This window comes from Symphalangus syndactylus, chromosome 23, assembly GCF_028878055.3.
Source record: "Symphalangus syndactylus isolate Jambi chromosome 23, NHGRI_mSymSyn1-v2.1_pri, whole genome shotgun sequence".
Lineage (NCBI taxonomy): Eukaryota > Metazoa > Chordata > Mammalia > Primates > Hylobatidae > Symphalangus > Symphalangus syndactylus.
Genome location: NC_072445.2, coordinates 60,303,574 through 60,591,931, shown reverse-complemented (window position 1 = coordinate 60,591,931; position 288,358 = coordinate 60,303,574). Strand labels below are relative to the sequence as shown.

At 44.8% G+C, this 288,358-nt stretch overlaps 2 protein-coding genes, 1 long non-coding RNA gene and 2 pseudogenes across 18 annotated transcripts; 1 reads left to right on the top strand and 4 right to left on the bottom strand.

The window, feature by feature from the left end:
• Positions 1 to 11,035: 11,035 nt before the first annotated feature.
• On the bottom strand, positions 11,036 to 12,398 carry LOC129473509 (large ribosomal subunit protein uL30-like 1; annotated as a pseudogene).
• Positions 12,399 to 42,991: 30,593 nt separating this feature from the next.
• Positions 42,992 to 65,978, bottom strand: TFAP2A (transcription factor AP-2 alpha). Of its 4 annotated transcripts, none has more exons than XM_055263922.2 (7): positions 65,737 to 65,978; positions 56,204 to 56,638; positions 53,092 to 53,143; positions 50,824 to 51,055; positions 48,798 to 48,916; positions 46,745 to 46,886; positions 42,992 to 45,017 (listed from the first exon to the last, which is right to left on the bottom strand). In XM_055263922.2, exons 1-7 carry the CDS (start codon positions 65,767 to 65,769, stop codon positions 44,729 to 44,731), a joined length of 1,302 nt encoding a protein of 433 aa, XP_055119897.1. In that variant the 5' UTR covers positions 65,770 to 65,978; the 3' UTR covers positions 42,992 to 44,728. The 4 variants fall into 4 exon arrangements, with proteins under 4 accessions (XP_055119897.1, XP_055119896.1, XP_055119898.1 ...); XM_055263921.2 differs by lacking the exon at positions 65,737 to 65,978 and adding an exon at positions 61,233 to 61,364; XM_055263923.2 differs by lacking the exon at positions 65,737 to 65,978 and adding an exon at positions 57,865 to 58,699.
• A 38,980-nt stretch (positions 65,979 to 104,958) lies between these two features.
• LOC129473446 (large ribosomal subunit protein mL48-like) lies at positions 104,959 to 105,793 on the bottom strand (annotated as a pseudogene).
• A 47,804-nt stretch (positions 105,794 to 153,597) lies between these two features.
• Positions 153,598 to 164,381, bottom strand: LOC134735704 (uncharacterized). Its single transcript, XR_010119085.1, has 3 exons — positions 164,101 to 164,381; positions 157,246 to 157,543; positions 153,598 to 156,223 (listed from the first exon to the last, which is right to left on the bottom strand). It is a non-coding gene; the product is annotated as an uncharacterized lncRNA (long non-coding RNA).
• On the top strand, positions 164,052 to 281,334 carry GCNT2 (glucosaminyl (N-acetyl) transferase 2 (I blood group)). Of its 13 annotated transcripts, XM_063632398.1 has the most exons (5): positions 164,054 to 164,170; positions 164,272 to 164,347; positions 171,822 to 173,027; positions 265,943 to 266,035; positions 266,481 to 270,550. In XM_063632398.1, the coding sequence occupies exons 3-5, from the start codon at positions 172,103 to 172,105 to the stop codon at positions 266,741 to 266,743; spliced, it is 1,281 nt and encodes a 426-aa protein (XP_063488468.1). In that variant the 5' UTR covers positions 164,054 to 164,170; positions 164,272 to 164,347; positions 171,822 to 172,102; the 3' UTR covers positions 266,744 to 270,550. The 13 variants fall into 13 exon arrangements, with proteins under 13 accessions (XP_063488467.1, XP_055119330.1, XP_063488468.1 ...); XM_063632397.1 differs by lacking the exon at positions 164,272 to 164,347 and having other exon boundaries at positions 164,052 to 164,170; XM_055263355.2 differs by lacking the exons at positions 164,272 to 164,347; positions 266,481 to 270,550 and adding an exon at positions 271,006 to 273,970 and having other exon boundaries at positions 164,053 to 164,170.
• Positions 281,335 to 288,358: the final 7,024 nt, after the last annotated feature.

Below are 288,358 nucleotides of genomic sequence, written 5' to 3'. Positions count from 1 at the left end.
CAGATATAATATAGCTGACTGCAGCCTCAAACTCCTGGGCTTAAGTGATCCTCCCGCCTCAGCCTCCCTAGTAGCTGGGACTACAGGCACACCATTTAACCTTCTAAAGTGCTTACCAAATACACTAGAGGATTGAAGCAAGAAGGTAACAAGCATGATTCCAAGCATTCTGTAGGGGTAACTTGTACTTTTTGCAATTTGAAGAGCGTTCCTGCAGGAGGGAAAATAGCACCTTTTGCTGTCCCCGGAAGTTCCATCCCACAGCTTGATTAACAGGAGCTTGTCCAAACTGAGCCAGAAAAGTAAACCTGACCTAGCCCCATCTGAACACTAGAAAAGCAGCATTCTGCCTGTTGTTCCTTTAGTGCCCTGCCACAAGAGGAGACAGTGGGCACAGGTGAGGTCTGAACACAATAGTCTATACCATCCCACTCCCCCACGGCACACTGGTTTACCTTTCCCACCTCCCCTGCCCAGCAGCCTGCCGAGATCTGGCTCTTCACCCATGTGATAGCACAACAAGATCTTATAACTCCACCACCTCTCAGCAGAAAGTCCCCACCCACACGGAAGAGCGCACCCCTGTTAGTAACCTAGTATTTTTCCTTGCCTGATGAGGAATGTTTGTTTTTCCATTACGGTAACATGCATAGTTCCCATGGGTGCTAATGGGACTTCCCCACAGATGCATAAAAGAGAATAGCACCTTGAATTTAGACAGAACCTTCTGCTGAATTCAGACATGATCTCATTAATTGCCTTCACATCCCTATGAAGTGACAAGGGGCCAAGTATCATGGTGTCTGGTATCCACATGAAGGTAATGAGAAATATGTCATCGTGTGTGACACAAAGTCAGGTATTTAACAAAAGTAACTGAGTTGAAATCCCCCTGCCCTCCAAGAACTTAGAGTTGTGCTGTCCCACAGGATAAGCACTGGCCACATGTGGCTGTTGAGCGTTTGAAATGTGGCTAGTCCAAGTGAGATATGCTTTAAGTGTAAAATACACATCAGGGCTGGGCGCAGTGGATCACACCTGTAATCCCAGCACTTTGGGAGGCCAAGGCAGCAGACCTGATGTCAGGAGTTTGAGACCAGCCTGGCCAACATGACGAAACCTCATCTCTACTAAAAATACAAAAATTAGCTGGGCGTGGTGGTGTGTGCCTGTAATCCCAGCTACGCAGGAGGCTGAGGCAAGAGACTCGGTTGAACACAGGAGGGGGAGGTTGCAGTGAGCTGAGATTGCGCCCCTGAACTCTAGCCAGGGCAACAGACTGAGACTCTGTCTCGAAAAAAAAATTAAAAAAAAAAATACACATCAGATGAAAGACTTAGTGCAACAAAGTGACATATCTGATGAATAATTCTTATATTGATTACATATTAAAATGTAATACTATTTTTGGCTTTTTAATTTTTTTTCTTTTTTAAAATCATCCCTTTGGTAATAATATTTTTGACATATTGGTTTAAATAAAATAGATTATTAAAATTAATTTTATTTTTTTCTTTATACTTTTCTCTGTAGCTACCAAAAAATAGCTCATTGATAGCTTGCGTTGTGGTTCTATTGGGCAGAGCTGACTATGAGGCCAGCAAACTCCTTTTTGACCTTTATACATAGTCCCTTCATTACACCAAAAATAAAATGTAACCAATGGCCCTGAGTCCTGGTCCTGTCTCTACTAATAACCAACTAGCAAGCAGTGACCTTGGTTAAAATACTCTCCTCGTTTCTATGAGTTTTGATTTTCTTCTTGGTAAAATTAAAGTTCTGGACAATCAGTTGCAAGGATCCCATCAAGTTCTGATAACTGGTAACTGGAAAATTACTTTGCCTTCTCACTTCTAGAGCCTGGCCAAATTCCAAACAAGTTCTCAAACAGTCACTTCTAGAAGAAGATGAAGAGGTCTATCAGGGGTCTGTATCTGTTATATTCTGAGGAAGCTCCAGATGAAAGGACCACTGAACATTTTTAGGGGAATGTGAGACTAACTTTCAGGATGCAAATACAACTAAGAAATGCAAGAAAGTTTGGTTATATGACATTCTATGATCGTTCAATGATCAGGCTTCCCGATCAGTCAGGACAGATTGGGTTATGCTGCACAATGGACAATCCCAAAATCTCCATGGATGGTTCAGAAAAGGATTTATTCTTTGAGCATACCATAGGTCCATTTCTGGTCATCTGGTGGCGTCTTCTCGCTGTAACCACTTAGGAACACAGACCAACGGAAAAGTGACCATCCTAAACATTGCCAGTGGCTATTCCAGAGGAAAAGTGAATCCCAGAGGGTATCACAGAGGTAATTATGCTGTCCAGCTCAGAAGTGACTCAGGTCACCTCCATTCCGTCTCATTGGCCAGAACTGGCCACATGGCCCTCTCCAACTGCAAGGGAGCTGAGAAGTGCAATCCTACTGTGTGTTCAAATAGTAGGAGAGCTGAAGTGTTTGATGCACAGGCCTAAAATCACCAGCTGGCCCAAGACTGATCTTAAGCTTGTCCAGTCTGACCCAGGAGGATGTGTGGCCCTGGGCCCATACAGACTGGAGTGGATCCCTTCAATCACAATCAGATTCTGAGCAGTACCAGGCCAGGCTCTAGGCCAAAAGGAGTTGGGGGCTGGAATATAAGTAAATACCTAGGCTGGGTGCGGTGGCTCATGCCTGAAATACCAGCACTACGGGAGGCCAAGGCGGGAGGATCACCTGAGGTCAGGAGTTTGAGACCAGCCTGGCCAATATGATGAAACCCCCATCTCTACAAAAAATACAAAAATTAGCCAGGTGTGGTGGCGCATGCCTGTAGTCTCAGTTACTTAGGAGGCTGAGGCAAAATGATCACTTGAACCTAGGAGGCAGAGGTTGCAGTGAGTTGAGATCATGCCACTGCTCTCCAGCCTGGGTGACAGAGCAAGACTGTCTCCAAAAAAGAAACAAAAAAAAAAAAAAATAAATACCTGGTCTACCTGGTCACCTTATTTCAACTTTTTGTATCAAAAAAAAAAAAAAAAAAAAGGATTTTCCACTAATCATAATTTTACTTACTTACTAGGCATTTGTGCTTTTAAAAGTATTTGAGGGCCAGGGGCAGTGGCTCATGCCTGTAATCCCAATACTTTGGGGGCTGAGGCAGACAAATCACCTGAGGTCAGAAGTTCGAGACCAGCCTGGCCAACACGGTGAAACCCCATCTCTACTAAAAAACACAAAAATTAGCCAGGTGTGGTGGCACACACCTATAAACCCAGCTACTTGGGAGGCTATGGCAGGAGAATCTCTTGAACCTGGGAGGCGGAGTTTGCAGTGAGCCAAGATTGCACCACTGTACTCCTGCCTGGGCGACAGAGCAAGACTCCATCTCAAAGTAAATAAGTAAGTAAATAAATAAATAAATGTATCTGGGGAAGAGAGACTTGGCCTCCCATTTTTGCCAAGTTAGTCCCTGTTATATAAAACCATCCCCCAAAAACTGAAAACTGTGGTTTCACTAGTTCCCTTTCCAGCTAACAACAGCCTCCCTGATCTATACTCAAGCAACCTTAAACAAATATCACCACTGTCAAAAACAATCAGCCACCCCTTCCAGGGCCATGCTAATTAGCCAGCACATATGCAGGGGCATCACTGAACTGTTTCTCTAATTGTCCTCTCTGACGAAGTCTCCATTCCAACCAAATCACTCTACTCTGTATAAACGTACACCTGGGGCCTGCCCCTCCATTTGCCCAGTGGGCATAGATCTCTGTAATGACCAGGAATGGCACAGCACTTGATATCATAGACTGGACATTGGGCTTTTTCACTCAGCGAACTTATGCCATACAGACTCTTCTGTACACTTCAAGCATATGCACAAACAAATGCAGAAAGATGACCCGCCAAAAATACTGAATGGCTCAACACAGTACATATTAGATGGGCACCTCTGCAAAGCAGTCCATTTCAGCCAAGGGACAGCACATGGTGAGTAGCCTTAATGTATTCTGAGTCCAGTGCTGTTTGGGGCACCATTTCTTGCTTCCTAGGTTACACAATGTGTGGGTTCAAACAGAATCCTAGTGTGTCCCCTGAGCCGTGGGTCACTGCAGCAATCTATCTACAGCTGCTGCTCCCCAGCGACCAGTCCCGGTGTCCAGACTGTGCTTCCCAGAATCACTTCCTCAGCCCACTTGGGGGTGACCCACTTTGCTGGTGAAGTGGCAGCTGCAGAACAATCTTGCGGCTGTTCATATGGCGGATGGAAAATGCTGGGTCAAAGGCACTTCCAAAAACAAACATGACACTCCGCCCCCTAGAACAACTCAGGCTATCAGGATGCACAATTTTGTATTATCTCCATACCTCTGATTAATGAAAATAAGGCCAAAAAAAAAAGTTTCACCAAAAATAGAATGGGAGCTAACATTTCTGAAGCCTTAACCCAGGCTAAGGAATTTGCTAAGTACTTTAAATGCATTAGCTCATTTGATCCCCTCAGCAACCCTGTAAGGGAATTACTATTATCTAATTTTACATGTGAAGAGATTGATATTTTGGCAAATGAAGTAATTTGTCTAAAGTCATGCAGCTAGGAAGTATGGAAATCAGAATTGAGATCCAGGATCCAAACACAATCCCCAACCCTGATGTAACAGAGGGTTCTCCAGAGAAACCGAGCCAATAGAAAATAGATATAGATAGATATATTTTAAGAAATTGTCTCATGCTATTGTAGAGGCTGACAATCTGAAATTTGTAGGGCAATTCACCAAGCTAGAAATTCAGGCAGAAGTTGATGCTACAGTCCTATAGCTTCTTTCTTTCCTTCTCTCCTTCCTTTCTTCCTTCTTTCCTTCCTTTCTTCCTTCTTTCCTTCCTTCCTTCCTTCCTTCCTGGTGTCTTGCTGTGTCTCCCAAGCTGGAGTACAGTGGTGTGATCACAGCTCACAGTAGCCTTGAATTCCTGGGCTCAAGCAATCTTCCTGCCTCGGCGACCTGAGTAGCTGGGATTACAACTGCATGCCACCACATCAGGGTGATTTTTTTCATTTTTAATTTGTGTAGACAGGGTCTCACTATGTTGGCCAGGCTCAGAAGTTCTTCTTTCCCAGGAACCCTCAGTTTCTGCTCTTAAGGCCTTCAAATGAGTGGGTGAGGCCAACCCAGAGTATGGAGTATAATCTGCTTTACGTAAAAAGTCCACAGATGCAGATGTTAAATACACCTTTAAAATATCTTCACAACAACATCTAAACTAGTGTTTAATTACATAGCCAGGTACTATGGTCTCACCAAGTTGACACATAAAACTAACCATTACACCTGGTCACCGGATTACGAAGCTGCATTTTTGGCTGGGCACGGTGGCTCATGCCTGTAATCCCAGCACTTTGGGAGGCAGAGGCGGCTGGAACATGAGGTCAAGAAATTGAGACCATCTTGGCCAACATGGTGAAACCCTATCTCTACTAAAAATACAAAAATTAGCTGGGCATGGTGGCATGCACCTGTAGTCCCAGCTACTTGGGAAGCTGAGGCAGGAGAATCGCTTCAACCCGAGAGGCAGAGGTTGCAGTGAGCCAAGATCGCACCACTGTACTCCAGCCTGGCGACAGAGCAAGAATCCTTCTAAAAAAAAAAAGAAGAGGGGGAGGGGGGAGGGACAGCATTAGGAGATATAACTAATGCTAAATGACGAGTTAATGGGTGCAGGAAATCAACATGGCACATGGATACATATGTAACAAACCTGCACATTGTGCACATGTACCCTAAAACCTAAAGTATAATAAAAAAAAAAAAAAAAGAAGAAGAAGCTGCATTCTTAACCCCTGTCTTATGCTGCCTAGCAATAGTACTGGTCTTCAAGCTTGTGAGATTTAGTTTCGTTTCTGCATCTGGAACAAATGCAAAGGACTGGTTGCTTCACACCCGTTGGATATTTTTATCAGTCTTCTGTCACTAGCAATGTATCTCTAAACCTTCTTTCTTTTTTTCTTTTTTTTGAGATGGAGTTTCGCTCTTGTTGCCCAGGCTGGAGTGCAATGGCGCAATCTCGGCTCACCGCAACCTTTGTCTCCCAGGTTTGAGTAATTCTCCTGCCTCAGCCTCCTGAGTAGGTGGGATTACAGGCATGCACCACCATGCCTGGCTAATTTTGTATTTTTCGTACAGAGAGGGTTTCTCCATTTTGGCCAGGGGGGTCTCGAACTCCCAACTTCAGGTGATCCGCCCGCCTCAGCCTCCTAAAGTGCTGGGATTAGAGGTGTGAGCCACTGCGCCTGGCCCATATCTCTAAACTTTCAAGACTCAATTCAGGTGTCATCTCCTTTGCCAGCCCCAGAAATAAGATGGGCTGAAAAAGAGAATCCAGAAATTCAGTTAAGGAAGGATGTTCTTCCTTAAGCCATGGCAGTACTTTACTAATACTCCTAGTGAAGCATTGCAATTATCCGCCTTTCAAACAAGGATTGTGCCTCAAGGGAAAGGACTCTAATGATTTTTGTCTTTCCACGATCCAGAAAAATGCTTAAGTTGCAGGTGATCAATAAATGTATGTTGGCCGGGTGCGGTGGCTCATGCCTGTAATCCAAACACTTTGGGAGGTGGAGGTGGGAAGATCGCTTGAGCCCAGGAGTTCAAGACCAGTCTAGATAGCATAGGGAAATCCTGTCTCTACAAAATAAAAATAAATAAAAACATTAGCTTGAGAGTGTGAGGCAGGAGGATCGCTTGAACCCAGCAACTCCACGCTGCAGTGAGCTATGACCACATCACTGTACTCCAGCCTGGGCAACAGAGTGAGACTGCGTCTCAATAAATCAATCAATCAATCAATCAATCAGTCAATGCTGAGTCGTGGAAAGGATGAACAAAAGTTTTTGTTGTTATTGTTTTGAGACAGTCTTGCATTGTCGCTCAGGCGGGAGTGCACAGGCACTATCATGGCTCACTGCAGCCTCAACCTCCAGGCTCAAGCAATCCTTCTTCCTCAGCCTCCTCAGTAGCTGGGACTACAGGTACACACCACCACACACAGCCAATGTTTTCATTTTTTTGTAGAGACAGAGTCTTGCTTATGTTGCCTAGGCTAAAATGTTTACAGATAGCAAGATTTCTGGCACAAAGTAAATTACAGAATTTTCAATTCGGGGATTTTTTGTCTTTGCTTCCTCTCTCCAGTCCAGTTGGATTCCTCAGTTGGTTTCAGGAGGTCTCTATGAAACCTCAAGACTTCAGTGCACAATTTTGTGAACAAATGCATCTGTGAGTTGTTATTTAGAGAAGGTTCTGAGCTTTCAAATGTTACATTTCCTGGGATAGTCCCAGCTTGCTCCTATTATAGGTCAACTAATTTTTTAAAAAATTGTTTTTAGTATCTCTTTTCAGTCTCAAAAGGATTCTAGTTTGCACAAGATTAAAACCCATTGTATAAAACTTTATCCACATGTCTACCTTCACAGCCAGGTGGATTCAAGACGTTTGAACCAAGAAGAAATGCTTTCTTGGCCTATTCCTGCATTCTCTTGTGCAGCCAGCAGCAGCCTCTGCTTTATACAAAGGTCAGTGTAAATTAGGTCAAAGTTTCAGTTGAGTAGTAGGGGCCTCACCCTAAGGTGGGGTCACCCAAAGCTCCAGACCCCAGACTCTGGCTGCATCCTTGAGACATAAGAGTCATTGATCATAAGTTAAACCACATCAGCAAAAAAACCCAACAACATTCCTGGGAACAACTGAAAATGCATGTCCTGCTGATCAACAGAAACCAACACAGTAACACACTCTTTTAAGGCGACCTCAGGCTTTTCTTGTTAGAAACTAATTCTTGTGGTACTCACCTTTCTAGATGATGATAATACAATTTGCTGACTAGGAGAGCAAGGGTCAGTGTGGACCATAGTGTTTGCCTTTCCTGTAAGAGGAGAGCTATTGGCCGTTAAAACACACTTGGAAATTGTTCAGCAATCAATCCTTTGATAAAAATTGATATATTGGCTGGGCGCGGTGGCTCACGCTTGTAATCCCAGCACTTTGGGAGGCCGAGGGGGGCGGATCACGAGGTCAGGAGATTGAGACCACGGTGAAACCCCGTCTCTACTAAAAATACAAAAAATTAGCCAGGTGTGTTGGCGGGCGCCTGTGGTCCCAGCTGCTCAGAGAGGCTGAGGCAGGAGAATGGCGTGAACCCAGGAGGCGGAGCTTGCAGTGAGCCGAGATTGCGCCACTGCACTCCAGCCTGGGCGACAGAGCGAGACTCCGCCTCAAAAAAAAAAAAAAAAAAATTGATATATTGGAGAATTGCTATGATAAGACACCATGATCATGCTTTCTGAATCAAAAACTGGGACTTCGCTATGCACAATGACTCACGTCTGTAATCCCAGCACTTTGGGAGGCCAAGGAGGGAGGATCACTTGAAGCCAGGAGTTTGAGACCAGCCTAGCTAACATAGTGAAACCCCGTCTCTACTAAAAATACAAAAAAAAAATTAGCCAAGTGTGGTGGCATGTGCCTGTAATCTCAGCTACTCAGGAGGCTGAGGCACAAGAATTGCTTAAACCCAGGAGGCGGAGGTTGCAGTGAGCCGAGTTGGCACCATTGCACTCCAGCCTGGGTGACAGTGCAAGACTGTCTCAAAACAAAACAAAAAAACCGGGACATGAGTTTTGTTCTGTTTTGTTTTAAAAGAGTCTCAAAAAAAACATTCAAGGGAAGAAGTTGGGACTGTCTCAGATCATCAAGAAAATAGAATTTCCAAGGGTGACATATAGAAAAAAATCAAGCATGTATCAGTTCTTTAACTCACTCATCCTATGGGAAAGGCCCTGAAAGGAAAACCTAACAAGCAAAAATTAAATTCAAATATAGTTTCTACCAGTAGAAACTGCAAACCGGCTAGAAAAGATGGGACACACAGATGATAAAACAGATAGCCATGGTGAGGGGTACCATGATCATTAGTTCTAGAATCAAACTAGGGAAAGATTAGTAGATGCTGGAATATTCATGTACGAGATTATGGATTGGGAGGAATCTTTTAAAACGAGCACAGTTTGCGGCCGGGCGCGGTGGCTCGTGCCTGTAATCCCAGCACTTTGGGAGGCCGACGCCAGTGGATTGCCTGAGCCCAGGAGTTTGTGATCAGCCTGGGCAAGACGGTGAAACCCTGTCTCTACTAAAATACAAAAAATTAGCTGGGCATGGTGGCATGCCCCTGTAATCTCAGCTACTAGGGAGGCTGAGGCAGGAGAATCACTTGAACCTGGGAGGCGGAGGTTGCAGCGAGCCGAGATCGAGCCACTGCACTCCAGCCTAGGTGACAGATCAAGACTCCATCTAAAACAAAACAAAACAAAAACCAGCATAGTTTGCACAAGCAAAGAGGAAAGGAAAAGGCACAGCAAACAGACGTGCTGTGGTGGTTTGCAATGCTTCCACCACACAGAAGCCCCCAGTTAAAACAGCAACTAAATGTGCTATAATTTCACCCCATCACTGAGGGGCAGATGAGGAGGGGAGACTTTTCCTTATTGTCAGCACAAGTTGTAACAACCCCATCGCCCTCTGCCAGAGGTAGAGAAATTGGGCTCATCATCGTCTATCTATGTTTCCCAAGGCTCTGAGTAGTTCATCTGTCGTGATCCCAAACTCCTCCAACAGGTCTTGGCAATGTGATTCATGTCATTTCTGATTCATCCAGGGATGATGTCTATCTTCTCCATTCCTCCCATGGTACTCAGTCCTGAAACAATACACTTGGGAAGTTTTCTTCTTTGTGTTTCCAAAACCCCTGTTGCTTGCCGCAGAGAAAGCCAGTGGTGGAGACGATAGTATTGCCCAGGAAAAAAGCTTTAATTGGGTGTTGCAGCCAAGGATATGGGTGATCTGTCTCAAATCCATTTCCTTGACCAACTAAAACTACTAAAACTAGAGATTTGTGTAGGAGGGAAGAAATGTTACAATGTGTAAGAAAACAAGAACTAGGAAGGGGCAAGCTAGCAATCCTGATAAATGAGGGGTCTGGCATCTCATTGTGGTGATCTGGTGAGTTTCAGCTCTTTGATACTTTTTTTGAGGAGCCTGAGGATACTTTCCTGAGAAAGGAACTCAGATAAAACAAATTGTTTCAAGCTTTATGACCAGAAGTGTCAATTTCTATGTTCATATATCTAAAAAAAAAAAAAAAATCTATGGGACTCTTGGGTGCCTACAAGAGTGTGACACATTCTACCAGTGAAGGCTGAAGTGCAGAATAAAGCCTTCATTGATAGCTGTGATCTGTGATTTAAGGCAGGAGGCTACTTCAAGGACTATTCTTCAATGGTTCAGGCTTTTAGGTTACCTTCTGCATGCTAAAGGCTTCATATCTTTTAGAACATGAAGGGACAGAGCCAGAAAATATCTCATGTTTCAGTGGGACATTGAAAGTTCATATTCACAGTGAAAGAATCTGGTCCATTTTACTGGTTCATTGATCTCATTTTTCTAGTGATTTTTAGATCAAGGCTGTTGACCTTTAAGATAATGATTTATTGGTAGATCCTAAAACCCCCAAACCTGGTGTGTGTGTTTTTTTTTTTCCCACAGCAGAGACAACTGAACATTTGTTTTTGTGCCTTTCTTCCTACATGCATTTCAAGTCTTTTCAAAACAAGGCCCCAGAAATCTCCAGATTCAATTATGTCCCTGGGCTTTGTCCATTGCTACAGGAGTCTTAGGGAGCCTGTACAAATGCTCGAGTTATTCAGCAACAACTAAACCCTAGGATAGAAGATGCAACAAAGCAGGACTCCTTCCTCCATGGCATGTGCTGATTTCAGACGAGGTGGCAGCCAGTGTAGAAAACACTTGAATTTTTCCTTGGAACTGGACTGCAATGAGAGGTGCTTGCCATGAACCTAACCTACTGTCTTTTCTTTGAAATTTCCTTTCCATTTTTGAAGATAAAACAGGAAATAATCTTCTCTGAAGATACTTGATAATAATTCCCAAAAAAACAAAAACACGTGCTTCCCCTGCACTGTGCTTTCAGATATTCTGTCTCTAGTTCAGCTGGTGGATGAGCTGATTGATGCATTCACCCTGGTAGCCAGGTAAGCCCATCTCCCTGAGGAAGCCCATTCTTTTTTTTTTTTTTTTTTTTTTTTTGAGACGGAGTCTCGTGCTGTCGCCCAGGCTGGAGTGCAGTGGCGCAATCTCGGCTCACTGCAAGCTCCGCCTCCTGGGTTCACGCCATTCTCCTGCCTCAGCCTCTCCCAGTAGCTGGGACTACAGGCGCCCGCCACCACGCCCGGCTAATTTTTTTTTTGTATTTTTAGTAGAGACAGGGTTTCACCGTGGTCTCGATCTCCTGACCTCGTGATCCGCCCGCCTCGGCCTCCCAAAGTGCTGGGATTACAAGCGTGAGCCACCGTGCCCGGCCCTGAGGAAGCCCATTCTATTCTTGGCAGTATGACAGGCCATCGAGAGGTGGAAAGAGTGCAAGAACCATGAGATCTCCTGGAAATACTTCGCCGGGAAGGCAATTTCATGAATGAGCTCTTCCAAGCAAATGACACCAAACTTCCCCAGGTACTCCTCAATCACTATGTTGTCTGTCAGAGGGATGGCCTTATTCTTGACTGTGGCTTGTCGACATTTCAAAATGAGTTCCCGGACAAACTTCACATTTGGAAATCCCCGGGTCACATAAGGTTCCACTATATGCAGCATTTTTTGTTTCTGGGGGGTGACTTTTACAGAGACACCACTAAAAATTTCCTTCAGGTGAAGTCTTGCGATGGTTCTCTGCACAGGTAACTCACACCATTAATCCCTTCAATGAGTACAAGGAAAGCCAAGGAGCCTGTACTTTCAGCACTTTGGGAGGCCGAGGTGGGAGGATCACCTGAGGTCAGGAGTTTGAGACCAGCCTGGCCAACATGGTGAAACCCCATCTCTACTAAAAATACATAAATTAGCCAGGCGTGGTGGTGTGTGCCTGTAATCCCAGCTACTGGGAAGGCTGATGAAGGAGAATCTCTTGAACCCAGGAGGAGGTTGCAGTGAGCCAAGATCGCGCCACTGCACTCTAGCCTGGGCAACGGAGTGAGACTGTCTCAAAAAAAAAAAGAAGGGAGGGAGGGAGGGAGAGAGAGAGGCCAAGGAATGTTTATCTGTCAATTTCAAGGCATGAGGTTTCACTTCTAGTTGTCTGAGATGCACCTTGTCACGTTTCTGCCACCAGGAATCATGTAGAAAAAATTCCAGTCACTTAAACCTGAGCCCTTTTTCTTTTCTCTGTTCCTCCTTTGTCAAAAGTGCCTGATTTGCCTGAATGGCTTTGAGGGCTTGATAAGCCTTCCTTTTTTTCAGGAGATTTTCTGGAACCAAAGGAATTTTTTCTTTGCTCTTGCTCCGCCATCTTTCTAGTGTATTTGGTGGTTTTTCAAAGTAGTTACTGCTGTCATACCCCAGAGACTGACATTCATGGTCAAAAGTATTCTTTATAAGAAAAACATTGAGATCTGTTTTGTGGCTTAAAAAAAAGAAAGTCGGCCGGGCGCGGTGGCTCAAGCCTGTAATCCCAGCACTTTGGGAGGCCGAGGCGGGCGGATCACAAGGTCAGGAGATTGAGACCATCCTGGCTAACACGGTGAAACCTCGTCTCTACTAAAAAAAAAAAAATACAAAAAATTAGCCGGGCGTGTTGGCGGGCGCCTGTAGTCCCAGCTACTCGGGAGGCTGAGGCAGGAGAATGGCGTGAACCCGGGAGGCGGAGCTTGCAGTGAGCCGAGATCGCGCCACTGCACTCCAGCCTGGGGGACAGAGAAAGGCTCCGTCTCAAAAAAAAAAAGAAAGTCATGGCCGGGTGCAGTGGCTCACGCCTGTAATCCCAGCACTTTGGAAGGCCAAGGCGGGTGGATAACCTGAGGTCAGGAGTTCGACACCAGCCTGACCAAAATGGAGAAACCCTGTCTCTACTAAAAATACAAAATTAGCTGGGCGTGGTGGTGCATGCCTGTAATCCCAGCTACTCGGGAGACTGAGGCAAGAGAATCGCTTGTACTCGGGAGGCAGAGGTTGCGGTGAGCTGAGATTGCGCCATTGCACTCCAGCCTGGGCGAAACTCCGTCTCAAAAAAAAAAAAAAAAAAAAAGAAAAGAAAGTCAGTTGCAAGGATGAAACAATAAGGCAACAAATTTCCATCAGAATGTCAGGTGGTAACCTTTGAAGAGTACTGCAAATTACGTGAGATTCTGGAAGCTCAGATCAAAACATAGTTCGGGTTTTTACCAAAGCTGACATTCTGAACATTTTAGATCAGCCGATTTGACATCATTCATTGGCAAAATTTTAGAAGAGTCAACACAGGGAGAAAAAAATCTTGTGGGCAGAAGAAAAAGAAGATGAGATTGCGAGTCAGTAAGGGCCCACTAAGAACATCAAAGAGAGGACTACATTCATTTCCTTTTTACAAAAGATTACCAGCCTAAAGAATCTTTTCAACATCAATATCTTGACTTTTTAAAAGCTTTTTAAGGAAATCCTTCTTATTCTTGTGGCATTGATGAAGAATTACAAGCTGGATGGTAATATAGTTCTAGGTAAGTCAAACTTCATTGAGCAACTTACCCAGGAATACTTACTTCCTGTAGGTAGATTGTCCTTCGAAGTACAGAAGACCCCCTCAGCCTTCAACAGTTGGCTAAGGGTTGCTGCCAGCCTCAGTTTCTTCTTGATTCAACATTATTGACCAAGAGGAGGCTCAACATTCTTATTCAGAAAGAGGCTTCTTGGCTCAGCTTTTATTTACGTTGTCTCTGCTACCCCATTCAGAGATGCTCTCATCTTATTTGCATATAATTTCTTATATGTTTTATAAGTTAATTGAGGTCAATAAGATGAATTTGACATAAAAATGCCTCCATTTCTCCACGCCTTAGGACCTATGGTGTTGATAACTACAACCTTGAATGGGACAGAAGCATGCTACACTGACAACGTAAAACACTGATCTATATAAGTGTAGGCTCATTTTAACAGTATATTATTTTAATATATTCTATTTATCAGAGATGCCAGTAGCTTTTTCTTCATATAGCTGTCATTGTTGAGACGCCTGGCACACAGTAGATAGTCTGTGAACAGTTGTTGGACGAGCAGACAAATGAAACATTGCTTGTGCTTCCAGAGTTCTTTGCTCAAGTTGATGTTTCCAAATATCTGAATTTGAAGGAGGGCTCTTGTCCTAATAGAGATCCAAGGAGAACTGTTAGGTAAGGATTTTTGAGGGGTTGTACTCCAATCATATTTAGCTTTAATAGGGATTGTGCACCGAAACCCTAGGAGATGCTTTGAAAATCTCTAAGAATACATATTATGAATTCAACAGCTCTGCAGTCATTTTGCTGATATATTAAAAGGCAACATTTTTATTAATTTATGCAGTGCTGTCTTACCAGTTCTAGGCAATAAAGTTTACAAAGTCAGTCAGGATCTGAACAAAGAATAAATAAGATAGTCTGGAAACTGGCAATGCTGTCAGGAAATTGGTGGGTACAAAATGAATTGGGGGTGATGGCCCGGCGTGGGACATTGAGGATCAAGTGACCTGGCATAATGTAGATGCCAAGACTGCAAAAAATGACGTAAGATCCTGACAGAAAATAATTGGTACTTATTTGCATATAATTTCTTATATGTTGTATAAGTTAATTGAGGTCAAAATGAACATAAATTCCCCTCGGCCCGTGTATTTTCATCTTATGCATCCCCAGTTCCCACCAGTCTCTGCTGAAGGAGGTCAGGCTAACCCATTCAGAAAAAGAAAAAAGAAAAAATCCCTGCTTAGCCCAATCTAAGGCAGTAGTTCTCTAAGTTCATCCTGCAGTACTGCCAAGGGTCTCAATCCATCATCTCCGGCCTCACCTTCCTCTTCTCATCACCATCTTAACATTAAAGTGCCAGACAGGCTGTTCACACTCAAGCAAATGATTTCCTTCACTCCTCATCACAATCCTCGTTTTGCAGATGATGAATCTGAAATACAGAGAGGTTTAGTACCAAGGGCAAGTCACCCAGCTGCTAACAGGAATTCCAATCCCAACAACCAGCTTCAAAGCCAGTGCTTTTAATTAAACCTCATGCTCTCTTGAACCATTCCTCCATAAATCAGAAAACCTCTAGCCCACCAGAATTGCATGGCTATCAGATATCAAGATGCCCATCTCCCTCTGAGCACCCCACCGGACCATAAATGCTCCTCGGTATCATGGAGACACAAAAGGCCAACCCATTTACACTCACCCTCTTCCATGCCACCAACCCCAGGAGGCTACTTGGGCTTGGAAGCTTCAGTCTCAGGCCACCCTGGTTTCCATGAATCTGTTTCCATGAATTTTCCCACACAAGAAGCAGTGCTCTAGGCATTCCCAGCCTTGGCTGACATATTCTTCTACAACTTATGACCCCTTAAGTACAGACACCTAGAAAGTAAGCCGGGCGCGGTGGCTCACGCTTGTAATCCCAGCACTTTGGGAGGCCGAGGCGGGCAGATCACGAAGTCAGGAGATCGAGACCACGGTGAAACCCTGTCTCTACTAAAAATACAAAAAAAAATTAGCCGGGCGTGGTGGCGGGCGCCTGTAGTCCCAGCTACTCGTAGAGGGCTGAGGCAGGAGAATGGCGTGAACCCGGGAGGCGGAGCTTGCAGTGAGCCGAGATTGCGCCACTGCACTCCAGCCTGGGCAACAGAGCGAGATTCCGTCTCAAAAAAAAAAAAAAAAAGAAAGTAAGCCTAATTCTGAGACTGAGATAGAGGGTGATCTTGACGAAGTCCTCACTTTCCTTTCTCATTAACCATGAAGCACAAACTATATTCATCAGTTTCCATGCTAGAGAAATTTTGAACAGAAAATGACGGAAAAATACTTTTACCATCAGGAAAAAAAAAAAAAAGACAAGGTGGCTGGGTGCAGTGGCTCATGCCTGTAATCGCAGCACTTTGGGAGGCTGAGGGGGGCAGATCATGAGGTCAAGAGATCGAGACCATCCTGGCCAACATGGTGAAACTCCATCCCTACCGAAAATACAAAAATTAGCTGAGCCTGGTGGTGGGTGCCTGTAATCCCAGCTACTCGGGAAGCAGAGGCAGGAGAATCGCTTGAACCTGGGAGGCGGAAGTTGCAGGGAGCCGAGATCACGCCACTGCACTCCAGCCTGAGTGATAGAGCAAGACTCAAAAACAAAACAAAACAAAAGACAAGGTGAAGAACAATGTGTATAATAGATTTCTATTATGAAGAGGAAGATAAAAATCTGTAGCATGTACAGTCATGTGACACAAAATGACGCTCAATGACAGACTGCGTATACCATGGTGGTCCCATAAGATTATAATGGAGCTGAAAAATTCCTATTGCCTAGTGACGTTGTCGCCATTGCAATGTCTTAGTGCGATGCATTACTCATGTGTTTGTGGTGATGCTGGTGTAAACAAACCTACTCGACTGCCAGTCATATGAAAGTAGAGCACATACAATTATAAGCATGACTCATAACACTCCATAGTGATAATAAATGACTATATTACTGGTTTATGTAGTTACTGTACCATACTTTTTATCATCATTTTAGAGTGTACCCTTCTACTTATATTTTTAAAAGGCAACTGTGGAACAGCCCAGGCAGGTCTTTCAGGAGGGATTCCAGAAAAAGAGATTGTTACCACAAGAGATGACAGTTCCCCTGAAAACCTTCCAGTGGGACAAGATGTGGGGGCAGAAGATACTGATATTGATGATCCTGACCCTGTGTAGAACTAGGATTTGTGTGTGTTTGTGTCGTAAGGTTTTTAACGATGTTTTAAAAGGTAAGAAAAAAAGTAAATAATTATAAAAATATAAAAAAGCTTACAGAATAAGGATACTGTACAGCTGTACAATATGTTTTTTAAGCTAAGTATTACTACAAATGGACCGAAAGGTTAAAAAAGCTTTTTTGGTTTGTATAATAAAAAATTTACAGTAAGGCCGGGCATGGTGGCTGACGCCTATAATCCCAGCACATTGGGAAGCTGAGGCGGGAGGATTGCTTTTGAGGTCAGGAGTTCGAGACCGGCCTGTGCAACATTGGGAAACCCTGTATCTACAAAAAATACAAACATTAGCTATGCGTGGTGGCACACGCTTGTGGTCCCAGCTACTCCAGAGGCTGAAGTGGGAGGATCACTTGAACCTGAGAGTTAGAGGCTGTAATGAGCTGTAATTGCACCACTGCACTCCAGCCTGGGTGACAAAGCGAGACCATGTCTCAATAAATAAATAAATATGCAGACAACTAATGGACTAAGAGAGACTTTTGATGGTATAATGTTTTGTATATTTTCATTTTTGACCCATGAGAATATATTATCTATTCAAAAATCTAGGCCGGGCGCGGTGGCTCACGCCTGTAATCCCAGCACATTGGGAGGCCGAGGCAGGTGGATCACTAGGTCAGGAGTTCAAGGCCAGCCTGGCCAAGATGGTGAAACCCTGTCTCTACTAAAAATACAAAAAAATTAGCCAGGCATGGTGGCAGGTGCCTATAATCCCAGGTACTCGGGAGCTGAGGCAGAGAATTGCTTGAACCCAGGAGGTGGAAGTTCCAGTGAGCCAAGATCGAGCCACTGCACTCCAGTCTGGGCGACAGAGCGAGACTCAAAAAAAAAAATCTAACAGGTTGATTTTTAAATTAAAAAATACATATCTGTGTGTGTGTGTATATATATATATGTATATATATAAAACCATGAGAAATATTAACATTGATTGCCTCTGAACAGAGAAACCAAAAGGTAGAAAAATTATGTATTTGTTTCTTACAGCTGCCATAACCAAGTGCCACAAATCACGTGACTAAAAGCAACAGAAATTTAGGCTGGAGGCAGCAGTGGCTCATGCCTGTAATCCCAGTGTTTTGGAAGGCCAGAGGCTAACTTGAGGCCAAGAGTTTAAGACCAGCCTGGGCAACATGACAAGGCCCCATCTCTACAAAACTAAAAATAGAAAAATTAGTGAGGCATGGTGGCATACACCTATAGTCTCAGCTACTTGGAAGGCCGAAGCAGGAGGATTGCTTCAGCCCAGGAGTTCAAAAGTGGGCCCGGGGGGTCATGACTGTAATCCCAGCAATTTGGGAGGCCAAGGCGGGTGGTTCACCTGAGGTTAGGAGTTCAAGACGAGCCTGGCCAACATGGTGAAACCTGGTCTCTAATAAAAAATACAAAAATTAGCTGACCATGGTGGTGGGCACCTGTAATCCCAGCTACTCGGGAGGCTGAGGCAAGAGAATCGCTTGAACCCGGGAGGCAGAGGTTGCAGTGAGACATAATCGTGCCATTGCATTCCAGCCTGGGCAACAAGAGCGAAACTCTGACTCAAAAAAAAAATGGTGCAGTGAGCTATGATCCCACCCCTGCACTCCAGCCTGGGCAACAGAGCAAACCCTGTCTCTAAACAAAACAAAACAACAAAAAAAAGAATTATTATTTTACAGTTCTAGAGCCTAGAAGACCAAAAACAAGGTGTCATGCTCCCTCTGAAACTCTGGGTGGAATCCCTCCTTGCCTCTTCTTAACTTCTGGTGGTGGGGGGTGCTGGCAGTCATTGGGGCTCCTTGGCTTGCAGGTGCGTCACTCTGCGTGCTGCCTCTGTCTTTAACAGGTGTTCTCCCTGTCTGTGTCTGTGTCCAAATTTCACCCTTCGTGTAAGGACAGTACTCGTATTGCATCAAGGACCCCCGACTCAAGTATGACCCTGGCTTAACTAATTAGACCTGCAACAACCCAATTTCCAAATCAGGTTGCATTCTGAGGTGTTGGGGGTTAGGACTTCAACCTATCTTTTGGGGAGACACCATCCAACTTGTAATAAACAGGGTGCGGAAATTTTTTGCACTGTTTCCTTTTACACTGTTTTATTTTTTCATGCCATGTGCAAAAAAGAAATGCATAACATTTAAAATTTTAAAAGACTGCGATCACAAATGAGTGCATGGTTGGAAAAGGGACGTTCTGTGTTCAGGCTGTATTCTGAAATCTTATTGTAGGAAAATTCTGCCTGCACTTGGGTGTGCTTGCTTTGGGGTTGACTTTACTTTTAGCACGTTCCCAGCATACAAAAGGAAAGTAAAAAATATACAAGACAAATATATGCATGTTTACACAAGCCTTGATCTTTTTTTTTTTTTTTTCTGAGACAGAGTCTCACTCTGTCGCCAGGTTGGAGTGCAGTGGCGCAACCTCCGCCTCCTGGGTTCAAGCAATTCTCCTGCCTCAGCCTCCCAAGTAGCTGGGACTACAGGCATGCACCATCACGCCCAGCTAATTTTTTTTTAAATAGAGATGAAGTTTCACCAGTTGGCTAGGATGGTCTCGATCACCTAACCTCGTGATCCTCCTGCCTCAGCTCCCAAAGTTCTGGGATTATAGGCGTGAGCCACCACACCTGGCCCAAGCCCTCATATTTTTATTACCTTGGGACAGTCATAGAGGGATCCCACCAACACAGTCACTTTAACACAACTGGCACAAAGCATACTTCATTTTGGGTTTAGTTTCTCTCCAGCAAATATAGGAAGGAGCAAATATGTATCACCCAGGATTCCCTTCCCCAGCATTTATTAACTAATCAATAAAACCTAACGGCGCCATCATTAATTCAGATGACACCCATTCACTTAGAATGCCATAGGAGATTTCAGGGCGAAAAAGCCATCATCCACGAAGTGGCTGATATTTCTACTGCAAAATTCTGGAGGATTTGCTTTGTCAGAATGAAAAAAACAGTTAATGTGTTTGCTGGCAAAAATTCAGAGTTTTGAGGGGTTTCAGGGAAGTCGGAAGGCTGATGAGGACCCTCTGCTCACAGAAAACCCAGCATGAAAACTCAGCACAAAGTCTTCACTGACAGAAATTCAACACTTGGTTTTCTTTAAAAAGATCTATTGAATTGAAAAAATCAGGAGACCGAATTTAGTCACTGCTCTTTAAGAACACATTTTTCTCTGTAAATGCACCCATTTCCAAATCTCCTTTGATTACTGTCTCTTAACATTTTTCCAGCCAAGGGATCTAAACCTTCACAAAATGTATCTGATTAACTTAATTTTATTTTAGTTACTTTAGATGCAAGATCCCCTGCCAGTCACTATGGAGAACACAGATATAAATAAAGCATAGGCCCTACCCTCAGTAAACTTGTCATCCCACCCAGTAAAGGAAACAGACATACACAACTAACCCAACACAAAACAGAATGAGAATTTTTCCCCATGCTTTATTAAACAGGGCCTCATTGTAGCTGAAGCATGAACAACATTACATTTATTAACTTTATTATAAAGGATGTTCGATAAATAACGATGATGATGCCAGGATCACAGCAGCAGAGGTTAAACAGAGTTATAGCAGGGTTAAATAAAGTTACAAGAAATATGCGATAAAAAGTCAGGAGAAGAGACAATTGCTTCTGACTGGGGAGATTGGAGATGCTTTATGAGATGAATTTGTAAGCTGGGATTTAGAGGGTAAGAAAGTTTTTTTTGTTTTCTGAGTGAGAGGAATGGCATTCTAGGCTGAGCAAAGGTCAGGAGTCCTGTAAGTTCCTGACATATTCAAGGCAAAGCAGGAAGCCTGGAGCAGCCAAAGCACAGGGTGTTTGCAGGAATTTAATGGAACAAAAGTCTAGAAGGGCAGTTTGGGGTAAGATCGGGGAAGAGCCTACCTGCCAGGCTAAGAGGAGGTTAATTTTTACAAAAGAAGGACTGCTGCAGTTTTTCGAGGAGAAAATTTATATAAGTGGACTCATGTTTAGGAATATAATTCTAGGCCACAATGAAATACTCAGCATTAACCCAGTGTGGCAAATGGACTGGAGGGAAGAACACCTGGATATGAGGCTCCCAGAGGGAAAGTCTTGGTGTTAGCTCATTTCTAGCCTGATTATAAAACCACTTTACATTGTCAAAGCACTCTGCAGTTTTTTTGTTTGTTTGTTTTGTTTTGTTTTGAGATGGAGTCTTGCTCTGTTGCCCAGGCTGGAGTGCAGTGGCACGATCTCTGCTCACTGCAACCTCCACCTCCCGGGTTCACGCCATTCTCTTGCCTCAGCCTCCCATGTAGCTGGGACTACAGGTGCCCGCCACCATGCCGGGCTAATTTTTTGTATTTTTAGTAGAGACGGGATTTCACCCTGGTCTCGATCTCCTGACCTCGTGATCCGCCTGCCCAGGCCTCCCAAAGTGCTGGGATTACAGGCGTGAGCCACCGTGCCCGGCCAGCACTCTGCAGTTTTATGGTAGCCTTTATTTCACCTAATCCACCCAAAATCCCTATGGTCTGCGTGTGTGTGTGTGTGTGTGTGTGTGTGTGTATTACAATGGTCATTTTACAGATGAGGAAATGGAAGTATACCCATTGTAAGTGGCTCACCCACAGCCCAAAACTGCCAGTTCCTCAGCCTCCAAACCCACTCCTCTTTCCACTAAACCACAGCCAACTCCAAGCATGTTCATCTTTACTTTAGAGTGGGGGTTATTTCCTTGAAGATATTTAATGTTGTAAATGAAAAGATAGAAATATTTGGGAGTTTAAAAACTAGTTTCCTTTTAACAAAATTGCCTCTTTACATGCACACACACACACACACACACACACACACCCCAAAACTTGAGCACCAAGATTTAGAGCGAAGCAAATGTTAGCGGTCAACTTTTAAACTTTTGGAAATGGTGTCATTAAAGGAATAACAGCCACAATAACAAGACTACAATAAAACAGTCAATACTCATATGGTGTGAATGAGAAGAATTGTTTGTTACGTTCACTCAGGAATGTGGGTCAACCTTCTCATGCTTCCCCTACAGCCTTGTCTGAAGCATTAACAAATGGCTTTTGTGTCCCTGTCTATGTGACTACGGTATGTAACTGGACAAGCGGCTACTTCACACAAGAAGGGTTTATATATAAAGGTTTATATCTACCCATGTCCCCAGACAGAGCCTTCTGCCCCAGATGGAATGAAATGCTATTTGAGAAGTACTGTGGTTTGGTTCCCACCCCTGCCCCCTTGGCCCTGTTTTGGGAAGTCACTAACTCCAGTTGACTGGGCTTTGCCCTTTGTCGGCAATGAGTCCCAAGCCAGATTTTCTGCTAGCACACCCTAATGTGCTCATTGGCTCCTTAGGACTACCCAGGACGTCTTTGTGGGTGGCAGGGCTTTTTATTTTTTAAATTTTGGTGGAAGGGGGAAAAGGGGACTCTACTATTCTTTGTAAATGAGGCCATTTCAGGAAAAGCTATTTTTGTGACCATTTTCATCCCCTTTTCTCCCTCAAGCCACCTTTCCTTCCCCTCTTCACTCGTTTAGTAATTATTATCATTTCTGCTTTCTCCTTTGTTAGAGTCTAACTATTAGTACATTTTCCAACTTGTCTTATGTTCTACTGTTTAAATGTCTTTATATAGTGAAAAATTCCTTCCAAAGCTGTCTCTAAATTTTCAGATCGTTGGCTCAGCAATTTTTCAGGTTAAGCTTTGGGCAAGATATAGAAGTGGTAATTACAGTTAGTCCAAAGGATAAAAACTGCAAACCAAAAGAATAAATTAAGGACAACCTTGTGAAGGGATTTTATTGCTTTCTCTGTGTTTTAAAAGTAGATATCTTAACCTCTGCATAAATAAAAGGTAAGATGATTGCAAATTCAACAATAAATCAACATATTATTAACTTGTAATTAATAATATGGAAATTCATCTGTCCAAAAGCTCACCCTTCTAGAGGTGTCGTTTGATCTAGCAGCTTTGTTTTGAAGCAGGGAAACTGAGGCCAAACGTTGGTTTTCCGTGCTTCTGCAGGGTTAACTAATTTCTGAGGGAACTAAAGGAATATTTGAGAATTCACTTCCCTATTTTATGAGGTACGGGGTGAGGGGTTTCCCTACATCAAGCCATGAATCAGGGGGATTTTTTTAATCGGTAAAATAATAACAGATTTGTGGACAAAGCAGTCAAAGTAGTTGCTGCTTTTTTTTTTTTTTGACACGTAATCTCATTGTGTCACCCAGGCTGGAGTGCAGTGGCGTGATCTCAGCTCACTGCAAGCTCTGCCTCCCAGGTTCACACCATTCTCCTGCCTCAGCCTCCCGAGGAGCTGGGACTACAGGTGCCCGCCACCACGCCCAGCTATTTTTTTGTATTTTTAGTAGAGATGGGGTTTCACTGTGTTAACCAGGATGGTCTCGATTTCCTGACCTCGTGATCCGCCCACCTTGGCCTCCCAAAGTGCTGGGACTACAGGCCTGAGCCACCGCGCCAGGCCAGTTGCTGCTTTTTAACCAACTGAGCAAGTCAACCATGACAGCTAAACTAGTAGTTTTTGTTTGTTTGTTTGTTTGTTTTTGAGACAGAGTCTTGCTGTCACCCAGGCTGGAGTGCAGTGGCCGAGACCTCAGCTCACTGCAGGCTCCGCCTCCCCGGTTCCAGCAATTCTGCCTCAGCCTCCCGAGTAGCTGGGATTACAGGCATACATGACCACCTTCGTCTAATTTTTGTATTTTTAGTAGAGACCAGGTTTCACCATGTTAACCAGACTGGTCTCGAACCCCTCACCTCAGGTGATCCACCTGCCTTGGCCTCCCAAAGTGCTAGAATTACAGGCGTGAGCCACCGCGCCCAGCCTAAACTAGTGGTCTTAAGCACACTCAGCCTGAGTTACTGAGTCAAGTTCTCTTACCTAGCCCAGTGGTTCTTAATTTCTCACTATTATCACTCCCTCAATATAAAGTCTAACAAGAGAAATTGAATACGAAGGAGTTACATTTTGTCACGTAGGGTTAGTTTGAAGGACCACAGACCATTGTAACATCTGAGATTTGTTTCATCTCCCAGGAACCAATTTTTGCCCTTTTGAAGACAATATCACCCCAGTTGAGAATGCATGCTGTGGCCTAATTCTGTATATCAAAATGAGTAACCAGTCCAGCCCCACTCTGTGTATAAATCTTTTATTGGAACTTACTTCACTGTTCTGTAATTATATTTGTACTCATCTGCCTCCCACCAGGCAATAAAATTCTCAATGGGATTTTTTTTTTACTTCCTAGAAAAGAGCTCAAAAGTGTTGAATAAATGAACAGATGAATAAATGAAATATAAAGATTGATTGGCACAATCCAGAAGCCAGTATGTTCTTAATAGCTCTGCCTCTTCATTCCTTTACTAACTAACCCAAGGTTCAAAGAGTAAAGGCATCTCCAGGTGTTGCCTCAGACAAGTGACTGCTGTGAAATGGCACTAGGCTTCCGAACATCCACAAAGTCTTGCCCACTTTTTGGAGGATAACAGGTGCAGGAGGCAGTGACAGACTTGATGTTTGTTTGATGTCTTCGTGACCATTTCTCTACCAGATACAATAGGGTGTAGGAAGTAGTAATTATGTTGTCCCAAAGCAGCATTGCAAGTTTACTTACAAAAATGAACACTTGACCTTTCTCACTGTTGTGCCTGGACTGGCTGCCTAGAGTGCTGGCTGAGAGCAGGGCTAATGGTCCAGGCAAGGCAGAACAGCGTACCCTGCAATGAGGAGGAAGGATATCCCTAAAGAAGATGGGGGTGGGGGATGCCAGCAACCCACTCCTGCCAGACCCTGAGATCCCACAGGATGCAGGGAGACTCAGTGGGAACAGCCCAATCGTCTCCAACAGTATTTCCTCCATTAAACCAGGAGTCTCTCTATCCATCACTGCTCACGTTCCAAAACAATCACTCAGCCAAAGTTCAATCAATTTCAGCGGTTGCTGCTGCAGAATAGGTTATTGTAGCTACTAACAATTACAGATAAGAAACAGCATATAATAATAATAATAACAACAAAAACCACAGTATATTCATGGAGCATTCTAACATTTACAAAGTGTTTTCATAAATGGATGGAATTTTATCTTCACCACACCGTGAACAATATAGACTAGACGGGTATTAACTGCATTTTATAGACAAGAAAGCTGAGGGCAAATGACTGGAACTCCTAGGGTCGCAGGCTCTTCATTCTAGTGGGACAGATACCTGAGTTCCAGATGAGGCACTGCCGATTACTCACTGGTGGCCTAAGCCCCATCACTTCCCTGCTCTCAACCTTGTTCCCCTCACTTAAAAAATAAAGATAGGAACAACAGCACCTATCTCAAAGGGTCGCCAAGAGTTTAAATGAGGTAAAGCCTGTGTGGCACTGAGTGCAGTAACTGGCAAAAGATAATGGCTAAAAAGAAAAAAATAGTTATTAGTATTAGTACTTGTATTTATTTTTTTATTCCCTATTTTGTTAAGAAAGTATTCGTGGCTGGGCGCGGTGGCTCACGCCTGTAATCCCAGCACTTTGGGAGGCCAAGGCGGGTGGATCACGATGTCAGGAGTTTGAGACCTGCTTTACCAACATGGTGAACCCCGTCTCTACTAAAAATAGAAAAAGTAGCCAGGCGTGGTGGTGTGTGCCTGTAATCCCAGCTACTCAGGAGGCTGAAGCAGGAGAATCTCTTGAACCCGGGAGGCAGAGGTTGCAGTGAGCCGAGATCACGCCACTACACTCCAGCCTGGGCAACAGAGGGAGACTCCGTCTCAAAAAGCAAAAACAACAAAAAGAAAGCACTTGCATTTAGATTACATAAAATATTAAGCAATATGTGCAAAGCTGAAATTATATGATTCCAGCAGCTCTCAAGGGGAAAAGAAAAATATTCAAATTGTCCTAGCTATTTACAAAAATATATAAATATTTTTTTAACTTCTAACAGAGACATATAGAAATGATCCCATTAAGGAAATATAAAATATCTTCCTTAAAACCATATTCTTTATATGACTTTCATCAATAGACTTCACATCTGCTTTCCTCAACTCCATTTCATAAAGAAGAATCTGGAGGGTAACAGTTACTTTCCCAAAGTTAGATAAGAGGCCATTTGCCCAGCCATGTAAAATAATACATCAGCCAAAACAGGCCAATTCAAAATATTAGCTTCATAAGAAGATGGGTTTCTGTCTGTTTTGTTTGCTTGCTGTATCCTCAGGGCCTGGAACAGTTCGTGACACATAGTATGTTATCAGAAAATATTTGGTAAATATTGAAAATATTGAGTGCTTGAGCATCTTTTTTCTTTTTTTTTTTTTTGAGACGAGTCTTGCTCTGTCTCCCAGGCTGGAGTGCAGTGGCGCAATCTTGGCTCACTGCAAGCTCCGCTTCCTGGGTTCCCGCCATTCTCCTGCCTCAGCCTCCCGAGTAGCTGGGACTACAGGTGCCCGCCACCACGCCCGGCTAATTTTTTGTATTTTTAGTAGAGACGGGGTTTCACCATGTTAGCCAGGATGGTCTCAATCCCTGACCTCGTGATCTGCCCGCCTCAGCCTCCCAAAGTGCTGGGTTTACAGGCGTGAGCCACCGTGCCCCGCCAAGTGCTTGAGCATCTTAATTCATTTTCAGATATTATCAAGGAGATTGTTCATTGAGTTATTTAACTTTCTGCTGTTGGTCCATTCAATCGTTCACTTATTCAATACACACCTATTAAGCACCTACTATGTGCCAAACTCTGGGCTGGGTGCTGGGCATAGAAATGTCAGAATAAGACCAGGTGTGGTGGCTCATGCATGTAATCCCAGTACTTTGGGAGGCCAGGGTGGGTGGATCACCTGAGGTCAGGAGTTCGAGACCAGCCTGGCCAACATGGTGAAACCCCATCTCTACTAAAAATACAAAAATTAGCCGGGCGTGGTGGCAGTCACCTGTAATCCCAGCTACTCAGGAGGCTGAGGCGGGAGAATCTCTTGATTCTCGGAGGTGGAGGTTGCGGTGAGCCAAGATCCTGCCCCTGCACTTCAGCCTGGGCAACAGAGAGAAACTCTGTCTCAAAAAAAAAAAAAAAAAAAAAAAAAAAATGCCAGAATAAGATCACCTGCTATAGGAGTGTACCTCTGATATGCAGAGAGGAAGGAAAAAGCAAACATGCAGGGCAGGTGTGGAGGACAATGAGCTTGCCCCTCCCCTCCACTTCTCCCAGTTATTGCCTTGGGCTCTTCTTTCTGCATAGATTTTGAAGAAGTTTGAGTCTGTAACAAGTTTCTATTTCAAAAGAAAAGAAACAGGAGCGTTTTGTGATTTTATTTCCACTCCCGACCCACCAGCTCCTGCACTTCTACATTTGAGGTTGTGCCATTGCTGCCACTGTTGTTCCTGTCCAGGGAAACACCAGTGGCCAACCCAGATCGGATACAATGGTGAAGCTCTGGACTGAGCCTCCAACCACATTAGCCATAGGCAGCATTGTTGCTGCCGCTGCTGTTATTTTAATTATGATTGTACGTTAACCACCACCTTCCTTCCTCTGCCTCCCTTCAGCTGCAATGATGTATGTTACTTTTTGGTAACTGGATTTCATTAACATTTATGAACTCTCATAAAGTAGTAGAAAAAGCAATTTGTGTGGAAGAATTTTCCACCTCATTAAACAGTGTTCTTTTGGGGGTCAAGCTGATATTTTTTGTTGTTGTTAGATTTTTTTATAGGTCCTTTGTCCTTCCCTAAGCCCTGGGGGATGAAAGGAGAGCCTTCCACCCAGCGCGGGGCTTGTGTGCCCTAGAGGGCGCTGGGCCCCGCGCGCTTTCCTGACTGTACCAGCCGGCTTTCCACCCTCCCCAAGGCCCAGGTGCCCACCGTGCGTCGCTGCGGCCTTTCCCCTTCTTGGCCAAATCCGACTACCTCGCCGCCTGCAGATGGCATCGCCTGGCTAAGGGCAGCCTGCGGCAGGTCCCCGGGCCTGAGCACTCCTCCTATCTGGGGCCTAAGAGGACGCTCTGGGCTTTTTCCCAGGCCCAGGGTGCGCGGCATGCTAGCGCCTTTCGAGGCACAGTCCCAAGATAGGCTCTTATCTTTCGACGCCCCCTTGGCACAAGCGCACTGGCGCCCTCCGCCCAACCCCCCTTGCCTTTGAGGCGGGCTTCAACCCTGGGAAGACAGGCCTGGGGGAAGCGGGAGGAGAGGCCCGAATAGAGGCTCCGGCTCAGTCTTTCCCAGACGGAGGCCTTCCAGCTCAGTTGCATCTTCCAGCCGCGGGCTCCTGGCCCAAACAGAATGTGTTTGCTTTCACACCGGGATGGCAAGCGGAGTCCGCCTCAGTGAGCAGCGAGCTGCGCAATCCGGACGGGTGTCGCCCCAGACACTCGCCAGCCGTCCCCATCTCTAATCCACCGTCCAGGCCCGGGCCCTGGGAAGACCCCGAGGACGCGCTGGAGCCCCTGAAGGGGATCAGGGGGAACAATGCCCGAAAAGGGAGCCTCCCCGACCTCCAGTCCAAAGGAACCGGGGATGTGGCAGCGATTGCGAGGGGCTTAGGTTAGGGACACGCTCCTCTCGCTGGGTCCCAAGGCCAGGCCAATCACCAGCCTCTAACCTCCTCCTCCCCAACCCCACCCCCACCCAGGAAGTTAAAAAACGCCCCTGCCGCCTTGATTCTTAGGGGGAGAAAGAGGAAACCGGAGGACTCCTGCTTGAGGGCTCCATAAAGTAACCAGGAACCGAGTGACAGGTGCTGGGAGAAATTAACATGCAAAGACCAGCTTTTTCTGTTCTAAATGTGAATATGTAAAACAAGAGTTCAAACTGAAGAATCTGTGTGTTCATTTTGATTAAAAAACAAAACATCTCTCCAAGAAACCGGTTCTATGGTACTTGTGAGATGATTTTCTGCCAGACAGCTCCCAAAATCAGATCTTATTGAGACCTCGAAGGCCTGTTAGCAGGTGACTGCGGCAGGGGCAGGAGCGCGTCGGCTGTCCAGCTTGGACCGGCGTGGGCGTGGGCTGGGGGCTTTTCCGATTTGCTGAGTCAGCTGCGGGCGCCGCGGGCTTTGCTGTTTCCAGCCCAAGCGACTGTGCTTCGCTGACTGGTGTATCAACTTGGTGGTGTAATTATTGTTTTGTTTTCTAATATGTAATTACTCTTTGTCGTTGCTATTATGAATCCACCGAGCTTGGCTCTTGAGCAGCAAGATGGATTCAAGTTTGAAGTTAGGATTTGATGCGTGGGAAAAACTGGCCTCTCCCCATGCGTAGGACAATATAGGGGCCCACGCGTCTCTTCCCCGCAGCCCAGCAAGAAAGGGGGCGCCGGGGGTGCCCTGGCGGACAACAGGCGGTCACGCCTGATCCCCGCAGAACAGTTACACTCTCCGCGTGGCTACGAGCATGAATTGCCGAGGTTGTTTTCCTCTCTAGCATATTTATAAAGGCAGAGAGAGGGGCGGAGAAAGGGAGGGAGAAAAAAACATACACCGAGAGAGATGGGCTGGAGAGTTGAGAATAGACAGAAATAGAGAAGAAACGGAATTAGAGGGACAAGGAAGAGCGCAGAGAAAAAGACAAAGATGAAGAGAGAATGAGAGAACAGATTATTGTTTATTTTCAAATATTTCCTTTTAAAGTGAGATAACTGCAAAGTTCCCTCAATTTCCACTTACTTTACCACACTCTGCTTCAGTAAATCCCCAAGAGCTGCCAGGTTCCTGCACTTTCTCCCCTAACCGTGCCTCGAGTTCAGAGCGCGGCCCCCACTGTACAAGCCTCCCCCGCCCGATGGGGCCTCCCCTCGCACCTCCCCAGAGTTGCCTAACTCCTAGGCCCTGAAAGTGCCAGAACAAAGGCCGACTCCCCCAGCGCCTCCCTCGGGGACTGAGCACCCTGGGCCCTGCTGACGAAGCAAACCCCGGACTCAGCTCAGCTCCCCAGGCTCCCAGCCACGTCGCGGGTGGATGTTCCCGCCTGGGCTGGGCACCGCGGAATCAGCACCGCCTGCTGCGCAGGCCCCGCCCAGAGGCTGCACCACCCAGGCCCTGCCCGCCGCCCTCTGCAGCCTAGGCGGGGTGTGTGGTGTCGCGGTCAGCCTTACCAAGGGACCCGCCGCCCCGGGCCGGGACGGGTGGGGCTGTGGGGGATCCTGGGCCGAGGAAAGCGATCCATTTTCTCTAACCATTTGCCCCAGAGCTGTCAGATTAGCGTGGCCTCCTCGGCCGCCCAGAGAAGAATGTGTTAAAATTCTTTGCACAGGAGCCTTTCCCAGCCCAAATATACCACACTGTGGCGTTCCTCGCGCCGACCATGGGTCCCTAACCTCGGCCACTTTCTCCCGTTGAAATATGCACATCGCTCTTCAATAATTTAGACAACTGGGAGACTGGACAAGTATAATTTTTTTCCAAACACACGAGCATTCGGGTTGCCATCAATCATGCTTTTGTTTTATGTGAGATGGGCTTTGTGTGTTTAGCTGCCCGGCTCCATCCTATTTGCATGTGGCTATTTAATGGGCATTTATTTTAGCTTTGAAGATCTTAAAAATCTGAACCCAGAGAAGGGGGGAGGGGCGCCCCTCTTGTGGTTCGGGTGGGTTTGCCTTTGGGACCCTTTCCTTTGAGGAGACTGGCCCTGCGGGTCTCGATTACAGATCAATTTTTATTCCGAGGTGGGGCACGTAATGGAACGGAAAAGATATGATCTGTTTCCCAAATCTCAGGGTGTCTTTCTAGCAAACAATGCTCCAGTCACTATTTGTGTATGAGACAAGTAATTGTGCTGCAAATGCTTAAATAAATCATTGATGGGTGAAATTACACATTCTCACTTAAAGTGTAATGTGATTAAGAGATTATGAGATTGAAGCTAATATCTTGTCTCCCAGCTCCTGGCCCCAAGTCTTGACACCAGAAATTTATCAACTACAACTGTCCTCAAATTTACAAATACAATAGGTTTCTATTGACAGCGAATCAAAGACAACCTCTAAAGAATAAAAATAGGTATGTATGCGTCTGCATATTGTGTTGGTCGTGGTTTTGTTTAAAAAGACGTAAGGGAAGAGAAAGACTGAGATGATGGGGAGATGGTATTTGCTTGTTTCATCTTTTATTTTTAAAAGTAAATAGGGAAGGGGGAAGGAGGGGGAGCCGTGGCGGGCGCTACGTCTGCGAGCTGATTACTCCTGGTCTGAAAGCGGCTCCATTTCCCGCACGGTGGGTAAGTCCTTTATCGGGGGAAGCCCCGGCCTCGCCCGCAGCCATTCCTCGCCTCGAGGCGCGCGCCGGGCCGGGGCACGGGAGCCGCTCAGCGACTCCGTAATGACCCGGGTTCGCCGCAGCTGCGCCCTGACCCTTTGTGATGGCGCCGATAGCGCTCGGATGAAATTATGTCCTTCTCCGGGTGTGAAATTACCATGTTTATTAATTGAGCCAGACCAGACATTAGCTTTACCTTTTCTTTTTAAGCCGTGAAAATTTGCGATTCAGGGCAAATGATTCTCCGACAGACGCTCGGCTCCACATCCCACCCCTCCCAGCCCGCGCCCCCTCCTGTCCTCGCGCTCCCCGGCCCCCACGTCCCGGGCAGTTCAGGAAAGCTTGCTAGGTTTCCACGCCGGAAAGCCCAAGGAGAAGGAGCCAGCAGGCCTCTGAGCGTGTGAGCGCGTGTGCGTGTCAGCGCGCACATGGGGGTGTTTTCCTCCTTGGGAAGTGTTAGCAAACAATAATAGCAACCCGCGACTCTGAATTACAGCATTTCCCCCAGAATTCCTGATCAGTAAAACCCAAATCGTTTTCAAGACAAAGGAGCATCAATCAGCGACAAAGACAGATTTAACGTATTAAATCTTTATTAAAGTGAAGTCATGCTTATTGAAATGATGTATTGGGTGTGCAGAAAGATTGGATTTTTTTCTTTTTTTTTTTTTGACAATGTGTAAAATGGAGATGGTGGCGGAGAGCTTGCGCCGCGTCTTGCCCTGATTGTTCTGGGCTGGGATTAGATTACTGGTACTGCCCAGGGTCCCGCGCCAGGAAACACCACCTTGGACTACAGGGAAGAGGCTGATCTCTCTCCTGCTGCCGGCCCCCACGTTGATTTCCCGAGAAACAAGCATGTCCCAGGTCTTCTCAAAAACTTCCCTCCTTGGTCTCCGCATTAGGGAAACTGAGGTACTGCTGACATGGCTGTCCATACATTTGCTAAATCAGCTACTCCAGAGGCCTAGAGAAGGGAGGGAACGCCCTGGGTGTCCCCTGGTTTTCCAGAACAAGACCCAGATCTCTCCGTAGCCTAAAGAAAGTACTTGCGCCCCAGGTCTGAACGCCAAGGGGAGCCTGTGTTTGCTCCCAGTGGGGTCGCCGGCCGTCTCCACAACCCTTCCTTCCTACAAGCAGAATTGAATGCAGGAGCTGGCTGTCTTCCCGCCTGGGGTGGGCTCTCAATTCAACTGGACCTCGGGTCCTGTCAAAGAAGGGAAACCAGGAGGAGGAGGAGGAGGGAGTTCAGAGAGGAGTCCTCTCCCCCAGGTACGGGCTGCCCAGAATTTGTTGCATTGCATCTCAAATGGCTCAAATTCTTATCTCCCCAGGAGAGAAAGCAGTGGGGGAATGTAAAATTGTAGGCTGCTTTTCAAAATGGCAGCCTCAACTTTAACAAAATGTGTTTGTGTCTCCACCTTCAGACACACAGACATCCACACTAACTGAAAATGAACTGTTGGAATCAATTTCCTTGGAATACTCAACTTTTTTTTCTACCATATTTCAGCAATGGACCTAACAGTTATAGCCGGCTGATTCAATTTAGTATTTGCATAACCACGAGAAGAAGGTGGCTTTGCAGACTCAATGAATAGGTTTCTTGTTTGTTGTGTGTGTGTTGTGGGGCTGGATTTTTAAATACATGTGGGGAGGAGGAGGGCATCTCTAGGGCTATGCTGCTGCCCCAGGAGTCAGACACTGAGAAGCTGCTTCTGGGCTGATGACAGTATTGTTTCCTTACTCCTCCAAGTTCTCTCTCCCTTGCCTCATATCTACCCCTGGAATCCTCTACATTCGAAAATTCACTCACTGGATCTTTCTTTTGTTTGTTCTAGGCAGCTCTGCATTTAAAGACAAACTACTGTAGTTAAACTGTTTGAAATAATTCGGTGGCAAGGAGAGATGGCAATGCTGTTTTATACTTTGCACATAGGAAAAGGGACAAGCAGATTTTCAGGGCAGCCTTCAGAAATAGAGCCAGCTTTAATAGGATCCCAACTCGTGCACTAATTAAATATTTCACAGCTCCCAAAGTTAATCTGTTAACTTTGGGACTTTTTTTCCACCAAATCATACAAATTGGCCCTCTGTAACATCATCCTCCTGCCCCAACTATTCCGTCCTGTACTCACCCACACACATACACACTCCCTGCCACAAACTCCTACCAACCGACCTGTTTTCTGAATGGCATTACAAAGAATTTTGTTAAAGAAGTCAGACTAATTGCTGCCAGAAGACCCGTCTCAGAGAAGTCTGGTTTTCATAAGCCAGATTCAGTAAAGGTTGTGGTTAAATCTAAGCCGAGTAGAAGGTTCTTAAAGTTTTCTCAGCAAAGAGGGAAAAACAAAGAAACAGTAAGTTCAGCCAAAATGCTCAGTAAGGGGAGAAGGGGAGATGATGGGTAGGAGGGAAATTCAAGAGGGCTCTCTCAGCTCGTTTCTAGATTCCTGTCCTTGAAAGAGCTTTCTTCAAACTTAGTAACACCAATTGAGATGCTTTTCCTAAGTAGCCCAGCATCCCAGTCACAGACCAGTGACTTGATTCTCTTGATATGGCACTAATTTCCAAGGGCTGGGAGTTATACTAGAGGGTATAGCAAGGGATTTTCCAGTCCCAGGATTCCCTGAGGCACCTCCCTGTTCAGTTAGCATCAGCCTTCCTTTCAAATCTCCTGATCAAGTTAGTTGCAAAAGTTCCCTGCAGGAACAGGCAGGTGGATTCTCCCCACTTCTAAGCTATGTCACTGAGGAACACAGGCTTTCCCAGAGCGTGTAAGGGAGTGCCACTCCAGCCTTCCCTCCCAGCCCTCCCCCTGGCTTTCCTGAGCTAGACTAGCAAGATGCTGCAGAACCTTATGGAGCGCAGAGATGGAAAGCAGTGGTGGAGGTGAGGTTTGGAGAGATCTTCGTCTCTTTGTTTGAAAAGAAAAAGCCTTCCAAGAATGGTCTCATTTAATAATGAGGCTGGTTTAATTTTAGAAGTTTCTCATCAGAACTTTAACCTATGGTTTAATGGGTGCAGTCCCAGGACTGGTTAGAGGTTCCCTATAACTCATTGTCTCCTAATAATGGGTCTCCCCCAAGCTCACCTTGTTCTCATGGATCCAAGAAGCTGGAACCACCTGATCATGCATGTCTCATGTCGCAAGAAGAGAAACCCACTCAGTGTCCCAGTCTCCGAACTTCATGGGAATCTCCAAGATCATTCTGACTTGAAGCAACATCCTCAAGGTTAAGACTCAACACTCCCATGCTCCCTGATATTCCATGGAAGTAGTTACCTTTTTTGGAACCATTATCTTGGGTGCTTCCATTCAACTGGCTATGGAGGGTGGGGGTAGGAAACAGAATATGCAACAACTATGTTTATTGAGTATAGTCTTCCCCAGCGGAGGCTTCTCAGAGCCCTTGCCATTCTGGTGGTTAGTATTTAACTTCTTTTTTCCTTTCAAGATTACTATTTCCTTCTGAATGCATTGCCCACTCCCACCCTCACCCCCAAGTAACTGTAGGGATGTGGAAATAAGGGCTGGAGGAGGTCTTGGTGTTACTGAGTCTTTCTTTTGTTCTGTAATTACGAAAAGATCATAATATAAGCAAATGAATAAAAATTTAAAAATCACTCTTTCTCTTGGCAATTCTCGTGGTTGGGGTTTTGAAGGATGTTATCCATCCTTTACTGTTTTATAACCATAACAAAGTGATTTCTTGTTCTTAAGACATGAAGCTACTGAGCTATGAAATGTACCCCATTTTCCAGTTTTCAGGATGAGTCAGGACAGCCTTTGCTCCACAGTCCTATCACTTCTCATCTGACAGCCCGAACACTTTAGAGGACTTAAGGCAGCATGTTGCCAACCACATCTTAAAACTGTGATAGCGGAGGTTTGACTTGAACACCTGGGCATCAACGTCAACAGTGAATTTGGCTCATCCATTTAGTTAATCCGGGAGACTGCAATGATTTCATCTGAATCTGAAAGTGGACCAAGGCCGGTAGGGGTTGGCACTGAAGGATCCATTTGAGCAGGAAACAACTGATCACTTTCAAGCCCTTCGCAGTCTTCCTTAGCCTGGACATATGAGGAGGGAGAGGAATCACTAAGAAGTTACTTGGAGCTTTATGCCATAAAGGCCCACTATGCTCTAGTACTGTAGAACAAGGAACTGTGTCCATTTACATTGCCTTCCTCCCCTTGATCATCATGAAAAAAAAAAATGCTGCAGAAGAAAGTACCTGAGTCACTTAAACCAGTCTCAATATGGAGTGTTTGTGGATTTGAAGAAAACCGTATATTACCCTGACGTTCTCATTTTATAAACAAGCAGCAAGGCTGTGTTCTCATAATGGAACTACAATCTCTTCTGTTTGTGTTATTTGCATAATAATTGCTACACAAAATCAAACCTCACTCCCAGTATTTTGCATTTGACTTTTTTTCTCCAGCATCAAAAATATTTTCTCTATCTGCTTCTAAGATCTTTTTGAGAATTCATCTTTTCACTATCATTCCTCCTTTCTTTTTCTCCTAAGCAATTAAAAGCTTTTTCTCCTGAAGCTAGGAATTCAGCCAAAATATCAAATCAGGAGTGCATGAGACTTCCACATTAACCGAGGCAGAAATCTTCAGATCCAACTTTTATTTACGCCTGTCACCAGCAAGAAAAGAGAGATTGGATATGTACATGGAAATCAGCGCTGGGGATTTTTTGTCATAGCACTTTGAGTCAGAAACCACCAATAATATCCTCCAGACAGGATCCTTCTGGGTGCTAGGCCCATTTCACAGAGCTTGTTTCTGCCTTTTTATCCCACTGGACTGCCCAAACACTCCACAGAAGCAGTCGATTTCTGTGGTTTCAAAGAAAAAAAAAATAACAGATGAAACATGTTTTCTCTTTGAGGGTGACCTTTGACCTTTCTTTCCAATACACCTGACACAAAGGGCTTAGAAAAGACCCATTTCGGGTATGGGGTGCTGATGTTGCTTTTTTGTTGTTCGTTTGCGCTCGCGCTCGCTCTCTCTCTGAATCCCCCTCACCCCCTTTCTCGGAGACTGAACTAAGTGAAAAGTTGTTGCAATAATCGCAGCTCTCTGCTCCGCCAGGGCCGAGGGAGGCGGGTGGAACACGGAGGGTGTTTTGTTAAATTCTCCCGTCGTTCGCAGGGGCTGGGACTTGATAAAAGGAGACAGTTTTCTGAAAAGATTTGATTGAAATGGCGTGTGCCAGGGCTGATGGGAGCCAGCGAGGGACAAAGCGCCGAGAATCCATGGACACTCGAGCAATTATGCCTCCACGCTGAAGGTGGATTAGCGCGCTGGAAAGAAGCATATGTTTGGCCCGGGGCGACACTTCCCCCCGGCTGAGCTTAGAGAATGGGAGCGCGGAGAGCGGCTGGACCCGGAATATCAACTATCTGCGAAGCCCCCCCTTCTAGCCCAACCCCGCCAGCCTCCCCGCCCCCGCCCCGGGAAAGTCGGAGTGCATTTTTACAAAGAGGAGAGGAGGAGAAGAGAGGGCTAAGGGAGGAGCGGGCAGGGAGGGGAGTAGGTGCCCAGAGGTGCAAATGGTCCTGGGATCCCCCAGGAGCTGCCCTCCAGGCTCTCCTCTCTGGCGATCCCGAGGGGGCGTCCGTGCTTGGGTGTGGAAACCCAGAGGGGGTCAAATAAATGCTCCCCTATGGAATTTCCCACTACTAAGGTAGTTCAGTCCGGGATGTCCGCTCGAACGCGTATTGGAAGGTCAACCGAATTGTCGCAATGAAACGAGAACTGTAACTGTAAAGATGCAAGTGCCTAATGGTCAAGGCTGCGTTGGGCAGGAAGAGCTGGGAGGGCAGCGCGGGTTCCCAGCCATGCCTTGGGTCCAGGTCGGAGAAGGCCTTGGGAGACGAGTCCCACAGTGAGATATTTGACGAACTGGGTCGAGGCTGGAAAGCTCGGACAGGCCGCATGGGAGAGAAAGGGTGCGGGTGCGTCAGTCGGATCCCCACGCAGCTCTATCTGCTTAGACACCCGGGCGAGGGATGCTGAAACTTCGCGCAGCTTTGGGAGTTTGGAGCCAGAAAGTTTCCCAGATCCTGCCTCCAGTCATTAATTAAAGCGCCCTTCCCGTGGAAAAAAAAAAAAGGCCCTTAAAACTCTGATCTGGAGCCTCCCGGCTCTTGCTCACTGCACCCGCAAGCGCGCTAAAGGAGACGGGAGGCACAAGCAAGTCCCAAGCCTCTTTCTCAGGGTTTTACTGCAGTTTAATTGGGTCTGTCCTGGACGCGAGTGCCGGTGGCGGCCGCCGCCCAGGCCGTCCGCATTTCCCTGCCTGGCTGTCCTTCCAGCCCCTGCCAGTCTTTCCTCTCCCCGTCGCCCAAACCCAGGCAAGACTCGAACCTCACGTCCCACCCAATCTCTACCATCCCCCCACGCCCAACGCCAGACAGTCCAAATCAAGTAGCGAAAAGCTCCTAATACAAAGGGGCGCGCGGCAGGATATTTTCGGGGAATTCAGCTAGGGCAGCGCCCTGCCAGCGGATGGGGTTCTGGGTGGGTCGGGTGGGACCCAGTGAGGGGGTGCGCACCGCCCCGCCTCCTCCCAGGCAGGGGTCCAGGAGACCGGAGCTGAGCTCTGGCGCTGGGGACTGACTCCATGCTGTGGACAAAGGCGCAACCCAGACTTGGGGACTCCAAAAAGACGGGGGAATCCTGAAATAGGGTATGGTAGCTGACAAAGCAAAAGGAAATTTGATCCTAGAGTTAACTCGGTGCCCCAGGGGGGAAAATTATCTTAAGGTATATTAGCTAAATTTAGTTTGATCAAACACACACACACACACACACACACCCCACAAGTGTGTGTATATCCATATCCTGAGGATAGGCTGGATTTTAAGACGGTGATGAGACCAACTCTAGAGAGAGTTTGGAGAGGTTTGTTCCCAGTCCAAAAACAAAAAAAGAAAAAAAACAAAAACCCGGAGGGCCTGGGCTTTTTGACTTGTAAAACCTGAGAGTCATGATAGACACGCCAAGATCGATTGCTCATACAGGGGCTATGGACCACCTTCAGTTGAGGGCGTGTGTTTAGGTTTGTTATTGGAATTTAAAGGACGTGATCTTTATTGCCATAGAAAAATCACGTGCAGCAAAAGCATAGCATGGGTTGGGTCACTTTTTAAAGCTCCCGCCCTGCTGATGAAAATATTCCCACCCCTTTAAATGAGCGTTAAAGGAAAGTCAAAGTAAGACTAGTAAGTTTCCTCAAAGTCCTAGAGACCCTTTTTTTTTGGTGAGAGAGAGAAAAAGGGCGATCTGTTGCAAGTGTCCAATGTGGAGAGGTAATCTCCCTGGGCCACTGCTTCTCTACAGACTTCTCCAGCAATATATTAAGGATTGCTCTTTTGTTAAGAAATAAACATCTCTGTGAAAACTAAGATGGTTCTGCGCTGTCCTTTTCGGGCATCAAAGATGAAAAAGAAATAAAATTTTACACATGAATAACACTTAAAGTTTCGTTTTAGGCCTCCCAAATTCAGCCTGAAATCACTTTTCTTTCTTCCTTTCCTTATTTTTTAAACACAGGAACTTTCCATATATATGAATTATCTAGTTTTCCATCCCAACATTCTCTCTTTCCACTCTCATGCTTTCCATGGGAAACATCAGTTACTTCCTTGAGGGTAAGACTCGGTGCATAATGTGGTTGTGAATATTTCTCATTTGTGTCCACACAGGCAAAGATGAGTTTGGGCTACTAGTTTTGCAGAAAGAAATCAATGTCTTGTTCAATAAACAAGGGCTCACTGTGAATAAATACTTCACCTCAGACAAGTTCATCCTTGCCTTCAGAAAAACAGTTGACCAAATTCTGATCATTAATGGGATCATGAGTTTGAACTCATGGCTAACCTGGCAAATAATGTTTTTAAAGACATTGAAAGAAGGAACCCATAACAGGGTCAAACTTTTTCAGTTTCCCACCTGAGGTGGGTCACAGGGAGGACCGTATCATGAAGAGTAGTAATAGGCTGGGCGCGGTGGCTCACACCTGCAATCCCAGCACTTTGGGAGGCCGAGGTGGGTGGATCACCAGGTCAGGAGTTCCAGACCAGCCTGGCCAACATGGTGAAACCCGTCTCTACTAAGAATACAAAAAGTAGCCAGGCATAGTGGTGTGTGCCTGTAATCCCAGCTACTCAGGAGGCTGAGGCAGGAGAATTGCTTGAACCTGGGAGGCAGAGGTTGCAGTGAGCCGAGATCGCACCACTGCACTCCAGCCTAGGTGACAGAGCCAGGCTCCGTCAGTTGGGCCAGGGCGGGGGAGTAGTAATAATAATAGGAAGCTGAGATGGCATACCTGTGCAACTCAGGTAGTAAGTCAAGTTTACTATAGAAAAGAATCGTTCACTGAAATTCACAAGGAAAAATATCCCGGAGCATCCTAAAAGGGGATGCAGAGGTGTGAGAACTGATATTACCTGTTGTGCTCCATGGTTTCATTCTTCTGGGATGGGGTGGTTGGGTGATGTTAGGAGTTGAATTGGGCTTGTCTGTGGTATGCGTGGGTTTTATTTTTTTCTTCTCTGCTTGACTTTAAGATTTCTTTCACCCATAGCATTAAGCAATAGGAAAACATGGATGCGTTTCTTCAAATGCACAACTTGGATAATCAAGTAAATTAAAGAGCAAATTTCAGTACTCTTGCCTCAGAACCGCTGCCATCTCTGCATCTGTAACGTAGACAGTGAAAACGCTGGTTATTTATTTTGTACTTTCTGCCTCTCAGATCTCGTGAGTTGACCCGATTTTTACAGCCCTTTTACCCAAGCAATGAGGATTCTTCCCCACTCTACCTCCCCCCACCCCTCAACTCTATAACTGAGTGGCTTAGGAGATCTGTAACTGGGATGAAGCAGCTGTTGGCTTCATGCCGTCCTCTAACTTGATTATTCTTTGGACACGTTAGGCAAGCATTAGTGATTGATAATGACGCTAATTAACCCCTTTCCTTTCCAAACAGTAAACTGCTGCCAGCAGGATGTTACAAACAATAAATATAAAACACTGCATACATCAATATCTGTTTAAAGCACAACTTCATTTGGGCACATTTAACTGTACTGCTTTCAGTTAACAATTGGGTATTTATTCAAGTACTTCTCCAAAAGCCAAAGGGGGAAGCAGAGGAAGAGAGAGGGTTAAGAAAAGGAGCCTGTGGCTTTAAGACCACAAAGTGCTGTCATACCTGTCAGCTGCAGCAAAGTTAAGCTCTAATGGAAATCATGCATAATTTTTTTTATTTCAAGTCTTATACTTTTAAAAAACTTAATTAATCCAGCTTTGTTCTTAACCTATTTAAACTTAACGCAAGGCTGATGACCACAGATGATTCTTCTCATTGTAGGAGAAAGTAGCTCTCCTGCCTGACATGGAATTATTGTGAATTTACTTTTAGCTGACAAAAGGAATGGGGAGACATTGTCTCTTTCAGAGAGTGGTAAAATGTATATGTTAAGCACGATTTGGGGAAACCAGGGCAAATTTGATCTGATTGTGCAGTCTAACATAACCTGAGTTGTAAAGAAATGCACATGAAATTTGGAATTTTGATAAATGAATATTCCTAGCAAGTGAATAAAATGTATTCAATTAACTAAAACCCTGTGCACTTCTGAACTGAAGTGGAATCGACTGTAATTGATTTATTTGAAACCAGAGGTTAAGGACTGAATTAGCTAAGTACAACTGGGTATTTCAAGCCACTGACTTCTCAAATGTCAAATCCCTTCTATTTTAAATATTATTTCAGCTGCGGGGCATTGCAGTCCTGATGGTAGTTCCATCAAGAACGCAAATTATATTAATATTCGATTTTGGGGAGGAATGGATGGGATTGTAATTTTTAAAGGGTGTTAGAGAATAGAGGGGGTAATGATGACTACCAAACTTGAAGGAGCATTGTGTTTCCATAAAAATTGGGTGTGGTAATTAGCATAGCCTGGCAAGCATCCTTATAATTCAACTATGTATCCTAATTTAGTTTATTAAAAAAAAAATCACTGTTGTTAGTTGACAAACACCTGTCCTGTCAACTAGTCACCATGTGTTTTAGAAAGTATACATTGGTCACCACAGAGAAAGCCAAAATCCACATAGCCTTTGGTTAGCTCAATAAAAGTTATTTTTAATATAATCTCTCTAATCCTCCCATTTCTTAAAAATATATGTAACTTTTTAAAATTTTTTTGTTTAAAAAAAAGAAAAAGAGAGGGTGACAATATCATGATCTTCAAAATGTCCAACTACCGAATAAAAATAACTAATTCTCTGCATTTGGAAACCATTGTTTATTATGACCTTGTAATGTTCTAACCCACTATTTCCTTTCTGTCTTTCTCAGGATGCAAGGATTATATTGGGTTCAGGTTTTCCAACATAACAAGCATCTGTAAATCCAGATATGAATGAATGGTATTTAATAAGATTGTTTTCGTTTTAAAATGAGTATTTATGTGTCGTTGGAGACAGAGCAGCAATGTATGGCTGTTTATGAATGCTATTGTGCCTGAGGTTAGGATCCCCCACACAATCTGAGATGCAGCCAAGAAAAACAGCCCTGATAGACAATGCTTCACTTCACCTGCTACAATGCTGTGTGCATTTCATTTCTGTCAAGAGTATGTACAGTTAGGGTTCATTCGCCTCATTATTTTGTTACATCTACGTTACAGTTAACCAGTCTCTCTAGGAAATAATAAATAACCGCTTTAAAAAACAATTGCTGCGTTGCGTTCTGAGAATACCCTTTCCATTTGAATTCTTTTTTAAACCCACCATTGTTATGAATTCTCTGGCTTCGGAAAATAGAATTTAGACTCCACCAACTCTCGTTCGTTTGTCGAGATTGATTTTACACTGCCTTCCATAAGGAGATTAGAAAGCAAAAGGCTGCAAAATGGACACTCTCTCATGCTTTGCTTCCTTGGTCCTTCGGAATGTCAGAGCACAGGAACAAATGTGAAATCCTACCAGTCTGTCTACCTGGACACTTGTTCTGTGACCTTTCCTCTAAACCTTCCAGTTAACCACCTCCTTTAGCTTGTTAAAAATCCTCTTCACTTCCAAAGCAAAGAATTTCCAAATCAGTTTACAAAAGCTCTGGATTCGCCATCTTTATGCACAGGAAGTCCTTCCTTCTCTCAGAGCTCAGCACACAGTCCTCTTATTGTAGAAGACAGATAGGAGAGGTCTGGAGAGGCAGGCTTCACAGCCCTCCCCCATCCTCCCCACCCCACCTCAGAGAACGTTTTGTATTTCTAAAGGGTTCTAAGAGGAGCTCTGTGGTGATAGGAAGGGGTGGGCTGGCATTTAGGGGCAAGCAGCAAGGATTCCAGGGATCAACATCATTTCTCACTCCCCTCTCTACCTCGAGAGCTACTGAAGAACAGCACAGTAGTAAATTCATCTCTAAATAAAATACGAAAATAAACGGGAGACAATTTGCCCTCTCTTTCCCTGCTCCATGTATATTTCTGCCACTATTCCTTTTCTCCCGCCAGAAAACTAGAGCTGGTCTGAGCTCATTTGCCCGTCTTAGCCACTGAGTAGCGTGAGCAAGCAAGTGAAGGTTGAAGTCGGTATTTCCTTTGTGCTAATGAACTAACAATTTAAATCTCAGTTATCCTCTGAGACAAATTCCAAAGCAGTTATGAGGGGATGGGGGGCGCTGTTAGGCGGGGGGGGGGGGGGGGGGGAAGGGGGGGCCTGCTGGTGGGAAGGTTCTTCTGTTCTTCTCTTCTCCATCTTCCTTGTCATCCTTAACATTTAGTCCCGGAGATTTTATATTTTGGTTTCCAAAACACAAATGAAAACCTAAAGGATCAACATAAATAAAATAAAACTTTATTTTTAATAATAAAATTAATGTTTCTAGTAAGGAAAAGACAGTATGTCATTCCTTTAGCAGTACAAACAATCTTTTATCCAAAAGAATACATTGGGTTTTATTGTGTCATTTGTCTGAATACAGACTCAGTGGAATATCTAAATGATACCCTGCTCTGAACTCCAAGTTGAAAGTAAGTTTTTATTATACTTGAGGGAAACAATGGGTTCAGCTGCTTATTGCAAGGAGCAATTGCCAAGGGAGGGTTAAACTCAATTACTGTAACCATACTGAATAAAAAATACTGCCAAGAACAAAAATACGCCTGGGTAAAGACAGCCACTGAATAAAAAAAAATCGACATAAAGCGTATCAAATATTTATTTATCTGGGCAACAAAGGACTATGATACATTGACAGGCATGGAAACTACTGCCAGCACAACTCAATACAATGCAACTAGAACTGCTTCCAATATGGCCAGTGAAAATACAGAATACCAGGTGGTCCCAAATGTTTGAAGTTCTTTGAACAAAAAGAGAGAGGAGAGAGAGAGAGGAAAATTCCCTAACCCTTGGTTTAAAGACAATATTCATTTATTGCTCAAATGATGCTTTTAAGGGAGGACAGCGGAATAAAATAAACTTTTTTTTTTCTCCCTACAATACATAGAAGGGTTATCAAACCACTCAAGTTTAAAAATCTTTCCAGGGTCCAATATCACTTTTTTTCTTTCAGTTCAATGAAAAGCTAAATGTAATAATACTAATTATAGATAAAATTTTATTTTACTTTTTTAAAATTTGTCCAGCTGTTTCATTGTCACCTTTAACATGCTACAACAGGGCTAAATTCATGAATCCCAGAGAAAAAAATCCCCCAAACATTGGATTTCTAAATCAGTACCATGAACCACATGAAGAACTAATAGGGAAGATTCAAAACCCACTAAACAAGAGGTAAACAAGATCAGATAAATAAAAAAAAAAAGGCTTAAAACAGACTCACCATATTTACAATTCCCATTAAATTACACATAAATAAATATATACAGAGACGTGAACACTGATTCCCTTATATAACTGCGAATCGTGTTGCCAGAGAAAGTTCAAGTTGGTCGCTTTACCTTAAAGAGGAAAAAACTTCTACAACTGAAGACATGACATGGAACTTCGTGTATTTGTGTTCAAGTTTATTCACAATACTGATAAAAATGTTGTCATCATCCTTTTGGCTTTTTTTTTTTTTTTTTAAGTATGGCTACAATCTGAACTGAAGTATGTAAGGGAAGGTGGTGACTCAGTCCCATGAAGCGCATATAATTTTTTTTATTTTTACTTTTTTTTTAGAAAAAAGTTTTTAATTTTTGTTCTTGTTGCTGTTGTTGATTTGTTGCTTTGTTAAAAAAAAAAAAAAGGGTTCACAAACTCGGCAGAACTTTTCTCTGCTGGCTTCACGGCCTGTTCTGTTCTCTTAGGCTCCACATGAGGGCACAGGGGTGTGGGAGCGATTGGGGAGGTCGAGGCAGGCGCAGAGTCGGAGCGGCTGCCCCACTGACAGTCGAGAGAGCAGTCCTGGAGACTCGGGGGTACCCAAGGGCAGCGGCGGCGGCGGCAGCAGCAGCAGCAGTAGCAGCAGCAGGAAGGGTTGCTGATCCCGGAGCTGTCACCCGCCGGTGGGTGGGCGCGCGGGGGCTGGTGAGGCGTGGGAGGGGCAGGGCGGGAGGAGAGCCTCACTTTCTGTGCTTCTCCTCTTTGTCACTGCTTTTGGCGTTGTTGTCCGTGTGGCTGTTGGGGTTGTTGCTGAGGTACATTTTGTCCATGGCCTTGAGGGCCTCGGTGAGATAGTTCTGCAGGGCCGTGACCGCGGCACACACCGCGGGGCTGCCGAAGCCGTGGGAGATGAGGTTGAAGTGGGTCAAGCAGCTCTGGATGCCGGGCTCCAGGATGGGGTTGGGCCGTGAGTTCCCCAGGGGAGATCGGTCCTGAGCCAGCAGGTCGGTGAACTCTTTGCATATCTGTCTGCAGCACAAGTGGAGCAGAGAGAGAGACATAAGGCTCCACTTTGGGCAGCACCAGCAGCAAAGAGAAAACCTCCCTCCCTGCAGCTACCTCTGCCGAGATCCAGCCGGCACCTGACATGACCCAAGACCCCAGAGACAGACAGTGTGGCCACAAGTTGGGAGACCCAGCCACCTTTCAGTGACAACTAAACCATCTCTCTTTAGTTAAATGCAAGCCCTTCCTACCTTCACAAATGACTCTCTCTCTCTTTCCTCTCAGATACGTTAAACTTCTATTCCCACCTTTCTCCCTCACACCAAACATCCTAGACATAGGAAACCATTTCACACATTGGAAGAGAAAGAAAGGAGGCAGGCAGACCGGAAGTCAGAAACAGTAGCATCTTGCCAACATTATGCTGCAGCCATCGGCCTTCCTATTCAAAATGTCATGAAGACCCTCTTCCCTGCTCCTCTTGAGAGACCTCAGCAGCAGTTTGTAGAATGAAGTCCCCACTCGTTCACCTTCAAATCAAATTCAGGTGAATGTGGACAGAAAGACAAAACTTTACTTGGGATTATTTTGCCTTTAAAAAACAACAATAACAAAAAAACAAAATGGGCCCACACAAAAAAGCCCTGTTACTTGGAGATAATTCAAAGTTGTGTTTGGGAAGAAGAAAAAGACATTTCAATTTCCCATTCCTCCTCTTTCCCCACATAGCTCAAAATAAAAATACTGCAGGGAAATTGTGAAGATGGGTGTGCTTAGGAAGCCTGGGGAAAGGAAAAGTTGAAATTTCGCAGAGGTAGATGAGGCCTGCACTCAGGAAGCTCTGTCTCTGAATCTGGGAAGCAAGGGCTAGCTGGGGCCTTCCAGGGGCAGCAGCAGCCTGGCCTGGGGGGCTGGGGAGGGGGAGGAATGAGGAGCCTGGGCTGGCTCCCTTCTCCAAGGCCAGCTGATGTCCCCAGGCCAGAAACAGGGTCCCACCCAACGCCTTAGCTTCTGCCCTCTGCTTCCATGCCCTCCTGTGACATCAACTTTGATAATTAAGGGCTTCCAAACAAGCCTTTTAATTTCCAGAAAACATATCAAAACAGTCATTTTCTTTTCACACATCACCCGGAGAAGCCTATTCAGCCCAGGCATCGACGGGAATATAACTTGGGCCATTTTGAAATCTATTTGACTTCTCGCCTGTGGGCTAAAACTTCTGTGGGGTGTGGGTCTCTCTCTCTCTCTCTCTCTCTGTGTGTGTCACTTTCGAGAAGGGGTTGTGAAAGGAAGGTAAGAAATGGAATAATGGATTAGGGTTGAAACTAGGACAGCTTCTGGCTTGCACATTTTGCAGGCCACTGTTTAATCTTTGCCCTTGGAGAACATATTGATAGGATACAAAAACTGATATAGGTAAGCCTGTTACCCCTTTGAGGATTTGATTCTGGTCTTTCTGAAACAACATAGTCACAAATCCACCCTCAACTTCAATCAAATACCTCCTACAACCCACTCCCATACACACTCACTAAAAAAAAAAATGAGAAAATGGGACAGATGAGAGGAAAAAGATGGGCGCGCCTAACAATCCCACCTGTATTTCTTCCTTATGTTGACTATATATAAGATGGTGTTATAACTGCAACAAAGCTGATTAACACAAAAGGAAACCAAAGGAGAAGAGCAAAAACGATTTTTGTTTCTCTTGACAACCAGACACAGAGACCCTGTAGAGGTAAATGCCTTACTTTGTAGCCAGGAGCATGTTTTTTCTTGTCACTTGCTCATTGGGATCGGAATGTTGTCGGTTGAGAAATTCAGCTACTGCTTTGGCAGGAAATTCGGTTTCGCACACGTACCCAAAGTCCCTGGCTAGGTGGACAGCTTCTCCTGCCAAGAGGGGAGAGGAGGGAGCCAGTGCGAGAGAATGAAGAGTGGGGATCCTAATTTCCTCCCCACTACCAACTCCCTAATTCCCTTCACCCCAGATGTTGCAGGAAACACAAACTACTTGTTTTCTCATTTCAGGCATTTTATTTCCTTCTCTGTAGGATCTGGTGGATGCATTTATCAGGAAAAAGGACCACTTGTCCTAGAGGGCCAAGAAGACTTGAAAATGTAAATCTCATCCACCAACCTCCAGTCCCATCCCCCACCCTAAATGATACTTCTCCAAATTCTCTTTTAAAATGCTTCTTGTATTCCAACTTCACACCTATCAACACATTCATAAATGATAATTCATAACTACTCTTTGAGCTTTTCTGCAAGGGAACAACTGAGGGGTTACATTTTAACTTGATCACATAAATTATCTGTTCATCCAAACCGATTAACCAAGAGGATTTGAGGGTCACTCCACTGAGTCTGTCTGTGTTGTTGATTTTCGAATCTTTGGTTTTAATTTCCTGAACCAGTTGGTTTTTACTGCAGGGCTTCCTGCCATTAGCTCCAGCTCCGGAAGAACGCATGCGCCAATTAGAGCATCAAAGCCCTCTCCGCAGAGCTTGTTTCCATAAAATGGAGCGGATCACAAACAATAACAGTTCTCCAGAAACTGCCTCCCTGCTACAGAACTCAACCCCCAAACCCAGACGAACTCCACGCTATACCTTAAACCACCACTACCATTTTCTTGGCTTATAATTCTTTTGGAGTATGAATAGTGGGTTCTCTAAGGACTATTATGATTTTTAATGTAATGCTACTGTAGTTGAGTTTCTGGCAGTGAACAATTGCTGATTTTCTAAACAGTTATATTACTACCAATCTCTGACATCATCAACAAACAGAATTCATAGGATTCCTCCTCAAATATATGGTTTGAAACATTTAAAAAAATAATTTACAAAGCTATAACTTAAATTCAATTGTAATATATCTCCTCAAATACAAGATGTGAATAAAATAAAATGACTTCTTTAAATATACATGCTAGTTTTAAAATCTGTCTGGTAATTAAAGTAACGTTTTTTTCCCTGTTAGCATGAGACATTTACAATAGGACAAAAGAAAAACACAGGAGAGCTACAGATTCATTCCAGTACACCAAAACCTAGGCCAATCTTGTATCAGAAAAACTTAACCTAGAGGCAGCAGGAATATGAGTGGCTTCTGGTGGCAGTTATCTAGAGCAAGGAGTGAGGATAAGGGTTGGCTTTTTGTTTTGAGGCATTTGGAAGGGTGTATGTGTGTTTAAAGCTACCAGGAGAAACTTTTTGCAATGCTTATATTTCTTTTATCTTTCCATATCTGCACCATCCAGAATCAAAAATTGCTCACTTTTCTTCTTCTCCAAGAGAAAAGCACAATTAAAGAGATAAGGAAGCATATGTTTGGAAAACAAAAACCTGAAAGGGCACATAACCCTGAGCTTTCAGGATGGTCTTAAATCAGGACGCAGGTCAAAGATTCCCAAATTAATTCAGGAAGTAATGGTCACGCATTTCTCAAACGCAGATGTCAGAATAACTTAAGTTATTTACTGCTGAGCCCTTTAAAGGAGACAGAAACTTGGAGAATGTGCAGTTCTTAAACCTGTGCATTGTTTAGCTCAGAATTAGGCTGGGGAGGTGTAACTTTATGGTAGAGGAAAAGAAGGAGGAAGGATGGAGGTATAGGTATAGGAGTATATGCAAACGTTTCTTTTTGCCATGAAAGAATTCCATTCACATCTGGCTCTATTCTCTGCAAAGATGAAACTGCCCAACTGACATAAAATACAACCAAACATCTGGCCACTAAATATTATACATTTTCCAGGAAGGAAGCTCCTTCTAGTTAGCAAGTGGATTCGCTTACCCTCTACTAGTGATGTGAGCAGGGTAACGTTGGCAGCTTTACGTCTCCCTGCAGGCAGATTTAATCCTATTTTGTCCAGTTTTTCTCTTAAAGATCTTCCTCCATTCTTAGACTTCGCCCTGTTTCACAAATATATGCGAGAAAGGGATTTAGAAAACACTGGGTTGCTCTGCACCACATTAAAATCACTTTGAAAGCTTCCTAAAATGTGCTTTCAAAAACTCAGAAGCTTGGCCCCAAGACATTTAAAGGAGGGAAACCTAGGAATAGTACAGAAGTTCATAGGAGATAAACGCCTGTTAAACTGTAAAGCACCCCCTATGTTCAGTTATTATTGCAACTCTTGTGGCAGGTTGGAAGGTTTTGATTTCCCAACTCTCTAAAGAAGAACCACAAACAAACACAGCCCCATCTCTAGGGTTTGAGGTATTCTTGAGTTCAACTGATTACTGTATATTTTCCCTGCTGTTACAATCACACCAATCCCAATGGGGTCTTTAAAACTGTCTTTGCAAGATATGCTGTTAGGTTGTTCCGAGTAACCAAAGTTATCATCACTCTCATATTTCTTGCTCTGGCTCTAGCCCCAAAGGGAAATTCATTTCACCAACTGTTTACGTGCCATGTCACCAGCCTAACTGGAAATGTCAAAGGCTGATATCAGCCCTTAAAAGTTTCACTGATTTCAGAGACAATGGAGGCAGCTCTAAACAGATGTCTAAATAGAATCCCATAATCAGAAAGTGGTTAAGATAAATTGTTTAAATAAAACAGCAAATTAATTAATTTCAGATTTTATTCCCTACTCAAGTGCTCTTTAATTGTGTGGATTAGATTATACTCCCCTAGGTAAACAGTCTCCAATATTGGGGATGGGGGAAGGGAAGGAAAAAGCAAAGGGCAAGGAAAAGATCTGTGTCAGTGAAAGATTACAAAGGGAAAGCAAAATGACTGCAGGAGGAAGAAAAGACTAGAATGGCTGATGTTAAAACCTTCCAAAAAATGATCTTTATAGGCTTTGTGTGGGATATAGCCACTAGAACGGAACTGTGGGTCTATCAACAGATAGCTAAATGAATAACAGTCAAAACAATGAAGTTCTCAGTATTATTAAAGAAGAGAAGAAACGTATTATCCGGGTAAGTTCAACACAAGCTCCACGACTCACAACGTGCAGTGGAATCCTAGGGGTAGGAAGCCCACAGCAGGGAGAAAACTGCCCCGAGGGAAGGTGCTTTACCTTGCTGACCCTTATAAAATCTTATCTACTAAATGAATCACTCAGACCTCGCAGGGGTGAGGTAAGAATCCCTGGCCATGTATGTAACACATGCATTCTTTGGTAGTGACTACACACAATGCACGTAAACATGCTCGCACGCAGCCTGGCACACATCAGGGCCCCAGTAAATTGGGAATCATCATCATATGCAAACGCCTATAATACGGGGGTCTGGAGGTGACAGCGACTTGGTGGCAATGGCGTGCGGACTCAAGAGGACACCATTCTCTTCCTTTAGTTAAAAGCCATTCTATTAAAACTCTATACAAGGCACGACCGGTTACCCTCGGAGACCCTACTCAGAGAGGTAAGGCAAAGCGAAGAACCTGAGAGGAACTTTTCCTGGGCTTGCAAGGTGTGCGCGAAGAGGGAAAAGGTGGCTGCACGGCGCCCCGCGGCTGCAGTGGCCGGGATTGAGCCCGCGGCGGAGCGAGCTGCGCCTGCGCAAGAAGGAGGGCGGGGCGGAGGACTCCGCGAGCGCGCGGCAGCGAACGAGGCGTGCACCAGAACGCGCTTGCGGGAAGGCAGCGGAGAGCGCAGGCGCGCGCCGCATCGCCCGCCCCCGCGCCCCCCACATCCAGCCCACTTGGCTCTACGCTCTTCTCCCCGCCCCCTTTCCTTTCCCGCGTAGGGAAGGCCGCGGCGCGAGGCCGGTTTGCGTCGCCGCCACCGCCCCAGCGCAAGCGCAGTTGTTCCCCCGGCCGCGGGGCGGGGCGGGGCGGGCGGGGCTGTGCCGGGTCTCACCTCCGGAGCACTCCGCCCAGCAGCGACGCGTTGAGACACTCGGGTGGTGAGAGCCGCCGCTGCACTTCCGCCACCGTGACCTTGTACTTCGAGGTGGAGCTGAGCAGCGAGAGGCGACCCGGAACTGAACAGAAGACTTCGTTGGGGTTCACCACGCCGCCGAAGAGGTTGTCCTTGTTAATAGGGATGGCGGAGACGGCATTGCTGTTGGACTTGGACAGGGACACGGGGCCTGCGGAGACAGAGGGGAGGCCGCGTGTTGGGCGTCGTGAATCACCCCCAAATCCTGCCCGACCCCGGCCCTCATCCCGGCCAGGGCCGGATCCCAGGCTTTGGGCCACAGTCCCCCTTTTCCGCCGGCTCTGAAATTGTATGGCTCTGCTACTTCCCTTCCTCGGCCTCGAGCCCCTCCCTGCCTCACCCGGCGGCCGGGAGGCGGCCCTGCCCTCCCCCAGCCAGCCTGGCCCGCGTTTCTGCCTTGACCCTTTCCCCTTCGCCGTCAAGGGTGCTCTCTAGACTATGGGTGGTGAAATTGGTGACCCCTGAGGCTCTGAGCATCCGAGCGGAGTGGGCCCCAGATGAGGTCCAGGACCACGGGTGCAGGGGAGGGAGTTACATTTGCAAACCGAGAGCAAGTTACTTCTACTTTAGGGGTTTTGCTGGGTGGGGGGTTTAGTGTCGGGGAAAAACTGCTTCAAAGACCCATTATTAAAATCAGCCGACAATTTAGATGGCTAAAGCACCCTGTAAACGAGCGTTTTAATTGAGGCACCACGCTGGGAAGTGGTGGATTTTGTTGTCCACACCACACGTCCCGTCTTTTTGATAAATAGGCCCTTTCCTATGTTCAATTTTGAAAACGTCTCAGTTTTGGAGATCCATTCCAAGGCCAGTTTTGAACTGCGGAGTGGGGAGGGAAGAACGGGCCTACAGTGGAATACTAGCAATGTGCCCTTTTGTTAAGTAAATACTTAATAGTCCTCTGCTAAAGCGCCTTTATTGGGAAAGTGGATATATATACTTCCTAGTTAAAACCATAAGCTCTTTATTGTTGGACTCACCATTGTTAGAAAAAAAATAGAAAACCTGCAGAAAGTGTACTAATGCATTACGTTTCTCAGCACCAGTGTAATTCAGATGCATTCACAACCATTTAAGTACAGTATGCTTTGTATTTTAAAATTCCATTTGGAGACATAATATGCATACAATCTCATCACTGCTCCTTATGCGTTCTTTAATGGGGATATGCTAGACGTATAGGGAGGTGGGGGGCTCTAGGTTTTGGATAGATCACTTGTGACATTAATAGCTCTGGGGAGGCTAATAGAGACAATAGGAGTTAAACGAACTCTTGAGAGATTACTAATAAAAGAGCCAATTATCATGTCGAGTTGGAAAGAGCATCTCTTAAGATTTATCCCTTGCACATCTAATTTGACGTGACAAAGACTTCACAGATGCAAAAATGAAACTTTAAACTAGCTAACAATATACTGATTGGGGTTAGAAATGAGAACAGTTTTATATAGCATCGTCCTCTGGTGGTGCCTAGAATCCTGAAATGTAACATCGCCACCATAACCAAAAAAAAAGCTGCTACCAAGAGTGAATAGCATTTAATTCAGTAAACTTTATTTCTACTCACTAAACACAATACAAATTACAAATCCATTCAAATCACTTGACACTTTTCTAACAATTTCTGCTCTAACAAGTATGCTAATAATCCTCCCATCTTCAAGATACTAATTTTAACCAAAAGCTAAAATTTTGTTAACCTAATTCACAAAGTTCTAAGACCCTTAAACAGCTAACAAGAAACTAAATTGAAGAACATGAATTTTTTTTCCACTACTAAAGAGTGCTTTTTATCATCTGTCCTTACATTAATGTTAAATTATTTGTACTATTTTAGCATTATACTTCTTAACCCTCATCCAGGCAATGGATTAAACTATTAAACTGTTTCAAAATTGAAATGCCACTTCCAAGTCAGTTCAACTACTGTACATTTTGTGTGTTTGTCCAAATATCATGAAACTAAATTAAATGGTCAAATCATGAGTCAGAACAAAGCTAGCCTGTTGGCATTACCAGCATACTGAAGGCTGATTATTTAAGCATTGCTGTTCTGTGCCTATCTATTTGCTAATTCTGAGCCTTTAGGAAATCCTATTTGGAAAAAATAAACACAGCTCTGCAAGTTCTTTTAAATAGCACTCTGCCTGTAAGGACATGCTTGGAATGCAGAAGGAAATGGCTTACCTTTCTTAATTACAGTTTGATCTGGGATGTTAATACCCGGGTCTTCTACATGCTGCAACAAAAGGATACACATGGATGTAAGTGTATAATCAAAACAAAAGGAAATGAATATTCCCTGCAAGATGGGAGGAGGGGAAGGTGTAGAATCAAAATTCCCCCTCCCGTATAATGACATTTATATATAAACATCTCATCTTGGCTTATTGGAATTTGGGGCTTTGCAACTCAAGAGGTTTCACTGCACACCCATGGCCAATTTCTCCTCCTCCAGCAAATAATCCATGTTTAAAAGGGGTGGAGATGGGGAATAAAACTTTCTTTGGAAATTAAATCAAGTGTTGGAGCACCTAATCATTCTCAGTCAGTTCAACATTTAGAAATGTACCTAGCTTTAGATTGGCGCCTCAGCGGCTTCTGACTTTAGCAATTCCAGTGTTCAGGCAGCGAAAGCCAGGGAAACACAATAGAAATGACAGGGGCGGGAGTAACAGGAGAGTGTTGGAAAAGAAAAGGTTTAGGTAGTATAATAAAGAGCAAACACACATACACACCTTTATGGGAAACTCCACATAAATTTTTAGAAAGACTACTGCCTGAGCCTGGATATGATAGGAATATGAAAATGACCAAAAACAAAAAACCTTTGAGCTTGCTTTCCTGTTGTCCAGCAGCAGGTTTGTCGTTTGTGTGGGGTGTTTTTCTTTTTCTTTTTTTTTTTTTTTTTTTTTTTTTTACAGATGGATGGGTATACGTGTGCACGCTAGAGTCAAAACGTGATTAGAAAGTAAAATGAAATCATGTTTTCTAATGCAGAAACTGACAGGCAATATAATGTCTGGCTGTGTTTACAAATTAGCACCAGGGCTGCTGAGATAGAAGATTTTGCAATCATTACCAAACACAGGCATTACCATTTAAAAAACTATTACTTCCTTCTCTAGTCTTTGTCCAACAAAAATACTGATTCGAACATTTTCCATTCTGTCTTGGATTTATGCTCCTGTTAATTGTGCCTGATCGCAATGATTCCGGGTGGATGGTACTAAGTTGCTTTATTACAGGTTTTATTATACTCAATGCTCTCATTTGTAACTTGCCTAAAGTGCTTCTGGATTTAAGTATAATTAAATTGAGAAATGTTCAGAAATGACTACTGCTGCAGTTCTTGTGTTTTAACTATATGGGGAAATATGATCCCTTTATGCATGCACCCTAAACCCATAAAGTAAATGTAGTGTGGCATAATACTTTTATTTGTGTTATTTCTAGACCTTGTCCATACAGGGAAGACTGTTAAGTTTAAAACCCCACTGAGATATTAATGATTAAATAATTTTCACCATCGATTTGATTTTCTTAAGTATTTAGCAGTTATACTTACTAAAGGTTAACTGTTGCAGCAATGGGAAAAAATTGAAAACAACAGTTTTCTTGACCCAAATTCCTTTGAAAGAATTTTTTTCTTAAAAGATGGGGGAGGGAGAGAGAACAGCAACTGGGTTTCCTTGTTTTTGTTTAATCTTTTAGTTAATTTCTCCTACTGACCAATTTTGCCACAAAGAGTGAGTATACAGGTGTTAAGAATTCATCTTGAAATTTTTGCAAAGTAGAGCAATTCTCATTCACAGTAGTTCCAAAAGCTTGCAACATTATTTTGCAATTCAAACATTTTCAAAGAACAAGCAAGGAAAAGATTCAGACTGCTTTGGGAAAGGGAACTAAAATAATCATAACTCCCAGTTCATGTTTAAATTGCTCTTACATAAATTAGTGCTCCTCTCACTTCCAAAAAAAATGCACTGTGAAGTATCAGTTTCTAAAAACATGTAAGTATGAACACACACATACAGACATACATTGCTTACTAAACCTTATACTGGATCAAGTGCCCACTTTCCTGCCTTCCATGCAAGGGCTGCTAAACATAACCAACAAATTTCAGTGACTAACTGGGCCAAATGAGAGATGTAATAAATTTTCTATTTTCCTATGGAACTTAAATGATGTTTTAAATTCACCAAGCAAGCAGGTAAGTTCATCTGACCATTTTCCTTACAATCTAATGTAGTAATCATTAAACTGTCAACGGACATACTGCTGCAATATTTGATGCAGTAATTTGAAATAGCATTTTAGTAAAAATCACATCCAGATACATTTCCTCTCCAAAGAAAGGCAGCTTTAACAGAAGCCTTTACAGCTTTAATAAAATTATTGGCTTGCTCTAATTCCATTTCAGGAAGGTTGTGAGGAAACCATAAATACATAGAATTGAAGCAGAGGTACTGGTTTAAGTTTAATTCCAGAAAGTATTTTCAAATTATCAATAGCCTGGTTTGCATTGTAAATAGTAAATGTGCTAATGCCATGCTTATTTAGAAATCATTTTAAACTGCATTTATTGATAACTAAATTAGAACTCAAATAATGTATTACCCAATAGTCTCAAAACATTTAATTTAATATGGGGTGTAGCAGGTTCTGATAGGCGTTGGGAACCTAGCTAATGATTTATGAGGTCACCACTTAGCACCCCTAGGAAGAAGAAGGCTGCATTTTAATGCCCCTCTGCTTGGATTTGCTACTTAGTTTTTCTTTAATCAGGATAGGGTGTACACATAACTTTTAGGTTTCACTTGTGCTTATAAAATCCGGTTAAAATGATCTTAGTGTGTCTTTTACACTTCCTTTTACATTTTGAGGACATTTAATGAGCTCTTTTGGTTGCATTTAACATCATTCCCAGGACAGGGAGAAATCTCCACGCCAGACTCAGCGGTGGAAGTCGATCTTTTAGCAATTGAGACAGTTTACTGTCGTCGAGAGGAAGATATTGTTAATGGTGACATTCGTCTGATTTATGTGTTGGTGGAAATGGTAATGCAGGCATTGTTTGAGAGAGCTCCAGGAACCATTGTTCTGGGGTAGAACTCGCAACTACTTTGTGTTGGTTCCTCAAAAAGTCCCCCCCTCCCCGCCCCCGAATAAAATGCCTTTATAAGGAAATATTGGGGAGAACCCAGGCCCACCGACTGTATGTTCCAGGTATCCTTTCTGGGGTAGGTGAGTAGGGGGCTGTGTTCCCTCCCGCGCGGGTTGCGCAGCCTCTTACCGGGACCTCCTCGATGGCGTGAGGTAAGGAGTGGATCGAGAGGTCTCCGAGTCCTGAGCTGAGCGCGTGTGGGCCGTGCAGGAGGTCCTCGTGCCGCCTGTAGTCCCTGCGAGGATCCAGGCCCGACAGCTGGTGAGGCAGCCCCCGGTGCGTGTGCAGGAGCCCAGACTCCTGGCTCTGCCTCTGGCCGGGCCAGCCTGGGTGCTGCGGCTGCGGCTGGGCGTGCAGGGGGTTCAGGCTGTAGGGGTCGTTGACGTGGGAGTAAGGATCTTGCGACTGGGGGTAGATAGGCTGGTAGGGTGGGGGGAAGTATGGGGGCTGGAAGTCGGCATTGGGGGTGTGGGACAGCGGCGGGGCGCTCGTGTAGGGAGATTGACCTACAGTGCCCAGCTGGGGCAACCGTGCCGTCCCGTTGCTGGTGCCGTCGTGACGGTCCTAGAAGAGAGCGAGAGGAAAGGTAAAGAACAAGGAATCAGGCGTCGAGCTACAACTATCCACACAAAATCCACTTGACAAGCCTGCGTGGGAAATCGCCCGTTCCCGTTGGCTGGCCGCCGGGAAAAAAATCAGCTCTAAGTTCCTTTCAGGAAATACCCTCAAGTGAAACACCCAACAACGCAGAGGAACTGTATGTGTAGGGGGAACAAGAGACTATTTAGGGGTTTCTTTCAAAGAGGGGAAAAGACAGAAAAGGGTCTCCTGGAACACAGCCCATTAAACTGCAGCGTGAAACCTCTCTTAAGCAAAATTAAAATTCCTCCTAAATACTAAACAGCAGAAGCGGCCTTTTCTTTTCCCCCGATTTGAACCTGTCTGCCACTGCGTTATTGTTTATTCTTTTCCATTTATTTGGAGAGAAAAAAATCATAAACGTTCAAAGACTATTACCATTTCATGACTACTTAAATAGAAACATATTACGCAGAGGGACTGTAACGAAAACACACGTTTAAATTACCAGCTTAAAGAAGGTTTTAACTGCAGGATCAGGGTCTGTCTTTTCCGCTTCCTCAGTTAGGAGCCTTTTTCTCGACAGAGTCGATTTATGGTTTGGATAGGGAAAGGGGGACGTCAAGTCAAGGTTTAAAATAGAAAGATTCAGCCTTACTGGGTTTAAAAGAGAGAGGTGCACCCCGGGGCGGAGGCTCCCCCGCCCCTTCCACCCCAGCCCCAAAGGGCAGAAGAAACGCCTGACTTTAGGTTTCTCTATTGCAATTCGCTTGTAAAACAAGCGAACAGAGTTGATTCCAGGGACCGCGAACGCTCGGCGTTTCGGCCGCAGGCCCCTAGGGTAGGGGGCACACCAGGCTGCCCTTTTCCTGCAGACAGATTAAGCATCAATGTTGAGAACATCTCGGGAACAAGTGAAGACGCAAGGAAATCAAGATGAACGTGGGGAAAAACACGCCTTGGGAAGCCGCGGCGAGGTAGGTCTGCGTGCTCGGATAGGTCGAGCGGGGGCTGGGGTGGGGGTAATGCACTCGATTTAGGGATGAAAAAGAGCGAGAGAAAGGCGGAAGGTGGGATGGGGGATGCAAATGGAGGGGGTGTCCTGAAGGAAAGCTGGGCGTGAAACCCGAGGTTTCGGGCAGCTCCACGGCACCAGGTTTCCAGAATCGAATTCCTAAAGAAACAGCAACGGGGGTGGGGGTGGGACTCACCATGGCTGAAAAACTGTGAACTAACATCTGCGAAGAGTCTGGGGTAACGAGTCAGGGTGGAAAAAAACAAGCAAGCCTGTAGCGCCCGGCTGCCCCGCCGCCCGAGCGCGCCCCACACAAAAGGCGCCGAGAGCCCCGCGCCACCCAGGACTCCAATCACGGCGCCGACGCTCCCCGGAGCGCGGGAGCCCGGCTCGGATCCATCCGAACTTGAACCACCGATTCGCGCGGCGCCTTCAGCTGGTCGAGCCCACGGTCTCTATCCTGCCGCGACTGGTTGTGATTCAAAGTTCTTTAAAAATGAAAAACCCCAAAAAAAGAAAAAGGAAAAAGTATGTGTGAGTGTGTGGGTGCGTGCGTGTTCCTTAATCCGTGTCTCCCCCTCTTTTCTTAGCGGCGGCTTCGCTTGAGCTTCTAATAACCGCGCTGGGCAGCGTTCCTGGAGCCTCCTAATAGCAGATATTCATGACTATTAATATTACACGAATACTTAATAAGGGAAGAATGCCTGGAAATCGAGCGTGAAGCGGAGAGGCAACTCGCGCCGGAGCCGGCTCTCAATGCAGTCCATTGACGGGAGTCTCAGTGTAGCAAATCGGAGTGGGGAGAGGGAGCGCGAGAGACAAAAAGCGAGCGAGAGAGGGAGCGGGCGAGCGCGCGGGGGGCCGCGGCGCGGCGTCTGGCGAATCACAGGGAAGGGGCAACATTTTAAAAGGTTGCAGGGCATGCAAAAGTGAAAGAGAAAGAGGCAGAGAGGGAGACCGAAGGAGAGAGCGCAGAGAGGGAGAATGTGTCTGCGTGCGTGTGTGAGAAAGAAAGTGTGGGCGAGGGAGAGGAGCCCGGGGTGGGGAGAGGGGAGGGAGGGAAGGAGGGAGAGCCTGAGAGGAGGAAGGGAGGGAAAGAGGGAGGGAGGAAGGGAGGGAGGGAGGGGGAGGGGGCCCAGCCGGAGCGCACGGAGGGGGAGGCCGCGGGGGAGGGGGAAGGGGAAAGGAAGCGAGCGAGGACAATCAGACCTAAAAGGCTGGGGCAGACCTCGGGATGCAGCGGGGGTCGTGCGTAGCGGGCAGGAGCTGCTGGGGACCGCGTCCGGGCGCTCCTCGGGCTCTCGGCGCGGCAGGCGCTTCCCGGCCCTGTCTGGCCGCGGGCTCCGCCGCTTCGCAGCCGAGTCTGGGACTCGGGACTCGGCTGCCCGCTGCTGCGCGGCTCCTCCATGACCCGGCGCCCTGCCCGGGACCGGCCCGCTCGCTGCACTGGCCCTCTCCTCGGCCTCCTTGAGCTTTCCTCGGACAGGGGCACCGTGCGCTCCCCGGCCACCGTCGCTCTGCCCTCGGCTCTCTGGGGCCGGGGATTCCGGATCGGGAGCCGGGATGCGCACAGACGCTAGGCGGCCCAGCCCGGGCGCCGCTGGCACGGGCTCGCGGCTCCCGGCAAAAACCCGTCCGACTGGCTGGGCCAGTCCCGCCTGACGCCCCCCCAGATGACACGACTAGCCTTCCCGGCGTGTTGCCTTTGCCAGTCTACCCGCCAGGTTGTCAGAACAAGCGGCACCTCGCCTCCTGCGTGTCCCTACAGAGCCCCGGCACAATCAGACTGCCCCAAGCCAGCTCCGAAACCCGAAATCCCCGCTCCGGCTCTTGCCCGCCACCGCCAAAGTTGTGGAAACCGCTTTGACTTTATTCTCCTATCTCTTATCTTTTTTGCCTCGCTTACACACGCATTCACACTTGCCCCCACAGGATCCCTCTAGGGGTGAAAGTTCATCCGCCACCTAGCCACCCACCCCATCCAGTCGGCACCCAGAGCCGCACGGAGGTTCGGACCCCGCCCGCCGAGGGCGCCCACACCTGGAGCTGGGTTTCGGCCTCTGCCAAAGTGAAATGCCTAAGCCTCCGGCCAAAGCCCAGACCAGTACAGTTTGAATTGTCCTATGGGACTGAGGGGCTCAGTTTCATTCCTACCTGCCCGCAAAGCTCGCCCCCAGCCTCGAAAACAAAGCGACTGGTCTGACGTGGGGTCCCTGCGCCCCTCACCCAGCGCGACAGGACCCCCCAGGGAAGAGCCAGTACCCGTGGGATGTCACCCCGTCCCCATCTACTGAGGTGGGGGGCCTGAAAGGAGAAAGATTTTAAATAGTCTTCAGAAAGAAAAGGGAGGAGGGAGCGGGTGACACATCGTTCACATAAACCCAATTTCTGGTTTCGAGTGAAGTCAAGATCTCCGCCCCTGCGCCTGCACACACACCTCCTGCCTAACATTCTCGGCTGCAAATGCCAAAAAATAAGAAAAAAAAAAAAAAAAAAAAAAAAACCAGCAAAAGTTGGGACTGCCACCTATTTATTTAGGTGATCTCCAGACCTACACACCCTAACCCCTCTCTCGGACTCATTGCTCATTTCAGTGATGGTTGTAACCGTTCCCAGCGCCTCCTGCGGGTGGACAGGTCGCGCTAGGGTCTCCCTTGCTGCCTCAAGAAGACGAGCTCAGGGGACTCTGGGTTTTAAAATGGGTTCCAAAGCGGCGCGCTCTGTCGGCCCAGCGGGCTCGCGGCACCAGAGGTGGTCCGCAGCCGCGCAAGGATTCCCACGATCGTTCTGGGCTGGTGCAGAAGCTGGTGCTCCCGCACCCAGCGGCCAGCAGGCTCGGCGCAGCACATCTCCCTACCCCACCCCCACACACCCCCGTGGGGTGCGTCGATCCTGTAGCTCAGAGGGAGAAGCTACTTAGAACTTCGTGAAGCACAGAGGATCTGGAGCGAGCCCCGCAGCTGCGATCAGTGGTCTTAAGTTGAACCCGCTTACAGGCAGATGCAGCCCAGCTCACAGCGAAGTGTGGGGGGCCCGTCTCTAAAGCCGAGAAGGGAACCGCTTTAGAAAGGGGGGTGGGGGGAAGAAAGGAAAGAAAGAAAGAATGAATGAATGAATAGAAAGAAGGAATATTAAAGATCGGAGAGGAAGTTGAAGAGAGAAGAGTTTTCTCTTTGCTTTCTGTTCCTGGTGACTTGGGCCCTCAGAATCTCGATGAAGATAACACGAGGAGTGCACAGGCAAGTGCCCAGTTGCCAGCAATTGCTTCAAAAGCCCATGTTCTTCTCTTCGCCCCATTCTTAGGCACAGCGGAAATTGGTCAGAAAGGGGAGGAAAGTGGGACACGGGCTTCAAAGTAGGGAAACCAAAGAAGGGAGCATCCACGTCCTCCCTCTCCAGCTTCTCCCCCGCGTTCTTCGGGCGAATCCGAGGGACGGGCGCTGCGCTGGGGAAAGTTTGTGCCACCCGCGTTTCGCAGCTGGTTGCAAGGAGAGGAGGAAGGAGAAGGAGGGTCAAGCTCGGAGCCTGTGGCCGCACGGATGATCGAGCCGGCGTCGCGCTTACCTCGCAGTCCTCGTACTTGATATTATCCGTCAATTTCCAAAGCATTTTCATGGATCGGCGTGAACGGATATGCCCCTCTCGGTCTCGCACCCAAGTGGAGCTACTCTGGGTAAGCGCAAAGTGCTGGCTGCCGGCGGTGAGCGCAGGAGGAGGAGGAGGAGGGAGAGGAGGTGGAGGAGGAGGAGAAGGAGGAGGGCGAGGAGGAGGGCAAGGAGGAGGAGGAGGGCGAGGAGGAAGAGGAGGGCGAGGAGGAGGAGGGCGAGGAGACGGGCGAGGAGGAGGAGAGAAGGGAAAGAGCTCCCGTGTGCGCTCGGAGATCTCCCTCTAATGGTAGAAACTTTTCCCTTTTCCAGCTCTTTACCAACAGCCTAATCGCCTCATTAGCATATCAACAATAGTCCAATTGCTCGCCAGTACCACAATCTGCCGCCGGCCGCTCCGACACAGGTATAAAGGCCTCTCTACGCCGCGAACTTGCTTCTGGAGCGCACTCCAGCCTGCGAACTGATAAAACCTTCCTCGAGCTCCGCCGCGAGGCCCTGCCCCAACATCCCCCCTCTTACCCCAATTCCGCCACATTCCCCTTCCTTTCTTTCTCCGTTTCCTTTTCTCCAGAGATGGCTTCTGCAAAGCCCGGCACTGCTCAAGGTCCAAGCGCCACGCCTGGGGCCCGGCTTCTAGCACTTCTCCCTTAACCCTGCTACCACGATCCGAGCTGCCCTTTTGGCCCCGTGCAATTTTATTAGAAATCATTATCCCTTTCGCAATTAAACATAACCACCAAACCAAGACCGGCGAAGTCACTCCAGGATTTTTTCCCAACATGGGATCGCCTCTGCTCGAGGCAGCCATCCCCTCGGGCCGCAGCGCCTTGGGAGTTTTATTGGCTTTGAGCTTTCCCCCAGGTTGGAGATTCTGCCAAGCGGCTCCGGTGGCTCTGCTGGGGTTTGCAATCCCTTAATTGCGGCGTGCAAAATAAAAGTTGTACCCTGAAGAGGTTACTTGACAGCTCCAGGGGTTAAACAATTTTCCTCCTGTTTGTGTGAAGCTAGGGCCAACTGACAGTTCAACCTGGTGTTCAGGCTAAGGTTTCCTAGGTGCAACGTGGACACGAATACAGAACTCCTATAGAACTGCACACCCGCTTCTGAAGTTGAGCCTAAATACAGATATGTGTGTGCCTGCAAGTCTAGATACCGTCTCGTGCATGCATCAAAATAAATCACCGGGAACCGACTCTTAGCTGTGTTAATCTGCTCTAGTTTTCCCAAGATTCCCCTTTTTAATTAAAGCAGGGAGAGTTCCTTCATGATTTGGTGATGCTACTAACGCGGGCATGCTCGCGAGGCAGAGCCCTGCTGCCGCGGAACCTGGAGGCCTGGGAGCTACCTCCTCGTCCAGATTGGTCAGTCCGGGCTTTTGGACTCCTCACCGGGGCCTGCTGGCTCCTCTGGGGCTTTTATCCCTTTCATTTTTGGGATTTTTTTTTTTAAGTAAGTAAGAAAAAGAAAGAAAGAAAGAAAAAGAAAAAGAAAAGGACCTATTGTGACACTAGGAAATACAGAGTAATTAATTTTCCTGGCTGAGCTTCCTCGTTTGTCCTCCAAAAGAAAGTTACCTGTCTTTTCTCTCTGCTATATGTACAAAGTCTTTAACTACACTAGGTCCCGCCTCAGAGTTGCTCTAGTAAGGACCTTTGATTCTTCTGGGCTTGTTTCTCGAAAATCTCCAGGCCTCCCAGATTTCCACCGGGCGTCCCTAAAAGTGGATGGGAACCGTGGCAGATTGGAGCATTCCCTCACAGGTGGAAGGAAGGCAGGAACTGGGAGAACTCCCCATTCCACCCAAAGCTGCAGAAGGGGAATTCTCCCTCCAAACACCTCAGCAAACTCCCCAAACCTAGCAGAGGAGGCAGAAGGCTCCAAAAAGCTAGGGAGAAGCCAGAGCTGGCAAAGGGCCTTAGAGCCCCAGGAAGCCCTCCCCATGCTCTGGGCGCTCCCTTGCCCCACCTGAACTGAGCACAAGCCCTCGGCTGAACCGGGCTGGAGGCTTGGCGCCGCCCTCCGTCCAGAAAGTGGTCGACTCTCCAGGGCTAGACCCTGCAGGGCTGTCCCAGCCTGTCGCCAGTGCAGTGGTTTGAAGTCAGGATCTGGGCTGCCAGGAGCACCGACACCCTCCCAGCAGCGGCCATAGCCTGAGCAGGCCAAATCCTAGGCCTGAGAGCATGGGTTTTTACACTCCGTAGAGGTCGCCGCGGTGTGCTTAAGGGAACCCCAAGTTTCGCTTTCTTGCCCTCTACGGGCCTGGGAAGGCCGCCCTCCATCCTCTGCAACTCCATTTCAACCCCCCTTTCCACGTCTCCGCTGCCCCGCGCCCAGCAGATCTCCGGCTCCGCACCCGCCGGGGCTGCTAAACTGTTGTTGTATTCCCGCCGAGGGCGCCATTGAGGTGCAGATTGGGACCTGACGGCTCTGGACTGCCGCCCCCGGTGTAAGCGCTGATGAAAGGCCCCGGCGAGCGCCAGGGTCGCCTCTGGAGCCAGCCGAGCTGCATTTGTGCCAGCGTCATTACCACGCTAAGTCGCTTCATTGCATGTCAATGCTCCGGTGGGGCCAGAACCCCGGGACAGCAGCGCCAGGCCTGGGATTGGGGGTCGGAGATCCAGGCCTGACCTGGGGGGCGTAAAAAGGGCGTCGCGGGGAAGAGGGAGTATTTGTGTGACAGACAGAGTTACAAAGAGAAAGAGACAGTGAGGGGCCAGAATGACTCTATTTTCTCCGATTGTCAATGCCTAGTGGGAGCCGGGAGCCCAACAGGCCCAGCCCCGCAGATTCGGCCCCTCCGGGCCCCAAATCTGCTCGCCCCACCCGAGATCCAGGCCTCCAGCCACTTGCCTAACTGTGAGCCCGCAGCAGCCAGGCCCGCGGCTCCCTCCTTCCTCCTCCTGCGGCAGTCTCGCGGCTTCAAACCTTAGTCGAACCCACAGAAGGCCCAGTCCCAGGCCAAACCTACTCAACAGGCACCTTCTCACGGCCTAGGAATTCTGCAGCGAATTTCACTGGAATTTGAGGAGAAAACCCAAAGACTGCTCCGAAAGGACTCCCCCAGTCTTCAGCCTCCAAATAAGAGAGTGAGGAAGGGCCTTTAGCCCACAAGGGCAGGGAGGGAAAGGTGTGGATTCTCGGGATTTGTCTCTGGTATGGGATTTGCATCCTTAAACCACGAGGTTCGTCTAAACTTGCGGATGAAATACCATTTAGTGAGGCTTAACTAGGGAGAAGAATATAAAAGAGCTCACTCTTGATAAAAGTAATAAATACAAGGGAAAAAAGTACAGAACGCAAAAGGCCTTTCTTTCTCCAACTCCGGGTAGCTTAGTGAATACTGCACTTCTCAGAACTTTACTTTTAATGGCCCAAGTCTGAAACAAGAGAAAGAACTCGACCAGGAGTAGCAAGGCCTCAGATTTTGGGGGGGAAGTTCAGGGCATTAGATTCTAATTGTCCCCCGGGCTTTTGGGCACATAGAATCTCACCCTAACCAGGCCTCTTGGTTGGGGCGAAAACAGGGCCTCGCGGTTCTGATGATGAAATCGGCGACAGGCAGAGCCTTTTACCGCCACCAACCTGGCCAGAGCCGCTCTGTTTCCCGAAGGGAAAGTGTCTGGAAGTTGGAAGGAGAGCGCTGGACAAATGCTTCCTTGGCCAGGGTCGGAATCCGGGGCTCAGGAAGGACAGGAGCCAAGCCTTGGATGCCTTGTGGTGCCCGCGGCCTAGCAGGGCCAAGTTCCGCAGACGTTGGTTTTGGCAAATTCGCCACCCCGCTGCCTCCTCACCCACCATTCACACACTCCCTCATCCGTAGCCCAGGCGGCAAAAACCCATTTCAGGAAGTGGAGTGAGTTGGTAGCTAAACTTCGGGCAAACTTTTTCTCTCTCAAAGAAACACGCCGCCGCCGCGACCCTGCCATCCGGACCCCTTTCCATTCTTCACACATCCTAGATCTCCCGAAATCTGGGGGTACCAAGAGAGACAGGTGCACCAGAACCTGTCCAACACTCAACCCTGGGGTCTAGGGAGAGGCCGCAGGCTCAGCGGGCTGAAAACCTTCACCGCCGCGCACCGCAACCCCAGGCCTGCTCCCTCCCCACTTCCGAATTACTCATCCTCCCAAGTTTCTACTAGAGGTGGGAGGGGGGTGGAGGAAACGGCCACAGTACAAACCACAAGTGACCCACCAGGCCACCTGTGGAGCGTGCGCCGGACTTCCCCGGCGCCGGGCCCCGCGGGCAGCGCGCTTTGCCCCCAGCACCGCAGTCGCTGCCTGCGCTCGTTTTTCCAGTCTTCGCTGTCTCCTGGGAGCTCTCCTGGGCGCTGCCAGGCGCGCCTCACCTACGACTCCCCTGCCCTAGGCCACGGCGCTTCCTCTCCTCCTCCCCGCTCCGGCCCCCTCCCTACTCCACCCCCGCCCACCTCAACCCCAGCCAAGGCAAACCCCCCGTACCTGCCAGTCCCCCATTTTGGCAAGTATGGACATCGCGGCTCGGCTCTCCTGGCGACTGGTCCCCGCCGGGCATGGGCTGGAGGGCTCGGTCGGGCCCGCTCCCTGGAATCGCTTAGGCAAATCCTCCTTTTTTACCTGCTCACCAACATCTCACCTGGTCATAAAGAGCTGGGTTGCTACCTGCCGACGCATGCGCGCTGGCCCAGGAATTCACTCCGCCAGCTGCAGTCCCAGCGCCGCACGGAGCTGACCTGGGAAGTGATGGATTTATAGCCGCGGCAATCTTGCCATCAGCTCCAGCTTTTCCCAACAGCCCCAACCCGCTTTCCCGGTCAGTCCCTGGCCCGGGAACCGAAGCGGACTGACTGCTGGATGTGCTGGGTGCGATGCGAGTGTGCGTGTGTTTTCGCACTCTAGTGGTGGGGTATCGACAAGCTCGACCCATGGCTAGCCTCCCCTCGGAACTTTCGAATTGGGGGAGTCTCCACTCCCAGGTGGGGGTCGGGGGTTGGGGAAGGGCTAGACCGGTAGAAGCGTCCAGACCCCATGATCCCCGCGCACCTGGACACAGTGGGGACGGGTCGCCGTCCCCGCCTCCCCACCCGCCCACGAGGTGCAGGGCATAGCTTGGCCTTAGCGGATCTGACTCTGCCAACCCCGGGGCCACTTCAGCGTTAGATTCCACATTAAACTGTTGCTCAATAGGTGAAGATGTTCATGATTCTGTGTCACTTCTGGCTTCTAGGTTTAGTCTCCTCCCATCGTAGAGAGAGAGAGAAACTCTACACATACGTACACACACTCACACACACACTCTCTTACACACTCACACTCTCTTACACACTCACACTTAGCACTTCTGTACAAAGATCCATCCCCTTCTTCCTACTTTCACAGTTCCCTTCCCCTCTCCCACTCCTCTATGGCTTCCAGCGCTTTATCTTTTCCATTTAGAACTTTTTAAAGGAAGAATGGGGGCGTTGGTGGCTCTGGGATGGGCAACTGAGGTTTAGTTTAGGGTTTGCTTTCCCATGACAGATAAAATCACTGAAGTGATTTCACCGCTGCTTCTAATTAGAGGGGAGCTTTCAAAGAAGCCACAGGATTTGGGGCTCCCGGAGCTCACCTCCGTCAGGAGCCGCACCTGGCCAGGAGGGAGGTGAGGGTGGGAAGACTGGCCTCGGGCCACACTCTCCCAGAGACGGTGCCTGTCCCATTCCGCGCCATGAGATCGAATTGTCCTGGGTCTAGGCCTGGGGCGCCGGGGGCAGGCCCAGTTACCCTCCTGGGCTGCTGTCGCCAGGACTTGGAGACGAACAAAGAACCAGTTTTAAATCGTCTTCTCTGACATGTCAGGCAAATATGTGTAAAAGGTCAGCTCCACGCTGTGGAGCAGAGACCTGTCCCCCAGGCACCAAAACCTCCCCTTTCTAACCGTGCCCGAGAGCCTCCAACCCCTGGGCCCTGTCCAGGCGGCTTTGCACCCTCTCGGCGTTCCCAGGGGTGGGGTGGAGGTGCCTCTCATTGGAGTCCCCTTATCGGTTCCGCATTTTATTCATCCCTGGGCTACAGGACTTTCATCCCAGTGCCCATCCTTTAGTTGATTTAAAACTTTCTGGGACCTGCCTTAGAATCTTGCTCAAGTCTGGGGGTTTCTGTGGGTAGTTTTTTTGGTTTGTTTTGTTTTGGTGATAATTTAAATAAAATCGGTTGACGTTTTTAACTCATAAGTGCACCTTCCCTGGCTTTTTCCAGACGGTGGAAATAGGGCGGTGACTAACTTTTCAGAGTGGAAGACACGCACGAAGGGAGCACCTGCAGCTCTCTGGGATTCAGGCGGGGGTCGCTGTGCTCTCTTAAAAGTGAGCGGCGGTTTCAGCCTGCCACCGCTTCGCCTCGCCAGCGCGGAGGAAACCCTGGCTGGAGGCGACCTCGGGCCCAGCCGGACGGGCCGGGCCGAGCCTAGGAAGGGCTGGCAGGCGCGTCCTAGGGCCAGGGTGGGGCGTAGGGAGTGCCGTCTCCACCCTCAGTACTTTTGGGGTGGGGGACCTGAGCGTGCGGAAAGCGGGAGGCAGAGCTGAGAGCGGGGTTAAGCGCGAAGCTAAGGCGCCGCATAGGGTTGGGTGGGAATGGACAAGGTGAGCTGGAAGCGAAGCACCCCAGGCAGGCCTTAGGAGAGAGGACCGTCGGCATCTGTGCACATCCTAGTGGGAGGATGATGTAGGAGAGAGGCGGAGGGAGGTGAAATGCGGGAGCTAGAATTTAGCTTTGCAGTGAGGTCACTTGGGGTCTGCATTCAGCTCCGATATATACATGTAGGGGCTGTGTGATCCTGGGGAAGTTACCGACCTTGTCTGAACTCCTCTGTTTCCTGGTTTGTAAAGTGGCTAATTGGTGGGAATTCAATAGGAGAATGTGCGCAAAACGCTTAGCACAGCGCCTGGCCAACAATGTGCTCTCAAGAAAGGCTGCTGAGCCTTGTCCAGGAGGGTCTACACCTCCCCACGTCCAAGATGAGTTCACACCGCCCAACACCTGTTCAATTTAAGATGATGTAAACTGCATTGCCCTTCTTAGACACACCGCAGCCGGGAGCTGGTCATCTGCACCTCCCGCGACTTCCTCCTCAGAACCCCAGTCCTGCCAGATTTGCGTCCCTCCCTGGCTCCTCAAACACCTGCGGCACCGCTCAGAGCCTTTCCCCACCCCGACCTCCTCCGCAGCTCCGCACCAGCGAGACTGCGCCACCTCCGGGGGTGCCACGATTGGCGAGAGATGGGGGATGCCTCCCAACTTCATCCGCTCTCCGGGTTCCAGACAACCACTCCGGAGAGCCAGCTGCTGTCAGTGCCGGCAGGCCCAAGGCCACTAACTGCACCTGGCGACCCACCTCCGCTCCCAAGAGGCCTCGGAAAGTGCTGCCTCGGGGCTCTTTTGAATCAGAGACCCGCGGCACCCCGCTCCTCCCCCTGGGATAGGAGAGGGAGAGCCGCGGGAGTTCCGCAGCCACTCCTGGCGCTGCCACCACGAAGCAGGTTCAGTAGCTAACAGGGCCTGGGACACTGAGCCGTATCGCAAACTTTTCTGTGCGCCACTCAGTGAGGGAAGCCTGAGCTGCGGTGAGGGGCGGGATGACCTGGTGTTGGATTGAGCGGAGCTCCCAGCTTCAGGTAATGCTGAGCTCAGGCTGTCTGAGGCCTGTGGTGTCAGAAACGCCGGTGGAACCCATTCTCCGCCAACAACCCTCCTCCCAGCGCCATCAGCCCAAAAGTTTCTGAGGGAGTAATCTCCGAGTTAGGGTTAAGCCCTGCTTCAGCCTCATTTTCACTCCACTCCTTCACTTACGTAAGCACCATACCCCTAGCGATTTCACCCAACGTTCTCTAAATGAACTTGGATATCTGGACCCAAGTCAGCAATGAATTCATTCGGGTGATGACCTCGGCTTTGCTTTTCCGCTGGGGAGTTGAAGATCCCTGGGCAGGTGGAGTGACCTCTGGCTTCACGTCTATCCTCTTCCTCTGTCTCCCACAGTAGCTGCTATTCCCCGCCCTTGGCAGAGCAAACCTAACTTAAACTTTGTTTCCTTCTTGGTCCCCCTTGGAGTGGTAAACTGGCCCTCAGGGTCGGGGCCAGGAAGAAGGAAAATTGGGCTACTCAAAGGAAAAGGTGAGGAAAATTGAGTGGCATGACTCTCCAATTGGATTAGGGCAAAGGAATTACCAGTAGAATTACTAACAACCACAGGAGAAGAAATTAGCCAAATCTCTTAGTAAAGGTGTCCAGGGAGAGGTGAAGAAGGAAGGGTGTGCATTAGGGGTGTCCCACTGTGGCTCTCCAGAATGTACGCTTTCAACTGACAGCAGTGGGTGCCGGCCCGAGGTGTGCAGCAAGCTGGGAAGCCCAGAGGCCGAGAAGCTAAAGATGCCCTGGAGACTGGAGGAGCGCATCGCCGGTCAGTGCGCCCCCTCTAGGAGCGGCCTCCCGGCCCTCTCGGCCTTAGCCGACAGGTGCAGCAGCTGTCTCTACTGCCCGCTGTGCCAGGGCGGCTGCCGAGCACTGGTGCGGAACCACTATCGGAACGAGTTTGCGCTTCTGTTTACAAAGCAATCCTGCCATCCAAAGAGGAACAAAATCACCACTTATCACACCCTGTCATAAAGTAATCTGCCCTGGAGGGAAACCCTTGTGGAGAACTGCGGGGTGTGTGTGTGTGTGTGTGTGTGTGTGTTGGGGGAGGGGGGGATGGAGGAAAGGGGGACTCTCCCAACTCTTATGCAGAGTAAATCGCTGGAACACGTGGTGTCCCAACCGGCCTGGAAAGACGGAGGGTACCGAGAGCTGTGGAGCTCGGGTGTGACACGGACGCCCGTCCAGGGCTGGGCCTGGGCCTGGAAGAGTGCAGAATGGCTCTCTTGGATCTTTGGAATGGGCACCTCTGCAGCCCCCCACTCCAATATTTACTTTCCTAGCGTCTTCAAAGATGCTCCCAAGGGCCCCCAAAATAGATCAGCAAAAAGTGTTGGTGGTGGGGGGAGTGAAAAAGCCAGTTCTTGAAGACTGTAAGCTTCCCTTTCGCATCTTAGCAACTGGAGTATGCAGGGAATTCCTGACCAGTGGAGGAGGGTTTTGCTCCCTCCAATCCCTTGTCTCCCCGCTCGCATGTTATGCACTTGTTCTTAGAGAGATGGAGGTTAAAGAAGCATCAAGCAGTTCTCACTGCAAATAAATGGTGCAGAAATAAGAGAGAGAGGATGAAAGCCTAGGAAGTTATAAGTGATCCTGACCTGACCCAGCCACTGGGAGTTATCTCTTTCCAGGTCCTGCCTTGTGTAGAGTGAGGTGATAAATGCTTTAGGCAGCCAAATCCAAGCACAGCTGGGTGCCTGGCGGGGGTGGGGGGGATGGTCCTATGTGGTGCCTCTGCCTCTGGAGTTACCTTTAGGAAAGGTCAAGAGAACTTTCCTCCCCTGTCTGCTGAAAAGGGGCTATTTTGCTAGTCTTGGTATCAGTAATTCACCACTTAATATAACCAGGTTTTAGGTTTGTATATGAGCGATCCTGGACATCCAATACCATCCCCCCAGTTCCCCAGCGCCACTCCTGGACATTCTAGACACCAGCGAGGCTTCTTCTGCAGCCAGTCTTAATGTAGCAGATCCATTTTGGGGGAGTCTAGATGCAAGTGTGTGATCCAGCCTGTATTTGAGAATCTGTTTCTTTAACACCAGCTTGAAAATTCTGCAATCACTAGCCCTGAGAGATTACTTTGGCTCCTAATGGGATATCCTGAGTCAGGGTGGCTGAAAGAGCTACCAGTTTACCTTGTACATGGCAGGCAGAATTCTCAATGCTAACTTATCACTTGCACTTATTGAAGGCCTGGGGGAGATGGTTTCATCCTTCATAATTCCTGTATGGCTGATGCCAGTGGAGAGTCAATGTTTTGCTGTGTCACTGTGCAAAAAACAAACAAACAAAAAACCTGTAAGGTGAGGGATTGTACTTTTCAATGACTAGGGAGCTAGTTCCAAAGCTGGCACCATCGCCAAGAGCTAAATGGAAGAAGGTCCTTGCTCCTTCTCCAAAAAACCTTTCCTGGGGGTAATGGATGACTTAGGGCAGTGGCCTTCAAACTTTGCTGTGTATTAGAGTCAGCTGGAGGGTTGTAAAGTCGTGATGCCTGAGCGGCTCAACACAACAAAGAAATCAGAATATCTGGGAGTAAAACCTAGATTTGGGAACTATTTAGGGAAAGTCTGCCTCGATCTGTAGCAGAGTTTTGGGATTGACTTTCTAAACTGCAGCCATTCCTCATCTTTGGCCTTGTGAAAAACTTGAGACCCCGGCTTTATCAGTCCCCCTTTTGAAAAACAGGGCGTGTCTCAGCCCTAGGTATGCAAAGCTAAACCTTTCAAACTGCTCTGCATTCGAAATAGCCAACTTAAAAACAAGTACAACAGCACTGCTAAGCAAGAGCCTAAAAACTCATCGTTTCCCGACATCTCTTGGCGGCGTTGACCGTTTGCCTGGGACACTGGTTTAGAAGCACAGCATAGGATGTCTTTACATCTAAGAAATCAAGACAGCCTCTAGGTTAAAATAACGTTTATTCTGGACTGGGCATAACTTCACTCCACCTCTGCGCTTCTTTTTCTCCAGTTCCTCCTCTCTGTCTTTTCCTTCCCCCCTTCCCAACTCCCAGCGCGCTACTTTAACGTCTCAGTGTCGTTCGCTAAGCCCATGCGCCTGGGACTTGTTTTTTGAATCTCAAGTCCGAAAAGCCAGGAATCCTCGATCATGGACTTCTTCCTGCTAAATTAGAGGGAGCGAAATTTCGCTCTCCTCTCCATCCTATTTCTCCATCCCAAACTCGCTAGATTAAGTTCGCTGACCAGGTGCGCACCCAATGGCAGCGCCTTGTCCAACATTTTCCCCACCAGAGAGGCAAGTGTCCTACATTTGTACATAAAAGTCCCTGAGTGGCTGGGTGGAGAGGCTCGTTTGTCTTTTCCTGGAGCGGGCCTCGGGGAGCTGCAGCAGCCCCAGCCTCAGGCACCACTGCCAGGCGAGCGCGCCTTGGGCTCGCAGCTCCGCACGCAGCTGGAGGCCTGGGCCGCTGACCCTCTGGCCACGTAGTCAACCCGAGGATGTGTGCCCCGGGGCTCGGCCTTGCCTCGGGTGAGGAGGCTGGTCACCATTCAGGGTGCAGGTGTCATGGCCTGGAAATGGCAATATCTGAGCAAACAGGTGGGCGTCGCTTCCCGGCCGTGCGGTGGCCGCTGGCTCGCAGAGCGCTCCAGCTTTCGGCGCCGCAGCCGCCGCCCCTTTGCTCTGCGGACCCAGCCAGTTCCCAGGTGGCCCAGCTGGGTGGCTCCGAGGCCTGCCCCCTTGGGCTGCGGCGGGAGGCGGGGACTGCCCGGCTGAGTGTAGGGCGCCCCAGCCGGGCTGGCGGTTCCCGCTGCGCTCGGGCCTCTGCCGGGAGGGCGCTCTGGCGCCAAACCCGGGCGGGCAGGGGGGTGAAGAGCCGATTGAGTTTATTCCCATTCAGAATTTAGAGGCTGGTGGAGACAGAGAGTCTCCTAAATGGATGCAAGTCTCCTGAAAGTCTGGGCCGGAAGCCTCGAAACTTTCTGCCACGTAAAGCCGCAGCTAGTCGCCAGGGCTCGGTCCTGGTTCCCTTTGTGCAGGCCCGGAAGTGTCCGCCCGGTTTTCCCACTGCCTGGAGGGGCCCAGGGTCGCGGATAGACTCGGACAAGGCTCCGTTTACTTTCAGTTTGTCTTGGTTGACTAATGGAGGGACTGGTTGTAATGCGTGCTCTGAGATTTTCTCCAGGATTTGTCACTTTAACTTTGCAATACGAGGTAGGGCCGTGTTTTTTAAAGTGGAGACACTCTCTTTGCCTTTCCTGCCTTCCTAAAGGAAGCATATCCTCTTGATATGCTTGACGGGACCTGCAGACTCCACACTCCACTGCTTTTTCTCAAAACCACACACTTGAAAAGAATACACTTCGATTGCTGTTAAAACTTGTCAGATTTCCATGTTTTAATCGCTGGTAATGTCTTAATAGTGGAACCCTACCACTTTTGCACGTGTTGCTGAAAAGCGAGCTCTCCAGTAAAAGTGCTGTGCCCATGAGTCTTTTGAGGCTGTGCAAGGTTGCTTATCAAGGATCTCAAAATGACAGACAGGCTACCTCTGGATTTCCAATCACATGTTCAAAACTCAAAGATTCTCAGTCTGGAGAGGTTTTGTTTTGGTTTGGTTTGGTTTTAAAAGCTCATGCCTCCCCACCCCCCACCCCCAATAACACAATACTTAATTGTTTTATTAAATTGTTCCAGGCTCTGGAACCCTGGGAAGGCACTGTTCAAATGGTATTGTTTTTTCTGTATTTATGTCAACACAGGAAGTTGCATTAGAAACTTCAGTTGACAATTTAATAAGGCCTGATCAAGTATATGAGGTTTTTTTAAAAAAATTGACATAGCACATATCACTGCATTTGTTTTCAAACTCAAAATGTGCTCTTTCTGAATCTTACGATGTAAATTGTACAGTCTTTATGATTAGATAATTTTTGCTGTGATATTGTGAATACTAGAATTGTACAATTTTCCTTTGAAATGTGGTGCTGAGAAGAATAAAAATGAAGTTTTCTCTCTGGAAATGGCTGGAAACAAACGTCAAAACCTGATAATTTACACACACAGTTCCCTTTCTGACTTGACTCACCCCTTTGAGAATTACTTTTTAAAACACCAAAGTTATAGGATACTAAGTTAATTGTGGTCTTTCTAATTCTGAAAAACTGGTTTTCATTTGCCTCAAGAACTTTTAAGGCAAAATTGTCTAAGATACTTCCTTGAACAAAGACTCAGACAAAAGCATTTGACTGCTTTTAATTTCTCAGCATTTTTACATTTTAAAACTATAGCTTGAATGAAACTCAAGTGTACTGAATAAAGAATAAGTACTTAAAAATTGTTTAAATACATATTTTCTCCTTTCATTGTTGGAGCATTCAAGCAAAGATTGTGTAAAATTCAGGTTAAGTAAAATGTAAAAAATACATATCCAGTTTACATTACATATTCTGTGTTCAAATATTTATACCAAAAAAAAAAAACCCTAAGATATTTACATCTTTAACATCTTTTTTTCCTTTACCTTTACTACTAGAAAGAGAAGCTAACAAAGGAAAGCCTCTTCAAAAAATGGGATTTCCTTGGCCTTAGCAGTTCTGGTGTGTTCCACTGCCAACACTAAGGTAGGAAAAATCTGACTTGTGATGTTGTGATTAAATAGCGGCCTGGCTCAAACTGTCCAAAGAGAGGGAATAAACTATGAGTTCCACAGTTTTATCTTGAGGAAGAAACTAGCAGAAACACAGAATTTTAGAGCCTTAGAGCTCTCATTACAAAACATCCCTCACTATAAAGTGGCATATACTGAACGCAGCTTAGGTGTGTGTACTGAGCCTAGTACAAATGTATATACTGAGCCCAGAGCTATTCAGCTCGTTGGTGGTGGGGGTGGTTAGGATTAGATGACAACACCTATTCTCGAATGAGTTAGTCTATGATGCTGTGTCTTAGATTGTGCTCAGGATTAAAAACCTGATTAAAAGACGTTTCTGACTGAAGAATGTTCTTAAACCTTAGCATCCAATCTGCTTTAAACAGGTTGCAGTTAAACATAATGCTATGTGTTCATTGTTAATTGCAGACAGGAAATGTCCAGTGTTGATAGAAATTACCTCTAAAGTCTTGATTCTGGAAGAAGCTAGAGAAATGGCTCTTGGATTTCTAATACTGGCATTTCTTTGGTGACTGTTTCCCATGAATTACCTCAACTTGCACTGAAAGCCACAAGAAAACCAAAAAATGCAAACTGCAAGCCTGAATATGCCTACAGATTACCTGTGTCTTTAATGTGTCTTGAGCAGTTTGGATACATGCTTGATATTTTGTGGCAACAAAATACTAGTGCCAGGCATGTATACCTATGTAACAAACCTGCACGTTCTGCACATGTATCCCAGAACATAAAGTATAATTTAAAAAAATTCAAAAATAAATAAATAAATAAAATTTAAAGACTCAAAAAAAAAAAAAAAAATACTAGTGCCAGGACTCCACTTTTAGTATCACTTTTTGTATTTTAGTATTTAGTATTATCATTTTATCTTTCTATACTTTAGTGAAGCTTCTACGATATTGTTCTGCCTTTTCAAATCAACAGGTGATAGTAGGAAAGCAGGAATAATCTCCCAGGAATCATTATTTTATTGAGAGTTATTAGGGAGTAATAAGAAACTTGACAATAAGAGTGGAAACATTAAATCAAGGTGGGGGAAAAAAAGAAGTATCTACCTAAAGGAAATGTTTTATTCATCAATAATCATAACAATGGAAATGGATTATGAAAACAGCTAAAGGAAATCTTCACCAATAAGTTTGACTATATTTATTCCAGTCTCTGTGACACCAAATCTCATGATTTTCTTTCTTTTTTTTTTTTTTTTGAGACGGAGTCTTGCTTTGTCACCCAGGCTGGAGTGCAGTGGGGCAATCTCGGCTCACTGCAAGCTCTGCCTCCCAGGTTCACGCCATTCTCCTGCCTCAGCCTCTCCAAGTAGCTGGGACTACAGGTGCCCGCCACCACGCCCGGCTAATTTTTTGTATTTTTAGTAGAGACGGGGTTTCACCGTGGTCTCGATCTCCTGACCTCGTGATCCGCCCACCTCGGCCTCCCAAAGTGCTGGGATTACAAGTGTGACCCACCGCGCCCGGCCCAATCTCATGATTTTCTAAAAAGAAGATGTGACTCAAAATTAGCAAACACTGCAAAGAAGACACACGTGCTGTTTATGAGTGCTTTTAAGTCTCTTAGCAGAGGCACATTTGGAAGCTAAATTGAATCACAGTGACTAAAACTTTTTCTGAAATCCCCAATCCGATGTTGAAGCACATGGCTCAGAAACAATCTCAATGTCATCAAATAACTAAACCACAAAAAAGAAAAAGAAGCTCTCAAATATCCCTTTCCCAAACGTTTCTCAAATGTATACACATATGTAGACAGTAGAGGCTAGAACTGGAATTTTTTTTCCCTAAACTGTTGCTGCCCCCACGTGTCCCTTTAGAAAACTGAGTGTTAAAGCTAAATCATGTTCATTAGCACCTTCTATACAGCATTCACAGGTTAGGTACGCTTAAGTAGGATCACAGAAACAGCCTAGTGTTGGCAGAAAGCACCAGAGACAGGGCGGGGGAAGCAGGGAGGGAAGAAGCTGACTTTTGCCACAGACTCCTGGGGTAATCCCCAGTAATTACATAAGGTCCATGTGTCTTTGTCTGTTCAAACTTGAAATGGGTGGCAGGCTGGTGGGACGGGACGAGTAGCCAGATTTTCACTAAGGTTCCATCTAGCTCTAATATTTGGTCACTCTCACTGAGGATGATAAAAGAGAAGTAGGGAAATCCAGTTATCCCCTTTCTGGCCAAGTTGTCACTTTGGAGGTGTGGCCAAAAACTCATGAATGAACTTCTGTTTCATCACTCGAATCCATTACCTCGGTTCTCTGTCATCTTGACAAACTTGCTTCCCAATGTCTGAGTGGCTCTGAGCCTAAGGAGACAAGAAGGAATTTGTTTTCTTTAATGTCCAACAATTATACATTATACAGTATCCTGCTCATGACTACAAAAATGAAAATCATCTTCCACGTTTATAGTATGTATCAGTAGCAGGTGCCTCAACACGTCAACAGCTCTGACTAGTTTTTTTTTTTTTTGAGACAGAGTCTCACTCTGTCACCCAGGGTGGAGTGCAGTGGCACAATCTCGGCTCACTGCAACCCCCGCCTCCTGGGTTGAAGCAAGTCTCCTGCCTCAGTTGGGACTACAGACACATGCCACCACACTCGGCTAATTTTTGTATTTTTAGTAAACACAGGGTCATCATGTTGGCCAGGCTGGTCTCGAACTCCTGGCCTCAAGTGATCCACCTGCCTTGGCCTCTCACAATGCTGAGATTACAGGCGTGAGCCACCTCGCCTGGCCACTAGTTCTTAAATCTCCACAATACCATGATCGGCATGGCAAAGCCATTCTCTCCCTATTCTAATTTTGTTCAATTCTCAGGCAACCACGTGTTTAAAGAAAGGCTGGGTCCCTCCCTTGCCCAAGGGGGTGAATTTTGATTCATCTAAGAGAGATATTAGTTTTATCCTGATCGCCATCTATGAAGACATGTAACTTAAAAATTCAAAGCCCCAAAGGCAGGAAATGCAACCTTTTAGGTTAACTAGGGGGATTTTCAAACATTTTCTCCATTACCAGATGGCCTAATATTTAACTGAATAGAAAACAAATTTATAGTGTGAAAAATATTTGTGTATTCCTACCTAAATCATGAACCCATTATTTACCTTCTGTGTACCAAGAAACCAAAGACATTTAATGGGCATGATTACCAATGATAATCAGAAGTATCTAGGGAGAGCCAGAGGGGATGTAATCTTAGAACAGGCTTTAGAGTGACAGACTGGAAGTCATTGTCCTTAGAGCTATAGTTCAGTTTGGTGGAAGAGCGAAGTGCCAGGACTATTTCAGGCCCATTCTTCATTCTCAGGGTTTTGTCATTTCTGCAATGATTCTCAAATGACAGTCTCTATTCCCATGCTGCACCCATATTTTCCCAAAGCTGATTAATTTAACTACAATATACACCCTTCTCAAAAACTGCTAATGTAACAGGTAGGAAACACTCAATATTCGGGAATTCTGATGAGTTTCCTGAGTAGAATGCGACTGGAATGGGAAGAACAGGAATCTAGTATTAGCCTAGCCACAGGCTGGCTGTTATGATGTCCTTGGGCAAGTTTCATCTTGTCTCTGTGTTGCATTTCCTGACCTGTAATGCAAGAGTATCAGTCCCAACCATCTCTGAGGCCCTTTCCAGCTCTCAGAGACTCTGGAATCAGATTCATACATCTCTCAGCTGAGTTTCCAAACAACACAGCCTGGAAACAATGATTGTAAAAATAAAATATACAACTAAGAAACCAGTCACAAGACTAGAAAACATCGTCGCATGTATTCTGTCACTGGTAACAAAATAGTTGCATACATATGCGAGTCAGTCCTATTTATTATTATTACTTTTTTAGAGACAGGGTCTTGCTCTGTTGCCCAGGCTGGAGTGCAGTCACAGCTCACTGCAGTCTTGAACTCCTGTGCTCAAATGATCCTCCTGCCTCAGCTTCCCAAGTAGCTGGGACCACCGGTGAACATTGCCACACCTGGCTAATTTTTTATTCTTATTTTTATTAGAGAAGAGTTCTCCCTTTGTTGCCCAGGCTGGTCTCAAACTCCTGGTTTCAAGTAATCCTCCTGCCTCAGCCTCCCAAAGTGTTGGGATTACAAGCATGAGCCACTATGCCCGGCCAAGTCAGTCCTATTTTAGATTCATCATTATTCATTAGAAAAAGTACTTTCACTTATTTGTATCTCACCCTAACTTATAAAATCCAAAGAACGTTTGCCTGACATGAAGATAATATGCCACTTAGTCATGTTATTGACTTCACTTAAGTGGGCTACACAAATAATGCCAATGATATTCAGTAATATTATAAAAATTATGACATTTTTCTAAGAGAACTGAGTCATACAGGCCTTGAATGATTATATATAATAATCTTTTTTTCTTTTTTTTTTTTTTTGGACACGGAGTTTTGCTCTTGTCGCCCAGGCTGGAGTGCAGTGGCGCAATCTCAGCTCACTGCAACCTCTACCTCCCAGGTTCAAGTGATTCTCCTGCCTCATCCTCCCGAGTAGCTGGGATTGCAGGCATGCACCACCATGCCCGGCTAATTTTTTGTATTATTAGTACACACAGGGTTTCACCATGTTGGCCAGGCTGGTCTTGAGCTCCTGACCTCAGGTGATCCACCCGCCTCAGCCTCCCAAAGTGCTGGATTATAGGCCTGAGCCACCGTGCCCAGCAATAATCTTTATAGTCAAGTTTGCTGTTGTGTTTTTTTTTCTTAAAAAAAAAAAAACAACAGAATTAGTTGTTTTGTCTTTTGTTTTGTTATGGAGGCAGAATCTCACTATGTTGCCCAGGCTTATTTTGAACCACTGGCCTCAAGCAGTCCTCCCAGCTCTGCCAGGTTTTAGATACCTGGACTTGGAAAACCACGAGAAGTTGGCCAGCCCTTCCTTTTGTCTTTATGCAGAGCAATGGTAAACATCAGCAGCAAATTTAGAATCAATCTTATTTTCCAATGTCACCAGAGATTTGATTGTTTTGCTTATATGGCTTATGGCAATACTTACCTCCAATGTCTGATTTTTTAAAACAATTTCATCTAATCCTTTGTGCAATGGTTTACATCTAATTTTTCTTGTTCTGAGATGTAGACAGCTATTAAGAACTGATCTTTGCACAGTGAATTTTTCCTATTCTTAAGTCATTATCCTTAGGTGAGGCAACATGGTGCCATTCAGTTATTCAGCAAATTCTCACATCTTCCATGTGCCATGCATTGTTACAGGTTTTGAGCCTAGAACCATGAAAACAAAAGACAAAAATCTCTGCCCTTGTGGACTTTGTATTCCAGAGGAGAGAAAATAAACAAGGTAAGTAAAATATATAGTACGGTAGATAATGAATGGTATGGGCTGAAGGAAAAACATAAACAAAGACGTTAGGTAGTACTGAGAGGGAGGGTGGTTTGCAGTTGAGATAAGGATGTCTCCAAGGATATGGTGGCATCTTCATTACCAGAGAAACATTCCAGGCAGAGAAACCAGTGAGTGCAAAGGCCCTGAGGCAGAAGCATGGCTGGCTTGTGTGGTAGGCATGAGTGAGCTAAGGACAGAGGAGCAACAGAGGAGGCCAAAGAGAAATTGAGAATTGAAGGGAGTTGGGGGATGGAGCTGTTGGCACTGAAGGGAGACATTATAAAGACCTTAGCTTGGCTGGGCACTGTGGCTCATGCCTGTAATCCCAGCACATTGGGAAGCTGAGGCAGGTGGATCACCTGAGGTCAGGATTTCGAGACCAGCCTGGCCAACATGGGGAAACCCCATCTCTATTAAAAATACAAAAATTAGCCGGGCGTGGTGGCGTGCGCCTGTAATCCCAGCTACTTTGGAAGCTGAGGCAGGAGAATCGCCTGAACCAGGGAAGTGGAGGTTGCAGTGAGCTGAGATCACACCACTGCACTGCAGTCTGGGCAACAAGAGTGAAACTCCATCTCAAAAAAAAAAAAAAAAAATGACCTTAGCTTTTCCTCTGAGTGAGAGCAGAGACTTTGGAGGGGCTTGAGTCAAGCAATGGCGCGATCTGCTTCGTATCTTAACAGAGTCATCTTGGCTGCTCAGGGGAGGGGGACAAGTGTGGAGGCAGCAAAGCCAGTTTGGACTCTGTGGCCAACAACCATAAGCACGGCTGAGGTCACCTAGGGAGTGCTTGTGGATTAACAGGGAAGAGGCCCAAGACTGGACGTGGAGTTCTCCAATGTTTAGAGTCAGGGAAATGAAGGACACCAACAAAGCTCACCTAAGAGAGGAGCAGCCGAAGAAGGAGGGGAACCGCTGAGCATGGACTCTGGAAGCCACAGCTCCAGGAAGAGGAAGTGAACAGCTCTGTCAAACGCTGCTGCTGGGTGGAGCTCCCTGAAGACCCTTGAAGACACCTGAAGAGAGTGAACCCTTGGTTTTGGCCATGTAGAGGTCAGTGGGTGTGGTGGAAAACCTGCAGGGAGGTTAGAATCAGGGAGCTCTACCGTTTTAGCCAAACTCACTACATAAAACCTAGGCACTACTAAGCAATTTACTCACCCCTTTGATCCTCAGCGGTCTCATTAGTAACACAGATGGAATGATTCTTACCTCAGGCTGGTGAGCTCTTAAAGAGACAACGTTAGGAAAGAGCCTGTATTCATTTGCTAGGATGGCCTTAACAAAATGTCACCGACTTTAATCACAAACATTTATTTTCTCACAGTTCCGGAGGCTGGAAGTCCAAGATGGAGCTGCTGTGAGGGTTGGTTTCTGGTGAGGCCTTTCTTCCTAGCTCGTAGACAGCCACCTTCTCTCTGTGTCCTCACATAGCCTTTCTTTCGTGTCCATGCTGAGAGAGAGGACTCCCTGGGGACTCTCCCCCTTCTTGTAAGGACACCAGTCCTATCAGACTAGGGCCCCATTCTTATGACCTCATTTAATTTAATTATGTCCGTAAAGGCCCCGGCTTCAAATATAGTCACATTGAGGATTATGGCTTCATAATCCTGTGACTCTGGGGAGAGGACACATTTCAGTCCATAACAAAGCCCTTAGTGTGTTTTAGTGCTTAAAACTGTTCATTCATACCTCGGTTACTCTATTATTATTGCCTACGATATTACTACTTAAGGGTTTTTGTTATTTTTTTACAATATAGAGCACAACATATAATAAACTACACATACAAATTCTCCTTGAGAAATTACAGAAAATATATCTATTGCGTCTAACAAGGTTTAATTAGCATCTTGAAAAGAACCTAAGTTTTTAAGGAAAAAGTTGGCCAATACTGCCATCTGTTGGAATTTTGGTCAAAGCTCATGTGTTGGACTTCATTCTTTGTCAATATCTTTTTCTTTCTTTCTTTCTTCCTTTCTTTCTTTCTTTCTTTCTTTCTTTCTTTCTTTCTTTCTTTCTTTCTTTCTTTCTTTCTTCTTTCTCTCTCTCTCTTTCTTTCTTTCTTTCTTTCTTTTTCTTTCTTTCTCCCCCCCACCCTCCCTCCCTCCCTCTCTCTCTTTCTTTCTTTCCTTTCTTGACGGAGCCTTGCTCTGTTACCCAGGCTGGAGTGCGGTGGCGCGATCTCGGCTCACTGCAACCTCTGCCTCCTAGGTTCAAGCGATTCTCTTGCCTTGGCCTCCTGAGTGGCTGGAATTACAGGCACACGCCACCATGCCCAGCTAATTTTTGTACTTTTAGTAGAGACAGAGTTTCACCATGTTGGTCAGGCTGGTTTCGAACTCCTGACCTCATGATCTGCCTACCTTGGCCTCCCAAAGTGCTGGAATTAAAGGCATAAGCCACCGTCCCCGGCCCTTTGTCAACATCTTATATGTTGGTGTGATTATTTTCTTCCCTAATAAGTGTAAAATTGGATGATTTTGTTTTCAATTTAATCCTACAATAAGTATTCTAAGAAATACACAAAGATTCTACTATGACAGACTGAGTCTTCTCCTACTTCCGACATTCATTCTAAATTTCACAAATGCAAGTTGTGGAAAGAGAGACATGGATGGAAAAATTTCTACTTTTGGAGACAAATTCTCATTCGCATTAATTTTATTTTTATTCCTCAATTATAAGTTATTTGGCGTTCTGGCTCACCTAATCCATGAACCAAGAGGGTTACTTTCAGAAGCCTACTAGTGGAAAATGAAAGTTTCAGATCTGAAGCTAGCAAACGCTCACTTGCTGATCATGAGGAACAAGTTCTATTATAATAGAGTTGGTTAGAAGGCTATGCAGCAAGAAAAAGGTGCTCAGCTTCATGAAAGAAGCGCAACAGACATTGGAATGTGTTGGCCTTGATGATGCTGTTGTTAGGAGACTCCATAGGAATTCTTTTTTTTTTTTTTTGAGACCGAATCTCGCTTTATCGCCCAGGCTGGAGTGCAGTGGCGCAATCTCGGCTCACTGCAAGCTCCCCTGCCCGGGTTCGCGCCATTCTCCTGCCTCAGCCTCCAGAGTAGCTGGGACTACAGGCACCCACCGCCATGCCTGGCTAATTTTTTGTATTTTTAGTACAGACAGAGTTTCACCGTGTTAGCCAGGATGGTCTTGATCTCCTGACCTCGTGATCCGCCCGCCTTGGCCTCCCAAAGTGCCGCGATTACAGGCGTGAGCCACCGTGCCCGGCCCCAATAGCCATTCTTTTACTTTAATGGGAGTAGTGTAATATGGTATAGCTTCTATGTGAAATCAGTCCAAAGAAATATGAGCATGCCTTTGAACCTAGCGATTCTACTTGTTGGAATTTATCCTACAGATGGAGTTGCAAGTGTGTGAAATGATGGGTTTATATATTGTGCCTTTTTTTATAATAGCAAAGACTGGAAACAATCTAAATGCTATCAATAAGACACGTTTAAATAAATAATGGTTCAGTCGTATAAAGGAATAACATTCAGTCATTACAAGGAATGAGGCAGTTCTCTATGTACTCTACAGATTCATTTCCAAGACATATTGTTAAGGAGGAAAGCAAGGCGTAGTGCACTATGTATGGTACACACATCTGTTAAGAATTGTATTTTACTGTATTATACCATACCTTATATCTGTAATAGAACATATCTCATCTATATTTTGTAATTCATTTTTATAAAACTGCCTGTAAATAGAAAAATGTTATTATCTCTTTCATGTCTGCAGCTTCTACGTTTATGTCCCCTCTTACTTTTTTTTTTTTTTTTTTTTTGGAGAGACAGTGTCTCACTATGTTGCCTAGACCAGTTTAAAACTCCTGGGCTCAAGTGATCCTTCTGCCTCAGCCTCCCAAAGCGTTGGAACTACAAGTGTGAGCCAGCATGCCTGGCCCCTCTTACATTTTTTTTTTTTTTTTTTTTGAGGCAGAGTCTCCCTCTGTGGCCCAGGCTGGAGTGCAGTGGCTTGATCTTGGCTCACTGCAACCTCCGCCTCCTGGGTTCAAGCCATTCTCCTGCCTCAGCTTCCTGAGTAGCTGGGACTACAGGCATGTGCCACCATGCCCAGCTAATTTTTTTTTGTAATTTTAGTAGAGATGGGTTTTCGCCAGGTTGGCCAGGCTGGCCTTGAACTCCTGACATCAAGTGATCCTCCTGCCTTGGCCTCCCAAAATACTGGGATTACAGGCATGAGCCACCACGCCCAGCCCCGTCTTACATTCTTAATATAGTTTATTTGTGTCCTTTCTTTTTTGCTTTTCCACTCTTGCTCACAGGTTTTTCAATTGTATTAGGCTTTTTAAAGAGTTACTTGTCTTTGTAATGCTCTATATCATAAATTTTAGTTGTATTTATTAACTTCTGCTCTTCAATTTATTTTTCATTTTTGTTTTTTTGTATTTCTTTTGCTGTTGTTTTCTGATTCTAATTTGGATGACTAGCTAATTTTAAAAAATTTTTTCCCACTTCTTAAATGTCAGCATTTCTAGGCTTTCGTGCTATATATTTCACTCAAAATAGATTTTGTGAAATGCCACAATATTTGACATGTGGCATTTTCACAACTGTCCATTCAAAATGTTTCCTAGTTTTCAGTGTGACTTATTTTTTAATCCATGGCTTTAAAGTGTATATTTTAAAATTTCCAAATATATCATTTGTTTTGACTATTACATTTTTCATTAAGGTATAACTGACAAATAAAAATTACATACGTTTAAAAAGAGAATTGTATTTTGCTGCAAGTAACATTGAGCTTGTTATGGTGTTTAAGCTGTTTCAGCTGCTAAAAAACAACAACAACAACAATAACAAAATAGGTATAGACAGGGCCATGGCTTATAAAGGAACGCCATCATTCTCAGGACCTAATTTCCTCCATCTTGTTGCTCTGCCATCCCAAGTGGGCTGCTTCACTGTCCAAGAAGGCTGCTTAAGCTCCAGTCATCAAGTCCACATCCCAGCCAGCAGAAAGGCAAAAGATCTGACAAATGTTACATTCTAGTATCTTCTACTCCAGTATCTAAAACTTAGTTACATAGCCTACATTATTAGTTAACAGAAAGGCTGAGAAATGCAGTTTTTTGCTGGACAGCAATGAGTAGCTTCAAATACATTTGGACGGCTGTTATAAAAAGAGTGAGGAGATCAGACGCAGTGGCTCATGCCTGTAATCCCATCACTTTGAGAGGCCAAGGTGAAAGGATCCCTTAGGCCTAGGAGTTTGAGACCAGTCTGGGCAACATGGTGAAACTCTGTCTCTACAAAAATTTAAAAATTAGCCAGGTGGTGCGTACCTGTAGTCCCAGCTACTCAGGAGGCTGAGGCAAGAGGTCAAGGCTGTGCTGAGCCGTTGTTCATGCCACTGCACTCCAGCCTGGGTGACAGAGCAAAACTCCATATCAAAAAAGAAAAGAAAAAGAAAGAAAGTGGGAGAACGGATGTTGAGACAGGCAACTTGCTGTCTCTTTCATAGTATGCTAACATTTATGTGATGAGGGGAATATATAATATGTATGTGTTAAGAAAAGTTTGGGATGTCTAGAAATACACAGGTACCTAGTAACAGTATGTCTTTGGGAAGATCTGATGACTAGGGGAAAGGGGAAGAACAGAGACAAGCTTTGCAACTTACCATGTTGCCTTTTGAATTTTATATTATGGCCATGTATTTTTTAAAGAGAAAAAATTACATGCAGAAACTAGCATTTGATGTTAAGATTTTCCAGCTGGATCTACTTTGTAGCTAAAAGTTTCCCTCCCCTGCAGCTTGAATATATACCACTAAAAGATATATATATCTTTTATATATATATATATATATATATATACACATACATATACATATACACACACAACTATATATATATACAACAAATATATATACAATTAAAAGTTATATATATTCAAGATGTACAATGCGATGTTTTGATATATGTCTATGTTGTGAGGTGAGATACCATAATCAAGCTAATTCACACATCCATCACCTCACACAGTTACCATTTGTATGTGTGTGTGGTGAGAACGTTTAAGCTTTTTTTTGAGACGGAGTCTTGTTCTGTCTCCCAGGCTGGAGTGCAATGGTGCAATCTCGGCTCACTGCAAACTCCACCTCCCAGGTTCAAGCGATTCTTCTGCCTCAGCCTCCCGAGTAGCTGGGATTAAAGGTGTGCACCACCATGCCTAGCTAATTTTTATATTTTTAGTAGAGACAGGATTTTGCTATGTTGGCCAGGCTGGTCTCAAACTCCTGACCTCAGGTAATCCGCCCGCCTTGGCCTCCCAAAGTACTAGGATTACAGGGATGAGCCACTGCACCTGGTCACATTTAAGCTTTTTAACTAAAAATTTCTTGGGAGAATAAAGTGGAGGGCAGTAAAATCCCTCTAGTGGAAGAAAAGACCTGGACAATATGAGCTGTGTTCATTACGATCACTGGGAATACAAGTTTCACCCTTCACATGATTATATGGTAAGAACATGTTTCTCAGCTGAGACAAGATTTCAGGAAAGTTTGCAAGAACCGAGAGAAAATGGAAGAAAATGAAATATTTGTTCTTCGGACTCACCAATTTTATTATATGCCTGAACTCTGTCACTTATGTCAATAAATTTACAAATGCAAAATACACATTTAATTCCAGCGTGGTAGCACACACCTGCAGTCCTAGATACTCAGGAGGGTGAGTAGCTAGGACTACAGGTGTGTGCTACCACGCTTGAACTCAGGAGTTCAAGGCCAGCCTGGACAACACAGGGAGACCCTCTCTCTAAATACACACACACACACACACACACACACACACACACACACACACGCAAACATTGAAATCAGATGTCCTGGACAAAATGCTCAAATCAGCTGAACACTTTGGAATGCTTAACTTTTCTTTCCTGCAAGAGGAAGACTGGGAGGTTGAGAGGTGTGCCCAGGGTGTCAGCTCAGTGCCTGGTAGAGGCAGGTCACATGAGCTTTGAGCCCCGGCCTGTGGGTTGTGTTGTGCTTGGACTGGCCTATAACGCCATCTGCTTGCTTCTGCCTGAAATTCCTGTAACGCAAGATAAAACCTCTCATTCTGCAATTTACTGATAAACCTTATAAAATCTGAGGCTAAGGCTTGTGAAACGGGCTTGTGAAATGGCAAACCCTAGAAAGCCAGAGAGCTGGCATGCGGCAATTCAGCAGTGGCTGCAGGAACTAGAAGGAAAGGGAGTGAGGAGAGAGGGTGCAAGCTGGAATGCGATCACAGGGGTGGGGGACCTCTGGATTATGGGGGAATGACAGGTAGCTTGAGGCCCTGAGATGAAAGACACTCCCTTTAAGAAAAACGTCTGTGACTCAGAGCCACAAGGCGTGTCAGGAGAAAGTTCTGATGAAACTGCATTCCATTCCTGGAGGAATACCCATTGCCATTGAAGTACAAATTCTAAAATGATGTAGGATTAATAATTAAGGCAACACTAGTAGTGGATGGTGGCCCAGGGAGCTTTCCCTAGCTTCGTTAATTTTCTTCTCTCCACAGCTTACATAAGCAAATATTCACCCAAAGAGTAGAGAATGTTGAGACATTTAGCATTATGTATTAGTCTGTTCTCATAGTGCTATAAAAAAAATACCTGAGACTGGGTAATTTATGAAGAGAAGTTTAATTGACTCAGTTCTGTAGGCTGTACAGGAAGCACGGCTGGGGAGGCCTCAGGACACTTACAGTCATGGCACAGGCAAAGGGGAAGCAAGCACATCTTCACAGGGCAACAGGAGAGAGAGTGAAGCGGAAAGTGCTACACACTTTTAAACCACCAGATCTCATGAGAACTCACTCACTATCATGAGGACAGCAAGGGGGAAATTCTCCACCATGAGCCAATCACCTCCCACCAGGTCCCTCCCCCAACATTAGGAATTACAATTTGCATGAGATTTGTGTGGGGACACGGAGACAAACCATATCACATTGGTCAACCTATACAGTAATGTTTATCTTAATCAAAATGTATACTAAGTTAGTGTTTTATCAATTTAAAAATACATCTTGAAAAGGATTTTGCAATTTACTTTTTTTTTTTTTTTTGAGACAGAGTCTCACTCTTGTCCCCCAGGCTGGAGTGTAGTAGCGCGATCTTGGCTCACTGCAATCTCTGCCTCCCAGGTTCAAGCAATTCTCCTGCCTCAGCCTCCTGAGTAGCTGGGATTACAGGTGCCTGCCACTACACCCAGCTAATTTTTTTGTATTTTTAGTAGAGACAGGGTTTCGCCATGTTGGCCAGGCTGGTTTCAAACTCTTGACCTCAAGTGATCTGCCTACCTCGGCTTCACAGAGTGCTAGGATTACAGACGTGAGCTACCATGCCCAGCCTGCAATTTCTTATAAAACTAAACGTATACAGTCGTCCATCAGTATCTGCAGGGGACTGGTTCCAGGTACCCCTGCAAATACCAAAATCACAGATGCTCAGGAAGCTGATCTAAAACAGGGTAGTATTTACATATAACCCACACACATCCTCCTGTATACTTTAAATCATCTCTAGATTACTTTTAATACCTAGTACAAGGTAAAGACTATGTAAATAGTTGTTATACTGTATTTAAAAAAATAATTTCCACTTTTATTTTAGATTCAGGTGGTACATATACAGGTTTGTTATATAAGTGTATCGCATGATGCTGAGGTTTGGAGTTCAATTGATCCCATTACTCAGAGAGTGAGCATAATTATACTGTATACAGTTTAGGAAATAATAACAAGAAAAAAGTTTATACATGTTCCATACAGACATGATCATCCTTTCCCCCACCCCTTGATTTTTTATTGAATTAATGAATATTTGCTGAGTCCATGAATGTGGAACCCACGGATATGGAAGGCTGACTGCACCTACATTATGACCTGGCAATTCCACACCTAGGTTACTCACCCAGGAGAAATAAAAGCATATGTCCTCAAAGAGGCTTGTTCAAAAATGTCCATAGCTTTATTCGTAAATAACTGAAAGCTGAAAACAACCAATAGGAGATCGAATAAACTAACTGTAGTAAATTCAGACAATGAAATACTACACAATAAAAAAGGGAGGAACTGGCTGGGCGCGGTAGCTCACACCTGTAATCCCAGCACATTGGGAGGCCGAGGTGGGTGGATCACCGGGGTCAAGAGTTCGAGACCAGCCTGGCCAACATGGTGAAACCCCGTCTCTACTAAAAATACAAAAATCAGTCCGGTGTGGTGGCATGCACCTGCAATCCCCGCTACTCGAAAGGCTGAGGCAGGAGAATCGGCTTGAATCTGGGAGGCGGAGGTTGCAGTGAGCTGAGATTGTGCCACTGCACTCCAGCCTGGGTGACTCTGTCTCAGAAAAAAAGGGGGGGGTGGGGGGAGGAACCATTGATACATACAACATCATGATGAATTCCAAAAATGCTGTACTGAATGGAAGAAGCCTTACACACGAAAGCACATACTGTTTATATATATATCATCCTAGAACAAGCAAAACTAATCTATGGACTAATCTAAGGTGGGGGCAGGGGAATCCAGAGAAAGGGTTACCTTTGGGTGTTGGGCCATGGGGTTGGGGACCAGCTGTGCAGGGGAGCTTTCAGGGCAATCTTAATGTACTGGATCTTGCCGGGGTTTGCCTTGCTGGTATACATGGCCTTCCTTGCAACTTGCTGAATGGCACACTTATAAACTGTGCATTTATTGTGTTTAAATTCTACCTCAAAAGAGAAAGAAATCAACCAACATTGAACTCTAATAAAATATATGCATGTTGGAATATATGGGGAGAAGTGTATTGCTGACTGCAACATACTTAGAAATGCATTAAAAAGACAAGATGCTTTGGGAGGCCAAGGCAGGTGGATCACCTGAGGTCAGGAGTTCAATACCAGGCTGGCCAACATGATGTGACCCCGTCTCTACTAAAAATACAAAAATTAGACGGGCATGGTGGTGCACACCTGTAATCCCAGCTACTCAAAAGGCTGAGGCAGGAGAATCACTTGAGCCTGGGAGGCAGAGGTTGCAGTGAGCCGAGATCACACCACTGTACTCCAGCCTGGGCAACAGAGTGAGACTCCATCTCAAAAAAAAAAAGACAAGATGGACTGGTGGGTGGGTAAACAAACAGATGGATAAATGGATAAATAGTAAATGAAGTACAGAAGAATGTTTATTGTTGAATCTAGCTGGTGAGCATATGAGTGTTCACTGTACAGTTTCTTCAATTCTGAGATATGCTTAAAAGGTTTTATGATAAAGTGTTGAAAAAAATTGATCTTGAATTAGAATTAGGAGTTCTAACAAAGAGCTTGTGCTATAACTTACATATTTCTGTAAGAGGTATTCCCATGAGGTTGGGGCAGTGGGAAGGGAGAGAAGTTGCAAGGAGAAAAATCTGTCAGTAATGGAAAGCTCTTTTATTGTGTTTGTTTCCCAAACACTGGCATGTCACAGAGCTTCAATAAAAGCTTTTTGAATGAATGAAATGCATAAGACATTCCTCAACCAATGACTGCAGAAACTTTAAAGGAATGATTCTGACATGAATATTACAGAAAACCCCGTGAGGGTATATACTTAGGCCAAAGAATAAACAAGTGTCTGAAATTATCAGACTTTAATACTCATTCCAGTGAATGTTTCTAAAGGACCAAAGGGATGAAAAAGAGAAATCTAAAGTCATATCTAAGACTAGCTTTTTGACTTGACACGTGACTCAGCCACCTTTGTATTACCACTGCCATCTTTGAATTAACACTGGAGAACTATCTAGAAGAACAATTGTGTTTTTCTCAGAGGATGGAGGAAACGAGCATGACTCTTACCCAAAATGCATTACTTCTCAAAAACTTGAAGGGCTATTACCTTTTATAGGTTTTTGTTTTTGTTTTTGAGATGGAGTCTCGCCCTGTTGCCCAGGCTGGAGTGCAATGGTGCCATCTCGGTTCACTGCAACCTCCGCTTCCCGGGTTCAAGTGATTCTTCTGCCTCAGCGTCCCGAGTAGCTGGGACTACAGGCGCGTGCCACCATGCCCAGCTAATCTTTTTTTTAGTTTTTGAAAATTTCTTTTACCTGTAGTACATACAGACCCTGTCTCCATTGATTTTCCTTGGCCTGTTTTTTTTTTTTTTTTTTGACAATCTTGCTCCGTTGCCAAGGCTGGAGTGCGGTAGCCTGAACTTGGCTCACTGCAACCTCCGCTTCCCAGGTTCAAGCGATTCTCGTGCCTCAGCCACCCGAGTAGCTGGGACTACAAATGTGCGCCACCATGCCTGGCTAACTTTTGTATTTTTAGTAAAGACGGGGTTTCACCATATTGACCAGGCTGGTCTTGAACTCCTGACCTCACGTGATCCTCCCACCTCAGCCTCCCAAAGTGCTGGGATTACAGGCATGAGCCACCCTCACCCAGCCTCTTTTATAGGTTTCTATGTAAGTAACATGAAGACTCTGCCAAGCAGTTAAAGCTCTTTAATTGTTCACCATTCTGGGCACTTAGGGTTATGTTCTTTCTTGGTTTTGGAATAGCTTATGCTTGCCTTTTTAATAACAGAGTAGAATTCTACTGTGTAAGAGATCCTGGGCCAGGCGCAGTGGCTCACGCCTGTGATCCCAGCACCTTGGGAGGCCGAGGCGGGCGGATCACGAGGTCAAGAGTTCAAGACCAGCCTGGTCAATATGGTGAAACCTCATCTCTACTAAAAATGCAAAAAATTAGCCAGGCATGGTGGTGCATGCCTGTAATCCCAGCTACTTGGGAGGCTGAGGCAGGAGCATCGCTTGAACCTGGGAGGCAGAGGTTGCAGTGAGCCAAGATCGCGCCATTGCTCTCCAGCTGTCGAAACAAGAGTGAAACTGTCTCAAAAAAAAGACCAAACAAACAAACAAAAAAACCAGAGAGCTCTTGGGGGGACAAGGGTGACACCCTTTACCAGGACAAGAGGCACACCCAGGGACAGTGGGCTGGGGTAACTCAGAAAATCAAGATGAAATTTTTTCCCCCAGAAAAATCTCAAATTTTTCTTTGTTTTAACTGATTTCTGGTTTGACACTCCACAAGCAAAGTTAATTTTAGGAACTTCTTAAGTTTAAGGAGTATGTATTAGCACTGACCATGTGTCCCGCATTTTTGATGTATCGGGAAACAAGACGAGCTCAGCTGTTTCTTGTCTGCCTTCAAAATCAAGGCCACATACTTTTCTCTGCCTTCTTAAAAAAGTAAATTCAATCAGAAAAGCTGAAAAATGGCACACAAACAGCCAAACACCCCTCACATGAACTTAACAACTTTTATTATTTCATCATGTTTGCTTATCTCTTGATAGACAGGTAGGTAGATAAATAGATAGCAGATATCATATTTTTTTCCTAAGCCATTTGAAAGTAAGTTGCAGATGATATGATGTATCATGCTGATACACTTCAGAATGCCTCCCCTCAAAATATATATCAAGGTTAGATTTTGAAAAGAGAAGTGGTGATGTTTTTTTTTTTCTTTTTTTTTTTTTTTTTAAGCTTGACTGGGTCATTGAGAGAGACTATGTTCTGGGCATCATATTGAAAGAAGGTAGGTTGAAGTTCAGGTAGTTTTGGAGCCTGCAAGTTTTTTGTATTTTTGTGTTTTTGAGACAGGGTCTTGCTCTGTCCCCCAGGCTGGTGTGCACCGGTGTGATCACCACTCACAGCAGCCTTGACCTCTGGGGCCCAAGCCATCCTCCCACCTCTGCCTCTGGAGTAGCTGGAACTACAGGCATGCACCACCATGCCCAGCTAATATCAGCCTGCAGTTTTGACTTGGACTTGGATTCTATAACTGGCTCAACAAAATGATATCCATTGTTAGTCTCTTTGGGCTACTATGGCAAAAATACCTGAAACTGGGTGCCTTTTAAACAGAAATTTATTTCTCACAGTTCTGAAGGCTGGGAAGTCCAAGACCACTACCTCAGCTGACTCAGTGTCTGATGAGGGCCTGTTTCCCAGTTCATAGACAGCCATCTTCTCCCTGTGTCCTCACATGGTGGAAGGGGCAAGGAAGCTCTCTGCAGTCTCTTTGTAAGGGCACTAATCCCACTCACAAGTGCTCCACCCTCATGTCCTAGTCACCTCCCAAAGGCCCCATCTGCTAATACCATCACCTTGGGGATTAGAATACCAGTGTATGAATTTGGAGGGGACATAAGCATTCAGTTCATTGCACCCTTATTTCCAAGGCCCAGGGATAACGCTGAGCTCCTCTGTGGGTGAAGCACATTCAGCTATAAAACAGTATCTTAAGATTTTCTTCTCGAGTTAGATTTGGTATGTAGATAACGACCTTTAACTATTTGTATGCATGCAGCTTTTATTTCCACCTTCTCAACCCAGTGTCTACAATTCTCACATAGAATTAAGAATAATTTTGCATACCAGATAATTGGCTGAGCATGCGGTATTCTTTTGACCCACTCGAGTGAATAAAATACTGTAGAGGAACACTGTCACAATTTAAACGAAATTCAATTTCTTGCCCCTTTTCCTCCCCCGACAATTTAGTCTTTGGGTAGCAACAGAGATCACTAACATGATATAACAATTAATGTAGTTTTGTTTCAGGGCATTAATTTGATACAAATCGTAATTCTGTTCTTATCAGTTCTGTAAATTGCTTTACTGTAATTACACCAAGTATTTGATCAAATATTGCCGATATTTCCATCTGTTTAGTGTATGGTATTATGATTTCAAAATTGATTCTAGATTCAGTTCAATATTTTTTAGAATGTATCTTTCTATATAAAAGTCAATGCAGAAATAATAATATTTTGAGATAAAAAATGTAAAGGCATCTTCTAGTTAATATAACAGATTTTAGTCACATTTATATTCTTTAATGCTCAATGTATGTATCCACTACGTGAGAAACTCAAGATACAAACAAAATGGTTATATTTACTGCAACACTAAGCAATATGGAACATTAAAAAGAATATGTATTCATAAACAAGAGAAAAGATGGTATAGCAACATAAAATTTAGAAGAATATTATAGCTGGACTGTATAGGAAGAGCTTGACTGATTTTTTTCCACGGTGCATTTTCATCAAAACTCATACATATTCAGAGACACAAATAGCATAACAGTGAATTCAATGAACTGCCACTGAAACCAAAACATTATTTCCTAGCATCTGTTTGTGGGAATTTTGTAAAATACTTAATGCAATGTGTTTTCATTGCAATCCTATTTTTGTTTCCCAAGCAGTGAATTTTCATTTAAACCAATATGTTTACCTGAGACCCACATGCATGCATTTATTGGAACTGAAATACAGCTACAGATACAGGCAACACGTCTGAGGCCAAACCAATGCATTTTGATGCAACTCAGCCAATTTTCCACAATATGTGTTCTGATTCTCTAGGGATATAAAGCCCCATATAATGGTAAATGCACTGAATTGTGATGACAAGGAGGGGAAACTGATGTCTGGATTGTAAAGAAATACAAGAGCCTCAGCTCCCTGGAAACCTTGCCACCAAAAGTGTGCTTCAGGGACCAGCAGCATTGATGTCACCTGGGGAGCTTGTCAGAAAGACAGAATCTCAGGCCCCACTCTAGACCTACTGATTCAGAATCCAAATTTTAACAGGATCCCCAAGCGATCTGTTTCCACAGTAAAATTTGAAAAGCAGTGCTTTAAAGCAAACTCCTAAATGGTCATAGTTAACTTTAGGGTAATACTCAAACTTTTCTGAGATGGAAAGCACAGCATGGTGACTACAGTTAATAATAATGTATTATATACTTCATGAATATGTTAATTCATCAAGTTAATTACTGCAAATGGGTCGTAATAATCCTTTCACAATGTATACTTATATCAAAACATCACATTGTGCACCTTGAATATATGTACTTGTTATTTGTCAATTATACCTCAATGAACCAGAAAAACAGTTTTCTGTGGCAAGCACTTTTCTCCAGTGGACAGAGAGTTTGGTAAAAACAAAAGTTGAAACTAGCTTGCTTTATATGCAAAAGCAACCCCAACCTCTTTTTCTTTTATAGGACACGTGATACATGAATTTATTTTTCTTGTGAACACTCAAAGAATTCAGAAGTCTGCTGAGCATTCTCTTCATTTTTATTAATTAATTACTTTCTTTTAGAAATGGAGTCTCACTCCGTTGCCTAGGCTGGAGTGCAGTGACACAATCATAGCTCACTGTAGCCTCAAAATCCAGGGCTCAAGCAGTCCTCCTGCCTCAGCCTCCCAAGTAGCTAGGACGACAGGACTACGTGCACCATCACACCTGGCTAATATTTTAATTTTTTTAGGGGCAGGGTTTTTCTATGTTACCCAGGCTAGTCTCGAACTCTTGACCTCAAGCAATTATCCTGCCTCGGCCTCCCAAAGTGCTGGGATTATAGGCATGAGCCACATGCCTGGACCTTCTTTTACCAAAGTTACTCACCATCAATACTTTCACTTCCCTTTAGTTTCTTTTCTATGAATTTATGTACATATTATATCTATGCAAACATTTAAAAAACTTAAGTGGGATATATTAGTATATTGTTACATATTATATACATATTATCTTTTTCATTTATCTACGTGTTCCTGAGATCTTTCTTTGTCTGTCCCTGCTGGTCAACTTCAATCTATAACCAACCGCATGGTCCTCTGCAGTATGGACACACCATAATTTCTATAGCCAGCTTCCTATTTATGGACTTTGTATTATTTTTATTTTTGCTTCTATTATAAACAATGTCATAGGACTATAAGATTCTGACCCTCCCTAAACTGCCCCTAAGATCAGTGCTTGAGATATTTTGCAGACCCTGCACTTGATAGATCAGCTGGCCCCACCCAGATAATAAACTGGCTCATGTGATCTTGTGGCCCCCAACCCAGGAACTGACTGAACACAGCAAGACAGCGCCGACTCCCTATGATTTCATCTCTGACAAGTCAGCACTCCTGGCCCACTGGCTTCCCCCCACCCACCAATTTATCCTTAAAAACTCTGCTCCCCGAATGCTTGGGGAGACTAATTTGAGTAATAATCAAACTCCGGTCTCCTGCAAAAAATAAAAATAAAAAATAAACTATGCCATATGAACATTCTTGAACATCTATCTTTTTGAGAATTTCTTTGGATTATATTCCCAGAAATGGAATTTCAGGGACAAGAGAAAGAGAGAAAACCATATGGTAATAGACTCATGCTCAGTAGTAATCAAATGTAAATTAAACAATAGAGCCCTCTCCCTTCTTCAGGTTGGTAAAAATGAAAAAGAATGATGCACTTGTGGTAGGTGTATGAATTGGTAAAACCTTCTAGGAAGAAAGTTTAGCAATAGCCAATCAAAAGCTTTGATGTTCAGGAAGGTGAGGTGCAGGCTGCTTCCAGGGCTGGTGGGGTTTGCCTCAAAGGGGAGGGTGTGGAGCCCCAGAAGGCCTGAGTCCCACGCCTTACAGCTTGCAGACAAACCTCCTTCATTCCATGGGACACTTCCTTTAGGCAGGCAAGCCCCAGAGAGATAGTGACAACTTGCTCCAGCGTCAGCAACCCCATGGCACCCACACTTCCACCTCCTCTTCCCGCGGGCTCCTTGACACCGGGGCTAGCCTGTAGCCCGCCTCTCTCTCCCGTCACAGTGGCTACACTTGAGTTGTCCTACTGCCCTTCCCAGCACCTGGCCTTAATTGGGGCTGCTCTGGGCCACTTTGCCAGGGATCCTGAAGTTGATTTGTAGGGAACAGGGGTTGAGTGATTGGGCCCTACCTCCGCTCCCCAAAAAAATGTCCTGTTCTCATGTGCATGGCCCACCTCCTCCCCAGGACCTGGGTCCCTACGCTGAACACCGAGGTGGCTTTTGCTTAGCTACTCTCCAAGACAGCATGAGCCTATTTTGCCTATATTGGCAAGAGTAATGGAGCTGTTCATTCCAGTTATCTTTCACTGGACTAAACGATTGGCTTAAGAAATTACTGTACCCTACTGCGATATTGGAAAATATATATTTCGTCGTCCACCTTGTCTCTCTGTGTACAACTCCTAAATTCCTTGGAATCTCCAAAGTGATGTCTTTTTTGTGTGCTGATGAGTTGACAGATGGCCGGCAGCCCATCGGTAGCTTCAGAACGGAGACTGGTCATGGGAAAGGCTAAGGCATGATTAGAGGGTTGGGGCTTTCAGCCTCATCCCCCGACCTCTGGGAAGGGAAGAGGAGCTGAAGTAAAGTTGATCACCAATGACCAAGAGTTTAATCAATCATGCCTACATAATAAAGCCTCCATCAAAACCCAAAAGAACCATGTTTGGAGAACTTCTGGGTAGCTGACCACGTGGAGGTTCCTGGAGGGTGTAGTGCTTAGGGAGGACATGGAAACTGCTTCTGCCTTCCCCCATACTTTACCCTATGCATCTATTAATCTTTATCCTTTGTAATATCCTTTATAATAAATCGGTGTTTCCCTGAGTTCTGTGAGCTGCTCTAGCGTATTAATCAAACCCAAGGGAGGGCCACAGGAGGGGGCCGTAGGACCCCTGATTTATAGCCAGTCGGTCAGATGTGCAGATAAAACAACCTGGAGCTTGCGATTGGCATCAGGAGAGAGGGGTGGTCTTGGGGACTGAGTCCTCAACCTGTGCCTTCTTACACTGTCTCTAGGTAGCTAGTGTCTGAATTGAATTGAATTGGAAGAGTCTCGGCTAGAGTCCATGGCAGAATTGTTTGCTTCTTGGTATGTGGGGGGAAAAAAAAACCCACACATGCAGTCACAGAAGTCTTCTGTGTTGATTGTTGTTGGGTGAGAGAATAGAAGAAACACGTTGAGTCTGTATTTTTTTCCTCTCAGGTCTGCTGTGCTGAGACTCATGGCAAACCCCAGGAGCCACCTATGATGTGCCAGACACATAAGCCCCTCCCTCACAGGCATGGGTGCAGCCGGGGCCGACTGCATTCCAAGGAGCATTTCCTCTGAAAGCCAGGCCAAGCGCCCGCTCTCCAGCATGAGTCAAGCGGTGCCATGCCTCCCATACCCCTTGCATCACATCTCTGGGAATGCACACACCTTACTGTTACGCTCTCTCTTCCCACCCTTTATGGGATGTTTTCTTTAAGTGGCTGAAATGGGCATGGGTTGGGAGAGGAGCCATGAATTCCAGTCTCTGCCATACTGCGGGTGGTTTTGGGGAAGAAGAGAGTCTCCTTTCTGGCCCACACCACGGGGACATTCAGAAGCAGTTGTTAAAGGAGGAGCAGCATCGGCTGGGCCCAGGGAAGGACAAGTAGATGACTGTATGAAGCCAGGCATGAGAGCAGTTGGAATAAGTTGTTTCACTCATAAATTTATGGTGAGCCTTGTCTATATTGTTAATCGCATATTCTTGTGAAACAGACCCACATGCTTCTGAAAAGCACGCCCTTGTTCCCTGCTCAGCTAACTCTGTCTGATCTCCTGACATATATATTTGGCAATTTGGCATTCTAAGCAGAGTTCAAAATTCTAGGCCAAGACTGGGATTTGGAGGAGAAAAGGGGCCAATGCCAGAGCAAGGGGAAGAATAAAATCTCTCCACTGTGGACACTGACATGAGACTGATAATGACCTATTTATTATCCAGCTGGGGCAGACCCCACAGGTAGGGATCATGCATGGGGCAGTTCAAGACCTAGTTCATCAGGTTGTTTCCTCCAGGATTTTGGTCTAGGCAACATCAGATGAAAACAAACACTAAGGACAATCCTGAAAAACCAAAAGAAACTGCCAATAGACAGGTATAAAAGTGTGTGTGTGCACACCTGTGTGTGTGTGAACCTGTGTGTGTGTGTGAACCTGTGTGTGCACATGCTGACATTCAAGGCAACAGCAGGTCTTCTTTACTACTAATCAATCTTTTTCTTCTCTGTTGGCCATGCCCTTCCGTATGGCTCAGCAAACACGGAAAGGAAGAAATAGTGGGAGTTGGAGAGGAAGGCAAAACCCGGTCCATGTGAGGCTCTGAGGTTTTCGTTTTTTAAAATGTAATCCACTAAATTCACCTCTGGGACCATGTGAAATGTGACTCAGGAATGGGAAAATTATTTCAGCTCAGGAAATGCCACTGCCTTCCTAGAAATAGCTTTGGCTCAAGTGAAAAAGAGATGGGTGGGCCAGGCGTGGTGGCTTACACCTGTAATCCCAGCACTTTGGGAGGCCAAGGTGGGCGGATCATTTCAGGTCAGGAGTTTGAGACCAGCCTGGCTAACATGGTGAAGCACAGTCGCTACTAAAAATTCAAAAATTAGCCGGGCATCGTGGCGGGCTCCTGTAGTCCCAGCTACTCAGGAGGCTGAGGCTGGAGAATCGCTTGAACCCAGAAGATGGAGGCTGCAGTGAGCGGAGATCCGTGCCACTGCACTCCAGCCTGGGCGACAGAGTGAAACTCCATCTTAAGAAAAAGAAAGAAAAAGAAATGGGCAAGACAAAACCAAGTTTAAGAATGCAAGTTTATTACTTATGAAATTATAGATTGCAGGAACTAGAGACTTAAGTTTCTCCGGGCAGTAGTGTATATTATCAGGATGAGGTAAGGAACACCAGACCAACAGGGCAGACAGGTCTGATGAAGGAACAGGACCTGAAGGTCATTCTGAATCCAGTGGAGCTCTAAGTGGGTCAACTTTTGGCCTCCTCAGACCAACATCCCTTTGTGGTGACTCAAAACCAATTTCTACCTCAGGGTCAGGCTGGTTTGGTCAACCATCTCCAGTATGGCTGACTTAGTTTTCAAATTCAGCCACAAGGATCATCTTGAGGAGTCTTTTTTTCAGAGACAGGGTCTTGCCCTGTTGCCCTGGCTGGAGTGCAATGGTGCAATCATAACTCACTGCAGCCTCAACCTCTTGGGCTCAAGCAATCCTCCTGCCTCAGCCTCCTGAGCAGCTGGGACTACAGACACACACCACCATGCCCAGCTATTTATTTTATTTTTGTAGAAATGGTTCTCGCTATATTGCCCAGGCTGGTCTCCAACTCCTGGGCTCAAGTGATCCTCCCATCTTGGCCTCCCAAAATGCTGGGATTACAGGCATGAGCCACTGTGCCCAGCTGATCTTGAGTAGTTGTTCTTTCTTTGCTATGAAGCCCCATGGCTTCATTTGAATGTATGACTAAGGCCCTGTTAATGGTAACCAGTGAAATGAATTATTATTATTATTGTTATTTTTTTGAGGCGGAATCTTGCTCTGTCACCCAGGCTGGAGTGCAGTGGCACTATCTCAGCTCACTGCAACTTCCGCCTCCTGGGTTCAAGCGATTCTCTTGCCTCAGCCTCCCGAGTAGCTGGGATTACAGGCGCCCACCACCACACCCAGCTAATTTTTTCTATTTTTAGTAGAGATGGGGTTTCACCATGTTGGCCAGGCTAGTCTTGAGCTCCTGACCTTTTGATCCTCCCGCCTTGACCTCCCCAAAGTGCTGGGATTACAGGCGTGAGCCACCGCACTTGGCCAGTGAAATGAATTATTAAACATTATTAACCTTGGTATTGATATATCAAAATTAATTTACTAAAGAATGTGGTGGCCCACACCTGTAATCCCAGCACTTTGGGAGGCCAAGGTGAGAGGATTTCTTGAGCCCAGGAGTTCAAGACCAGCCTGGGCAACAAGGCCAGATCCCATCCCTACAAAAAAATTTTAAAAAAAGTAGCCAGGTATGGTGGCACATGCCTGTGGTCTCAACTGCTTGGGAGGCTGAGGTAGGAGGAATGTTTGAGCCTAAAAGGTCGAGGCTGCAGCAGTGAGCTGTGATCACAGCACTGCATTCCAGCTTGGGTAACAGAATGAGATCTTTTCTCAAAAAAAAAAAAAAAAAAAAAGATTTGGACTCAATATCCTAGCAAGACTCTGGGTTGCAACTTTCCAAATCTTCTGCTCTGCACTTTTTTTTTTGAGACAGTCTCGCTCTGTTGCCCAGGCTGGAGTGCAGTGGCACAAACATTGCTCACTGAAACCTCGACCTCCTGGGCTCAAGCATTCCTCCCGCCTCAGCATCCCAAGTAGCTGGGACTATAGGCGTGCACCACCACACCTGGCTAATTAAAAAAAAAATCGGGGGTGCCAGGCACGGTGGCTCACGCCTATAATCCCAGCACTTTGGGAGGCCAAGGAGGGTGGATCACGAGGTCAAGAGATTGAGACCATCCTGACCAACCTGGTGAAATCCAGTCTCTACTAAAATTACAAAAATTAGCCAGGCATGGTGGCGCACGCCTGTAGCCCCAGCTACTCAGGAGGCTGAGGCAGGAGAATCACTTGAAGCCGGGAGGCAGAAGTTGCAGTGAGCTGAGATTGCGCCACTGCATGCCAGCCTGGTGACAGAGCAAGACTCCGTCTCAAAAAAAAAAAAAAATAAATTTTTTTTGTAGAAACAGAGTCTTTCTATGTTGCCCAGACTGATCTCAAACTCCTGGGCAAAAGCGATCTCACCTCCCAAAGTGCTGGGATTGCAGGTGTAAGCCATCTTCCCCAGCCCTATGCACATTTTCACAAAGATATTTTGAACCCTAGCAGTGGGAAAGGATACTTTTTGACTGGTGACATCCCAGAGCTATCTTGAGTTCTTGTGGTTTTCAATGGATATTGCTGATTTTTGTTTAAATTTTGGTCAAATTTTTTTACATTAAAGGAGCATAGTTTTGTGTTTATTTCAGTTGGCTTGGCAACATTGTCTTAAACATGGTATGATACACATAAGCCTATAATTTTTTTTTAATTAAGTGAAGTAAAAGCCTGACAGCAACACTTTGTGTAGGTTTTGTAAGTAATTTATTCCTGAAACTAACGCCATTTCAAACGGAGGGTTTTGTTTATGGGAATTTTAAGTAATTTTCAGTGCCTGAGAATGTTCTCCATAAAACCTGTAACAAAACACATAATAATGGTTCCAATGAAAATAGTTATCTTAAAGCTGGCTTTGATTTGAAATTCTAAATATCCTATGACTTGGGTATCAAAATTTAAGGTTTGGTCAAATGTAACTTTTTAGGTGTCTTGTGTATGGTACAAGTTAGAAAGTGTTTATGTGCATTACCTGTTTCATTCATCATATCTACCCATGTCTATATCATCTAAAATGAATACTTTTAGGTTTATTAAAAAGTAACACTTCCAGCAAGCAAATGGAAATTATTTTGTAGTAACTACAAATAGTAGAGAAGTATTATCATAGAGTTGTGGGCCATGACCTAGTGGGTTGTTTGCCACTGTTTATTTTCTGCCATTTCCTAGGGGTAAATTGTATCCTGTACTGTTTACAGCCTTATCTCCAACTTTTGCAGAGTCAAGAATTTAAAAGCAGCAGGGCTTGGTGGCCCATGCCTGTAATCCCAATATTTTGAGAGGCTGCAGCGGGAGGATCACTTGAGGCCAAGAGTTCCAGACCTCCCTGGGCAACATGGTGAGACCCCATCTCTACAAAAAAATTAGCTGGGCATGCTAGCATGTGCCTGTAGTCCCAGCTCCTCAAGAGGCTGATGTGGGAGGATCGCTTGAGCCCAGGAGGTCAAGGCTGCAGTGAGCTATGATCACACCATTGCACTCTAGCCTGGGGACACAGTGAGACCCTGTCTCAAAAAAAAAAAATAAAGAGGAATTTAAAAGCATTTATTACTATCTAGTGTACTATATACTTATTATTAGTTTCTTTTTGGTCTCCCTCACCAGAATGTAGGCTCCTTAAAGGCAGTAGTATTGCACATAATAGGGACTAATATATATTTATTGAGTTAATTAATGAGGGCCAAGATATCTCATGTATTGGGTATCTACTATGTGCCAAGCCTCTTACTAGGTTCTTTACACACACATTTATATTGTGCCACTTAATACTTATAGTAACTCTAAAAGATCATGGCTGGGTGCACTGGCCCATACCTGTAGTCCCAGCAAGTTGGGAGCCCAAGGTTGGAGGATGGCTTGAGGCCAGGAGTTTGAGACTAGCAGAGACAACATAGCAAGACCTCATCTCTACAAAAATTTAAAAAAAAAAATACAAAAAGTAGCCAAGTGTGGTGGCGCACACCTGTAGTCCCAGGTACTTGCGAGGTTGAGGTGGAAGGATCACTTGAGCCCAGGAGGTTGAGGCTGCAGTGAGCTATGATTGTACAACTGCACTCCAGCCCAGATAACAGAGCCAGACCCTGTCTCTAAAATTTAAATAAATAAAGTATATTATCCCCATTTTGGAAAAAAAAAAAATTCTGAGAGAAGGCCAAGCACCATGGCTCAAACCTGTAATCCCAGCAGTTTGGGAGGCCGAGACGAGCAGATGGCGTGGTCAAGAGTTCGAGACCAGCCTAACATGGTGAAACCCCCGCCTCTATTAAAAATACAAAAAATAGCCAGGTATGATGGTGGCACCTGTTATCTCAGCTACTTGGGAGGCTAAGGCAGGAGAATTGCTTGAACCTGGGAGGCAGAGGTTGCAGTGAGCTGAGATCACACCACTGCACTCCAGCCTGGGTGACAGAGCGAGAATCCATCTCAAAAAAAAAAAAAGCCTGAGAGAGAAATCAAGTAATATGCCCCAAGTTACATTACTAGCAAATAACAAAATCAAAATTCAATCCCAAGTTTCAATTTTCATTTCAAATTCTTCACTTACTCTATCTGTTTCCTGTTGCTGCTGTAGCGTGTTACTGTACACTTGGTGGCTTAAAGCAACAGAGATGTGCTTTTTCACGGTGCAGGAGATGAGAAGTCTGAAATCAAGGAGTCAGCAAGGCCACAGTCCCTCTAGAGGCTCCAGGAGAGAATCCACTCCTTGCCTCTTCTGGCTGTCAAAATTCTGTGGCTTGGAGCTGCATGGCTCCAATGTCTGCCTCCAAGGTCACATGGCGGCTTCCTCCTCTTCTGTCTGTGTAAAGTCTCCCTCTGCCTCTTTCTTACAAAGACACTTACTTGTGATTGTGTTTAGGATACCCCTAGAGAATCCAGGATAATTGCCTCATCCCAAGATCCTTAACTTTACATCTGTAAAGTCTTTTTTTTTTTTTTTTTTTGCCATATAAGGTAACACTCCCTGGTCCCAGGGTTAAGATGTGGATATCTTTTGGAGAGCCTAACTCACACATCTTAAAAAGAGAATGTGTGCTCAGGTCGCCAGGGCCAAGACAAGGCCTGCTCTCCAGTACAGTCATGCCAACTACAACACTCGGGCAAAGCCCAAAGGGTGCTGGGGTCCTTGACAAGATGCAATCACTTTTGTCTGGGTCTGGAGCTTATAACCTGAGCCTAGTGCAGAAGAGGGGGTTGGAGGAGTGAGGACTGGATGGGCCAGATGCCAGGAAGGTAAAAAGATAAATGCTGATTTGTCAGATACAAGTGCTTGGTGACTGTAGAGATACTGAAAACAGAAGGAAGAGAGGGGAAGGAAAAATATTTCATGAATATAAAAAGAACTTGAGTATTCACTTTAACCAAGTGATCAAGCTTAGTGTCACCAATATGAAAAAAAAAAGGTGACATTGTTCACTTCTGGTGTGATTCAATAAGATACTCAACATCACGTGTTCAATACTCTTAACAAAGCTAAAAATAAATACATAAATAAAGGTTAAATCACGTGGAAACCATCATACAAATCCAGAATGTGGGACATTTTATGAAACAACTGTCTTGAATGCTTCAAAATATTTCAGTATCATGAAAGAAAATCTGAGGAGATTGTTCTAAATTAAAAGACACTAAAGACACATAGACCAAAGTAGCACTTGAGCCTTAATTGGATCCTGGGTGGTGGTGGTGCTGGTTGTTTTTTTTTAAAAAAACAAAAACAAAAACAAAACAGCTATTAAGGGCATTTTTGGAACAATTAGGAAAATATAAATAGGGACTATTTTATCATAGGATATTGAATTAACATTAATTTTCTTTTTCTAAAATACACGTTAGCAGCAGATTTTTATTAGATGGAGGATAACAAGGGTTAGGTAAGCAGTAACAAATGGCAAGTACAGCCATGCTACCGAGGAGTGAAGGCATTACTGGGTTTGGGAATGGGCACTTACAAAATCTAAGGGTCAGGTCTCCTGACGAACTCTGACCACCTAGTAAGCTCTTCTCCTTGGCACTCAATATGACCAGTGCTGGCATGAAAGGGTCTACAGTAGCTAGTTCAACTTGGCCAACCGTTCTTCCAGTTCTGGTCGAGCTTTGAATCTTCCCTTAAGGGCTTCTTCAGTGTGCTCCTTCACAGGCAATCTGACTCCTTCAGGAAGACTGCTTTGGATTATTTCCAAGAAAATCTCTGCAAACGTAGCACTCAAACCGCTGATCTGAACCACTCGCTCATGGGTGGTAAGCACTGAGTCCAGGAACGTTTTGCTGCCTTGGTCCTGCAACCACAGTGGTTTTAGTTGGCATCACATAACTTTCCTCGACTCTAATGACAGTTGCATTAGTTGTGAACATACTGGGCATAACTCTCTGCCAGGGTCATGTCATATGCAGTCAGGTGAATGTTTAAAAAACCCCATATTCATCATCTGTCCCCAAAGTAATGAGTCTCACTTCCACTTTTCGCTTCTTCTTGGGCTCTTCTGCTTTAATTAGGTGCTTGTACTTTCCAATGGCACGGGGTGGGCTTTGTCTTGTAGGGCCAACTAGTACTTAGTAGACAACCACCTACAGAATAGATGGGCTTCTCTGCTGAAGTTCTAAGCCTTAAGAGTGAAAAGGCTTGCTTAAAAATGGTATTGTTCCTCAGGCACAGCACCTTTTCCAAGGTTCTGCTCATCCTTTGCTGCTGCACGGCCCCTAGCTGTACAAACTGAAGACCCGCCCCCCACCATTAATTTTCTTAGATGTGATGATGTTTTATATCAGAAAGAAATTTTTAATCTCACAAGATACATGTGAAGTATTTAGGGATGAAGTACCCTGGTGTTTGCAACCAACATGGAGTACAATTAAGCGAAGGCTATGTGGGTGTTTGACTATTCCTCCAACTTTTCTGTAGGTTATACTTTCTTTCCACATAAAAAAGAAAAAAATGTTGATGCTTATCTGGTGAATTTGGTGGTGCTCTTCACCAGTGATGACTGAGGGCAGTCTGTCAATAACTTTTAATTGCTGCACTGTCTTTGGATTGCTCTATTTTCAGTAATAATCAGTAAACTGACACAGTGTGGGAGACTCACTAAGGGTCCTGTGCTAAGCCATTCTTAACGTAATACTCCTCAAAATTCAAGCCACTAATATAAATAGATTAGTTGCTGTTGTCTATTTTTTATTTTTTTTTTGAGATGGAATTTTGTTCTTGTTGCCCAGGCTGGAGTGCAATGGCACAGTCTCGGCTCACTGCGACCTCCAGCTCCCGGATTCAAATGATTCTCCTGCCTCAGCCTCCTCCCAAGTAGCTGGGATTACAGGTGTGCACCACCATGCCCAGCCAATTTTTTTTCTTTCTTTTTTTTTATTTTTAGTAGAGACGGAGTTTTGCCATGTTGTCCAGACTGGTCTCGAACTCCTGACCTCAGGTGATCTGCCCACCTCAGCCTTCCAAAGTGCTGGGATTACAGGCGTGAGCCACCACCCCTGGCCTGTAGTTTGTCTATGATCTGTGATTCTGTTCTCCTCTATTTGGATGGAAAACAAAGCACTAATGATTGATATAACCTTTGTGAGCATTTTTTCACCATGAGCATTGATTCATTCAATGAATTTGCACTGGGCAGCTACAATGGCCTGCTGCAGTCACAGGGGATTCAGTGGACAGGATATGGTGCTTGCTGTTATGGAGATTATATTCTGAGTAGAAGCATTAGAAACAAGCACTTAAAAAATCTACAAAGAGTGATTCTACTTACTCACTGCTCTTTTATTAACTCTCATTATATCTACCAGGACACAAGCTGAAGATGTTTACAATACCATAAAGCAGATGTAAAGATGGCTCCTGTAGGTCAGGCATGGTGCCTGATGCCGGTAATCCCAGTGCTTCTGGAGGCCAAGGTGGGAGGATCAGTTGAGGCCAGGAGTTCAAGGCCAGCCTAGGCAATATATTAAGACACCATCAAGAAAAAGAAAGAAGGAAGGAAGGAAGGGAGGGAGGAAGGAAGGAAGGAGGAAGGGAGGGAGGGAGGGAGGAAGGAAGGAAAGAAAGAAAAAGAAAAAAAAGAAAGAAAGAAAAAAAGCGGGAGGAAGGAGGGAGGGAGGGAGAAGGGAAGGAAGGAAGGAAGGAAGCGAGGGAGGAAGGGAAGGAGAACGGAAGGAAGGAAGGAGAGAAAGAGAAAGAGAAAGAGAAATAGAGAGGAAGGAAGGAAGGAGGGAAGGAAAGGAAGGAAGGAGAGGAAGGAAGGAAGGAGAGGTAGGAAGGAAGGAAGGAGGGAAGGAAGGAAGGAAAGGAGAGAAGGAGGGAAGGAAGGGAAGGGGAGGGGAGGGAGGGAGGGAGGGAAGGAAGGAGAAAGAAAGAAAGAGGGGAAGGAAGGAGAAGAAAAGAGAGAAAGAGAAAGAAGGAAAGAAAGAAAAGAAAAGAGAAAAGAAAAGAAAAAGAGAAAAAAAAAGAAAGGAGAGAGGGAGAAAGAAAGATTAGTCCAGCATGGTGGCAGTATATGCCTGTAGTTCCAGCTACTCAGGAGGCTGAAGTGGGAGGATCATTTGAGCCCAGGAGTGGGAGGCTGCAGTGAGCCATGATCACATCACTGCACTCCAGCCTGGGCAACAGAGCAAGACCATGTCTGGAAAAATAAAAAAAAAACTGGCAGTCCCTCATTATTTCTAGTCTCCTGGTATCCATACCCTCATTTAGTCCCCTTCTATTAACAGCCTGCTCAATAAATGTCAGCTTATTTTTGGAATTTAAAGTCATAAGAATGGAAATAGATGAAGTGACTTATGGAGTAAGCGTGGATAGAAGAAAGCAAGCTCCAAAATCTGAGCCATTGGGACTTAGTCCATTTGGGCGGCCACAACAGAAGACCTCAGCCTGGGTGATTTATAAACTGCAGAAATGGATTGCTCACAGTTCTGGAGGCTGGGAGTCCAAGATCAAGGCACTGGCAGATTCTGTATCTGCTGAGGCCTCTGTCTATTACACAGATGGTGCCTTCTATGTGTCCTTACATGGCAGAAGAGCCAAGGGAAGTCCCTTGAGCCTCTTTTATAAGGCATTAATTCTGTTCATGAGAGACAAGGAGGACCCTGCAAGAGAGACTAAGAGGGAACGTCCAGAAAGGCAGGGTAAATATCAGGTAAATATGATGTCTGTAAACCAAGTAAGGTAAGTTTTCTAAGAAAGAGAGAGAGAGAAGGAGAGAAGGAGATCAACTGTTTCAAATGCCACCGAGAGTTGCCAGGAATAACAGTTAAAATGAGCAATGTAGAGGTCATTGGTGACCTTGATTTAAAAACAAACAAACAAACAAAATCCATTCTGCCCAGGCACGGTAGCTCATGCTTGTAATCCCAGCACTTGGGAGCCAAGGTGGGAAAATCGCTTGAGCCCAGTTCAAGACCAGCCTGGGCAACAGACTGAGATCCTGTCTCCACAAAAAATAAACAAAATTAGCTGGACATGGTGATGCATGCTTGTAGTTCCAGCTACTTGGGAGGCTGAGATAGCAGAATCGCTTGAGCCCAGGAGGTTGAGGCTGCAGTGAGCCGTGATCACGCCACTGCACTACAGCCTGGGTGACAGAATGAGACTGTCAAAAAAACAACTCACTGGGCACGGTGGCTCATGCCTCCCAGCACTTTGGAAAGCTGAGGCGGGTGGATCACGAGGTCAGGCGTTTTAGACCAGCATGGCCAACATAGTGAAACCCCATCTCTACTAAAAATACAAAAAATTAGCCGGGTATGGTGACCGGCGCCTGTAATCCCAGCTACTTGGGAGGCTGAGGCAGGAGAATCACTTGAACTCGGGAGGTGGAGGTTGCAATAAGCCGAGATCACGCCACTGTACTCCAGCCCAGGCGACAGTGAGAGACTCCGTCTCAAAACAAAACAAAACAAACAAACAAAAACTTGTCAGTAGTGTTGAGAGAAAAGAACATCTTTGGAATGCGTTCATGAATGGGAAAACATAAACTGAAAGCAGTACCTAGACACATCATTTTGAAAGAATGTTGCTGTAAAAGGAAGGTGATAAATGAGGTAGCATATGGAGGGGTAAGTGGAGTCAGGAAGGAATCATTTTTAGGATGGGGGAAATAAGTACGCTTTATGAGGATTAGTATAATACGGTAACAAGAGGAAATTTTATAGCACAGAGGAGGGACAGAATTGCTAGAGTGATGTCCATGAGTAGGAGAAGGTTGGAAGGGATCTCGGGCTTTGGAAGAGGGTCAATTCATCCACACCAGCAAGGGAGAAGAGAGCGTATATGGGCACAGAGATAGGTGTGCTGGTGGGAGCTTGTGGCACTTGCGATCACTTTACTCTTTACCAGCCTCCAGAACTGTGAGAAAATAAACTGCTGCTTCAGCCAAAAACAAAAAAAAAAGACACCTCTTATTACTGGTTAGATGACTGTGTTTGCTGAATCAACTGAAAAGCTTTGTCTGAACGACCCCCCTACAGGCCATCATTTGGTGGAGAATGTGAGAGCCTTCGATAAACTTATCTGGGACCTCCCTGTCATCTTCTTCTCACTGAAACCTGGCTCCCTGGGACTTGGCCTTCCCTGGGAATCTCAAATGGTGTTTTCTCTCCTATAACCTTTGTGCCACTGAAACTAGGGGTGGAGCAAGTCTCTTCCTCATTCCTCATCACTGCTTCAAACCATCTTCCCTTTCATCTTCACAGATACATCCAGCTACAAATCTCACGCTATTATCAGACTCTTCCACACATGATTCCAGTTCGTAAGCAGTCGTCTGCTGGGATCACATCCCCATTCCTTGTAGAGATACACTGCCACTCTACGCAATACACTTCTGCCCCAATTCCTGGTGATTTCAATGTCCACTTAGACGACCTCTCCTCCAGTGACCCCTTTGTCCACCCTACCTCAGCGGCTCACTTCTGTGGCCATATCCTTGACGTTGTTGCAACCAAGTTAACAACAACTCTGACAAAACATCAATTGCCACAACTCACTCTCCTCCTCACCACCATCTTGGCATTCTCCCTGTCATTTCTCCAACTCCAACAATCCTTTGACACCATTGGGACTTCACCTATGAGCCTATCACCCTTTTGCTTCTTTCAATGCTACCATATCCGTTCTTCCCTTCTTATTCAGCTAACTTCTGTGGTCAATTATTATCAGGACTTCTTGCTTGAACCCTCAGCTCTCTTGCCCTCTCTTCTCCGTCATTTCAGGCGGCTCCACCACAACCCTGGTGAAATCCAACTCTGCCTGTTCCATGCTTGTCCCTATAGAAAAGCATCCAACCCTGCAGAATATTTTAAATTTGTGGTCACTCACCTATGCAGGCCTTGTTCGTTCTCCCTGTTTCCTAGATAATTATTTCATCACTTATTCCTCCCCAAGCCTGTAAACACCCATCCTCCTGTCAGCTGTCACTGTCAGCTGATAACATGCACTCCACGTCTCTGAAAACAGTAAAGTGGCCAGGCGCGGTGGTTCACGCCTGTAATCCCAGCACTTTGGGAGGCCAAGGTGGGAGGATCACCTGAGGTCAGGAGTTCGAGACCAGCCTGGCCAACATGGCAAAACCCTGTCTCTACTAAAAATACAAAATTAGCCAGGTGTGGTGGCACGTGCCTGTAATCCCAGCTACTCAGGAGGCTGAGGCAGGAGACTTGCTTAAACCTGGGAGGTGGAGGTTGCAGTGAGCTGAGGTCATGCCACTGCACTCCAGCCTGGAAGAAAAAGTGAGACTCTGTCTCAAAAATGAAATAAAACAAATAAAATTTAAAAATAGACTTGTGACAATGGAACATAGTAGTTCTGGCACATAGTAGTTGATTAAAAAAACAGTAGCTGCCATTTTTGCACGCAGTGGTTTATGATATTCAATTAATCAACCAGGATTGAAAACCAGGTATCAGGTGGGTGAAGGAAAAGATCAGAAGAGGTGCTGTCCACAGAGACAAATCTGAGCAGAGGTTTGAATGAGGGGAGGAGGGAGCCAGAGCTGCTTGAGGGGGCTGCGGGGGTCTGGAGGTGGGGTGGGGGAGGGGCGATTTAAGGGTGGAAGGGAGCCGCAGGCACTGAGGTCGCCTGCTCCACGGCTCCACCTGGTGGAAATCATCTTGCAGAGCTCAAGCTACAGACAAACCCAAGGAAAAAAGACGTAATACTCAAATATTGCAGCCAATACTTCTGTTATAAATGTTTAAATGTTTTTAATGTAATGGTGTTCTAATTATTACGTGTCTTTCAGAAGTACACATTTAAATTTTTTTGCATCTTTTTTCTTAGATCGTTTTGCAGCATCAACTTTTCTCTCTGGGGCCCCTGAGCCCCCTTTCCTCCAGCCTGGGAGGCAGAATATTTGTGGAGTCGAATCAGCCCTGCTCAGTAGTCCAGCAAACTCTTTTAAACTAGTATCTCTGCAAGCAAACTCTTCTTCCACATCCCACAACCCAACTCCTCATCCCCACAAACACAAAGGCACCTCGCACCACACCTTACTGTTGCTTCTCGGCCCCCAGTGCACATTCCCTTTGCTCTGCGACATTGCACCTGGGAGCTCCACAGCTGCACTTCTGTCTTGCCGGCTGGCTTAGGTTCTATTCTAGGGGAGATCTGAAGGCAGGAGGAGAACCAGGACTGCCTTTTTCTGGTTTGAGCGCTGTCCCTGCAATGGCACTTCCCCATCAGCAGTACCTGGTTCCAGCCTCCGTTTCCCCTCAGCGCTAGCATCATTGCTCCCCCTAAACAGATCAGCAGCAGCCGTGTGCCCTTCTCAGAGGTCTGAGCCCCAGCTTCATAGGGCCATGTATTAGCTTCCTAGCGGATGCCGTAACCAATGATCAGAGATGGTGTCATTTAAAACAATAGAAATGTATTCGCTCACAGTTATGGAGACCAGAAGTCAGAAATCAGCATGTTAGCAGGGCCGTGCTCCCTCTGAAGTGTCCAGGGAAGAATCCTTCCTCGCCTCTCCTAGCTTCTGTGGTTGCCAGCAATCACTGGCGTTCCTTGGCCTGTAGCTGCAATACTCCAATCTCTCTGCCTCTGTCTTCACACCATGTCCTTCCTTGTGTCTTCTGTGTCTTTCCATGGCTTTCTGAAAAGGATGCAAGTCATTGGATTTAGGGCACACTCTAATCTAATAGAACATCTTTTGTTTTTTGAGAAGTGTCTCACTCTCGTTAGGCTGGGGTGCCTGGCCTGATCTCCTAGCAATGTGGAGCTGTGAGTCAATTAAACCTCTTTCTTTTGTAAATTACCCAGCTTCAGGTATGTCTTTATGAGCAGTGTGAGAGCAGACTAATACAGTGAGACTCTAACTCAAAAAAAAAAAAAAAAAAAAAAGAGCGCAGAGGACTTGAATATTTCTCCAAAGAAGATAAACAAATGACCAATAACACATGAAAATATATTTCCCATCACTAATCACTAGGGAAATGCAAATCCAAACCACAATGAGACACCACTTATTGTGTGTGTCTCCTTTTGTTTTCTCTTTTCCTTGGGCTGCATCTGGGTCCTGGTAAAACATCCTCCACCAAGATGTAAAGCACCCACATCACTCAGAAGCTCAGTGGTGGCTCTCTTCTGCCAGTCTGGGCAGACAGTTGGAAAGGTTCAACAGAGCTGGGCATACCGATAGCAAGTGGGATGACAAGACCCTAAAATAGGAGAACTAGGTGGTGGCACTTAATCCTGAGAAACCAGGTGGAAGCCATGACCACAATCAGGGAAAAGCTCAGAAAAGCAGCTGAGGGAGCCTGGACCACAGAGAGCTGTGGAGACAGTACATAGAGGACCACATCCCTAGCAGCAAAATGTACATGCAGACAGGGGCGCTTCTCAACCTGTGTCATGGGAAGAAATCCAGGATGGATAATCAGGAGGCTGAGGGTGAGTGCTCCAATAAAAGTCAGGACCACCTGCCCAGTTTCCGAATATGAGCCAGCTTTCAAACCCTGAAGCCCCTGACTGGGACGACGGTCAGGTATCTAAGAGAAAGACCCTGTAACACCCTGGCAAATGGGCAGTCATGATTTCCTGAGTCCTTCTGCAAGGGGACCTAAGATCTCACAGAACTGTTCATCAGGGAAGGCGAAATACTCAAGTATTTGAAGTATTTGGAGGACTGTTGGAACAGGGTCAGAAGTGACACTGATACCGAGACCTGCGACAGCATTGCAGCTGCCTGCACTCTGCTTCTGTGGGGCACATGGCAACCAGGTGACCCATGGAGTCCTGTCCATGGCCTGATGGCTCACAGTGGATTCAGTAAGACTACAGGCCCGCCGGCAGTCATGTCCCCAGTCCACAAATGTATAACTGGGATAAATATTCTCAGAAGTTGGCATAGCCTCCCCACTGGGTCTTTGGCCTGTGGGGTGAGGGCATTCCATGGGGAAAGCCAAGTAGAAATTTCTGAAATTGACCCTATCCACTCTGCCAAGATAGCAAAGAAAATAGATATATTGCGTATATTTCATCTGGGGGGAGGAGGGGACCATGGGAGGATGGAGAAGAGGGCATTATGAGATGCACACAGGGAGACGGAGGGAGATGGCCAAAATTGGTGCTACCCGTAAGAATCTAAAACACGGTGGATTGGTGCTCCTTGTAACATGTCCATTTGTTTGTTTTGAGTCAGAGTTTCGCTCTGTCACCCAGGGTGGAGTGCAGTGGCATGATCTTGGTTCACAGCAACCTCCACCTCCCAGGTTGAAGTGATTCTCATCCCTCAGCCTCCCAAGTAGCTGAGGCTACAGGCGTGCACCACCATGCCTAGCTAATTTTTGTATTGTTTTAGTAGAGACAGAGTTTCACCCTGTTGGCCAGGCTGGTCTCGAACTCCTGACCTCAGATGATCCACCTGCCTTGGCCTCCCAAAGTGCTAGGATTACAGGCATGAGCCACTGTGCCCAGCCATCCATTTCATTAACAAGTCTGGATCATGAAGAATCCTGGTTTGTCTTGGGATAGTAGATTATGCAACTCAACCAAGTAGCAGACCCAAATTGGGCCAGATATGGCACGCTGGCTGGAAGAGATTCATGCAGCCTCAGGTACATAGTATGCAGCCATTGATTTTGCATTTGATTTTGATTGTGTTCTTTTCTATCCCCATCAGGAAATATGATCCAAACCAGTTTACATTTTCATTCATTCTTATTTTGCAGTTCACAGTGCACATTCACAATTTTGTCCCAGGGCTAAGTTAACTCTCATGTCTCTGTCATAATACAATAAAGAGATTTAAACTCTAGGGACCTTGTGCAGCACATCACAACCATCCACTACATCAGTAGCTTTTCCTAAGGGTCACTGAGTACCAGATTTACTGACATGGGATCCAGAGTAACCGTGCCTAGGACACTCTAAAGTGAACGAGGTGAGACAGGGGGTGCATAACCACGGGACCTGCTGATCCCGACCATACACTTCATCACCCAAAAAGCTACTGACCTGATGGGAGTTGAGATGAACCCCTGGGTTGCCACTATGCCTACAGCTTGGGGATGACACCCCACAGGGCCAGGCACTGTCCTTCAACATGTGGAATGTACTTTGCCCTTTATATGGTTCCAAAGTATTTCAGTGATACTGAATCAGAAACACAGGGCTAGTATCTTTCTCTACTGTTTCCAGTTTGTAGCTTTTGATGGTGATCTGAAATGACCGCCCAGCAGGAAAGTTAAATGAAGAGCTAGTACATTAAATGCAACACAAATCATTGTAATTCACAAGTTAACCTGCAGATGGTGCCATATTATTGCTTTGTCTCTTTGCTTCTCTCTTTTTTAAAAAAATACCTCCCTGACCACTGTGGGTCAATATCTGTTCGGCTGTGACAAACACATGAGGAAAGACCACAGTTACTGAGTCCCGAAACATTTGGAGTTGAATTTTTACTAATACTGTCTGATGTGCGACCTTTCTTCAAGAAAAAAAAAAAAAGATGCTCAGGACAAATAGCTAATGCCTGTGGGGCTTAAATCCTAGATGACGGGTTGATAGATGCAGCAAACCACCATGGCGCGTAGCAAACCTGCACGTTCTGTACCTGTACCCCGGAACTTAAAAAGTTAAAAAATGGAAAATAAAGCTTAAAAAAAATTGCTACATAGCCCTTCACAGAAAAAGGCTTCTGACTCCTGCTTTAGGAGAAAGCACAAACAAGGAGGTAAAAATAAACAGTGCAATCAGACTTCTGTTGGACCCTAAGAGTTTAATTATGGAAGGTGAAGGGGAAAAAAAACAAAAGGAAAAGAGCTAAGTGGAAAAAGTCTTTGAAAATTTAGTAGGGCCAGGTGCAGTGCTGGCTCACGCCTGTGATCCCAGCACTTTGGGAGGCTGAGGCGGGTGAATCACCTGAGGCCAGGAGTTCAAGACCAGCCTGGCCAACATGGTGAAACCCCGCCTCTACTAAAAATACAAAAATTAGCTGGCTGTGGTGGCGTGTGCCTGTAGTCAGGAGGCTGAGGCAGGAGAATCGCTTGAACCCGGGAGGCGGAGGTTGCAGTGAGCGTAGATCATCTGGCCACCGCACTCCAGCCTGGGCGACAGAGCCAGATTCCGTCTCAAAAAAAAAAAAATATATATATGAAATCCAAAACGCTCCAAAATCTGAACTTTTTGAGCACCAACACGATGCCACAAGTAGAGTATTCCACACGTGAGAACTCTGATACAAACTTTGTTTCATCACAGATTTAAAATGTTGTATAAAATTACCCTTAGGCTATGTGTATAAGGTACATATGAAAAGCAAAGACCAATTCTTGTGTTTAGACTTGGGTCCCATTCCCCATGATATCTTATGTATTTGCAAATATTTCAAAATTTGAAAAAATCTGAAATTCAGAACACTTTTGGTTCCAACCATTTCAGATAAGGGATACTTAACCTGTAGTACAAAAAATGCACTTTATAAATTTTTCTTCAATTTTTAAGTTCAAGGGTACACGTGCAGGATGTGCAGGTTACCTAGGTAAACGTATGCCATGGTGGTTTGCTGCACAGATTATCCCATCACCTAGGTATTATGCCCAGCATCCATTAACTATTCTTCCTGATGTTCCCCCGCCGCCTACACCTGACAGGTGCCCATTTTGTGTTACTTCCCCCATGTGTCCATGTGTCCTCATCAATCAGCTCCCACTTAAAAGTGAGAACATGCAGTGTTTGATTTTGTGTGTGAGTTTGCTGAGGATGATGGCTTCCAACTCCATCCACATCCCTGCAAAGGACATGATCTCATGCTTTTTTATGGCTGCACACTATTCCATAGTGTACATGCACATTTTATCAGTCTATTACTGATGGGTCTTTATCAGTCTATCATTTGGGTTAATTCCATGTCTTCGCTATTGTGAATAGTGCTGCAATGAACACACATGCATATGTATCTTTATAATAGAACGATTCATATTCCTTTGGGTATATACCCGGTAATGGGATTGCTGGGTCAAATGGTATTTCTGCCTCTAGGTCTTTGAGGAATTGCCAGTCTTCCACAGTGGTTGAACTAATTTACACTCCCACCAACAGTGTCAAAGCATTTCTTTTCTCTGAAACGTCACCAGCGTCTGTTTTTTGACTTTTTAATAATAGCCACTCTGACTGAGGGGAGATGGTATCTCATTGTGGTTTTGATTTGCATTTCTCTAACAATAGTGATGTTGAGCTTTCTTTCATATTTCTTGGCCACATGTACGTATTCTTTTGAGACGCATACTTTACAGATTATTGAAGACTCTTTAAACTTGAAAACTTTTGATTTAAAAATTTTTATAGTTTTTTTTTTTTTTTTTTTGAGACAGGGAGTCTCGCTCTCTCGCCCAGGCTGGAGTGCAGTGGCACGATCTCGACTCACTGTAAGCTATGCCTCCCGGGTTCACACCATTCTCCTGCCTCAGCCTCCCCAGTAGCTGGGACTACAGGCATCCGCCGCCATGCCCAGCTTTTTGTATTTTTAGTAAACAGGTTTCACAGTGTTAGCCAGAACGGTCTCCATCTCCTGACCTCGTGATCTGCCACCTCGGCCTCCCAAAGTGCTGGGATTACAGGCGTGAGCCACCACGCCCAGCCAAAAATTTTTATAGTTTTTTTAAATGACTCCACTTTCACTAACCCTCAGCTTTGGACGATGGAAACAGCTTTAGAGATTTGCATTTGCACCCAGACTTCATGCCTTACTAGCTTGGCGCCCTGCACTAGAAGCCTCCATTTCTATTCTATAAAAGTGAAGCAGTAACGTCAATCTCATTGCTGGAATGAGGAACAAGCTAATCCATTCAGTTTACTTAAGAATTGTAGGAAATTAATAAAAGTTTTTTTTTCTCTTTCCATGTCTCCTTTACACTGAAACAGGGTGGACTAGACATAATTTAACCCTTCCTGAATAACACATTTGTTTTTGTGATGAGCAACTTGTTTTCTACTGAGATGTGGAAAAGCAGAGAGAACCAGAGAAGCTTCAGAAATCGCTTCGTAAAGTTGAACGTGGACATAAATAGGCAGCAGCTGCTGCCTCCTCCTTTCCCAAGGCCTAGCTCCCATTTTTAATAGTAAGTTTCATTTAGAATCCCAGAGACTCTGGGCCTGTGCCTTCCCTCTAAACGACAGGCAGCAATAAAATGAGACCAACAAGGTAAAGGTAGCTCACCTCTGTAATTCCAGTACTTTTCAGAGGCCAAAGCAGGACGATTACTTAAGAGCCAGGATTTCAAGACCGACCCTGGGAACACTGACACCTGGTCACTCCCAAAAACGTAAAATGTAGCCTGGCAGTACATCTAGAGTTGGTGGGTTTGTTCTCTCACAGGTTTCACTCACAGATCTTTGCGGTAAGCGTTACGTTTTTTTTGAGACGGAGTCTCACCCTACCGCCCAGGCTGGAGTGCAGTGGCACAATCTCGGCTCACTTCAAGCTCCGCCTCTCGGGTTCACGCCATTCTCCTGCCTCAGCCTCTCCGAGTAGCTGGGACTACAGGCGCCCGGCTAATTTTTTTGTACTTTTAGTAGAGACACGGTTTCACTATGGTCTCAATCTCCTGACCTCGTGATCCACCCACCCCGACCTCCCAAAGTGCTGGGATTACTAAGTATGAGCCACCGCGCCCGGCGCATTACAGCTTTCAAGGTGGTACGTCTGGAAATTTTCACTCCCCTATCTGGAGTTACTCGTTCTTTTCGGGAGGTTAAATCTTTCTGGTCTGCAGACATGAAGCTATAGACCTTCACAACGCACTATTGCAGCACTTAAGGAAAACACAAGCACAAACACCATCAACAAACCACATCATCCAAAAAAAAAAAAAAAAAAAATCTAACCCCCCCCCCCCGCCCCCGGCACACGTTAGCTTTGGGGGACATTACCGCTGCCAGCTCTCGCAGCCTGCTTTTATGCTCTTATCGGGCTCCACCCACATCCTGCTGATAGGCCCATTTTACGGAGAGCTGGTTGGTCCATTTTACAGAGAGCTGATTGGTCCGTTTTGACAGGATGCTGATTGGCGCATTTACAATCCCTGAGCTAGACACAGAGTACTGATTGGTGCATTTGCAATCCTCTAGCTGGACATAAAGGTTCTCCAAGTCTTCCCCAGATTAAGTAGACACAGAGCACTGATTGGTGCGTTTACAAACGTTGAGCTAGACACAGGGTGCTGATTGGTGCATTTACAACCTTTAGCTAGACACAAATGTTCTCCAAGTTTCCACTAGATGAGCTAGACACAGAGCACTGGTGCATTTACAAACCTTGAGCTAGATACAGGGTGCTGATTGGTGTGTTTACAAACTTAAGCTAGACACAGAGCGCTGATTAGTGCATTTATAATCCTTTAGTGTAGACATAAAAATTCTCCAAGTCTCCACCAGTGTAGCTAGATACAGAGTGCTGATTGGTGCACCCATGAACCCCAAGGTAGACACAGAGTGCTGATTGGTGCATATACAATCCTCCGGCTGCACATAAAAGTTCTCCGAGTCCCAACTCTACTCAGGAGGCCAGCTGGCTTCACCTAGTGGATCCAGCGCCAGGCCTGTGGGCGGAGCTGTCTTTCCGTTCCGCGCTGTGCGCCTGCACTCCTCAGCCCTTGGGCAGTTGATGAGACCGTGGTGCCGGCAGAGGAGGGGGACGCCCGTTAGGGGAGGCTTGGGCCGCCCGGGAGTCCACCGCGGGGGTCTCGGGCATGGCGGGCTGCAGGTCCTAAGCCTTGCCCCGCGGGAGGTGGCTGAGGCTCGGTGAGACTTCGAGCGCGGCAAGAGTGGGCCAGCAGTGCTGGGGGACCCGGTGCCCCCTCCGCAGCGGCTGGCCCGGGTGCTAAGCCCCTCACTGCCTGGGGCCGGCAGCGCCGGCAGCCCCTCCTAGTGCGGGGCCCGTTGAGCCCGCGCCCGCTCGGAACTCGCGCTGGCCCGTGAGCGCAGTGCGCAGCCCCGGTTCCCGCCCGCGCCTCTTTCTCCACACCTTGCAAGCCACACCTCCCTGCAAGCATAGGGAGCGGGCTTCGGCCTCGGCCAGCCAAGTGAGGGGCTCCCACAGTGCAACGGCAGGCTGAAGGGCTCCTCAAACTTGGCCAGAGTGGACACCGGGGCTGAGGAGGTGCTGAGAGCGAGTTAGGGCTGCTAGTACGTTGTCACCTGTCAGCATGGTGGCACGCACCTGTGGTCTCAGCTATTTGGAAGTATCACTTGAGCTCAGGAATTAGAGGTTGCAGTGAGCTGGGATGGCACCACTGCACCCCAGCATAGGTGTAAGAGCAGCAAGACTCTGTCTGTAATAAAAGATAAAAATAAAACAGACATGAATTGTGCCCAATGGCCCTAGAGGTAGGGCCTCCACTCTACCACATATGGGATGGGGACTTGAGTCACAGAATAGCATCCTTTCTGGGGTGTCCTGGCAGAGACACATGTTCTCACAGTGTGGCAGCAGAGTTACCTATTCCTCACTTCCTGCTTCTGATGGGTTTGCTATTTTTCACGTCTGTTTTTCTAGTAGTTCTAGCACAGGTCTTACTAAGTCAAGTTGAGAAGTTGGCTGAGTGGCTTCCATCCCTTCGCCCTTCCTCGCCACCCGGCAGCTCCGTGGGGCAGTCAGGGGCATGGGCCTGGGAGCTGCCCTGGCTGATGTGAAAACAGGCTCCTTCCAGTGTGAAATGGGGCCAGTAATCCTTGCCGCCCCTACTCTTAGGAGGGTTGTGTGCAGTGGCTGTTCCCTCCGGGTTTTCCGAAGTGCTCACGGAGAGTGAAACAGTGAATGAATCTAAGCCAAGGCATTATGTAGGAGTCAGTGGCTCACAATAATTAGTGGTGAGGTGTGCCTGAAGATACAAAATGTGTCATTAAAACACACACAGGGGCGCCGTGGCTCACGTCTGTAATTCCAGCACTTTGGGAGGCCGAGGCGGGCAGATTACCTTAGGTCAGGAGTTCGAGACCAGCCTGGCCAACATAGTGAAACCCCATCTCTACTAAAAATACAAAAATTAGGCGTGGTGGCACATGCCTGTAATTCCAGCTACTTTTGTGGGTGGGGGGCGGTGCTGAGGCAGGAGAATTGCTTGAACCCAGGAGGCGGAGGTTGCAGTGAGCCAAGATCATAAGGCCGCTGTACTCCAGCTTGGGCGACAGTGAGACTCCATCTCAAAAAACAAACAAACACAAAACAAAAAAACATAGAAACACAGAGACTAGGACAGAGTCAGGGAGTCATTAAAATCATCTCACTCTCACTTGCCTTCTGGGGCATTCTGTTGAGAGAGTGAGAAAGGGCAGTGCTTACTGGGGCCATGAGCGTCCTGTCCTGCCGGGGCCGCCCCTGCAGTAACCGGCAGCCCCAGTGAAGGGGGCGCGGAAGTCCTCCTCCCCAGGGTCCTCCTTTCAGGACAGCTGGCATCCTACACCAAAGCAGACAATGCCTCCGGGGCTGCACAAGGGCCTTCCAGGTAGGGCTTTTGAGATGCAAGGAACAGAGAAACCCCAGAGAAATATTTGGAGCAAAGGGGGTGGGTATCTCATGAGGTTAGGGAGAGACTTCATAGGGCCCAGACCAGGAAGCAAAGCCCAGCCAGGCTTTATGGAACCAGGAGGCTTCCATCTCTTCTTAGTCAGGGCGGCTGGGTCTCAACTGCACCGCTCCCTGGGACTTGCTCTGCTCCGCGCTCTCCTGTCGGGCTTCTCTGTCTTCCACATCATCTTGGACATGCCGCTTGCACACACCCACAAGCTTCCCTTCCAATGGTAAGACTCACCATGGGCTGGAAACAGCTTTCATTACTTGGTTGACGTTTCCAGGAAAAATCTGACAAGACCCACTCATCTTTTTAAAGGAAGTCCTACAAGTCACGGGTTCGCCATGCTCCAGTCCGCTGTGCCTGGGGTCTGAGGAGGAGGACCCAGGGCCATGGCAGAATGCGGCACACAGCAAGGTGGAGCCCGTAGGGGACAGTGCTGCAGAAGCCGGCCAGCAGTCACCCCTTTGTCTCAAGCGGGCAACTTGCATTTTCAGGATGCTATGGGCAAAGATTCCTTTGGGTACTGCCTCGCGGGAGTGTGTGAAGGCTCAGTCCAGACAAGAGAAACTTGACAGTGAACTTAAGGTTTTTTAAGTAGAAAAAGAGGACTTTTCTTTCTCTTTATGTGTGTGTGTGTGTGTGTTGTTGTTTGTTTGAGACAGGGGCTCCTTCTGTCACCCAGGCGGTGGTACGGTCATGGCTCAACCGTGGCCTTAACCTCCTGGGCTCACGCCATGCCCCCGCCTCAGCCTCCCAAGTAGCTGGGACTACAGGCACGTGCCACTATATCCCAGTAATATTATTGTTTTTTTAAAGGCGGAGTTCTCACTATGTTGCCCAGGCAGATCTCAAACTCCTGAACTCAAGCAGTCTTTGCACCTCAGCCTGCCAAAGTGCCCGATTACAGGCATGAGCCACTGTGCCTGGCCTTTTTCTTTTGTTAAAGAATATTTAACTTCTTTACACACACATATATATACTTAAATGTATGAGGTGATCAGACTATGCCTCCCCATTTTTTTTACTTGGTTACACCTTCCCTTCTCCGTCTCTCCACCCGTCTTAGCTTTCCCTCCCCACCCAAGCCCCCAGGGCAGACCATGTTAACAAACTTATAGGACCTTGCATATTTTTCTTCTTACTTGTGATGATTAGTTTTATGAGTCAGCTTGGCTAGGCTATAGTTATTTAATCAAACACTAGTCTAGATGTTGCTGTGAAGGCGTTTCGTAGATGAGATTGACATCTCTAATCAGTTGACTTTAAAGAAGATTGCCTTCCATAATGTGGGTGGGCCTCATCCCATCAGTTGAGGCCTCAAGAGCAACAACTGAGGTCCCCCCAGGAAGTGGGAATTCTCCTCAAGACTGCAGTGGAGAAACCCTGCCTGGATTTCCACGCTGTCAGCCTGCCCTGCAAGTTGCCAGCGCTCACAATTACGTCAGTCAATACCATAAAATCGATTTCTCTGTCTCTCTGTCTTTCTCTCTCTCTCTTTCTCTTCTGTTTTGCTCTCTGGAGAATCCTGACTGATATGATATTTATTTAATCATATGTGTGTGTGTATATACATGTATATGGTACATGAGTGTATAGATGTATATATGCTTGTATATACTCATGTACTTATGGAAATATATAGATTTTTGCCATTTTTCAATTTACAAACGTGAAATAATATTTTATGTGCTTCTTCATCTTGCTTTTCTCATCAGCATTTAATAGACCGCCTAATACTCCATAGAATATGTATGAAACATGGTTTATTCAGTCATTCCCCTACTAACAGGAATTATTCTGTTTTTTTTTTCTTTTTTCCACTATGAATGATGCTACAGTGAATACATATATACATACATACATATACACACACAAGGAAATATATGTGTGTGTTTACGAAGATTTGTGTATGTGTGTATACAGGTGCACACACACACACACACACACACATTTAAGTCCTGGTGCTTTTGTCCCTATGACACAATAAGAAATATATACTCAGTCCTCATCCCAGTTCCTGACACAGAGCTTCTAAAACCCTGGGAACCTCCTGAGAGATAGGAGCATCTTTTGTTACTCATACCAAGCCCATTTCAGCCATACCTGAGTTTATGTGAATGAGGTGAGCTCTGTGGGCCCCTAGATAGCTTCACGATGGGGGCCAGTTGCCAGAAGAGCCAACCATGTGAGTAGAGGGTTGGAGCTTTTAGCCTCATCCCCAGACCTCTAGGGAGAAGAGTGGGGGCTGGAGATTGAGTTCAATCACCATTGGCCAATGATTTAATCAATCATACCTACATAACAGAACCTCCATTAAAAAAAAACAAAAAACACCTAAATGACAGGGTTTGAAGAGCCTCCAGGTTGGCAAGGACATCCATGTCCAGGCAGGATGGTGCATTTCGGCTCCACGGGGACAGAAGCTCCTGGGCCTGGGTCCCCTCCACACCTGCCCTTGTTTACCTCTTCATGTTGTCCATCTGTGTCCTTTATAATAAAGTGCTAATAATAAGTGAAGTGCTTTCTGGGGTTTTGTGAGCTGCTCTAGCAAATTATTTATCATGAAGGGGAAGGGGTGTGGGAACCCCCAACTTTGCAGCCAAGTTGGACAGAAGTGTGGAGACCTTGGCAACCCTACATGTGGCTGGCATCTAAAGTGGGAGCAGTCTTGTGGAACTGAACTGAACCCTTAAACTTGTGGAGCCTGATGCTAAGCCAGGTAGTTATTGTCAGAATGGAACTGAATTGTAGGAAACCAGGTCAGTGTCCAGAGAGTTGAATAATTGGTTGGTATGGGGCAGAAACCCATAGATCTGGTATCAGAAGTGCTGTGAGTAAAAACAGATAATAGGATATAGCCCCTGCTGTGGGATTTCAGGGTGAAAGGGCCTAAGTATTTTTATTAATTAATATTCCCAGAACATCTCTAAGAAGATGTTACATTTCACATTTTATTTGGTAATATATGAGAAAACTCTTTCTAGCTGGTGGGTTTGAGTGTCTTGGAAATCACAGCGCAGCAGCCTTCACGTCATGGCCACTCTACGCAGGAATTATCTTTCATCTCTGAATCCATCAGTTGCAGGTCAGCTGATTCTATGAGATTATTTTGTTAATCTACATAAAAATCACCATCTGAATTTTAGCTTTTTTTTCTATCAAAATTGGGAAAGGTTGCAGAGAAAAAAGGGGTTGGAGGAGTATAAACTTGGACCTAGGCTGAGGAAGGTGGATCACTTGACGTCATGAGTTTGAGACCGGCCTGGCCAACATGGTGAAACCCCGTCCCTGCTAAAAATACAAAAAAAAAAAAAAAAATTAGCCAGGCATGGTGGCACGCACCTGTATTGCCCACTACTCAGAAGGCTGAGGCACAAGAATCACTTAAGCCCAGGAGATGGAGGCTGCAGTGAGCTGAGATTGTGCATTCCAGGCATTCTAGTCTGAGTGACAGAGTGAGACTCCATCTCAAAAAAAAAACTAGCTCCACCAATTTTAATGGCTAATTTTAATGTTCTTGAGCAAAACCACGTCTGAGTTGGTTCCCTCCTTTACAAAATGGAGATAACAGTTTTGTTGTTTTTTTTAAGAAGGGGTTCTCGCTCTGTCACCCAGGCTATAGTCCAATGGCATAATCATAGCTCACCGCAGCCTAGAACTCCTGGCCTCAAGCAATCCTCCCACCTCAGCCTCCCAAAGCATTGGGTTACAGGTATAAGCCACTATGTCTGGCCGATATTGTCTATTTTTTTAATTAAAATTTTTATTTGGGGATAACTGTAGATCCACATGCAATTGTAACAAGTACTACAGAGAGATTCCATGTACCCTTACCCAGCTTCCCGCAGTAGAGACAAGTTTGCAAAACTATCATACAATATTGCATCTAGTATATTAAAATGTACACAATCTACCAATTTTATTCAGTTTCACTGTTACTTATGTGTATTTTGTTCTAAATAACTATATCGCATGCGTAGGTTTGTGTATTTACTTCCCCAGCCACTACCATAAAGAACTCTGACCCCTCCTATTGCCCTTTTACAGCCACACCCACCTGTCTTCATGACCCCTCTCAATGCCTGGCAGTCACAAATCTGTTCACTTCCAAAACTTTGTATTTTCAATAATGTTATATGCATAGAATCATATAGGCATGTGGGATTTTTTTTCCACTCTGCATACTTCCTTGGAGCTTCATCCAAGTTGTTGCATTTATTGTGAATCTGTTCCTTTTTATTGCTAAGTGATAGTTTGTGGTTTGGATGTATGCAGTTTAACTATTCATTAAAGGACATTTGGACTCTCTCCAAATTTGGGGCTATTATGAACAAGACTCCTATGAACATTCTTATATGGGTTTTTATGTAAATGTACATTGTAATTTCTCTGGGATAAATACCTAACAGTACAATTGCTAGGTTAATATCTATTTTTATGGGTCTTGGTGAGCAATAAATTGAATGAGATCGTGTATGTAAAATCACTTATCTGACTTTTTTTTTCATTCCTCAACCTTCTTCCTTTCTTTCCTTTTGATGACTTTTTGGTCATAGGTTTGTGCTAGGATGAAAGTCTTGTTAAAAAAGAAAAAATGAGAGGATGGAGTTCTTTTTGGAAAAGATGTAATGAACAGATGCTTCTTGAGACCTGTTAGGATTTTCTGTCCTTTAATTTCTTTCCACAGATTTTCAGAACTTGAGTCACTTTATAATTTCAGAGAACACATCTTAGTTACCTACTGTGGCGTAGTGACTTTAATCTAGATGATCTTGCAGGCAGCTGTGCTGGATGAACAAGTGTCTTCTGTTTTATAGGCAGCATTGCCACAAACACTGTCAGGTCAGGAAAAGAAAAATAAACACACACCACAGCACTTTATTTCAGGCAGATTGAAAAACCTGCATCTGCTTTCCCGACCCTAACTTTCATTTTTTTTTTGGATTCTCGCTCTGTCACCCAGGCTGGAGTGCGATGGCACAATCTCAGCTCACTGCAACCTCCACCTCCTGGGTTCAAGTGATTCTCCTGTCTCAGCCTCCCAAGTAGCTGGGATTACAGGCACCCACCACCACGCCCAGCTAATTTTTTGCATTTTTAGTGGAGATGGGGTTTCACCGTGTTGGCCAGGCTGGTCTTGAACTCCTGACCTCAACTGATCCACCCGCCTTGGCCTCCCAAAGTGCTGGGATTATAGGCGTAAGCCACCGTACCTGGCACCTTAACTTTCTTATTGGGTGTAAAGGGTAATTTTACATGTCAGCGACTCAGCGGGCCATGGAATGCCCAGATATTTGGTCAAACATTATTCTGGGTGTGTCTGTGGGGGTGTTTCTGGGTGAGATTCACCTTCGAATTGGTAAACTGAGTAAAGCAGATTATCTTCCTAATGTGGATGGATCTCATCCAATCAACTGAAGACCTGAACAGGTAAAAAAGAGGCCAAGTAAGAGAGAATTTTGCCTCTCTTGGCTGCTGATCTTGTACATCAATCTTCTGCCATTGGACTGGAACTTAAGCCATCTGCTCTTTTGGTTCTCAGGCCTGCAGGCTTAGACTGGAACTATACCACCAGCTCTCTCGAGTCTCCAGCTTACCGACTGGAGGTCTTGGGACTTCTCACCCTCTACAATTATGTGAGCCAATTCCATGTCATTTACATTTATATATCTGAGAGTAGCTTTAGAGGAACAGCGTTTTAAAGATGAGAGAGAGAGGGGAAGAGAGAGAAAGTATATACTATTTGTTCTGTTTCTCTAGAGAAGCCTGGCTGATACATTGGTCTAACTACCCTTTGTTTTCACTGATATTCACTAATGCTGAGAAACTGTGAGAGAAATAGTTGAAAAATCTCAAAATTCACTTTGTCTTTAGATTATACACTACATAGCCCATTCAAAAATGTCTTATGTATTTTACATTTGAACTAAACCTTTCTGACTGCAGTCTGAGACTGAAGAAGTAGAAACTATTTGAGAGTAGAGGCTGGGCGCAGTAGCTCAGGCCTGTAATCCGAGCACTTTGAGAGGCTGAGGTAGTGGATCATGAGGTCAGGAGATTGAGACCAGCCTGGCCAACATGGTGAAACCCTGTCTCTGCTAAAAATACAAAAATTAGCTGAGCATGGTGGCACGCGCCTGTAATACCTAGCTAGTTACTCGGGAGGCTGAGGCAGGAGAATCGCTTGAACCTGGGAAGTGGAGGTTGTGGTGAGCCCAGATTGAGCCACTGCACTCCAGCCTGGGCAACAGGAGTGAAACTCTGTCTCAGAGTTGCCCTGCTGCCCAGGCTGGAGTGCAGTGGTGTAATCTGAGCTCACCTGGGCTCAAGTGATCCTCCCACCTCAGTCTCCTGAGTAGCTGCACCATGCCTGGATAATTTTTTAAAACTTTTTGTAGGCCGGCTGCGGTGGCTTACGCCTGTAATCCCAGCACTTTAGAAGGCCGAGGCGGGTGGATCACTTGAGGTCAGGAGTTCGAGACCAGCCTGGCCAACATGGTGAAACCCCATCTCTACTAAAAATACAAAAATTAGCCGGGCATGGTGGCTCGTGCCTGTAATCCCAGCTACTAGGGAGGATGAGGCAGGAGAATCGCTTGAACCTGGGAGGTGGAGGTTGCAGTGAGCCGAGATCACACCACTGCACTCCAGCCTGGGTGACAGAGCGAGAATCTGTCTCAAAAAAAAAAAAAAAGAGTCTGTGTCTCAAAAAGAAGGAAACTTGCCTTAGTTGCCCTTCATTCTTTTTATTTTATTTTTTGTAACTCTGTCATTCTAGTTTGGTTAGCCTTCATTCTTGACCAGATCTTGCCCCAGGAGCTGTCAGCCTTTCTGCATGAAGCTCCTTCCTTCTTTTCTTTGAGTGTGGTGCATTGCAAGTGACAGGGCCAGCGACAGGAGCCCATGTTTCCCCCGCGCCTTCCCTGCTGTGCCCAGTTCTTCCGAATGTGTGGCCAGCCCTGCTCACTGATCTTCGGACCGCGGAAACTCACGCCACAGGTGTGTTCCTTGAGCATCAGCTGCTTCCGGCTTCCTCTCCAGTGTTGCAATGGGTGCTTAATTCAACCTGTGTGGGTGGATATTTTTTTCGTTTTCAATTCCTTATTATTTGAAAGTTTATCTTTCCGGGTCTGGTGGTTTTCATTGTCTCTGACACTTGTTTTTTACAGGGTAGATTTCCCTAAGAGGATAATACCTGGAACTTTCTTACAAAAGAGAAAATCCATCTGTGCTTTTCGTCTCCGTTGTCTTCCCAGAAGTAGGGGAAAGGAGGGTTCGTGATACTGGGGGAGTGCTGAGGTGCACCAAGAGCTGGGCGTTAATCACTTCCTCGAGCTTAATTCCCAAAACAACCCTTTGAGGTAGTAAGTAATAGTCACTAATATAGAAGCTTTCTTTAAAAAAAAAATTATGTTGTTAAATCATTTTCAAGAGTTGGAAAATTTCCATTCTCTCCTGTCCCATAACACACACAATCACATACAGACTTTGTCACCTGCCCACCTCTCAGGGAGTGAAGCTGTCTGAACTAAGGCTCTTGTTCCATTGTATGGTAGAAAACTTTTCTTCTTATTCTCTTAGGACACAGTACAGTACCTGTATATGGTGGGTCCTCAATCTGTATTGAATGAAAGTTAACTTCCAAGTATTGCATTTTTTTTTTTTTTTGAGACAGGATCTCACTCTGTCGCCCAGGCTAAAGTGCAGTGGCATGATCTCAGCTCATGGCAACCCCCACCTCCTGGGTTCAAGAGATCCTCCCACCTTAGCCTCCCATGCGTGCCACCATGCCTAGCTAATTTTTCTATTTTTTTTTTTTTTTAAGATGGAATATCGCTCTGTTGCCCAGGCTTGAGTGCAATGGCATGATCTCACTCTAATGCGACCTCCGTATCCTGGGTTCGAGCGATTCTCCTGCCTCAGCCTCCTGAGTAGCTGGGATTACAGGTGTGCACCATTACGCTCGGCTAATTTTTTTTATTTTTAGTAGAGACGGTTTCACTATGTTCGTCAGACTGGTCTCAAACTCCTGACCTCGTGATCCGCCCACCTTGGCCTCCCAAAGTGCTGGGATTACAGGTGTGAGCCACCTAATTTTTCTATTTTTTGTAAAGACGGTCTGTCAACTTGATTCAAGAATGCAAAGTATTATTCCTGTGTTTTTGAGGGTGTTACCAAAGGTGATTAACATTTGAGTCAATGGACTGGGAAAGGCAAACCCACCCTCAATCCGGGTGGACACAATCTAATCAGCTGCCAACATGGCCAGAATTAAAAGGCAGAAGAATTTGAAAAGACTACACTGGCTTAGCCTCCCAGCCTACATCTTTCTCCGTCAGACTCTAAATTCCTCAGCTTTGGGACTTGGACTGGGTTCCTCGCTCCTCGATGGCCTATTGTGGGACATTGTAATCATGTGAGTTAATACTCCTTAATATAACTCCCCTTCATATATACATCTATCTTATTTGTTCTGTCCCTGTAGAGGACCCTGACTAATAAAGATGGGGTTTTGCTGCGTTGCCCTACCTGGTCTCAAACTCCTGCCCTCCAGCAATCCACCCACCTCAGCTTCCCAAAGTGCTGGGATTACAGGAATGAGCCACCGTGCCTGGCCTCCAAGTAATACATCTTTAAGAACAGAAAAAGGCCGGGTGCAGCAGCTCGTGCCTGTAATCCCAGCACTTTGGGAAGCTGAGGTGGGTGGATTGCTGGAGGTGGGGAGTTCGAGATCAGCCTGGCCTTCATGGCAAAACCCCATCTCTACTAAAAATACAAAGATCAGTCAGGCATAGTGGCTCACGCCTGTAGTCCCAGCTACTAGCAGAGGCTGAGGCAGGAGAATTGCTTGAACCCAGGAGGCAGAGATTGTGGTGAGCAGAGATCACACCACTGCACTCCAGCCCAGGAAACGAGCAAAACTGTCTCAAAAAACAAGCAAAAATAAACACACACAGAAAAAAAACACTGGAAGGACAGGGGCTCAGACTTTCAAAATGGTCCTTGTAAACTAATGCTTCTCTAGGGCTGCTGGTGTGTCTGGAATTGGTGGGTTCTTGATCTCACTGACTTCAAGAATGAAGCAAGCCACAGACCCTCAAGGTGGATGTTATAGTTCTTAAACGTGGCGTGTCTGGAGCTTCTTCCTTCTGATGCTTGAATGTGTTCAGAGTTTCTTCCTTCTGGTTGGTTCATGGTCTCACTGGCTCAGGACTGATGCTGAAGACCTTCATAGTGTTATAGCTTTTAAGGGTGCACTTCTGGAGTTGTTCATTCCTCATGGCAGGTTTGTGGTCTATGCTGACTTCAGGAGTGAAGCAGCAAGCCTATCGTGACAAGCGTCATAGCTCATAAAAACAACATGGACCCAAACTAAGCAGTAGTAAGACTTACTGCACAGAGCAAAACAACAAAACTTCCACAGTATGGAAATGAACCCAAGCAACTTGCCACTGCTGGCTCAGGCAGCCTGCTTTTAGTCTCTTATCTGGCCCCACCCACATCCTGCTGCTTGGTCCGTTTTGACAAGGTGCTGATTGGTGTGTTTACAATCCCTGAGCTAGACACGAATATTCTCCAAGTCCCCACTAGATTAGCTAGATACAGAGTGTTGACTGGTGTATTTACAAACCCTGAGCTAGACACAGAATGCTGACTGGTGCGTTTACAAACCTTGAGCTAGATACAGAGTGCCAATTGGTGCATTCACAATCCCTTAGCTGGACATAAAGATTCTCTAAATCCCCACCGGATTAACTAGATACAGAGTGCTGATTGGTGCATTCACAAACCCTGAGCTAGACACAGGATGCTGACTGGTGCATTTACAAACCTTGAGCTAGATACAGAGTGCCAATTGGTGCATTCACAATCCCTTAGCTGGACATAAAGATTCTCTAAGTCCCCACCAGATTAACTAGATACAGAGTGCTGATTGGTGCATTCACAAACCCTGAGCTAGACACAGGATGCTGACTGGTGTGTTTACAAACCTTGAGCTAGATACAGAGTGCTGATTGGTGTATTTACAATCCCTTAGCTAGACATAAAGATTCTCCAAGTCTCTACCAGACTCAGAAACCCAGCTGGCTTCACCCAGTGGATCTGCACCAGGGCCGCAGGTGGAGCTGCCTGTGAGTCCCGCGACATGCGCCAGCACTCCTCAGCCCTTGGGCGGTAAATGGAACTGGGCGCCGTGAAGCAGGGAGCCGCGCTCGTCGGTGACTCGGCGGTGCAGGAGCCCACGGCGGCGTAGGGGGAGGCTCAGGCATGGAGGGCTGCAGGTCCCGAGCCCTGCCCCGCGGGGAGGCAGCTAAGGCCCCGCGAGAAATCGAGCACAGCAGCTGCTGCTGGCCCAGGTGCTAAGCCCCTCACTGCCCGGGACTTGCGGGCCGGCCGGCCGCTCCGAGTGCGGAGCCCGCCGAGCCCACGCCCACCCGGAACTCGCGCTGGCCCGCAAGCGTCGCGCGCAGTCCCGGTTCCTGCCCCGCCTTCCTCTCCACACCTCCCTGCAAGTTGAGGGAGACGGCTCCAGCCTTGGCCAGCCCAGAAAGGAGCTCCCACAGTGCAGTGGAGGGCTGAAGGGCCCCTCAAAGCGCTGCCAGAGTGGGCGCCAAGGCCGAGGAGGCGCCGAGAGCCCGCGAGGGGTGCGAGGGCTGTCAATATGCTGTCACCTCTCACTGGTACAGCCCCGTCATCTCCAGGCTTTTTCCCTTCTTACCAGTTTCGCGTGCCTCTAAGATGCGGGATCTTTCCTTTATCTGATCTCAGACTTGGTGACCCTTTTGTTAATCCCAGTCTTTGATCTCAGGAAACCCCCAAGGTCTCCATTCACTCTGCTCATCCCAGGCTTAGGTACCTGACCCCTCAGTGCCAGCTGTGTGACTTTCCTGAATCCTACTTCCAATCTGTGGTCTCATGTTGCTTCTGCTGTGCTTCGAAGGACTGCCAGTGTGTGAAGCTTTTTCTGTTTGACATGTTAATGAGGTTGTGAGTTTTACTCTTTGCTCAGCCAAATGAATTTGTAGAGAGAATTATATATATAATAGGAAATTTGTAAAGAGGATTATATACATATATATGAAATCCACATATATAATACGTGTATATATACATATAATCCATAAATATATAAAAATTTAACGAGTAACAACTATCTATTGATAAAAATGATGGAAGTTATGTAAGATGACTTGTAAGGAGCACCCCTTCACTGGGAGAAATCAGCACTGAATGTCTCCTGGGAGGTAGCACATTTTGATGATGATGATGATAATAATGGAGAAGAGGAAGATAAGCATCTCTCCATTGCTTTCTATGTGCTAGGTACATGGTCTCATTTGCTCTCACGTTGATCCAGGAAAGTAGGCACTGTTTTGGTCCCTGTATTAGCTACCTTGGGCTGCCATAACAAAATACCACAGACCGCATGGCTTAAACAACAGAAATTTATTTTCTCATAGTCTGGAGCTGGAAGTCCAAGATCAAGTTGCCAGCAGGGTTAGTTCCTGGTGAGGGCTCTCTTCCTAGCCTGCAGACGTCCATCTTCTCACTGTGTCCCCACATGACCTTTCCTCTGCCCATGCTCCTGGTGTCTCTTCCTCTTTTTATAAGAACACCAGTCCTATTGGATTAGGGCCATGCCCTTATAACCTCATTTTACCTTAATTACCTCTTTAAAGACCCTATCTCCAAGTACAGTAACAGTCTGAGTTACTAGGAGTTGGGACTTCAACAGATGAAATTTGGGAGGACACAGTTCAGTCCATAACAGTCCGTCTGTTAGGAATGATGAAACTAGACTGAGATGAGATATACACCTTGCCTAAGGTCACAGTAAAGACCAAAGAACGAGAATTTGAAGCCAGATTTGCTCTCATGGCCTCTTAGCCACCAGACCACCCTGCCACGGGCATCAGAACAGAGCAGCTCCACAAAGTGGGCAGGAATAGCACACACCACCTGCCACTGCCATTCTGACTGGGGAGGAAGGGGTGCTTCCTGGCCTCTGGACCTGAGCTCTCACAGCCCAGCCTTACACTGGTGAGAGAGTTGCTCTCAGCTTTTGAAATAGTCCTTGCAAATTCGTGCTTTGCTAGTGCAGGAAAGACGCTGTTTGCTGATGTCTTAATGAAACACAACCTAAGCATTGATTACTGTTTACCTGCGGACATGTGTCAGGAAGAAAAGGCATTAAAACTCTTGTGGGGGACGCCTGTCCAAGGTGGAAATGAGCCCAAGTTTCCCAGTATTAATCTGATCCCCCAGGTGTTTGTCAACTTTAGTTTATCAGGAGAGTGGAACATTTGTGTTAGTGTTTCTATCCAGATCTTTCCAGGCCCAAAGGCTCAACATTTTTTTGTGGAGACTTCTCCAACCTCTGGGGTTCTCAACTGCTCTGAGTTCCTTTAAAGCAGGGGTCCCCGATCCCTGGGCCACAGACAGGTACCAGTCTGTGGCTTGTTAGGAACCAGGTACACAGCGGGAGGTGAGTGGCAGGTTTGCGAGCATTACCACCTAAGCTCCACCGCCTGTCAGATCAATGGTGTATTAGATTCTCACAGAAGCATTAACCCTATTTTGAACTGCACATGCAAGGGGTCTAAGTTGCACATGCCTTATGAAAACCTAACGCCTGATGATCTGAGGTGGAACAGTTTTATCCCAAAACCATCCCTGCCCTCATCCCTCCTCATCTGTGGGAGTGCCAACTCCCAGTAACTCATCCATGGAATGTCTTCCACGAAACCAGTCCCTGGTGCCAAAAAGGCTGAGGACCACTACTTTTAAGACCCTCTGTCCAGGCCCCACCTTCAGACGCTCACCACCCCGTGCCTTAGACTTCATTTGTTCATCTGTGTTAAATTGAAGGCTTTTTTTTTTTTGTTTAAAGGAGGCGCTCTGGGCTTGCAATGTGTTATGAAATGAATGAATGAACAAGTGGCTTTAGAAATCAGACAATTATATTTCCCTGAAGTTTTTGAAAGATTCCATAAAATAAAAAGACTATTTGGAAGCACAAAACCAGGGAAAATTGCCTTGGTTTCTCATTACCTACTGGCAGGGGTTGCTCAGAGCTGAGCGGTATAGAAAAGACAGACCTGGATTTAGTATGCTTTATCTTACCTGATATTCAAAACTATCTTACAAGTGGAATACTAGTAACATCTCCCCACCCCACCCCCCTTTTTTTTTTTCTTTTTTTGAGACAGAGTGTAGCTCTGTTGCCTAGGCTGGAGTACAGTAGTGCAATCTCGGCTCACTGCAACCTCTGCCTCCCGGGTTCAAGAGATTCTCCTGCCTCAGCCTCCCGAGTAGCTGGGATCACAAGCACGTGCCGCCACACCCGGCTAATTTTTGTATTTTTAGTAGAGACGGGGTTTCACCATGTTGGCCATGCTAGTTTCAAACTCCTGACCTCAGGTGAACCACCCGCCTCAGCCTCTCAAAGTGCTGGGATTACAGGAGTGAGCCACTGCACCTAGCCAACATCTCCCTTCAATGGATAAGGAAATCAGAGCTTCATGAAGGTAAGTGAGGTTTGCGGACACTTTATTGTTGGGCACAAACTCAAGAAGTCTGACTCCAGCGTAACTGGTAACTCCCATGCCAACATGGAATTCAGAGCCTCTAGTGGTGGGATTTTTTTCTTTTTTTTTTTGAGACAGAGTCTCGCTCTTTCGCCCAGCCTGGAGTGCAGTGGCGCAATCTCGGCTCACTGCAAGCTCCGCCTCCTGGGTTCACGCCATTCTCCTGCCTCAGCCCCCCCAAGTAGCTGGGACTACAGGCGCCTGCCATTGCGCCGGGCTAATTTTTTGTATTTTTAGTAGAGACGGGGTTTCACGGTGTTAACCAGGATGGTCTCGATCTCCTGACCTCGTGATCCGCCCGCCTCGGCCTCCCAAAGTGCTGGGATTACAGGCGTGAGCCACCACGCCCGACCTAGTGGTGGGATTTCTTTAAGCCGTGTCATCCCTGGGCTGAGGTTCTTTTGGAAGGTCAAGGTGGCTGGGTGGAACTTGGCAGCGTGGTGAATCAACAGCACGTGGACATTGAAGTTAGGATAGACTTGGATTCAAAACAGATCTCTCACTTTGTGGTTTAGGGCAAGTTACTTAACTTCACCTGCCTCCATTTCCTTATTTGTAACGTGGAACTGAGAGGTAACAATGAGCCAGCAGCCCTCGTTCGCTCTTGGCGCCTGCCCTGGCCGCGCTGGAGGAGCCCTTCAGCCTGCGGCTGCGCTGTGAGGACCCCTCTCTGGGGCTGGCCTAAGGCGGAGCCAGCCCCTTTGCTCGCAGGGAAGTGTGGAGAGAGAGCCGCGGGCGGGAGCCAGGGCTGCGCGCAGCGCTCACGGCTGGCCAGCACGGTCTCGGCGGGCCCCACACTCCACGGCCGACTGACGCCTGTTGGGCTTGATGCGGGAACGAGCTTCCTCTGGGCTGCTGGAGTGCCGAGTTGGGTGCCGCAAAGCGCCCCAGCGCCTATCGGTAAGTGAAGCCCGCTGGGCTTTTGGGAGGGGTGCGGACTTGGAGAAGTTTTATGTCTAGCTAAAGGATTGTAAACGCACCAATCAGCACTGTCCGTGTCTAGCGAAAGGTTTGTAAATGCACCAATCAGCACTCTGTGTCTAGCTAATCTAGTGGGGACTTGGAGAACTTTTGTGTCTAGCTAAAGGATTCTAAACGCACCAGTGAGTACTCTGTGTCTAGCTAAAGGTTTGTAAACACACCAATCAGCACCCTGTTAAAATGGACCAATCAGCACTCTGCAAATGGACCAATCAACTCTCTGTAAAATGGACCAATCAGCTCTCTGTAAAATGGACCAATCAGCAGGATGTGGGTGGGGTCAGATAAGGGAATAAAAGCAGGCTGCCCAAAGCAGCAATGGGAATGTGTTGCAGTTTTCTTGTTTGTTGTGCTCCTGTGGTTTGTGCTTTTGTGATATGTTTTTTTGTTCTGTGTTTGGGTTTTTGTTACTTTTGTGTGCTGTAACACTTTCAAGGAAGGTCTGTGGCTTTAGTCTTGAAGCCATGTAAGACTATTAACGTACTTATAAGTAATGAATAAGAAGTCTCCTGGGTGCGTTAAATAACTGTAGGTGCTGCTTTTTAAGAGCTGTTATTGTTAACCACATAAGGTCTGTAGCTTTGCTCTTGAAATCTGCGGGACGCTGATTAAGCTATAGCACTCACTGGGAAGGTCTGTAGCTTTACTCCTTGAGTTAGAGCAAGGTTTGTAACGCTCATAATGCAGTCACTCAAAGTCTGCAGTGTCACTGCTGAAGTCAGCAAGATCAGTAACCCGCTATAGAGAAACAAGACAGATGAACCCACCACAGGGAAGAAACTTCAAGCATACCTGAAGAGCAGAAGAAATAACACGTTTAGTGATAGTAACACTGTGAGGGTCCAGTTTGATTTGACAGTTTCACTCCTGTTGCCCAGGCTGGAGTGCAGTGGCACTATCATAGCACACTGTAGCCTATGTCTCTGGGGTTCAAGCGATTCTCCTGTCAGCCTCCCAAGTAGTACGGATTACAGGCATGTGCGATCAGGCCCAGCCAATTTATTTACTGATGGTTTTTGGTTTTGTTACCCAGGCTGGAGTGCAGTGGTGTGATCTGTATACTGCAACCTCTGTCTCCCGGGGTCAAGCGATTCCCCCTTCTCAGCCTCCTGAATAGCTGGGACTGTAGGCACCCACTACCACACCTGGCTAATTTTTCTGTATTTTTAGTAGAGATGGGGTTTCTTAGCGTTGGCCAGGATGCTCTTGATTTCCTGACCTTGTGATCTGCCCACCTCGGCCTCCCAGAGTGCGGGGATTACAGGCGTGAGACACTGTGCCTGGCCTATTTTTAGTAAAAATTGTTTCACCACGTTGGCCAGGCTGGTCTCGAGCTCCTGACCTCAGGTGATCTGCCTGCCTTTCCCTCTGAAACTGCTGGGGTTACAGGTATGAGCCTTGGTGCCTGGTAAATAAGTTTATGTACCAGTGCTGCATCCATGTCATGTGAGCTGGTGTCTTCACCTCCATGTAATTATGTTTACATACTTTTGGAAAGAATGATAAAATTTGTGGGTGATAAGACTAAAAGTGAGGAAAGGGGGAAAGAAAAAAGAGTCCTAAAGTTTAAATGTGCCATTTTCTCTAGTGGTGCTTGAAATGAACTGGTTACGGGGGTCAAATTCATCGCACCAGGAGACAGGGTGGTCTTTAGTAGCTCTGAGTGGCCACCGTGAGTTCAGTCTGTCTTGAATGCAGTAGCTAATGCTGATCAATTCCAATGAGCCAGTTAAACGGATTTCATGAAACTCTGCAATGGATTACTAAAATGTTCACGGCGGGGCGCCGTGGCTCAAGCGTGTAATCCCAGCGCTTTGGGAGCCCGAGACAGGCAGATAACCTGAGGTCAGGAGTTCGAGATCAGCCTGGCCAACATGGTGAAACTCTTGTCTGTACTAAAAATACAGAAATTAGCCAGGCATGGTGACGCACACCTGTAATCCAAGCTACTCGGGTGGCTGAGGCAGGAGAATTGCTTGAACCCGGGAGGCGGAGGTTGCAGTGAGCTGAGATCGTGCTCCAGCCTGGGAGACAGAGCAAGACTCCGTCACAAAAAAAAAAAAAAAAAAAAAAAAAAATTCACATTGATCTCGGAGCATTAGGACCTTGGTTTCCTACCGCTGTGTGGATGGATGAGACCTCAGCTGGTATCTGAGAACCCTGGGGAGGGGAAAGAAAGGTACACTCTGAATCAAAACCAGATATACCTGCACCCAACTCCCAGGGTCTCACTTTCTCGAAACATCAACCACAGTTGCCTTATAGTGCAAAAAGCATTATTGAGTGAAGTGCATGCACAAGTTTGATAGTGCCGCAAGTGAAAACTTGCCTTGAGAAAAATGTCATTTCCATGTTCCCCTCTTAAAAATTAAGAGACCATCTCCTACCTCTTAGGTCTGGGCAGCCTACCCCAGAATCTTGGCTCTCCCTCTCTACCCGAATTGAAATCAGAGATTTGAAAAAGTCTGGCAAAAGGTTTTTAAAAGTTCACCAGGCCATTTCTTTGCTACCTTTAGTGGTGGTAGCATTTATCTTACCATAAACGTCAAGTCAAAAAAAAGTCCTGCAGACATTTACGTCAGTAAAGCAAAGAGACTGGGCCTGGCTCTGCGGGACTCAGTGGTGCCCGCTGGCCCTGCCAGCTCTACTGAGTCTGTAAGGACTGGAAGGCTTTGGAGCTGCTGTGCCAACTCCGACGTGGAAAAAGCATGTAGTCAGGGGGCAGCGCCTGTTTCCACAAGGAGCGAAAAAAGGTGGCGTCAAGGATTACGGTCCCCCTTGCAGTCAAGTAACTGGGCAAGAAGGCAACAAAGTCACTGCGGCTCCGAACCACAGTGGGTAACAAGAGAAACCTGCTCAGACCTGTGTGTGTGCATCTCCAATGTCGGATTTTGGCTTGGTTTTGTTTTTTTACTTTTGAAAAGATATAGAGTCTTTGGCTCTTTGCATGAAAACATTAGTAGTGGGATGGGAAATTTATTTGGATGAAGTTTAGTGGTAACTCAAGTGATAGTCGCTCCTCCTGGGAGGATCTTAGTGATCATTGAGGTCCCGGGCCAGTCTTAATAAGTGCCTGTTACAGCAGCAGTCATTGATTTTTGAAAGCATGTGGTCGTCAGCAGAAAGCCTGGTACAGCCTTGCTTCTACCCTTTTCTCGGTTGTTTGGGAATCACCTTTGCAAGAGTCATGCACGGCTATAGTTCTGTGATAGCACCCAGGGCTCATGCTCTCTCTCTGCTTTGTACCAAATGCGTTGAACTAGCACTGAGGACTTCTTGCAGGGGATGTCTGTTTAACAGCGGTCATTTCTATTTCCCTGGCGGTGAAAGAAGGAAACACCTGGAATCCTTAGATTCTGAAAACTTCATGTTACTCTCTGGAATATGTGCGTGCGTGTGTGTGCGTGCATGCGTGTGCATGTGTGCGTGCATGCGTATGTGTATGATCTGCTCTAGTGCATTCTCTCAAGTGATTTTTTTAAACTGTATGATTTATTGCCTACTTTGTAAATGCAACAGGCTTACACAGCAGTTGGTCCATAAACTGCTCCCAAGCACACAGCCCTCATGATCCTACACTGGCCAAATTCACCTTTTTTTTTTTTTTTTTTTGAGACAGAGTCTCGCTCTTGTTACCCAGGCTGGAGTGCAGTGGTGTGATTTCAGCTCACTGCAACCTCCGCCTCCCAGGTTCAAGCGATTCTCGTGCCTCAGCCTCCCAAGTAGCTGGGATTACAGGTGCCTGCCACCGTGCCTGGCTAATTTTTGTATTTTTAGTTGAGACAAGGTTTCACCATGTTGGCCAGGCTGCTCTTGAATTCCTGATCTCAAGTGATCTGCCCACCTTGGCCTTCCCAAGTGCTGGGATTACAGGGTGAGCCACTGCACCCAGCCCCTAATTCACTCTTATTTGGATCTGGAAAGTCTGTCTACTGTTCTCTGAGGGGCAACTATTAGTATTCATTACGATACAGTAATGTTGTTTGTGAAACAAAACCAAACAAATTTTTAAAAAGCAAAATAAAAGTCAGCTCTGTGAAGTTAGAATGTGAGGCTGGTAGGATTTTACAGGAAAGGTGTAACATTCTGGAAAATTCTGAGATTGCACCACTAATGCCTGGCAAAGGAAGGAGTTTGCTGAGAGAAAACTCTTTATGTCCGTCTGTCAATTCATCCATTCATCCATCTAGCTATCACCTCAGCTCCTCTGAGTTCAGAATCTTGCTGAAGTTCACACAGTTAACACTCAGGAACCAGGACTCTGCTCTTCTCACCAGTGGGGCAACCCAATTAGCAGACTTTTTTTGGCCCTATATCCCAAATTTTTCTGGAATGTTATTGAATCAGATTACCAAGGGATGCCACAATTAAAGAACATTGACCCTTATTTTCTGTGTGAGGTCAGTTTTCTACTTGGAGGGAGGTTAATGCTTAAAGCTCCTTTAACCAAGTGTTAAACATAACCCAGCTGGTGCTCTCCGGACTCGGGGCTTGTACTGGAGACCTGGCTGCAGGGCCACAGGCTCCACAGCGATACCAGGGTGGTCTGAAAGGCAGGCTGTGTCCACCATGCCCCTAAATATCTCTTCCTGAGCAAAAAGGGACCAGGCTGTGCTTTTGCCTGAGTAAGGGCTGCTGATTAGATTTTTTTTAAAATAAATTTTATTTTGGAATTTTCTTAAATATAGAAGAAATTTGCAAAGGTAGTACAGAATCCCTATATACCCATTGTCCAATTTTAGTTTCTGCTGATATTATCAACTCATATTACATTTGTGGTACTGAGAGGTGACAGCATGCTGGCAGTCCTCACAGCCCTCGCTCGCTCTTGGTGCCTCCTCTGCCTGGGCTCCCACTTTGGTGGCACTCGAGGAGCGCTTCAGCCCACCGCTGCACTGTGGGAGCCCCTTTCTGGGCTGGCCAAGGCGGGAGCAGGCTCCCTCAGCTTGCAGGGAGGTGTGGAGGAGAAGGCGAGAGTGGGAACCAGGGCCGCGCGCGGCGCTTGCGGGCCGGCTGGAGTTCCGGGTGGGCGTGGGCTTGGCGGGTCCCCCACTCGGAGCAGCCGGCCCGCCCTGCCGGCCCCGGGCACTGAGGGGCTTAGCACCCGGACCAGCGGCTACGGAGGGTGTACTGGGTCCCCCAGCAGTGCCAGCCTACCGGCGCTGCGCTCAATTTCTCACCGGGCCTTAGCTGCCTTCCCGTGGGGCGGGGCTCAGGACCTGCAGCCCGCCATGCCTGAGCTTCCCATCCCCTTCATGGGCTCCTGTGCGCCCGAGCCTCCCAGAGAAGCGCCACCCCCTACTCCACAGCACCCGGTCCCATCGACCACCCACGGGCTGAGAAGTGCGAGTGCACGGCGGGGGACTGGCAGGCAGCTTCGGTGCAGAATCCACTGGGTGAAGCCAGCTGGGTTCCTGAGTCTGGTGGGGATGTGGAGAAACTTTATGTCTAGCTCAGGGATTGTAAATACACCAATCAGCACCCTGTGTCTAGCTCAGGGTCTGTGAATTCACCAATCAACACTCTGTATCTAGGTGCTCTGGTGGGGCCTTGGAGAACCTTTATGTCTAGCTCAAGGATTGTAAATACACCAACCGGCACTCTGTATCTAGCTCAGGGTTTGCAAACACACCAATCAGCATCCTGTGTCTAGCTCAGGGTTTGTGGATGCACCAATTGACACTGTCTGGCTGCTCTGGTGGGGCCTTGGAGAACCTTTATGTCTAGCTCGGGGATAGTAAACGCACCAATCAGCGCCCTGTCAAAACAGACCACTGGGCTCTACCAATCAGCAGGACGTGGGTGGGGCCAGATAAGAGAATAAAAGCAGGCTGCCCGAGCTAGCAGTGGCAGCTCGCTCGGGTGTGCTTCCACACTGTGGGAGTTTTGTTCTTTTGCTTTTTGTAGTATGTTTTCTTACTGTGTAGTCTTTGGGCCCACACTGCTTTTATGGGATGTATACTCGCCATGAAGGTTTGCAGCTTTACTTCTGAAGCCAGTGAGCCCATGTACACCACCGAGATGAATGCACAACTCCTGATGTGCTGTCTTGGGAACTGTAACACTCAGGCCAGGCGCGGTAGCTCATGCTTGTAATCCCAGCACTTTGGGAGGCCAAGGCAGGGAGATCATGAGGTCAGAAGATGGTAGGCCATCCTGGCTAACATTGGTGAAACCCCGTCTGTGCTGAAAAATGCAAAAAATTAGTTCAGCGTGATGGCGGGCTACTGTAGTCTCGGCTACTCGGCTGGCTGAGGCAGAGAATGGCGTGAACCTGGGAGGCAGAGCTTGCAGTGAGCTGAGATTGTGCTACTGCACTCCAGCCTGGGTGACAGAGCGAGACTCCATTTCAAAAAAAAAAAAAAAAAGACACTAACACTGTGAAGGTTTACAGCTTCACTCCTGAGCTAATGAGATCACGAACCCACCAGAAGGAAGAAATTGAACACATCTGAACATCAGAAGGAACAAACTCCAGACACGCCACCTTAAGAGCTGTAAAACTCACTGCGAGGGTCCGTGGCTTTATTCTTTGTCAGTGAGACCAAGAACCCACCAATTCCGGACACGGTACATTTGTCAAAACTAAGAAATTAGCACTGATGCATTATACTCACTCAACCCCAGACTTTATTCTGATTTCACTAGTTTTTCCATTCAGGTTGCTTTTTGTTCCAGGATCCAGCACATGATACATGTTGTGTTTGGTTGTCTTACCTCCTTAGTCTCTTCCGCTCTATGATACTTTGTCTTCCCTTGTTTTTAGTGACCTTGACAGTTTGGCGGAATACTAGCCAGGTATTTTTTCAAATGGTCCTCAATTTGGGTTTGTTTGATGCATTTTTCTCATGTTTAGACTGCAGTTGTGAGTTCTGGGGGAAAGAATACCACAGAGGTAAAACGCCCTTCTCATCATGCCAAATGGGGGGTATGGTAGCCATAGGATGTCGCTGAGGGGTTATCTTTGATCCTTCAGTCAAGATAATGTTTTTCCAGGCTTTTCCACAATAAAATGACCCCTTTTCTCTTTCCATACCCCATTCTTTGGATGTGAGTTATGAAATCAGTGTACCCTCAGGGGTGGGGGGATTAAACTCTACCACCTGGGGTAAAAGTGTTAGTTTTTTTGAGAACTGGGGATCACCTGGCTCCATCCTCCCCTGTTTATTGTATTGTGAGGGAGAATGTGTCCATCCTTTCATAGCTAACTTAGTTAAACTTTGTCCTGGGCACTGTGGACGTAGGACATAGAGGTGAACAGGAAATAGACCAGTGGAAAAGACGAGGGCAAGACCGAGGTAATAAAATTTAAATACAGCTCATGCATAAAATCACTGTGGGACCTGGTTTGGATTTAAGCTGTTTCATCTAAAAAGTTGGGATAATAATAGCTTCCTCTTGAGTAATTGTGAGAATTAAGTTGGACAGTGAATGCAGAAGGACCAAACATAGTGTTTGATATGTAGTAGCTGCTCAATAAATGTTAGTTGCCTTCCTTCAAGAAGAAAATGATGGACCCAGGCCGGGCACAGTGGCTCACGCCTGTAGTCCCAGCACTCTGGGAGGCCGAGACGGGCAGATCACGAGGTCAGGAGTTCGAGACCAGCCTGGCCAACATGGTGAAGCCTCATCTCTACTAAAAATACAAAAATTAGTTGGAAGTGGTGGTGGGCACCTGTAATCCCAGCTACTTGGGAGGCTGAGGCAGGAGAATCATTTGAACCCGGTGGCAGAGGTTGCAGTAAGCCGAGATTGCACCATTGTACTCCAGCCTGGGTGACAGTGCGAGACTACATCTTGAAAAAAAAAGAAAAGAAAAAAGAAAATGATGGAGCTTTGCTGCTAACAGCATGGATTCTGGCACCAAACTGCCTGCTTTTGAGACCTGGTTCTCTGGCTTCAAGCCTGTGTGACCTTGGGAGAGCTAATCAACTTCTCAGTGCCTCATATTTTTATTGGGTAAAAGGAGGATAATAATAGTATCCCTCTCATAGGGTTGCTGTGAGTATGATTTATTGTATGTAAAGAGCACAGAACAGTACGTGGCACATTATGTGTTATAAGTGTTTGCAAATATTCCAGATCATTCCATTCATTCATATCTTGGGCAGTACAATATGCATTAATTTGATATTTAACCATTCTATTGAATTCAATAGATTAGAATTCAGTTATTCAATAGATTAGATTTTATTTATTTATTTATTTATTTTTATTTATTTATTTTTTTTTGAGACGGAGTCTCACCCTGTTGCCCAGGCTGGAGTGCGGTGGCTCGATCTCGGCTCACTGCAAGCTCCACCTCCCGGGTTCACACCATTCTCCTGCTTCAGCCTCCCAAGTAGCTGGGACTACAGGTGCCTGCCATCATACCTTGCTTATTTTTTGTATTTTTAGTAGTGATGGGGTTTCACCGTGTTAGCCAGGGTGGTCTCGATCTGCTGACATCATGATCCGCCTGCCTTGGCCTCCCAAAGTGCTGGGATTACAGGTGTGAGCCACCACGCCAAGCTAGATTTTAATTTACTAATGTAATACTTAACCATTCCATAGAATTTTATTTATTTATTTATTGAGACATAGTCTTGCTCTGTTGCCCAGGCTGGAGTGCAGTAGTACGATCTCGGCTCACTGCAACCTCCACCTCCTGGGTTCAAGCAATTCCCCTGCCTTGGCCTCCCCAGTAGCTGGGATTACAGGTGTGCACCATCATGTCTGGCTAATTTTTTTTGCATTTTTAGTAGCGACGGAGTTTCAGCACGTTGGCCAGGCTGGTCTCCAATTGCTGACCTCAGGTGATCCGCCTGCCTCGACCCCCGCAAAGTGCTGAGATTACAGGCATGAGCCACGGCGCCCAGCCCCATTCTATAGAATTTAATGGAAATAGATTACTATAACAATTTAATTTTTTCTTTCTCCCATATTCCACCCAACCTAGCAACACTGAGATATAATTGAGATACAATAAACTTCACATACATGTACAATTGATGAGTTTTAACTTATTAAAATATCTGTGAAATCATCACTTCAATAAAACACAGAACATATTCATCAGCCCCAAAAGGTTTCCCCAGGTCCCTTTGAGATGTCTCCCTTCCAGATAACCGCTGATTGGCTTTCTGTCACTATAGAAAGTTTGCACTTTTAGTTTGCATTTTCTAGATTTCTATATTAATGAAATCTTATAGCAGGAACTTTGTTTTCCGGTATGGCTTCTTTCAGCATAAATATTTTGAGGTTTGTCCATGTTGTTGCACGTATCAATAGTTCACTCCTTTTATTACTGGACGTGTTCCCTTGTATGACTATACCATACTTTTTTTAATCCATTCACCTGCTGATAGACATTAGTATTACTTCCACTTTTTTTTTTATTTGTTTGTTTGAGATGGAGTCTTGCTCTGTCACCCAGGCTGGAGTGCAGTGGCGCGATCTCAGCTCACTACAGCCTCTGCCTCCCGAGTAGTTGGGATTAAAGGTGCACGCCACCATGCCTGGCTAATATTTGTAGTTTTAGTAGAGATGGGGTTTCATCATGTTGACAGGCTGGTCTCGAACTCTTGATCTTGTGATCTGCCCACCCCAGCCTCAAAAAGTGCAGGGATTACAGACGTGAGCCACTGTGCCAGGCTTTTTTTTTTTTTTTTTTAAATAAATATATCATGAACAGCTATATATAAGAGTATGTACAAACATATTATTTGAATTCCCTGGAATAAATATAGTTGATCCTTATTTGTGGGTTATGTGTTTTAAATTCACCTACTCATTAACATGTTTGTGTAACCCCAAAAGTATTAACCTTACAAGTATTATTCATGTCACTTGCCCATATGTGCAGGGCTGCCATAAGTTTAAGTTCCCAGGCTTGCACATTCCCAGCTAAGGTTGCTTTCTTGTTTCAGCTTGTACACAGAGGTGACTAGAAAATAGAGACGGGGCCAGGCGCGGTGGCTCATGCCTGTAATCCCAGCACTTTGGGAGGCCAAGGCAGGTGGATCACGTGAGGTCAGGTGTTCGACACCAGCCTGGCCAACATGGTGAAACCCCATCTCTACTAAAACACAAAAAATTAGCCAGGCGTGATGGCAGGCGCCTGTAATCTCAGCAACCCAGGAGGCTGAGGCAGGAGAATCACTTGAACCTGGAAAGTGGAGGTTGCAGTGAGCTGAGATTGATCATGCCACTGCACTCCAGCCTGGGCGACAGAGCAAGACTCCATCTCAAAAAAAAAAAAAAAAAAAAAAAAAAAGAAAAGAAAATAGAAACGGGAGGGAACATTATACATTATAGGGCAAAAAGTTGCAGCTCTGGGGCCAGCTGGACAGATCTGAATCTCAGCTCCAGTGCCTGTAGATCCCGGAGTGTTAGGACCTTGGATGTTTTTAAAAGAATGTTCTCTGATCACACAATTAAATTGGAAATCTGTAGCAGAAAACGCCCCTTGGTGGGGTTTCTCAGGCAAGACACTTTACACTTTGGAACATAGTTTTCTCTTTTATAAAATGAAAGAAAATCAATCAGGATGAGTTGTCTTGGAGATTTAAGATTATAATCCATGTCAGATATATATCCTCTAGGGACAATATTTCAGAGGTAGCTAATTCAGAGTTTGTGGCGACTTTATAGAAATAACTACCTTGAATAACGAGAAGCAATTGTACCTAGAAAGGGGATGGATAGGTCTTATGACAGGGGTATATTTATTTATTTATTTATTTATTTATTTTTGAGACGGAGTCTCGCTATGTCGCCCAGGCTGGAGTGCAGTGGCACAATCTCGGCTCACTGCAAGCTCCGCCTCCCGGGTTCACGCCATTCTCCTGCCTCAGCCTCTCCGAGTAGCTGGGACTACAGGCGCCCGCTACCACGCCCGGCTAGTTTTTTGTATTTTTAGTAGAGACGGGGTTTCACTGTGGTCTCGATCTCCTGACCTCGTGATCCGTCCGCCTCGGCCTCCCAAAGTGCTGGGATTACAAGCGTGAGCCACCGCGCCCGGCCGACAGGGGTATATTTAATAGTTTAGGAAACTACCGAACTATTGTCCAAAGTGTTTGTGTGATTTTACATTTCCAGCAGGACAAGAATTTTCCAGTTGAGTCACATCTCACCAACACACGGTATGGCCAATCTCTTTAATTTTCACTATTTTAGTGGGATTATAACAATATTTCCTTGTGATTTTAATTAGCGCTAACTTGCAATGAATAATGATTTTGAATATCTTCTCATGTATTTATTTACCTTCTGTGTGTCTTCTTTAATAATTTATTCAAATCTTTTCCTCATTAGTTAAAAAATGAATTTTATTGGTCTTTATTTTTAAGAACATGCTTCTCACATATTTACCTACGTAGCAAACCTGCACATCCTGCACATGTACCCCAGAACTTAAAAGTTGAAGAAAAAAAAATTTAATCTTAAAAAAAAGAACATGCCTCTGCTTTCATTGATTTTTTTTTTCCATTTTTTTCCTGTTTTTCAGTTTATTGATTTTTGTTCCTATCTTTAGTATTTCTTTGATTCTGCATGTTTTGGGTTTAATATAGCCTCTTGCTTTATTTTGTTAGAGAGGAAACTGAAGTCATTGATTAGAGACCTTTCTTCTTTTTTAATGTAGGTGTTTTATGCTGTAAATTTTTGTCTGTGCGCTGCATTAGCTGAATCCCACAAATTTTGATACATCGTGTTTTCATTTTCATTAAGCACAAAGTCCTTTCTAATTTCCCTTTTAATGTCTCTTTTGGACTATGAATTATTTAGAAGTATGGTCTGAAATTCCAAATATTTTGGGATTTTCCAGATATCTTCCTGTTACCCATTTCCAACTTAATTCCGTGTGATCAGAGAACATTCTTTAAAAAAAAAAAAAATAAACAAAAGGTACTTATTTGGCTCATGGTTCTACAGGCTGTGAAAGAAGCACGGCACTGGCATCTGCTTGGCTGCCGGTAAGGGCTTTTGTGCTGCATCAAAACATGGCAGAGAAGGTCAAAGGGGAAGTGGGCACATGCGAAGCAACGTTTCTTATAGGACTTGAATGCTGGTGTATTTATCAAGACTTGCTTTATGGCCCAGAAGATGATCTATTTGGTAAACGGTGTGTACATGAAAATAATGTGTATTCATTTTTTTTTGTTGTTGTTGTTTTGAGATGGACTCTTGTTCTGTCACCCAGGCTGGAGTGCAGTGGTGTGATCGCAGCTCACTGCAACCTCTGCCTCCTGGGTTCCAGCAATTCTCCTGCCTCAGGTCCCAAGTAGCTGGGACTACAGGCTCGAGCCACCACGCCTGGCTAATTTTTGTATTTTCAGTAGAAACAGCGTTTCGCCTTGTTGGCCAGGCTGGTCTTGAACTCCTGACCTCAAGTGATCCACCCGCCTCGGCCTCTCAAAATGCTGGGATTACAGGCATGAGCCACCACGCCCAGCCAAGAATGTATATTCTCATATTGTTGGGTGAAGGGCTCTTTCTATGTCAAATAGGTCGACCTTCTATATCCTTCCTGGTTTTGTGGTAGCTGTTCATCTAGTTTGACTGTACTGAGGCAATCCCCTTCTAAGTATACTACCTAATGACTTTGAATTACAAGGTTTTTCTGTTGCGGCTGGGAGGAACACAAACAATTGCTAGCCCCGTGTAAGCTTTGCTGTTTCTTTTCTCTAATCCTCAGGTCATTCCTTCCTTGGCATTGGGTCATTTCTTTGCATATTTCCTAATCAGTCCTTAGCTAAAGACTTGAGGAAGACCCTCTTGCATGTGTCTGGAGTTCTCTCTCTGGACTATCTCCTTCGCAGTAACTCCGCCCTAGGAACCTCAGCAGTCTTAACCTCCTCAAACTCTCAAATCTCTCTGCTCCATTCAAGGAGATGGCCAGGCTCCCCCTGGACTCCTCTGCCTGCCCTGTGGCAGAATAACTCTGTACTCAGTAAGCTGGGGCAATCGCAGGGCTCACATCATTAGTCTCCCCTCTTTCGGAGTTCACTGTCCCATGCTGTGTGATGTCCTATGTTTGCAAACTGTTGGCTATAGTAACGATGAAATATGCGTCCTGATTACTGAATTGCTATCTAATTAAGCTTTCATTTTGGTTTATTAATTGATTTGAATTATTCCCAATAATGTATACACTAGAATGTTCCTTGGTTCTGAACTTAAACACCCCTGTGGCATGAAAGAAGAAGGCTACTGAGAATTGTAAACCTTCATCCTTGGCCCTGCTCTTGCTGATTCAGTATCCTGCGGAGCTGAGCTTCTTTTGGCTTTTTCACTCCTGTATTAGGCTCTCCTACCATGCTGTCTTTAGGTTCACATTCACCATTATTGGATTCTCCTTGTTGCTGTTATTGTATCTTTATTTTCTAATTGTTATAAAAATTTGTCCCTGAACCCCAATTTGGTGCAACTTATTGTTCCCAGGTTTGTTTGTTTTTCTTCCTGGCCTGAACCTCATCCACTTCTTTGCATTTCTTTTAGCATATTTGTCTTTTAATGGCATTTTGCTCTCTTTTTAAAACCTCAATGTTTCAAAGGCATTTGCTTATTATAACAAATTCAAATGCTATAGGGATGTATAAATTTACAAATTAAACTTTTCTCCAGGTCAAAGTGGGAACTCTGGGTCTGGTCAGAACACCTGAATTTTTTTTAAACATGCCTTCATTCTATTCACTCAATTATCAAGTTAACTTCCTAGTTATAAATGATATACAGAGCCAGACACGGTGGCTCACGCCTGTAAATCCCAGCACTTTGGGAGGCCAAAGCAGGTGGATCACTTGGGCTCAGGAGTTCGAGACCAGCCTGGACAACATAGCAAAACCCCATCTCCACAAAAAATACAAAAAATTAGCCAGGCATGGTACAGTCTGTAGTCCCAGCTACTTAGGGGGCTGAAGCAGGAGTATCTCTTGAGCCCAGGAGGTCAAGGCTGCAGTGAGCTGTGTTCACACCACTGTATTCCAGCCTGGGTAGCAAAGCAAGACCCTGTCTCAAAAGAAAAAAAAAAAGATATACATGTATTTTCAGACATTGTATAATTCAATTAGACATTACCCTACCAAAGAGGACTGTATTGTCAAACAAGCTCACATAGGGCCACTAGTGGTGGCTCACACCTGTCATCCCAGCACTTCGACTTTGGGAAGCTGAGGCAGGAGGATTGCTTGAGCCTGGAAGTTTGAGGCTTCAGTGAGCCATATTCATGCCACTGCTCTCCAGCTTGGCTGACAAAGCAAGACGCCATCTCAAAATAAAAAAGAAACTTAGCTAAAAAAATGAGTTTGGGCAACACTGGGGGAAATAAAGCCAAGCAAGTTTCTTTACTGCTTCTCAGATCTTCTACTGAGCTAGTTTAAATTGTCAGCCTTCAAGGTGGGGGAGGGATCAGCCCTTTTCAAATAGCCTTTTTGTATGAGTAAATCCATAATAAAAGTTGATCAATAACCAGTAGACATTTAAACTTCAAATGTGAGGCAATAAAACAAAACAAACACTGATTTTAGGCACTGTTTGAATTAATCAAGCCAGGGCTCCACTTTACAAACATCTGTCTCTGAAGGTTATTAAATGTGGCGTTGGCCTGTGCACTTCAGTGGCCAGGTTAGAAGGCAAGGGAAGGCCAGAAATAACTGCTTCCCCCCACGGAACCCTCTCCTGGATCTGGAAAGAACATGTAGAAAAAAGGATAGTGTTTTAATTAATCTCTTAATTTCATTAAAGTGAATTCAGTTTTTCAGAACACAGAAAAGGACTTCAAAAAAATACCAGATATATTTTTTTCTTTTCATGAACATAAACTGCCCAGAAGTCTCTGGGTATTTCTCTCAGGAATTTCAGATCTCCTGCCATAGTTTGAAACATGGTACTGACTCAGGATGCAGTATTTGGTCCACTGTGATACTCCTGGAGCAGATGCTGTTTCCGCTTTGACATTTCTGGATTTCAGAAATTAGCTCTACAAATTGAGACTGAACAAAATCTTTTTCCCAGCTTATAAAAGCAGTGCAAGCTCTGGAATAAAGTAATAAAAATAATCCATAATGCTGCAACTCAGTGAGAACCACTGTTAATATTCTCGTGTATACATCCCAGTCTTTTTATTCTGTGTATGTGCGAATGTATGTGTGTACATCTGTGTAGCAAGAAATGTGTATGGGCTGGGCGTGGTGGCTCACACCTGTAATCCCAACACGTTGGGAGGCCTAGGTGGTCAGATTGAGAGGTGACAGCGTGCTGGCAGTTCTCACAGCGCTCGCTCGCTCTCCGTGCCTCCTCTGCCTGGGCTCCCACCTTGGCGGCACTCGAGGAGCCCTTCAGCCCACCGCTGCACTGTGGGAGCTCCTTTCTGGGCTGGCGAAGGCGGGAGACGGCTCTCTCAGCTTGCAGGGAGGTGTGGAGGGAGAGGCGTGAGCGGGAACCGGGCCTGCGCGCGGCGCTTGCGAGCCCCGCACTCGGAGCAGCTGACTGGCCCTGCTGGCTCTGGGCAATGAGGGGCTTAGCACCCGGGCCAGCAGCTGCGGGTTTGTGAACACACCTAATCGACGTTCTGTACCTAGTTACTCTGGTGGGGCCTTGGAGAACTTTTATGTCTAGCTCAGGGATTGTAAATACACCAATCGGCGCTCTGTATCTAGCTCAAGGTTTGTAAACACACCAATCAGCACCCTGTGTCTAGCTCAGGGTTTGTGGATGCACCAATCAACACTCTGTATCTAGCTACTCTGGTGGGGACTTGGAGAACCTTTGTGTGGACACTGTATCTAGCTTATCTAGTGGGGATGTGGAGAACCTTTGTGTCTAGCTCAGGGATTGTAAGCGCACCAATCAGTGCCCTGTCAAAACAGACCACTGGGCTCTACCAATCAGCAGGATGTGGGTGGGGCCAGATAAGAGAATAAAAGCAGGCTGCCCGAGCCAGCAGCGGTAACCAGGCCTGGTCCTGTTTACGCTGTAGAAGCTCTGTTTTTTTCACTGCAGTAAATGTTGTTGCTGTTCACTCTGGGTTCACTCTGGGTTCACTCTGCTTTTATGTTGTGTAACATTCACTGTAAGTCTGCAGCTTCATTTTTGAAGCTGGTGAAACCATGAACCCGCTGGGAGGAATAAACAACTCCAGATGGTCTGTTTTAAGAGCCGTGACGCTCACTGTAAAGGTGTGCAGTTTCACTCCTGAGCCAGCAAGACTGAACCCACCAGAAGGAAGAAAGTGACCACATCCAAACACCATGAAGGAACAAACTCCAGATGTGCCACCTTAAGAGCTGTAATGCTCACTGTAAGGGTCCACGGCTTCATTTTTGAACTCAGACCAAGAACCCACCAATTCTGGCAAGATCACCTGAGGTCAAGGGTTCAAAACCACCTTGGCCAACGGTGAAACCCCATCTTTACTAAAAATGCAAAAGTTATGCGGGTGCAGTGGCAGGCACCTTGTAGGCCCCTCTAGTCCCAGCTAAGGGAGGCTGAGGCAAGAGTGGCTGGAACCTGGGAGGCAGAGATTGCAGTGAGTTGAGATATGCCACTGCACTCCAGCCTTAGTGACAGTGAGACTGTCTCAGAAAAAGTATCTGTTTCTCACCACTGTATTATAAATACTTTGCACATATCTACCTCAGTCCTTGGTTGTAGTATAGGAAAGGCATTTCTTAAGTAGAGCATGCATAAATACTAAAAATTAGGGGCCAGGCATGGAGGTCCATGCCTATAATCCCAGCACTTTGGGAGGCCAAAGTGAGAGGATTGCTTGAGTGCAGGAGTTCAAAACCAGCCTGGACAAGATGGTGAGACTCCCCCCCCCCAAAAAAAAGGTTCACAATGGGTCCGTTCTTAACCACTTTCAAGTATTCCATTGGAGCTGCCTGATCCCCACCCAGCGATGGTCTAGTACAGTGAGAACTCCCAGATGTGCCCCTTCTGGTGAGGCAAGCTTCCTGACAACGCCACGGTGAGTGTTTGGCCAGACCTGTTCATAAAGCATTTCACAAGCCGTCCATTCTTACGCAAACTAGCTGGGAAGAAACAGGCCCCCTATGGGTCTTAGAACTAAAGCAAATATGAACATCAAAGAACAAAGGAAAATCCTTACTGGTGGCAGGAATATGAGACTGCTTCCACAGTACTATTTCACAAGTCTTTTCTACGTGGGCTTCAGTCACAAAGGTGGTTTGACATTCACTGAGCAGCATGGCAATAATTCTAGAACACTTACTCTATCCCTGAGCTATTTCTGTGATAAAAACATTGTTAAAATACGGCTGGGCACAGTGGCTCATGCCTGTAATCCTAGCACTTTGAGAGGCTGAGGCAGGCAGATCACCTAACGTCAGGAGCTCGAGACCAGCCTGGCCAACATGGTGAAACCCCATCTCTACTAAAAATACAAAAGTTAGCCAGGTGTGGTGGTGTGCGTCTGTAATCCCAGCTACTTGGGAGGCTGAGGCAGGAGAATCACTTGAACCCTGGAGGTGGAGGTTGCAGTGGGCTGAGATCGTGCCACTGCACTCCAGCCTGGGTGACATGCTGGGTGACAGAGTGAGACTCTGTCTACAAAAAATAAAATATATATATATATACACACACACACACACACACACACTATATGTGTATTTTTAACTACATACATATATAATATTCTTGACAAAAAGAACACTATTGTTTACTCTAATAAAACACCTCTTCCAAAAAGGATGTGAGACAGCTTAGACTGTTACAGTACTGTGAAGGGAACTATTGAAATTTATACCATATTCTAGTTGTGAAATGTTCAGAACAGGAAAAACTTTAGAATCAGAAGGTAGATTAGCAGCTCTCAGGGACCCAGGGAGCAGGGATGTAATGGTTGGATGGTTTCTTTTGGGATAATACAAATATTGTAGAATTAGATGGAGATGATGGTTGCACAACTTTGTGTGAATATACTGAAAACCACTGAACTGTACATTTCAAATGGGAGAATTGTATGGTATATGAATCAAGTTTCAATAAAGTCGTTACAGAAAATTTGCATTATAACAATGGCTTGCATGTGTAACAAGTTCCTACTTTCAAAGTACCTTCCTTTTATTATATAACTTTAATATCATTATAACCTTATAAAGTACACAGGGCAAGTTTATGTAATCTCCCTTAACAGTTGGTAGAACTGAGACCCAAAGAGACTCAGAGATTTTGCCAACATCACACATCTAATTAGAGGTAGAGCCAGATTTCGAATAAAAATATTCCAGTTCCTATCCAGTGAACCTCTATTGTTCAATGTCCCATTAATGGGTTATACTCAATATCCAGCTACTCAATTTCATATATTTTATATGATGTTATTAAATAATAACAACTCTTATTTATTAAGTGGCTGTTATGTGCCAGGTAGCTTCATACACTGTTTTTGTTTGTTTTGCTTTTTAGAGAGCAGATCGTGCTATGTTGGCCAGGCTGGAGTACAGTGGCTGTTTACAGGCTGGATCACAATGCACTGCAGCCTTGAACTCCTGGGCTCCAGTAATCCGCCCACCTCAGCCTCCCCAGTAGCTGGTACTACAGGTGCATGTCATCATGCCCGGCTATTACAAGTCATTATACAAACCTCATACAGTTTTGTTAGCTGCATTTTACTTCTTTTGGAAGGTAGCTTATTGGTCCAAGGTTGCCCCACAGGGGACATTTAGCAATGCGTGGAGACATTTTTGGTTGTCACAGTGGGAGAGGGAAGATGCTACTAGCATCTAGTGGGTAGACGCCACGTATGCTGCTAAACATCTAACAACGAACAGGACAGCCCCCACCACAGACAATTATCTGGTCTAAAATATTGATAGTGTCAACGGTGAGCAACCCTGCTTTAAATGATGACATAGTTATGTGTGAAAACCCTCTACAAATCCATGCTGCTATTTTTACCATTTTACAAGTAGATTTTTCTAGTATGACAGCTATTCCTGGCAATGTTAGCCAGCACTAGGCCCTCAGCTCATGTTTGTTGGGTAGAACAGTGCATGTCAAAGATGATTAGCAGCAAACATTATGCTAAGTGAAATTAGCCAGTCACAAAGAGAAAAATATTGCATGATTTCACGAACATGGGGTATTTAAAGTAATCAAACTCATGAAAACAAAAAGCAGAATGTGGTTGCCAGGAGTTGGGGGGAGAGGAAATGGAGAGTTGTTCTTTGATGGGTATGAAGTTTCAATTATGCAAAGGTGAGAAGGTTCTAGACATCTGTCATACAACAATATGCAATACAGTTAACACTATATTGCACACTCAAAGGTGGTTCAGATGGTAAATGTTATGGTAGGTGTTATTTACACAATTTTTAAAACTGTTCAGGTGGGCCTGGTGGCTCATGCCTGTAATCCCAGCACTTTGGGAGGCCGAGGCAGGAAGATCACTTGAGGTCAGGAGTTTGAGACCAGCCTGGCCAACATGATGAAACCCCATCTCTACTAAAAATACAAGCAATTAGCTGGGCATCGTGGCACATGTCTGTAATCCCAGCTACTCGGGAGGCTGAGGCAGGATAATTGTTTGAACGCAGGAGGCAGAGGTTGCAGTGAGCTGATAACTGCACCACTGCACTCCAGCCTGGGCAACAGAGCTAGACTCCATCTCAAAAAGCAAAACAAACAAAAAAAACTGTTTTAGCAAGTCTTCAACATTAGTGATTAGGGGTAGAATTTGAAGTTTCCAGGTTACTGTGGCAGTGTGTACACCTGATTAAACACTACTCTTCCAGCTAATTTGACAGAAATGCAACAATATATTAAATATGGAAGGAGAGGGGCAGGTGATGGGAGAGAGAAGTGTGAAAAGCCCCACAGTGTGTCCTCATCCTGGAGACACTGAGGACATGCTTGAAAATAGGCTGGTTGCATCGTGTAATGGTTAGCACTCTGGACTCTGAAAATAGGCTGATGTATTGGACTAACCTTGTAATTGTGAGAAATAATTTATTTGCAGAAGATAAAAGATTTAGAGGACATTTATAAATATAAATGTTATTAGAATTAGGTGACCTTCAAAGCAGTACTGAATACACCTGTTGGTTTTGGTCACAGAGTTTCCCAAATCATTTTTGTTTTGCTATGATTATATTTACCAAATCCTGGTAAGTTTCACCCGAATGAATAAATGTTATCGCTCTGATCTTCAAAGTGCAAATATTTTACCAGCCTTATTGAAAAGCACAAATATTATCTTTAGCATAGATTGGTTTCTCAGGTAGAAACTGCATATAAGAACAAATCTCATGAAGTTAAGATTATCTCATTCCCTATTTAATTTGTCCTTTAGTTGAATAGTGAGTTAGAGCTAGAGACATGCTTATAAAATTTTGTTGTCTGGCATCTTCGCTGTAGGACAAATGGAAGGAAACATTTTTGGAAGCAGCTTCTTGTGTCCAACCCGCTGTGATCAGCTGCTACTCCCAGGTCTGGGGCTAGATGGCTTTGTTACTTTCCTTCTCTGGATGGCATTTTGCTTTCCTCTGTAAAAATGGTGTGATGGATGAGATGACCTCTAAGCCTCTTTCCATGTCTGTCACTGGACTGTCCTCTTATGTAGCCATTTAAGTTTTCTGAATTAAAAAAAAAAGAAATTTGAAATTTGATGCTCAGTTAAGTTACATCAAAATAATTAAAATGAAACTACAGGTTGAGTATCCCATATCCAAAATGTTTGGGACCAGAAGTGTTCTGAATTTCAAATTTTTTCTAGGTTGGAATATTTGCATATACATAATGAGACGTCTTGGGGATTGGACCCAAGTCTGAACATGAAATTCATTTATATTTCATATACACCTTATGCACATAGGCTGGAGATAATTTTATACAATATTTTAAATAATTGTGTCCAAGAAGCAAAGTTTTGACTGCTGTTAGACTGAGACCCATCATACGAGGTCAGGTGTGGAATTTTCCACTAATGGTGCCACATCAACTCTCAAAAAGTTTTGGATTTTGGAGCATTTCAGATCGCAGATTTTCAGACTAGGGATGTGGAACCTCTATTTAATTTTGCTTTGAATGTGCCTGGGAAACTGGGGAAATTTTGATTTTTAAGATTCATTTCTAATTCTGAAAATAACCTGGTTGGGTGCAGTGGCTTACACCTGTAATCCTAGCATTTTGGGAGGCTGAGGTGGGCAGATCCCCTGAGGTCAGAAGTTCGAGACCAGCCTGGCCAACATGGTGAAACCCTGTCTCTACTAAAAGTGCAAAAATTAACTATGCATGGTGGCGCACACCTGTAGTCCCAGCTACTTGGGAGGCTGAGGCAAGAAAATCGCTTGAGCCTGGGAGGTAGAGGTTGCAGTGAGCCAAGATCACGTCACTGCACTCCAGCCTGGGCGACACAGGGAGACTTCGTCTCCAAATAAATAAAATATAAGTGATGGCACATCACCCCGGGGCATCTTTCCACTTTCACGTTCTTTCCTGGCTGCTTAACCCACCCTGCCAGCACAGTCCAGAGGGCCCCCACTAGCATTCCACATGCCAGGCCTTGCTTAGATGGAAGGCCTTTTCTTCCATCTAATCTAACCTGTCTCTTGTCCCATTTTTCCAGAACCTCTATTGGATGGCATTGGTTACTTACGGAGTAATGAGATATGTAGAGGTTATGGCTAGGTCATCCTTCTTGACTCAAATCTCATTTAAGCAATTAGCTTCTTTATGAAACTTCTTAAGGGTCACTGTGGATCCCTTGGCTGGCTGATGGGGCTGAGACCTTGGGATATGCAGGTTTTTCCTTGCGCCTCAAATGCCACGTTGGATACTCCTCATGTCTTTGGAGACATGTCCTTCCCTTCGAGCTGCTCCCAGTCAGGTGAGGAATAAAATGTTATGATGGTGTGAAAATTCTTCCTTGCTCTCATCCATAGGTTTGCAATCACCTAAAAAAAAAAGGAAGAGTGTGCCAAGCCACCCCATATAGGGCCACTGTGTGGCAGCACTGCCTCTCGCCAAAGCTTGGGCCACCCGGTGTCAGGCAAAGTGCAGTGGGGTGAGTTTCCAGTTCACTGGCGGTACAGGTAGGCCCTAGAAGTGACCATGCGCAGTAAGAATAGCTAGCATTTCGGAGTATTCACTACGTGTGAATACTGCTCAGAATGCATTCTACTTATTAACACATCAACTCACAAAACAGCCCTACTGGTATTATCTTTATTTTACAGACAAAGAAATTAAGACAGATAGGAAAAGTGATTTGCCCAAGGTCACACAACTAGGAACTAGCAAAGCCAGGATCTAGACCCACACAAACCTCTCTTTGAAGCTCATGCTTTGCTACCAAATATCGTGTCATTCTGGCATTCATAAGGAAATCTTGAAAATAAAGCAAAAAGTTGTAAAATGGTATCAAGTCCACAATCGCTATCTTGATGTAGTGCAAACACAATGGTATGCAAGGGACATTCGTAGATACAGAGGAGAGGGTCAGCAAACCTTTTCTGGTAAAGGCCAGATGGAAAAGATTTTAAGCTTCGGTGGCCAGATGTGGCAACAACTCAACCCTGCCACTGTAACGTGAAAGCAGCCATAGGCCCTGTGTAAACAAATGAGGACGGCTGTGTTCCAATAAAATTGTATTTATGGACACCGAAATTTGAATTTCATATAATTCTCATGTGTCACAAAACATTTTTCTTCTTTGGATTTTCTCCCAACCATTTTAAAATATAAAACCATTCTAGCTGAGAGATTGTCTAAAAACATGCGGCGAGCCAGACTAGACCCCCCAGCTGTGGTTTTGCTGATCTCTAGTATAGAGGAAAGAAGAGTGGCTAAACTTAATTCAGTGTGTGCCTACCATAAGCAAGGTGTTGAAAATGCAGTAACCAGTAGACCGAAATAGTTCTCCATGGGACATTATGTTGAATGAAATAAGCCAGGCACAGAGAGACAAATATTGCATGATCTCACTCATGTGGAATCTACATAGAAGTAGAGAATAGAACAGTGGTTACCAGAGAATGGGAAGGGAAAGGAGCAGGGGGGTGATGAGAGATGCATCAACAGGTGCCAAGCTATAGATAGAGAGGAAGAATAAGCTCTGGAGTTCTGTTGCATAGGAGGAGGATTACAGTTAATGATAATGCATTGTATATTTCAAAATACCTGGAAGAGTGGTTTTTGAATGTTCTGATAACAAAGAAACAATAAATGTCTAAGGTGATAGATACGCTAATTACCATGATTTGATCATTACACAATGTATACATGTATACACCCCATAAATATGTATAATTGCTACTTGTAAATCATACATTTAAAAATAAAATATTAACTTTTTGTTTTAAAAATAAATAGTCCTCCACGGACTAGTGGTAGAGCAAACAAACAAGCAATTGTAGGAGTACAAGGTTTTATTAGGGCAGGTGAAGGGCTTCTAACCCAGACTTGGAAGAGCAAGGAAGGGCCACCAGGGAAGCAGTGTCACTCACATACGGACCTGAAAGATGAGTAGGAACTCAAGACAAGGCAGGGGGAGAGAATATTCCAGGTAGATGGCTTATGCAGTCAGAAGAGATAAGCTTGAGGCTAGGCACAGTGGCTCATGCCTATAATCCCTTTGGGGGGTCAAGGAAGGAGGGTCCCTTGAGCCCAGGAGTTCAAGACCAGCCTGGGCAACATAGTGATACCCTGTCTCTACAAAAGAAAAATTTTATTTTTTTATTTTTTATTTTTTGAGACGGAGTTTCACTCTTGTTGCCTAGGCTGGAGTGCAATGGTGTGATCTTGGCTCACCGCAACTTCCCCCTCCCGGGTTCAAGTGATTCTCCTGCCTCAGCCTCCCTAGTAGCTGGGATTATAGGCATGCACCATCATGCCTGGCTAATTTTGTCTTTTTAGTAGAGATGGGGTTTCTCCATGTTGGTCAGGCTGGTCTCAAACTCCTGTCCTCAGGCGATCCGCAGACCTCAGCCTCCCAAAGTGCTGGGATTACAGGCGTAAGCCACTGCGCCCAGCCCCCAAAACTGTTTTTTAAGCAATGATAATATGTTGTCTAGAAATTCAGTATCTTCAATATGGATTATTCATTATAATCTCATTTTCTGTGAATCTATATTATATGCATTTGAAAAGTTTGAGATCTGAGAATGTCAATAAAATTTCTATAAGAACAATATGAAATAATGCAAATTTCTCCAAATGAAAAAAGTTTAAAAAAGCCATCAAGAATTTCAAGAATTCAGAACCATCTTCCAGGTGACTGTCAACTGTGTTTGGGCCATGGCCACATGCTGGCCTCACTTGGATTGATGGATAGAAACCCTCTGTGGGCCAGGCTTCATGAGCCTTCAGGGAGTCATCCTTCGTATAAAATTTAAAAATCCTCTACTAGTTATTGGTGGGCAGAACATTTTAAAACATTCTTTTCTTATTATAAAATTCAATCGTATTGCAGAAACTCTGGGAAAAACAGAAAAGCATAAACAAGAAAGTAAAATCTACGCATTATACAAAGCTGAGAAGTAATTGCTGTTAGCATTTTAGCATTATTTACCTCTTTCTCTGTGTAATGCTTCATGCAGTTGGGTCATACTGATGATGTAATTTTTTTATCCTGCTACTTTCATTTAACACTATATCATAATAGTTTCCCTATGTGATTAAAAATATGATATTACTGTATTTTTTTCATAGTATGGATGTACCATAATTTGCTTACCAATTCCTCAATGGTTTGTTTTTTTCTTTCTTCCTTTTTTTTTTTTTTTTTTTTGAGACAGGGTCTTGCTCCATTACCCAGGCTGGAGTGCGGTGGCACAATTTCGGCTCACTGCAACCTCTCCCTCCCGGGTTCAAGCGATTCTCCTGCCACAGCCTCCCGAGTAGCTGGGATTACAGGCTTGAGCCACTGCGCCCCACCCTAATTTTTCAATGTTTTGTAGAGGTGGGATCTCGCTATGTTGCCCAGGATGGTCTCACACTCCTGGGCTCAAACTATCCTACTGGCTCCTCCTCCTGAAGTGAGGGGATTACAGCCTTGTTCCTAGTTTTTTACTGTGTACAATGTTATTTTAGTCCACACTGAATAACATCAAAAGTAAGCAACATCTTTTCACATAAGCTTTGCCACATTTTAGTATTATTGTCTTTGGAATTAAAATTTCCTGGATTGAAAGATAGCCACATTTAAAATTCTTGATACATATTGCAAAATTGCTTTCCAAAATATATTCTAATTTTCCATCAGTCCACCAGTGTATGATCACACCTCTGCTAACAGTGGTATTCTAATGTATTTATTTTATTTCTTTTATTTTATTTTTGAGACAGACTCTCTGTCTCCCTGGCTGGAGCGCAGTGGTGCGATCTCGGCTCACTTCAACCTCTGCCTCTCAGAGTCAAGAGATCCTTCTGCCTCAGCCTCCCGAGTAGCTGGGACTACAGGCATATGCCATCACACCTGGCTAATTTTTTTTATATTTTTAGTACAGAAGGGATTTCACCATGTTGGCCTCTCGAACTCTTGGCCTCAAGTGATCTGCCCACCTTAGCCTCCCAAAGCGCTGGGATTAGAGGCGTGAGCCACCGCACCTGGCCCAATGTATTTCTTTTAAAAAAATTACTTGAATTAAACAGAAAAAACTGCCCTACTCTTGTTATTTATAATTTGTTAAAGATGAATATATTTTAAAGGTATATTACCCATTTTTCTTGTTCTTTGTGGGTTGCCAGTTTTCTGGGTGGCAGGCACAGAATTTCAATGCTCTATTGTTCGTGATGGAGGAGAACAGTTTGGGTGGCCAGGAGGTGAAAGGATAAGGGTATTTCCAGCAAAGAATGGAGGCTGTAAGGAGCTGGCAAGGACTGAGAGCATTTGAATAGGCATAATGAAATAGTGAAAGAATTAGGTAATTTGCCAAGGAAAAACTCACCCCCTGCTGCGATGATTTGACTTAACTGGCTCTTTCCCAATAAGTAGACCCCGTCCTGAATCTCCAGGACAGTCATCCTTTTTTCCCTACCTTCATCACCAAACTCTGGGTTTGTAAAATACTGATGTATACTTGGATATTTGATGATTTTATTCCTTGGTTGGTAAAAGGTATAGAATTGTTTGGAGCATTTTATTTACCTCTCCAGCAAAATTCCTATGGACTGGTCTCTATTTTTCATACTTTTGCAAACAGTACAGAATGACAGGCCATGAAGAAATGATGAGTCATGCGCTCATGAGGAAGTTGAATTGTAGATCTGGGCCCAACACACGCAATGCAGTGTAAGATGAGGGAGAAGATAACCAGGCAAGACCATTAAAATTGTTCCTTTCCAATTAGAAAAAAATAATTCATGACCATTTTATTAAACGTGGAAAATAGGAAAAAAATATATAGAAGAAAGTAAAATTTACCATAATCCTAAAACTCTAAAAAAACCACTGTTAAAACAGTTGGGCTTCTTTTAGTCTTTTCAAAATAGGTCATTTTAAGAATTGTTGATTTGGCCAGGCGGGGTGGCTCACGTCTGTAATCCCAGCACTTTGAGAGGCCAAGGTGGGCAGATTACTTGAGGTCAGGAGTTCGAGATCAGCCTGACCAACATGGAGAAACCCCGTCTCTACTAAAAATACAAAAAATTAGCGGGGCATGGAGGCAGGCATCTGTAATCCCAGCTACTCGGGAGGCTGAGACAGAGAATTGGTTCAACTTAGGAGGTGGAGGTAGCAGTGAGCTGAGATCGCACCACTGCATTCCAGCCTGGGTGACAGAGCGAGACTCCATCTCAAAAAAAAAAAAAGAAAGAAAGAAAAGAAAAGAAAAAGACGACAGGTGCAGTGGCTCACACCTGTAATCCTAGCAGTTAGGGAGGCCAAAGTGGGTGGATCACCCGAGGTCGGGAGTTCGAGACCAGCCTGACCAACATGGAGAAACCCCATCTCTAATAAAAATACAAAAAATTAGCTGGGCGTGGTGGCGCATGCCTGTAATCCCAGCTACTCTGGAGGCTGAAACAGGAGAATTGCTTGAACCCAGGAGGCAGAGATTGCGGTGAGCCAAGATTGTGCCATTGCCCTCCAGCCTGGGCAACAAGAGCGAAACTCGGTCTCAAAAAAAAAAAAAGAAAAGAAAAATAATCATTGATTTGGGCCGGGTGTGGTGGCTCACACCTGTAATCCTACCACTTTGGGAGGCCAAGAGGGGTGGATCAGAGTCCAGGAGTTCAAGATCACCCTGGTCAACATGGTGAAACCCTTTCTGTACTAAAAATACAAAAATTAGCCGGGCATGGTGGTGGGTGCCTGTAGTCCCAGCTACTCAGGAGTCTGAGGCAGGACAATTGCTTGAACCTGGGAGGCAGAGGTTGCAGTGAGCTGAGATTGTGACACTGCACTGGGTGACAGAGCAAGGCTCTATCACAAAAAAAAAAAAAAAAAAAAAAAGTTGATTTGCTATTTCTTCAGTTTATCCTGGCTTTATGACTGGAAAAAAATTTTTTTAACTCCGTTGGATTTTTTCTTTTTTTTTTTTTTTTAAGTTGATGTCTCACTATGTTGCCCAGGCTGGTCTCAGAATTCCTGGGCTCAAACAACCTTCCTGCCTCAGCCTCCCTAGTAGCTGAAACTGCAGGTGCACACCACCATGCCCTGCTTTATCCCCACTGAATTTTATAAGCTGCTTCTAAGTGCAAAGTGTTTGGCAGAAGAGAGGGACATGGCTAAATGCACGGTACGAGTAGCTTGTTCCCTGGGACAGGAATCAGTTCATTTCTGAAAGGGTATGTAAAGAGCCCATTTGCCTGGCCTAGGAAAAGCCAGAGGTTCAGAGAGAGGAAGTGACTTGCTCGAGATATACAGCTTGCATTAGAGAGGAGAGAACCTGCCTTCTGAAAATGCCCAGGGCATTTTCTACTAAATTCTGCTGCCACCTTAGGATTTCCCTTCCCCAGTGAGGGCAGCATTTGAGCAGAACACATACCTAAATCTGTTAGGGGTTACCCTGGGGCAGAGACTATAAGATTTCCTACCAATAACTAAACGTAAGGGTGGAAGCTTAAACACGAGGGGTCTGTGAGGGAATCCAAAACTTCCCCTCTTGAAAAAGCAGCCTCTAAGGGGGGCAAAATGGAGGGTAGTCTTAGGAAAACACCCAGATAATCATCCTGAGGTCTATCTTGGAGTGTGCTCATGAAAAACCCAGTTACACCCAGGGCAGTTACCTTTCTGAGCGGTTTCTTATAACATTCCTGGAGTGGAAAGTGATCAACTCAAAGCCCTCCAGGATTCTGGAGGCAGGGGATGAGCTGGTGTCAGGTAGCACCTGGTATCCAGCAGCTTAAGAAATCCAGACTCTAGGCATGCTCTCTGTAGACGTGTGTTCTCCTGTCTCTGAGACACTCAGGGCAGGCCTTGGGGGTGGGACTGAAAGCAAACAGACCTTCCCACTTTCATATTCCAGCCTCTGTTATTCCACTTAAAACGCTAAGGTTAAACTGCGTTTACCTTAAACAGTTTTACTGTGTTCACTGCTGGACGCCTCTGGGCAATCTTATCCTCCTGGGAACTGAGAGAGGTAGGTGGAGGTCAGCGTGCTGGGAAACCGGTGGAGGGAGGAAACCGCGGGGAGCTGGTCTTCTCGTGTTACCTCTGTTAAATCGCTGACAGCAGTTTAAGGTCCAACAGGCTGGTACTCACATGGGCTGCGTGGATGTTTTATATTTCCAGAACCTAGCACAGTGCCGGGCATAAAGTAAGTACACCAAAAAACGTTGAATGAGTCATTTGGTCATGAGATTTCTGTTTCCAAAGGTTTCTTTTTTTTCAAAGAATAGCATGTTTGTATGTTGTTTCATTACGTGATGGGCCTACTGGGCACTAGGATTTTCTGTCTCTAAATCACTGGTATCCTACTATATCTCAGTTACAACTTTTAACTTTGTAGGAAAGGACAACAGTTCACTTCAGACTTAATTGTTTATGTTTCTCAGTTCCCTTGAGGCAAGGGAAAGTGTTTCCAGAATTTGATAAGGTACTTGGCACTGTCTGGCATTTACATTTTTTTTTTTTTTTTTTTTTGAGACATAGTCTCACTCTGTCACCCAGGCGAGAGTACGGTGGTGTGATCTCGGCTTACTGCAACCCCCACCTCCTGGGTCCCGCCTCAGCCTCCTGAGTAGCTGGGACTACAGGCATGCACCACCAAGCCCAGCTAATTTTTGTATCTTTAGTAGAGATGGGGTTTCATCATGTTGGCCAGGCTGGTCTCAAACTCCTGACTCCATGTGATCCACCTGCCTCGGCCTCCTAAAGTGCTGGGATTACAGGCATGAGCCACCGTCCCCAGCCTAAAATGTATTTTATTTAATTAGTTGCTGTGAGGTATGAACATTCCTGTGAGATATGAACCTCATTTGATGATAGGTAAAATTGAAAATGAAGCTCTGGGCCATGTAGAAAAGTGGTAGATCCATATTGCCATTCTATGAAAACCCATCTTCTGATATTAAAGACAGGTCTACTAAGTAAATTCAGGTTTTGCCAAACTCAAAGCTACTTTTCTGTTTTCCTTATTTTTAAATGTAGGCCTTTGAGAGTCTTCGCTTGTAAAGAGAGTCTTTCCACACCTGGTAACAGATTGGCCAAATAGAGGGTAGTTAACCTGTAGGATGTGGTTTTCCAGAAGAAATAGGGAGACTGTAATCCCAGGCCCTGGGGACTCTACAGCGTAAAGGATCTGTTTCTTTGCACTCTGTTCTGATTGAACAGCATATTGCAATTATCGGAAGAAGGGAGGCCACATTCTTTCATGTAATTATTCTTAGTGATCAGAAGCTTAGGGTCTCCCTTGTGGAAGTATTCTACTTATGGCAGTAATTTTTGTTTCCTGTAACTTCAAAATCCTATCAAGGACTTTCTGAACGATAGAGGGCGGGAGGGTAAGAGCAAAACTCCAGAAACGTGAAAACAACAAACAAAGCCTGGGGCACTGAGATTGGGCTGCTGTTCTAGCTTCTCTTAATATCCAATTTTTTTTTTTTTTTTTTTTTTTTTTTTTTTTTTTTTTTTTTTTTTTGAGACAGAGTTTCGCTCTTTCACCCAGGCTGGAGTGCAGTGGCGCGATCTCGGCTCACTGCAGGCTCTGCCCCCCGGGGTTCACGCCATTCTCCTGCCTCAGCCTCCCTTGTAGCTGGGACTACAGGCGCCTGCCACCTCGCCCGGCTAATTTTTTGTATTTTTAGTAGAGACGGGGTTTCACCGTGTTAGCCAGGATGGTCTCGATCTCCTGACCTCATGATCCGCCCGCCTCGGCCTCCCAAAGTGCTGGGATTACAGGCGTGAGCCACCGCGCCCGGCTTAATATCCAATTTATAGAATACACTCAGTCCTCAACTCTGGGGTAACTTTCTGCAACAGTAAAATTAGACTGCTAAAACGAATGAGGTTCTCTCGCTCAGGCTTCTCCCCTAGACCTTGGCTTGGAAAGCCTGGAGTTGTCAGATATCTTTTCATGTGCAAACGCAGGTGGGAAAGTACCTTTAAGGCCTGGATTCTGCCTAGTAACTGAGGTGCTATTTAACTTTCCTCAGTCCTGAATTGCCTCAAAGTTATTCAATTGACTAAGCTTGAAAAGACCAGCTTTCAGCCAGGCGCGGTGTGGCTCATGACTGTAATCCCAGCACTTTGGGAGGCCGAGTCAGGTGGATCACCTGAGATCAGGAGTTCGAGACCAGCCTACCAGCATAGTGAAACCCCATCTCTGCTAAAGAGAAAATACAAAAATTAGCCGGGTGTGGTGGTACATGCCTGTAATCCCAGCTGCTCGGGAGGCTGAGGCAGGAGAATTGCTTAAGCCGGGGAGGTGGAGGCTTCAGTGAGCCGAGATGGCTTCATTACACTCCAGACTGGGCAACAAGAGTGAAACTCCGTCTCAAAAGAAAAAAAAGAAAAGACCAGCTTTCTCTTATACTTTCCTATTACTTTTTTTCCCAGCTATTTTTTTTTTAACGATCACAACCCACTTCATTTCCCCCTCGTTGCCTCTTCTTCCCCACAGCTTTCCATCCAGGTCTGGAATTAGCTCTGACTTCTCTACAAGCCCTGAGCTGAGCACGTTAGGTGCCCTACCTCCAGAATCCTCCCAGCATGGCCTGGAGATTGCTGTTGTCTTGACTCTAGACTTGAAAAACCAAGGCCGGGTGCGGTGGCTCATGCCTGCAATCCCAGCACTTTGGGAGGCCGAAGAGGGCGGATCACGAGGTCAGGAGATTGAGACTATCCTGGCTAACACGGTGAAACCCCGTCTCTACTAAAAATACAAAAAAATTAGCTGGGCGTGGTGGTGGGCTCCTGTAGTCCCAGCTACTCGGGAGGCTGAGGCAGGAGAATGGCGGGAACCCGGGAGGCAGAGCTTGCAGTGAGCCGAGATGGAGCCACTGCACTCCAGCCTGGGCGACAGAGCGAGACTCCGTCTCAAAGAAAAAGAAAAACCAAGACTAAGAGGTGTGGTAATCTGGCTAGGAAGGAAGTCACAGTTGGGAGTTGGAGGCTCTAAGTAACAGCCGAGTCCCTTACAGCCTGTGAGATCCACGCTGGATCTTGGTTTGTTTTTCAACAAATGGGTGTTGTTTTCTCAAATTCACTCCAAGAGGAAGCTGTGATTATAAATTAAATGATTTATTCAAGGGCTCCAAGCCTGTCAAGAGTGAGAATTTCTGACACATAATCCAGGGCTTTTTTTTTTTTTTTTTTGAGACGGAGTTTTGCTCTTGTTGCCTAGGCTGGAGTGCAATGGCACGATCTCGGCTCACCGCAACCTTCGCCTCCCGGGGTTCAAGCGATTCTCCTGCCTCAGCCTCCCGAGTACCTGGAATTAACAGGCATGCGCCACCACCCCTGGCTAATTTTGTATTTTCAGTAGAGATAGGGTTTCTCCATGTTGGTCAGGCTGGTCTCGAACTCAATCCAGGGCTCTTTTTAACCATACTATTTAAGCCCTGTTGCTTGAAGCCTGTGGTTATAACCTATGCTTACAAAGAAATAGTGATGAGGATAAAACAGGGTACTGAACTTGTCAATAGAAAACACATAAATAAGAAAGAGGAGGCAGAGAGGAGGACAGGAAAAGGTTGTCTTTTTGAAAAAGGACAAAATGATACAAAAATTAGCCGGGCATGGTGGCACACACCTGTAATCCCAGCTACTTGGGAGGCTGAGGCAGGAGAATCACTTGAATCCAGGAGGCGGAAGTTGCAGTGAGCCGAGATTGTGCCATTGCACTCCAGCCTGGGTCACGAAAGCAAAACTCTGTCTCAAAAAAAAAATAATAAGACAAAGAAAGAAAAAAGGAAGGAAGGAAGAAGGAATGAGGGAGGGAAGGAAGGAAGGAAGGAAAGAAAGAAAGAAGGACAAAATGTGCTGCCCTTCAGATTAAAAACCAGTTTAATCCAAGCTGTTCTTCCTCTGAGACCGCATCAGGCTTTCACAGACACTGAGAAAGTTTCCATCGGCCCCCTGGTTTCTAATTTGGGCACACAGGTGATGTCATGGTAAAATGAATATGTGAAAAGTGCTTTGGGCGTCATATGGTCCATGAATAATTAAGGTGAGGATGATGGGATTCTTGTCTGTAGAAAGGAACCCGTTTTCTTCTGCTTCTCTTTCTACAATCAGTTATTGAGATTAAACTCTAAGTGCAGTGTCTTAGTGCAATAAAAATTAGTTTACATCCTGGAGTGAGAATTTATAAGAGTATGTGTTACGGAGAAATAAGCAATTAGTGATTGAACATAATATACACCCTGCCAGTTATTGAGCAACCAAACTACAAGTCTTTGCTGGTTCCCAATTTGTTCAGAACTCGTTATTTATCCCACCTGATCAGTGCCTGCAACTTAGAATTGGGGGTATTAATTTTGATCTGAAGTTCAACCTGGGATGAACAATCTCTACTCTTTTTGGTCACTCCCTGATTACCATCTCCTCCCATTATATCACACAAATGCAAGAGCCTAGAGCCCAGAATTAAAGAGAGTGATTAGTGATAGATTGTACAAGGGCATCGGGAAAGCTGGAGGGGGCTGGAAGACCAGCGTGTCCCATGTGCCTACCAAAATAAAATGCACCAGCTAGCACTGGGTTGATGAAAAAGGAAATACGTTCATATTAATTCTTTTTTTAAATGTCTAGCATTGTCAAAGATACTATTTTACAGAATCGTAAATGATCCAGAGCTCAAAATCAAGGGACCGTCATAGCATTTCAGGTAAGGTACAAGTAAAGACGTGTGAACTTTGCTTGTACTTGCAGCAGTGCACAAAATACAAGTGTTCGTTACCCTGCAACTAAATCCAGTGAGTGGTAAATTCAAAGAGCAGGCAAATGATTCAAGATGCTTCTATGCCTGCAGTGTCTGGAGGGATAGAACTAGGCCAAGAATGAGGTGAGAGTCAAACAAAGAAAGACCTGATGTAATTGTCTGGATAAATTAGGAGAAAATATGGTAAAAATTACTTGACTAGTTTAGATAAGCATAATTCAGCATTGACATTTTCATTTAATCATTCCTATAGTCAATTTCATTTGCTATGGACAGCATCTAAAGAGACATTAAAAGTCAACTAAAAATTAGAGAAATTTTAGTCATTTCAGAAAAGATTGATTTTGTATGCGTACTGTATTGAAGAAGTGATTTGTTCAAAAGAATTCTGGATAGACACATGAAAGATAGTTAAGAAAATAGATATTTGGGTTGACTAAATTCTATTTTGGGGGCCCTATGGGCACAACTGGGTGTACCTGAGTCACGCTGTAGAATCTGATTCCAGAAGCAACTGAAAACTGACTCACTGAGTTGTAGAGAATTTTCCCTGTGTCCTTCTTGTCATCATTTCCTATGTTCCTGACACTGTGAAATGGGGTTGGCCGCCGTCTCAATGTGTTCGCTTTTAGCTGGGGTAGCGGAAAAACCAACAGGAATAACTCCAGGTTCTAAAGTAGTGATTGTGAAGATAATACCTGAGGCACACCAAGAAGCACTGTGGAAAATGTTATGGTATAATAGTAAGTGCAAAATGCAGGATTTAAGCTTGCATCTTCCTGCGTTCTTTTTTTTTATTAGAGATGGGGCCTGGCTGTGTTGCCTAGCCAGGTCTCAAACTCCTGGCCTCAAGAGCTCTTCCTGCCTTGGCCTCCCAAAAGTGCTGAGATTACAGGCATGAGCCACTGCACCCAGCCTCCCCTGTGTTCTTGATAAAATAAAAATGTGTATGTCCTATAGGCAAGAGGTAAATGAAAGTACAGGACGTGGAAACATTGTGTTTAGAAACTATCTACGATATCATGTCGTCTTTGTGATTAAGAAAATGATCCAGGTGCAGTGGCTCACAGCTGTCATCCTAAAGCTTTGGGAGGCTGAGGTAAGAGGATAGCTTGAGGAGTTCAAGACCAGCCTGGGCAACACAGTAAGACCCCCATCTCTACAAAAGAGTAAATTAATTAATTAATTACATTTAATAAAAATTAGAAGATATATTGGAAAAATTAGGTTTGTTGACTGTACCACATTCACAGATACAAATATATGTCTCCTACAAATCAGTATTACCTGGAATTTCTCACTAATGTGATCAGGGAAGCAGAGAAACGAAAACTTGAGCATTCAATCAATAAATAGTTGATTGATGGCTGGACGCGGTGGCTCACGCCTGTAATCCCAGCACTTTGGGAGGCCGAGGCTGGTGGATCACCTGAGGTCAGGCGTTCGAGACCAGCCTGCTCAAAAATGGTGAAACCCTGTCTCTACTAAAAATACAAAAATTAGCCAGGCATGGTGGCAGGTGTCTGTAATCCCAGCTACTCAGGAGGCTGAGGTAGGAGAATCGCTTGAACCTGGGAGGCGGATGTTTCAGTGAGCCGAGATCGTGCCATTGCACTCCAGCCTGGGCAATGAGAGTGAAACTCCGTTTCAATAAATAAATAAAATAAAATAAAAAGTTGATTACTACATTCAGACAATGCTAGGAGCTAGAAACATGAGGAATACATGAGCTCGGCACCAATGGAACATGCTTTCACAGCGGGTGCAGCTGACTACCACATCATACAAAACTCATCGCTGCCGTTTTAGATGTATAATCTGATTGGCATGGGCTCATAGAGGAGGGAGTAAGGGAAGAGTAAGAAGATTGCAAAGGAGAGGTGGTAATTGTGTCATTTATTAGAAGTATGAGTGTGGGGTAAGGGGTACGTGTGTATGCATGTGTGTGTGCGTATGCATGTGTGTGTGTGTGTGCATATGTGTGTGTGCGTATGTGCGTGTGTGTGTGAACGGGCTTCTTGTTTAGTACATTTTGCTGCTTCTTTACCACCCCAATCTGTTCCTGGACATGGTGATGGACTCTGTATATGTTATCTCATTTTATTCTCACAATTGACCTATGGTGGTAAAATTATTCTCATTTTTTACAGATTAAAAAAAAAGCCTCCTTTAAAGCATTTGTAAATCTGGACATAAGAGCCTCTCTCCTAAAATTCAAGACTGAGATGCTTTTCTCTCCTTCCTCTAAGCATCAGGGTTCTCTGTCTGCATCCTATGCGTACCAGGGCAAAATAAACTTGAAATTCACTATGTTAGCCTCTATGCAATTTTGGGTGATGATGGGCTATTGGTTGTTTTGTTGTTTTAAAAAAAGAAGTTAGCCTTTATTCATCAGAGTGCCACAGTCACTTTGTGCAGTAAGTTAGGTGGTGAGGTAAGCTTGCTAATTAATGGGGCTTTTAAAGGACTTTACCCAGCAGCAGACAAAATTAAGCCCTGGAAAGAATTTAGCCCAGTAGCCAGTCATATGCCATGCCGTATAGCATACCCAGCCAATGGGGAGAGCGAGGTGTGGCTGTGGAAAAAGACAGGGTTAAGCAATTTTTTTAAAGCACTACATATTTATTGACAGAATATCTCTCCAGGCAGTATTCACATGCTTTAAACTGAAGCTCATAGCTTGGCAGTGCAGTTTAAGCAAATAAACTCAGGCTGTTGAACACAATGATTAACAGGAAGCAGGGGAGGGGACGTAGGTACTAGACTCTGGCCGGGAGAAGAGGCTGAGGTTAAGGTCTTAGAGCCGATGACTTGCAGAATGGTCACCTCACCCACTCACGATTTCATGGTGGGAACAGGTGGACTCCCCGGAATCAGAACCTCTCTGAGGACATTTGTTTTTGTGTAGACACAGGTTGCAGGTTAGCAGGAGAACAGGCAAGCCAAATGCAAAGGAGCCACTTCAGAGATGTGTCACAGAAAAGTGAAAATGCAACCTAGTGGTAAATGAAGAGGGGAAGAAGAAAGAAAAAGGACCAGAACCTTGAACTGAAGGGACGGGGAACAGCCAGACGAGAGCTGCAGCCATCACGAGGATGATTTCGGAAACTGGAGAAAATGTAAGTTAAATATATCTACACTCTGATCCTATCTCAACAGAGAGACATTTTACTCGTTTCCTGGTTGTGAATGATGGGCTCTTGGAAGCACTGCCTTTTTAGCGTGTCTCTTATTTCTGCCCTGATTTTTGTATTTGTTTACAATACTGAGTTATGGGAGAATAAACGTTTTCTGAGGGCAGCTCTGTCCAATGCTTCACTGTTAGCAGAAGCCTGTCATCAGATTTTTGAGGGGAAAGTTTTTTACCCAACAGAAAATGCATTGAAAACTACCCTTGATGAAGCTACCTGCTATGAGTACATGGTTCGAAGCCACTATGTAACGGAAACACTCTCTGAAGAAGAGGCTGGGTTCCCTTTAGCTTACACGGTGACCATCCACAAAGACTTTGGCACTTTTGAGAGGCTCTTCAGGGCGATTTATATGCCCCAAAATGTCTACTGTGTGCACCTGGATCAGAAGGCGACAGATGCCTTTAAAGGTGCAGTGAAACAGTTACTCAGCTGCTTCCCAAATGCTTTTCTGGCTTCCAAGAAGGAGTCGGTCGTCTATGGGGGGATCTCCAGGCTCCAGGCTGACCTGAACTGCCTGGAAGACCTTGTGGCCTCTGAGGTTCCCTGGAAGTATGTCATCAACACCTGCGGGCAAGACTTTCCCCTGAAAACCAACAGGGAAATAATTCAGTATCTGAAGGGATTTAAAGGGAAAAATATCACCCCCGGGGTGCTGCCTCCTGACCATGCTGTTGGACGGACTAAATACGTCCACCAAGAACTGTTAGACCACAAAAATTCCTATGTGATTAAAACAACAAAATTAAAAACTCCTCCTCCTCATGACATGGTGATTTACTTTGGCACGGCCTACGTGGCTCTCACAAGGGACTTTGCTAACTTTGTCCTTCAAGACCAGCTCGCACTTGACTTACTCTCCTGGTCCAAGGACACCTACAGCCCCGACGAACATTTCTGGGTGACACTCAACAGGATTCCCGGTATGTACGTCTCTTAACTTTTATTTTTACGAATAAACACTGCATGGTCAATGCTAAATAAGTTGCTTTGAAAAGAGTGGAAAATATGGGACAAACCTCTTTACAGTTTTAAATGTCAGATTAAAAAAAAAATCTTTCATCTGTAAAATGGTAAAATGGAGATGTATTATATCACCCACTCTTGTGAACCGCTCTGTTCACAGGACAAAAGACTGAAGGAACACTGGCCATATAAATAAAAACATGGCTGAGCATGGTGGCTCAAGCCTGTAATCCCAGCACTTTGGGAGGCGGAGGCAGGTGGATCACTTGAGGTCAGGAGTTTGAGAGCAGCCTGATCAACATGGTGAAACCCTGTATCTACTAAAAATACTTAAAAAAATTAGCCAGGCTTGGTGGTGCATGCCTGTAATCCCAGCTACTGGAGAGGCTGAGGCAGGAGAATTGCTTGAACCCAAGAGGCAGAGGCTGCAGTGAGCCAAGATTGTGCCACTGCACTCCAGCCGGGGTGACAGATCGAGACTCCATCTCTAAATAAATAAATAAATAAATAAATAAATAAAATGTAAACCTTATTCTCCTTTAAGCATAATGCATTTAAAATCGGGAATATGTATTATAAATAAAATTTGAATGACAATTTGAACATTTCAATAATATTTTTGTCTCTGTTGAAGCTCCCATCCTTTTGAAATGGGAGCAAGATACAACTTTCAATTTTTTTATTTGCAAGCTCTTTTCTAGTCTTGAATCAAAATCTAAAGCACGGCCAGGCATGGTGGCTCACGCTTGTAATCCCAGCGCTTTGGAAGTCTGAGGCAGGAGGGTCTCTTGAAGCCAGGAGTTTGAGACCAGCCTGGGCAACATAGTGAGACATTGTCTCTATTTTTTTTCAAGAAGTTAAAACAAACAAACAAACAAACAAAAACCTTACTGCACCTTAAAGATTTCTAGGCTGGGCGCGGTGGCTCACATCTGTAATCCCAGCACTTTGGGAGTCTGAAGCGGGCGGATCACGAGGTCAGGGGTTCGAGACCAGCCTGGCCAACATGGTGAAACCCCGTCTCTACTAAAAATACCAAAAATTAGCCAGGCATGGTGGCGCGTGCCTGTAATCCCAGCTTCTTAGAAGGCTGCGGCAGTAGAATCGCTTGAACCCGGGAGGCGGAGGTTGCAGTGAGCTGAGATCACGTTATCGCACTCCAGCCTGGGTGACAGAGGGAGACCCTGTCTCAAAAAAAAAAAAAAAAAAACATTTCTAGACCAGTGCCTCCATTTTACAGATGAAGAAACTTCAATGTGATTACATGATGTGCTGAAATCCCACAGCTAGTAAGCATATGCACCAATTGTAAACCAGGTCTCCTAAGCCTGATGTTCTTTTTAGGTTGACTTTCAATAAGGTCTCAATTGTTGCTAAATCAATTCCATCTCTCCTTTGGTCCAAGTTCCAAATGATTTTTGAATAATCTCAAGTTGTTTATAGTGAACCAATTTAGTCCTGCTAGTTCAATTCAAAATAAGAATTCATATTCACTGTTCAAAGGAAAAAGTAACCGGAACTCGTATGAAGATCACAGTTCTGGTTTCCTTGGATTGCTGGTTCAACCCTGGATGCACATTACGATCATCTGGAGCTTCTAAAAATACCTATGCCAGGGCCTGTTTCCCTCCTTGGGGCAAGACCTAACTATTGGTATTTTTACAGCTTCCGAGGGATTCTCATGTACAGCCAGGGGTGTAGACCATTGCAGGTGCTTGTTTTAGATATTGGCATACAAAGGTTCATAGGCTTAGAATTCTCTTTAAATCTGTAATTTTCTCAGAGTCAGAAGGGGAAGTGTAGTGATCAAAAGAAATTAGGGCTCAGGAAAGTCTGGTGGGGAAAGCACAGAGCTGTTTAAATAGAATTGTAGTGTCCAGAGTAAGGGAAGTGAAAGCCCCACTTCTCTCCCATGTGCTTGGAGTAGGATGTAGACTCTTCAGGTCTGGCCACCCTACTGTATGGGGAGACATTGACACAGCAGTTCCAAAGAGAGCAGCCAGGGAGGTAACAAGGCCAATCCCCACATTTTTTTTTTTTTTTTTTTTTTAGAGAAGACCAAGACAAAGAAATTGATTTGGAAAAGACTTGAAGAGGGATCGGTGTCTTTACCTAATTAAAAGATTTGCTCAGGAAAGAGAAATTAGACCAACTCTGTCGTTTTGGAAGTAGAATCTAGGGCCAGCGGGTGGGAGATGAGAACACGTGGAGCTGGGAATAGAACGGGCAGCTTCCGCAATGGCGAGCAAAGCCAAGGGAAGCAGGGCTGGGGAAGTGCTGCCAAGGAAACCTCAAGGATTGGACCGGATGGCCTCTGAGTCCCTTCCCACTCTCAGAGTCTGTGATCCTAATCAGGGGACTGAACAGAAACTTAAGGAAAACCCTCTGACTTCTCGACTCGATGTATCTATTGGAGCTGGATTTTTACACCCCGTGTTAGCAGTAACAGATTGGCAAAGCAATAGAAAACAAATGCACCAATTCATGTTTTTCAGAAACTTACAAAAGTTAGCCCCTGAAGTCATTTCTGTATTATGTGTGTGGAGGATCACTGCCGGAGGACCCTGACCAGCCCTGCCAACTCTTTTTTTTTTTGGGTCTCACTCTGTCATCCAGGTTGGAGTGCAGTGGCACAATCACGGCTCACGGCTTCAACCTCCCAAAATGCTGGGATTACAGGTGTGAGCCACACAGCACCCAGCCCATGCTGGTCTTGACCTCCCAGGCTCAAGCCTTCCAAGAGGGACTACAGGCACGTGCCCCAATGCCTGGCTAATTTTAACTTTTGTAGAGACGAGATCCTGCTGTGTTGCCAGCGCTGGTCTTGAACTCCTGGGTCCAAGCGATCCTCCTGGCTTAGCCTTGTTAGCCACCACATCGGGCAAGCCCTGCCAACTCTTTCCCGATCTGAGGCAGGGCTGAATGTAGGAGGTTAGGGAATTAGAAACCTAAGGATTGTCCTGTTTAATTATTACTCCTGCTATGTGGAGATCTGAGCCATTTTCCATTGTAAGGGTCCTTCTGGTTGATGTGTATATGTTGTGGTTTTTGCCTTTTTTTTTTTTTTTGGCAGAGGTGCGAGGGACATTTTGAGATTGTTACAATTCATTGTAGTGATTGAGGGATTATGATTAGGATTCTGTAAAGTAACTAGTCCAGGCCAGGTGCAGTGGCTCACGCCTATAATCCCAGCAATTTGGGAGGCCAAGCCAGGTGGATCACCTGAAGTCAGGAGTTCAAGACCAGCCTGGCCAACATGCTGATACCTATCTCTACTAAAAATACAAAAATTAGCCAGGCGTGGTGGCACGTGCCTGTAATCCCAGCTACTCGGGAGGCTGAAGGAGGAGAATCACTTCAACCTTAGGAGGCGGAGGTTGCAGTTAGCCAAGATCCTGCCACTGCACTCCAGTCTGGGCGACAGAGTGAGACTCCATCTCAAAAATAAAAATTAAAAAAATAAATTAACTAGTCCAGAAAAACATCTCACAGCTGAAGTGGTCTCATGGGAAGGGAAAACAGCACTGCCCAATAGGAATGCTACAATGGAAGCCATTGATCTAAAATCAAATTTTAGGTTTTCCAGGAGCCACATTAAAAGAAGTAAAAAGAAGCAGATGATATGAATTTAAAGAATGTATTTTATGCCGGGTGTGGTGGCTCACGCCTGTAATCCCAGCACTTTGGGGAGCCAAGGTGGGTGGATCACTTGAGGTCAGGAATTTGAGACCAGCCTGGCCAACATGGTGAAACCCCAACTCAACTAAAAATACAAAAAACTAGCCAGGTGTGCTAGCTTGTGCCTGTAATCCCAGCTACTCGGGAGGCTGAAGCAGGAGAATCGCTTCAGCGATTTAGGAGAACTGGGAGGCAGAGGTTGTGGTGAGTCAAGATCATGCCACTGTACTCCAGCCTGGGCGACAGAGCAAGACTCCGTCTCAAAAAAAAAAAGAATGTATTTTATTTAACTCAGTTTGAAATATCACTTTTACATGTGGCCTGTGGCTGCGACCACAGGCAGGGGAGGTGGACCACGCATCCTCATTGCTGGTGCAGTGGTCAGGCTCTGCTGCCCTAGCGGCACCGAGACGTTGGCCGTCCTCATGTCGCAGAGTCTCCACCTCTGCTGGTTTTGCTTCGCCTGCTTCTTTTACTTTATTTGAAATTCTTGCCTGTGCTTCAGCGCTTCCCCTGGTTTATGGGCTCCTCCACCCTGTGGGTTCTACTTCCTATGTCTTCCCATGGTATCTGCCAGATTCCATGCTGCTCTTTTTTTTTTCTTTTTTTTTTTTTAAGATGGAGTCTCACTCTGTCGCCCAGGCTGGAGTGCAGTGGTGTGATCTTGGCTCACTGCAACCTCTGCCTCCTGGATTCAAGCAATTCTCCTGTCTCAGCCTCCTAAGTAACAGGGATTACAGGTGCGTGACACCACGCTTGGCTAATTTTTGCATTTTTAGTAGAGACGGGGTTTCACCATGTTGGCCAGGCTAGTCTTCTGACTTCAGGTGATCCACCTGCCTTGGCCTCCCAAAATGCTGGGATTACAGGCATAAGCCACTGCGCCCGGCCCATGCTGCTCTCCTGACAGCAAGTGCTCTCTGTGTCCCATTCAGATGTCCCCAGAGAGCCCTGCCTTGGGTCATGCAGCCATTGTATTATACAATGAGGATCCCCGTTCTCATTCCACCCCACCTCTCAGGCTGCGTCTGACCTCTTGCGGACAGCTGCCCTTTATGTAGCCCCAAGTTGTCCCATCAACTGTAACCAGGGTGGCAGGGTCATGTGGTTTAAAAAAGCAAAGGTTGGGTAACACAGAGACCGTGTCTCTACAAAAAAAATCAAAAAATAGTCAGGCATGGTGGCATGCACCTGTAGTCTCAGCTGCTGGAGAGGCAGAGGCAGGAGGATTGCTTGAGCCCAGGAGTTCAAGGGTACAGTGAGCTGCAATAGCACCACTACACTCAGACCAGGCAACAGAGTGAGACTCTGTCTCAAAAAGTGGGTAAATAAATAAGCAAGCAAAACAAAACATGGGGCCAAGCACAGTGGCTCGCGCCTGTAATCCCAGCTCTTTGGGAAGCTGAGGTGGGTGGATCACCTGAGGTCAGAATTTCGAGGCCAGCCTGGCCAACATGATGAAACCCTGTCTCTACTAAAAATGCAAAAATTAACCGGGTGTGGTGGTGCATGCCTGTAATCACAGCTACTCAGGAGGCTGAGGCAGGAGAATCACTTTAACCTGGGAGGCGGAGGTTGCAATGAGCGGAGATCTCGCCACTGCACTCCAGCCTGGGTGACAGAGTGAGACTCCATCTCAAAAGCAAAAACAGACAAAAACATGGTCCATCCAGCAGGTCCTCTGGAGGTCTCTCAGAGGATAAGACTCTCTGCATGGCCTGTTCAGGTGAAGGTGCCCATGAGGAGAACAGTGTTACAGAAAGGGAGTTCACGTATGGCTTTAAAGATGTCCAAGAAGCCTCACTAGCTGTTCTGAAATTAGGGCTTCCTGCCCTCCCTTTTTCCTCTCCCCACTTCCGTCTTTTACCCTTAATCTGGTCCACAACAAGATGGCATGCCTTTTAGTTTCTTGTCTGATTCAGCTGTGGATGATTTCCATTTATAAGCCCAAGATGCAAGTTCATCCACCTCCCACTTTCCTCCTGAGTTATTATTGATCCTCTGGGTTGGATGGCTCTGCCTGTGATAGGGACATTCAGTGAGTTTATTCCATTGGTCATGTGTGCCTTGGATTTTACACATTTCAAAACTGACCAGTGATTTCTGTTTCACTTGCTGCAAAGGAATGTTTTGAATATAACTCCATGGGAGTTTGTTTCAAACTCACATTAAAATAGGAATGAATGCAAAAACAGCCTTTCCTGGGAGCAGACTTTGTGGGTGGTGGGAGGAAGCAGGAGTGCCAAGGTGTCCAAAGGGGAAGGAATAGAGAAAGGAAGATACCTGGTGGGTGATTGAGGGCCGGGAAGACAGACTCTCGCTGCTTCCAATTTATTTTTCCCCTGGAACCAGCCTGCGGACCAGCCCTGTTGATATTCCATGGCAGGCATCTTCCCCTGAACCCTAAATGTGGGTGGCTCATTGTATTTCTGTTTGCTGTAGAGTCCATACTGGCCTTACTCTTTGTCACTGTTTGAGGCTGGTATATCCCGTCAGTCCCTCTATATGTAAAAATGCAATGCTGAGGTTCTAGGTGCCAAGACCTTGAGAGATGCAACTTTGGGAGCAGTGAAGGGCAGATCTGAATCAAGGTGGTCTTGGTAACTCATCCTTGAGCCCCAGGGATGTGGCTGGGATCTTACTGCATGCAGAGGGAATTGATATTCCCCAAACCAATCGTGCACACAGCGCTTCTGAGATGCTGGGTGAATGGACAGACTTGAAGGGGAGGAAAATTTGGGGATTTTTACTATTAGCTCTGCTTAAGCAATCTCTTTTTTATATCTGCCAGAAATATCGATTTTTGTCAACTTCTTCTTTTTTTTTGAGACAGAGTCTTGCTCTGTCGCCTAGGCTGGAGTGCAGTGGCACGATCTCGGCTCACTGCAAGCTCCGCCTCCCGGGTTCAGGCCATTCTCCTGCCTCAGCCTTCCAAGTAGCTGGGACTACAGGCGCCTGCCACCACGCCCAGCTAATTTTTTGTATATTTGAGACGGGGTTTCACCATGTTGGCCAGGATGATGATGTCTTGACCTCGTGATCCACCCGCCTCGGCCTCCAAAAGTACTGGGATTACAGACGTGAGCCACCGCGCCCAGCCTCTTGTCAACTTCTAGAAAAGGAAAGAAGAGAGTTGGGACTCCTGTGAGTTCTCTTTTTTTTTTTTTTTTTTGAGATGGAGTCTCGCTCTGTCACCCAGGCTGGAGTAGAGTGGCGCGATCTCGGCTCACTGCAACCTCCGTTTCCTGGGTTCAAGTAATTCTCCTGCCTCAGCCTCCCGAGTAGCTGGGACGACAACCTCTGCTTCCTGGGTTCAAGTGATTCTACTACCTCAGCCTCCCGAGTAGCTGGGACTACAGGCGCCTGCCACCAGGCCCGGCTAATTTTTGCCTCTTTAGTAGAGACGGGGTTTCACCATGTTGGCCAGACTGATCTCGAACTCCTGACCTGGTGATCCGCCCACCTCAGCCTCCCAAAGTGCTGGGATTACAGGTGTGAGCCACCACTCTCGGCCACCTGTGAGTTCTTCTCAGGGAAACACAGTTTCTTAGGAAGGTGGTAAACGGCCTGACAGACTTCATTTTTTAAATAGGCAGATTATCAAGAAAACAATGACATTAGTTTTGTCACTTCCCTAGAAGAAGAAAGGAAGAGTTTAATCTGCAAGTGATCTTATCTTTGCTAACCATTGTCTTCCCTCTTCACTGATCACTGAGTTTGTTCTTCGGGCCTTCTGTGGCTCACACTCTATCCTTACTTTCTTCTTCCTCCTTCCCAGCTAAGTTAGACTACAGATGCTCTTCGACTTACAGTGGGGTTACATCCCAAGAAACTCATTGCAAGTGGAAAATACCATAAATCAAAAATGCATTTAATGGCCACGTGGGGTGGCTCACGCCTGTAATCCCAGCACTTTAGAGTGCCTTGGGAGGCCAAGGCAGGTGGATCACTAGAGGTCAGGAGTTTGAGACTATCCTGGCCAACATGGTGAAACCCCGTCTCTACTAAAAATACAAAAATTAGCCAGGCATGGTGGTGGGCGCCTGTAATCCCAGCTACTTGGGAGGCTGAGGCAAGGGAATTGCTTGAACCCAGGAGGTGGAGGTTGCAGTGAGCCGAGATCGTGCCAGTGCACTCCAACCTGGGCAAGAGGGAGATTCTGTCACAAAAAAACCAGACCAAACCAAACCAAACCAAAACAAAAAGAAAATGAAAGAAAAGAAAATGCATTTAATGTACCTAATCTACCAAACATCCTAGCTTAGCCTAGCCTCCCTTAAACATGCTCAGAACGCTTACATTGTTAGCCTACCATTGGGCAAAATCATCTTATACAAAGCCTATTTTATAATAAAGTGGTGTCTATGTCATGTGATTTCTTGAATACAGTACACTATAGAGTACAGTATCAGTTGTTTACCCTCATGATCTCGTAGCTGACTGGGAGCTGGGGTGGCCTGTCGCTGCCAGCATCATGAGAGAGTATCCTACCACACCTTGTTAACCTGGGAAAAGACCAACACTCAAAAGTCAAAATATGGTTTCTACTTAAATGCCCATTGCTTTCGCACATCATAAGGTAAAAAAATTATAAGTTGAGGCCGGGCGTGGTGGCTCACGCATGTAATCCTAGCACTTTGGGCAGCTGAGGCGGGCAGATCACCTGAGGTCAGCAGTTCTAGACCAGCCTGGCCAACATGGTGAAACCCCATCTCTACTAAAAAGGCAAAAATTAGCCAGGTGTGGTGGTGCACGCCTGTAATCGCAGCTACTCGGGAGTCTGAGGCAGGAGAATCGCTTGAACCTGGGATGCAGAGGTTGCAGTGAGCTGAGATCGCACTATTGCACTCCAGCCTGGGTGACAAGAGCAAGACTCCATCTCAAAAAAAAAAAAAATATATATATATATATATGTATGTATAAGTTGAACTTGTATAAGTCAGGGACCGTCTGTATTCTTTGCTTAATTCATAGCCATGACATCTTAAATATAAACCCTGATAGATCTCATGGCATGTATGTTTTGTTATAGAATAACAGGCTTAGTTCCTGAAAGTCATAAAGTGACACAGCACAACTGAGGACTGCTAATGATTTTGACATTTTTTTGAAATTTTGACATTTTTATAAAAAGATTGTAATTTCCCCAGATCAGAAATTGCCCCAATATGTAGTTTAATTGATTTATATGCATTTTATGTATCCATATATATTACCATCAAAAATGGCTTGCATAATAATGATAATGTATATGAATAGTTTTGCTTTGCCAATTACACCATCTTCTGGGATCTCAGAGGAATAACCAGAGACGTGACCTTGTTTTAATATTCTGTTGCTCCTTTAGGTAGCAATTTCCTTTTTAAAACCAAAAAATAGTGTTTCTTCCTATGGGGACCTATCTTAATTTTATACTGAGAAAGCTAAAAGTAGATTGATGAGAAAGAAAAAATAAGGGTTGGGCCCAGCTGGAGTATAGTCAGATGACATCAATTAGAATGCATTTAAGGTTTAAGTGGATTGGTGAATGGGTTGGAAAAACAGTCTAAAGATTTGTTTACTGTCTATTAGAGTTAGAGGGTAGCTCACACTCACTGGTGGGGTTTAGAAACAAACAGGCCTGAGTTTAAAGCCTATCTCTACAGCTCACCATCTGTTTTTTTTTTTTTGAGACAGACTTTCGCCCTTGTTGCCCAGGCTGGAGTGCAATGGCACGATCTCAGCCCACTGCAACCTCCGCCTCCCGGATTCAAGTGATTCTCCTGCCTCAGCCTCCTGAGTTGCACTACCACACCTGGCTAATTTTGCATTTTTAGCAGAGACGGGGTTTCTCCATGTTGGTCAGGCTGGTCTCGAACTCCTGACCTCAGGTGATCCTCCCACCTCAGCCTCCCAAAGTGCTGCAATTACAGGCGTGAGCCGCTGCTCCTGGCCCCGCCATCTCTTTAACTTTGGGCAAATGCCTCATTTCACTGAGCCTGATTCTTCATCTGTATCCCGGGGGTAAAATACCTCTTTGTAGGACTGTTTGAAGGATTAGAAAGTATACATACTATACCTGGCACATCATAGAAACTCATTAAATGTAGAGAGAGAGAAAACAGATGAACTTCTCAGGTGTTGATTTTTGAGGTTTTAATGTTACGATTCTAAAAATTCTATGTGCAACTAAAACAAAAAACAAAACCCTCTAACATTTGGTTTTGAAAGCATAAGGTCTAATTGTTTGTTAGAAATCAGGTATGTGAGGCCGGGTGTGATGGCTCAACACTGGCAGGCCAAGGCAGGAGGATCAGAGGATTGCTTGAGACCGGTCTGGGCAACATAGTGAAATTCCATCTCTACAAAAAATACAAAAGTTAACCAGGCTTGGAGGCGCATGGCAGTAGTCCCAGCTACTTGGGAGGCTGAAGCAGGAGGATTGCTTGAGCACAGGAGGTCGAGGGTGCAATGAGGGTGGTCATGACATTGCACTCCAGTCTTGGTGACAGAGTGAGACCCCATCTCAAAGAAAAAAAAAAGAAACAAAAAGAAAGGAAGGGAAAGAAGGAAGGAAGGAAAAGGAAGAAAGTAAAGGAAGGAAGGAAGAGGAAGGAAGAGAGGGAGGGAGGGAGAGAGGGAGGGAGGGAGGAATAAATTAGGTATGTGGCTGAAGAGGTTCCCTCGGGTATAGTTCTTCTTAGCAATGTCACCTGTCTGTAGACTTGTACCAGGAAGCAGCATTCTGTGACTAAAACCTCCTGCCTCACCAGGCTTCTCACTTTAGACTGGTCTGAAGCCAAATGGCCTCCACAACCTGTTCATGCTGTCTTCTTGTTCTGGAATACTCTTTATCTTTGCTGCTCGTTCTCATCTGTTCTCTTCAAGATCCAGTTGAAAAGTCACGGCCTCAGCTGCTTTACACTCCTGCAGAAGCTGCTCCCCTGCTCCCACTTTATCCACACTCCTCTTGCAGCGCCTCCTCCATTGCATCTTAACAATTTGTGTAGATCTCAGTCCCCTCTTTGCCCGTGCCCTGCCCACCCCCAACCACCAACACACCAAATGTGAGCATGCAACCGAATGATTGGCCCAGGACCTAGACTTTTATCCAGCTTCATCACTGAGCGGGCTTCCAATATCACTTTGCATGAGGAACGGAGAAATGGAAGAGAAATGGTCTGCATGTCTAATAAAATGTTCTCTACAAGTGGAGAAAAGTCCCCTTCAGCATTACAGGAAGTTTACTTCCTGATTTTTCAATTCTAGCTCAGCTTTTAAGCAGTCCACGGGGTGGGATTCCTAAATCTAAACCCCAACTCCCCCATCACTTCCACCAACTTTTTCAAAGGACAAACATCCTTTGCTGCCACCTATGCTAAATCCATTAAAAAACACTTTTGGGAGTGTGGTCTGCCTTTGGGAGTTCTTAGTCATCTGATTGCTAGGGTCAGTATCAATTACCCTTCATCCATTTTAAGGACTGAATTTGTATATTGTCTTTGTTTTCTTTCAATTTTTAAGTTCAGGGGTACGCGTGCAGGATGTGCAGGTTTGTTACATAGGTAAACGTGTGCCACAGTGGTTTACCGCACAGATCATCCCATCACCTACGTATTAAGCCCAGCGTCTCTATTAGCTCTTCTTCCTGATGCTTTCCCTCCCCCAACGCCCCCCACCGGCCCCAGTATGTGTTGTTCCCCTGCATGTGTCCATAAGTTCTCATCAATCAGCTCCCACGTATGAGAACATGCGGTGTTTGGGTTTTCTGTTTCTGCATTTGTTTGCTGAGAATAATGGCTTCCAACTGCATCCACGTCCCTGCAAAGGACATGATCTCGTTCCTTTTTATGGCTGCATAATATTCTATGGCGTATATATACCACATTTTCTTTATCCAGTCTATCATTGATGGGCATTTAGGTTGATTTCATGCCTTTGCTATTGTGAATAGTGCTGCAATGAACATATGCGTGCATGTATCTTTATGATAGAATGATTTATATTCCTTTGGGTCTATGGGATTGCTGGGTCAAATTCCTATATGTTTTCGTTCAGGTCTAGAAAAGTAAAATCATTAATTAAGGGAATTTAGCAGAGTTATTTTGGCCCTGAGAGGCTGTGATTTAAAATATTCAGAAAATGTAGTTGAAGTAGTTGATTTGGCTCCAGCTTGAATTCCCTATGTAATTGCAGGGAATTCAAGGGACTCTGAATTCAATTCAGGGAATTCAAACAGACCTCTTTGCCTTTGAGCCAGTTTTCCCCTAGGCTTTTCTTGGCCCGAAAAAATCCTGGTTATCTTTGAGGACCCAGTTGAGTTGGTCTTGCTCCTAAATCATTGACAAGCCCCTACCCTCAGGCAGAGCAGTTTGTCCTTTGTGCTCCAAATACTTTTTGTTGTCACTTCAGTTAGGGTTTGCGGTTTAATCATCTATTGCTGCTGCCGGAAAGCAGTCTTGGAGGGCAGAGAGCTTTATATTTTTGCGAGCCTCAACCGACACAAAGCTTGGCGTCAGATTGAATTCAAATTCACCTTGTGTTGCCAGTATGAAATAAATTGTGTTGTTGCTTTCATAGAAATCCAGCAGTTTTCTGCTAATGAGACCTGCAATGTAAAATTTAAAAAGAAAAAAGAAAAAATATCCAACAGGTTTCTACCATCCAAGTCACTGATAGAATGTACAACAGATCGGACAGAGTTACAGCTGTTTCCTGCCCCAGTTTTAGGCACCATAAAGCCTTTCTAGAAGCCTTGCCAATCATCATCATCCTGTAAGTTTTTACAATGCTAAGCACTAAACTAATTGCCTTTCCCCCACTTAAAGGTAACAGGTTTATTGAGGTATAATTTACATACTGTGAAATTTATGACATATAATTTACATACCATAAAACTCACCCACTTTAAGTACAATGTAATGATTTTTAGTGCCTTTACGGTTATGCAACCATGATCCCAGGCTAATGTAGAATGATTTTATTACTACACAAAGAAACCTCATGACCACTTCCCATTTCCACACCCAACCTCTACTTTTCTGGCTCTATGGATTTGCCTTTTCTGGACATTTCATATTAACAGAATCATACAATATGTGTTCTTTCATGCATAGCTCCTTTTACTTATTGCCATGTTTTTGACGTTCATCCATGTTATAGCGTGAATCAGTACTTCACTTTTTATAGGAATGGATGCTGTTCCATTGTATGGATACACCACGCTTATTTTTTCATCCATTGATGGACATTTGGGTTGTTTCTACTTTTGGCTTGTGTGAAGAATGCTGCTGTGAACATTCCTGAACAAGTCACTATGGGGACACATGTTTTCATTTCTCCTGGGTAGATACCAAGAGTGAAACTGCTGGTCCCTATGTTAATTCTTTTTTTTTTCTTTTTTTTTTTTTCAATTTTGAGACGGAGTTTCACTCTTGTTGCCCAGGCTGGAGTGCAATGGCATGATCTCGGCTCACTGCAACCTCCACCTCCCAGGTTCAAGCGATTCTCCTACCTCAGCCTCCCAAGTAGCTGGGATTACAGGCATGCACCACCACACCCGGCTAATTTTTGTATTTTTAGTAGAGACAGGGTTTCACCATGTTGGCTAGGCTGGTCTCAAACTCCTGACCTCAAGTGATCCACCAGCCTCAGCCTCCCAAAGTGCTGGGATTACAGGAGTGAGCCACCACGCCCGGCCCTTTTTTTTAAATTGAGACAGAGTCTCGCTCTGTCACCCAGGCTGAAGTGCGATGGCTCCATCTCGGCTCACTGCAACCTCTGCAATTCTTGTGCCTCAGCCTCCCAAGTAGCTGGGACTACAGGAGCGCACCACCACACTCAGCTAACTTGTTTGTATTTTTAGTAGAGACGGGGTTTCGCCATGTTGTTCAGGTTGGTCTCAAACTCCTTACCTCAAATGATCCACCCGCCTCGGCCTCCCAAAGTTCTGGGATTACAGGCGTGAACCGCTGTGCCCGGCCCCCAATGTTAATTCCGTGTTTAACATTTTGAGGAACTGCCAAACTTGTTTCCAATGGGTTGCAACATCTTGCATGCCCACCATCAGTGTATGAGGGTTCCAATTTTTCATATCCTTGCTAATACTTGTTATTGTCTGTCTTTTTTAGTTTAGCCCTTCTAGTGAGTGTGAAGTGGTATCCTCGTATAGTTCTGATTAGCATGTCCCTAATTAACAATGATATTGGACATCATGTACTTGTTGGCCTTTGATATATCTTCTTAGAAGAGGACTAAGTGCCCTTTGGACGTTATTTCTTTGAATTAAGATTGTTGCAATCACTGAGGACACTGGGATATGGAGTTTGTATTACTTGCCCAAGGACACCCAGCTAGTAAGTGTCAGTGTCAAGATGATTACATTTGAATTTAAAATGGGGTCGATTAGGAGATGAAATTGTCTGACATTGAATTAAGGACATACTATATGGACAAAATGTTAGTTTAGGTCTGTAACTCCTAAATCCTGTGACCAAGAAAATAGCTGAGACTCATTTAAAAAATAAATAAATGGGCAAGGCCCGGTGGCTCACGCCTGTAATCCCAGAACTTTGGGAGGCTGAGGTGGGCAGATCACCTGAGGTCAGGAGTTTGAGACCAGCCTGGCCAATATGGCAAAACCCCGTCTAGTAAAAATACAAAAATTAGCTGGGCATGGTGGTGTGCACCTGTAATCCAGCTACTTGGGAGGCTGAGACAGGAGAATTACATCAACCCAGGAGGCGGAGGTTGCAGTGAGCCAAGATCACGTCACTGCATTCCAGCCTGGGCGACAGCAAGACTCCATCTCAAAAAGTAAAATAGGCAACGTGGTGGCTCATACCTGTAATCCCAGCACTTTGGGAGGCCGAGGCGGGTGGATCACGAGGTCAGGAGTTCAAGACCAGTCTGGTCAACTTGGTGAAACCCCATCTCTACTAAAAATGCAAAAATATTAGCTGGGCATGGTGGCAGGTGCCTATAATCCCAGCCACTCGGGAGGCTGAGACAGAGAATTGCTTGAACCCAGGAGGCGGAGGTTGCAGTGAGCCGAGATCACCACACTGCACTCCAACTTGGGTGACAGAGCGAGACTCCATCTCAAAAATAAATACATAAAATAAAATAAAATAAAATATTAAATAAATAAATAAATGGGGCCGGGCATGGTGGCTCATAATCGCAGCATTTTGGGAGGTGGAGGCGGGAAGATCACCTGAGGTCAGGAGTTCGAGACCAGCCTGGCCAACATGGTGAAACCCCATCTCCACTAAAAATACAAAAAATTAGCTGGGCGTGGTGGCAGGCGCCTGTAATCCCAGCTAGTCGGGAGGCTGAGGCAGGAGAATCACTGGAAACCAGGAGGCAGAGGTTGCAGTGAGCTGAGATTGTGCCACTGCACCCCGGCCTTGGCAACAGAGCAAAAATTCACTCTCAAATAAATAAATAAATGAGATGGTCAGAGAGCTGCTGGGAAAATAAATAAATAAAGCAATTTAATTTAATCCTAATATGTAGTTACTGTGATTAGATTCCTTTTCTGCAATTTTATGTAAACCATCATTCCTCTTTTTAAGAATCAAGTGAGTACAGCTCCCTCCTTTCTAATAAAACTGTATCCTCTCTTTCTAGTCTATGTCCTTTTCCTCCCAGCTCTTGCACGGTGAGCTGAAGGGTTCGGCTGAAGTCCTAGTTGGTGCTTTTTGCTTTTACTTTTTTGGCTTTTTCCATTTTGCAAGAGCTGCCCCTTGGCTGTGATCTCCATTTTTGTGGGTGCTCATTGGTCTGCGCTATCAACATTTGACCACCTAGAAACTTAGGAGTTTTGTTTAAATCCACATCAAGCCAGCTGACTTCAAACTTCCTTAGTGATTTTTGCTGCTTTAAATACTGCCTTTTGTGTTCCTGAGCTTGACAAATTTAGGACAGTGTCTGACAGGGTTTCATGTTCTTTTGTTTTTACCTCGAAGGATTCATAACTGTGTCTCTTTCTAGTTTTCTCCTTATTAGGAATAAAGTGAACTTCAAATTCCTATGATCGTTGCAATCCTAACCTCCTTCGTGCCTTGGTGAAAAATCATAACAGTTTTCATGAAGGGTAAATCAGTCACCCTTGTAGAATTTTCCATTCAAATCCTGAGCCACGCGAAGCTGTTTTTAGCTGCTTTCCCGAGTTTAGTCCTGGTCTGGGAGACTCAAGTGTCTTCAGCTTCGTGAATCAGGCAAAAGCCAGCAGTGGAGTAGGGTGTAAGGCTTCCTTGCTTTTCAGCTCCCAAGCAACACAAGGGATGGTTAAGATGGCAGGGTAAATGAAATTAAAGAAAAGGCAAGGTTAAGGAATAAAATCAGTTACAATGATAGGTCACCGTTGACAAGATGTGGGGCCTGACAGTAGAAACCTGGAGTTGTTCCAAAGGTCGCAGGGTCTAGTTCCAAGGGCAGCTAGAAACGATTTGATCTTTTCTCAGTGTGTGTTTTTAGCTTCTTAAACTGATTCCTGTAACGGCAGCCTCTTTTGCTGTTCTTTATGCCTCACTGCTGAGCTTCCCTGCCATGTCTGTGCATGCTGACGTGCTGGGAATGGGTTACAGATCGGCTACACGTTGATGTCAGCAGCATATACGGCAGGCAAAACCCAGGACAGTTGAAGCCTTTTGGCCAGATACCTCTGGCTGAAAGCAGCTGTGTCCATTTTACCTACAGGTGTCAGATAAATGCAGTTGACCAGTGAACAATGTGGGGGTTAGGCCCACTGAACCCTCGTGTAGCCAAAAACCTATGTATAGCTTTTGACTCCCCCAAAACTCAACTACTAAAAACCTACTGTTGGCCAGGCAGGGTGGCTGATGCCTGTAATTCCAGCACTTTGGGAAGCTGAGGTGGGCAGATCATGAGGTCAGGAGTTTGAGACCAGCCTGTCCAATATGGTGAAACCCCATCTCTACTATAATATACAAAAATTGGCCGGGCGTGGTGGTGGGTGTCTGTAGTCCCAGCTACTCGGGAGGCTGAGGCAGGAGAATTGCTTGAACCCAAGAGGCAGAAGTTGCAGTGAGCCGAGATCACGCCACTGCACTCCACCCTGGGCGACAGAGTGAGACTCCATCTCAAACAAAACAAAACAAAACAAAACAAAACAAAACAAAACAAACCCTACTGTTGACCGGAAGCTTTACCAGTAACAATTATATACTGTGTTATTACAATAAAGTAAGGAATGGTAAATAAATGTTTGCCATGGGTCAATTTTAACTGTTTTCTATATGTGTCATGGTGTGAAAATCGTTGAAAAACACTTCCTTAATGAATAATGCATCCCACATTTCAAAATATCAGAAAGGCAGTATCCATTTGGTCATAAAAGTCAGGGAAGAGTCATTATCTGTTAATAGAGCGTCGATCTTTAGGTGGAATCACATTTTAATAAATATCCTATGTTAATTTTATCGAGTCAGACAATTTCTATCAATCAGACAACCTAGGCAGCTCTAACACTAGCACTGTTTTGTTGATGGGAATGTAAGTGTTTTCTAAAGAGGAAATTCTGTAGAACCAATGTTTCCTCAGAGAGAGAGCAGAGAGACTAACACTGATGCTTTATTTGGTTAACTCATCTGAACTTCACAGAAAACCTCTGAGGAATGTGGTTATTATCTCTAATTTGCAGATGAGGAAGCTGAGGCTCCAAAAGGTAAAATTACCTCATCTAAGTGTGTTTAACCCCTAACTCATGATCATTCTAATCTACGTACTGCTTCTCTGAATTTCCTGTAAGTTATGCAACTTATTTAATGAAAATATTGGCCGGGCGCAGTGGCTCACGCCTGTAATCCCAGCACTTTGGGAGACCGAGGTGGGCAGATCCCCTGAGGTCAGGAGTTTGAGACCAGCCTGGCCAATATTGTGAAACCCTGTCTCTATTAAAAATACAAAAAAATTAACCAGGCGTGGTGGCAGGTGCCTGTAATCCCAGCTATTCAGGAGGCTGAGGCAGGAGAATCGTTTGAACCCAGGGGGCAGAAGTTGCAGTGAGCCAAGATCGCGCCATTGTACTCTAGCCTGGGTGACAGGGTGAGACTCTGTTTTAAAAAAAAAAAAGAAAATATTACTCTTTGAAGATCTATAAAATGTTTAAAGATCTCAGTGAGTTTTCAACCTTTTATTTTATTTATTATTTATATTTTAAAACTGATTTTTATGAAAGCAGTATATCCTTATTTTAAAAATGTAAACAGTACACAAAAGATTAAGAAAAATAAAACATGTCCATACTTCTTCATTCTTCTCTGTATTACATCTTTTTCCAGAGATAATCAACACTAATAATATGTTGGTAATCTATGGCACGCTCATCCATGTATAAAAATATACTTTACGGAATCATTATACTTTTTTTCTTTTATGGTTCATGAGTTTATGTCCTACCTTAAGAAATTTTTGCCATCCAGAGATCACAAAGATTTCCTTCAACCTTTTATTTTAAACTAATTCAAACTTACTATACTTAACAAGAATAGTACAAAGAGCTCCCGTATACCTTTTATCCATATTTCCCAACCCATAATATTTTGTACACTTGCCTAATCATATCTCCTCTCTCTCTTATTCATATATTTTTCTTAAACTATTTGCAAATTATCCCTTAATATTTCAAAGCATATTTCCTAGCAACAAAGACACCCACCCCCACATAACCACAGTACAACTATCAAGTGATAAGTAGCATTACTATTTAATCCACAGACCCTATTCCAGTATGCATGGTTATACTCATCATGTCCTTCATGAATCTGGGATCTGATCAAGAATTTTGAGCTAAACTTGGCCATCATATCTCTTTAGTCCCTTCCAGTTTGGAACAATTTCTCAGTCTGCCTTTGTCTTCCAAGATCTTCTCATTTTTGAAGAGTGCAGCTCTGATGATTTCTCATGATTAAATTTAGGTTATACCTTTTGGGCAAAGATATGGCAGAAATAATGCTGTAGAGCTTTATAATGACGATGACTTTTTATCACTTGGCTAAGATAGTGCCTGCCACATTTCTCCAGTGAAGAGCTAGGAAGTGTTTTTATTTATTACTAAGTAGATATCCTATTTATCAAACAATCACTCTCCAGTTTTGCCATTCATTGGATCTTGCCTGACTCAGTTTTTACTGTGATTGTTACCAAGTCATGATTTTTAAATAAAATTCATCCTTCTTCCATGTTTATTAGTTGACATTCAACTGTAAGGTAGAGCCATCCCTTCTCCTGTGTGTTGGCTTATTTATTTATATCTCTAGGGACTTAGATTTATATTTATTCAATGGGTTATAATCCATTATTCTTTTTACTTACTTTACTGCTCAAATTGTCCCAGACTTGGCTAGTGAAAGCCTGTTCAAGCTGGCTTGTGTGTTCTTTCTTTTGTTTGTTTGTTTTTGTTTTTTGGAGACGGAGTCTTGCTCTGTCGCCCAGGCTGGAGTGCAGTGGCGTGATCTCGGCTCACTGCAAGCTCCGCCTCCCGGGTTCACGCCATTCTCCTGCCTCAGCCTCTCCGAGTAGCTGGGACTACAGGCGCCCACCACCACGCCCGGCTAATTTTTTGTATTTTTAGTAGAGACGGGATTTCACCGTGGTCTCGATCTCCTGACCTCGTGATCCGCCCGCCTCGGCCTCCCAAAGTGCTGGGATTACAAGCGTGAGACACCGCGCCCGGCCGTGTGTTCTTTCAACAAGTCCCAGTGATTCTTTTTGGCACAGGAGATGTTCCAAGCTAATCCTGCACTTAACCTGCCCCGGTCTTGCAATCAGCCATTCTCTCCAAGAAGGAAGCCCTGGTTCTATTGAATAGAGAATGGTATTTAGAGATCAAAATCTGGGAGGCTGAAACAGGACGATCACTTGAGCCCAGGAGTTTGAGGCTGCAATGCGCTAAGATCTTGCCACTGCACTCCATGCACTCCAGCCTGGGCAACAGAATGAGACCCTATCTCTAAAAAAAATTAAAAGTAAATAAATGAAAGTGAACACCACGGTTCTCCTTATGTCTCAGGATTTTTCCATGAAGCAGATCTGGGCCCTGACACCAAGATATTCCTGGGCCTCCCAGAAAGGGCACTACAAAAGGATGCTACAACAAGAGCAAGAGCTTGGGAGCAAAGCCGTTTACATTCAGTTCTTGGGTCAGCCATTGCTACCGAGTGACTAGGGGCAAACACCAGTGATCTTCCGAGTCTAGCACCTAATGCCAGCTATCAGCGTCATCACTCATACTTTCCTGGTACCCTCTTATTACCATCCACTCCACTTGCCAAGGCAGCCCCCTCCCACTCCTGGAATAATCTAGATATATAAAATCTTGTTTTTGTACTTCATGTAAGTGGAAATATACAGTATGTATTATTTTTTCTATCTGGCTTGCGTTTGTTCAACATTATGATTGTGAGATTCACCTTTTTTGTTGCAGGCAGTTGTATTTCATTCATTCTCATTGCTGCATAGAGAGAAGAACCCATATTTGAAGACTTTTTTTTTTTTTTGAGTCGAAGTCTCGCTCTGTTGCCCAGACTGGAGTGCAGTGGCGTGATCTCAGTTCACTGCAACCTCCACCTCCTGGGTTCAAGCAATTCTCTGCCTCAGCCTCCCAAGTAGCTGGAATTACAGGCGCATGCCACCACGCCTGGCTAATTTTTGTATTTTTAGGACAGACGGGGTTTCACCATGTTGGACAGGCTGGTCTTGAACTCCTGACCTCGTGATCCACACGCCTTGGCCTCCTAAACTGCTGGGATTGCAGATGTGTGCCACCGCCCCCAGCGTGAAGACATTTTTGGTTGTCAGAGGTCGAGGGAGGGAAGCAAAAGCTGCTACTGGCATTAGTGGGTAGAGGCTAGGGGTACCCCTCAACATCCTACAATGCACGGGGCAGCACATCCTACAACACACAGCCCTCACAACACGGCATTTTTCAGTCCAAAATACCAATAGTGCCATGGCTGAGAAACCCTGCTATATAGTAACTGTTGGTGGGCATTTCAGTAGTCCCCAGTTTGGCTCTATTATGAATATGGCTGCAGCGAATCTTGACTTAGATATCTTTTGATGAACATACTTCATTTCTGTTGAGTAAATACTGGAGAATGGAATTTTGGGTCATAGGATATAGGTATGCTCAACTTTAGTAGACATTGTATTGTTGGTTTTCAGAGTTGTCATACCAATTCACACTTCTCCATCAGGGCATGAGGGTTCCCGTTGCTCCATATCTTCGTGAATTAAATTGGTATTTTCTGCCTTACTTCCTTTTTCTCTCAATCTCTCTCTCTCTCTCTTTTTTTTTTTTTTTTTTTTTTGAGACAGGGTCTCGGTCTGTCACCCAGGCTGGAGTGCAGTGGCCCAATCCGGGCTCACTGCAACATCCGCCTCCCCAGCTCAAGTGATTCTCCTGCCTCAGTCTCCCCAGTAGCTCTCTGTCTCTTTTTTAATCCCTTTCCTACATCCTCTTCAAATTCAGCTTATGACTGCTACTCAATGCAGCAGTGTTTATTGTTAAATAATTCTGTTCTGTATTTTGTAAAATATGGATTGTGCCCAGATGTGGTTGCTGTGTAGAGTAATTAGAGATGGTATTTGGGAGATGACTTGTAACCAGGGTTTCTCTCATTTAAAGAAAAGCACCAGGTGTTTGCATATTCATTTTCTCCCACTACTACCACCAATTAGTTTTCCACAGTAAATTTTGCTCTAGTGGTTAGATTATCCATCATTTGAGTTCATGTTTACTAAGTATTTCCAAACTGTTTACCCCAATTTTGTTTGTTTGTTTGAGACGGAGTTTTGCTCTTGTTGCCTAGGCTAGGGTGCAACGGCACAATCTGGGCTCACTGCAACCTCTGCCTACTGGGTTCAAGCAATTCTTCTGTCTCAGCCTCCCGAGTATCTGGGATTACAGGTGCCCACCACCATGCCTAGCTAATTTTTATATTTTTAGTAGAGATGGGGTTTCGCCATGTTAGCCAGGCTGGTCTTGAACTCCTGACCTCAGGTGATCCACCCGCCTTGGCCTCCCAAAGTGCTGGGATTATAGGCATGAGCCACCGAGTCCAGCCTAACATTTTTTTTTCTTACAATATATTTGTTATAGGGAAAGTAGAGATAGGGTCATTAAGAAAAAAAAAAAAATCAAGTAATTTTGTTCTGGTCCCTTGATTCCCAAACTTCGGTCCTACGATGAGTAGTTTCAGCTTTATCTGGGACCAAAATACAAATTATTATTATTATTATTGAGACAGGGTCTTGCTTTGTCACTCAGGCTAGAGTGCGGTGGCACCATCATGGCTTACTGCAGTCTTGACCTGCCAAATTAAAGTGATCTTCCCACCTCAGCCACCCAAGTACGTGGCATGCACCACTGTGCCTGGCTAACTTTTAAATTTTTTTGTAAAGACCAGGTCTCACTATTTTGCTCAAGCTGGTCCCAAACTCCTGGGATCAAGTAATCCTCTCCCTCGGCCTCCCGAAAGTGCTGGGATTATAGGAGTGAGCCACCACACTTGTCAGAAATGTAAATTATTAGACTCACCTGGAACCTACTGAACTCTTAGGGCAAGGGCCCTGTAACCTGTATTTCTACAGCTCCTCCAGGTGATGAGATGTAAAAGTAAAGTTTGCAAACCACTAATCAGTACTGTCCTTATCCTCAAGCTACAGACACACCCAATTTGGCTGATAGTTGTGGAAACCAATGTTTTGGTAATACAGTTAATGAGTCAGTCACCCTCCTAGTGTTAAACAATTTCCACAAGTAAATTCAGTGGTAAGTCTTGGTCTTGTCTTGAGATGTTCATTGGCCATGACCTATTTTTGGCAACTTAGTTTTCATTTTCCAAGGCCCCAAATGTCAGGATTTTCATATTTCCAATTGTTAGATGTATGCAAAAGCCACATGTGCCTTAACATTTGCCTATTTAAATACTTTGTATACTGTCTTTTGCAAGTATTTGCTTGGCATCATTCAGCATCCAGGAAGTGTTTCCATCATAACTTTGCTGCATCAAAATCAGGTGCAGATTACACCAGCTCACACAGAGATGGCAAGACCACCTCTGGACTTGCCGCCTGGGTCTTTAAAATTCTGCATGTTAAACTTCTTTCCCCACCTCTGAGATGATAATTTACTTTTTATTTTTTTATTTTTATTATTGATTATTATTTTTAATTTTTTTTTTTTGAGATGGAGTCTTGCTCTGTCGCCCAGGCTGGAGTGCAATGGCGCCATTTCTGCTCACAGCAACCTTTGCTTCCCCGATTCAAGTAATTCTCTGCCTCAGCCTCCCGAGTAGCTGCCTCCCGAGTAGCTGGTACTACCAGCGCCCACCACTATGCCTGACTAACTTTTGTATTTTTAGTAGAGACAGAGTTTCACCATCTTGGCCAGGCTGGTCTTGAACTCCTGACCTCGTGATCCACCCGCCTTGGCCTCCCAAAGTGCTGGGATTACAGGCATGAGCCACTGCACCTGGCTATTTTTTAATTTTTATTTTTTATTTATTCATCTTTTGAGATGCAGTTTTGCTCTTGTCACCCAGGCTGGAGTGCAGTGGCGCCACCTCGGCTGACTGCAACCTCTGTCTTCCAGGTTCAAGCGATTCTCCTGCCTCAGCCTCCCACGTAGCTGGGATTACAGGTGCCTGCCACCACGCCCAGCTAATTTTTGTATTTTTAGTAGAGATGTGGGTGCCACCATGTTGGCCAGGCTGGTCTCGAACTCCTGACCTCAGGTTATCCACCCGTCTTGGCCTCCCAAAGTGCTGGGATTACAGGCGTGAGCTACTGCACCTGGCCTGAGATGAGAATTTAAAATAATGCTTTGGGTTCTGTGATCTAGACAACAAATTTCTTTTGTTGCTAATTAGATGAAAGGTATAGAAAGTAAAATGATTGGGCCCCCGGAGAAGCAAGATTTTCCCCAGGGAATCCAGTTGGAGAATGTCTTTGTTATGGGAGGATTGTTGTTTTAGTTAAAGATGTGCTTTGGAAATGTCTTCTTTCTTCATGTTAGTATCATGATCATTATCGTGTTAAAAAAAAAAAAAACATTTACAAACCACCTGGCCACCCAGAGCAGAATTACCGTCAGCACTCTGTTTCCCCAGGTCCTGAATCCCTGAATTCAACCAACCTCAGCACTGTTTCCCCAGGTCCTGAATCCTTGGATTCAACCAACCTCAGCACTCTGTTTCCCCAGATCTTGAATCCTTGGATTCGACCTTGGGCGGGGAAAAAGAATGGTTGCTTCTGTACTGAATATGTACAGGTTTTTTTTTTTTTCTTGGCATTATTCCCTAAGGAATACAGCATAACAACTGTTTACATAGCATTTATATTGTATTCGGTATTATAAGTAATTTAGAGATGATTTAAAGTACAGGCTGTGCATAGGTTATATGCAAATACTACATCATGTTATATCAGGGACTTAACGCATCTGTGGACTTCGGTATCCTCAGAGGTCCTGGAATTCATCCCTGGAACAGAGACGACTGTACTTAATAGGCTGTCCAAAATGAATTGGACTGCCAGCATTCTCTACTTTTCCATGTATTACTCTTAGGTCAGGAGAAAAAACAAATCCCGGTATTTTGTAATTAAGAATGAATCCCTGAGTCATTTGACTTTCTTCAATAACAAAGCAAACCATATAAAAATACCCTTCCAAGGAAAGCCATCAGGGAGTCTCAGAATGGGTACTATTTCACCCCATTTACCTAACTTTTTCTGCCAATGCAGCTGAGCCTCTCAACGCGACTTTAACAAACTCTCTCTGAGCCAGTCTTCTCAGTGCCATCTTTGCTTTCATTTAACTTTACATGTCTAGAGTTGCTGCTCAAACTTGTGTCCCCTCAAGTCCTTTCCCAACTAAAGGATGGTGGTTAATTGACAATAGACAAACAAGTCTCAGAACAATTATGAGGGTGTAATGAAGTGTGCATTCGTACATACAATTAAATAGAGGAAAGATGCATGAGGGAATGTGTGCACAATCCTCCTCCAGCTGGCACGCCTTGCCTGGAGGTGCTCCCCCACCGGAAGCCTGTTGTGTGCTCCTCTGGCGAGGAGATGAAGTCCCAGATTTTTAGTGCATTATGCAAGGTCTTTTCCACCTCTCTCACTGGTTGACTTAGCCTGGCATGTGGCAAACTCTCAGTGTCGTCTGCCTCCAACGCAGTTTTCCCCAGGTCTTTCGTACCTTGGCCTTCAGATGGGAAGCCAAGAGGTGCTGAGCACATGGAGGAGGGCAATCCTTTCCCCCTTTGATTATTATTTTTTTAATTCATTGAGATTCTAAGTCCTCTGTCATTTCAAAGAAAGGATACTCTCTTCATTTTGGAGCTATGTTCTACATATCATCCTAAGTGGAAAAAAATCATTAAATAGGCCGGGCACAGTGGCTCACGACGGTAATCCCAGTACTTTGGGAGGCCAAGGTGGGTGGATCGCTTGAGCCCAAGAGTTCAAGACCAGCTTGGCCAACATGGCAAAATCCCATCTGTTCTAAAAATACGAAAATTAGCTGGGCGTGGTGGCACATGCCTGTAATCCCAGCTACTTGTGAGGCTGAGTCAGGAGGATTGCTTGAGCCCAGGAGGTCAAGGCTGCAGTGAGACGTGATGGCGCCACTGCACTCCAGCCTGGGTGACAGAGTCACACACTGCCTCAAAGGAAAAAAAAACAAACATACCTCAAATAATGTCTGCAAAATAAAAGACAATGAATGGAGTATGGAGAAAGCCTCTAAGATGGCCCCAGGGGAGTGTTAACATGTCTAGCCTGATTAATTGGCTAGTTTGGGAATAATTCTTTTTTTTTTTTTTTTTTTTTTGAGACGGAGTCTCGCTCTGTCGCCCAGGCTGGAGTGCAGTGGTGCAATCTCGGCTCACTGCAAGCTCCGCCTCCAGGGTTCCCGCCATTCTCCTGCCTCAGCCTCTCCAAGTAGCTGGGACTAGAGGCGCCTGCCACCACGCCCGGCTAATTTTTTGTATTTTTTAGTAGAGACGGGGTTTCACCGTGGTCTCGATCTCCTGACCTCATGATCCACCCGCCTCATCCTCCCAAAGTGCTGGGATTACAAGCGTGAGCCACCGTTCCCGGCCTTAGTTTGGGAATAATTCTATCCAAAGTGAGTGACAAGGCATGGCTGGCTAGTGTCAACTTTGTCCTCAGCTATAGTTAAAGGCAGGCTGGGAGGGCTGACTTGTTCAGTCTCAGTAGCAAAAAAGTGCATGGTGACTGGATAAGCACGTTGTACAGCCTATTAGAAAAGAAAGGTAACAAGAATCTTCCTCTAATGCAATAAGTGATTTTTTTTTAAAGTTCTCCTGTCAAGATTTTTTAATACCAGAATCTGAGAGTGGAGAAAATTGGCCCAAGGACAGACAAAAGAGCTGGGAGGAAAATAGACTATATTTTTCAACACACAAACAACGCCATTTGAAGTACTGGATTGAGTACGGAAGTATTATGAACATTCCTAATTTGGTTAGTGTCTATATTTCTTAATATAGTAATGCTATTAATGTCTGTCTCCTAAGTTTGTATAAATCCAAACCCCCATGTTATTGGCCAGTTGGAAACAATAATGTGAACAGACTCTGTTGCCCAAATTAAGTTATGTGCACTGAATGCTTTGTCAAACTGTAACTATTTTAATATTCATTCTAAGCCACAAGTCTTTGCCAAACAAGATACTAGATTACTCTCTTTTGTTTAGGAGTAGAATGCACAATAACCTAATATTTAAAAGTATTATTCAGAAGAAGGAAAGCTTGGGATTGAAATGTTCTTTATCATAAATTTTAGATCATTCTCTTTGCTCGATTCCATAGAAGACACTAAGAATTAGATTGAACTGCTTTCCCATTGTATTGTTTTCTACTTGACCTAAAAATCCAGGGGTGGGTTATATAGAGAGTTTATTTGGGAGACTTTGGTAAGGGAGAGAGAAAAATCATGTACAAGCTGGAAACTCATGAAAAATGTAAACAATGAGAGCTAGAAGAATGGAAGCGACAGTGTGCTCACGAAATGATGTGTCATTCGGTCGGAGTTCAGGGTGCCCTGAATCCCAGTAGGGTAGCACTGGCTTTTCTGCCCATTGTGAAGGCAAGGAATCCGCGTGTTGTCCTATCGATTCAATTCATGGCAGGGTAGAGACTTTCCAAATGGAAGAAAATGTGCATTAAAGGATATTCTTTCTTCATGGGGTGGGGTAGCGAACGTGTTGGGGTTGAGGCACAGGGTTGTTTAGGTCGGTTAAATAGTGAGGGGAAATGAGCAGGCAGTCAGTGGTTAAGTTGGTGTTTTGCAAGCCATTTTAAGAGGATACCAAATAAAATGCATTAGTCTACATTTCATTAAAAATTAGTTGGTGGGAAAGTGGAAAGTTGAAGACAAGAACCTTCCAAGTAAAACAGGTTGATACTCCTTGGCCAGAACACCACTATATTTACAAGTAGGGGATAAAAACACCCACTTCCTAGGTGGTCCATAAGCTTAACTGGGCAGGCATATGACACTTCCAAGCATTCGATCCCGTTCTCTGTAGGGGGGGGAGGGGGTTAAAGCCTGAATGCCCACCAAATCCCCTGTCTGAGCATCATTTGTGACCAAGATTCAAATTATTTCCCATGAAGCTCTAAGGTCTCATATAACTCAGTGGATGTAGCTCACGACTTCTTCTTTTGACCCCAATATTCTAAGACGGACACCACAGCCGAAGCTGTAAGTGAGAGGAGAGGGGTTCGTTTCAGAGTCAGGAGCCCAAGGCGCCCCAGCAATTTCAGACCCCCTGGGACAGGAACTCCCCCTCCAGTAAGCTCTTGTTTTGAAAAACAGTGGGGTGGGGCCAAAAAAGCATTACAATGGAGCTGGGGTGGATGAGGCTTTCTTTTATTTGAGATGTCACTTGTGTCAGGTTTCATGAAACAGCGCATTGGAAAACAGAAGCTATTTTCTATCCCGTGGGTTGCGCTGGAAGAGCCGAGAGGACAGGCTGTGGATCTTTGCCACGAACAACAAGAGAGGGCAAGTCCAGCCGCCTGCTAGGGGACTAGCAGGAAGCGGCACGCCTGCCAGAGCTCATCACTTCAACTCTGGCTTTCACTGCGCTCGTTCCCTGAATGGCAGTAACCAGGGGGCGGGGGTGGCATGGGAAATGAAAGGCAAGAGATGCGGGAAACTAAATCTGCCGGGGGAAAGAGAGTTACCGGAGTTTTAGCAAAACAGCTAGCAGATGCAAACGGGGAGGCAGAGGGAGGAGGGAAGGCTGGGCTTCAGCAACCTGCCACGGGGATTTAAACAAAGGAGGTTTGAGAGAGGCGGGATCTGGCTGTAATATCGGCACGGGGACAGAGACAGCAGCTGGACTCTCGGGATGAAACGGAATCAATTTCCAGCGTCTCCAACAGGGCAGGAGTGACTGGAGTATGTTCCAAAATAAGAACTCAGAGAAACGAGTGAGTTTGGAAAAAAGACTTACAGATTTTGACGGTCTCTGACATTTCACCCTTCTTTGAGGCATGCCTTTATCAATGCGTTACCTCTTCATAATTTCTGTCTCTAGTGTAATTATTTTTATCGTCTTCTCTGTGTTCAATTTTGGGGGAGATCAAAGCTTTCAAAGGCTAAATATCTCAAACCCTTTGATGCTGACTCAAGTTTGCACATCTTTTATCAATGGAAAAACACGTTTCCTGTGGAAAAACAAACTAATGATCCATGAGAAGTCTTCTTGCAAGGAATACTTGACCCAGAGCCACTACATCACAGCCCCTTTATCTAAAGAAGAAGCTGACTTTCCCTTGGCATATATAATGGTCATCCATCATCACTTTGACACCTTTGCAAGGCTCTTCAGGGCTATTTACATGCCCCAAAATATCTACTGTCTTCACGTGGATGAAAAAGCAACAACTGAATTTAAAGATGCGGTAGAGCAACTATTAAGCTGCTTCCCAAACGCTTTTCTGGCTTCCAAGATGGAACCAGTTGTCTATGGAGGGATCTCCAGGCTCCAAGCTGACCTGAACTGCATCAAAGATCTTTCTGCCTTGGAGGTCTCGTGGAAGTACGTTATCAACACCTGTGGGCAAGACTTCCCCCTGAAAACCAACAAGGAAATAGTTCAGTATCTGAAAGGATTTAAAGGTAAAAATATCACCCCAGGGGTGCTGCCCCCAGCTCATGCAATTGGACGGACTAAGTATGTCCACCAAGAGCACCTGGGCAAAGAGCTTTCCTATGTGATAAGAACAACAGCGCTGAAACCACCTCCCCCCCATAATCTCACGATTTACTTTGGCTCTGCCTATGTGGCTCTATCAAGAGAGTTTGCCAACTTTGTTCTGCATGACCCACGGGCTGTTGATTTGCTCCAGTGGTCCAAGGACACTTTCAGTCCTGATGAGCATTTCTGGGTGACACTCAATAGGATTCCAGGTACGTACAATTCCATATTTCACGCAAAACAAATGTGTCGTATTTGAAAGGGCTTTAAAATAACCAGCCGCTTTTTATTAGGAAGTAGAAGATGAAAACTGGAACATATATAGTTCTCACCCTAGTCCTTTCTAAATGCAGAAAGATGTTCTTTTTTTTTTTTTTTTGAGACAGGATCTCACTCTGTGGCCCAGGCTGGAGTGCAGGGGCACCATCATGGCTCACTGAACCCTGGACCTCCTGGGCTCCAGTAATCCTCCCACCTCAGTCTCCTGAGTAGCTGGGACTACAGGTGCACAACCACCATGCTGGGCTAATTTAAAAAAAACATTTTGTGCAGACAGGGTCTCGCTGTGTTGCCCAGGCTGGTCTCCAACTCCACAGCTCAAGCTATCCTCCCCACCTTGGCCTCCCAAAGTGCTGGGATCATAGGCATGAGCCACCATGCCTGGCCCAGAATGATGTTCATTATGTGATAATTCACATGTTCTAGCACTACTAAGTAATACCTTTCCATGGTATCACTTGGTGGTCCATCAAGTTCTTTTTCACACATCATCTTATTATATCTTTACCACGTAGCTATTAGTCCACACTGGTGTTCTTTCTTTCCCCTAAATTTGTCAAGCTTGCTCTTATCCCAGGATCTTTGCCTTGGCCACCCTCCTGCCTACTCCAGGCTTCACAGGCTCCTTCCCCTTAGCCAGATCTCAGCTCTCAGGTGTCAGCAGCTCTGATACTCCCCCTCATTGGCCAGCACACCACCCTGTTTTTCTTTTAAGGAGTTTATCCCCCTGTGGAATTAGGATATTTACCTATTTGCATGGGTTTGTTCTTGGTCTCCTCTGCATTTGTTGCGCGAAGCCAGGGTTATTTTCTATCTCATTAACTGCTCCTCAGTGCTTAGAACACAGAGTAAATGCTCAATAACTATATATTAGATGAATTAATGAGTGAGTGAGTGACTGCATGGTAAAGCATGAAGCTTTACTATGGAACCAGAGCTGTCTCCCTAAGACGTTGTTGAGCTGAGAAATATTTGGACTCATGCATGTACCATATTATATGTGTAGGATTTTAAAAAATACATTTTATTTCAGATAAAATAATGAGATTCTAGGAGAAACTCCTTGCTTTCTCATCTGAATTTTCCTATCTTTACTAATTTACCAGACTGATTGTTTTCTAAAGTGTATAAAACATGATGGGATTTCTTCTGAAGAAAACGTCGTGCTTTGGACTCAATGAAAAATACAAAATGGATCTCTGATGAACTAGACAGCATTATTATAGCAAGAGAAAAGCAATCATTGTTCTGGCTGTTGGGGGATTGCCAAGTTGGAAAGGCTGGTAGGTGCTCTCAGGCTGCAGGGCAGGGCCTGCTGGGCGATAAACACGCCGGCATTCTCTGGAAAATACCATGCCTGGTGTCTGAGTCCCAGAGTGACTTGCCTGGTGAATGGGGCTCACTCGTATGCTGCGCACACTGTTTCCGCACCTGCCTCTGCCTGGGTTCATCCTCTCTTCACCTTTGATCTGTTGTTTCTACCATTCGCATACTATTGAGGAGCATTAGGTACTTAGGAGCTGATTTTCATATTTAAATATTTATTCCCTTTCTATTTTCATTCTTTCCTTAAAATTCATAAAAGTTGGGTCCCAGTCAAGTGGTTCCTTAAGTATTGTGCTGAGATGAGAGCATTTCATAAGTTAACAAAAGTCTAAATTGTTGCTTTTTTTTTTTTTTTAAGAAAAACATGGGTTTTGGTTTCTATTAAATGTAAATATCTGTGGTTATTTTGCCAGAAGCCTGGTCAGTTTTATCAATGTCAAATAATATAAGAAAATCAAGGGAAAAAGAATTCTCGTTTTTTCCTTACCCCCTTTCTGATCTCTTGGGAGACCAAAAGAGTGATATCTGGATAGGTTTAGGAGAGAATGCTATCTAGATGGGTATAGGAGAGAATGACATCTAGATAGGTAGGGGAGAGAATGGTATTTAGATAGGTATAGGAGAGAACAACTTTTTTGCTGTAGGTTTATGCCATGGCATGCTGGCTTCTGCCTTCTCACTGCAACAGTGTGGCCCCATGTAAATCACAGAACCTCATGGGACCTCAAATCTCTCCAGCTACAAGATGGGGAACCCAGGTGGAAAGACCCCTTTCATTTCTCCACACACCTTTCTTTGCAGAAGACGCAATGCCTAGAACAATGTAAAGACCTCCCACGCTGCTACTGGGAATCTGTAGAGAGAAAGGCGGAAGTGCTGGTGACCCTGGATCATGTACTGCCCATCAACTTTGGCAAGTGCATCCCATTTCCCTTGCAGGAATTGGAGGCGAGAGCTCCTCCAGAGAGCAACTGCCTGGAGAGGAAGGCCAGTGCGGCCCATGTCAGTGGTCTGTCCTGTCTGATTCTGCAAGAGATGCCTTTCAGGATAACGTGCCATGTCCTGGGGCTTTGTCTCTTTCCTTTCTTAGACTCTGGGCAACATCCTGGTTCAGGGAGAAAGGATATCCTGCTTCTAGGTAGCGCCTTCACAAATTACAAGTGAATTACAGCAAACAAATCTTCAAATGCTCTAGCCCTAGTGGTGCCTCTCTCTACCTTCAAAGGCAATGGAAAATCCAATCCCATGCTCGAGTAACTCCCATGGTTTTACACTCGAGCATTCTTTGTGATTTAAGATTTGGCATGTGAATCTGGTTCTTATATAACCACACAGCCGTTAATCAATATCAGCTCTTCTATTTTCTTTTTTTTGAGACAGAGTCTCACTCTGTAGCTCAGGCTGGAGTGCAGTGGTGCGATCTCGGCTCACTGCAACTTCTGCCTCCCGGGCTCAAGTGATTCTTGTGCCTCAGCCTCCTGAGTAGCTGGGATTATAGGCCCCCACCACCACGCCCGGTTAATTTTTTTGTATTTTAGTAGAGACGGGGTTTCACCATGTTGCCCAGGGTAGTCTCGAATTCCTGAGCTCAGGCGATCCACCCACCTCGGCTTCCCAAAGTGCTGGGATTACAGGCATGAGCCACTGCGCCAGGCTGAGCTCTTTTATTTTCAATGTCATGTTTTAAGGGGAAAAATTCTTCTGTCCGTACAGGGTAAACATCTTTTTGCAAATGTGCAAGTGCAGGTGGTACTGTTCATTTCTTCCCTCAAAGCGACCGCCTCCCTTTCTCCTAAATACCTTAAATTAAAGTGTGTTAGCAAGACCCTGTACAGGCATTTCAGGTTTCCCAAAACACCCCTAAGAGCAATGTGACCAAGAAAATAGTTAGTACCCTAGAATTAGATGGTTTCAGAAAACAAAGTGAAAATCGGTTCGAATTGGCGAGGCTGAATAGAAGGGATATTCATAGAAGTAGCACTAAATCACAGAGCTTCACACTGCCTTTTTTTTTTTCTTGGTGCCTTTCTACTGTCAGTGACTTCTCTTTTGGTTTTCAACCATTAGGCTCTCTCCACACTGTTAGAAATGGTGAAAGAACAGACCAGAAAGAGGTCCTTAGGGGCCCCAGTCTCACAGAAGGCTGTCCTTCTCTTCTGTGTGGCTCGTGCACAGATGGGGCGTCTAGCTCCCTCCCTTCTGGCCACATTCTCAAAGGAAATTCTCCAGGATCACAGATTTCTCTGACCCACATTACAGAACATCAGGCTGTGACAGCAGTAACTTCTCCTGACTTCCGGTGCACCCTTATATTTTCTAACCTTATATTTTCTGACCTTTGTAATGATTGCTCTAAGTCACTTTAAGAAGAGCCCAGGCCGGGTGCGGTGGCTCAAGCCTGTAATCCCAGCACTTTGGGAGGCCGAGGCGGGCGGATCACGAGGTCAGGAGATGGAGACCATCCTGGCTAACACGGTGAAACCCCATCTCTACTAAAATTACAAAAAATTAGCCGGGCGTGTCAACGGATGCCTGTAGTCCCAGCTACGTGGGAGGCTGAGGCAGGAGAATGGCGTGAACCGGGGAGGCGGAGCTTGCAGTGAGCCGAGATCGCGCCACTGCACTCCAGCCTTGGGGGACAGAGCAAGACTCTGCCTCAAGCACCACTGCACTCCAGCCTGGGGGACAGAGCAAGACTCCGCCTCAAAAAAAAAAAAAAAAAAAAAAAAGAAGAGCCCATGTGCTCTAGCTCTTCTGTCTATTCTTTCAGCATTTTCTTTTCTTTTTCTTTTTTTTTTTTTTTTTTGAGAGAGAGTTTCATTCTTGTTGCCCAGGCTGGAGTGCAATGGCACGATCTCGGCTCACCACAACCTTCACCTCCTGGGTTCAAGCGACTCTCCTGCCTCAGCCTCCTGAGTAGCTGGGATTACAGGCATGTGCCACCATGCCTGGCTAATTTTGTATTTTTAGTAGAGACGGGGTTTCTCCATGTTGGTCAGGCTGGTCTCGAACTCCCGACCTCAGGCGATATGCCCACCTTGGCCTCCCAAAGTGCTGGGATTACAGGCGTGAGCCACCGTGCCCGGCTCTTGCAGCATTTTTATCTGCCTATCTTCCCCAAGGCAGAGCACCTGAAGCCATTTAGATTTTTGCTTTACGCTTTGTGAAATTGTTCAGCATCTACCCAAGTGGCCGCTGGTTGATCTTCTTCCCAGTCCATTCCCATGGCTAGATTGTCTTCTTACACTTCAGGGTGGTTTCGTCTCTAAGGAACAGAGCTACCCCGCTCTCTGGCTTCAGCTCCTTTTTTTCCCTCGCTGCACTAAGTGTGCTTTTGGAGTCTTTGCTCATTCATTACTCTGACCTTTCTCATGCCATGATATTTTTCTTCCATAAGAATGTTTTCATTTATCTCGTTTCCTTTTTCCATTTTGTTTCCTTTTTCTTTTTTTTTTTTTCAGAGCCCTTTTGTCAAATTCTCTCAGCCTCAGAAGGGATCACATGATCCCATTTCCTCATTTTTTAATTCTAAAAATATCGTGTTTCCTACTTTGATTTATTTTGCTTTTTTAACTGTGACTTTTATTTATATGTGCACATTCTTTGGGAGGGTGTTAGGACTCTTTCGGTTGCAAGTGTCAGAAACTCAACTCAAAGGAGCTTAAACAAGCACCAGAAGTTACCGGGTCACATATCTGAGATGCCCAAGGGAGCTCCCAATCAAGCTGGATCAGCGAGTCAAACAGCGTGCTCAGGACCCTTTCTTGCTAGGTCGTCTCCCTGTGGGGTGACCAACTGTCCCAGTTTGCCCAGGTCTGAGGGGTAGTCCTGGGCACGGGACCTTGATGGGTACAGCCAGGTCGAGATGGTCCCCCTATCTCTCTGCATCTCTGTGCTGGCTTCCATCAGGCAAATTCTCCCCAGAAAGCCAGAAGTAGCTCCAAGTGTACTTGCTTTTCACAGTGGTTACTCCTGGGGGACAAGAAACCCTTTTTCCTGAGAGTTCCAGCGGCAGCTTAAGGGAGACTTCAGATTGGCCCTGCTTGGTCCAAACTCCCATCCCTGGTTGGGCACGGTGGCTCACACCGGTAGTCCCATCACTTTTTGAGGCCCAGGCGGAAGGATCCCTTGAGCCCAAGAGTTTGAGACCAGCTTGGGCAACAAAGCGAGACCCTGTCTCTACAAAAAATAAATTATTCACCAGGCATGGTGGTGCACGCCTGTACTTCCAGCTACTCAGGAGACCAAGGCAGAAGGATCGCTTGACAGAGTCAGACCTTCTCTGAAAAAAAAAAAAAAAAAAAAAAAAAAAAAAAAAAAACCCCACAAAAATTCCTATCCATAAACAAATCACATGGGTGAAGAATGCTCACCAACGTTTCTTGGGTCCCTTTTCTACCCTGAAGCCAAGGGCTAGGGACAGGCTTTGGTGGAGGAGGCTGCTCAGGGTGACGATGGGCAGAGCAAAGCACAGGCCCGCTGCAGAACACCCCTTGTCCTACACTGGGTGGCAGGGTGGGTTAGGGGTTGTTAACAAGCAGCACTTTGGGAGACTGAGGCGGGCGGATCACCAGAGGTCAGGAGTTCGAGATCAGCCTGGCTAACATGGTGAAACCCTGCCTCTACTAAATATACAGAATTAGCTGGGTGTGGTGGCACACGCCTGTAATCCCAGCTACTCCAGAGGCTGAGGCAAGAGAATCACTTGAACCCGGGAGGCAGAGGTTGCAGTGAATCGAGATCATGCCACTGAACTCCAGCCTGGGCAACAGAGTGAGACGCGGTCTCCAAGAAAACAAACAAATAAACAAATAAGCACATCCCTCCTGTGATATTAGAAGGGCAAGATTTAGTTTTATACACATGGGTGTGTGAGTGGATACAACTTTAACCATTTGAACAATTTTAACTGACCTAACCGTACCCTTTTCTCTCATAAAAACATGTTCAATAATAATGTCACTCTATTATATTTGGACAGTACTTAATTTGCAAGGGAAATTTCTTACACATTATCTCCTTTAATTCTTATAAAACCCCATAAGAAGGGGACTGTTCCCATTTTACAGTTGAGAAAGTTTAAGATGAAAATATGTAACTTAGCTGGGCGTGGTGGCTCATGCCTATAATCCCAGTAGTTTGGGAGGCTGAGGCCTGTGGATCACCTGAGGTCAAGAGTTCAAGACCAGCCTGGCCAACATGGTGAAATGCCTTCTCTACTAAAAATACAAAAATTAGCCAGGCATGGTGGCGGGACTCTGTAATCCCAGCTACTCGGCAGGCTGAGGCAGGAGAATTGCTTGAACCCAGGAGGCGGAGCTTGCAGCGAGCCGAGATTGTACCACTGCGTTCCAGCCTGGGTGACAGAGTGAGATTCCATCTCAAAAAAAAAAAAATATATATATATATATATATATATATATATATGACTTGTCCAAAGACAAATATTGCATATGCCTAACAAGAAATCAGAATAACAAGAAACATCCAAGGGAAGGAGGTAGCACATGTTTTCTGCTTATTTTAAATTGAACCCACTTTAATGAATTCTTCATTGAATGATTGCAATTACTGCAAGTGTTCCAAAGATGAAACTTAGCTAATGCTAAGTCTTTTTTTTTTTTTTTTTTTTTTTGAGACGGAGTCTCGCTCTGTCGCCCAGGCTGGAGTGCAGTGGCGCAATCTCGGCTCACTGCAAGCTCCGCCTCCCGGGTTCATGCCATTCTCCTGCCTCAGCCTCTCCGAGTAGCTGGGACTACAGGCGCCCGCCACCACGCCCGGCTAATTTTTTGTATTTTTAGTACAGATGGGGTTTCACCGTGGTCTCGATCTCCTGACCTCGTGATCCGCCCGCCTCGGCCTCCCAAAGTGCTGGGATTACAAGCGTGAGCCACCGCACCCGGCTGCTAATTCTAAGTCTTATTCAGCTTTCGGAATGGTTATATAATTAGACCTGCTCAAAAACTTTCTCTTTCATCTTGATATTCAGCCCATTTTCCTGGAGATTTTGGTTTTTTCACGTGAGCAGAGGTGCAGGAAAGATGAAGGCAATTAATGTTTACTGAACATGTGCCTATGGGTTTAGAGTATCTCAGCTGAATCTCCACAAGAATCCTGTCCAGTGGGTACTTAAATCCACATTTTGCAAATGTGAAGACGGGATCAGAGGGGCTGAGTAATGTGCCCTGTTCCAAAAGCAGGAAGCAGAGTAGAGAATGTGTGTGGCGGGCCCCTCAAATTCTGCATGCTCTGAACTAAACTCAGACTCCCCCTTTGCAAGTCTCTGAATTTGACACCATTCTCTGTTAGCTCATGCCTGCGGGCTGGGTTCTCTGTCTCCCTTAGCTCTCCCTATCCTCATCCCTGCTGATCTGGCTCTTCCTGGAGTGTAGAAGTCAAGGGCTCAGGCTCCAGAGTCAGAGAGAACCAGGTTGGACTCCTGGCTCCTCCATCACCAGCCATGTATCCTCTGACATCTGTCAACCTTAGTCTTGGCATCACAATACGGCACAGATGGCAGAAGCCTGGACCCTGCAGCCTGACGGCCTGAATGTGAATCCCGGCTCTGTCACTTAGAAGTTGTGTGACCTCGGACAAAGTACCTAACTTTTGTGTCCCAGTGACTTCATCTGTAAAATGGGACAATAATAATAGATATCAAATATGTAAGGTCTAAATGAATTAGTTATTGTTATTGTATTTGCATCTGTAAGATGGATATTCATTTAATAAATATTTATGGAGCAACCAGACACTTTGCTGGGTACTGAGAAATAGTAGTGAATGAGACACATAAGGCCCCTACCTCACGGAGGATACATTTTAGAAGGAAGAGGCAGCCAATAAATAGTAGAGGGAGAGAAGCGAGATCATTAGAGTTGAGAAGTGCGATGAGGGAAATATACAGGGAGCAACCTACTGTAGATGAAACGGGACAGGAAGGCTTCTTGGCAATGGTAGCACATGAACTGCCTCCCAAAATGAGAGTGAGCCAGCCATGCACTTGTGAAAGAGGTCCCAGCCAGAGGGATTAGGGATCGCAAAGGTCCTGGGTGAGCCTGGTGTCTGCAGAGCCAGAAAAGCAGCCCATGTGGCCATGGCTGAGTGAACGAGGATGAGAGGTGGACTGGGCATGAGGCAGGCAGTGCATGAACCACGCAGGCCCTTGCAGGAGGCCAGAGAAAAACAGATCTGACAGTGCCCTGCTTGTGGGCAAGTGCTGGGCACAGAGTAAACAGTCAGCAAAATGGATCTGGCCACAGGCCTGTTTTCTGTGGAGTCCTAATTAGGGAAAAGGAGTCAAGCTGGTGGGATCAAGGGAAAGCAAACAGGGAAAGCAGATAAGCTGCAAGTTCGCCTTTCTTCATGGTCCAGGACACAGCCTCCCGAGCAAATAATTCACGATTTTCCCACGACCAGCTATCACCAGACACCTGCAAATTAGCTCCCTGCAACCTTGGCATTGTCAGCACTGCACAAAGCTCTCTTCAGCATGAACACTATCCTATAAAATCTCCAGCAAGCCTTTGTTTCTTTGCAGTCAGCTTCTGCTGGCCTGCCCGTTGCCTTCTCGCAATGTATCTTCCTACTTTCTTGAATAAATCTACCTTTCTCTGCCTACAACTGTCTTGGTAAATTCTTCTTGGTAAATTCTTTTCCCCCCACACCACCGGCCAAGATAGTATCGCTCCCCCGTGACACTTTCCACTTCTGGCGCCCTCGTCTACCCTTCTTTCTCTTAAAGTTGTATGATTTCTTCCTAACTAGTTTCCCTGACCCGTGCTTTAATCCATCCTCCACAGTGACAGGATGACCTTTGTAACATCACCCATGGCCATGCGATCACATCCCTCTCCTCCTTAGAAGCTGTCTATGGATTCCCTTCCCCTATAGTGTATGGATAGCATCCCAGCACCTTCGCCAAACCCAGAGAGCTCCTTGAGATCTGGCCCCCTTGGCCTTTCCAGTGACTTCTCTCGCTGCGCCCGTCCCCAGATAACTTGCGGGTCCCTGTTCTACCACTGCCAGCCTTCCTGCCCTAACGCACGAAGTCCCTCTCCCAGGAGGCTCCCGGATGCTCTTCCTCCCTATCCTGCATCTGATTGATGTGTGCTTTTTTTTTTTTTAATTCAGATTAGAGTCACACTCTGTAAAATTCTTTTCCTGATTCTCACTCCTCTGGACTCCTGTACAGTGTTGTACTATTATTGGTCTTTTTATTTTTATTTTTAAAAAAATTTTTAGGAGACAAGGCCTGGCTCTGTGGCCCAGGCTGGAGTGCAGTGGTACCATCATGGCTCACTGAAGCCTCGACCTCCTAGGCTCAGGCAGTTCTCCTGCCTCTGCCTTCTGAGTAGCTGGGACTTTAGGTGCCACCATGCCCAGCTAATTTTTAAAATCTTTATAGAGATAGAATTTCACTGTGTTGCCTAGGCTGATCTTGAACTCCTGGCCTCAAGTGATCCTCCTGCCTTGGCCTTCCAAAGCATTGGGATTATAGGCATGAGCCACTGCACCCAACCATATCAGTTTTGCAGTGCTGTGTTGTATATTCCTAGTGACCTTTTAGAATAGGCTTCAAGGGCAGCAGCTGCACAGGCCTATTTCTGTTTACACCTAGCATACCTCAGGCACATGAGCAGTACTCAAGATGATGGAGTCCCAACTTATATTTGTTTAACCTACACAAACTTAATTAAATGCATGCACACATGTACGCATGTGTGCGCACACGTTTTATATGGGTTTAAATGGTGTTGGCCATGCTACTCTGCCCTTCATTTTACCCAATGAGTGGGGTCCAGAGTAAGCCAAGGATTCTGCTCATTCTCTTGATGGGGTTTGCTTCCCAAGGTTCACTAATGTTAAAGGACTGTATATGTCTATCTCATAACATAGCTCCTCTGCTCAAACTAACTTCTTCATCTAGTGCTCATTAGAAGAAATAACCATCTGGACCAGGATTAAAGAGAAGGCTAGATTTATGCCTATAATCCCAGCACTTTGGGAGGCCAAGGCAGGAGGATCACTTGAGCCCAAGAGTTCAAGATAAGCCTGGGCAACATAGTGAGACCACATCTCAACAAAAAAATAAAATAATAAAACGAAATTGACCAAGGCTGGTGACACACACCTGTATTCCCAGCTACTCAGGAGGTTAAGGTGGGAGGATCACTTGGCCCCAGGAGTTGGAGACCAGCCTGGGCAACACAGTGACTTATCTCTACAAAATATGCAAAAATCAGCTGGGCATGGTGGCACGTGTCTGTGGTACCAGCTACTTGGGAGGCTGAAGTGGGAGGGTCACTTGAGCCCCAGAGGTGAAGGTTGCAATGAGCTAGGGTGGCGCCACTGCATTCCAGCCCTGGCAACAGAGCAAGACGCTATCTCAAAGAAAAAGAAAAAAAGATTAAAGGGAAGACTGACCATGTTGGAATGTGGTGCATTCTTAAGGTATATCTCTAGAGGAATATTAACTTTTAGGCTTTTTCCCCTTTACTCATTGACTCTGCAACCTCACCTCTGTGTAAGATGTATAGCTACTGTACATATTTCTTGGATGTATTGAACAGCTAATAATTGCCAGACCCAGGGCACAAATTGATCTCTTCTTACTTCTAATCCAGTGCTCCGTCTCCTGTCCACAATGCAATGTATAGAATCGATCTTTTCTGGAAGTTGTTACTGGGAAAGGCAGATGGGGTTAAAAGTACTAGCAAGAGAATTATCAAAGACGGAAGCCAGCAAAATTTATCATGGAATTTTGACTTTGCCCTCGAACTCTCAGCCGAAACCTCAAAATAATGAAAAGGCGATCATGTTGCCAATTATAAAGGGATTTTATGATGCCTCGCTGAGAAAGTTGAATGTAAATGAAGAACTCTGTTCTTTTCATCTTCTCGCTTACTGACTATTGAAATAAGACTTAGCTATCAGTTGAATTTTGGAGCTATTATTCTCAGTGAAATTCAGAATTCGAGAAATGTTTTCAGGAAACATCCTCCTTAGTTCTTTCCTCAGTTTATTTCGTGGCTCTTGCAGTTCTTTCCCCCTTGGTGATCTCATTGACATCTACAGTTTCTCACTACCACCTCAGTACTGACCATTCATTTCCCTATGGTGAGCTCCCAGGCCTTCTGCCACATCTCCTTGTCTTTTGGATATCTCTTCTCGAAGCTTCCACGAGTGCCTGCTGACATCTCCCTACTCCCCACACACACAGCTTTCCACTCACAGTCTCTGTGGTATGGCCATCCTTCAAGTCAGCCAACTTCCCCCCTTCTGGTACCCCCAGATCCAGCCAGCACATTCCGTACGTTTTGTCTGTGAGAGTTTTCTAGCAAGTTCTACCCTTCCTATTTTCATCATTACCGTTCTTAACTCTGACCCATCACACCTGTCAAGCAGGTTATTGTCAGACCCATTCCAAGTGGTCTCTCTGGCCCGAGTCTCCTTCTTCGAACCATTCTAACACTCTTAATGTATTTTGCTTCTTAAGACATAGCTCTAAGAAAAACGTTTTCTCAATTCCGAAAGCTTCAGTGAGTGTCAACAACTTATTGAATTATTCAGTATAGACATCTCAACATGGCAGGTTGGATGTCAAAATCTCCCTGTTGGAGATCCCCTCAGTATTACCTGTGTTACCCCACCATCAACTCCCATTGCTGCCCTCCCTGAAAGGGACCCTTCAGAAAAGCCACCATGCCTGTAATCCTGCCATAGGTCCTTTTCTTCATGTCACCCTCGGTTTGGGCCATTGTCTTCCATCTCTCCATTTAAATAATGGCCTTATTTAATGGTATGTCATTCAATGGTAACACATCATGTCATTGGTGTGTCATTTAGGAAGCTTTTTCTGATCTTATTTTTTCCCAATTTTATACCTTTATAAACCTCTGTTGTAATGCTTTTATGTCATTCTAGAACCTTTGCATTATCATTATTAATGTGAATATCATATTACCCTGACTAGACTATAATGTCTTTGAGGTCTTTTGTATTTTTGGCAGCCCAGCATAGTGAGCATTCAGTGGGCTGACAGGAAACATTTATTGAGTTGAGTCAAATGGAAATAATTTTAGGATGTTGGTGCCCCTCAGCACTGCTTCCCAGTCAACTTCAAATTATCACCACCTGCATCACCCCCTGCCACCCGCTCCCCCCACCACACACACACACACACACACACACATACACACACACACACACACACACCCTAGGTAATTTTGCCAAATCCTGAAGGGTCAACTTCAAACAGTATTTTTCAGCCATGTTTTCTGAGACGGTCTCCCTCCGTCTCCCAGGCTGGATTGCAGTGCGTGATCTTGGCTCACCGCAGCCACAAGCTCCTGGGCTCAAGCAGTTCTCCCACCTCAGCCTCCCAAGTAGCTGGGATTATAAGCATGAGCCACTGCACCTGGCCCATGTTCAGTTTTTCTTTGACATTTCCTAAATGCTCCTCTGCTCTTGGGCAACAGCAATGAGACGGTTCTCTTCCACTCAGTTTTTCCAAAGCATCCTGCTTATTTTGGGAATGCTTCTCATGCTGAGCCCAGCCTGGGGGCAGCATCTGCTCCAGACAGGCTGTTCTTCAACCCAAGGTCCAACCGCCATCACAGTGGACTATTTGCAGTCTCAGCTATGCCCTAAGCAAAAATATGTTAACTGCTTTTCTAACTAACCATTTCTCAATGTAGTTTTTCCATGCTAGGACTACTCATGAACCTGTCTCTCTCTCACCCTCTGATCTCATGTGGACGTCTTTCTTTTTCTTTCTTTCTTTCTTTCTTTCTTTCTTTCTTTCTTTCTTTCTTTCTTTCTTTCTTTCTTTCTTCTTTCTTTCCTTCCTTCCTTTCTTCCTTCCTTCCTTTCCCTTCCTTCCTTCCTTCCTTCCTTCCTTCCTTCCTTCCTTCCTTCCTTCCTTCCTTCTTTCTCTCTTTCTCTCTTTCTTTCTTTCTTCCTGACAGGGTTGCACTCTGTCACCCAGGCTGGAGTGCATGGCGTGATCACGGCTCACAGCAGCCTCAATCTACCAGGCTCATGCGTTCCTCCCATGCACCACCATGCCCAGCTAATTTTTGTAATTTTGGGGGTTTTGCCATGTTACTCAGGCTGGTCTTGAACTCCTGGACTCAAGTGATCCACCTGTCTCAGCCTCCCAAAGTGTCGGGATTACAGACATTAGCCATGGCACCCAGCATGTGGCATTCTTTCTTAAGTGCTTCTGGACAAAGCCATGAGTGATAGAAGGCTTTCCCCGAATCCATTTACCTTGTGTCTCCTTTTGACACCACATTTCTGGAGAATGGATGGATGGGAGTTGTGCTTTCGAAACTTTGCCCTTCAGCTCTGTACTTTTGTGAAATGTATTCTCCCATAATCTTCCTCCTTAGCCGGGTTTAAAAGATCAGAACTTAACTGTGAAAATATCGGAGGATACAACTTCAGTCTTTCCTGAGTAAGCTGGAGATACTCATGTCATACTGATAAATTTAGCTTCATGCTACCATCAGCCCTCTCTTCTGGACATTTCCTGGTTCATTTTCTTTCTAGCCATCTCCTTCCTTAGACCCAATCTTCACATAATTCTTCCTTCACTGAAAATCTAATTCTGCACTTGGTCCAAGTCTGAGCTCCTTCTTCAAGCTCTTTGGGGGGCCTACTGAAAAAGTCCCTCCTGCCTTAGAGTCCAAATCCCCTCTTGTGTCCTATGTGAAAACTACTGTCCCCAAGACGCTGAAGTCCTTGCTAGGTTTTGGGCCATGTCCTAGAGAGGCTGAACATGTCTCTGTCTGGTTTCTTCTCTCCCAGGATTTTGGTCTGTTGGAGTTAACCGGCTTCATCCCCACTTCTAAGCCTTCTACATTTATCTCTGGTCCATTATTCTACCACTTTATGGACTTTCTTTGTCAGGTACTCAATCTAAACCAAGCCTCTCAGGTACAGTTTTCCCATAAAAATAGCCTCCTCTTTATTCTGTGCTGAATCTAAAATAATGACAGCATTTAGAACCACAAGGGGCCTTAGAGAGCATCCTCTAATCCTAGTTATACAAATTTGGAGATTGTGAGCCAGAGAGATCAAGTGGCTGGCTGATTGTCCTGCTCCTTAAAATGAGTTTACATTTTCGAGCCTCACTGCCTATTTCTTATAAAGCTTAGAATGAGCATTCCACCCCTATGATCCCATATGTTTCTGTTAATCCCACCCCATACGGAAAGAAGATCTCTCAAGTTACACTTGGTATAGAGGGAGGAGAGTTGAGAAACTGTAATGCTATAATAGAAATTATGATGATGATGATGATGATGATGATGATTTTTTTTTTTGAGACAGAGCCCCGCTCTCGTTACCCAGGCTGGAGTGCAATGGTGCAATCTCAGCTCACTGTAACCTCCCCCTCCCAGGTTCAAGCAATTCTCCCTGCCTCAGCCTCCCGAGTAGCTAGGATTACAGGCGCCTACCACTATACCCGGCTAATTTTTGTATTTTTAATAGAGACAGGGTTTCACCATGTTGGCCGGACTGGTCTTGAACTCCTGACCTCAGGTGACCCACCCACCTTGGCCTCCCAAAGTGCTGGGATTACAGGTGTGTGCCACCACACCAAGCCCTATAGTAGAAATTATCTCTTTACGTTCTCCCATTATTGTTTGTTACTAAAACCTTCCTCTATCCACTGGAAAACATCTGTGTAGTTGGTATAATTTAAATGCATTCTTTTGGGTTCACTGTAAAGCCATCCCATGAATATTAATCACTTGTCCCCATGCCTCAGTGGTTCACGGAAATGTGAAGAAGGATCACGCAGAGATTTTCTGCACTATAGACTTAGTGATGATTTGCACGCCTACCCCCTCCACACCCCCTGAGATAATGATTTGAATGTTTCTTTTCCTTTCACACTGATCAGTTATTGTATATCCCTAATCAGTAATAACTTCAGTAGTAAATGTCTATCTGGGAGTGGTTAGGACTGATGCTATCTAGAGTGAACAATTCTGGATTGTCAAATAGTGTCTCTTGGAATTTCTCATCTTCTTTTTCCTCGGATGAGACATTCGGAATCAGAGAAAAGTTGTGCAGAAAGACAAATAGTTACCTATGCTGTTCCTTGAAATTTAACAGAATATAGTCAAAGATCAAGTTTTCATTTGTGGGTTTTATTGTTGTTGTTGTTGTTGTTGTTGTTGTTATCTTTGCTTGGGCATTTAGTGTTAACAGCTGGGCAGTTAACACCAGAAGGGAAAGAAATTTTCTCTCCCAGTGGGGTTGGTAGGGAAGTAGAGAAAAGCAGTGTGTCCCTGGAAGAGCAAGGTAAGTTGGGGCGGGTGCAGGTAGTGTAACAGACAGAGAAGCCATAGAAAGCTTCTTTGATTTACTTTCCACCACTTGGATAGGCTTTCTACTACTGCCTTTTAAAAACTAGAAAGCTAAGGCACAGTAATTTTTAGAAGCTTTCTCAGGGACCCTTAGCAAACAGCAGGGCCGGGTTTAAACGCGGTCTTCAACTGAAAAGCAGTGGTCTTCACCATCATGCCGCATATTGACTCCATCGTTAGCTTTTTGCAGGTGCACAAGCAGGCCAGCTCGCAGGAGTAAACAAGTCAGATGCAGTGTCGTCAAAGCCCAGGCTGCAACTGGGAATGAAAGGCAGTTCCCCCACACTGGGCTGAGACTGCCCATGACAATGGTGGCCTTGAGGGCTTCTGCCTGTGCTTAGGGATATTTCAGGTAGCAGAACCACCCCTGCACACACAGCCATTCTGCTTCACTAAACCTACCCTGGACGGTGGTCAGGGTGCTCACGGGCCTAGATGAGCCAGGTTTGGCAACAGAGAGAGATGTCTTGAGATTTGTCACATACTAATTACATGCAAGGCATTGTTCTAAACTCTTTTTATATTTCAATCTCTCTTTTTTTTTTGAGACGGAGTCTTGCTCTGTCACCCAGGCTGGAGTGCAGTGGCGCAGTCTCGGCTCACTGCAAGCTCCGCCTCCCGGGTTCATGCCATTCTCCTGCCTCAGCCTCTCCGAGTAGCTGGGACTACAGGCGCCCGCCACCACACCCGGCTAATTTTTTGTATTTTTAGTAGAGATGGGGTTTCACCGTGGTCTCGATCTCCTGACCTCGTGATCCGCCCGCCTCGGCCTCCCAAAGTGGTGGGATTACAAGCATGAGCCACCACGCCCGGCCCTATTTCAATCTCTTAAGAACCCTATGGGGTCAGCATTCTTAAAGTCTCCATTCTGTAGAAGAAGAAAGGAAACGGGGGCATGCAGAGTGGCTCTGCAGCCTGCCATAAATGGTGGCATCTGACTGCCCTGGCATATCTAGGACTGGCCAAGAGAAGCTTGTCCACTCATGGGTTCCTTATTACCTCAACCAGAAACCAGGTTCGGTGGACACCAGGACAACATATATGCATGTGCTTATATACCTACCATCCCCTTTAACTCTCATTGCCTTGTGAGGTAGTTTCTATTACCTCCATTTTACAGAAAAGAAAACTGAGGCTATGAGTGTAAATTACTTGCCTACATTCTCTATAAATCCACCCCTTTGCACTGCAACCCAGATGGTACATCTAAAGGGGCTGTGGGGAGAAGGATGCTCTACATTATTATTTTCCCTCATTTCACACTTCCTCATCTGGAAAAACATAGAAATTATGGGTGGTTGTAAAGATCCCCAAATTGCAAAATTTAGGTTGGGGGGGGCGTGACTATAATCTAGAGCAGAGATCAGTGAACTATAGATCCTGGGCTAAATCTGCCTATTTTGGTACTGCCCTTGAGCCAAGAATGTTTTTTGTTTGTTTGTTTTTTTTACAGTCCAGAGGTCTTTTATTTTTTTAACACCTATGATGCCATGAATTCATAAGGAAGAGGTTCCAGCAGCTCAGGCTCCTTCCCACTGGCTCTCATAAAGTGTGCTTCTCTGGGTGGAGCAGGCTGGCGCTTCAGTTGAACCCAGGCACCTTTCTCTTTGTCCTCTTTCTTTTTCTGATCATTTTCCTTCACGTGTTTCAGGAAGCTATCTCGGCTCTTAGAGTGTTTAATGTGCTCAATACCCACATTAATTCTCTTGGCAAGAATCTTGCCCTTAACTTGTTTGTTTACAACAATGCCAACGGCATGCTGGGCAACACTGTAGCTCTTCCAGTTTAGCCATGGTAACACTTGGGGGCATTCCTTTTTGAACAGTACCCATTCCCTTGATGCCTACAATGTCACCTTTCTTATAGATTCGTATATATGTGACCAAAGGAACAACTCCATGTTTTCTAAAAGGCTTAGAGAACATACATTGGGTGCTTCTTGTCTTTCCCTTTGTGTTCGTCATCTTGGCAAATTAATTTTTATGTGATGAATTAAATCCTCCTTTTTGTCAACCAAATTTTCCGTGATAGTGTATCTTGCCGGGCGCGGTGGCTCACGCTTGTAATCCCAGCACTTTGGGAGGCCGAGGTGGGCGGATCACGAGGTCAGCAGATCGAGACCACGGTGAAACCCTGTCTCTACTAAAAATACAAAAAAAAAAAATTAGCCGGGCGTGGTGGTGGGCGCCTGTAGTCCCAGCTACTGGGAGAGGCTGAGGCAGGAGAATGGCGGGAACCCGGGAGGCGGAGCTTGCAGTGAGCCGAGATCGCGCCACTGCACTCCAGCCTGAGTGACAGAGCAAGACTCCGTCTCAAAAAAAAAAAAAAAAAAGATAGTGTATCTCATACAGCATCTATTTAACTGGAAGATGGCAGTTCTGGCCAAAAGGCTGGGTTGATGTTTTCTTTTCTTTATTTTTTTTTGAGATGGAGTTTCACTCTTGTCCTCCAGGCTGGAGTGCAATGGCGCGGTCTCAGCCCACTGCATCCTCCGACTCTCGGGTTCAAGAGATTCTCCTGCCTCAGCCTCCCAAGTAGCTGGGATTACAGGCGCCTGCCACCACGCCCGGCTAATTTTTTTGTATTTTTAGTGGAGACAGGTGTCAGGCCTCTGAGCCCAAGCCAAGCCATCGCATCCCCTGTGACTTGCATGTATATGCCCAGATGGCCTGAAGTAATTGAAAAATCACAAAAGAAGTGAAAATGCCCTGCCCCGCCTTAACTGATGACATTCCACCACAAAAGAAGTGTAAATGGCCGGTCCTTGCCTTAACTGATGACATTACCTTGTGAAAGTCTTTTTCCTGGCTCATCCTGCCTCAAAAAGTGCCCCCACTGAGCACCTTGTGACCCCCCCCAACTCCTGCCTGCCAGAGAACAACCCCTCTTTGACTGTAATTTTCCTTTACCTACCCAAATCCTATAAAACGGCCCCACCCCTATCTCCCTTCGCTGACTCTCTTTTCGGACTCAGCCCGCCTGCACCCGCGTGAAATAAACAGCCATGTTGCTCACACAAAGCCTGTTTGGTGGTCTCTTCACATGGACGCGCATGAAAACGGGGTTTCACCATGTTGTCCAGGCTGGTCTCGAACTCCTGACCTCAGGTGATCTGCCTGCCTCGGCCTCCCAAAGTGCTGGAATTACAGGCGTGAGCCACCACGCCCGGCCACATTTTCAAATGATTGAAAAAATATCAAAAGAAACAACTTCGTGACATGAAGAGTTGTAGGAAATTCAGATTTCAGGATCCATAAAGAAAGTTTCATTAGGACACAGCCATGCATTGTTATGGCTATTTTCACACCTCAACAGCAGGGTTGAGTTGTTGCAACAGAGACCTAGTGAATGGCCCACAGCTTTAAATACCTGCTACACAGCCCTGTGCAGAAGAAACATTGACGCCTGTAGAATCACATGGCAAACATACTTGCCTCACATTATCTGAGGAAACAGTTTGGTCGTAATCGTGAGTTTCCTAGATAATTGAAGCCTCCCCTTTTGTGCACAGAATAGTTAATTAAAAAAACAAAAACCTATTCCAGAAGGCTAGAATTCAGGATCCAGAGGAAGAAGCATTTGAGAGTGGAATGGAAAGACTTAGGGGGAGGTAAGAGGAATGGGTTGGGGAGCTCCAAGATGAGAGAGGGCCTTTGAATAGGACAGAGACAGAAAGAGATTTGAGGTGAGATAGACACACATAGAAAGAAGAACCGGGATTCAGAGAGATCATTGCAATCAGAAAAGGGGAAAAAGTGTTGTAAGCAGGAGCTCAGAAGCACTCAGGAAGCCGGATACAGTGGCTCAAGCCTGTAATCCCATCACTTTGGGAGGCCGAGGCTGGAGGATCACTTGAGGCCAAGAGTTCAAGACCAGCCTTGGCAAAATAGCTAGACTCCATGTCTAAAAAAATAATAATAACAATAATAAAATTAGCCAAGTGCCTGTAGTCTCAGCTACAGGAGGCTGAAGTGGGAGAATCTCTTGAGCTCAGGAGTTCAAGGCTGCAGTGAGCTATGCTCTCATCATCACATTCCAGCCTGGGTGACAGAGCGAGATCTCATCTTAAAAAAAATTAAATGAAAATGAAAAATAGAAAAGAAGCACTCAGGAGGCTGGTGAGAATTGGGCGTGTGTGACTTTGGCCTAGCAATTTTACCTCCCTGAGGCTTTCTTGCACATCAAATGGAGAGAAATCACACCTTGCCCGAGGGGGCTGCTGTGCAGTGTGAGGGGGAGGTGACAGCCATGTAGGGCAGGGGGTGGCTCTGCACTCAGACGCCTCCTGCGGCTCCTGGAGTTGCCTCCTCTCATCCCAGGCAAGTGACTCCATTCCCTACCTTTGGGAGCTCAGCCACAAAGTGAGCAGAGTGGGATCTGTCGCCCTGGGAAATTGGCAAGATGCTAGGGAAACCTCCTTCCTGATAGGTCACCAAGCAGTTTGCCCAGAGCCGCAGGAGCAGAAGTGCTGACGGGCCAAGTTAAGGGGCTCAAATTCCATGGTTCCATGGTTTGTTGAATGCGTTTATTTTTTATTTTATTTTATTTTTTTGAGATGGAATTTCACTCTTTTTGCCCAGGCTGGAGTGCAATGGCGTGATCTCGGCTCCCTGCAACCTTCGCCTCCCGGGTTCAAGTCATTCTCCTACCACAGCCTCCCGAGTAGCTGGGATTACAGGCGTCTGCCACCATGCCCAGTTAATTTTTGCATTTTTAGTAGAGACCGGTCTTGAACTCCTGTCCTCAGGTGATCCACCTGCCTCAGCCTCCCAAAGTGCTGGGATTACAGGCGTGAGCTGCTGCACCTGGCCTATTGAATCCATTTAAAGCAAACGCCAGGTCATTGTTTTTGAACTTCGTGGTGGTAGGAGGTGCACCTTAAAATTAGCACTTTGCAAACACTTATTCCTTGATTTAACCCACCACCACTATGACCACCCCTCACTGATTCACCCAAAAGTGGATTTATTTGTTGTCTTTTTTCTAACTTCTGTAGTTGATTGACCTCATTCAAGAAATATCTGTTGGGTACCTCTGCTCTGCACTGCCATTTTCAGTGGTAAAGAGTAGATGAAACTGACCGGATGCATTGGCTCACGCCTGTAATCCCAGCACTTTGGGAGGCCAAGGTAGGTGGATCACTTGAGGTCAGGAGTTCGAGACCAGCCTGGCCAACATGGTGAAACCCCGTCTCTACTAAAAACACAAAAATTAGCTGGACATGGTGGTGCACATCTATAATCCCAGCTACTCTGGAGTCTGAGGCAGGAGAATCGCTTGAATCCAGGAGGCGAAGGTTGCTGTGAGCCGAGATTGAGCCACTGCACTCCAGCCCCTGGGCAACAGAGTGAGTGAGACTCTGCCTAAAAGTAAAAAAAAAAAAAAAAGAGTAGATGAAGCCCCTGTCTTCATGGAGCTTACATTCTTGTGGAGGAGAGAACATTGAAAAGAATAAGCATACAAAAATGAAGTTAACTTAGATCCATTTTTTTGATGTCGTTGTTAAGATCATCACTTTTGAGCACTTGTTTAAGGCAGATATCTGGATTAACCACATTGAGGAACTGGGAGGAGGCGGAGAACTGGAAACTGTTAAGTAAGGGTTGACTAAACCCTGCTTCTGGTATGAGAAAGTCCAGCTTATCTTCGGAATGGATGCTGAGGCAACATCAAACTATAGGAATTCACCGCATTGCATAATTTTGTTTTAATATGAATTTCTCTGATCTCTAGTGTGAAAAGGGTGTGTTTCTATATGTCATTGGCCATTAGTTTTTTCTGCTTTGTGACTGTCATGTACTCTGCCTGCTTTTCTGTTTGGTTATTTACCTTTTCTTATTAATTTATAGGCTACCTCTTCACAAGAGGAATATTAACCTCTAGTCTTATAAAACTGTTGTCCCAATCTATTATTTCTGTATTCTGTGCTATTAAAAACAATGCCTCAATGAAAAAACCCACTATATTAAATAAATATATTTCAGAAATTTATTTTTAAATAGAATGTGCAGAATACATGTATAACATGTCTATTAATCCATTTCTATTTGTTTCACTAAATGTTTGTATTCTGCTTACATTCAAAGAAAGCTAGGTTGGCCTATTTTCTTCACAGTTTTCAAGTCCTTTCGTAGACATTAACTTGTTTGATCTCTATAAGTACTAGAGATATTGATCTAGTAAAGTAATAAAATGGGGCGGGGCGCGGTAGCTCATGCCTGTAATCCCAGCACTTTGTGAGGCTGAGGCGGGTGGATCACTTGAGGTCAGGAGTTTAAGACCAGCCTGGCCTACAGAGTGAAATCCCATCTCTACTAAAAATACAAAAATCAGCTGGCTGTGGTGGCTGGCACCTGTAATCCCAGCTACTGGGGAGGTTGAGGCAAGAGAATCGCTTGAACCCAGGAGGCGGAGGTTGCAGTGAGCTGAGATCATGCCACTGCCCTCCAGCCTGGGCCACAGAGCGAGACTCCATCTCAAAAAACAAACAAACAAACAAACAAAAACAAGTAATAAAATGGGCATTGAGCTGTATAAATGCTGTTATCCTTACACCAAATGATCTCACACAGCTCTGTGTTTGTAGTTGAACTTACTTCACCTACTGCTGTCAGCAGGGGACCTGAGCCTGCCAGTTTTGTTTCCCTATTCTAATTTGTGACTTTGCATCTGCTTAGATATAAGAACATTTGTTGTGATCGTGTCTAAACTAAGAGTTAATAAGCTAAGCCTCAGAGGGATTTAAAGGATGTAAGCTTTGATGCTTAAACCAAAGAAGACAAAACTGGCATCCTGAGGGCCAAATGCAGTCCTTAGGGATAAGTTTGAGAGTTTTTCTGATAAAATTCAGGTTTCTCACTTCTCTGAAAACACTGGAAGAGCTGGCAGCCCTGGGCTTATGATCCCATGTGGCATTAATTGCCAGGGGTCGGGGGTGGGGTGGGGAGGGATGCAGGCTCTCTCATTCCCGGTAGCCCCCACCCAGTCCTCCTCAATGTCTGCTGCCCTCTGTGAACTCCCCGGCCCTGCTCGTCTGACCCTTCACCAGCTTCCCGAACTGTGCCTTACCTGCCTGTAGGCATTTAAGAATCCGTCCTACAATGTGTGATGATTATTGTGGTTGCTTGGAGATCTGTTTTTGCTTACTTCCTGCATCTCGCTTGTGGCCAAAGAGTTTGAGGTTGCCAGCCGGGCACAACTAAAGCCTTAGACACAGATGAAGATGGAGTGGTCTTGGTGGAGATGAGAGAACTCATCAAAAAGCATTGCCTTAAAAAAAAAAAAAAAAGCACTGCCTTGATTCAATAGCCGCTCATTCTGCATGGGGTGATGAAGAACAGCAAGGATTTGAGGGTAGGTGAGACTCGGGTTCCAGTCCTGCCCCCCCCGACCGGCATCTGCCTCAGCCTTTGTAAACTCACCTGCAGTGGAAGCAGAGCTCGTGGAAGATTAGTGAGAACTAACTCACTGTGAGGGAAGAGAAATCCCAGCACTGCTCAGAGGGCCCCCCAGGCAGCCCAGCCCTTGGTTTTCATATTGAGTTGAGATGATGATGTGTTGTTAGCCATAGTCCTTGTGCTGTCTTGTTTGTGACCGTAAAAGTTATCCTGGGGCAGAGAGAGGTGGGACTGATACAGAATGACCACTTAACAATTTTCAGTCTGTTGAGCCAACTAGACTGGGCAGAGCAGAAATAATGCCCTGGTTGGAAGTTAATAGCTTAGCCTGCCGAATTATGTACTGGAAGGAAATGCCTGTTCAATATATCATTTGGTATATTCAAAGATAACCAAACAAAACAAACCTACTGCTAGGGCCAGCCACTCAGAAGGCATCACATGCTAGTCTCAGTCTGTTCATCTAAACCACTGTAGATAAGTCAGGACAAATGATGTACATGGTTTTGGGGTTTTGTTTTCTTTATGTATTTATTTATTTTTTATTTTTTGAGACGGAGTTTTGCTCTTGTTGCCCAGGCTGGCGTACGATGGCATGATCTGGGCTCACCGCAATCTCTGCCTCCTAGGTTCAAGCGATTCTCCTGCCTCATCCTCCCTAGTAGTTGGGATTACAGGCATGCGCCACCCCACCTGGCTAATTTTGTATTTTTAGTAGAGACAGGGTTTCTCCATGTTGGTCAGGCTGGTCTCGAACTCCCAACCTCAGGTGATCTGCCCGCGTTGGCCTCCCAAAGTGCTGGGATTACCGGCATGAGCCACTGCACCTGACCTCATTTATTTATTTTTGGATACTGCTGTTTTGGACTATAAATCACGCTGCCACTCCCATTTGCAGTCTGCTTTGGCTAAATCATGTTGAAAGATTTCTTGAGTTTGTTTTGCATTGACACTTATTAGAGCTCCTTATTGTAGGATCAGGGCTTGAGGCAAAGAGAAGGGAAAAAACCGGACTGAACCTGCAATAAAAGCCCTTTGCCTCCCTTTTCTGATTCCAACTTTCCCCTTCTGTTCTCCACAAGACCTGCCAAGGACAAATTTTACAGAAAAGGGTGTGGTTCTAGTAAGAATGAAGAGACATGAAGGCATCAAAATGGGTTATTGGATTGTTCCCTTCATACAGTCACATTTCTAGAGTGTGTGTGTGAATATATATAATAAAATAGTAATATATATACACACTTATATGTATATATAAATATATTTATGTGCATATATGTATATATGTATATATCATGTATTATGTGTATATATATTTAAAAATATTATTTTAAAATACACATGTAATATATATTTTAAATATGCATACAAAAATGTATCTCTTAAAATACATATATAAAATATATATTTATAAATGCATATATTATATATGCATATATGTATGCATATAAAATATTTCTATATAAGACATTTATATATTTATATAAAATATATTATATAATATATATTTTATATAAATATATATATATTTTTCCCATGGGCTAAAGAGGAGGCAGTGATAGGGAAGGAAAGAATGGAATTTAACCTCCGGGAATAAAGCATTTGAAAGCCTTAAGGTAAATGCTTTTTTTTTTTTCCATTACTAAGAACAGCAATCAAAATATCAGTTCATTGGCAGGGTCAGAAGTGTTGGATATTTTCCAAAAGAGAAACAACAACAACAATTGTAGCTAATGCTTATGGAACATGTACCAGGTGCCCGGATTCTTGCCAAACCCTCAACAAGAGGTATCTCATTTAGTCTTCTTGACAACCATTTGAAATAAGAGCCACTGTTCTTTATCTTTTCACAGTGGGAGGACCTGGTTGTGTAAAGAGGTTAAGTAACTTTACCCTGGCACTGTGAGCAGCTGGGATTTAGCCAAACAGACTGGCTTCAGCACCTGGACCAGGGAGCTGTAGAATTAAGGCTCTGGTTTCTATCCAGCTGAATGACGTTGGGGAGAATATTTTTAAAGGCCCCGATTTGCTCATCTGTAAAAATAACGGGGTTGTGATGGGTGATCTCAAAGATCCCCGCCAACTCTCTAGCAGCTCACCAAATTAATATCCAAATCAATATCCATCGCATCCATGGCACTGTTGCCATTCATTCCTACAGTTCACTGTAGGAAGTTAAGGGGTGGAGTGGAACAGAGAGGGGGCAGGGAAATGGCTGCATTGTGAATCAAATGTTTTCCTAACAGGAGCAGCTGTTCCAATTGGCACAAGCCCCGGCAGGTAGGATTGCTAGGTGACTACGGGAGTGAGATGGGAGCAGGGCCCACTCTTAACATGCCTCATGTGACTGCCACAGTTGATCTTTTAGTTGGACCAGTTAATTTCTCCCTTGGAAGTGTCCTTACCATCCGCATTAATCCCCAATGCACTTCACATTGGCTGCGAGATTGCTTGCAGCACTGTAAGCAGGTGAACTCTGAGAACCCTCTGTAATGCGACCAGACTTGTGCTTTTCCTGGTTCCCTTGAATTACACTGACTGATACTTCCAGGAATTTTGCAGCAGCCCTGGTGGTTTTGTTCTTTCTTCAGAAAAGGAAGTTGGAGAGGGGGTTGGGTGGGAAGGAGAATGAGAATCCTTTAAGTTCTTTGAAATGACCTCAAATCTGAGGTGGTGAGGCTTTTAAAGAGCACTAGGCAGTCACTCCACGTATTGTAGATAATACCGTGTCAACAGCTCAAGTTGTCTGAAGCTCTCTTTGTGAAATGGGACCCCACTTTTGCTCTCCGGGAACACTATCACATTTCTCCCCGGCATGCAAACTTAGGTGTGTTTGATGAAGGGAGCCTGCCTCTCCACTCCTGTGGGTATTTCTTGCAAGGTGGAGACAAGAGACTGAGAAAAGAAATAAGACACAGAGACAAAGTATAGAGGAAGAAAACTGGGCCCAGGGGACCGGCGCTTAGTAAGTGAGGACCTACACCGGCACTGGTCTCTGAGTTCTCTCAGTGTTTATTGATCACTATTTTTCCTATCTTGGCGAGGGGAATGTGGTGGGGCTATATAGGGTGAAGGTGGGGAGAGGGTCAGCAAAAACATGTGAGTAAAGGAATCTGTGTCACAAATAAGTTCAAGGAAAAGTGCTGTGCCTAAATGTACATGTAGGCTAGATTTATGTTTAACTTTACATAAACATCTCAGTGCAGTAAAGAGTAGTATTGCTGCCATGATGTCTCGCCTCTAGCCATAAGGCGATTTTCTCTTAGAATAGAATGTATGGTCGGTTTTACATTGAGTCATTCCATTCCCAGAGACGTGCGGGAGACAGATGCCTTCCTCTTATCTCAGCCACATTGAGGCCTTCTTCCTTCATTAATCCTCCTCAGCACAGAACCTTTATGGGTGTCGGGCTTGGGGGCTGTAAGGTGTTTTCCTTCCCACGAGGCCATATCTCAGGCTGTCTCAGTGGGGGGAAACCTGGATGATACCCAGGCTTTCTTGGGCAGGGGTTCCTGCGGCCTTTCGCAGTGCATTGTGTCTCTGGTTAATAGAGAATGGAGAATGGTGATGACTTTTACAAAGCATACTGCCTGCAAACACATTTTTACCAAGGCACATCCTGCACAGCCCTAGATCCATTAAACTTTGATTCAGTACAGCACATGTTTTTGTGAGCACAAGGTTGGGACAAAAGTTACAGATTAACAGCATCTCAAAGCAGAACAAAATGGAGTTTCTTTTGTCTTCCGTTTTCTACACAGACACAGTAACAATCTGATCTTTCTTTCTTTTCTCCACATTTACTTCATTATATGATATCAACACTGACTCTTTCATGTAAAATGTCACTCCTAGGATCCTTCTGCCCTCGTGTGGTGCCTGTGCCCCCAAGGGTGTAATTCATTGTTCCCTCTTCCCATAGTCAGTGTGTGTGTGTGTGTGTGTGTGTGTGTGTGTGTGTGTACTATATTCTGACACATCATTAGAATCTAAATTAGTCCACCTTGGTATATTTTTCTGCCACTGAGAATCTTCTACTTAGACATGTTACAAATGTATTTTTTAAAAGAAGCTTTGAAGAGACAGGGTCTCACTGTCCCCCAGGCTGGAGTGCAGTGCTGCCATCACAGCTCACTGCAGCCTTGATCTCCTTGGCTCAAGCAATCCTCCCACCTCAACCTCCCGAGTCGCTGAGACTACAAGTGCGTGCCACCATGCCTGGCACACATTCATTTTTCATGATCTGTGTTGTCTGTACGTGCCCAGAGGTAGAGATAACACTACAATGAAAAGAGGTGGCAGAGAACAGGAAGAGAAATAAACCAGAGGAGCTGATATCCTTAAATGCTGTGGCTCCAAAGGACTGCCAGCAGGTTGTGGGGCTAGCCAGAAAAAATAGAGCCTCTGATTCTAGAAGGCTTGGAGAAAGTGTGAGAAGGGAGATCAAATCGGAATAGACTGATGTAAGGGGAAGGCGGTGAGGATGAAGCAAGAGAAACTCGGCTCCAGTGAAAAGGACCCGTCATTGCATTCCAGAATGTAATTTGCATTTCATATGTAAATGAGGAGGCTTCCTGGAGGCTGGGCTGGGCTGGGCTTAGCTGAGCCTCTGCAAACAGCAGGGATTCAGCCCTGGGGAACTGCAGACCAAAGTGCGAGAGGGACACACCGCATCTCCAGGCACATCCAAAAAGGATGGACGAGACACCGAAGCAGAGGATACAGGAGGATTAAAGGATTCAGGAAAGCAAGCAGCCTTCTGGAGAAGCTGTTGAAATTCAAGACTGTCAAGAGAAGTAAATTCAACCTCTCAAACCGATCATTTCTCATTCCCTGAAAAGAAGAGGTTGCTTCCCCAGGGAAGTGAAAATAATGAACTTTTGGAGGTACTTCTGTTTTGCTTTCACTCTGCTCAGTGTGGTCATTTTTGTGAGATTTTACAGTAGCCAACTGAGCCCACCAAAAAGTTACGAGAAGCTGAACAGTTCCAGTGAAAGGTATTTTAGGAAAACTGCCTGTAATCACGCCCTAGAGAAAACACCAGTCTTTTTGTGGGAAAATATATTACCATCACCTTTGCGAAGTGTCCCTTGCAAGGATTATCTGACCCAGAATCACTACATCACAAGTCCCCTGTCGGAAGAAGAGGCTGCATTCCCCTTGGCCTATGTCATGGTCATCCATAAGGACTTTGACACCTTCGAAAGGCTCTTTAGGGCTATCTATATGCCCCAAAATGTCTACTGTGTTCACGTGGATGAGAAAGCCCCAGCCGAGTTTAAGGAATCTGTGAGGCAGTTACTGAGTTGCTTCCAAAATGCTTTCCTTGCTTCAAAGACAGAGTCTGTGGTTTATGCAGGCATTTCCAGGCTCCAGGCTGACCTGAACTGTCTGAAAGACCTTGTCACCTCTGAGGTTCCCTGGAGGTACGTCATCAACACCTGTGGACAAGATTTCCCCCTGAAAACCAACCGGGAAATAGTTCAGCATCTGAAAGGATTTAAAGGGAAAAATATCACCCCAGGGGTGCTGCCTCCTGACCATGCAATTAAGCGAACTAAATATGTCCACCAAGAGCATACAGATAAAGGGGGTTCTTTTGTGAAAAATACTAATATTTTGAAAACTTCACCTCCACATCAGCTGACCATCTACTTTGGCACTGCCTATGTGGCGCTTACCAGAGAGTTTGTCGACTTTGTTCTACATGACAAAAGGGCCATTGATCTACTACTGTGGTCAAAAGATACCTACAGTCCTGATGAGCATTTCTGGGTGACACTCAATAGGGTTTCAGGTAGGTACTAATTTCCATTCTGATTGATAGATTGAGTTTGCTAACATTCTGCTCACCTAGAGAACTGACTCATTTGAAATTATTATGAAATACATTTAAATACTTAGAAAACTATTAGTTTGGTTGCTTGTAGCAACATTTATTGTTGACTGTTTATCAATATGTGTGATATAGTGATCTAAGATGCTGGCTGCAGTCGCCCCAGCAAAACTAACTTTGATTATGTAGTTGCCGAATTTTAACTGTTGTTTAAATTAATACTTTTCGTAGTCCTTGATAAACACAGCTGTAACATAACAAAATTGACTTTTAAAATAAGCATTCTAGAATTTAGGAGTTGAAATAGGTTATGTTTCTTTCGGATGGATGTTAGACATCGTTTTCATTGATGCAGTCCCATCGCTCAAAGTTCATGGAGCTGTTACAGGGGTACTTACTGGTTTTGGAATCTTGGAAGCTGCTTCGGATGTTGACAAATCATCATTCTGGCTGAAATATCTCTGGTTTAAGATCTGAACAAGTAGCCAGGTCTCAGCTCTTCTCATTTCTACAAATCTAACCTGATATTTTAGCCTGGAGGAGTGGGTAACAAAGAGTTGGAACATACAGAGAGAGAATCTAGCTACAGATGAACCAAAGAGAATTCTCAATTTTCAAGTCATACGTTTTTATTGGACATTCCAATTTGCAGCTTCTTGTTTTTATATACTGCGCAGTCTTTGGTTGTTTATGATAATTTGGGAAAGCGTCCAAGGTATGCCAGGCAGCTGAGGCAGAAGATAGCACCAAGCTCCCTTTGGTTCAGGACGGGGTTTCTTTCCTAAACTCTGTTTCCCATAGGTGGTCTGTGACCTGCGTTACGTCTTTCCCGTGTGTCCCCATGTGTTTGTTTTCAACAGTGACCCAGCGTGGTTGTGGGTGACTGGTGACTCTCATGAGCACAGTGACCCTGACAAGCCTCACATACTTGCTGTCTGCACACACACATTACACAACCACACCACACATACACACACACCTGCCTGCCATTCTTGAAATAACTCCCAGCTCTTATGTCTAGTGTCATTATCACTGGCATACTTTTGAGTGCTGTTTGAAGCCACTTCATGCCTGAAAGTAGACTCAATGCAGAAAGGTCCCCAATAACACGGCATTCCTAAGAGCTAAACTAGAGTGGTGGTCACAAAAATCTACTTAGAGAGGGACAGAGAGAGGATGGGCAAGGTGGCTGGAGACGAGAGAATTATGCTGTCTCATGAGCAGTTTATTTTCAGAGACGCTAAACTGTCAGGTCACAAAGACTTGTAGGAGGGGCAGTGAACTCACATTTATCACAGTGGTGAGAGCGTTAACCCTTTCTTTACAATCACCTATTTTAAACACATGTAAATACTGCATGCATGGCATTTAATCTTATTTTTGTTGGTATAGTTGGTGATAGCCCACATCATTCCTTTTTAATGATAGGAAGTCATCGTGTTAGCCTCATGTACAGATGAAAAACATGAGGCTTAGAGAGACTGAAGCAATAGTATGTTCACATTATTCACATAGCTCTTCATAGGCAAAGCTGGAATCTGACCCTGCGTTTGTGTGGCCTGAAGTGTGAGCCGTTTCTCTTGCACTAGGAAAAGGAGGAATGAGCATTTCTTTTTTCCTGTATATCTAAAGCAAATTTCCTGCAGAATCCCAAAAAAGGGAAAGGATTGAGGGTGTTCGGAAAAAATGAGGAGGGCTGTGGAAAGAAGTTTCACCTGATCACTTAGAGCTGGAGATGAGGTTAGCAGGGATATGGTGTGTGTGTGTGTGTGTGTGTGTGTGGTGTCCCAATATGCTTGTGTGGTGTGTGTGTGGTGTGTTTGTAGTGTGTGTGTGGTGTGTGTGTGTGTGGTGTGTGTGTGTTTGCAGTGTATGTGTCTGGTGTGTGTGTGGTGTGTATGTGTGTGGGGTATGTGTGTGTGGTGTGTGTATGTGTGGTGTGGTTGTGTGGTGTGGGTGTGTGTGGTGTGTTTGTAGTGTGGTGTGTGTGTTTGTAGTGTGTGTGTGGTGTGTGTGTATGTGTGGTGCGGGTGTGGGTGTGTGTATGGTGTGTATATGTGGTGTATGTGCGTGGTATGTGTATGACGTGTGTGTGTGGTGTGTGTGTAGTGTGTGGTGTGTTTGTAGTGTGGTGTGTGTGTTTGTAGTGTGTGTGGTGTGTGTGTATGTGTGGTGTGGTTGTGTGGTGTGGGTGTGTGTGTGTGCGTGTGGTGTGGTTGTGTGCTGTATGTGCGTGGTGTGTGCGTGGTGTGTGTATGTGTGTGGTGTGTGTTTGCAGTGTATGTGTCCGGTGTGTGTGTGGTGTGTATGTGTACGTGTGTGGGGTGTGTTTGTAGTGTGTGTGTGGTGTAGTTGTGTGGTGTGGGTGTGTGCGTGTCTGTGTAGACAGCAACTATGTGAGGCTTGTCAGGGTCACTGTGCTCATGAGAGTCACCAGGTGTCCTTTCTGGAAGGGATCCACCATCCCTCACAGGCTTCTGTGCTGTGTCCAGGGTCCATCTGGAGCCGGCTTTGGTCTGGGCCAGTGGCAATGGGAAGTGGCCCTTGGTTGATGTTCTCAGAGAAGCTGGGGGATAAGCAGCAACCAGGCAGATCTCAATGGTTGAGAATTAAGTTTTAGTGACTGTTTCATAAGAGTGTATTGGACTAATTTTCCCTCACCTCAACCACTTGCAAAAAAATTTTCCTGAATATCTGTCGCTATTTAAAAAAATATATTTTTTGGCCGGAAGCGATGGCTCATGCCTGTAATCCCAGCACTTTGGGAGGCTGAGGTGGGTGGATCACCTGAGGTCAGGAGTTTGAGACCAGCCTGGCCAACATGGTGAAACCCCATCTCTACTAAAAATACAAAAATTATCCGGGCGTGGTGGCAGCCGCCTGTACAATCCCAGCTTCTCCGGAGGCTGAGGCAGGAGAATCGCTTGAACCCGAGAGGCAGGGATTGCAGTGAGCCAAGATCGCACCATTGCACTCCAGCCTGGGTGACAGAGTGAAACTCCATCTCAAAAAAAAGAATTAAAAATTAAAAAAAAAAAAATTTAAGTTAGCTTTTTAAAAACAGTAGGAAATATATTTTAAAGGTCTCAAATTTTTAAAGTTTTCACTCCATCAGCTACTTCCTTGTACATGTTAATGTTAATACTTCCTTGTGCATCTTTCCAGAGGTACTTTATTATGTTTATAGGTAATAAAACTGATTAAACATGTAGAGAACATTACATACGGACTTTAAGTTCCTACAGATATACTCAGAAAAGGAAAAATGGTCCTTATTTTAGGTGCCATATTGTCTGTGAGAAACAAAATACAGCAAAATGTGTCTTTTATTTAAATACATCATATGCAGACATTTAAGAAGCTCTTTTTTCATTACTTTGAAGCATTTTTAAAGCTAGGTACAAGGAACTTTCTGGACCAAAGTTACCAGGGACCTTTGCCCCACAGCATCCAACCGCGATGAAGTGCAGAACTCTTGCTGATAGAACACCTACTATTCCCTTGCTCCAGGCTTTATAATGGCTTCTCCTGATCCTAAGGGACCCTTAAGGCTTGGCCAGGCAAGGTGGCTCACACCCATAATTCCAATACTTTGGGAGGCCAAGGCAGGAGGATTGCTTGAGGTCAGGAGTTTGAGTCCAGCCTGGGCAACATAGTGAGATCCCTGTCTCTACAAAAAATTTAAAAATTAGCTGGGTATAGTGGTGCATGCCTGTAGTCCCAGCTACTCAGGAGGCTGAGGAAGGAGGATTGCTTAAGACTGAAAAGTCAAGGCTGCAGTGAGCATGATTGCACCACTGCACTCCAGCCTGGGTGACAGAGTGAGACTCTGTCTCAAAAAAAAAAAAAAAAAAAAGGCCAGGCTTAAGCTCTTCATGTAGCATGACTTCCGGGACCTGGCCCCCCACCGCCTGTGTCTCTACCCTCATTTCTTTTTATTTGATGCCTCATACTTTTTTTCCAGCAACTACTTGGCCGCACACTTCTGCAATTTCCACCTTTTTTTTTTTGTTTGTTTGTTTGTTTGTTTGTTTTTTTTTTGAGACGGAGTCTTGCTCTGTCGCCAGGCTGAAGTGCAGTGGCGCAATCTCAGCTCACTGCAACCTCCGCCTCTCAGGTTCAAGCGATTCTCCTGCCTCAGCCTCCCGAGTAGATGGGATTACAGGTGCCCACCACCAAGTCCGGCTAATTTTTGTATTTTTAGTAGAGACATGGTTTCACCATGTTGGCCAGGATGGTCTCGATCTCCTGACCTCATGATCTGCCCGCCTCAGCCTCCCAAAGTGCTGGGATTACAGGCATGAGCCACAGCGCCCAACCTAATTTTGACCTATTTTTTTATGGCTGTTTATGACATCCTCTCATAAAGAATGCCCTTCGTGTCTAATGCCCTTCCTGTCTAACTCTTCATCCTTTATGTCTAACTCTAACTCTTCATCCTTTATGGCCCACCTTGGAAGTCACTTCCTCTGGATGCCATGTCTGATCACCTCCCTCCCAGATCGTTGTGTTTCAACTCTGGGTTCTCCTGGACCTAATGCCACTGCTGTCAGCATTGAATTGTAGTCACCTATTAACTGAATAGCTCTTCTACCAGACCTCCTCAGTATTTGAGCTCCTTAAGCGTAAGAAAAGTGACATCTGTCTTTGTGTTCTCCACCACTACTCCTACGCTGCATGCATCACTATGCACCTGCCTGATCTGATGATATGCAGGGTGCTAGATGGGTGTGGAAGGGCCTGGGGAGGGGCAGGAATGTGCTGGAGAGTTCTGAGAAGATGGGCAGAACTTATGAAAGTGTACCCTGTACCTAGGGTGGGGGATAATCTTTGGTAGTAGGGATTGGAGAAACAGTAGGTAAAAGTCCACAATGGCCAGGCCAACAAATGATATCAGTAAATATGAGAGAGTCCTGAAAGAATTAGCAAGCCCCACTTTATTCCAGATAAAATGTTAATGCGATAGAGTGTTTCCTTAGAAAATCTGGCTCCCACTCTGGGCCCATGATGCAGTGGGATTCTGATGCCAAGAGAAAGTCGCAGCAGGCGGCGTATGCAGACGCCTCCACTTAGTTTCTGCCTTCCTTGCACCTGGTGTGACTTTCTTCCACACCTGCCACCCACTCCCTCCTCCTACTAGTACCACTCACTCCTGCTAGTACCGGGCTACTCACATTCATGCCCCGGGCTTCTTCTCACTTAATTTGATGTAGACTTCTCCTGAATTGCTGGCTTAGGAAAAAAACCAAGACTATAAGAATATGAGAGGCTAAGAAGAGACAACAATAGAAAGAAACTCAAAACATCTCTCCAGCTCTCAACAACTGTAAACACTGAGCTATTGAGAAGGTATATGTTCTCTGCAGGAAGGTCACCGGGACCTTACATCTGGGTGTGGCTGGATCAATCCCAGTCTTTTTCAAAGTATGCACTGTGTTCCCTCTACATCAGCCCAGACTTTGAATTCAGTTTCTAGGACCACAAAGGATGCATTCACTCACGTTGATTGGACCCGTGACTGAGAATTAATTACAAACGTTGAATGATGGGGTAGAATCATGTCTTAACAAACGTCACCAGGACGTTTGATTCTATAATAACGCTATTTGGGGGGCTGGAGGACAATCCACACTGGCATTTGTCTTGTCAATATGGAGATAAATTCTGGCTGAAGGAGAAATTCCACAAAACAGATACTTCCATAGGTTCGTATCCATTGAACAGACTCTTAAAATAATATTTTTGGATAGCCAGATGATATTAAGTATACACAATAAATGAGAACATGATTTTCAAAATATTGTGTTAGTGACGTGGGCCAGTCTGGCTTATTTAACCTCTTCAGTAAAGGGCTCTAGGCTCTTTCCAGGTCAGTAATTCAGGTAAGATCACAGGGGAAGATTTTAATTTACAATGTATCCCAGCTCTTGTGAGCACCTAGATTGATGGGTCTACATCGTAAGATGCTGAGCTCCTGGTAGAGAAACCTTAGGCAGGTTGTAAAGTATTTACACAGTAAATTATGCTGACGTTGTAGCCTTTTGTAGAATCATTTGTGATGTTTCCAGCCACTGGCTCCACTGTACTATTTGGGAAGGATTATCTCCTTCATTGGAGAATCTGTACCGTAACATTTCTGCTCGCCACCCCTAAAAAGGAAATAATTGGGAAACGCTACTCTTAATTAGCTCTTTTATATTTATTTATTTATTTATTTATTTATTTATTTATTTATTTGAGATGTCTCACTCTGTCGCCAGGCTGGAGTGCAGTGGTGTGGTCTCAGCTCACACAACCTCTGCCTCCCTGGTTCAAGCAATTCTGCCTCAGCCTCCTGAGTAGCTGGGACTACAGGTGTGTGCCACCATGCCCAGCTAATGTTTGTGTATTTTTAGTAGAGACGGGGTTTCACCATGTTGGCCAGGGTGGTCTCGATCTCTTGACCTCATGATCCACCCACCTCAGGGTCCCAAAGTGTTGGGATTACAGGCGTGAGCCACCACGCCCACCCTTAATTAGCTCTTAATTCCTAATCTCTAGAACAACATTTTATAAAACAAGACAAATTGGATTAAAGTATATATTAGTATAAAGTATATATAAAGTGAATATTGAATTAAGTATGAGTACAATCATGATTGGTAAAAATCTACTAAGTTGAACTGAACGTGAATTTAATTCTAGCGGAAAGGATGAACATCCTTTCTACTGCTTTAGAACCAGCAAGATCATTTCTCCAACTCATTCATCCTCCTGTCATTCCTTATCGATTGTATAAGACAGTTTTTTCTAGAAGCAGGAGTTGTTTTTGTCTTTGTTTTGTTTTGAGATAGGGTCTCCCTCTGTCACCTAGGCTGGAGTGCAGTGGCATTAATTTGGCTCACTGCAGCCTCAGCCTTCTGGGCTCAAGTAATCCTCCTGCCTCGGGCTGCCAAGTAGCAAGGACTACAGGTATGCACCACTACACCTGGCTCATTTTTAAATTTTGTGTAGAGATGGGATCTCGATATGTTGCCCAGGCTGGTCTCAAACTCCAGGGCTCAATTGATTCTCTCCTCAGCCTCCCACAAGTGCTGAGATTACAGGTGTGAGCCATGGCACCTAGACAGTTGTCTTTGTTTTGAATGAAGTATTGCATTTCGATGGCTTTTAAAAACAATAAAATATTAGTGGTATATCAAAGTATATATAATTGATATACGTATATATCAATGTACATAGTACAATGATCAATATATAATCGACATCTAAATTATCTCTTGAAAATACATATCTCTGCCCTATTTCTCTTTACACGATACAAAAGCATCTCCTTCCATCCTTCTTTGTTTGAGCCCACATGCTATTAGGTAAACGGCTTTGGAGACAGACATAGTGTAAGTCTGTCCTCCCAATATTTGCCAACTGTGTGACACTGGTGTTAGTTTACACCGAGCCTTAGTTTACTCGTGTCATGATGGAGATAATAAAAGTACTTAGTTCCCAGAGAAGTTATGAGTATTAAATAAGCTAATGCATATAGTACAGGGGTTCCTACACTTGACCATGCCTCAGAATCTTCTTCAGGTCCTGTTAAAGCACAGATTTCTGGGCCCTACCCTGAAGTTTCTGATTCAGCAGGTCTGGAGCAGTCCCCAGAATTTGCATTTCTAAAAGTTTCCTGGGTTATCCTGCGGCTTTTCATCTGGAGGCCACACTTTGAGAACTGCTGACACGGACCATCTTTTACAGAGACTGGCACATACATAGATTTGCAGCAAATGCCGATTCTGTTCACTTCCAACCACCAGTAAAAATAAAAACTAGTTGATATAAGGAAAAGCTTTATGGTGTTGATGTTGATTGCATATCGCAGACTTCATGAAAGTGGTATGCAAATGACTGATGTTTGGGAAGTACTCATATTAAGGAAATATTATGGGCTCTGGAGTGAGACAAACCCAATATTGAATTTTAGCTTTATCTCCATTAGTTTGATGACCTTGTGTACCCTGAACCTAAAACTCTTCATTTTGTAGTCACAATAATGATGGCTACTTAGTAAGGCTGTTTTGAGAATTAAATTTTAAAAATGGGGTAAAATGACAGGTTAAGTGTTTATCCACTTATTAATGTGAACATTTATTAAGAAAAACCTAAACGTGGTCTAGTATTCCTATACTAATGAGATCCTCAAGGTGTTGAATAAAAGCAATTTAAATCTCACTATAGAAGGATGTCCATGCCATGGCTCACCAACCATATAAAACTAAAACTAGATATAGATGTACCCAAAGATGGATAGGAGGAAATGTGTGAAACTTTAAGTAAATTGACATGTTCAGGTGGATATCAGTTCTTTTTCTGAGACAAGGTCCCTGCTCTGTTCCCCAGGCTGCAGTGCAGTGGTGTGATCATGGCTCACTGTAGCCTCAACTTCCTGAGCTCAAGCAATTCTCCCACCTCAGCCTACCCAGTAGCTAGAACTATAAGCCTGCCTCACCATGCTCTGCTAATTTTTAATTTCTTGTAGAGATGGGGTTTTACTATGTTGCCCAGACTGGGATATCTGTTCTTGATCATTTTGATTTCCATCAGTGTTACTTTTTACGACCACCAAAAAGCTTCACTTACCCCTTACATAACACAATGAAATGTGTATTATCCATTAGAAGAATGTTTCCTTAAAAACATGAAGGATGTCAATAGTATCTGTTTTTGAAATCAATCATATCACAGGAAAGGAGCAGGAATTAGGTTGCTTTATTTTCTTTTTTTCTTTTTTTTTTTTTTTGAGACGGAGTCTTGCTCTGTCCCCAGGCTGGAGTGCAGTGGTGTGATCTCGGCTCACTGCAAGTTCTACCTTCCGGGTTCACACCATTCTCCTGCCTCAGCCTCCCAAGTAGCTGGGACTACAGGCACCCGCCACCACACCCAGCTAATTTTTTGTATTTTTAGTAGAGACGGGGTTTCATTGCGTTGGCCAGGATGGTCTCGATCTCCTGACCTCATGATCTGCCCATCTCGGCCTCCCAAAGTGCTGGGATTACAGGCGTGAGCCACCGCGCCCAGCTGGTTGGTTGGGTTGCTTTCTTTTCTTAAGCTGTACCATGTTCCAGAAAGGACTTAAGATGTTATAATATAATTTATTGGGAAAGGAAATCAACATAGCCAAGATCTGAAAAAAATGAGAGCCTTTTCACAATTATTCTATATAGGTTTTGACTGGCTTGGCCACATCTTCCCATTTTGAGTGTTCAACCTCCTCAGTGTTAAAACAAATTTTACCCATCCTCTTTGCACAGGAGTAATTTTTAAACTCTAATAGAAAAACTTATAAACACACACAACACTGCAGAGAATACTGTAATCCTCATGTGCCCATCAGCCAGTTTCAACAATCATCAACTTGTTATGCAAACTCAAAGCAAAAAAACCTAAAATGTATGACAAATCTTTGAGTCAACGCTATAATTCTCATAAATGAGTAGCTTCCTCTTTTCAAAGAAAATGCAAAATTCTGATATTCCAGACTAAGGCTTTCTCCACATCCCATAATAACAGTTCACTGAAAAGTAAAAATATTTTCATCCAACTTCAACTTTTAGGATATACTACATGAACCGGACTGAGTTTTCTTTTTCTTTGTTTTTCAGCAACAAAGCTGAATCTACAAGCACAAGCTCTTTAGGCATTCAAAGTAGGAGGCAGAATGCGGTTTGTTAAGATTTCCATTCAGCTGGGTGCAGTGACTCACACCTGTAATCCCAGCACTGTGGGAGGCCTAGGCGGGTGGATCACGAGGTCAGGCATTCGAGACCAGCCTGGCCAACGTTGTGAAACCCCATCTCTACTAAAATACAAAAAGTAGCCGGGCGTGGTGGTGCATGCCTGTAATCACAGTCACTCAGGAGGCTGAGGCAGGAGAATCACTTGAACCCAGGAGGCGGAGGTTGCAGTGAGCTGAGATTGTGCCACTGCACTCCAGCCTGGGCAACAGAGTGAGACTCCATCTCAAAAAAAAAAAAAAAGTTCCATTCTCTTGGCCTCCCTTTTTCTGGAGGAAAAATGGGAAGGAGTATGGTACTAAGAGTAGTAAATTGGTTAGTGGGGTACACTGGTATCCCACTGTATGGTTAGTGGGGTACACTGTTTCCTGTGTATCCCTCTAACCATTAAAGTTCCCTTGTTTTCATCTCTTCTCCAGACTGAATATTCTGTTTCCTCTATTAAAAAATAAAAAAGACAGTGAGTCCAAAGTATGTTTGAATATAGAATTGACGCGATGATATTTTGCCTTCAGCCAAATCTGAATGTATTTTCCATTACTGTGTATTCTCACAGAGGCTTCTCTATGAGATTCGTTGTTGGTAATTTTTTACATCTGTAATTTAATTTGAGATGCCTCAGTTATTAAGTTATTAAGCCTCATTACTTTGCATGAGGTCTTTGATCTCGCAGCGTGATGTGGATGAAAGAATACAAACTTTGGAATAGGACAGATCTTTTGAATCCTAGGCCTCACTACTTAACAGCTTGTCAGTCATTGAACAAGTTATTTAACCAAACTGAGCCTCAGTTAATTTTGGTTTTAGGACATTAAAGAAAGTTTTCAAGGTGCTCAAGAATTTATTAGAAAGTAGAAATTGCCTTTTTTTTTTTTTTTGAGACACGGTTTTACTCTATCACCCAGACTGGAGTGCAGTGGCATGATCTCGGCTCACTGCAACCTCTGCCTCCTGGGCTCAAGCAATTCTCGTGCCTCACTCAGCCTTCTGAGTAGCTGGGACTACAGGTGTGCCCCACCATGCCTGGCTAATTTTTTGTATTTTTAATAGAGACGGTTCTGCCATGTTGCCCAGGCTGGTCTCAAATTCCCGAGCTCAAGCAATCTGCTTGCCTCAGCCTCCCAAAGTGCTGGGATTATAGGTGTTAGCCACCACACCCGGGCAGGAATTGTCTTAATTCAACTTCCACCCCATAAAATATATCTGGAATTGGTCTGGAGACAGTCTTATAGCACTGACTACGATTTGCTAACATTTCTTTTCAAAGGTATTTGTAAAAGGGCCAGAAGAATCTCTGGGTGGCTCCAAGGCTATGAGGGTTTTTGTTGTTGTTGTTGTTTTGCTTTTTTTTATTAGAGATGGGGTCTCACTCTGTTGCCCAGGCTGGTCTTGAACTCCTGGGCTCAAGCGATCCTCTCACCTTGGCCTCCCAAAGTGCTGGGATTATAGGTGTGAGCCACCACGCCCGGCTAGGATGTGAGTGTTGATGACCCCAGAAGACACTAAGGATTGGAACAGTAGCTCATGAACTTTGACTGTTTAAGCACTTCACACTGCACAGTTAAAAACAGTAGAATACTAAGTAAATGGAAAGTAAGGATTATGAGCCATGCGTGAATGTTTAATTTTCTTTTTTTAAAAAAGTGCTTTCAAGTACTGTGTAAGAGAGGCTAGTGACTTAGATACCCACACTACACAATTCTGTTCTCAATTCTAACCTTTGTCTGTAAATAACTGTTTGGCCTTGGGCATGTCACTTAACTTCTCTGGGCCTCAGTTTCCTCATCTGTAAAATGAAGAAATTGGGCTAGGTCATCTCAGAAGAAATTCCTGTATTATTTTGCTTTAACTCTGGAGCATGCAGTGAAAAAAGCAGAAGTATTTGAGGCAGGCAGACTTAGGTTTTCTTTACCTGCTGTCAGATCTTGAGCAATTAACCTATCTTAACATGGGCTTCCGGTGACTCATCTGTAAATTGAGGACAATACCAATTTTATGAGATTGTTGTGAGACTTATAGACCATGGGGGTATATCTCCTCTCTCAGCCACTGTTAATTCAGTTATCACCTCCATCTCTCCCCCTTCTCCCTCTCTACAATGTATTAATGTCATGACATTCCTATTTATATTACACTGTGGACAGCAGGATTAATGAAAAAATGGCCTCTGGGCATTGAATTTCTCTCTTTGTCACGGTCACCGTGTCCACATCTGGATGCCAACCACCACTACTGCCACAATTTAGAACTCAGGACAGCCACCGTAGGCAGTGCGTGGGGGTGATTTTTGTGCTGTAAAATTCTGACCAAAGGAGGAAACTGAGTACCAAGTACTTACACAATATCTTCACCTCTCTGATTGTTCTTAATGTAGCACATTTCCCCTTGTTTCCAAGAGTGTTTTCTTGATGTGCCCAGGGACGCTGAGCTGGACGAGGCTAGTGTAGTGTATTCAGTGTTGGGGAGGGAAGGGGCCCCCTGGAGCCAGACCATTTGGCTTCCAATCCAGCTTTACAGATTCCTAGTGTGTGTGACGTGAGGCTAATTCTGTTCTCTCTCTGATTCTCAGTTTCTGTATATGTAAAATGGAGATACTAACATTACCTACCACTGTGGAAATGAAATGTATGAATACGTATCAAGTGCCTGGAATGGCGCGTGGTGCCTAGTAAGTGTTAGTAACTGTTGTATTTATTCCACCCAACTGCCCTTGTTAAGGGGAGAATTAGCAATGAACAATTTCCCCTTGTTAAGGGGCTGGAAAAAATGCAGTCCCCCAAAGTGCCATTACAAAGGATCTGGAAGATTTTCTGAAACTCAGACCAAAGCAGCTTGAATTCCCTCCGTCCCTCAGCTTCCCATAGTACCAGAGCTCATCCTGCACAAGGAATGAGAGGAGCAGAGTAACTAAGAATCTCACATTGGTGAGTGGGATCGATTGCACCAGGTGCGCTATTCACAGGCGCATCAGTTCATGTACTGCAATGCTAGGAAACACAGGTAGCCAACAACAATCCTAGGCCAGTGTTAATTGACTCTTGAAAAGAGAACACCTACAATTCCCAAATAACCTGAATCTTCTCTCTTTCTGCCTCAGTTAAATATGTGGTGTTGTTTCCACCAGAATGAGGGAGGACCTGAACCAGACTGAAACAGGGTGTTTCAGTGAGAGGCATCTTGCCCATCTCCCTATCAGCTTCCATCCATTGTATCCCAGCGGAGGTAAGAGCAGGAGACAGTGTGCCATATGAATTAGACATGAGGCCATGTACCTTCAGAGTCTGCCAGCGGTCCTCAGAGAATTGCGAGCTATGGTAGAATGAAGACGGTAGCTTCTCCTCTCTCCAAGGGTAGGGGGCTCACATCATGGCTTCTTGTAGCTTACGATCTTGCACAGATCTTTTCAATTCTCCATACTTGGTTTTCTCAGCCAAGGAATGATAATAACTGCTAATCTCATGGTGGCAAAGGAGGAGAAGGCACATGCTGTGAGCCATGAATTATGAACTCTTTAATAACTTATAACTCATTAATTCTAAAGCCAAGAGCATCAGTCCTGGCACACAGAAAGAGGAAAGTTGTGGGGATGAAGTTTTTTTGAGCGGAATATATGAAAGAAGCAGAAACTCAGGCTCCTTCAGGAATAACAGAATGATTTTGTGAAGTGGAATGGGTAATCCTGTGCTAGGGTTGGAAGAGATACTCTCATCGTTTAAAATGAGAGAAAGCAAGCACAGGGAGACGAACTGATTTGTTTGTGTTGCATGATTTAGCAGCTGAACCTGTCCACAAAGATAAGACTTTTAAGTCCTTCAAGACAATAATCTTTATATATTTAGTGCTTCTTATAATTTCTTTCTGAAATGTCATAGATATCTGAGCAAAGGGGCAGTATGAATATTTTGGTATCTATACTAATACTGAAATTTGGGTTTCAATGACAGGATTCTTAAAAAGTGTTCAGAATTTATGGGAAAAGAGTGCATATCAATATTACATCGAAGTCTTATAGGTATACTATATAATACAGTTTTTTAAATGTATACATTTACCATAAAAGAGATCCATTCTGTTTTACATTGTTGTTGATTTTGAAGCAGCTTCTTTGTATTTTTTAATTTGTATACATGCAGTTCACTCTCTTTAGTGTGCAGTTCCATGTGTTTTGACAGTGGCATAGAGTCACGCATCCACCACTGCCATCAAGAACAATTCCGTCAGTCCCCAAAATTCCCTCATGCTGCCCCTGGGAGCCAACCCCTTACCCCCAGTGTCCCCTTGCCAAATCCTGACCTGTTCTCCATCCCTGTTGTTTGCCTTTTCCAGAACGTCATATTTTCATCATAGCGTATGTAGCCATTGCGGGCTGAAAAAGCACAGCTTCTTCTTTCTTTTCTATTAAATGAATGCCTTTTGTATGTTACAAGGTGACTGTGAGGGTCTCTCATAGATCCTCAGGTAGTTTTATTTTTACTTATTTATTTATTTATGAGACAGCATCTCACTCTGTTGCCCAAGCTGGAGTGCAGTGGTGCAATCTCGGCTTATTGCAGCCTCCACCTCCCAGGCTGAAGCAATCCTCCCACCTCAGCCTCTTGAGTACCTGGGACTACAGGTGCTTGCCACCACACCCAGCAAATTTTTTGTATTTTTTGTAGATGGGGTTTCCCCATGTTGCCTGGGCTGGTCTTGAACTCCTGGACCCAAGCAATTCACCTGCTTTGGCCTCCCTAAGTGCTGTGATTACAGGCATGAACCACCACACCCAGCCCTCTGGTAGTTTTAATATCTATTGAGTATTGGTTCCTTTTGCCCTGCTTTTCTTTTTGCATGTTATTTGTTTTTCCCATAAATAACAGAAGCAGTTGGGCCTGTTATTTTTTTGTTTGTTTTTTGAAAAAGTAGGGCTATTTTTAGTAATATTATTCATTTGGGGCAATAAACTAAAAGTAAGTATAGCATTTAATTATGTAATTAAACTTGTACTTTTATTACCTTTGATTTTTCAATATCAGTGATTCAGAATAAATAGTAGAAACACCACGAACTTAATTGGAAGAACAAGAACAACCAAAAGTGTATCCCACTTTTATTCTGAAAACACATGTGACAGACTCACAAAACTTGCCATGAGTCAATCAGATCATACAAGAGTGTCATGGTGAGCATGCCACAACACTCCGATATGATTTCTTATCAGAATTCATACAGGAAAAACTCTGCTTAGTTTGCAGATGGCTCAATGGTTTATTTTTTTCCTGTAAATTGAATATATTAGTCATTGGTCTTGATCTGAAGATGTCCATAATTCTGTTTCTAAAATATTCAAGTATTTAAAAGTAAAGCCCTTGGCCAGGTGCAGTGGCTCACGCCTGTAATCCCAGCACTTTGGAAGGATGAAGCAGGTGGATCACAAGGTCAGTAGTTCAAGACCAGCCTGGCCAAGATGGTGAAACCCCATCTCTACTAAAAATACAAAAATTAGCCAGGCGTGGTGGTGGGCACCTGTAGTCCCAGCTACTCGGGAGGCTGAGGCAGGAGAATGGCGGGAACCTGGGAGGCAGAGCTTGCAGTGAGCCGAGATCATGCCACTGCACTCCAGCCTGGGCAACAGAGTGAGACTCCATCTCAAAAAAAAAAAAAAAAAAGTAAAGCCCTTGATGCCGGAAAACTGGATACTGGAAACTGCTACTGCAGTCCCTAAATCGGCCCTGGGCAAAGGAGAGGGTACGAGGGCAAACCACTGAAGAGGCCAACATTTCTTTGAAGTCTCATGCTTTATTTTACAAAGTTATTTAAATATTACATTTCTGTCTACTCTATAACTTTTGTAAACTTTTTATTGAAATATAATCCTATATACAGAAAATTGCACATACCAGAATTGAACAGATCACTGAATTTTTACATTGCTCTTACCTGTATAAACAGCTCAAGTAACCATGTTCCTGGTATTCCTAGGACCCCCCTACCCCCAAAGGGCTCCTTTCCAGACACCTCCAAGATTAACAATGGTCCCAACTGCATTAATTATGTGTGTGTTTTTGTGTCGCTGTGTAACTTCTAACGGAAGCCCAGGGCTTTTCATCCAAATGTCCAGGTTAAATGGGTATTTCAGGACGAAGTGCCAGGCCTAGGTTCCCTGTATTTCTGCATATTCTCTGTGGCCAGGGGATGGGGAGAGCTTCCCTGGCACATCAAAAGACTCTGTCTCCCATGTCTTTGCTCTTTTTAAAAGTTTATTTAGGTGTTTTTTCATATTTGTGGAATAAGACTGTAAACAGAACTGCCCTGCTGTTCTTTATAAAACATTAGGCTTGCAATAGATAGGGACTTAGTTCCCAGACTTAGCAATCTATATATACCCTAGTACATGCAGCAACAAATGGAATTTACCACTGACCTTAAACAACTTTTGACCTGTCTCGGTTTGTAAATAGGGATTAAAATTAAACAAGAGTCCTAAGTGAGCGTAATTTCTTATTTGGCTGCTCTTACATGGAATTGGAGGGAAGGTTTTACAAGTTGCGAATGAATTCTTCATTTATATCCAGCTGGGTGCAGCCTGGTGCCTTGTTTTGAAGGTGAAGAAGGCGCTGTGTGCAGGGCAAGATGAAAATTTGTCTAGTGGAGTCATTAAGAACTATTCCCCCGGTTACAGACAAAACAGTTCAGGGCAAACTGTGTTCTATTGATTTCAGAGAGAGAGACAACCGTGCTGTGAGAGGCAAATCAATGCTGTACTTTTATTTGAGTCAGTAAAACCTAGGAAATGCCACTGAAATGCGAAATACCTAGGTCAAGCTGTGAACAAACCCATCTGAATAAGTAGATGGCAGAAAAAGCTTACTACTTGATGTTCAAGTGCTGCAAACAACAGAATCTCTCATTTCTGGAATCCAATAAAACTTAAGTCCTAAGGAGGCAGTTTTTGAACTCAAAAACCCATCAAAGTGATAAACATGTACATGAGTGATGCCTCACCTCATTTAATGTAAGGAAATCTCATATATCTCAATGGTATAGGTCCCTTGTAAAAGATTGTTTTTAATCTATGTTCGATGTAGGTTAGTCAGCTATTTAATAGTTACGTTATTGTCATAAGCTGACATGGAAGTATTTATTTGTCCAGGAAGATGTTTTGTGAAATGGTATTTTCTTCCGTTTTTTTTCTGCCTTTGGAAGAAAACTTTAATGTTATTCACAGTTGCCCTAGAAACAAGAGGCACAGCACACCACACAGTGCCACAGCGGGAAGCACCCATGTCAGTCCAGATGCAGACAGGGGAGGGAAAGGCATAAGCCACAGTCTTTTTTTATTTTTTTGAGACAGTCTCTCTCTGTTGCCCAGGCTGGAGTGCAGTGGTGCGATCTCGGCTCACTGCAACCTCCGCCACCCCGGTTCAAGCGATTCTCCTGCCTCAGCCTCCCATGTAGCTGGGATTACAGGTGCACGCCACTACGCCTGGCTAATTTTTTTTGTATTTTAGTAGAGATGAGGTTTCACAATGTTGGCCAGCATGGTCTCGATCTCCTGACCTCACGTGATCCGCCCTCCACGGCCTCCCAAAATGCTGGGATTACAGACGTGAGCCACCGCGCCCAGTGTATGCTTTCTTAATGATTGTTACTTGTAGGTATTAGATTTCATAATGTGTTTTTTTATTTGATCTTTGTTTTTTGTACTTTCATGTATTATTTGAAATTATTTTAATAACCACTGTTCTATTTGGCAGAAGTTACAGAATAATAGTTTTAAGAGAAAATAAGTAAAGACTCACAAGGTAAATATGCCAAAATGCTAACACTAGTTAATTTGAGGGAGTTGGAAAATAAACAATTGGCTACTTCTTTGAACTTTTCTGTACTTTGAAAATCTCCAAGACTTAAAGAAAGTTGCCGTATTTGGTGAAAAATAAACTCTCCCCTTACTGAGACACAATACTTGGTGCCTTAGTGCTATAGATAATACTATGAAGTATTATCTCTGGGCCAGGTGTCCTGGCTCACACTTGCAATTCCAGCACTTTGAGAGGCCAAGGCAGGTGGCTGTCTCAAACCCAGGAGTTTGAGACCAGCCTGGGCAACATGGTGAAACCCCGTTTCTACTAAAAATACAAAAATTAGCCAGGCATGGTGGCACACCCAGCTAGTCCCAGCTACTTGGGAGGCTGAGGTGGGATCGCTTGAGTCTGGGGAGGTCGAGGCTGTGGTGACCTGTGATTGTGCCACTGCAGTTCAGCCTGGGTGACAGAGTGAGACCTTGTCTCAAAAAAAAAAAAAAAAAAAAAGAAAGAAAAGAAAGAAAGAAAAATGTATTATCTTTATAAAAAGATGTTCAATAAAAGACTTCTATGAAGAACAGGTATTCCTATCCCAGGCAACATAGCAAGACCCTGTCTTTATAAAAAAATTTAAAAATTATCTGGGCATGGTGGTGCATACCTGTGGTCCCAGCTACTTGGGATGCTGAGGTGGGAGGATCACTTGAGCTTAGGAGGTGAAGGCTGCAGTGAGCCATGATCGCGCCATGTGCTCCAGCCTGGGAGACAGAGTGAGATCCTATCTCTTTAAAACAAAAAAACAAAAAACAGGTGTTCTCAACCTTAACCACACGTTGCTTTCATGTAGGAATTTTTTTTTTTTTTTTTTTGAGACGGAGTCTCGCTCTGTCACCCAAGCTGGAGTGCAGTGGCGCGATCTCGGCTCACTGCAAGTTCCGCCTCCCGGGTTCACGCCATTCTCCTGCCTCAGCCTCCTGAGTAGTTGGGACTACAGGCGCCCACCACCACGCCTGGCTAATTTTTGTATTTTTAGTAGAGACGGGGTTTCACCGTGTTAACCAGGATGGTCTCGATCTCCTGACCTCGTGATCCGCCCGCTTCGGCCTCCCAAAGTGCTAGGATTACAGGCGTGAGCCACCGCGCCCAGCCAATTTTTTTTTTTTTGAGACAGAGTCTCACTCTGCCACCCAGGCTGGAGTGTAGTGGCAAAATCTTGGCTCACTGCAACCTCTGCCTCCCAGGCTCAAGCCATCCCCCTACCTCAGCCTCTCAAGTAGCTGGGATGCACTGTACCACACCTGGCTTTTTTTTTTTTTTCTTTGTAGAGACAGAATTTCATCATGTTGCCCAGGCTGGTCTTGAACTTCTGGGCTCAGGCGATTCATCTGCCTTGGCCTCCCAAAGTGCTGGGATTACAAGCGTGAGCCACTGCACCTGACCATCTAAGACATTTTTTAAAAATACCAATGTCTGGGCCCCACCTCCACCCAGGTATTCAGAATGCCTGGGAGATGGGGCCCTGTCATTGGTACTTTTAAAAAGTTCCATAGATGATTCTAAAATGCAGCCACAGTGAGGAAACGCTGGTACACATGAAAGCTAGAGTCAGGGATAAAAACCGAAGAATGGAATTTATTAATTTGTTGACTTGGCCCTCATTCATTCCCTACCATTTGCACCTGCTATCTACTTTCTAAAAGAAAAAAAAAAATCAGTTAAGATTTTCCTGGGAGAAAAAGAACTTCCTAAACTTGGTGGCTTGAAAAAAGTGTTTTTGTGATTCTTTGAGTTCTTCTGATCAAGGCCAGCTCCACTAGGGCTAGGTGGTCTTGGATGGTATCAGTCACCTGACCTGGCCTTCTCCCCAGTGATCTCGCCTTCTCTGATGGGCTTGCCTCAGCTGCTTCACTTGATGGCCTCAAGGAGAGGACAAGCCCCGGTCAACAAATGTTTTTTAAGTCTTTGGCCGGGCGCAGTGGCTCACGCCTGTAATCCTAGCACTTTGGGAGGCCAAGGCAATCAGATCACCTGAGGTCAGGAGTTTGAGACCAGCCTGGCCAACTTGGCGAAACCCTGTCTCTATTAAAAATACAAAAATTAGCCGGGTGTGGTGGTGCATGCCCGTAATCCCGACTACTCGGGAGGCTGAGGCAGGAGAATCGCTTGAACCCAGGAGGCAGAGGTTGCAGTGAGCCAAGGTCACACTATCGCACTCCAGCCTGGGTGACAGAGTGAGGCTCCTTCGTGTCAGGTTTGCTAATGTCCCATTGGCCAAATGCAAGTCACATGGCCAAAACTAGATCCAAGAGGTAGAGAAACATTTTCCCCCTCTTAATGGAAAAGCTGCAAAGTCATACTGAACAATGACTGCATATAGCAGTGAGACACATTTGTGACCATTTTTTGCAGTCTGCCACAACAAATCAAAATATATCCTTGTTTAGCAGAAACATATGATAAAGCAAGGTATTTATTGGGATCTCTTTTAAAAATAAGTTTTTTCTAGTTAATTTTGGGAATGTACTTTTAACTTCCATTACAAGAAATTTAATAGTGGTTGAGAAATTTTTAAAATCGCCACCTGCCCAGCAATGGTCACAAAAGTAACATTTTAAAAATAAAGAAAATGCAGAAAACTATAAAGACTAAAATAAAAATCATCACTAAACTCAATACTCAGAGATAATAGTTCAATATGTGTTTTTTATATAAAAGCATATTTTTACATGTCTTTACTGGTTTTTATAACCCGCTCTCCTCATGTATTAGTCCATTCTCATATTGTAATAAAGAAATACCTGAGACTAGGTAATTTATTTATTATTTATTTTTATTATTTATTTTTTTGAGACAGAGTCTCACTCTGTTGCCCAGGCTGGAGTGCAATGGCGTGATCTCGGCTCACTGCAACCTCCGCCTTTCGGGTTCAAGCGATTCTCCTGCCTCAGCCTCCCAAGTAGCTGGGATTACAGGGGTGCACCACCACACCCAGCTAATTTTTTGTATTTTTAGTAGATACGGGGTTTCACCATGTTGGCCAGGCTGGTTTCGAACTCTTGACCTCAGGTGATCTGCCGAGACTGGGTATTTTATAAAGAGAAGAGGCTTAATTGCCTCACAGTTCCACAGGCTGTACAGGAAGCAAAATGCTGGCATCTGCTCAGCATCTGGGGAGTCCTCAGGAGACTTTCAAACACTGTGGAAGGCAAAGAGGGAGCAAGCATCTCAAATGGCTGGAGCAGGAGGAAGAGCAGAACGGGGCGATGCCACACACTTTTAAACGACCAGATCTCATGAGAATTCTATCACGAGACAGCACTAGGGGGATGGTGCTAAACCATTAGAAAACCAATCACCTCCCACCCAGACCCCAACTCCAACGCCGAGGATTACAATTCAACATGAGATCCAAACCATTTCATCTCACCTAACAGTATGTCATGGCTTTCCATGTCATGAAGAATTTGTCACCATAATTTTTAATAGCTCTGTAGAGTGCTATCATTTGAATGCAATATAATTTATTTAGAAAAGCCCTAACTTAACAGACATTTGGGAGGTCTTATTGGTAATCAGTTGTTTTGTTAATAAAATTGATAATTAATGATGATAGATACTTTAACAGCACTATGTACCAAGCGCCATTCAGAGGGTTTTAAGTATATTATGTACTGCACAATAAGTTCACATGGTGAACGTGCTGTTTTTACTCTAATTTTCAGATAGGGAAACTGAGGAACAGAGGGATTAGATAACTTGTCAATGGTCTCACAGTTAGTAATCGACAGAGCAGGCACTTGAGTCCTGCTTAGGTTCGAGAACTTGCTTAGCTTTCAGAATCTCTCCTCTGCCTCAAATAATAATTTATAAATAACTTCCTTAACACAGATTCCAATACATTGAAATGCTGAGTCAAAAAGTGTGCGCTTTTTTTGTTTGTTTGTTTGTTTGTTTGAGATGGAGTTTCGCTCTTGTTGCCCAGGCTGGAGTGCAGTGGCACGATCTCAGCTCACTGCAACCTCCACCTCCCGGGTTCAAGCAATTCTCCTGCCTCAGTCTCCTGAGTAGCTGGGATTACAGGTATGCGCCCCTACGCCTGGCTAATTTTGTATTTTTAGTAGAGACGGAGTTTCTCCAAGTTCGTCAGGCCGGTCTCGAGCTTCCGACCTCAGGTGATCCGCCTGCCTTGGCCTCACGAAGTGCTGGGATTACAGGTGTGAGCCACTGTGCCTGGCTTTTAATCCAGAATGTCATATTACTCTTCCCCAAAATTGTGCCAATTTATACTCCCAGTTGCTATTTGAGAGCTCCATTTCACTCTCCCTTTTCCACTATGGGGCATTATTATTTTCTAAATCTTTACCAGCTTGGTAAGTATAAAAAGAGGAATTACCAGGTGCAGTGGTACATGTCTGTAATCCTAGCCACTCAGGAGGGTGACATAGGATGATCCCTTGAACCCAGGAGTTCAAATCCAGCCTGGGCAATATAGCAGAGACATCGTCTCTAATAAACAAATACAAAAAGAGAGGCTATCTTAGAGTTTTAACTTTAGTAACTTTAGTTCCTAACAAGGTTGAGCATGTTTTCTTATGTTAGACATTTGCATAAGCCAAGGTGCAAGGAGCTATGTGAAAATGGAAGGCCAATTCAGGAATCCCCAGATGTGTGGCAGGACATTTGGGTGTGTGTGGACAGTGTTGAAAGATGAGGCCTGGAACCCGGTGTTGCAAACTACATGTCAATAGGGCCAGACAATGTAGGTGAATGAAACACGTTGGGGCCAGGGTGGCCAGAGAGCTCCTGGATGCCAAAAGCCCCAGTGAATTGTTGTCAAGGGACAATAGGAATTCAGACTTCCATAGAAAACCTGGTTTTTCCATGTTGGCTCAATTCCATCCTACTGCAGGGGTCAAACCAAACAGGCCTACCAATCAAATGTGGTTTATGGGCTCCCCGTCTGCTGTTTGTAGTCTAGAGGTGTCTATTTTCTTAGTCTATTTTCTGCTGTATAACAGAATCCCTGAGACTGGGTAATTTATAAAGAAAAGAAATGTATTTGGCTCCTGATTCTGGAGACTGGGAAGCTCAAGAGCACAGCAGTGGCATCTGGTGAAGGCGTTTGTGCTGCATCATCCCATGGCATAAAGTGGAAGGGCAAGAGAGCACATAAGAGTGATAACCAAGAGAGGGTCAAGCTTGCTTTTACAATAAATCCACTCCTGTGATAATGAGCCCAATCCTGCAATAACGAACCCATACTCAAAATAATGACATTAGTCCATTCATGATGTCAGAGCCCTCATGACCTGGTCAGTTCTTAAGGTCCCACCTCTCAAAACTGTTGCACTGGGGATCAAGTTTCCAACACATGAATTTTGGGGTACACATTCAAACCATAGCAGAGGGCAAGATTGTAAAAGCTCTTATGTGTTGTGGTCAGCATTTTGGGATCTTCCTGGCCAGAATGTGATCTATAGAACTGAAGTGATGAGTCTGGCCAGGGTTGTAATTCTGAGGAGCTGGCTGGGGTAGTCTGCTTGGTTAGTGACAGTATGAAGCAAAGGAAAGAAATGACAGTTTCTAGCGACAGAATCTAGCTCTTGAGGGAGGAGATAAGCATGAAGCTGGGTCCAGGGGGAACAAATGTAGAAATGTAAAATGAGAAATGAAGTGAGGAGTTGGAATTCTGGTAAGGGTGGTAAGAGGCGGCAGAAGAGGTCTAGGATGAGGGCAAGTCTGAGTTTGCTTTTGTTTGTTGGAGGGTGAGTGGTGGTAGGGCATCTCAAGCTGGCTTCAAAAATCAGACACAGGGTCAACCATTCAAATAGAAGGGTGATAGGATCAGTGCTGATTATAGGAAGAGCCATCCGGTAGTATTGACTGCATCTGGTGGAAATACTGCAGACAGAGAGACCCACTGGCAGGCAATTACTCCAGCTTAGAGAACTGCTGGTAGATTGGAAATCCACTGGGGACTCCTGTACTGTGCAAAATTTTAACAGTCGTAGCTGGAAGGGAATAACTAGTTCATCAGGTTAATCGTGAAGGTGAAAGATTTTGAAGTATGACAGGGTTTAGTGGAGCAAAGAAGGGAACATTCTCAGGCTACATGTCTGGGAGTATGGAAGCTGAAGGCCTTCACCACGTCAGGAAAATCTGCTATAATTAGAAGAGTGTTTGACAAGAGCTAAAAATTATAAACAGCAGAGATGCGTAGGCAGGCGGCCAATGGACCATGTCAGCATTGTAATGAAATCTGAACTGCTCTGAGCCAAGGATTGCCTATGTTTCTCAACTTCCTACTGACATTGCCTAGTCTTCACCAGAAGACTGTCCAAGAATGACTCTGGCTTGAAGGCTTTAGGCTGCTACTGAAAACATTAATAAATATAAATTCTCTAGATACATTAAGCTGAAAACCCCAAGAATATCCCATTTATGGCTTTACCTCCACCATCTACTCTGGAATGTTGGAGGCACGCAAGAAAGTATTTGAATAAGTGAGTAAATTATCTGGAAACAAAATCAACAAGTTGTTTAGTGCATCTGCACTCCCTAAACTAGAGCCTAGAAAATTCACTTAAATTTTCTAGGCTATAGTTCACATAGCTGGGTAACCAGGGGGAAGCATTAGGAAATTTTTAAAATCCATTCAATTCTAAAATTCAGGGGTTTTCCTCCTTTCTTCATTTCATCTTTTCCTTTTAAACTAAGAAGGAGTGAATTTGTTGGCAGTTATGAGAGATGAGCGCAGAGATGTCATATTAAGAATGCTATACCACTGTCTCAGGGACTACAAAACTAGAAACATCCACATCAAACAAAACAGGGTCTCTTTTAGTAAGTTTCTTGTGTTGAAAATCCTAAATAGGCCAAATGTGATGGCTCATGCCTGTAATCCCAGCACTTTGGGAGGCCAAGGTGGGAGGATTGCTTGAGTCCAGGAGTTTAACAGCCTGGGCAACATAGTGAGAGGAGAGCCATATCTAGTTGAAAAAAAAAAAAAAAGTCCTAAGTGATCAATTGATCAATGAACCAGTACTGGGTGGAAACAAATATATACTTTAAATTTCTTTTTTTTTTTTTTGAGACGGAGTCTCGCTCTATTGGCAGGCTGGAGTGCAGTGGCGTGATCTCGGCTCACTGCAACCTCCGCCTCCCAGATTCAAGCAATTCTCCTGCCTCAGTCTCCCAAGTAGCTGGGACTACAGGTGCGTGCCACCACGCCCGGCTAATTTTTGTATTTTTAGTAGAGACGGGGTTTCACCATGTTGGCCAGGATGGTCTCGATCTCATGACCTCGTGATCTGCCCGCCTCGGCCTCCCAAAGTGCTGGGATTACAGGCGTGAGCCACCGCGCCCAGCCTATATACTTTGAATTTCCAAAAATGACCTGAATTAGCAATCAGAATAAAAGGCTACAAGTTATTTAACAGTACAATTCCTTGCCATTGGGTAATTTTCCATTTTTTTGTTGTTAAAGTTAATTGAATTATTAGAATTAGTCACAAGCACAATTACTAAATTAATGAAGCAAATAAAACTCAGATGTATATCAATAAACTTTTGTAAAAAATATAAAAGCAATACAACATTAAAGAAAGTTTTATAAGTAAGGAAAACACTGGTATTTCCTCCACTCACATTTCACATGCAAATATTTATGCATGCTTTATTAATAGTATACAATTTCATATTCTGGTGTTTTTGTGGGGTTTTTTTTGTTTGCTTGTTTTTTTGATTTGGAGCCTCACTGTGTTGCCCAGGCTGGAGTGCAGTGGTGCAATCTTGGCTCACTGCAACCCCTGCCTCCTGGGTGGGAGCAATTCTCCTGCCTCAGCCTCCCAAGGAGCTGGGATTACAGGTGTGTGCCACCACGCCCAGCTAATTTTTGTATTTTTAGTAGAGACAGGCTTTCACCATGTTGGCCAGGCTGCTCTTGAACTCCTCACCTCAGGTAATCCACTTCTCTCAGTCTCCCAGAGTGCTGAGATTACAGGCTTGAGCCACCGCACCCGGCCTTTGTTTTTGTTTTAACTTTAGATCAATAATTCTTAACCAGGGATGATTTTGCACCTGAAGGGACATTTGGCAGTGTCTGGAGAGATTTTGGTCTATCACATCTGTGGATGGGGGCCTACTACTGGCATCTAGTGGGAAGAGACTGGGAACGCTGCTAAACATCCTAAACGACATAGGTCTGTCCCCACAACAAAGAATTACCTGGCCCAAACGTCAATAGTGCTGAGGTTGAGAAAACTGCTTTAGGTTATAGTAAAAAGCAGTCTTTTCCACGGATACATTATCCCCATGATTTTATTACAGGGATTAAATTTTCTTTTTCTTTTTCTTTTTTTCTTTTTTTTTTTTGAGACGGAGTCTCGCTTTTTCACCCAGGCTGGAGTGCAGTGGCTCAATCTCGGCTCACTGCAAGAGCTGCCTCCCGGGTTCACGCCGTTCTCCTGCCTCAGCCTCTCCGAGTAGCTGGGACTACAGGCGCCCGCCACCATGCCCGGCTAATTTTTTGTATTTTTAGTAGAGACGGGGTTTCACCGTGGTCTCGAACTCCTGACCTCGTGATCCGCCCGCCTCGGCATCCCAAAGTGCTGGGATTACAAGCGTGAGCCACCTTGCCCGGCCTAAAGGGATTAAATTTTCAACCATGTATTTAGTGGTTATGTATGCCAGGCATTGCAAAGCACTGTACATAGATTTTTCTCATCTAGCCCTCCCAAAACCCTGTGAGGTTTTAAAGACGAATACACCATGTCTTAAAGAGATTCAATAGTTGTTCAGACTCATACAGTTAGTAGTAGCAATGCTTGTCTATCCAACTTCAAAGCTGGTGCTGTCAGTTATCGTGTGTAATGTCATAATGAACATCTTCATATACAGATTTCTGCATTTTAAAAGTTACTTCTGTAGCTTATTTTGAAGATATTAAAGGGTCAAAGGGAATTGGCAGTTATGGTGGCTTTTCCTCCATGTTTCTAAATTGATTTTCTACAGCTGAACCAATTTCAGCACCACCATTGAATTGTGAGAAAGCCCTTTCAATATATTCTCATCAGCATTGGCTATTTAACATTTAAAAATAAAATTCCTTGTTTACTTAAGAAATTAAAAAGTATATATGTGAGCTTAAATAATAAGCAATTTCTGGAACTTGTTACCAAAGATAGTTCTCCCAAAATGAGGAGGGCCAAACTGCGTAAGCATAATAAGGAGAACGTCAAGTCAATATAAATAAAGCTTGGATTCCAAAGAATCATATTTAACAAACGCAGTTATTTGACTAAGAAAGGCTGAGCCCCAAGAAAAACATTCCTGGTTACTCTGTAAACTTTGCCTGAAATGCTCTATTTATATAAGCCTATGAAGAGCAAATGAGAGAATTGGATTTTATAGTTTAAAATGTTTTCTCAGATAATATTGACTTTTTTTTTTTTTTGCCCCGTCCTAGAAATAATGAAAAATAGGCCTTTGCTAGGATTCTTGTGAATGAAGGGTACACTCCTACCCATACTTCCCATAACTACCCTCCCAGAGTCCTGACAAAGAATAGTAATAGTGATCCTAACAGCAAATGTAATAATAATAGAATCGAGTCCAGTATTTTTCCAATACTAGTTGTATCCCATTAGAGGATACAGAGATCACTTTAGTAGTTTTTGATCAGAATTTTTAAGACGAAACTAGACCAGAAAACAACATAAAATTAACAAGTGCATTGCATGTAATAAGCACAAGTATTGTTTATGAAACTTGTTTGCTTTATATACGTGTGTGATGGTATACAGTGTTTTTTCTGTGGGTTGCCGTCTAAAAGGTTGAAAAGCCACTGATCAGATTTACCTACTTCATTTGAGAGGTGAGGTTTGGAAACGTTAGATGATGTCCAGGGATACCCAGCTGGTTAGTGGCAAAGTTGGAATGAGAACGGAAGTTCCCTATTCCCTAGGCCAGTGTCTACTCCATCGGGGTGCTCAGCTTGGGATCAGTCTCTGGCGGCAGGCAGGAAACAGGCTTAATAGAGAGGCTTTTGGGGAGTAGAGAAGGAGCAACTGGACATTGGCAAGAGTGATGGGACTGGTAGCTTTGGGATCTCCATGTATCTTTCAGCCCAAGCCAAATTAAATTGCTTACTGAACAGTGAGCACATTATACATTCAAGGTCTTCAATCTTAAGCTTGCCATTATCTCCTCAAAGTAATAACCAAGTGATGCTTACTAAGTATTCAAATTGGGCTGTCACCAGAAGTCTTGTTGAATATTTTCTCATTCCCTAAGCAAGTTGAACCAAGCAGGACAGATATGGAGAATGGATGATTGTTGATCACCGAGGTCATTATTGAAGGGCAAATTGAAATGGGTTGGTGCTTGCTTAGAAGGTAGAAGAGGCCGGGCACAGTGGCTCACAGCTGTAATCCAGCATTTTGGGAGGCCAAGGCGAGTGGAGCACTTGAGGTCAGTTCAAGACCAGCATGGCCAACATGGTGAAACCCCGTCTCTACTAAAAATACAAAAAATTAGCTGGATGTTAGTGGCACGCACCTCTAGTCCCAGATACTTGGAAGGCTGAAGCGGGAGAATCACTTGAAGCTGGGAAGCGGAGGTTGCAGTGAGCTGAGATTATGCCACTGGACTCCAGCCTGGGCAACAAAGCAAGACTGTCTCAAAAAAAGAAAGAAAAAGAAAAAAGGTAGAAGAAATGCTTTTTGGTACTGAGAAGTAGAGATTATTAAACCTTGAGTTGCCATGTCCTGTTGGGAAATCAAGACAGCCTACAGGCCTGTCTGATCCTCACACAACCTAAACGGTCCTCCCCATCAGCACTAAAGACTGACTGAGTCAATGGGGCCACCCTTGCATTGGGAATGGACGCTAGTTCATTCCTTTAACATTGGTTGAGTCTCCTGGTGGCCAAGTGCTATGAAGTCAAAGGCACTGTGAGAACTGGTCCTCTGCTCAGTGCAGCTTTCTCCTATAACAGGTGGGCTGATGCCTTCAAGGTGATGTGAGAGGTCTGTTAAAATGCATATATTGCTAGCAGTGGGAACAAGTTAGTTACAATTAACCCAAGGATATAAGGACCAGATTCACTCAGAAGAGTAGATTTTGAGTGAGAATAGAGTTAGTAAGAGACTAACCTAGAAACCTGATGAAGACTCAGGGAGAGAGGTCAAGGAGGGGAGGAAAAAAGGAAGTGCCGTTGCTCCTCAGGACAAGCTGCATCCTCCTCCCAGTGTTGCTTACAGCTCAGAGCTACTCACACTTGATCACACACAAGAATCTTCTGGGGATCTTGTGAAGATGCTGACGTTGGATGTTGATACAAGAGGCCTGGCATGGGTCTCAATTTCTTTTTTGAGACAGGATCTCACTGTGTTACCCAGGCTAAAGTGCAGTGGCCTGACTTTGGCTCACTGCAGCCTTGACCTCCGGGGCTCAGATGATCCTTCCACCTCAGTCTCCTGAGGACCTGGGGCTCCAGGCACACATCACAACACCCAGCTAATTTTTGTATTTTTCATAGAGACAGGATTTCTATATGTTGCCCAGGCTGGTCTCAAACTCCTGGATTCAAGAGATCTACCTGCCTCTGTTACAGGAAAGGGATCCCGATCCAGACCCCAAGAGAGAGTTCTTGGATCTTGCGAAAGAATGAATTCAGGGCGAGTCTGCAGTGCAAAGTGAAAGCAAGTTTATTAAGAAAGTAAAGGAATAAAAGAATGGCTACTCCTTAGGGCAACCCCGAGGGCTGCTGGTTGCCCATTTTTACGGTTATTTCTTGAAGATGCACTAAACAAGGAGTGGATTATTACCCCTGTTTAGACCATACAGGGCAACTTCCTGACATTGCAATGATTTGTAAACTGTCATGGCACTGGTGGGAGTGTAGCAGGACGACCAGAGATCACTCATTGCCACTTGGGTTTTGGGCGGCTCCTTTACTGCGAACTGTTTTATCAGCAAGGTCTTTATGACCTGTATTTTGTGCCGACCTCCTGTCTCATCCTTTTGTGTCCGGAATTGGTGGGTTTTTGGTCTCACTGACTTAAAGAATGAAGCCACGGACCCTCAGTTGAGTGTTACAGTTCTTAAAAGCATGTCCGGAGTTTGTTCCCTCTAATGTTCAGATGTGTTCGGAGTTTCTTCCTTCTGGTGGGTTTGTGGTCTCACTAACTCGGGAGTGAAGCTGCAAACCTTTGCAGTGAGCATTACAGCTCTTAAGGCAGTGCATCTGGGATTGTTTGTTTCTCCCAGTGGGTTTGTCATCTTGGCGGCTTCAGGAATGAAGTTGCAGACCTCTGTGGTAAGTGTTACCACTCATATAGGCTGTGTGGACCCAATCAGCAAGTAGCAGCAAGATTTATTGCAAAGAGCAAAAGGACAAAGATTCTACAGGGTGAAATAGGACCCAAACAGACTGCCACTGCTAGCTGGGGCAGCCTGCTTTTATTCTCTTATCTGGCCCCACCCACATCCTGCTGATTGGTCCGTTTTGACAGGGTGCTGATTGGTGTGTTTACAATCCCTGAGCTAGACACAAAAGTTCTCCACATCCCCACTAGATTAGCTAGATGCAGTGTGCCGATTGGTGTATTTACAAACCATGAGCTAGACACAGAGTGCTGATTGGTGCATTTACAACCCTTGAGCTAGACACAGAGTGCCAATTGGTACATCCACAAACCCTGAGCTAGACACAGGGTGCTGATTGGTGTGTTTACAAACCTTGAGCTAGATACAGAGTACTGATTGGTGTATTTACAATCCCTTAGCTAGACATAAAGATTCTCCAAGTCCCCACCAGCCTCAGGAGCCCAGCTGGCTTCACCCAGTGGATCCTGCACCGGGACCACAGGTGGAGCTGCCTGCCAGTCGTGTGCCGTGCACCCGCACTCTTCAGCCCTTGGGCGGTTGATGGGACTGGGCACCGTGGAGCAGGGAGGGGCGCTCGTTGGGGAGGCTCAGGCATGGCGGGCTGCAGGTGCTGAGCCTTGCCCCCCGGGGAGACAGCTAAGGCCCAGCGACAAATGGAGCGCAGTCGCTGCCGCCCCAGGTGCTAAGCCCCTCACTGCCGGGGGCTGGCGGGGCCGGCCGGTTGCTCCGAGTGCCGGGCAGCCGAGCCCACTCCTACCCGGAACTCACACTTGCCGGCAAGCGCAGCGCGCAGCCCCGGTTCCCGCCCGGGCTTCTCTCTCCACACCTCCCGGCAAGCGCGGCGCGCAGCCCCGGTTCCCGCCCGCGCCTCTCTCTCCACACCTCCCGGCAAGCTGAGGGAGCCGGCTTCGGCCTTGGCCAGCACAGAAAGGGGCTCCCACAGTGCAGCCGCGGGCTGAAGTGCTCCTCAAGTGCAGCCAGAGTGGGCGCCAAGGCCGAAGAGGCGCCGAGAGTGAGCCAGGGCTGCTAGCATGCTGTCACCCCTCACTGTGACTTAGAATGCCGTAACCATCTGGGAATGCGGCCCAGTAGGTTTCCACCTCATTTTACCCAGCTGCTATTTAAGATGGAGTCGCTCTGGTTCACACGCCTCTGACACCTCAGCCTCCCAAAGTGCTGGGACCACAGGCATGGGCCACTGCACCTGGCCAGATTCTGCATTCACTTCTTTCTTTCTTTTTTTGGTGGGGGACAGGGTCTCACTCTGTCGCCCAGGCTGCAGTGCAGTGGTGCAACCTCGGCTCACTGCAGCCTCCACCTCCCAGGTTCAAACAATTATCTTGCCTCAGCCTACTGTGTAGCAGAGACTACAGGTGCGCGTCCAGCTAATTTTTGTATCTTTAGTAGAGACGGTGTTTCACCATGTTGGCCAGGCTGGTCTTGAACTCCTGACCTCAGGTGATCCACCCGCCTCAGCCTCCCAAAGTGCTGGGATTACAGGTGTGAGCCACCACGCCTGACCAGATTCTGTATTTCTGACAAGCTCCCAGGTGCTGCTGATGCCCCTACTCTTAAGAGCCACACTCGAAAAGCAAGGCTTTGTGCCCTCTCCTGCCAGATATTTCTGTTCCTCAGGATTCTTTGCAAAAAGAGTAGAATTCAACTTGTTCTGTTTGCCCTTCTTTCCCCTTCTGCTTTTAAAAATAATGTTTTAATGCACAAACATGAATAATATCTAAGCACATATGTGTTTGACACCTGTCATCAAACAGGAAGTATCGAAGTTGAGGCTTGGAATTTCAGTAACAGGAGGTTAGTAGGTGTTATGTGTTCATTTTATAAAGACAGCAGGTAATTAATTATAAATGTCACGATCTTAGCTCTGCAATAATGGAATCTGTTTCTAAGTAAGAGTCCGTTTGGGATTATCAATATTAAAGAGAATGAAAAAGGAAGAAAAACGTCTTGTGCTTTCAAAAATACAGTCATTTCAACATTAAATGACTTTTTGTCATGGGAATGTACTCCATACTTTTGTGATGTAGTTATTTAATAGACATTGGCTCATAATGACACGTCAGCTAAGCACACAGATGTAGGTAAATAAGCCAGATTCTCTCTTTGCTTTCCAGACTCTCCTTCCCCATCCCACAGCTTTACCAGACAAGTTTTACTCCAAATTCTTTTAAAATGTGTGTTAAGAACAAAACAAGGTAGCTTCTTTTTAGATAGGCAAGCATCAAAATAATTGTAAAGTATTAAAATGCAAGTTAAAGAAATAGAAATATTGCTTAATAGTGTTTTTCTTGAATAGTTGAATACTTTTATTAAATAAATTCAAGTTTAGGTAGCAAGAAGAAAAGACTCCTGCCTTATAGAGAGCCCTTAGGATTTAAGACTCATGCTGTTTACAGGAAAGGCTGTAACAAAATTTAATTTTAGTTAGGAAACCTGGTTACAAATCAGATCATCATATAATTATCATATGACATCAGGGCAAAATAACAGGCCTTTTTTCTTCTGAAAATGCACATTTTTATTAATTTTTTAAAAGCCTAATTCAATTAAATTTCTTTAAAATATTGGTCTTGTCCAATTTTTTTCTTTATTAAAAATATTCATTGTCTTAAGTAGCTTTTTTTTCTTTTATTTTAGGAATGATCCCTTTTTTGTCACCCAGGCTGGAATACAGTGGTACTCAAACTCACTGCAGCCTTTAGCTCCTAGGCTCAAGCAATCCTCCCACTTCAGCCTCTCCAGTAGCTGGGACTACAAGAGTGCACCACCATGCTTGGCTAATTTAAAAAAAAAAATTGTGGACATGCTGTCTTTCTGTGTTGCCCAGGCTGGAGTGCAGATGTGCAATCATTGTTCACTGCAGTCTCGAACTCCTCGGCTCAAGTGATCCTCCTGTCTCAGCCTCCTGAGTAGCTGGGACCACAGGTGGGAGCCACAACGCCTGCCTAATTTTTAAAAAAATTTTTAGTAGAGGTGGGGTCTCACTATGTTGCCCAGGCTGGTCTCGGACTCCAGGCCTCAAGCAATCCTCCTGCCTCGGCCTCCCAAAGCACTAGGATTACAGGTATGAGCCACTGTACACAGCCCTTGAGTCATTTTTTTTCTCATTAGCATGTGTATTAGCTTTTTACCTGGCACTGCAAGAAATAACCACAAATTTAGCAGCTTCAACAACCTAAATATATTGTCTTACAATTCTGTAGGACAAAAGCCTGACCAGGCTGAAATCCAGGCATTGGCTGGGTCAGGTTCCTGTCTGTAGGCTCCAAATACAATCCATTTCCTTGCCTTTTCTAGCTTCTAGAGGCCACTCACATTCCTGGCTGGTGGCTTCTTCCCCCATCTTCAAACAGCAAAGGCAGAGTCAGAGTGGAGCCTTCTCACATCGCGTCACTCTGTTCAGCTCTTCTGTTTCCCTCTTCCAATGTTAAGGACCCCCGTGATTACATTTGGCTCACCCAGATAATTCAGGATAACCTCCCTATTTTAAGGTCGCTGATCAGCAACTTTAATCCCCCTTTGCTGTGTAAAATAACATATTCTCAGGTTCCAGGGATTAGGATGTAGGCATCTTTGTTCTGCATGTGTGTGTTTGAGGGGTGGGTGGAGGCCATTATTCTGCCTACCACAATATATCTTATCAATAATTAAAAAGAATCTTCTAAGAGAGGACTATTGAAATTTGGGTACAGATAGCATTTGCATAGTGCCATTGCATCAAAATTCAGATTGCATTACTGACTGGTGGAAAATGCTGTAACTCTAAAGCAAAGTATTTCTCTTTTAGTTGCATTTATGTTGACTCCCATGTTTTCCTTTTCTTTCTTTCTTTAATTTTTTTTTTGAGACAGGGTCCTGCTCTGTGGCCCAGGCTGGAGTAGGGTGGCACAGTCATGGCTCACTGCAGCCTTGACCTTCCTAGGCTCACACGATCCTCCCACCTCAGCCTCCTAAGTAGATGGGACTACAAGCACGTGCCACCACACTCAGCTAATTTTTTATTTTTTGTAGAGACAGGGTTTCATTATGTTGCCCAGGGATCTTCTTACCTTGGCCTCCTAAAGTGCTGGGATTACAGGCATGAGCCACTATGTCTGGCAACTTCTCTAGTAATAATTTATATATTATAATTTTGGAGTCTAACTATGATTAAATAGACCCTTCAATCTCTATGACCTATCCAAAATTTATTTCATAGACAGGGTTATTGAAAAACACTTAGCACAGTGTTTCTCAAATGGGGTGATTTTGCTCACCCACAGGACATTTGGCAATATCTGCAGACGTTTTTGGTTGTCACAATTGAGGAGAGGGTGCTATTGGCATCTATCGGGTAGAGGCCAAGGATGCTGCTAAACATCTTACAAAACACAGGACAGCTCCCGCAACAAAGAATCATCCAGCCCAAAGTGTCAATCGTACTGAAGTGGAGAAACCCTGGCTTAGCAAGATGCCAGCCTATAGCACCCCACCCCCCAACCGATTTAGGTATTAGTAAATGGATCAGAATTGTATTAGTATATTGATTTGTATATTGATTGAATTAGATGTTATACTAATTAGATGATGAGTCAACAACTAAAATTCTGGTCAAAAGATCAACTGGAGGAAACAGAAGATGGGTAGATCAGTACATACCAATCTGTGCGAAATGTGAAACGTAATAAACTGAAAGAAAGTAAGCCTGACTTAGAGGCTTAATTGATGAAATTGATGCCCTTCTCTCATGATTCTCATCTCTATGCTTCTTCTTTATCAACATTGCAGGTGTTCCTGGCTCTATGCCAAATGCATCCTGGACTGGAAACCTCAGAGCTATAAAGTGGAGTGACATGGAAGACAGACACGGAGGCTGCCATGGTGAGGCTCTCGTTCCATGCTTCTAGGCCACTGCCTGTTGGTGTTAGCAGGAAGGTAGCTGTGGAATCCAGGGTTCTCATGGAGAGAGAATTGGTGCTATATTTAGACCAATCTGTTAGTTATTGGAGAACCCAGAGGCTTCAAGACACAGTCCTTCAAAAATAAGTTTAAACATCTCACTGATGTTCTCCAACTTATAATTACCTAGGGAGATGGAAAAATGGGCTCAAATCATGGCAGCATGTTTTTCTCCCTGCTAGTTTTCAGCTTACTTTCTTTCTTTAGCGGCAGGGTCTCACTCTCATTCAAGCTGGAGTGCAGTGGCATGAATACAGCTCACTGCAGCCTCAACATCCTGGGTTCAGGCCTCACACATCAGCCTCCCAAGAAGCTGGGACCACAGGCATGCACCACCACACCTGGCTAATTTTTTTTTTTCTTGTAGAGTCAGCTTTCTTCTTGTTTATTCCTCGTGCTGTGCCTTCTGGGAGTCCAGCTGTTCAGAGGGGAAAGCCATCAGGAGGAGAAGTGATGTCATGTTGGCACTGCAGAGAAAGCTGGGCCCCCAACCCTCAGGCCAGTCCCTGCTCCCCCTACAGGCAGCCTTCCCAGTGGCTTGGAGAGCTGTCGGGGTTTGCACAGCTCTGGCATGATGGATGGCAGGTTACACTAGCAAGAAGGGTTCCCCTCCAAATGGAAAAGAACTAGAAATCCTAAGTCATTTCCATTTCTATGGAATTTTATGAAGAAGAGTTTTTATCAGTCCTGGAACACACTGCATTCAGAATATTGCCCAGCATATACTGGGCATGAGTATTAGTTTGCTAGGGCTGCCATAACAAAGTGGCACAGACTGAGTGCTTAACAGAAATTTATTTAGTTCTAGAGGCTGGAAGTCCAAGATCCAGGTGTCAACAGGGCTGGTTTATTGAGGCCTCTCTGCTTGGCTCGTAGATGGCATTTTCTCCCTGTGTTCTCACGTGGTCTTCCCTCTGTGTGTGTCTGTGTCCTAATCACCTCTTCTTCTAAGGAGACCAGTCATATTGGATTACGGCCCACCCTAAAGGTCTCATTTTAATTTATTTACCTCTTTAAAGACCCTGTCTCCACTCTGAGACACTCAGTGTTAGGATTCAACATATGAATTTAGAGAGACAAATAATTCAGTCCATAATATGCAATAAATATTTATTTAGTAAGTGATTGTTTGAACGAATGAATCAATGAATGAATGACAATATGGTGGTTTGGCCTTTTCTCTCTATGGTAACAAGACTTTGCCTCTACTCATCAGTCCATCTTTTTTTTTTTTTTTTTTTTTTTTTTTGAGATGGATTCTCGTTCTATTACCAGGCTGGAGAGCAGTGACGTGATCTCAGCTCACTGCTGCAACTTCCACCACCTGGGTTCAAGCGATTCTCCTGCCTCAGCCTCCGAAGTAGCTGGGACAACAGGTGCATGTCACCACGCTCAGCTAATTTTTGTATTTTTAGTAGAGACGGGGTTTCACCATGTTGGCCAGGATGGCCTCAATCTCTTGACCTCATGATCTGCCCCCCTTGGTCTCCCAAAGTGCCGGGATTACAGGCGTGAGCCACTGCGCCCGGCCCCATCTTACCTGCACCTAAATGTTAAATGTTTCAGGTGAAAATCTCCAAGTTGCTCCATCTCTACAACTCTCCATTACACCAGCCTCTTTCTCATGTGTCTCTTGATGGTCTCATCCCACTGTGGACAGCAACATTTTCATGCAACTGTAAAGAAATTTTGGTCCATTCTGAAGCATGTTAATATATTTACTTTAATCAGTCCATATTTTCTCCAGGGGATAGTGCATGCCACCTGCCTACATTCTTTTTTTTTTTTTTTTGAGATGGAGTTTCACTCTTGTCACCCAGGCTGGAGTGCAGTGGCACGATCTCGGCTCACTGGGACCTCCATCTCCCAGGTTCAAGTGATTCTCCTGCCTCAGCCTCCTGAGTAGCTGAGATTACAGGCACCCACTGCCACGCCCAGCTAATTTTTGTATTTTTAGTAGAGACAGGGTTTCACCATGTTGGCCAGACTGGTCTCGAACTCCTGACCTCGTGATCCATCTGCCTCGGCCTCCCAAAGTGCTGGGATTACAGGCATGAGCCACCGCACCCAGCCTGTACTACCTTCATCGGCCCTCTTAGCACTTAGAGTGATCTTCAACTTGAAGTGCCCATCTCTGATTACAGTGTCTTTGTCACCTCTACTAGTTTCCTTCACCTACTTACATCCTACTTATTTTACTGTCTTTCTTCCCAGAGCAGAAGCTCCAAGACAGCTAGGATTTTTGACCAGTTTGTTCACTGTTGTATGTCCACACCTAAACCATGTTGTTTTTGTTTGAATTGGGATTTCCAGAGGTTCAACCTTTCAAGCTTTTTCCTTCTATGAGCTTCCTTCTGAGGACTCCCTGTCTGACCCATGTATTGTAATCAGCCACTACAAGTTGTCCTCACCAACATTTTCGGTCCCTTTGCCATTTTGACCCTACAAGGCTGATTCCTAACCCTAATCATTACCTCCATCTGTCTTTTTTGCCATTTGTACTTCCCTAGGCAGAGTATTGGTGGAGAGTGCTGTGGAACTCTCTTAAGACACACCCACCATTGGGTCCTGTCATCTAACTTCAGCTAGGCCTCCTGGCTACCTACTTATCCTTTTGTTTACCTCATTATTTTCCTAGTGCCCTTCCTAAGGGACACCTTTTCAGCTTTCCTGCTCACCTTTAAGCTCCCAAGGTGTATTAGTCTGTTTTCACACTGCTGATAAAGACATACCCAAGACTGTGTAATTTACAAAGAAAAAGAAGTTTAATGGACTTACAGTTCCACGTGGCTGGGGAGGTCCTGGCAGAAGGCAAAAGGCACATCTTACATGGTGGCAGGAAAAAGAGAATGAGAGCCAAGAATGAGAGCCAAGCAAAAGAGGAAACCCCTTATAAAACCATCAGATCTCATGAGACTTACTCACTACCACAAGAACAATCATGGGGCAAACCTCCCCCCATGATTCATTTATCTCCCACTGCATCCCTCCCACAACACGTGGGAATTATGGGAGCTACAATTCAAGATGAGATTTGGGTGGGGACACAGCCAGACCATATCACAAGGTTATGCTAAAACAGCCTTTCTATTCTCCAAAGCGACCATTTCAACTTGAAAAAGAACTTTTAAGATATGTGATCAAAATTCATCATCTAGTCTCTTGTCTTCCTGCCCCACCATCTTAGAGCTGTGTGGACACCTTCTTTCATTGTTCCCTCCTGTTTCAAGAGGTCAAGTCACCCATCCTCCCAACAAAAGCGACCAGCTATGGTCTCAGCTATCTGTGGGCCCCCTCTCTCAGACCCTTGCCCTTTTGCATTCTCAGCCTCTCCCTTTCTGCTGCCTCTTTTCCTTCTCTCCGAAAGCCTGTACTCATTGCCCCTATCTTGAAGAGATTGAGTTGTCTATGAACCCTTTGCTTTCTCCAGGCTGAAAGATTCTTTCCTTGTTCACTTCCATTTCCTTAAGCATGTGCTTAAGGCCTGTGTTTTTGGTTCACACTGCCTGGTCATTCTTTCACTTCCTACAATTCTGGCTTCTTTCCCCAATGACTTATACTCTCTATTATGCTTCTTCCCAGCCCACTGAATTAATCACCACGTTCTGTCTGTCCTTCTGTACTAGCATCTTCAATATCCTCCCTTTCCCACTCATCACAGACATTAACTTTGAACGAGCTCTCCAGTTTATGTTATTACTGCAGCCTCTTGGTTTCTAATGTACCTTGCAAAACACTTCAAAATTAACCTTACTAAAATGAGTTTCATCACTTGATTCTTCTATTCAAAAATCTTTAAGGACTGTCCATACTTATGAGACACAAGGCCTAACCCTTCAGTCTGTGAAGTCAGTCAACCAGCAATTGTCCTATTGTGTGCCCAGAAGAATCTCTGGAAAAGGTTGCAACTTCCTACCATTCTTATTTCTAAGCTATTCCCAACAAAACCCCCTCTCCCAGCAGAAAGTGCTCACCCCAAATCTGTTGACGTTAAAAAAAAAAATTCAATATTGACATGTTACATCACTGAGGTTTATTACACATCTAGGCAGAGATACAAAGTAGGCACTTGGATAGACCAGAGCTCAGGAAAAAGACTTACTCAACGCAACCCATAAAGACCTCTCCGACCTGTACCACTGTAGGACTTCTCATCTGTAACTCTCATTTAGTAATACAGTAGGCGCCCCTTATCCATGGGGGGATACATTTCAAGACCCCCAGTGGATGCCTGAAACCACAGACAGTACTGAACTCTAAATATACTTTGTTTTTCCCTGTACATGCATATCTATGATAAAGTTTAATTTTTGAAGTAGGCATAGTAAGAGGTTAACAATATTAACTAATTATAAAATAGAACAATTATAACAATATGCTGTAACAAAAGTTATGTGAATAAAAGTTCTGTGAATAAAAAAGTTATGTGTAATAAAAGATATATGCTCTCTTTCTTTCTCAAAATATCTTAATATTTTTGGATCATGGTTGACCTTGGGTAGCTGAAACCTCAGAAAGCAAAACTGCAAATAAGGGGGGACTACTGTACATGAATGACCTTGTAACACCTATTATGTTACTAACACAATTTTAATATTAATTTTGACATAATAAACACAATAATTAACATAATAATTAAAATATTAACACTTGTTATTTTATGCCTTGTATGATTTAACTCATTTTTTTCAAATAACGTGTTTGTACCTCTTGGTCTTCTAAATAGAGTTCCAGTTCTTTGTGGGCTGAGACTGCACAATCATATTTCATTTGAATCCTGTAGCATTGGCACAGTTGTAGTTAGTCAGAGAGTACCTCTAGTATTCTGTAAGTTCATCACCCTTTTGAAAGCAAGCAGGTTTTGACTCTGTTTCTTGTTCTTTCTTTTGCAGGCCACTATGTACATGGTATTTGTATCTATGGAAACGGAGACTTAAAGTGGCTGGTTAATTCACCAAGCCTGTTTGCTAACAAGTTTGAGCTTAATACCTACCCCCTTACTGTGGAATGCCTAGAACTGAGGCATCGCGAAAGAACCCTCAATCAGAGTGAAACTGCGATACAACCTAGCTGGTATTTTTGAGCTATTCTTGAGCTACTCATGACTGAAGGGAAACTGCAGCTGGGAAGAGGAGCCTGCTTTTGTGAGAGACTTTTGCCTTTGTAAAGTTAATGGTTTCAGGACCATGTTTATAGCTTCGGGACCTGGCTACATAATTATACTTAAAATATCCACTGGACACTGTGAAATACACTAACAGCATGGCTGGGTAGAGCAATCTGGGCACTTCGGCCAATTTTAGTCTTGCTGTTTCTTGATGCTCACCTCTATATTAGTTTATTGTTAGGATCAACGATAAATTTAAATGACCTCAGATCTTTGCACCAGATACTCATCATATACAAATTACAAATGTTTGAATAAAAAAGAGAATTGTAGATAATACTGTCTAGGAAAATAAGAATTAGGTTTCTTTGAAGAAGGAATCTTTTATAACACTTTAACAGTCACCACTGTGCTCAACCAGACAGATACTGAAACAGCTTTCTGGGTAATTCACCAATTTCCTTTAAAACATAAGCTACCTGAATGGAGAATAGATCTTGTTTCTGAGTTTCAACACTAGCATTTTTGGCTTACTCATGGACAAAGTTCTATATATAGTATAAAGTCATTAACAAGAAACAGGATATGCTTTAAGACAGAATTCACTGTCTGTTGCTTCAGTAAAAGGATCTCGGGGAATAGAACATTTCTCTCTTATATGCCAGAATGTAGGCTGGTCCCTGTGTCATGTCTTCCATTGAGAACACTAAAAAATCCTTGCAAGAATGGAGATATGCATTCAAGAGAGGTGCTATCACATATATCTAGTCTGAAGTCTGGAACACTTTCCTCTTCTGTGACCCTCCTCTCCCCAGTATTATCTTACTTGCAAAATAGAGACCAAATTCTATCCTGTGAGGCTTTTAATTGCACCATAGTATGCTCTGAGTAGCTTTACAATGCCTGGTACTGATAGTAGTGGCTCGATTTTTAAGAGCCTTCAACTGTAGATGAGCATCTCTGTTATTTATCCCTCATTCATCCATCCATTCATTCATTCAGCCTTCATTCAATAAACATCTCTTGAGTGTCTATTATATACAGGACATGTACTGAGACAAAAAGGAAACATAAGAGCTTTTTCACTCTAAAAATCTTGGCAATAATGTCAACACCAGAAAGCCTCCTCTGGAGAATCTTACAGAGTGATTGTAGTTTAATACAGGAAAGCACAGGGCTGTGTAGCATGATACCAGGCCCAGGAGATCAGTAATTACAAATTAAGGGTTAAATCAGAGATTATTCAACAGAGAGGGAGAAAGGAGGAGACAGAGCAAGGACCTGTTGTGTTCCAACCATTCTGGTATTCGTTTATGTATCTGATTTCATTCAAACCTCACAACAGTCTTGTGAGGCCCTTATATAATTACTCCCATTTTGCAGATGAAGTAACTGAGGCTTAGAAAGGTTAATAGCACCAGGGAACAATTTCTCTGTGTGAGAATTGGGACTCTGTTGCTGATCTTCTCAGTTCATTTCCTGAGGTGGATTTACTGAGAGAAGGTGAAATAAAGCCATATTTAGTATACAAGAGAAGGTAGATTTTAAGAATGGTCTCAGTGTTAATACTGAGAAAAAGTCCTGTCAGCTCAGAAAAAAATGTGAAGTCTACTTTAGTATTCCCATAATACTAAACCGTTGAGCTTCTAAATATTTATTTATTCTAACAAAAAGCAATTACTACAATGGATGACAATTTAATGAACACAATTTTATTTTTTTTTTCTGTAACTGTGCCTGTTGAATGTCAATCATATTTAAAGGGAATGACTTTGAAGTAAAACCTTTTTTCTTGCTACTGAAAAAAAGGGAATTGTTTTGGGTGGTAAAGGGTTAAGGAATAGGGACGGCTGGTCACACAAGCAACTCTCAAAGGCCACATGTGAAAACCTGTCACTTGTGCAGAGGCCAGCCCCACTAAGGTGACCTGAGTGGGCTCCAAGCAAAAATTGCCGTTGCTATAGATAGGACTGTGTCCCCCCAAAATTCATGTGTTGGAGCTTTAACCCTCAATGTGATGGTATTTGAGATGGGGCCTTTGGTAAGGGAAGTTTAGATGAGGTCACGAGGGTAGGATCCTCATGATGGGATGAGTCCTCTTATAAAAGCTCTGGCTTGGGCCGGGCGTGGTGGTTCACGTCTGTAATCCCAACACTTTGGGAGGCCGAGGTAGGTAGATCACTTGATGCCAGGAGTTCCAGACCAGCCTGGCCAACATGGTAAAACCCCATCTCTACTAAAAAATATAAAAATTAGCTGGGCTTTGTGGCATGTGCCTGTAATCCCAGCTATTTGGCAGACTGAGGCATGAGAATCGCTTGAACCCAGGAGGTGGAGGTTGCAGTGAGCTGAGAGTGCCCCACTGCACTCCAGCCTGGGTGACAAAGCGAGACTTTGTATCAAAACAAAATAGGTGGGGGGATAGGGAATGTACTCAGGGTCAGCAGTGGGGTTTAAAAATTGTCTCTTTTCAACTTATTTAAATTGACAGCACCTGAGAAGAAGAAATGTTTTACACTGGATGTTTCTCACGTAGAACAAGAAATCTTTCTGGAATTGATGTTTACATGTCCGTTGTTGGTCATCTCTCCTATGTCTTAAATACTTTAATGTTGGAAGAGCATAGTGTTTGGGCTAGTGGGTTTCTGACAGCCCATGGGAATGCCCTTGAAACTACTGTATCTGATGTTTGTTTTTGATGAGGTTCCATGTTTTGTTTTCTTGGGAATAAATTAATATATTGTTTTCCACTTCGGGGATACTGTGTATTTTTATATGACAATTGGTTAAAAATCCACTAAAGGATATGTCTAACAAGGCAATTCTCCTGGTATTAAACAAAATGTACATTCATACATACATGCATACCTAAGAAACATCCATCCACTAAAAAAATCATTAAACTTTCCCATTGTGGGGTGTTAGGGAGAGTAACTGGGAGTGATAGAGAGAAGAGGGCGCAGTAGAAGGTCAGTGTCATTCGAATTGGGTATAACTTTTTTTTTTTTTGGTAAGGGTACAACTATTTTTAAAATTTGAGACAGGAATAAGTTAACTTATTATTTACCTGCCTTTATTATTCATTTAAAAAAATCAAGATATACATTAGGAAAAAGTTTTATGTTAATACTACCATAATTACTGATCAAGTGCCAATGTTTTTGAGCAGCATTTCAGTTGTAAGTTTGCTAAATATTGCTTCTAACAGACACATGGAAAATGATCGATACTAAAAAAAAAAATCATTTAAAGGACATCTTATCCATCATATTTTTTCAAATAAAAATATTTTAAAGCTAAAGTGAAAAACATTTTAAACTATAATAAATACGTACATGCTCATAAACATGGAAATAATGAAGAATATAGAATAAAAAGTGCACTACTTTCTCCAGACATAATCACTTATTTGCTTTTTTTGGTTTTTGTTTTTCTGAGACAGAGTCTCACTCTGTCAACCAGGCTGGAGTGCAGTGGCACAGTCATGGCTCACTGCAACCTCAACCTCCTGGGCTCAGGTGATCCTCCCACCTCAGCCTCCCAAGTAGCTGGGACCACAGGCATGCACCACCGCACATGGCTAATTTTTGTAGTTTTTGTAGAGACAGGATTTTGCCATGTTATCCTGCCTGGTCTCAAACTTCTGGGCTCAAGCGATCCACCTGCTTCAGCCTTCCAAAGTTCTGGACTACAGGCTCGAGCTACCACACCTGGTCAAGTGCTTTCTCAGTGTACTGATATAATCTATAGCAGTGCTGTCCAGTAGAATTTCTGCAATGATAAAAATGTTCTCCATCTGCACTGCCCAATATAATTGCCACTCACATAAGCTAATGAGCTCTTGAAATGCAGCTAGTATGACTGGGAAATATTCTTTTACACTTTATTTAGCTTTAATTGTATTTTTTTTTTTTTTTTTTTGAGATGGAGGGACTCATCCAGGCTGGAATGCAATGGCGCGATCTCGGCTCACTGCAACTTCCACCTCCCAGTTCAAGCGATTCTCCTGCCTCTGTCTCCTGAGTAGCTGGGACTACAGGTGCATGCCACCACGCCCAGCTAATTTTTGTGTTTTTAGTAGAGAGGGGATTTTGCCATGTTGGCCAAGCTGGTCTCGAACTCCTGATCTCAGGTGATCTGCCTGCCTCAGCCTCCCAAAGTGCTGGGATTACAGGTGTGAGCCACCGTGCCTGGCCAGCTTTAATTAATTTAAATAGCCACATGTGACTAGTGGCTACCATTGGACAGCACAGTTATAGAGGCAAACATCAGTTATATGTATGTGCTTGTATATACAGTGTATATACAGTGGGAGTACTAAAAACACATAGGTATACTAGCATATTTGAATTGATTATATAAATAAAAAATAATACATCTTTGTAACTTGCTGTTTTAGTTAGACCTTTCTTTTTTTTCTTTTTCTTTTTTTTTTTTTTTAAGAGAGAATAAGTCTTGCTCTGTCACCCAGGCTGGAGTGCAGTGGCATGATCATGGCTCACTTCAGCCTCAAACTCCTGGGCTCAAGTGATCCTTGTATATCAACCTCCCAAGCGTGTACCACCATGCCCGGCTAATTTTTTATTAATTTTTGTAGAGATGGGAGTCTCACGATATTTTCCAGGCTGGTCTCAAACTCCTGGCCTCCAGCGATCCTCCCACCTTGGACTCCTAAAGTGCTGGGATTATAGGTGTGAGCCACTGCACCTGCCCATAATGCAATTTTAAATAGTAGCAGTGGTAGCAGCTTTCCTTGCATTGTTTCCAACATTAAAAAGCACGCTGAATTACTGTTGTTGGAGATTTGATATAGCTTTTTAGTAGATACCTTTTATTGAGTTAAGAATTACAATAGCAGAAAATAAAGTGTTACGATTCTAATTTTTTAAATTCCAGTTGCTATCTTTTTTGTTGGCTGATATAATTATGGGTGACAATGTGTTGTTGTTTTTAATTTTTTTCCCCACATATTAATTCAAAGGGTAAGAAAAAAGGTTTCTACCCCTGCTTTTTTTTTTTTTAAACAGCTAGACTTGCATACAGTGGCGTATGCCAAGCAAGAGATTGGAGCAGGGATCCATTTAAACAGCCACACAGTTGGAGTTTGGGAACACAAATGCCTGAGCTGGAAGGTGTCTATTGTAACTCCTCCCTCTACTGGGTGGGTTGGTTTAGGGATTCAGGGGTCAAGCCAATTGGAAAACACATAAGTGGACAACCTCTGAGGGCTGACTTCTGACCTTGGAACAAGGATGTCTTTGAGAGGAGGAGGACATGGGCGAAGCTGACTCTGCTCACCTTTCCATGAGGAACACCTACAAGCTCTGAAAGTGGTGAGAATCCACAGTGGCCGAATGGAAGGTCAACCTCGACAATCCTATTTGAGCCCAGGAAGCCTAACCTGCATCTCGGGAAGGATCCTGGGGGCTATAGGAGACGGGCTGGCAGAACAATCCAAAAGGGTTCCTGACAAAGAAATACAGGACTCAGAAACTGACATTCAACATCAAGTATCAGACTGCAGAAATAAGCCCAGGGCATAATGTGATGGAGGACTCAGGATATTAGGAGAAATCATTGAAAAAGTTAACGCCAGGTTAGTTAAAGTGAATTATTTCAAGTTCAGGCCATTGGCTGCAACCTCCACCTCCTGGGTTCAAGCGATTCTCCTGCCTCAGCCTCCCGAGTAGCTGGGATTACAGGTGCCCGCCACCATGCCTGGCTAACTTTTGTATTTTTAGTAGAGACGGGGTTTTGTCATGTTGGCCAGGCTGGTCCCGAACTCCTAACCTCAAGTGATCTGCCCACCTCAACCTTCCAAAGTTCTGGGATTATAGGCATGAGCCACTGCGCCTGGCCTAGAATATTTTTTAATGTATGTAGTAAATCCTAGGGCAGCCATTAAAAATTACATCAGTAGATGAAATACAATACAATCATAAAAATGCTCAATTAAAATCAGAGAAGGTGGCGAGGCACGGTGGCTCACGCCTGTAATCCCAGCACTTTGGGAGGCCGAGGCAGGCAGATCACAAGGTCAGGAGACTGATACCATCATGGCCAACAGGGTGACACCCTGTCTCTACTAAAATACAAAAAATTAGCTGGGCATGGTGGTGTGCACCTGTAATCTCAGCTACTGGGGAGGCTGAGGCAGGAGAATCACTTGAACCCAGGAGGCGGACGTTGCAGTGAGCCAAGATCGTGCCACTGCACTCCAGCCTGGGCAACAGAGCGAGACTCCATCTCGGGGAAAAAAAAGAAAAAAAAAGCAATAGTTTGAAATTGTATGAATAATCAAAATTATTAATATATATGAGTAATGGGTCATGTTAAAACTTAGTCCCTAATCCTCCACAATCTACAGCAGTTTATATGGAAACACTGTCTCCTCTAAAATCCACAGCCAGTTGTGGGGAGATTTTGCCATTCAATGTTGCTGGGACCCTTCAAAACTAAATGAGGGAAATGAGTCACTCATTCAATTATTCATTGGAAGAAGCAGCTGAGTGCCCAAATGTACCAGGCACTATGCTGAGCACTTTGGATAAAAACTCTTAAGACCTGGCCATGCCTAATGAAGTACTCTTACTTGAACGGACAGAAATCTGGAAGGATCCTCCTGCTTAAAATGAGGTTAGGAATGATAAGCAAGATGGGAAATTACTTCAATATACCCAGATATGCATACCCAGGGAGAAGTTAGCCACAAAAGGAGGGGTAGATACAGAAAGGTATATAACTCGACACAATTATGACAAATTAGATGACTCAACAATAGAAACAGGAAATGGGAAGTAACCTTTTACGCCATCTCCCCAGTTACAGCCACATAGGACAGAAAGGAGGGTGAGTCACATTGAGTAGTCTTGGTAGCCCAGCCTGGGTGAGGATGCATTGACTAAAAGATCAGAACGTTCACAGAACCAGAAGTAAGAAATATCACAGAACTGACACTCAACTGAGGAATGGCCAGGCATCAAAATAAGCAAATGGGATCTGGAAAAGTGAGTGCAAATGATAAAGTGGCCAAATGTAGAGACTTGTAGAGAAGTAAAATGTTTTAGAAATTGATTTATTTCTTTAACTCTTTAAGAAGAATTCTTTCTCTCTACCCTTCTACCCCAAGGTGTCAAAAACTAAAATGAAGCTTTGGAGCAGTTATCTGTGTATCATTACTCTTCAAATTATAATCATAGTCACAGTATTATACAATGTGCATGTAAGTCAACCAGACAGTGGTCAAATGGATGATGTAGGCGGTGAATATCAAGCCCTTTCCCGACTGCACATCTGTGATGCAGCCCTGAATGGGAAGACGGTGCAAGTGTTGCCAAGTGCTTTATCCACAACGTTTGGAATAGATTCTTGCCCTTACTATGTGCTAGAGAACCACTATATCACAACTCCTTTGTCCACAGAAGAAGCTGCATTCCCTTTGGCATATGTAATGACCATCAGTCAAGATTTCAATATGTTTGAACAGCTTTTCTGGGCTATTTACATGCCTCAAAATGTCTACTGTATTCACGTTGATAAGGCAGCCACGATTGACTTTAAAATTGCTGTGAGTGAATTATTGGAGTGCTTCTCAAATGCATTTATATCCTCACAGTCTGAGTATATTATTTATGGTGGAAAATCCAGGTTCCAGGCGGACCTGGCCTGCATGAGAGATCTTATAGCATCAACTATTCGGTGGAGATATGTCATTAACACTGGTGATCACGATTTCCTTCTAAAAACCAACAGGGAGATAGTTCAGTATTTGAAAACAATGAATTGGACAAACATTACACCTAATTTAGTGTCTGTTCTGAAATCTACTGAAAGGATCAAATATACCCATAGAGAGTACAGAACCAGAGCACATGCTTTTGTCCTAAAGAAGCATAAAGAAGAGCCCACCTCCAGGTCAACTCAAAATCCACTTTGGCTCAACTTATGTTGCCCTTACAAGGGAACTTGTCATAGCAGCCGCCTGTTTTCTAGGAGAGAACATTGATGGGACACCCCCTAGGCCAGCTTTGCATTTAGAACACTGAGATGGGCCACACTGCAGTATATGGATATGCCTGTATGCCCACATCTCTTCCTATAACTTTACTTCACCAAGAAGCAAAACTGCCAGGCGCAGTGACTCATGCCTGTAATGCCAGCACTTTGGGAGGCCGAGGTGGGCAGATCACAAGGTCAGGACATCGAGACCATCCTGGCTAATACGGTGAAACCCCGTCTCTACTAAAAATACAAAAAATTAGCCAGGCATGGTGGTGGGTGCCAGTACTCCCAGCTACTCAGGAGGCTGAGGCAGGAGAAGGGCGTGAATCCAGGAGGCAGAAGTTGCAGTGAGTCGAGATCGCGCCACTGCACTCCATCCTGGGCGACAGAGCAAGACTCCGTCTCAAAACAACAACAACAACAACAACAACAGCAGCAACAATAAAGCAAAACTAACCCAGTGTTTTCTTCTCCCGTACGCCAGTTGATGTCACTTCGAACCTTGCCTCCTTTCTCTGACCTGCGCCGGTGGTTCCAGTGAAAGCTCCTGTGCCTTGCTACCTTTCTTCTTTCTCCAGTTCAGCTCATCCAACCCCTTCCTAACATTGATGTCCCTTGTCCTTTCCTGTCGTGCATGTGAATTCACCATTTGCCTGTCAATAGAAGTCATCTTTTTCGTTTAAATCCTTCCTTTACACTCCTGCCAAAGTCATCTTGTATAGCCACACCTCTAACCACACCATGCGGGGCTTACAACTCTTCCCTACTGTCCAGATACAGGGTCCTTTCCACACACAAGAACATAGTGTCCCTCTTCAGCCCTGTGCCTGCCAACCCTGAACCATCCCCCACCACCATTGTGTGGTCACACCCCGTGAACTCTTTGGGTCTCAGCTTCCCCCTAAGGGTAGGATAGCAGCTGAAGGAGCAGTAAGATAAAACAAGGAAAAGAAGAGGGCAGGGCATTTTGAGATCAGGCTTCCCAGCATGGTTTCTGGGGCACCCCAGGTTTCTGTGAAGGTGAAGCATTGTGGGAGGGAGGGAGAAGTGTGTGGCTTCCAGTTCCAGCTTGGAGTTGGACAAAGGAGGTAGTCAGTGAGGAGGGGCTACACAGAATGGAGAGGATTCTTTGGGAAGGATATACTGACTAGAGTCATTAGGAGAAGGGAGATACTTCACTTCCTAAACTTGCAACCATACACATAGCATGATACACATACACATAGCATGATAGTGCCATCTTCTGTATAAGACCACGTGTACTTAGTCATCCAAATTCTCACTTAATGGCTATGCAAAGATGCTTAGGAAACTTTATTTGTATAAAAAGTATAATTTGAGACAATTAAAAAAAAAAACTTAACTACCTCATGTAGGCCTTTATTTCTACTTCTTGGCCTAACTTCCACAATACTCCATAGGTTTCTAGGGCATGTAGCATGTTTATTCTGTAATTTAGTATTTGGGGAAATTCTCTCTTCCTTATATATGCCTCTCCAGATGTGATCAGATGCCTGATTCATCTTGCAAATCTGAAGTGTCACCTGGTAATAGGAATAGCCATGTCATATTTACTAAATGAATTCTTGCTATAAATTTCTACAACTTGTCAGCCTGAAACTTGCATTCACCCACAAAATTCTATTTCAGACTCACTCTTGCTGCTTTTGCAAATAAATGCGGTTGATACACTCATTTGCAAATGAAGCAGCATATCTTACACCACAAACACTCATCTCAGAGAGTTGAAAGAATCCAGAATGCTTTCTCTCTCCGGATGCAAGATGTTTTTGTTTTGGTTATTGTTTTACTTTGTTTCTCTTGATGTCTTCTTGTTTACTTACAGGCCACTATTGGCGAAATATCTGCATCTATGGACCTGGGGATTTAAAGTAGTTCTATGAATCTTCCAGCATGTTTGCTAACAAGTTGGAGTTGGAGACATATCCACTTACTGTGGAATGCCTAGAACTGAGGATTCGAGAGAAAACTCTGAATCAGGGTGAAGTCCCAGTGGAACCAGACTGGTATTTGCTCCAAGAGTAAGAGCTACTTCAAAGAAAATATAAAATATCAACAATTAAAAAAACTAATAACTCTTATTTTGGAATATGTGCCCTACTTTCCTCATACATCTTGTCTAGGACACGTGGCAGCCCTGGGGACCACCTGTGAGCCTGCAGGAAGAACATCCCCGGGTCACTGTGAACATAGAAGGCGTGAAAGTTCAATTGACTGCAGTTGGCACCTTAGCCATGAGCTGCTGTTTCTTAACTCCCAATCTAACTTAACTCCTAATCTAACCCATTCTAATCATAGTCTTAAATATTATATTATGTATTTTGTAGAATGCCCTAATTAAGTGGTGCCCCTCCAGAAATTAGTGGTTTTCCCTGTTTTCCTTAGTGAGAGAGAAATCCAGCTTTTTTTTTTTTTTTTTTTAAGACAGGATCTCACTTTGTCACCCAGGCTGGAGTGCAGTTGCATGATCTCAGCTCACTTGCAGTCTCGACCTCCTGGGCTCAAGCTATCCTCCCACCTCAGTCCCCCAAACAGCTGAGACTACAGGCGCACGCCATCATGCCCAGCTAATTTTTGTGTACTTTTTGTAGAGACAGCGTCTCACCGTATTGCCTAGGCTGCCAGCTGTTTGATATGTAAGTAAGAACGGGAAGTTACCTTAAAGAAAAGTGGTTCCGTCTTGCTGTGCCAAGAACCACTAAATGACTGAACACTTATGTAAGTACAGAGCCAAGAGCCTTATTATTCTGGGAAAAAGGTTTAACCAAGCTCTTTGAATTTTGAGAGCTTTATGAAAATTAGTCTCACTTCTTAGTGGAAGAATTGGCCACCAAGAAGACAGTGGAACTCTGTTGCTCAGGGCTCATGCATCTTTGTAAAAGATGATCTGCTAGCAGAATGTAACCCTCAGCCATTACTTTGCCTTAAAAACCTAATGTATTTATAGCAGCATTATTCACAATAGCCAAAACGTGGAAGCAACCCAAATGCCCATGGACAGACAAATGGATAAACAGAACGGGGGGCATATACATTCGATAGAATATGATGCAGCCTGAAAAAGGAAGGAAATTCTGACGCATGCCACAACATGAATGAAACTTGAAAACATTATGTTACGTGGAAGAAGCCAGACATTAAAGGTCACATATTATATGGTCCCATTTATATGAAATGTCCAGAATAAACAAATCTACAGAGATGGAAAATGGCAGTTGCCAGGGGGTGGGAGGAGAGGGGGAATGGGGAGTTATTATTCAATGGGTACAAAGTTTCAGTTTGGGAAGATGAAGAGTTCTAGAGACGGATGGTGGTGATGGTAGCCAACAACATGAATATACTTAATGCCACTGAACTGTACACTTAAAAATGGTTAAGATCAGCCGGGCGCGGTGGCTCATACCTGTAATCGCAGCACTTTGGGAGGCCAAGGTGGGCGGATCACGAGGTCAAGAGTTTGAGACCATCCTGGCCAACATGGTGAAACCCTGTCTTTACTAAAAATACAAAAATTAGCTGGGCGTGGTGGTGCGTGCCTGTAATTCCAGCTACTTGAGAGGTTGAGACAGGAGAATCACTTAAACCTGGGAGGTGGAGGCTGCAGTGAGCCAAGATCACGTCACTGTACTCCAGCCTGGTGACAGAATGAGACTCCATCTCAAAAAAAAAAAAAAAAAAAAAAAAGGTTAAGATCTTAAATTTTATGTTGTATTTATTTTACCTCAGTAAAAAAAGTTTTTTAAATTACAAAACAGCCACACAAATGTTCTGCTCCATCCAGAACCTGTAAGGTCAACCACAGCAGGCTCCACCACCCCACCTGGACCAGACCTTCACTAGAGAGTGGGCAGGTGCTTCACCACCCTACAGCCCTCTTCTTCTCCTTTCCCCAGAGTCAAAAGCTCAAAACTCAGCTTCCAGCTATAGCAGTAAATTCATGAAGTTGTCCACCTCCCCTCTCTCAGGTCCAAATCCCTCCCTGTCAAGGGCATAGGGATCCCCAAGTATTCACCCCATTGCTTGAAAGAGTGTGGCATTTGTTGACACAGGTCAAATTAGGAGCAATGCATTACAAATATGCTAATTTTGAAATGCCAGTTTGGCACCCAAAATGAGTTATCAAATAAACAGCAGGACATACAATGGGAAGCTCAAAAGAAAGGCCTGGGCTGCAAAAATGAATGTGGGCTCCTAGCACAGAAAGCATAGACTGGAATGGAAATGGATAAGCTCACCCTGAGAAAAGTAGAGACAGAAGAGCGAGTGTGTGGCTGAAGAATGAGTTAGCTGGAGGAATGAAAATGGAGGAAACGTCACCCAAGTCTTTCTAACCCACATGAGATGGCCAAATTAAGGACTGAATTCAATCAGGACACTTTGTGTTCCAGTGAGAGAAATTGAACCAAGAGACTTGTATTGGAAACTTTGTGATTTCCAAAAGAAACAGGGATGCAGAAAATGAAAAACCAGAGAATAAACCACATGACTCTTGCTCTGGCATAACTCTCTGCTCCTCTCTGTAAATCAACTTTATGCCACAGCAGGAAACACTGCTGTGGCAACGATGGAACTCATCTCCCCCAGCTCCACCATCAAGAAGGACTGAGCTTCTTTTTAATTCCAGTTCAAAAAATTGCAGGGAAGAATAGATGGGTTCAGCTTAGGTCATGTGACCACCCTATTGCTATCATCTGAATGTTTGTGTCCCCTCGAAAATTTGTAAGTTGAAATCCTAACCCCTACGGTGATGGTATTTAAAGATGGGATCTTTGGGAGGTGATTGGGTCATGAGGATGGAGCCCTCATGAATGGAATTAGTGCCCTTGTAAAAGAGGCCCCAGAAGACTGGGAGCGGTGGCTCATGCCTGTAATCCCAGCACTTTGGGAGGCTGAAGTGGGTAGATCACAAGGTCAGGAGTTCAAGACCAGACTGACCAACATGGTGAAACCCCATCTCTACTAAAAATACAATTAGCTGGGCATGGAGTCACACACTTGTAATCCCAGCTACTTGGGAGGCTGAGACAGGAGAATCGCTTGAACTCGGGAGGTGGAGGTTGCAGTGAGCCGAGATCACACCACTGCACTCCTGCCTGGGCAAAAGAGCGAGACTCTGTCCCGAAAAAAAAAAAAAGGCCCCAGAGAGCTGCTTGGCCCTGTCCACTGTGTGAGAGGACACCGTGAGAAGGCACAATCTATGAACCAGGCACAATCTATGAATCGGGAACCTCTCGCCAGACACCGAATCTGCCAGTGCCTTCATCTTAAACTCTTCAACTTCCAGAAATATAAGAAATAAATTTCTGATGTTTATAAGCCACTTAGTTTAAGGAATTTTTGTAATTGCAGCTCCAAAGGACTAAGACAGCTGCCAATCAACTGAGGCTGGGGAGCAGATATGATTAACTTAGGTTGGGTTGGAGCCAGTGCCTAGACCAGTCTTCAATTGTGACCAGAGAGGAAGGGTTAGTGAAAATAGTGAAGTCCTCACCAGAATAGCCAGATTTTTTGTTGTTGTTGTTTTTTTGAGATGGAGTTTCACTCTTGTTGCCCAGGCTGGAGAGTAATGGCGCCATCTCGGCTCACCGCAACCTCTGCCTCCCGGGTTCAAGCAATTCTCCTGCCTCAGCCTCCCGAGTAGCTGAGATTACAGGCATGCACCACCACGCCGGCTAATTTTGTATTTTTAGTAGAGATGGGGTTTCTCCATGTTGGTCAGGCTGCTCTCAACCTCCCGACCTCAGGTGATCCGCCCGCCTCGACCTCCCAAAGTACTGGGATTACAGGCGTGAGCCACCACACCCGGCCAGAATAGCCAGATTTGAGTGAGAAAAGCATTTCTTAAAAAAGGTTGGAAGAGGCCCAGGCAGACAAAAGTAAGTGCCCACTATACAACATCCAGACTCTTTGAGGCAGAAGCCTGTTTATGAAGATACAGTAACAAAGGAAGTAGTGACACCAGCCACACATACCCTCTCCCTCTAGTTGCCATTCCTTGTTTCTAAAAGAGATCAGATCTTAATAATTATAGAACTCTAGCCAGCCTGGGGTGTCTGCCGCTGAAACCCCAATTGCAGCTCATTCGGGGGAAGCTAAGGCATATCACAGATCTCAAAGCATCAGGTACACTACAGCAGTCCCACCTAGGGGACTGGGGTGGTCTGTTCTCAGCATTTTCCACCAATTTCATAACAAGTAAGAGCCTCATTCTTCCAGACCCCCATCTCTCCAAAGGTAACTAAATCAGAAGCAAGGATCTGCTGAATACTGGTCCATACAAGCCTAACGCCGCCTCATCAGGGCCTGGGGACGCCATCCTATTGACTCAGTGGACTTGTCTTATCACAGCAGAACATACCAGCACCAGAAATCAACACATTGTTCCAGGCAGTGGTCATCAACCATGATGAGGACAAGATTGCTTTTGCTTTCTTATCTCTCTACTCCCAGCAGAGAAACATTGCCTGTCCTTGCTCTCATATGCTCATCCCTGTGGATGAGATCATCACAACCAGAACTAGAGAGTTCACTATTGATGATCTATTACCTACTTTGCTCCACAAAATAGGCCCGGAAGGGCTTATCACAATTCATTCACTCACTATTAAACAGAAGGACTTAAACAAGGCAGGACTTGGTAGGGCCACAACAATCAATAATTGATAACATACCTGTTAGCCAGAACTTAAGTAGAGGCCTCTCACTATCTACAGTAACTCCGATAGAAAATGTCAACACTATGTAAGAATCTGTGCTTTTGTTCACCTGTCTCCTTTTTAGAATCATGGAGCATTTGACCTTTTTTTTTTTGTAGCTGTAATTTGTTTCAATTCACTGCAATCATTGCTTCTCATACATAGGTTGCCCCTGTCTTGTCCCTGCTTTGACAGGAAGCCTGACTGTTCACCTTAGACTTTTTCTTCCCATCACTGCTAACCCAGAAAACTCTGAAAGAATTATCATTCTCCAATAACCAGTGAGAGCAGGGCCATTCTTGCCTTCTCTGCCCCACAATCCAGCATTGGCTACTTTCCAAGTTACCCTGATCCCACTTGGTAAAAAAAATGTCAGCCAGGCACAGTGGCTCACGCCTGTTATCTCAGCGCTTTGGGAGGCTGAAGTGGGAGGATCACTTGAGACCAGGAGTTTGAGATCAGCCTGGGCAACATAGCAAGATCCTGTCTCTGCAAAACAAATAAACAAACAAACAAACAAACAAAAAATATATATATATAGCCAGCTATGGCAGCATATGCCTGTAGTCCTACCTACTCATGAGGCTGCGGTGCTTGAGCCCAGGATTTCGAGGTTACAGTGAGCTACGATCCCTGGGTATATCTTCTAGGTATGCATACTTGATTTTGTTTTTGTTTTTGTTTTTAATTTGAGATGGAGTCTCACTCTGTCACCCACGCTGGAGTGCAGTGGCACAATCTCAGCTCACTGCAACCTCCGCCTCCCGGGTTCAAGTGATTCTCCTGCCTCAGCCTCCTGAGAAGCTGGAATTATAGGTGCGTGCCGCCACGCCCGGCTAATTTCTTGTATTTTTAGTAGAGACAGGGTTTCACCGTGTTAGCCAGGATGGTCTTGATCTCCTGACCTCGTGATCCACCCGCCTCAGCCTCCCAAATTCCTGGGATTACAGGCGTGAGCCACCATGCCTGGCCATATGCATGTTAATAAACACCACTGCATTCCAGCCTGAGTGACTGGGTGACAATGTAAGACCTTGTCTTTTTTTTTGAGTTGGAGTCTCACTCTGTCGCCCAGACTGGAGTGCAGTGGCACGATCTCGACTCACTGCAACCTCCACCTCCTGGATTCAAGTGATTCTCCTGCCTCAGTCTCCCGAGTAACTGGGACTACAGGCGTATGCCACCACACCTGGCTAATTTTTGCATTTTTAGTAGAGACAGGGTTTCACCATGTTGTCCAGGCTGGTCTCGAACTCCTGACCTCAGGTGATCCATCTGCCTCAGCCTCCCAAAGTGCTGGGATTACAGGTGTGAGCCACCGTGCCCAGCCACAAGACCCCATCTTTTGTTTGTTTTTTGAGACGAAGTTTTGCTCTTGTTGCCCAGGTTGGAGTGCAGTGGCGCAATCTCGTCTCACTATAACCTCCGCCTCCCGGGTTCAAGCAATTCTCCTGCCTCACCCTCCTGAGTAGCTGGGATTACAGGTGCCCACCACCATGCCCGACTAATTTTTTGTATTTTTAGTAGAGATGGGGTTTCATCATGTTGGCCAGGCTGGTCGCGAACTCCTGACCTCTGGTGATCCATCCCCCTTGGCCCCCCAATGTGCTGGGATTACAGGCGTGAGCCACTGCACCCAGCCACAAAACCCTATCTTGAAAAAAAAGAACGTGTGTGAAGACAGCCTTCATGATTACGCTGGATATTTATCATTTCACAGGAGTGGTAGTGAGGAGCAGAACGGTATTAGAGGCAGTGTGCAGTGTAGGCTACTCCAGCCACAGAGCAGGAGCATTTTAAACATATGAATGTACGCTGATGCTTTCATTTCATCCTGAGCTCCCTCATCATACCCTAAATCCAGACCTTCTTAATCAAGCTTCATCAAGTTCTGCATGCCATGTTATATGCTGCCCCATCAAACTGAGTTTAACAATGCTGCCCAAGACTTTAGAAGCATAATCTAACTGCTAACTACTCATTCTCTTCAAGCCTTATTGTGTGATACTATGTCCCTTACAGACATACACACTGTGTTATTGAATCTAAAATTCTACTAATTGTAAGTTCCATGATTTCTTATACCACTAAAAAATATAAAACCTTGCCAATTGGCCGGGCGCGGTGGCTCACGCTTGTAATCCCAGCACTTTGGGAGGCCGAGGCGGGCGGATCACGAGGTCAGGAGATCGAGACCACGGTGAAACCCCGTCTCTACTAAAAATACAAAAAAAAAAATTAGCCGGGCGTGGTGGCGGGCGCCTGTAGTCCCAGCTACTCGGAGAGGCTGAGGCAGGAGAATGGCGTGAACCCGGGAGGCGGAGCTTGCAGTGAGCCGAGATCGCGCCACTGCACTCCAGCCTGGGCGACAGAGTGAGACTCCGTCTCAAAAAAAAAAAAAAAAAAAAAAAAAAAAACCTT

Excerpts from the sequence above, each read along its gene's own strand:
- GCNT2 (XM_063632397.1), top strand. The coding sequence starts at position 172,103 with ATGATGGGCTCTTGGAAGCACTGCCTTTTTAGCGTGTCTCTTATTTCT. Across the intron at positions 173,028-265,942 it reads GACACTCAACAGGATTCCCG|GTGTTCCTGGCTCTATGCCA; the intron begins GTATGTACGTCT and ends TCAACATTGCAG. Across the intron at positions 266,036-266,480 it reads CAGACACGGAGGCTGCCATG|AGTCAGCTTTCTTCTTGTTT; the intron begins GTGAGGCTCTCG and ends TTTTTCTTGTAG.
- TFAP2A (XM_063632390.1), bottom strand. The coding sequence starts at position 59,076 with ATGGAGGAGCCGCGCAGCAGCGGGCAGCCGAGTCCCGAGTCCCAGACT. Across the intron at positions 51,056-53,091 it reads TCAAACTGTAATTAAGAAAG|GCCCCGTGTCCCTGTCCAAG; the intron begins GTAAGCCATTTC and ends CTGTCTCCGCAG. Across the intron at positions 46,887-48,797 it reads GCTCACATCACTAGTAGAGG|GAGAAGCTGTCCACCTAGCC; the intron begins GTAAGCGAATCC and ends CCCTCTTGGCAG.